Source organism: Tamandua tetradactyla, chromosome 4, assembly GCF_023851605.1.
Source record: "Tamandua tetradactyla isolate mTamTet1 chromosome 4, mTamTet1.pri, whole genome shotgun sequence".
In the NCBI taxonomy this organism is placed as follows: Eukaryota; Metazoa; Chordata; class Mammalia; order Pilosa; family Myrmecophagidae; genus Tamandua; species Tamandua tetradactyla.
The window spans coordinates 113520990-113809347 of record NC_135330.1 but is presented as its reverse complement, the minus strand read 5'-3'; the positions used below and the strand labels follow the sequence as shown (position 1 = coordinate 113809347).

Genomic DNA, 288358 nt, shown 5'->3' with positions numbered 1-288358 from the left:
GAAAGAAAATGTCCCAGGAGAAGCCAGACAGACCTATAGGAGCTGAGAGAGCCATTTTGAAACTAGCCCAGGAGAGAAGGGCCAGCAGACAAAGCTATGTGCCTTCCCATGTGGCAGAAGGACCCCGGATGCAATCAGCCTTTCATGACTGAAGGCATCCTCTTGTTGATACCTTAATTTGGACATTTTCATGGCCTTAGAATTATCACTTGCAACTTAATAAATCCCCTTTGTAAAAGCCAATCCATCTCTGGTATATTGCATTCTGACAGCTTTAGCAAACCAAAGCAGTGGCTGTTATGCTTTCCTCGGTTCTACTTCTCCCATCGTTTCTGCTCCATGTTTTGAGGACACTGGCTGTCTTTGATCTTCTTTTCAGACTGGTTTACAGTGCTTAAATCCCTCAGGGTACTGTCTGCAAGGATTCTCAACAGCCCTTTCCAAAGGTGGGATTCAAAGCTTGGAAATCATTTAAGTGATTTCTCCCTTGTACTTACACACATGGGTGTTGAGGTGAGGATTAAGACTGATATAGATTTGCTACTTGAAATAGAGTACCCAAATGAGCACATGAAAAGATGCTCAACATCATATGTCATTCGGGAATTACAAGTTAAAACAACAATGAGATACCATCACATACTTATCAGAATGGCTAAAATCTGAAACACTGACTACATCAAATGCTGACAAGGATAAGGAGCAGCAAGTTTCATTCATTGCTGGTGGGAATGCAAAAGGGTACAGCCGCTTTGGAAGACAGCCTGGCAGTTTTATACAAAGTTAAACGCAAGCTAACCATATGTTCCCACAATCGTGGTCCTAGGTATTTACCCAAATGAGTTGAAAACTTACATTCAAACAAAAACTTGCACAGGGATGTTTACAGCAGTTTTATTCATAATTAACCTAAACTGGAAAAAACTAAGGGCATCTTCAATAGGTAAACGGATAAACAAACTGTGGTACATCCATAAAATGGAGCATTATTTAGGAAGAAAACGAAATGAGCTATCAAGTCATGAAAAGACACAGGAGAACCTTAAATATGTATCATTGCGTGAAAGAAGTCAGTTTGAAAATGCTACATGCTGATGCTTCCAACCCTATGACAGGCTGGAAAAGGCAAAACTGTAGAGATAGTAAAAAGCTGAGTGTTTGCTGGAGGCTTAGGGGGTTCAGGAGGAAGGATGAATAGTTGGAGAAGAGGGCATTTTTAGGGCAGTAAAATCATTCTGTATGAGACTGTCATGATTGATACGTGACATTTTGCTTTTCTCAAAACCCATAAACTATACAACACAAAGACTGAACAATGAAAACTATGGACTTCAGTAATAATTTATCAATTGATGTACATTGATGTTTATCAGTCATAACGAATGTATCACATTAATGCAAGATGTCAATATTAGGGGAAACCTTGTATGTACTGAGGTAGAGAGAGGGGTGTCCTAGTTTGCTAGCTGCCAGAATGCAACATACCAGAAACAGAATGGCTTTTAAAAAGGGGAATTTAATAAGTTGCTAGTTTACAGCTCTAAGGCCAAGAAAATGTCCCAATTAAAACAAGTCTATAGAAATGTCCAATCTAAGTCATCCAGGAAAAGAAGGTACATCAAGAAAGCCAATGAGTTCAGAGTTTCTCTCTCAAGTGGAAGGGTGAACACAGGGTTTCTCTTTCATCTGGAAGGGCATGTGGCAAACACGGCATCATCTGCTAGCTTCCTCTCATGAATTCCTGTTTCATGAAGCTCCCTGGAAGGCATTTTCCTTCTTCATCTCCAGAGGTCACTGGCTGGTGGACTCTGCTTCTTGTGGCTATGTTGTTCTGCTCTGCTCTCTCTGAATCTCTCAGTCTCCAAAATGTTTCCTCTTTTATAGGACTTCAGAAACTAATCAAGACTCACCCAAATGGTGGAAACGTGTCGTCACCTAATCCAGTTTAACAACCACTCTCGGCTACATCACATCTCCAGGGAGATGATATAATTACAGTTTCAAACATACAATGCTGAATAGGGATTAGAAGAAATGGCTGAATTTACAAAATGGGATTAGGATTAAAACATGGCTTTTCTAGGGTCCATACATCATTTCAAACCAGCACAAGGGAATATATGCAAGCTGTCTGTATTTTCTGCACAATATTTCTGTAAATCTGAAAGTGCTCTAAAAAAGAAAGTCTATTTCAGAAAAAAACAAACAGTAACAAAAATCAGAGTACTTAGAGCAAGCCTTCTGGTCTGCTTTCTTGGCTATTGGTGGTGACCTCTCCTTACCTCATTCAACTCTTGCCATTAGAAATCGGCCCTCCTAGCTTCTCCTGGCTTCTCCTCACTGTGTTGAGCCAACTTATTAAAGTCGTACAGCTGCCTTCCCGGGAAGAAGGCCAGAACTAATCATCTCACCAAATCTCTAGTAAGAGGTTAAATACAAATTTGAGGCATAATTGACACAAAAAGAAAGGGATTTTATGAACTCTAGGAAATGATGCATTTGCTTCCCAAATGCCTTCGTACTTGTGTGGTGTCTGAAGTTTACCTCTCTGCCCTTCCCCATCCCAGTGTGTCTAGCTCTGGGGCCACCTCTCAGAGTCCCCACCTGTGACAGGTTCAATTACATACCCCAGCGAAGACATATTCTTCATCGTTTTCCACATTCCTGTCAGTGAGAAACCAATTGTAAGTAGTATCTTTGACTATGTTAAGGTGAATGAGGGTATAGAGTAATGTGTGAATACGGTCTTTTAAAATCCTATTTAGCCATGGACCAAGTGGACAAGGCTGGGTCTTAATCCATATTAAGGGAAGCCTTAGAAAGAGAAGAAACCTAAAGCTGGCGTCAGAGAAGGCCACACAGAAAGAAGCCAGAATCAGCAGAACGTGGGAAAGGCAGACAAAAGGAGAGGACATCACCGTGTGATGGGAAGCTGAGATTCAACCCAGGAACCCCAAAGATTGCCAGCAGCCAGCATCAGAAAGCTATAGAATCCAAGAGAAAGTAAGCCTAGCTGATCTCTTGCTTTTGGAACTCTTCTAGCCTCAAAACCACGAGCCAATAAATTCTTGGTGTTTAAGCCAATCCATTGTGTGGTGTTGGTCACAGCAGCCTGATAAATTAACGCACCAGTTACCTCCCAACTTTAAATTCCTCTCGTCTCTGTAATGCAGAAGATTCGGTTCTGTCTCAGGGCCTGATCTCAAAATGCAAGCTCAGCAAAGCACTGAGCCCACCCTCCTTGGAGAGTTTCCCACCTGAGCATGCCCTGGTGATAATCATACCTCACCCTGAGCATCTCATCCACATGTTTCATTTAAACATTTCTAGTGCTTTCCTTGATAGGTCAAATAGGTTTTCTCCATCTCTTGATACATAACTTCTATTATCAGAGAGAAAAAAGGAAATTTTAGATAGCATGTGTGACAATGGAATGCATGCCCAGACAGAAATAAGTATTAAGACATGGCCTGACTGTTCATAGAATTGTATATTAGAATAATTCTTTAGAAATCCTTTATCTAGTATGCATAGTTGTTTAAATAGGCTTTCTCTTAGATCTGAATATTCCTCTACCCCATAGAAAAGTCTTTCAGAATTGTACATGTATATATACAGTGCTTTGTAACAGCAAAACACCAGAGACAGATTGTTCACCATTAAATAAGAAAATAGTTGAATACATGACAGTACATCCACACAAGGAGTACTGCTGTCATCACAAAGAATCCTTAGGTATGTAGATCATTAATTTTTTTGTATCAAACTTTTTTAAAAAATTAGAGAAGTTGTAGTTTGCAGAAAAATCAGGCAGAAAGTACAGAGATCCCATATACCCACACTCACACACACATTTTTCCCTATTACGAACACTGCAGTAGTGTGGTATCTTTGTCGCAATTGATACAACAATAATATTAAGGTATCCTATTAACTATAGCCTATAGCTCACATTAGGGTTCACTCTTTGTGTTGTACAGCTGTATGTTTGTTTGCTTTTCTCTTGGTAACTTATGATCAATGTAAATTTTAATTTGTAATGTAACAAATTAAATTAATTGTTAATTACATTCACAAAGTTGTGCCACCATCGCCATCATCCATGGCCCAAACTTTTCCGTAGCTCCAAATAGAAACTCTGTTACCAGTTGAGCATTAACTTCACTTTCCGCAGCCCCACCTTCCCCCTGGCAACCTGTATTCTAGTTTCTGACTTTATGAATTTACTAGATGTGTATACTCTTTTTTGTCCTTACTTTTTTACTCATCTGTCCATACCCTGGATAAAGGAGCATCAGCCACAAGGTTTTCACAACCCACAGTCACACTGTAAAAGCTATATAGTTATACAATCATCTTCGAAAGGCAAGGTTACTGGAATACAATTCAACAGTTTCAGTATTTCCTTCTAGCTATTCTAATACACTGAAAATTAAAAGGGGGTATCTATATAATGCATAAGAATAATTTCTCAACTCTATTTGAAATCTCTCAGTGACTGACACTATATTTTGTCTCATTTCTCTCTTCCCCCTTTTGGTCAAGAAGGCTTTCTCAATCCCATGGTGCCGGGTCCCAGCTCATCCTGGGGGTCATGTCCCATGTAGCAGGAAGGGCAGTGAGTTTACCTGCTGACTTGGCTTAGAGAGAGAGGCCACAGCTGAGCCAACAAAAGAGGTTCTCTGAAGGTGACAATTAGGCCTAATTTTAAGTAGGCTTAGTCTATCCTTTGCAGGAATAAGTTTCATAGGGCCAAGTCTTACGATTGAGGGCTCAGCCTATTAAATTGGTATGGTATCTTTGTTTGTTTGTTTTCTTGGTAACTTATGTTCAACGTAACAGTGCCTGCGAGAGTATCAGGAATTCCCCACGTGGGGAAGTTTAATATATCCTTCTTTCTCCCCAGTCCCTCCAGGGGGCTTTGCAAATACTTTTTTATTCTCTGTCCAAGTTGTTCTAGGGCATATCAGGGCATCACACTAACCTCTACAAACCAACATGCCCTCACTCCCTATTCAGGATTCCATGTAATAACTATATTTAAATAAAGTGACCCATACAAGTTAAATTAGACATTGTGCTGCCAAAAAAATGTAAATTTTGCACCAAATAAACATCTCTTCCTTTAGTCTCACACAGAAGTTGAAATTTTAAAGTATAGACCATATCATCTTTTACCCTGTGTTATGATTTACCTTAGTCCTATCCAGATCAGCTTCATTCTTATCTCTAATTGAAGTCTGATCACTTTTTCAACTTTTTAAAAGTTGCTGTATGGGATACCACTGACTTTCATAGCTTTAGAGCTCTAACTCTGAATCTCAGCTGTCATACGAATACCTCAAGTTCCAGGGAATGACCAGGATATACACAAATAGCTCAGCATCTCAGAATTTAGAAACAACACAACTCTGGAATAGATGTCACTACTGTAAGAGCTTACAATTTAGGAACCTTAACAATAGGTCCCAGCCTAATAACCTATGCTCTTTGATTTCAATTCTCAGAGTTTGTATATTATAGTTAGTCCATATGAATGAGGCATGATAATATTTGTCTTTTTGTTTCTGAGATTTCACTCCACATTCTATCCTCAGGTTTCATTCATGTAGTTGCATGCCTCGCAACTTCATTCCTTCTCACAGCCATAGATGTGTATATTCTGATCTGAAAAAAAAATGTTTATGACACACCGTTGAGTGTTTACTTATTCTTTTCCTGTGTCAGCGTTGTAAATTCGGTCACTCTACACTCAGATGTACAAATGGAATCTTATGAACTCCCACACTTGGGATAGCAAGGGAAAAAAATTTAGTCTGAAACCCAAATCTTCCCAATCCACTAATTTAAGTAGACTTTTTAGTTACTCTGTCTCTTCTCAGACCACTCAGGCAAATGCTCAGCCTTCATTTTCTCCAAGAGAAGATTTTGCTGGGGGGGGGGGGGGGGGGGGGGGAGGGACCAGGCCTCCTGCTGGTCCCTGCAGGGGCACTGACAAGGGTCTGCCAAGGTAAGATGTGTGTAGTCCTAATCCCTGAGCCTCCTGCTGCCATCAAACTCTGCCCTAGTTCCAGTCTATCTTCCATATTACAGCCACAGTGACCTGTTCCAAAATGCAAGTCTAATTACGTCTCTCTTTGAATAGGAAACCTTATACCTCCTTATTGCCCTTAGGAAAAGGATACAAACTTGAACATAATCTAGGTGGCCTTGCATGTGTCACCCTGAATTTTCTTTCCAGTCTCATCTTGTACCAGACACACCCTAGTGCAGCAGCCACAGGGATCTTCCTTCAGTTCCTTCAATATAAACAACATTGCACCTCCTCACCACCACCCAGCCTCCTTCTCTGTTAATTTCTAATATTTCTCTACATCCTTTTCTCATGGTCATCTTCCCTTGACATCCTTAATTCTCCCAATTACATCCACCTACACCTGCCCTTCAAAGGTCTCATGAAGTTGTAATTTGGTATTTATTTATGATATGTGTAATACCCAAAGCATAATTCATGTTTGATTAATATTTGTTTTCCCTTCTCTGTGATGGTTAGGTTCAGGTGTCGACTTGGCCAGGTGATAGTGCCCAGTTGCTTGGTCAAACTGTTGCTGGGAGGACTTTTCATGGACTTAAATCATCAGCGTGTAGATTGCATCTATGGCTGGTGACATCTACAGTCAGCTAAAGGGGGGTGTCTCCCACACTGAGAAACACTTAATCTTATCAGTTGAAGGCTTTAAAGGAGAAATCAAAAGAGACTCTCTCTCTCTCCTCCAGCCCCAGTCAGCCTCTCCTGAGGAATTCGTTGAAGACCTTCATTGGAATTGCTAGCTTGTGGCCTGCCCTACAGAATTTGGACTGTATATCTGCACAGTTATGTGAAACACTTCTATAAAATTTCATATTTACACATATCAGATATCTCCTGTTGGTCCTATTCCCTAGAGAACCCTGTCTACTACATTCTCCTTTCTGAATTATGGTTTAGTCCTGGAGACCTGGTTGCTATGCCCTGAGGGGAACCTCTTTTCCTGCCTGGTATTTACCATGGTAGGTTAATAGATTGAAATTTGAGTTTATAAAACAGTTTCAGAGTTTTGGCTAGAATGATTCAGTTCTCCAAGACCCAGTCCAGAAATTATCGTTAATTATGCCTCATTCGTAGGTTTATTAACACACTTACAACCAACAGTGATAAACAAAGGATTCCTTTCTCTGCACCCAGTGCATGTGAAATAGAAGATAATGAGGGCACAGAGCAGATCCAGAAGCAACTGTCCTCTCCTTTGGAGGTAATGGCCGTAAAGTTTTGCTGACATGTGCGAATGTTTATAACACATTGCCGAGTGCTTGTTCTCCTGTATCAGTACATTCACTTCCATGACACTCGGCACTCGGATCTGCAAAGAAAATGTTATTCCATTGCATTCTATTAACTTACCTGGTCTAATGAGCCCTCACCTACTCCCTTGTGACACAGAAAAGAACACACTGAAAGAACAAAACTGAAAAGTCAACCAAATGAAAAACATCTTCAGACTGCAGACTTTTCTTCCCTTGTGTGAGTAGAGACCTCATTATCTAATTCCTTGTGGCTTGAGGTTTTCCCTTATTTGCTCTAGCAGTAATTATTTAAGTCAAGTATTTGTATTTTAATATCGTAGATTTGATCAATGATAAGATGTTTCTCACAAACCCTGGGGATAGGCCCCTTCTCATTTGCATTGCAAAAGAGTTAAAACCAAAGCACGGCAGAATGCTGTGACTTGTCTAGAGCTGGGGTAAGGCGGTGGCTGCTGACCCAGCTGTTTAAACCAGGTCCCTGAAGTCCTATCTAGAGAGCCAGGTTTGAGACACCCCCACCCCCACCCCGCTCTTCCCCCAAATGTGTCCTAATCTACATTGGCGAAGGCTCTCATTGTTCACATAAAAATAATGTCTAACCCCTGGAAACCTCAGTCGAATATTTCTTCTTGACAGAATTGAAAATCCAGTCAGGGTTAAAAGATTGATAGGATTAATAGTTGCTTCCTTACTATGCCATTATTTTTAGTTATTCAACATCACAGAGTCTTCATAATGGCTAAGAGACAGGAAACACTTGCAACCGGTTACAGATGTGTGATTCTGGATTCAATCTGGGTTTGGACAACCCACTGTAAAGGAAATTTTTGGAAGGATTGAAGGGAAATTGAATGCAGGCTGTGTCTTAAATATTAAGAATTTTTATTAATTGTGAGGTGATACTGTTATGTCAATCATGTAGGAAAATGTTCTTGCTTTTTTGGGCAATGCATACGGAAATAAATTTTTTAAACACATTTTGAAGTTTCAAAAAGAAATATATCAAATTGTTAACAGTGATTTCTGGTGAAAGGGGTTAGGAGGAGGTAATTTTCACCTTCTACATTACACACTTCTCAATTGTCTAAGTTCTTGGCAACACACACACACTATCTGACAGAAAAGTATGCATGCATATTTAAAACCATGCCCTTGGGAGACGCCAGATAAATCCAAGTTGAAAGACATTCTACAAAATAACTGGATTGTACTCTTCAAAAATGTCAAGATCACGAAAGACAGACTGAGGAACTCTTTCAATTAAGGGAGACTAAATTGTCATGACAACAAATGTACTGTGAATTGCAACCTGGACTAGCAAAAAGTTTTGCTTTTTTCTGTTTTTTTTTTTTTGCTATAAAGGATATTAACAGAACAATTGGCAAAATATACAGTCTTTAGATGAGAGGATAGTAACTTATCATTGGTAATGCCCTGATTTTTGTCATTTTGCTGTAGTGTGTGTATATGTGTGTACGTATAGACAGAGAGAAAGAGGGAAGGAAGAAGAAAGCAGGGAGGGAGAAAAAATAAGCAAATGTGGTAAGATGTTAATAATTGGGGAATCTGAGTGAAGGGTTCACAAAAGTTCTTTGTACTATGCTTGCAACTTTTCTGTAATGAAAAGTTACCCCTCAAATCCCTTCTTTTTTGAAGAGACTGGAAAGTGACTTCCTCATCTGGGAAATGGAAATAATAATAGTACTTATCTCTTGGTCTTGTGATGGCTAAATTAGATGATGCTGATAAAGTACTTAGCATGTTATAAGACATAAATTGAATTGGTCAAGTCACAAATTGCTGAAAACAAAGTCTTAAATACAAAGGGATCTTCTGAGGTATAAACTTAAAATTCCAAACAACAAAATGCCTGCTTAATCCAAAGCATCTACCTTCGGGGCAAACAGAAACTGTAAGAATTCGAGAGTTTTGCCACGCAAAGGAGGATTCCAAGAGACGTTCTCTCATGCAACATGCAAGGGGTTTATTTACCACACATGTGTGGGGCTCACTGAACACACAGGAACAGAGAGCCCCGAGCCTGGGTTTGGGGAAGTTTTTAAGGGGTAGGAGGAGGGGGGTGAGGGTTGAGCATGGGTCACGAGTGCTGCTTCATGCAAGAAGCAGATAACAAACACTTTTGCAAGAAGCAGATAACAAACATTGTTGCAAGAAGCAGATAACTGCCCCTGGAAAGTTCCGGGTTGTTTTTCTTAGCCTGATGGGGCCCATAACTCTTTTCTTTACAATTCTTATCTCACACCAAATGCATAGCAGTGAATATAGAATGATACAAATGCTTTTCTGGATATTTCTATCATTCAGAAGCTAAAATATATGTAAATAGCTAAATTAAGCAGGAAAAATTAGCTACTGTTAAGCTTTATAAAATCCTTTTTTACATTCCCCACTCCTTTTTGTATATATCTCTAATCTTAGAGATTTTTTTGGGTTATTTAACACCGAGTACTGTTGTCTGATGAGCATTAATTTGACATTTCTAATCTGCCCCTGTAAAAACTGTATAATTTTATTTAGAATACATGGTCCTATAGTTATTATTAAAAGTAACACAATTAAAGGTCTAACGAGAGCAGATAATAGCATCGTCAACCAGGGGGATTTAGTAAACCAAGATTCAAACCATCCCTGTTGCGCCTCTCGTTCTTTTTGTCTTTCACGAAGGTGCTCTCTGAGTTTTGTCATGGACTCTTTAACAACACCAGAGTGATCCGCATAGAAACAGCACTGCTCTTTTAAAGCTGCGCATAGTCCCCCCTCTTTAAGGAAAAGTAAGTCAAGTCCCCGCCTATTCTGCAGAACTACTTCTGAAAGGGAGGTTAGAGAATTCTGAAGGGCTGAGACAGATCTTTCTATTTCTTTTAAGTCTTGATCTATCGCGGCCTGTAATTGACTGGTTTGTTGATTGCTATGTACAATGGCAGCAGTCCCTGTGCCTATACCGGCAGCGACAGTTACCCCCATAAGGACTGCTAGAGTTATTGAGATTGGTTCTCTTTTGTATCTGGTTTGGCTTAATAGTGTAGTTTCTAAGTCTGTCCCTGAATGATAGAGAATTCGGGGGTATATAGAAGCTAACACACAATAGTTGGCAGAGCTGTTAAAAACCTTTGTAGATACACAAGGGGTAAGTCCAGTGTCATATACCCACTTTAAGCCTGGGGGAGGTTGAAGGAATTTATCATAATTTTGGGTTTGATTAATGGTGGCACATAAGATTTTAACGTAGGGAGGAGGGTTACCTATACAAGTTCCTTGTCCCGTAACTTCAGACAAGGTGAGTTTATGGTCGCTGTCCCAGTCCCAAGACGTGCCAGAAGGGAGGATGGTATATGATTTGTTTATAGCTATTCCTTCATAATAGGGCGGCGAAGCCGACAGGAAGAGCCAGCATGACTGAGTGAGATTAGCTCTGGAGTGATGGAGGGCAGAAAAGGCTCCCAGAATTAGGTTGTATAATCGGTCACCAAGAGTTCCTGGATTGTGGAGGGTCGAAAGGGGTGGAGAAGTGGGAATTAGGGAACTAACGGGGTTACGGGGGGTATGGCTAGGCCTTTGTGAGGGCGTAGGTTTTGTATGAGGCCCCGGGTTTTTACAGTTAGAACAGGGTTGGGGCCTATCCTGATAGCTTTTTGGGGAATTTCTTCCTTTTTAATTAGTATTAGCCCCCCCTGTCTCGGCCAGTTTCGTATAATCTGGCTCCCCAGGTTTTTCCAGTTATCCAACTATCATCTGAGGGGTTAGTGAAATTAAGCCAAATTTTAGCACAAGGGTTTTGTGAGTAATTCGTTCTAGGCCTACCGCCGGTCTGGAGCACTCCGTGGTGGGCCCCGGGCCATCCATCAGACCCACAGCTTCCAGGATTAGAACAGGTTCTCTGGAATCCTATTTTGAGGAAGGGGTCGCCCGAGGTTGCCCATTTTGAAGCTAAAGTTTCACAGCCCCAGTAGGCACAATAATAATGTCCTGGGCTGTTACAATAACTTTTACCCGGATTGGATGCGGGACATAGGTAAATGGGGGTCAGGTCGCAACAGGGCTCGACCCCCAGAGCGGTAAGACTACAAGAGGCTACTAGAAAAGAAGGTTCCCCTGCTCCCTCCCAAGTTTCCATAGTTTTCCCATCTTCCCATCTGGTTATTGTCCATTTCCAAGGCTTATGCGGGTTGGAATTGGGTTCCCCTGGGGGTAGAAGGAGGAGTAGTAGCCTTATGAACCCGCAACTTGAGAGGATTGTCAGTCTTTTCCAGTTTCCATTGGGACTCAGAGGGCGAAGGCGCAGGTTTGAGGTGAGATGCATGGATCCAGGATGCGATGCCATCAACCTTGACTGCCGTGGGGGTGGTCAAGAGTACCTGATACGGTCCTTTCCAGCGAGGTTCAAGAGTCTGTACCTGGTGGCGGCGGACGTAGACGAAGTCTCCTACCTGATATTGATGCGGAGTTCTGTCGTCCCCTGGCTGGTAGGAGGTGGAGAGCTGTCGCCACAGGAACCGCTGGGCTTTTTCTAAGGCTCGCAGCCTGTCAAGCAAGGGGGTATGAAGGGAATTATTAACTTCTAGAATGGAGGACATGTCCTTGACTGGAGGTGGCGCTCCATACAAGATTTCATAAGGGGTTAGGTTACACATGAGAGCAGAGGGGGTATTCCTGGCCCCGAACAGGGCATAAGGCAGGAGCATGGTCCAATCTTTTAAGCCAGTCTCTATAGCTAATTTGGTTAGGGTCTCTTTAATTGTCCTGTTCATTCTTTCTACCTGTCCTGAACTTTGGGGTCTGTATGCGCAATGCAATTGCCAATTAATCCCCAATATCCTGGCCACACCCTGACTTACCTGGGCTACAAATGCGGGTCCGTTATCTGACCCTATTACCTTTGGTAGACCGAACTGGGGAAAAATTTTTTCCATAATCTTCTTGACTACGACCTGGGCCGTTTCTCTCTTAGTTGGGTAGGCTTCAACTCATCCTGAAAAGGTGTCTATAAAAACTAGTAAGTATTTAAGTCCATACTTTGCAGGTTTGATTTCAGTAAAGTCGACTTCCCAGAACTGCCCAGGTCAAGTTCCCCTTAGTCTTTTTCTATTAGGAGCTTTGGTGGGGTAGGCGTTTATAATTTGACACGCCTGATATTCTCTGGCTACGCGATCTGCCAGTTCTTTCGTTTTTTTTTTTGAGGCTGTCAGAGGGTACAATTTCCTCTGGTCTTGCAGGAGCTGCTGTAGTTTCCCTGTCCCCAGGTGAGTGAGCTGGTGGACCTACTGTATGTAAGCTAGGGCTTCCGACTCTCCTTGGGGTGTAACCTCAGATAGTGTCTCAGGGAGTTGCTGGTTTTCTTTGGTTATTAGGACCAAGTTTATAGGGTCCCTTAATGCTGCTGCTTTTGCTTTTTTATCTGCTCGCCTATTACCCATGGTTATTGGGTCCGAGCCTCTTTGGTGGCTAGCACAGTGGACAATGGCTAGTTCTTTGTTTCAGCCCTGGCGGCCATGTTGCATGTTTCCGGCATCGCTGAGGGTGGATTTGATACATGCTATTTTAATTGTCCCCAACATTTCCTCCCTTTGTTTTTTTAAAAGGATGGAGGAAGAATGCTGATCCAGCATTCTTTTGGCATTAACCTTTGCTGGGGGAAGTAGAGGCCTCATCCCCCAGGTTGTTTGTGGCTCTGTTTTTCTGGGGAGAGGAATTTTTGCAGAGCGAACCTCTATGCAAGATGAGGCATACTTCTCAAGGAGCTCGAAAATGGCCTTTAACTGTTTTGGCCCTCCTTTGCAGTGCTTTGCCTTGCACCCAGCGGTACCAATCATAGCATAAGCTAGAAGCATATTTTCGAGTTGTATGCTGCTCCCGTAGGAGGGGGGATTCTTACCCGAGAGGGTGGGTAGCAGTCAGATATTTTGGTTTCATACCTTGGTTAGCGAGATGAAGCCGGTGATAATGCACTTGAATGGGCCTGCTTAGGGCAGAATTAATTTGGTCCTTAATTAGCTTCTTTGACTAAATCTCGCAAGGCTAGGTCCTGCAACCTGTCTAAGCGCTGCAGCTTGCGTCTAATGTCTGGAGCTGATTGGCTGATAAAGGCCATGGCCACTGAGGCTCTTTGATCCTCTGATTGAGGGTCAAAGGGAGCACACCTACGGTATGCTTCCATTAGATTTTTTTTGTTTTTTTAAAAAGACTGAGGGTGATTCATCTGCTCCCTGAATAATTTCTTTTACCTTGGCCAAATTGGTGGGCCGGCGTGCGGCTGCTCGGAGACCCACTACTAGAGTCTGGCGATAGATGGACAGATGCTCCCTACCTTTAGAGGTATTCGGGTCCCAATTAGGGCGGCGCAGCGGAAACCGATCGTCGATGACATGCTGGAGTTGGGTGGGTCTCCCATCTTGTCCGGGAACTTGCTTCCTGGCTTCCAGGAGGATCCGATCTCACTCCTCCGTGGTGAAGAGAGTCCCCAGGAGTTGTTGACAATCATCCCAAGTGGGCTGGTGAGAGAACATAAGGGACTCCACCAATCCAGTCAGCCTAGTGGGAGCCTCGGAAAAAAGGAGGGTTATTATTTTTCCAGTTATATAAGTCAGAGGAGGAAAAGGGCCAGTATTGTAGAACGGGCATTTCTCCCCCGTGTCCATCATCCACTGGAGGCCCGTACAGTCTGAGGGGGAGAGTGACCACCACATCAGATGAGATTTGTGCTCGTCTGCTTCGTGTACTATGCGCCGGTTCTGGTTCATCTGGGATCGTCTGTTGGTGAATCTGCGGAGAGGGAATGGAAGAGGGTGGAGAGAGAGAGCTAGAGGAGGGAGAAGGTGAGCTAAGGGAAGGGGGGGGTCCTGTACCAGAGCTGAAGGGTAGGGAGGAGGGGAAGAAGGACCTGCATTGAAGAGGAGTAGATCTGATTGGGATTCCGGTAGGACTGCAGGAGGTAAGGAAGGATAGAGTTTTGGAGCTTGAGAAGGACCCGGCACCTTGATTGGGAGTACAGAGGGAGAGTCATGTTGACCAAGAGGAGTAAGAAACGGCTTTACCCATGGAGGTGGGTTTTCACACAGGTCCTGCCAAACCATGATGTAGGGCTGCTGGTCCGGGTGGTCATACGGGTCAGGGCGGAAGATGACTGACTTGATGGCCCGAATCAAGGGTAGATGAAAAGCTCCTTCCCGAGGCCATTCCACGTTAAAAGAGGGCCACTCGGCCGAGCAGAAGGTCTGCCATTTGCCTTTTTTACAATAAGAGATAGATTCTGACCTCTTTCCCTGACCTCATACCAGTGTCTTAAGGTCAGAGAAAGTGGAGTCAACATTCCCTGACCCATCTTTGGTAAAACAAAAACAATCCCTAACACACAAATACAGACAGACACACACAGAGCCGGCACACCACGTTTATACAGTTTCAGAGACACAGCTCAGACTGGCCTGATGACTGTGATCGAGTCTCCCCCCATCAGAAGGGAAACAGAATCAGAGTCGGCCCTGTAGGAAGCCTCCAGGCATCCCCGGAGGTCCCCCAATCCCGAGGCATCCCTCGGGAGAGTGACCTGCAACCCCTGGACATGTCTGCCGGTTGCAGTCGGGGAGTGCTCACGCGACTCTCCGACAGTCACTGCCAGTCTGACAGACTAAGCGATCGCACCTCAGACAAAAAGGCCTCACTTACCCCGAGAGAAAGAGCTGTTGGAGCCTCCCCTTACAAAGAGCCGATCTCGGTGGGACCTCCAAATGTAAGAATTCGAGAGTTTTGCCACTCAAAGGAGGACTCCAAGAGACGTTCTCTCATGCAGCATGCAAGGGGGTTATTTACCACACATGTGTGGGGCTCACTGAACACGCAGGAACAGAGAGCCCTGAGCCTGGGTTTGGGGAAGTTTTTAAGGGGTAGGAGGAGGGGGGTGAGGGTTGAGCATCGGTCACGAGTGCTGCTTCATGCAAGAAGCAGATAACAAACACTTTTGCAAGAAGCAGATAACAAGCATTGTTGCAAGAAGCAGATAACTGCCCCTGGGAAGTTCCGGGTTGTTTTTCTTAGCCTGATGGGGCCCATAACTCTTTTCTTTACAATTCTTATCTCACACCAAATGCATAGCAGTGAATATAGAATGATACAAATGCTTTTCTGGATATTTCTATCATTCAGAAGCTAAAATATATGTAAATAGCTAAATTAAGCAGGAAAAATTAGCTACTGTTAAGCTCTATAAAATCCCTTTTTACAAAACTACCCCCTTCTCCTAAAATGGAAAAACCAGTCACCTCAGTTCCTGCACAGACCTCTGAGAGATGTTTATTACTTTTTTAGATCAATCCTGTAACCTGTGGACTAAACTAAAATTTAACTAAAACCAACATATATTTAAAGTAGTAAGGAAAACAAGGAGAGGGGGGAAATCAGTGTTAATACATATAAACACACATACCAACAGGTACAGTTAACTGGTATACCTAGTGGCCTCGTGTTAAAATCAATACTTTTGGACTTCCGGAGAAGATGGCGGCTTAGTAAGACGCGCGGGTCTTAGTTCCTCCTCCAGAAAAGCAACTAAAGAAACAGAAACAATACGAAACAGCTCCCGGAGTCACGACAGAGACCAAAAAGACAGCGTACCCCATTCTGGAACGGCTGAACGGGTAGGGAGAATCCACTGCGGTGAGATACCCGAGGGGTGCACGTTTTCCCGGCTGGGGCAGCTGGCGACTGGGGTCCCCTCCACGCACGTGGCTCCCCGGTCTGACTGGGAACATTGGATAGCGGGGCCCTCCCATCACGCTTGGCGTCTCGGGCCAGCTGGGCAATTTGGACTGGCACTCCCCCAAGCTGCGGCCAGCGACCCCCGCCTCCACGCGCGGTTTCCCGGGCCGACTGCCCCGCAGACAAACGACCGCCACAAGCGCCACCTACTGGGCAGGAACAGAAAAACAGAGCCCAGAGATTCCACAGAAAAACCTTTCAACCAGCTGGGTCCCACACCCAGGGAGATCTGATCAAATGCCCAGACACCAGCAGAAAATAATGGATGACGCTCGGAAAATTGAAGATATGGCCCAATCAAAGGAACAAACCAATAGTTCAAATGAGATACAGGAGCTGAGACAACTAATGCTGAATATACGAACAGAAATGGAAAAACTCTTCAAAAACCAAATCAATAAATTGAGGGAGGACATGAAGAAGACATGGGCTGAACAAAAAGAAGAAATAGAAAATCTGAAAAAACAAATCACAGAACTTGTGGGAGTGAAGGACAAAGAAGAAAAAATGGAAAACACAGTGGATACCTACAATGGTAGATCTAAAGAGACAGAAGCTACAATTAGTGAACTGGAGGATGGAACAACTGAATTCCAAAAAGAAACAGAAACTATAGGGAAAAGAATGGAAAAACTTGAGCAGGGAATCAGGGAACTGAATGACAATATGAAGCACACAAATATACGTGTTGTGGGTGTCCCAGAAGGAGAAGAGAAGGGAAAAGGAGGAGAAAAACTAATGGAAGAAATTATCACTGAAAATTTCCCAACTCTTATGAAAGACCTAAATATACAGATCCAAGAAGTGCAGCACACCCCAAAGAGAATAGACCCAAATAGGCATTCTCCAAGACATTTACTAGTTAGAATGTCAGAGGTCAAAGAGAAAGAGAGGATCTTGAAAGCAGCAAGAGAAAAACAATCTGTCACATACAAGGGAAACCCAATAAGACTATGTGTAGATTTCTCAGCAGAAACCATGGAAGCTAGAAGACAGTGGGATGATATATTTAAATCACTAAAAGAGAAAAACTGCCAACCAAGACTCCTATATCCAGCAAAATTGTCCTTCAAAAATGAGGGAGAAATTAAAACATTTATAGACAAAAAGTCACTGAGAGAATTTGTGACCAAGAGACCAGCTCGGCAAGAAATACTAAAGGGAGCACTAGAGTCAGATACGAAAAGACAGAAGAGAGAGGTATGGAGTAAAGTGTAGAAAGAAGGAAAATCAGATATGATATATATAATACAAAAGCCAAAATGGTAGAGGAAAATATTATCCAAACAGTAATAACACTAAAAGTTAATGGACTGAATTTCCCAATCAAAAGACATAGAATGGCAGAATGGATTACGACCCAGCAATACCACTGCTAGGTATCTACTCAAAGGACTTAAGGGCAAAGACACAGATGGACATTTGCACACCAGGGTTTATAGCAGCATTATCTACAATTGCAAAGAGATGGAAACAGCCAAAATGTCCATCAACAGACGAGTGGCTAGACAAACTGTGGCGTATACCTACAATGGAATATTATGCAGCTTTAAGACAGACTAAACTTATGAAGCATGTAATAACATGGATGGACCTAGAGAACATTATGCTGAGTGAGTCTAGCCCAAAACTAAAGGACAAATACTGTATGGTCCCACTGATGTGAACCGACATTCGAGAATCAGCTTGGAATATATCATTGGTAACAGAGACCAGCAGGAGTTAGAAACAGGGTAAGATAATGGGTAATTGGAGCTGAAGGGATACAGACTGTGCAACAGGACTAGATACAAAAACTCAAAAATGGACAGCACAATAATACCTAAGTGTAATGTAACTATGTTGGAACACTGAATGAAGCTGCACCTGAAATATGGTTTTTTGTTTGTTTGTTTGTGTGTTTGCATCTTTTGTTTTTGTTTTTTTCTTTTTCCTTTTTATATATATATATTTTATTAGTATTATTATTTTAATTCTCTTCTCTATATTAACATTCTATATCTTTTTCTGCTGTTTTGCTAGTTCTTTTCCTAAATCGATGCAAATGTACTAAGAAATGATGATCATACATCTATGTGATGATACTAAGAATTACTGAGTGCATGTGTAGAATGGAATGATTTCTAAATGTTGTGTTAATTTCTTTTCATTTTTTTGGTTAATAAAAAAAATTAAAAAAAAATCAATACTTTTGCAAAGCCAAAAGCAAAAGCTAAATATTATCGTCATAGAATGAACTTCTGGGATGTAAGAATCCATCTGACATTTGATCATTTCTGTAATAAACTGTAATGTCATGTTAAAAGTTATCAGCATGCAAAACAAACCTTCTTAACATTATCAGCCCCTGATTGCATCTATGATTCCAAACTGTACACTGGTGATACTAAATTGTCACTTACTTTCAACTGAATTTGAAAAGGTAGCAAGACTTTTTTATTTTTTTTTTCTTTGCTAATAGGGTCTTTGGCTGATGGGGATGTTACCATGGCAGCATCAAGTATTCCTTCTTCTCTAATAGTAATTGACTAAAGGAAAGACTTGTTTGCAATTCCTGGTAGACCATGATAATGCAATTTCACTGAATTCAGTAATCCCACAAATTGAAGCTGTGTACACTGCTTGAAAATGCTTTCTGCCTACTTTAAGAAGCAGACAGAAGAGTGTATAGATGATATGGGATCCTCTAATATGTTAGTATGCACTTTCAGCTTCAGACAAGCACTTGGGAAATTTCATCCTTAAACCTTGAAAATAGAAATGTCTTGGTACACACGTGTCTTAGATACTTTGATTTTTGCTCACCACTTTCTTCTTGTCTTCATATTTTTTCCATTCTTTATGATTCCTGCTTCACTAATGATTGTCATGCTCTACGTGATTTGGGAGTTTTTATTGCCTGCAATGTGGGAGTTTTTGTTTGTACAGAAGGTAGGTGCTTTGGGTTAAGCAGGCATTCTGTTGTTTGGAAACGTTGAGATGGAAAAGTTGGCATTCTATTTTTAAAATTAAACTTCAGCCTCACAATATGTGAGAAATCTCTAACAGAACTTTTAAAAAATTAAAAGAAAGCCACAGCCTAAACTTAATTAAATGATGAAAATTATATAACTTCTTCAAGAGATATTTTTTGCCTGCCCTTATGATTTTAGCCCACGATAGAAAGGAAATATGATAAAAAAGGAGTAAAGACAGCAGAAAGAACACGATGAGACAGATATGGGAGAGGTAGATGGGCAGACATGATCCTAGTTTCCTTTTCCAATAGCAAACTAGGTTTTGGGAAATATGGAGGTGCTGACTTTGCACTTAAAAGTGAGGGCCTTCTTAAATTTTGATCCCTGAGTATGCTAGTTCGGAGGTGTTGTGTACCCCAGAAAAGCCATGCCCTTTAATCCTGATTTATTATTGTAGGGTGGAAACCCTTTTGATTAGATTATCTCCGATGACATGTGGTGTGCCCAGTTGTGGGTGTGGCCTTTTGATTAGATGGAGATGTGACTCCACCCATTCAAGGTGGGTTTTGATTAGTTTACTACAGTCCTTTAAAAGGGGAAACATTTTGGAGAGAGTTCAGAGCAGATGCAGACACTTTGGAGAAGAGCTGCTTCAGAGCTGACAGAGACACTGCTGTTTGAAGTTGCTTGGAGTGCCGACAGAGAGAGCAGATGCCTAGACACAGGCAGAGCCAAGCAGATGTCACCATGTGCCTTCACATGAGACGCTAAGCAAGCCAGAACCCAGAGTTGCATCCTGGAGGAGTGAAGGGAAGGCCCACAGATGATTAGAGAGGAAACCACTGGCATCAGAAGCTGGAAGCAATGGAACCTGCGGACCAGCAGATGCCAGCCACATGCCTTCTCAGCTGATAGAGGAGTTTTGGATGGCATCAGCCTTTCTTGAGTGATGGTATGCTCTTGTTAGGACCTTACTGTGGACATTTTCATGGCCTTAGAACTGTAAACTTGTAATTATTAAATCCCCTTTTTAAAAGCCGTTCCATTTCTGGTATATCGCATTCCAACAGCATTAGCAAACTAATACACTGGGCACCTTGTTTACCTCACCTTAGTTGGTGCTTCTGAGTTTCCATCAGTATCCATGGAGCAAGGACAGCAAGTTGTGGGGAAATGGCCTTCGAAGGGGCTTGTGAAGAACAGGCTAAGGTGACACTACAGCAGAGGCTGAGGGTGTATTACTGGGAAAGGGGGTAGAATAAAGGACATAGCAAGACCTGGGGATTTGCAGGGAGTGACACAAGACTCCTGAGAGCACTTTTTTCTCTTGGATTCTTCCCTCCAGCAGCACTCTATCGTCCTGCTTCAACATGGACTAGTCTCTCAAGCCACGTGCACTGTTGTCCTTGGGTGACCTTCAGCAAAATCTGCCCCAGATCGGGACCCGTTTCCTGATCTCCTACTTTCCTCGCATTGGTGTGTAACTAGAAAATGTTGGAAAACATCCACCAAAGCTTGTGAGAAAGGGTACATGAGAGGTTAAGCTTTGAGATCTTATATGGCTGAAATGTTATTTTATTACAGAAATTTAGGGATATTTCACTGGATATAGAGCTCTATGTTGATGGCTGTCATCCCCAAGAATGTTGAAGGTATTGCCATTTCTTTCTGCTTCCAGTCTGGTTTTTGAGAAGGCAGATGACATTTGTATTTCATATCCTTTATTTATGGTCTATTCTTCACATCCTGCCTGTCCCAAATCAAACACTGGTTCTTTGACAAGATCAATAACATTTATAAACCTCCATCCTGACTGATCAGGAAAAAAAAGAAGAGACACAAATACCAATATCAGGAATGAGAAGAGTTACCACCACAGAGCCTACTGACATTAAAAAGGCTGATAAGGGATACATAAACAACTTTATGCCAATAATTTGATTATTTAGATGAAATGGAAAAATTCCTAAAAGACACAAACTATCAAAACTCACCCAGAAGAAATGTCTAAACTGAATATAAATTTACCATTGTTTAAACCAACCCACTTCACAAATCTGCCTTAAGCAGCCTAGGAAAACTAAAACAGGTACCAAGTCAATTCGATGGGCAATGGATAATATTTTCAAAAAATGATGCTGGAACAATTGGATTGCCATATGAAAAAATGAAATTTAACCCATACCTAATACCATAAACAAAAATTATCTAGTGACTCTGGGTAGGCAAAGATTTCTTTAATAGAAGACAAAAGCAAGAATTATTTTTAAAAATAATAAATTGGACTTCATCAAAATTAAAGACTTTTGCTTTTCAGAAGGCATTGTTTAAGAAAGTGAAAAAGCAACCTACAGATTGGGAGAAAAGCTTTGCAAAAAAGCATATACCTGTCAAAGGCTCTGTTCCTAGAATATATTAAGAACTCTTAGAACTCAATAACACAAAACAAGCAACCCAATAAGCATTGGCAAACTATTTGTATAGATACTTTACAAAGAAAATATATGGATGGCAAACAAGTACATGAAAATAGGCTGAACATTCTGAGTAAAATGCAAACTAAAACCACAATGAAACACCACTACACATTCATGAGAATGGCTAAAAGTAAAAAGAGTGATCATACCAAGTGTTGGCAAGGATTTTGAGCAGTTGAAACCCTATATGATGCTGGTGGGAATATAAAATAGAATCACCTGCTTAGAAAACAATTCGGAAATGTCTTAAAAAGTTAAACAAAAACGTAGCATATAACTCAGCCATTCCAATCCGAGGTATTTATCTAAGAAAAATAAAAGCATATGTTCAGTGATGTCCATCAACATGGCAATATAAGACATCCCCTGAAAAGCCTCCCAGATTTTTAGCAAATAAAAGGACAAATCCCACTTGCTTAGAATGCTGGAGGATGGTAGAGATGGGAGAAGGACTCCACAAATGCTGAATCAAAGAGAAAGAAAAATATCAGGTAGGAAATTTCCATCCTGGATCCACTGGTCCATTCCCCTTTCCCTCCCTCTGTCCCATACAGCTTAGGACAGAGGCAGTGGCCCAGGTCCCTCCCACCTTGGACAGAGGCTATAGAGCCACTCAGCAGTGAGTTAGAACCCATGCATATTTAGGCACAGGGACCCAAGTGGCAGAGACCTAGGGAAGAACACAAACTGCTGAGGAATGGCCTCTGGTTTCCTCCTTGATAGGATATCCTGCCCTGGGAAGCCAGATAGGGCATGTCCAGAAAGATAGGTCACTCCATAAAAGTCCATTTTGCATTTTATCCAGCCAATAGACACCGGATTGAATGGGAGTACAACAGTTCTTGCTGTTCATATCATCTCCACTGACCCAGCAAAGGCATTTGATAATATTCAACATCCTTTCTTGATAAAAACATTTAGAAAAATGGAAATAGAAGGAAACTTCCTAAACATGATAAAGCATATATCTGAAAAAAAAAACAAAAAAAAATGAGCAAACATCATACAAAAGGCAAAAGACTAAAAGTTTTCCCTCTAAGATCTGGAACAAGACAAGAATGCCCACTGTCACCATTATTATTCAACATTGTACTGGAAAGTTATAGCCAGAGCTGTTTAACAAAAACAAAAACAGAAAAAAGAAAAATAAAAGAAATAAAAGGCACCCAAATTGGAAAAGAAGTAAAACTTTAATTATTTGCAGATAACATGATCCAATATATAGAAACTTCTGAAAAATCCACAGTAAAGCTACTAAAGTTATAAATGAACTCAGCAAAATGGCGGTATACAAGAGTAACACACAAAAATCAGTAGTTTCTATACACTAGTAATGAGCAATCTAAGAAGGAAATTATGAAAAAAAATTCCATTTATGATAGCAAGAAAAAGAATAAAATATCTAAGAATAAATTTAACTAAGGATGGAAATAACCTGTATATAGAAAACTACAAAACTTTGCTAAAAGAAATCAGAGACCTAAATGAATGTAAGGACACTCCATATTTATGAATTGAAAGACTAAATATCACTAAGAAGTCAGTTCTACCCACAGTGGTGTACAGATTCAATGCAATACCAATCAAAATTGTAAGAGCCTACTTTGCACAAATGAGGAAAACAATTATCAAATTTATTTGGAAGGGTAAGAGGCCCAAAATAGCCAAAAATATCTTGAAAAAGAAGAATAAAGTTGAAGGACTCACACTTCCTGACTTTAAAGCATATTACAAAGCTGCAGAGGTCAAAACAGCATGGTACTGGCATAAAGATCTATATAGTGATCAATGGAATTGAACTCAGAGTTCAAAAAGAGACTCTCACATATATGGCCATTTTTTTGGTAAATTTTCATTTTTTCAATTGATTTTTTAAAATATTTTATTGAGATATCTTCACACCCCATACAGTCCATCCAAAGTATTCAATCAATGGCTCATAATATCATTACATAGTTGATTTTTGACAAGACTGCCAAGTCCACTCAACTGAAACTAAGTAGTCTCTTCAATAAATGGTGCTGGGAGAACTGGATATACATATCCAAAAGAATGAAAGAGGACACCTATTTTACACCATATACAAAAATTAACACAAAATGGATCAAAGATCTAAACATAAGAGCCAGGACCATAAAATTCCTAGAAGATGATAGAGGGAAGAATCTTCAGAATCACATTGTAGGCAATAGTTTCTTAGACTTTACACCCAAAACACAAAAGAAAAAATATATATAAATAGAACCTCTTTGAAATTGAAAACTTTTGCACATCAAAGGACTTTGTCATGAAAGTGAAAAGACAACAATATCAATGGGAGAAAATATCTGGAAACCACATTTTCAATAAGAGTTTAATATCCAGAATGTAAAGAAATGCTACAACTCAATAACAAAAAGGCAATTTAATAATGGACAAAAGACTTGAATAGACATTTCTCCAAAGAGCATATACAAATGGCTAAAAAAGAACACATGAAGAGATGCTCAACATCACTAGCTATTAGGGAAATGCAAATTTAAACCGCAATAAGATATTAGTTCATATCCACTAGAATGGTTACTATTAAAAAAACAGAAAACTACAAGTGTTGGAGAAGATGTGGAGAAATAGGAACACTCATTCATTGGTGGAAATGTAAATAGCGTGGCCACTGTGGAAGACAGTTTGGTGATTCCTTAGGAAACTAAATATAGAATTACCATGTGACTGGGCAATTACACTACGAGGTATATATCCAGAGGAATTGAAAACAGGGACTCGAACAGATAATTACACACCTATGTTCACAGTGATATTATTAACAATTGCCAAAAGATGGAAACAACTCAAGTGTCTATCAACCAATGAATAGATAAACAAAATGTCATATATACCTACAATGGAATATTGTTGCAAAAAGGAATGCTATCCTAAATATGAGACAACAAGGATGAACCTTGAGGACATTATGCTGAGTGAAATAAGGCACGCAAAAAGAACAAATACTGTATGATTTCACTGATATGAACTAATTATAACAAGCAAATTAATAAAGTCAGAATCTAGAATATGAGTTATCAGGGGAGAGACTAAGAGTAGAAAATAGTAAGCTGATGTTCAATCTGTACAGTATTTCTATTTAGGTTAATTGTAAAAGTTTGGAAATGGATTGTTGTTGATGGTAGCACATTTTTGGGGTGTAATTAAGTGCTGAATTTTGTATATAAATGTGATCGAAGGGGGAAGTTTGGGGCATGTATGTTGTCAGAAGGAAAGTTAGAACATAAAATATGGGAGTGTATAACACAGTGAAACCTGTTATGGACAATGGACCAGGGTTAATAGTACGCGTTTAAGAGTGTTCTTTCATGAATTATAACAAATGTGCACCTAATGCAAGGTTTAATAATAGGGTGGTATAAGGGGGGAATATACTTAATGTATACTATGGACTATAGTTAACAGTAAAATTTTGAAATTCTTTCATCACTTGTAACAAAGGTACTTTTTCTCAACAATTAGAGGCTGTCATGGTTACGGACATGTGTCAACTTGGCCAAGTTGTGGTACCTGTTTATCTGATTGGGCAAGCGTTGGCCTGTCTGTTGCAATGAGGACATTTCATAGGATTAGGTCATGATCACGTCAGCTGCATCCACAGCTGATTCCATTTGTAATCAGCCAAAGGGGAGTGTCTTCTGCAATTAGTGATGCTAAATCTAATCATGGGAAGCCTTTTAAGGAGGACTCAGAGGAGACAGGTTCCATTCCTGCTTTGGCTGGTGAGCCTCTCCTGCGGAGTTCATCCAGGCCATCCATCAGAGTCGTCGGCTTCGCAGCCTGCCCTGTGGATTTTGGACTCTGCATTCCTGCGGTCACGTGAGACACTTTTATAAATTTTATATTTGCAAGTGTTTCCTGTTGATTAACTAATACAGAGGCTGTATGGGAATGCTGCATTTTTTATATGATTTTTCTGTAAACCTACAACTTCTCTAATAAAAAAATTGGTTAGAAAAAGCTCTAATTAAGAACCTGAAAAAAACTCTGTAGAGCAGATTTTCAGCAAAGAAAAAAATGCATGATATCCAAACCCATCAGAGAGTACTTGGTTACCATCCTGAATCAGCAAAGCAAACTTTCAATGAGCAACTATTATGTGCTAAACTCTGAACTAGAGGGTGGCAAAATAAAAGATGGTGTCTATTCATAAATGGAATCAGAAAGAAAGATAGATGTTAAAGATCAAGATGGTATAATCTAGGAGTGCCTAGAGTGTATAATAATAGTGAAATGTACAATGTACAAATTTTAAAAATGTTTTGGCATGAGGAAGAACAAAGGAATGTCATTATTGCAGAGTGCTGAAAATAGATGATAATTAATACTTTAAAATGTCACCTTATGTGTGAGACTAAAGCAAAAAATGTTTATTTGTTACAAAATTTAGATTTTGACTAGAGCATTTCCTAATATAGCTCATGTAGATAGTTTGATTGAATGTCATAAGAACTTGGAATCTCAGGTAGCACATGAGATTTTGTTGGTTTGTCCAGAGTGACCCCCCGATGAATCCCAGAATGATTTGATCAGTGACTGGAAAAGTATTTGCAAACCCCCTTCGGGAAGTGGTGAGAGTGGGGAGAAATTCAACTTCCCCAAGTTGAATTCTTGATATTCTCACAAGCAGTGTGGACAACCAAAGCTATAGGCTGAGCCCCCAGGCTTGGGGTTTGTTCACATGAAACTTAACCCCACAAAGGATAGGTCAAGTCTACTTAAAATTTAGGCCTAAGAGTCACCCCCAAGAGAGCCTCTTTTGTTGCTCAGATGTGACCTTTCTCTCCAGCCAATATGATGAGCAGTCTCACCACCCTCTTCCTCTCTGCGTGGGACATGACTCCCGGGGGTGTGGACCTTCCTGGCAACGTGGGACAAGAATCCTGGAATGAGCTGAGACTCAGCATCAAAGAACTGAGAAAAACCCTAGAATGAGCTGAGAATTAACATCAAGGGATTGAGAGAACCTTCTCGACCAAAAGGGGGAAGAGTAAAATGAGACAAAGTGTCAATGGCTGAGAGATTCCAAACAGAGTTGAGAGGTTATCCTGGAGGTTATTCTTACGCATTAAGTAGATATCACCTTGTTGTTTAAGATGTAGTGGAGAGGCTGGAGGGGATTGCCTGAAAATGTAGTGCTGTGTTCCAGTAGCCATGTTTCTTGATGATGATTGAACAATAATATAACTTTCACAATGAGACTCTGTGAATGTGAAAACCTTATGTCTGATGCTCCTTTTAGCTACTATATCAACAGAAGAGTAGAACATATGGAATAAAAATAAATAATAGGGGGAACAAATGTTAAAATAAATTCAGTTTGAAATAGTGGTAAATGAAAGCGAGGGGTAAGGGGTATGGTACATATAGTTTTTTTTCTCTATTATCATTTTATTTCTTTTTCTGTTGTCTTTTTATTTCTTTTTCTAAATCGATGCAAATGTACTAAGAAATGGTGAATATGCAACTATGTGATGATATTAAGAATTACTGATTGTATATGTAGAATGGAATGATATCTAAATGTTTTGTTTGTTAATTTTTTCCTGGGGAGGAATTTTTTTTTTAATATTTTTATTGACAAATCTTACACACATACAGTCCGTACATGATGTACAATCAATGGTTCACAATATAATCACATAGTTGTGTAAATTCATCAACATGATCATTTTTTAGAACATTTGCATCATTCCAGAAAAAGAAATAAAAACTCATACATCCCATACCCTTTATCCCTCCCTCTCATTTGACCACTGGTATTTCGTTCTACTCAATTTATTTTAACCTTTGTTCATCCTACTGTTTGTTTATCTTTTATCTGTATGTTTTACTCATCTGTCCATACCATAGATAAAAGGAGCATCATGCACAAGGTTTTCACAATCACACAGTCACATTGCAAAAGCTCTATCATTATACAATCATCTCCAAGAAACATGGCTACTGAACACAGCTCTGCAGTTTCAGGCATTTCCATCTAGCCACTACAATACACCATAAACTCAAAAGGAACAGCTATATAATGCATGAGAATAACCTCCAGGATAACCTCTCGACTCTGTTTGAAATCTCTCAGCCATTGAAACTTTATTGTGTTTCTTTTCTCTCCTTGGTCAAGGAGGCTTTCTCAATCCCATGCCAGGTTCTGTCCCTGGGAGTTATGTCCCATGTTGCCAGGGAGATTTACACCCTTATCCTGGGGAGCAATTCTTACTGCTACTTGTCCTTTGTCTAATGTTAAATTCATTAATAATTGAACAATTAACATTCCTTTAAATATTCAAAAACTACTAATACAACTAATAAATCAAAGCCATAATTTTCTAAATGTTTTCTCCCAATCATTTGAACATTGATTGCAAATTCAGTATATTAAATTCTGGGCAAATCCAATGCCACCGAGTCCTTTAAATGCAGTAACTACTTTCCAAACAAGTGAAACATTTATATAATATTTTAATAGCAGCAAAACTGATCGAAAACTCATATTAAACAGGATGAAAAGTGCTAAGACCATGAATTTAAACTTATATTTTTATTTTATCTATAGCTATTCACTTATGTTTATTTATCCTTCAACATACCCACAATCTACATCTTATTTTTATTTCTTCCTGGGGTATAGTTTTAATTATTTAACCCAGAGAGGCAGAGTGTGTTTTTAGACAGGCCAAGCTTGTGGATTCAGACTGATGATTGACATTTCAGGACTTGGGGACACAATTCCCTGGAGACCCTTTCCAGGGTGATTCCCATTGGGTCCACCACCCAACTGGTTAAATTCCTGCTCAGAGATACAGTGGGGGTTGAATCATATTCCCCACAAAAGACATATTCAAATATTTTTTATTGTTATTTTTGTTTTTTCTTTATTAGACAAGTGGGTTAATAGAACAATCATGCATAAAATACAAGATTCCCATGTACACCCTATTATTAAGACCTTACATTGGCATGGAACATGTTACAATTGATGAAATTTTTTTCATCATTTTAAAAATTAGTACATTTTTATAACTGTACTATTAACTAAAGTCCCTGGTTTAATTTAGGATTCACTGTTTGTATGATATAGTTCCACGGATTCTTTAAAAAATTTTTATTCTGTTACCATATATACAATCTAACATTTCCCCTTTTAATCACATTCAAACATGTATTTCAGTGCTGTTAATTGCATTTACAATGTTGTGTTACCATCACTACCATCCATTACCAAAACATTTCCATTCGTCCAAATGGGAACTCTGTACTTTTCAAGCCTTAACTTCCCATTCTATATCCCTATGCCATCTCCTCGTAGCCTATATTCTAGATTCATGAATCATGTTCTCCACACAAAAAAATGTTGAAATCTTAATCCACATTCCTGTGTGTGTGTGGGTGAACGAATTTGTAAATAGGGCCTTGGAAGATGTTATGATTAGTTAAGGTGTGCCAGATTAAATCTGGGCAAGTCTTAATCCATGTGACTGGAGACCTTATAAAGAGAGGAAATTTGGATGTAGCCAGAAGTCAGAAGAAGCCAAAGAGGAGTGAGAGAAGTGTCACCATGTAAGAGATGACTGCCAGTGCCAGATGCTACCATCTCTGAGAGAAAGCCATATTGCTTTTGGACTTCTATTCTTCAAAACTGTGAGATATTAAATGCTTATTGCTTAAGCCTACCCATTGTGTGGTATTTGTTATAGCAGTTCTGGTAAACTAAGACAACTCATTACATCTGTAATTTTACAATGATTAAGCCTGACCAAACAGAACAGGTTTGATTTTCTTTTCGCCCTTAGTCTTTTTTTCCCCCAAGTTCTTGTCTAAACATCTCTATAGAGAACAATCTAAATAGCCTATTTCACAATAGCTGGTTTTGAAGTGAGCTCTGGTTTTGTTTTGCTTAAATCTTAAGCCTTCAGTAGAGTTGTTTGATTTAAATTACAATCTTTCTTTTGTATTAACCCTTAAGACTTACAAAAGTGGCAGTAACAGGCAGTAAGTTTCAGAAGGTCTGTTCTCTAAGTCTTTTCACTTTTTTCAGGCAGGAACCTTCTGACTCCCTCCTGGGTGGATACACTAATGCTAGCATACATGGAATTGGGTGATTTCCTTGGAATTCCACTGTTCAGCATGCAAACTTTCCCCAAACACCCCTCCTTTTAGTCTGGATTTTCACCCCATCCCCTGCAAAGCCTGGTGTCCCCTGATCCAGAACTTCCCCCCTTTCAGTTTCTCCAAAGAATAGTCCCTGTCTTTTTAAAGCGTTTGGAGAGAGGGGAGATTGAGTGCTAGCAGAATGGGTGTGGGAGACAATCTGCTCAGTACCTGATGCCTATAGTGCAAATCGACTCACTTTTGGGGGCATCCATGGCCAACGCTGTCAGACACCTACTAAATATCTAAAGTCCCTTTTCCTTGCTAACAGGGCATCTATTTTTTTTTAAGATGGCAAGGAGCTCAGCCTCAGGTGAGGTACAGGCTTACACAGACTTCTTCGGAGCCAGGACAGACTATTCATACCCACTTCTGTCTTCTGATACAGAAACAAAAGACTACTGGAGAGACTTTTGGAGAAGTGTTTGTTTGCCCATTCTTCCTTTAATGAAGACTTGATGTCTGGAGCTGTGGGGACCAACTTGTGACTACGAGGCAAAGAAAGTCAATAACCTAAGGGTTGCTCAATAGACAGGTAAAGCGTGGCTTAGGTGACTAGCTGAACCAATACCAGCAACCCCTTTCTTCTGGATCTCCTGAAATATAAGAAAACAAACCTCTATATATGTAAGCCTCAGTCATATATTCCATTCCTTGTGGCTGAACACATCCTTAATTGATACAGAAGTCTCTTTCCCCAGACATTTGGATTGTATTTTTGTTTACTTTGCTGAGTTGATTTCTAATTTCTAAAATGGTGCTGAACTCTTTCTTCTTTGGTTGTCTCTTTCATAGTTTGCTCTGCTCTTTTTTTTTTATACACGTGGCATCCCTTTAGTGGGAATTTGGGGGAACAGAAAATAAATATGCAATGAGAGATTGAATATACAAATGGACAATGACCAGGAAATTCTGACTCACTATCAGCAGTAATCAGATCAGAAAACTCTGGCTCACTACCTGTAGCAATACTTCAAACTGGCTACCATCTACAGAAACCAGTCCAGGAAGCCAAAGCAATACCCCTGTAATGGTCAGCCCAAAATATCCAGGACATGTCAATAACTGATATGGTGCCTGTATTTTTTGCCCATGCATCCAACTGAAGACAAATTGAAGAAAGACAAATATGCTCTCTTTAGCCATTCACATAGAATGCCCCCCTTCTAGTTAGCCCTGCCTCCCCAGGCCAACAGCCTCCAATCAGTGCATACCTGAACTCTTCCCTTTTTCCAATATAAAGCTTTCCCACTCTTCTGTCTACCTTTGAGTTGCTGCCAAATGCAAATAATGGTGGCTAACTTCCTTGCTATAGCAAGTTATGAATAAACAGCCTTTGTTTGTTCCCATTGGGGTGTTCTTCATTTATTTCCACAGCAGTTAATCTATAGCATTTAATAGAGAGTCCTTCAATAACCTCCCTGCTTCTAGCCTTTCCCATCTGGCCCACATTACTGTATGAGAGATCTTTCTAGAATGCATCTGCTTAAATCCATTTGTTTTTGCTATGGAAGGGTAACAGTGGCTTAGCCCCAACACTTGAATATAAGAGTTTAACTTCTGATGGAATGGATGTGATTAGCTATTTGTGCTGGTTTGAAAAAGGATATCTGTCCCCTAGAAAAGCTATGTTTTAATCTAAATCCCATTTCATAAAGGCAGAATAATCCCTATTCAATAGTGTATATTTGAAACTGTAATCAGATCATCTCCCTGGAGGCGTGATTAAATCAAGAGTGGTTGTTAAACTGGATTAGATGATAACACATCCCCACCCATTTGGGTGGGTCTTAATAAGTTTCTGGAGTCCTATAAAACAGGAAACATTTTGGAGAATGAAAGAGATTCAGAGAGAGCAGAGAACGCTGCAGCACCATGAAGCAGAGAGTCCGCTAGCCAGTGCTTTGGAGATGAAGAAGGAAAATGCCTCCCGGGAAGCTTCATGAAATAGGAAGCCAGGAGAAGAAGCTAGCAGATGATGCCTTGTCCGCCATGTATCCTTCCAAATGAGAGAAGAACTTCGACTGTGTTTGCCATATGCTCTTCCACTTGAGAGAGAAACCCTGAACTTCATTGGCCTTCTTGAACCAAGGTATCTTTCCCTGGATGCCTTAGATTGGACATTTCTATAGACTTACTTGAACTGGGACATTTTCTCAGCCTTAGAACTGTAAACTATTAAATTCCCCTATTTAAAAGCCATCCTGTTTCTGGTGTGTTGCATCCCGGCAGCTGGTAGGCTAGAACACCATTGTTTCTAGATTATAATACATTCCCTGAGAAGAAGAATCGGACCATGATCCCACCAATGCTCACCTGACGAAAAATCAAGCTGCAAAAAGCCACCAGTGGGCGGGCCGCGGTGGCTCAGCGGGCAAAGTGCTTGCCTGCTATGCCGGAGGACCTCGGTTCGATTCCCGGCCCCAGCCCATGTAACAAAAACGGAGAAACAGAATACAATAAAAACAAGAAAATGTTTAAAAATGTTTCCCTTTCTTCCTTCCTTCCTTCCTTCTATCCTTCCTTCCTTCTCTCTGTCTTTCCTTAAAAAAAAAAAAAAAAAAAAGCCACCAGTGCTGATGGGTGTATGTTGTACCACTGCACGTCTTGCAGATAAAAAATCTACAGGGAGAAGAGAGAGACTGGAGATGGAGTTCAACCACGTGGCCAATGAATTCATCATGCCCACAAGATGAAGCCCCAATAAAAAAACCGTAGACACCTGATACTTGTGTGCACTTGCCTGGTTGGTAATACTCATTGAGTGTTGTCACTCTTTGCTGCTGCGAGAGTAATACATCTCTGAGGATGAAGAAAATGTCACTTTTGAAACACTCTCAGACTTCATACTATGGATGTATTCCCTTGACTGGTTTTAATTTGAATCCTTTTGATACATATGAGGATGGTTGCACTGTTGATAAGGATTTAGGCAAAAGGTTAAGGGAGTGGGGCCAAATAGTGATGAATAATGCAAGTAAAAGCATGAAGTTGGTGATTAGTATGTCATTTATTCTCACCATGAAATAGCTGGACAGATAGAGACTTCTAGTTAGGGGGAAGTGAGAAATAATAATAGTAACTGTAATGTTCTCTGTGGTGTGCTATCCACAGACTGTCTTCAGCTAAATGAGTCCCTTCAATAATCACCTGAGCTGTAGAAAGCTGCATCAGCAAAGCTCATGCCCCCTTCTGGACCAGCCCACATCCAATAACTGACTGACGGAAGGGTAAAAAGGCCTGACCACTGCAAAAAGTTTACCAATCTGCAAAGTTTGAGGGAACAGTCTCTACAAGACTGCCTTCACTTTAGACAGGCTCTGATGAAAAGTCTGGACAAACTCCACAGGAGAGGCTCATTGGCTGAAGAAGCAGTGAAAGAGTCTCTCTTCTCCCTTAAAAGCCTTCAACTGATTGAATTGTCTCATTGTGGGTGGCATGCCTTAGTTGATCACAGATGTAATTAGTCACAGATGCAATCAACTGATTGATGACTTAATCAACCAGCCACAAAGTATCCTTGCAGCATAATCACTTGAGAAAGTTGACACCAGAACTAACTATTACAGTCCACCCTTTGTCAACTTGGCAGCTATACACATCACCTTGAGACATGCTTAATTTCCAAATAGAACACAATAACAAACATATGTTTTACCTGACAATATACAACTGTACTGCATACGACTGGAAACACACTACAACTCTCCAGAACAGGGTGCAAGTCCTAGATAACATTCACTCTTTTTTTAGATTTTTTTTTTTTACATTTGAAGTAGTTTGTGCAAGCATTTATTTATATTTGTAATGTTAATCCATGAGATACATGACTTTAAACAGCCCTTTCAATCACGTTCATCTTCCATATAGCAGTATTATTTATAATCCCAATAATGAACTAACATTCCCTCTATCCATTCCCAAACATTAAGTTCAACCTCAATAACAATTCTGTACATACTAAATAACCACTATCTCTTCTCTAGTTTCTATCTCTACATCCCCTATATTCTAAGACTCTGAGTTTGCATTTTCTAGGTGGTTCATATTAGTGAAATTATACAATATTTATCTTTTTGTGTCTGGTTTATTTCATTCAGCATTATAGTCTCAAGATTCATTCATGTTGTCACATGCCTCAGGACCTCATTCCTTCTTATTGCTGCATAATATTCCATCATATGCATATGCCACATTTTGTTTATCCACTCATGTGTTGATGGACATATGGATTGTTTCTTCTTTTGGAAATTGTGAATAATGCTGCTGTGAACATCAGCATGCAAATGTCTGTTCATGTCACAGCTGTCAGCTCTTTTGGGTATATACTGAGTAGCAGAATTGCCTGGTTGTAGGGAAACTCAATATTTATTTTTATGAAGACTTGCCAAACTGTCTTCCACAGCAGCTGTACCATTTCACATTCCCACCAGCAGTAAATAAGTTCCAATTTCTCCAAATCCTCTTCAACGTTTGTAGTTTCCTGTTTATTTAATAGTGGCCATTCTTAGACATGTGAGATGATATCTCATTGAGGTGATATTTCATTGTGGTTTTGATTTGCATTTCCCTAGTAGCTAATGAAGATGAACTTTTCTTTTCATGTGCTTTTTAGCTATTTGTATTTCTTCTTTGGGATAATATCTATTTATTTATTTTGCCCATTTTATAATTGGGTTGTTTGTCTTTTGTCGTTGAGTTGTAGAATTTCTTTATGTATACTGAATATTAATCCCTTATAAGATATATGGTTTCCAAATATTATTTCCCATTGAGTTGGCTGCCTTGTCACCTTTTTGACAAAGTCCTTTGAAGCACAGACTGTCCAGCCTTGAGAAGTTCCCATTTATCTATTTTTCTGCTGTCGTTTATTGCTTGTGCTTTGGGTGTAACGGCTAAGAAGCTACCTCCTATCACTAGGTCTTGAAGATATTTCCGTATATTTTCTTCTAGGAGTTTTGTGGTACTGACTCTTCTGTTTAGGTCTTCAATCCACTTTGAGTTAATTTTTGTATAGGGTGTGAGGGAAGTGAGGTAGGGGTCCTATTTCATTGTTTTGGATATGAATATCCAGTTCTCTCCGCCTCATTTGTTGAAGAAACTATTCTGCCCCAGATCAGTGGATTTGGGCACCTTGTCAAAAATCAATTGGCCATACCTGCACTGCCACACATCACTGCACTGCTGTGCCCTGCCTCGTGCCCTGCATCCTTCTCCACATCCATCCTGCAAATACAAGGCTTTAGACTACTGAAGGAAACCAATTTCCAAAGTAAATCAATCAAGATATTTACATGCTGCAAAGAAAGAAGAAGATCACTAAACATATCACGATGCAGACAGATATAGCCCAGCCTAATGACCAAATTAAAACACCAAAGGAGACACAGACTCTGGAACAACTAATCAAAGATGTTCATATAACTCTACTAAATAAAATAAATGGGATGGCTAATGGCATAAAGGAGATCAAGAAGACAGTAGAAGAGCATAAAGAGGAATTTGAAAGAATAAATAGAAAAATAACAGATATCACATAGATTAAAGATGCTGTAAACCAAATAAAAAAACATACCTGAAGCAAACAACAGCCGATTTGAAGAGGCAGAAGAAAGAATAAGTGAACTAGAGCACAGGACAACTGATTTTGAGCACTCAAAACAGCAAATAGCAAAAAAGATGGAAAAATTAAAGTTGTATCTCAGGGAAATGGCAGACAAAACAAAGTGTACAATTACAAAAATCACTGGTGTCCCAGAAGGAGAAGAGGGGAGTAAAGGGCTAGGAAGAGTAGTTGAGGATAAAATGGGGGAAAACTTTGCAATCCTTATAAAGGATGAAAATATACAAGTCAAAGAAGCTCAACAAACTCCAAACAGAATAAATCCAAATAGTCCTTCCCCAAGGCACATACTAATCAGTCTGTCAAATGTTGAAGAGAAGCAGAAAATACTGGAAGCAGCAAGAGAAAAAATCTACTATATACAAGGGAAACCACATAAGACTGAGTTCAGACTACTCAACTGGCACCTTGGAGGTGAGTAGGCAGTGGTATGATATATTTAAGACTCTGAAAGAAAAACTTCCAGCCAAGAATTCTACACCCAGCCAAATTGTCCTTCGAAACTAAGAGAGAGATTAAAAATTTCACAAACAAATCCTGAAAGAATTTGTCAAGAAGAGACTGGCCCTACAAGAAATACCATAGGGAGTTTTGCCAGTTGAAAAAAAAAAGACAGGAGAGGGAGGTCTGGAGGAGGGCACAGACTTGAAGAGTACCAGTAAGGGTAACTTAAAGGATAAAAAGAGAACGAGGGAAAAGAATATATAGATCTGACAAATAAAATCCGAAAGATAAGATGATGGATTCAAAAAACGCCTTTTCAGAAATAACTTTGAATGTTAAAGGACTAAACTCACCAATTAAAAGATACAGATAGGCAGAATGGATTAAGAAATATAATCCAGTTATATGGTGCTTACAAGAGACTCATTTTAAGACACAAGGATACAAATAGATTGAAAGTGAAACCAAAAGAAAGCAGGAGTAGCTATACTAATATCGGACAAAATAGACTTTAAATGTAAAAACATCATAAGAGAAAAGAAGGACACTATATATTAATTAAAGGGACAATTCACCAAGAAGAAATAACAATCATAAATATTTATGCCCCCCAAACAGGGAGCTCCAAAGTACGTGAGACAGACATTGGCAAAACTGAAGGGAGCAATAGATACTTCAACAGTAATAGTAGGAGACTTCAATACACTACTCTCCTCTATAGATAGAACAACCAGACAGAAGATCAACAAGGAAATAGAGAAATTAAACAACTTGATGAATGAATTAGACCTAACAGACATATACAGGTCATAAAAAAAGATCAATTGACCATATATCTGAGGGTCTTTTTTGGAACTCTTCAATTCTATTCCATTAATCAATGTTCATCTTTGTGCCAATTCCATGCTGTTTTGACCACTGTGGCTTTATAACTATCTCAGGAATTATAAATTCTCCTATTTCATTCTTCTTTTTTAGGGTGCTTTTGGCTACTCAAAAGGGCTTGCATTTTTTTTTCTCTCTTTTAGTCAAGATTTATTTCAGTGTCTGGAAACATTCAGACTAATTTAAATGTTACTATTGTAATTTCTTAAAATATATAAATATAAACTTTTCATGAAAAAACTTTAGTTGACACTCAGATTTTCAAAAGCAATGGCTATTTAAAAAACACAAGGCAACAATAAAATATCAAAGAACTTTCATATACTTAAATGAGGACATAATTAGCAAACTAGTCAAACAAAGACAAATCTGTCTTTATACCAATTTGGATGCTTGTTTTACTCTGCTTCATAAAATAACTGAGGCATCTTTTGTTCAAGTATTTTATTTCTAACATTAAATTATGTTTTCCAGATATTTTTATAAAGAAATGAAAAAATGCCACACACTGCTGTTTGCCACAAAGTCATACACTATAAAGTACAACCAGCTGAATTTATCCATGTTTCCTGAGAATTCAATATGACTTTAGATGTTTTTCTATATACTTTATTCTAATTCATTATGCAGATTAGGGAAACTGATTTATAAGGAGTTTTCATCTTTAAAATGACCTTCTATGTACTACTCCTTCTTTCCAGCAAATAAAAGGGTTTGCATTTTTAACTACTATTTTTGGAGCATATTTTCACGAGAGATGTTATTTTTATGTATGTCTTAAAGGATTTGTTTTGCTCTATAATTCTGTGTGAGTAAACTTAAGTAATCATGTAATTCATTGCTCTTTAAACTTTTTAAAGGTAAGAAAAATCCTTATGGATTCCTAATGATTTAAATTGACTTTGTGTTGATTTTTTTTTGAACATTTACAAACAGAATCTCTGTACTTTTTTAGGCAATTATTAACAAAACTATAAAAACCATGAAATCATAATAACAATATCAATGCCTATGCTCTTTTGATAGATTTTATGGTAGTAGGTTTTAATAATAGAAAGATGTAATCTCAGGTTTAGATGTACGCTGATATTTTTGTATTCTGACTTCAATCATGATAATACAGAGGAATCCTGTTTATTTAAATATGTCATACCATTTGGAAATAATATATCGGATAAAGGTCTAGTATCCAGAATATATGAAGAGATTGTTCAACTCAAAACAAAAAGATGAACAATCCAATTACAAAATGGGTAAAAGACATGAGCAACACGTCACAGAAGAGGAAATACAAATGACCAAAAGGGACGTGAAAAGATGCTCAACTTCCCTGGCTGTTAGGGAACTGCAAATCAAAGCTACAATGAGACATCATCTCACACCCACCAGAATGGCCATTATTAATAAAACAGAAAACAACAAGTGCTGGAGAGGATGTGGAGAAAGAGACACACTTATCCACTGTTGGTGGGAATGTAAAATGGCACAACCGCCGTGGAAAGCTGTTTGACAATTCCTCAGGAAGCTAAGTGTAGAATTGCCATATGATTCGGCAATACCATTGCCATCAGAGGACATGAGGGAAAGGACACAAAAGGACATTTGCACACCAATTTTTATAGCAGCATTATTTACAATTGCCAAGAGATGGCAACAGCCCAAATGTCCATCAACAGATGAGCGGCTAAACAAGCTGTGGTATATACATACGATGGAATAATATGCAGCTATAAGACCGAATAAAATTATGAAGTATGTAACAACATGGATGGACCTTGAGGACATTATGCTGAGTGAGATCAGCCAGAAACAAAATAAGTCCTGGGATGAGCTGGGACTCAACATCAGGGATTGAGAAAACTTTCTTGACCAAAAGAGGGAAGAGAGAAATGAGACAAAATGAAGTGTCAGTGGCTAAGAGATTTCAAATAGAATTGAGAGGTTATCCTGGAGGTTATTCTTACCCATTATATAGATATCTCCTTTTTAGTTTATAATGTATTAGAGTGGCTAGGGGGAAGTACCTAAAATTGTAGAGCTGTGTTCCAGTAGCCATGTTTTTTGAAGATGATTGTATAATGATATAGCTTTTACAGTGAAACTGTGTGATTGTGAAACCTTGTGTCTGATGCTCCTTTTATCTATGGTATGGACAGATGAGTAAAACATAGGGATTAAAAATAAATAAATAATAGGGGGAACAAATGTTAAAATAAATAAAATAAATTTAGTAAATTGAAATGCTAGTGATGAATGAAAGGGAGTGATAAGGGGTATAGGAAAAAATAGGGGAAACTGAGGCTAAATATACAGTAAAAACACGGTCCAATAATAACCAGATTATACAACCAGTGATTGCAACCAATAATGCCATATATATTCTCTGCTTGTGAATTGTTACAAGTTAGCACTTGCAAAGATGGAATCTGTATAATACAATTGCTGGTGATATAACAAGGTTGTTTTTTTTTTTTTGCCTATGTTACTAGCTATTTTTAGTTTGGCCTACCTCTAGTAGTGGGTGCCTTGTAATGACTCAGTTTTCCCACTACTTTCTTAGTATACAGTTCTGCAAAACTCATTATTTGTGTTAGGTGCTTGGCATGAATACAGAATAAATACAGATATAAGTGGTCCCAAAACTGATTGGTAGCTGTCAGCTCTATAAAGGTCATCTAGATGATGCAGATGATAATCTTTAAAAAAAATTCACAGAGCTCTATGAATGTGTTCGAAGTTCCAAGTATGAGAAACACTGATGAGTCAATTCCTGCTCTTACAAAGGAGTAAACCAAAGCCAGAGATGCTGGTTTGTGTTTAAGATCACCTAGTAAATTAGAGCCAAAACTCACTCTAATACAAGGCCTTTTGACTTGTAGAGAACTTTCTGCTTTATCATGTTATCATACATTTGTGAAATACCTTTAGTTTACCATGTTAGTACATGTGATTCTTTACTTTCCAGCTAGACTTATGTGTGCATCCAGCAAACTGTTCTGGAGCTGGTTGACCAAGGTACCCCACTTCATCGAGAAGCATGATTGACAGGATATTTGCTCTTGAGGTAATTGTCAATTTGAGGCGGTGAAAATGTCCAAATCAAGGCATCACCAAGGTGGTGCTTTCTTTCTGACAATCAGCTGTCAGTGATCCATGGCTCCTCTGACACGTGGCAAGGCACGTGGAGGTATCTGCTGGCCTCTCTCTACCTTCGTTTCTGGGTTCTGTTGATTCCAGCTTCTGGCTTCTGTGGCTTTCTCTAGTAACATTCACTCTTAAGCTTCATAGCCTATGACTTAAATAAGATAACATGAACAATATAACATGTCATATGATAAGAGGAAAACAAGATATTTGCTTATGTGCAAATGTAAACATGCTCATAACAAAACAGGGAGGAAATATTCAGTCACAGTCCTTGTTTTCAGTAACTAATCACATGGTCATGTTTCATTTTTATCACTACCTTCTACTACCCATTCCATGTTCCCTTTACCCTCAGCAAGCACTTCAGCTGGCCGTGGTTCTTTGCAGGGTAGGGTGACCCAGACCTTCATTCTTGAAATTTCTGGGCCATTGGTAGTCCTGACTGGATTGGGTTGCTGCAGGTTTCCACTGACTTTAATCTCAGGGCATGATAGCACCAAGAGATGTCCCAAGTATCCCCTGTATTCCAGGAAAATTCTTCTCTACCTCCATTTTGTAGTTGCAGTCCTATTTCCCCTTGATAGTCAGGGCCAATTGCTCCAGACAGAACAGTAATCCCCTTCTGCGCCTGTTGATGCAGTGGTATGAGAAGCCCAAAGTGACCAGGTGGTAGTCTTAATTTCCAGTTCAATGGAATCACTGTTGTGTCTCCTGGGAGGAGCACTCCTCCTTTTGGAACTAAGACCTGTAGACCAGCAGAGCTTAAGGTTTCAGGGACAGGGAGCAAAAGTCTTCCTAGTGGATCACTAAGGGTGATAGTGAGTGGTACCACTCCTATTTCCGCCTCTTGATTCATGGACCCATGAATCCTGGCTATGGGAGAAGCAGCTCCATACAGTGGACGCTGATACAGAGCATATACGGCCTCCTGGAGAATATTTTACAAGGTATTGCCACATAGTTGGCACCATAATTGGGTCTTCAAAAGGCCATTCCACCATCTATCAACCCAGCTGCCTCTGGATGATCGGGAACAGGGTAAGACCAGAGAATTCCATGAGCATGGGCCCATTCCCACACTTAATTTGCTGTGAAATGGGTTCCTTAATCAGAAGTAATGCTGTGTGGAATACCATGATGATGGATAAGGCATTCTGTAAGTCCACATAATGGTAGTTTTTTTGTGTGCAGGGAATGCAAACCCATATCTGTAGTATGTGCCTATTCCAGTTAGAACAAATCACTGCCCCTTCCATGATGGAAGTTGTCCAGTGTAATCAACCTGCCACCAGGTAGCTGGCTAATCACCTCAGGGAATGTTGCCATATTGGGGACTGAGTGGGGGTCTCTGCTGCTGGCAAATTGGGCACTCCACAGTGAATGTAACCAGGTCGACCTTGGTGAGTGGAAGTCCATGTTGCTGAGCCCATGCATAACCTCCATCCCAACCAACAGGACCACTTTGTTCATAAGCCCTTTGGCCAATGGCAGCAGTGGTTGAGGAAGAGGATGACTTGTATCCACAGGCTGGGTCATTTTATCCACTTGATTATTAAAACCTTCCTCTGCTGAAGTCACCCTCTGGTGTACATTCACGTGGGACACAAATATCTTCAAGTTCTTTGCCCACTCAGAAAAGTCTATCCATTTAACTCTTCCCCAGAACTCTTTGTCACCAATTTTCCAATTATGCTCTTTCCAAGTCCCTGACCATCCTGCCAAATCACTAGCAAAAGGCCATGAGTCACCTTTTCTCTACCTTATCAACAAACAAGTAAAACATATGGAATAAAGATGAATAATAGGGGGAACAAATGTTAAAATTAGAGTGAAATGCTGGTGATCAGTGAGGGGGAAGGGGGTATGGTATGTATGAATTTTTTTTGTCTTCTTTTTATTTTTTTTCCTGAATAGATGCAAATATTCCAAGAAATGATCATGATGATGAATATGCAGCTATGTGATGATATTGTGAATTACTGATTATATATGTAGAATGTAATGATCTAAAATTACAGATGTTTGCATTTGTTTGGTGTTTTTTGGTATTTAAAAAGTAATTAAAAAAAAAAAAAGCCCATGAGTCAGATTACAAATGCACCTCTGGCCAGTTCTCCTTCCAAGCAAAATTAACAGCCAGATGCACTGCTCCAAGTTCTGCCCACTGGGAGGATTTCCCCTCACCGCTGTTTTTAAAGGACATCCCAGAATTGGGTTGTAGTGCTGCAGCTGCCCACTTCTGGATGGTCCCTGCATATCGTACAGAACCATCTGTAAACCAGGCCTAAGGTCTCTCTTCCTTGGTCAGTTGACTGTAAGGAACTCCCCAAGAGGCCATAGCTCTGGTGTGGGAAAGAGAAGGTAACGTGGCAGGAGTGGAGATCATGGGCATTTGGGCCACTTCTTCATATAACTTACTTATGCCTTCAAGACCTTCTTGAGCCCTATCTCTAATATACCATTTTCATTTTGTGATGGAGTGCTGGTGTGCATGCCTAACTTTATGGCTTGGTGGGTCAGACAACACCCAGCTCATGACAGGCAACTTAGGTCTTATGGTAACTTGGTGGCCCATGGTTAAGCATTCAGTCTCTACCAAGGCCCAGTTGCAGGCTAAAAGCGGTTTCTTAAAAGGAGTAGTTATCTGCAGTGGATGGTAAGGCTTTGCTCCAAAATCCTAAGGGTCTGCATTGTGATTCTCCTATAGGAGCCTACCAAAGGCTCCAGACAGCATCCCTATTTGCCACTGACACTTCCAGCACCAAGTGACAGAGCAGCTTGTATAGCAGCATGGACCTGTCACAGAGTTCCTCTTGTTTTGGTCCCCATTCAAAACTAACAGCTTTTCTGGTTACTCAGTAATTGGGCCAGAGCAGCACACCCAAATGAGGAATATATTGTCTCCAAAATCCAAATAGGTCAACTAGGCATTGTACCTCTTTTTTTGATTGTAGCAAGGGCCAGATGCAACAACTTATCCTTCACCTTAGAAGGGATATCTTGACATGTCCCACACCACTGGACACCTAGAAATTTTACTGAGGTGGAAGCCCCCTGTGTTTTTGTTGGATTTATCTTCCATTCCCTGACATGCAAGTGCCTTACCAATAAGTTGAGAGTAGTTGCTACTTCTTGCTCACTAGATCCAATTAGCATGATATAATGGACCAGTGAGATTGTCTTATGGGAGGGAGAAACTATCATGTCCCTACAGACAAGATTGTGACATAGGGCTGGAGAGTTTATTTATCTCTGAGGCAGGACCAATGAAGGTATACTACTGACCTTGTCAGCTGAATGCAAATTGTTTCTGGTGGTCCTTACCGACAGCTATTGAGAAAAAAATTTGCCAGATCAATAATGAATCCTGGTACCAGGCGATGCAATGCATTGATTTGCTCAAGCAATGATACCACATCTGGAACAGCAGCTGCAATTGGAGTCATCACCTGGTTAAGTTTATGATAATCCACTGTCCGTCCTCCAAGTCCCATTTCTTTTCTGCACAGGCCAAATAAGAGAGTTGAATGGGGATATGGTAGGAATCACTACCCCTGCATCCTTCAAGTCCTTAAGAGTGGCACTAAGCTCTGCAATTCCTCCAGGAATATGGTGTTGCTTATTATTTACTATTTTGCTAGGTAGGGGCAGTTCTAGTGGCTTCCACTGGACTTTTCCTACCATAACAGTCCTCACTCCACAAATCAGAGAAACGATGTGGTGATCTTCCAGTTGCTGAGTATTTCGATTCCAATTATGCATTCTGGAACTGGAGAAATGACCACAGAATAGGTCCGGCAACCCACTGGAGCCATGTTAAGTCGGACCCAAGCTAAAATTCCATCAGTCATCTGACCTCCATAAGCCCTTACTCTGACTGGTGGACCACAGTGACGTTTTGGGTCTCCTGGAATTAGTATCACTTCTGAGCCAGTGTCTAATAATCCCCTAAATATCTGATCATTTCCTTTTCCCCAGTCCACAGTCACCCTGGTAAAAAGCTGTAGGTCTCCTTGGGGAAGGCTGGGAGGAAGATTGATATATAAATTTTGGACAGTGTGAAAGGGTCCTTCCTCAAGGGTACCAGGCCCTCTCCTCATCTGAGGGGCTCTGGATCTGCAAACTGTGTTAAGTCTGGGTTTAAGGGGCTGTAAACTCTGTTTTTTATAACTCCGATGGGTCTTTCTAGATGCAGAGTTCACTGGAGGGTTGGCAGCATCTACCTCCTCCCTCTTCTCACTCCTACTTCTGGCTTCTTCCTCCCAAAAGTGTTGATTCCATCGGTTCCTTACTTTGGGACGTGATTCTGGCTAAATTCTCTAGGGTCTGTTCCTTCGGGGAACCTGACCTGAAACAGGAATTAACACCCACGCTACCATTTATAAGTAGCTTTTGACATGGTCTCCTTATCTCCTTCAATCTTCAGAGACACCAGTGTGGACTGTCACTATTTTTCTGCTTAAAGGATGGGGAACCACAGAAGAAATGGGGGATCAGAGAGGGCATTTGCCCAGAGTCATAGAGCTTGTTAGAAACAAGGCTGAGATTTGGTCTTGGTCTCTGGCCTCTGATCTTCACGGAGTGAGCAGTTCGGGAAAAACAGAAACAAAGAACAAATCAGGACTGTGCCTCATGCCAGGCCACGGGATCCCAAGAATTTAGTACCCAGAGGCTGACCACTTCAGGCTTCTATTTTCCATAATGAAGCTGCAGTCATTCTGCAAGTGAACTCATTTGGATGCCAACATGTCCACAAGTTATACTCCAAGGCCGGAGGCACTCAAAACATTAGAGATCAGTAGAATCTTAAAATGTTGAGTGCCTAATGAGTGTTCAGGTTTTCTCTCTGGGAAAATGATAGGAGAAGCTGTGGTAATTCTTTCCAAGCAATATGGCACGTAGGACACAGAGATACCAATAGTCTCCTTAGCAACCACAGAAAATCGAGTTGCTAAAAGATGAAATCCTAAGCTCTGTTCAAGCAACAGATCACGTGGGGTCAGGTACTGTTTATCTCTCTAGCAGAAACCACAAGTCACTGGGATTTTAATTGCATCCTTTCGATCAGTTAAAAGAAAAAAGCAAACAAGAGAAACAGTAGTTACTAATGAGCAAGCAGTGAACATACAACATTCAGCTAGCTTCTTTGAAGTATATACTTTTGGAAAGTGTGCTTTGTAAGCTGCTCCTTACACACATACACACACACAATCTTTTGGGCTTCAGATCCGTCTTCTCTTCATTATTATTCTAAGCTCACAAACCAAGATCATTATATGAATGCTTGGCTCCGGAAGATTTTCAGGAACATAGCCATTTGACCATTATATGCCTGTCTCATCCAGTATTGCTTTTAACAGTCCTTCCCCTGAGACACCATAACACTGAGCAATCCTGGAGTCAAACTGGAACTAAAGAATATAAATCAATGTTATTCCTTTTCATTAAAACACTCTTGCTAAGCTAGCAAGTGGTGACTGGTCCTACAACCAACTGCTGAGTCCTTGACAGATGGGGGTCTAAATTATATTTTATGTTGTATTTCCGAACTCTCTTTCATTTATTTATTCTGTGTTGCTGTGTTCTTGATCTGAATGCATGTCAGGCACCCATGAGACATAAAAATACTGATACACGGTGGTATAATTAGTTGAAAACCATCTACCCACTAAATTTTACCACCAATTCATCTGAACCGCATTGTTTACTCACATGTATGTAAATTTGCAGGATTAGAGATGCTACTGGCAGGATAACACCCCGTCTCCAGAAGAGTGGATTCTATATGCAAGGGCTAACAAACAGAGGTTTTATAAAATTGGCAAAATCCTGTGTCTTACAAATCAGCCTTTTCCTTTAAGGGTTCCAAAAAGAGTCGCTTTAGAAATCTAACCTCTGAGGAAAGGAAATGACATTTTAAAATAATAGCTTCAGTCTTTCCTTCATTGGTTGCTAAACGAAGGCGCTAGACCAAAGGCAGGGAGCCTGAGGTATCTGGGGCCCCTGAATAGGAAGGGATGAAACTGGCAGTATTTGACTTCCCCCTCTCTTCTTATTTGCTTTTCCTTCTTTCTTTCCTTTTATTCTCCTCCCCATTATCTTTTTTCCTGCCCAAAGTCCTATTAATAGAACTTAAAAGATGAAAAGGTTTCTAGCCCCATGGCTGGTGGTAAGTGTCAGCAAGTTTTGGCTTTACTGCTATGGATAAACCTCTGCTACTTTTTGTCAAATGCTCCATGGGTTATTGTTAGCAATATAAATTAGGAAGAGACGACAGTAGATGCTTGACGGGCTGTCAGAATCTCCCTGTTTCCAAAATACTGTGAAATTTCCCTGTGCTTTGTAGAGCAATTTTGAAAGCCAAATGGGAGAACCTCAGAATCCTTATGGAGGTGATTTGTAACAAGCTGTCATCAGTGGCAGTGGGTGTTTTAATGTATGTGCATGTACTCCTACATTCCAATTTCTGGTAAGCAGGTTTCTGATCTTGAGGGAATACTCTCTCCTACACCCCCACCCCCACCTCCACCCCCACTTTCTCTGGCACCTGTCTTCCTATCCAAAGTTGCAAAACACTGGAACTATGACCATGAGACAGTAGAAGAAAGTCTGAAAAAAAGTAATTCTACCTGCCAGATAATTAAAGAAATAAGAAACCTTAGAACTGAAAGAGGATTTAAAAGTTCTGATTTGCCTTGTTCACTACTCTTTCCCAGGTGCAATAAATATTCAATAAATATTTATTGAATGAAAGAATGTATGAATTAACCACCCTCTCGCAGCTCCCCCTCTCACCCCCTGCCATTTTACAAATGGGAAATCTGAAGTCAGGAGAATGAATGACTAATTACAAGCACACATCAAGTGAGAGGGGAGCTGGATTCTAAACCAGGAATGACCAGGGGATGATACTAAAATGCAGATTCTGCTTCAGCAATCCAGAAATTCTGCATTTCTAACAAGCTCTAAGGTGAGGCAATATGTTAGTCCAGGGACCACATTTGAATAGCCAACACTCTAAACCACACATTTCCAGCTCCCCATCAGTATTTCCACCTTAAAACATACACAACTGAATTTTCCTATAGTAGCAGTTACTATGCTTAATTATTAGAGATTTTAAAGCTAGATTATGTTACAACTGTCTCTCGTTGTGTTACAAATGAGTATTTGGGGGACTATGCTAAATGAATGGATTTATTTAGTTGCTAAGAGGCATCGTTATGAGTTTTTAATCTGCTTCCATTTATGGAATTGTCATTTTCAATACAGCACAAAACTTTGGCTGATTCAGATTTCTCAGGGAGAATGTTACTAGAAGCAGCACATTTATTTTACTAGATGCCAGATCATTTGCGTCTCAAATGCAAAGAGACTTTGAAGGAGCAGAGAGTGGGAGAGGTTTCTACCAATACCAGTACATTTACACATTGACAATGGGAGCCTGTAGCTAGGAAGTCACTGCTGCTTGCCTGCTCTATGATGACTGGGGCTGCAGCTAGAGAAATTCCAAGACTAGGAAGAAGAAGTGCTTCCACGGTGGCTCACTCAATGGCTCAAAGCTTGGTAGGTGGTACCCCTCCACATGGGCTTATTTTCCCCTGACCATCTTTATACAAGGACTTCTTATGGGGCTGTCTGAGTGTCAGTTGGTAGTTGGCTTCCCCTAAAATATGTGAGCTGATAAGGCCAGAGACTTTTGTCCTTTTGCCCGAACCTGCTGCTTACAAAGCAGATCCTTCCGTATTGACACTCCGACTTCCAGTTCTTTGTCTCATGGCTCATTAGCTAAGATTAGAATGCTGTTCCCCTGAAACTAGCTAACCATAGAGAAAGCATTTCTGATTCAGATACTGAGACTTTCCCTGCTTGCAAAACAATTTCAACTGTAAATCACTTCATTTGTGAAGCACCTGAAGACAGTGATCTTCGAATCTGCAATAGCTGAATAACATTATCTTCTTGTGAGAGAAAGAGAGGAGTAGGGGAGTGTGCCAGTTTGAAAGGATTATGTACCCTAGAAAAGCCACATTTTAATCCTGATCCATCTCGTGGAGGTAGTCATTTCTCTTCATCTTTATTCAGCACTATAGGTTGGAAACTTGATTAAATTATCTCCAGAGATGTGATGCGCCCAATTGTGGCTATTAACCTTTGATTAAAGGGAGATGTGACTCCACCCATTCCAGGTGGGTCTTGATCAGTTTACTGGAATCCTTTAAAAGGGGAAACATTTTGGAGAAAGCTTCAGAACAATAAGAGAGCCATGAGAACCATGAGAACCCATGCAGCCAGAGACCTTTGGAGATGAAGAAGGAAAATGCCCTAGGGGGAGCTTCTTGAAACAAAAAGCCTGGAGAGAAAGCTAGCAGATGTCACCATGTTTGTCAGGTGCCTTTCCAGTTGAAAGAGAAACCCTGAATATCATCGCCCCTTCTTGAGTGAAGGTGACTTCTTGTTGCTGCCTTAATTTGGAAATTTTTATAGCATTGCTTTAATTCAGACATTTCCACAGCTTAGAACTGTATACTTGAAACTTAATAAGTTCCCGTTTTTAAAAGCTCTTCCATTTCTGGTATATTACTTCCAGCAGCTTGCAAACTAGAACAGGATGCCATATCCTCGTTATAATCTAGCCTTGGAAATCATATAATATCATTTTCACTACATTCTATTCATCTGAAGCAACCCCTCAGGTCTGGTCCATACTCACGGGGAGGGAAATTAGGCTTCACATTTCAAAGAGTATTAAAGAATTTGGATATATTTTAGGCTCATCATTGAGCCAAAGGCAGCACCTGCCCAGAAAATTAAGCAGTTATTCATATCCAGCAGTAGTCTGTTCTGGAATTCTCTCAACATAAATTATTTTTTCTTGTTTTTCTTATTGGGTGGAACTTAAATAATACTTAGAGAGTTCATCTAAATTCAAAAAGCACTGTAAGTAAGTAGGTGCCACGTAGTTACTTGTGTCTGCCTCTTCACACAAGAGGGTATTAGTTAAACCTGTCCAAAAATGGAGAGGAAATTTTATCCTAGCATTTGACCCTCTGCCACATGCCAACTCCCCCACCACATCACCACAGCCAATACAGGAAATCAGGTGTGCTTTGGGAAATCATCAGTGACCCGTACTTTAGGCAGAACAATAAAAGAGACATGTTTTCATTGTGGAGGAAAGAGCTCTTTAGAAAGGAGCCTCATACAGTTAACCAGCATAATGAATAAGCTGCGTCTAAAGAGTCAGAGTAATTATTTCATTTAAAAAATGCTAGGAGAAAAGAAAGAAATCTATTGAAAACAAATTTGCATTAGAGTTAAACTAAAAATGCCAATTATAACTCTTGTTAAGACTAGTGGTCACTTCTTCATCTATCACCTTAGTGGCTACTGGATTTGTGATTTACAAAGATGCTTGACCCCAGAGAAAGCAATTAAAATCTTTTTTCACACAGAGAATTCAATGCTCAAAGTCTCTGAAGGCTGAAATGAACTGTAGAAAGAATCAATGTAATGCAATCAATTTTGAAATGTGATTTACATAATGCTCTTTGGATTCAGGAAATAGGCAAATTCTGACTATCTTATTAAGGAGAGGTACATAAGAACTGAAAAATACTAAATGATAACTAATTGCTAAGGGCTCTCTTTCCTGCCATAGCTGGGCCTGTGCCAGTCTGAGGAATAAATAGTAATGGAGCAGGAATATTCACTAGCTACTGTTTCTGCTTAGGAGTTATCTCACATTGATCATGCTATATCCTCCCAAGTATAAATTGAACTTACTGGTCCTGAGACATTGCAGATATGTGCTCACATGGGACAACTAGTTATAGGGCAAAAACTCATGCCCAGCCCAGTTTATTACCACATGGTGGTCACCCAGTGCGATACCAATAACCACAAAATAGGAGCAGTTGTCACCTGGCAGGTGATTCACCGAGTTCAGAAATCCCAGAAGAAAGATGGTAACTTTCTTTCAGAATGTTTGACAGACAAAAGCTGTGGCAATCCAGTGCATTCAGGAATAAAAACAATTAGCCATTAGGCAACTGCAGATTATTTAGACTCCAATTTTAATGAGACATGGAAGCTCTGCCTGATGGGCATTCAAAGGAGGGTGTGGCAAAAATAAAACAAAAAAGACAATGGTTTAGGGTTGAGAGATAAAGAGGTGGTGAACTCGGGGATTAGGAGAAGGAGAAACATTCTTGTAAGTGGATTGAGAATTGACTTCCCTGGAGGTGCTCTTCCAATGCTCAAGGTGCCTTTCTGAGTCCCCACAATCACCTACCGACTACCCAGCCTTCACAAGCATGAAAAGCTCAAGCTGCCTGCACTTAGGCCTGTGCCAGACTCAGGGTTTTTATCTTATATCTCATGAGGATGTAGATGGATGAGGAAATTTCTCCAAAGAAGGAAAGATAGAAATTGAATATAACAATTTTGCAGTCTCAAATGAATTACTGGATCTTGGCAATAATTGTGGATGGCTGCCAACATCACAGAAAGAAAGACAGCCAGATGTTATATATCTTGCCTGGGAGTGCCCAAGACCACAAAAGAAGTCTCCCCCTCCATCAAAATCAAGCTTGATTCTGATCATGCCTCAAGATCTAACTACCAATTTGCAAGAAATACAGGATAGAAGAAATATCGTATATGATCCTAGCTAGTGTGGATTGAATTGTGAACCCAACTGGAATAGGTTCTTGGTCCTGGTCAGTATTCTGGTGGGTGTGGCCTCATTGTAAATCAGATCCTTTCAAGATGTGACTTCAGCTAAGGTCTGGCCCCATTGAATCCGGCTGGGCTTGAATTCTGATTACTGGAGTCCTTTATATGCAGAGGGAAAGTCAGAAAGAGAGAAGCCACTGGGAGCTGGAAGTCAACCAAACCCAGAAGAGAAAGTGGAAGATGCCGCCATGTGCATTCTCACGTGACAGAAAAGCCAAGGACTCCCAAAAATTTTTGGTCAACCAAAAGATACCCACCCTGGGAGGAAGCAAGATTTCTAGCTTCTGAAACCATGAGTCAATAAATTCCTGTTATTAGGCCAACTAACTGTATAGTATTTGCCTTAGCAGCCAGAAAATGAAAACACCAGCAATCAACAAAATTCAGAATGGAGAAAATGGTATGGGACAGCTAATACAGTTTCTTCATCAACAAAAGACAAAGAATGAAAGAAAAGAGAGACAAAAAATGAAAGAAAACAGAAAAACCAAGACACATACAAACGAATCACAATGTATTTGGACTTAAGACTTTATTTGGATTCCAGTCCAAATAGACTAAAAAGTTTTTTTGTTCATTTGTTTGCTTTGGAAGAATAATCTTTATACACATTCTTTAGTAAAACAGACCAGAGAGAATAACAATAGCATGGAAAAGGGGTCACGCAAGCAGGAGGTGATGGAGGAGGTGACAGCCTCGGTGTAGAGCATAAGGTGCTGAGGTATGTAGGAGGACCCATGGAACATTCCAGGACTCTGGGGTTTTCAGAAATACCTTTCTGTTCTGACATTTTGCATCCTAATTTAAGAGCAGGCTTGGGCCAGAGCAGTTGTCTCCTGAGTAACTTCCATGAATAGGAGTCCGTTAAGGTCACTGGCTGTGTGATATGGTTTTGTCTAAAGCAAACAGACAGGCCATGCTGTTTAGACCTAGCTGGATCCAAATGCAGAGAAAAAAGTTTTTATTTTTGAGTTCTGGTGAAAGTGATGTGCAACCTCTTTCCCCTTTCTCTATCCCTGCTGGTTGGAAAATACAGATATTGTGGTTTGTTACTCAGACAACTACAGCACCCCAGAGCTGGTGAAATTATAAGACAGAAGGATCCTAGGACCCCAGTAATGTCATGGAGCAGAGCCACTGTATCAGCTCAGTTGTACGCAGGAGAGAAGTAAAAATCGTGTTGACAAAGCCCTGGCAAGAGCTCTGCTTGTAGAAAGGGGCCCTCGACTGTATTATCTCAACTATACTCAGGGATGGGAAATGGCATCTTCTTGCTCTACCTGATTTTGTTGCCTAACCGTGGATGCAAAAACTATTCTGCCACCATAATGTTTTTGTGTTTGGCTAGGAAGTAATCTAAAATGTAAGTCCCTAGCTTGTGCTTTTTGCTGGAATGTGGACATAATTCCTCATTGATATTCAGTGCACGTGGCTTCTCTGGCTTTGAAATCTGAATGCTAGTGAGGATCCATCTGCTTAATATGGTATTTTAGACCTTACTGTTATTTGTGATTTTTATCTGGGCACTTTGATCAAGTATTTTCAGTGTGATTTCCTAACTATAATTTTATTTAACATACAAAATATGACATAAATGTTTTGGTAAATTATATGGGAAAACAAATCGGATTTCATTATGGCAATGACAAGTTGTGTTTCTCATGCTTTATGTAACACTTTATTCCCACAGCAATCCCTAATGGGCAATTAAACTGGCTTCCCAAGAGTGACGGCTTCTTGTAGGCCACAGAAGCCATATGTTATATCAGACATACAGCACTTGACAGAAGCAATTTAACTGAATCACGTCTGCCATAAGTCCATGAGCAAATTACATGCAGACTCCTGGCCTGATCTCTCAGAGGGAGCAATCCTGTGTGTGTTTTGTTCTGTTTGCTTGTACTGAGTTATCACTTGGTAGATGGCCCTATTTTGCCACACAGCAAGGAACCACAGAGCCTCATCAGTTCTGCCCCCTATGTATTTCTAGGATACATTTCTAAATTCATCTGCTTCTCTTCACTTCCACAGCTACCTTCTCCCTCCGAGCCACTGCCCTTTTCCACCTGGATTAGAGCAATGGTGTCTGAACTGGCCCCACTCCACGTTATTTTTTCACAGCACATAGGGGGATCTTTTAAAAAATGTAAATCTGATTAGTTTATATGTAAGCTTAAAACCTTTCATCACCTTTATGTTTGCCCAACACAGGCTTCCAAGGCCTTGCCAGATCTGGCTTCTCACTCCCTCTCCATACCGGGGGCCTTCACTGTTTCTCCGTTCACTTTGCTGCCCAGTCCACTGGTGGTGGTCTCTCGGTTCCACAGACCCCAGCTCATAAAGTTCTTCTCAGCTCTGGGTTTGCAGATGCTACTCCTGTTTCCTAGAACACTTAATGATTAAATAAATTATATTAAAAGCAAAGTTAATAAATACTTAAATCTCATCACTTCCTAGTTTTTTCCCCTAGATTTTACTATTATCTATGCTCCTGAAGTTATTTACATCTACAGTAGAAAAACTATACAATGGTGTGCTGCGATGCATTTACCGTGTCCTGCTGAACCAGCAGCAGGGCTCACCCCAAAAGAAGAAATGGGCGAAGACCCAACCATGGCTGCCTCAAACCACCCCCAAAACAGGAGCTGTTGAGATTCCAAAGGAAGAGGCGCTGAACACCAACATGATCAGTCCTTAAGCCCTTAGAGCTCTGTATTGTGTATTGAGAGCTACCCTTATGTCTGTCCAACAGACAGTGAGACTGGCCAGAAGTTCACACAAGTAATCCACACCCCTGGCAACAATTCTTTAGGTTATATAGTGCTGGAGGACAAAGGAGGGTAAATGCTAGCAGCCTGCGTGCAAGGTTTGGGCAAATATCCTCAAATCAAGATGCAGGCAATGTTCAAGGTTACAGCAGCCAAAACTCAGAATGCTTCCACGAGTTACCAGGAGGGGTCTCTGAGGAGGGGGGTAGAGGCAAGGTCCATCTTGTACCAGGTAGGAGATGCTGTATGCATACACAGCATTATTCCAGTTCTGCATTTAGTGACAGTCATGTGGCTGGCTTGAAATTGTCTATGGTGGGAGTGCTAACAATACAGAAATTGGCAAATGCAATGAATTGGCTGTTTTTTTTTCAGTAGCCAGTTGATAAACATCTACCAGCACATCACTGCCTATAATAAATCTATTGTTCTTCTTTCAATGATCTGATCCCAATGTAATTACTGTAATTACTGGTTTTTACATCATGGTGTTAAATTCTTTTGATGTGGTTTCTCATTTAATCATGGGATTAATCAATGAGGTGGTGTTTTAGTTTCCTACATTGCTCAAAGCAAATACCATGAAATGGATCAGGTTAAACAATGGGAATTCATTCATTCATGGTTTTAAGGACTGGAAAATGCCCAACTTGAGGCATCATCAAGGTGACACTTTCTTCCTGCAGACAGGCTGCCAGCAATCTTTGCCTCCTTTGCCACATGGCCAGGCAACCTCTCACTTCTCTGGGTTTTGTTGATTTCAGCTTCTCGCTTCTGTGGCTTTCTCTCTCTCTCTGTCTGAATTTTATTCTTTTATAAGGCCTCCAGTAATAGGATTAAGACCCATCCTGATTAAGTTGGGCCACACTTTAACTGAAGTAGCCTCATCAAAAGGTCCTATTTGCAATGGGTTTATATCCACAGGAATGGATTAGATTTAAGGACATGTTTTTGTGGGGTACATAGAGCTTCAAACCACCACAGCTAGGTATGATAATCCCATTTTATAAGCAAGGAAACAGGCACAGAGAGGTTAAAATAATCAGGCTAGGATACAGCAGAGCTATGACTTGAAGTTGTATTAGATTCCAAAGCCCATGCTCTCTACACTAAACCATATGGAAAACACTTTAGGGAGTAGGGTATTTCTTTTTGTTTCTCTATGGCTGGGGAAACAAGGAATCTCCCAGGGAAGATGGGCATTCTGTGCAAAAGAGAACTGTAGAGTGAAGGAAAATACAGGGATAATTCAGAGATGGAGTTTTATAGTGTTATTGTGTATTGAAGCAAAATTATCTAGTTACACTATCCCTATCCCTAATTTGGTGGAAATGTAATTAATTACCACATTGCCACATTCATTTATAATTTTAGAATGAAAACCTTCATGTTAGTAACATCCAATGAATAATAAGCCTAGCTTATTAAGAAGGGCTTTGTGGTGGGGCCATTTGTTTAAGTGAACTTCTCTGGAGGAAATAGGTCTGTTTGCTAGAATATTCCTGAATGAGGAATCTCTTGCTTAAAGAGACATTAGGGCTGTTTTCTGTGTGCAGCAGCCAAGCGCAAAATCTGAAAGTGGGCTCAACTATCTGTTAAGTTTCTAATTCTTTTAACTCATTTTGTAACATCTCCTGGAATGGCTTTAGTTATGCTCTATTGATAGATTTTTTTGTGTTCTGAATTCATAAGGTATAGGGGACTTCTAGCTGTAAGGCAAATGACAAGGAGAAAAATCTTTGGCAAACTTTTTCTCAAGCTTCAGACATCAGAGTCTGGCCCAGTTCTAATAAATTCTGTCAATGTGGGATTAGAACAATGCTTGTAAGATTCTCTTGTGCCAAAGAAATACCCAAGGAGCTTGTTAGGATGTCAATTTACAGACCCACCTCCAGAAATTCTGATTTTGTTTGTCTGGATTGGGGGACAAATGTATTTTTAGCATACCCTACAAGAAAATTCTAACACAGGTTGTCAGAGTCTGGACACTGTAAAGACTGGTTTAGAATGAAGATCTAAGAGTTGTGCAGCAATGGAAACCACGAGATACCAGACCTATTTTGATTTTAATGACCCAATAAAATTCAACTGTTAATTTGAGACTTTTTAATTTTAGAAACACTCTGTGTTCTAAATAGGACTAATGAGATCTAATAGGGGAAATGGCTTGAACTCGTCGCTTGTGGAAGATATTTCAAACAAGGAATATTATAATAACAATGACAGGTGACACATGAGACTGTTTATTATTACATATGAACTTTGGGGAGATCCTAAAGATATCTGAATTTTGCTGAGCAATGATTTGTAATGCCTGAGTCACTTGTCTGTGTATCAGTAGCTTTTGTGGAGAAAAAAAAAGCCTAAGAAGTGTTAATGTACTGTTTTAGAGAGATTTAGAGATACAGTTAGTGTTCATACTGAACGAGATTACTGTTATGTAAGGTCATCTCAATAATATTTCTAAAAAGTGATAACCTTTCTATATTTTATTCAGTCCTACTTTACATACAATATGATGTTGTCCCACCTTGCTTAATTATTATCAAATTTCTACTTGCAGCTTAAGATACTTACTCTTGGGTCTGAAGTTTAGTGAACAATTTGTTGTCCAGCTGATATGAGATATCAGCTGCAGTTTGGTTAATACTGGTTTAAAAGACCAACTCAACAAGTCACCTTCACACTATTAGAAAGAAAGCCATACCTGAAAGAGAATGAACACTCACCTGATTGTGGAGAAGAAAAGAATTTATTCACATTCTTGCAAGAAAAATGTTGGCTGGCATGCCAAGCAATAGAATGCCACAGATTTTTTATATCCTAAGCCTAGTATGCAGACCCCTCCCCTGTTTCTCTGCTGACTGAATACTCCAGAGGTTACAACCTATCCAGGTAGTCTAACTAATTCAAATTTCCTGCCAAATGAGAAAGGGGGAAAACTCAACTTCCCAAAGTGGAGAATTCTTGATTTTCTCACAAGCAGTGGGGACAACCAAAGTAATAGGCAGAGCCCTCAATCTGGGGGTTTGTTCATATGAAACTTAACCCCACAAAGAATAGGCTAAGCCTACTTATAATTAGGTTCCCAGAGAACCTCTTTTGTTGCTCAGATGTGGCCTCTCTCTCTCAGCCAACATAACAAGAAAACTTACTGTCCTCCTCTTCTCTATGTGGGACGTGACTCCCAGGGGTGTAAACCTGCCTGGCAACATGGGACAGAAATCTTAGAATGAGTTGAAACTCAGCAGATTTCAAAGAAGAAAACCTTCTCGACCAAAAGGGAGAAGAGTGAAATGAGACAAAATAAAGTGTCAATGGCTGAGAGATTCCAAACAGAGTTGAGAGGTTATCCTGGAGGTTATTCTTATGCATTATATAGGTATCACCTTTTTAGTTAAGGTGTAATGGAGAGGCTGGAGGGAAGTGCCTGAAAATGTACAGCTGTGTTCCAGTAGCCATGTTTCTTGAGGATGATTGTATAATGATAAAGCTTTCACAATGTGACTGTGTGATTGTGAAAACCTTGTGTCTGATGCTCCTTTCATCTACTTTATCAACAGATGAGTAAACCATATGGATTAAAAATGAATAAATAATAGGGGGAACAAATGTTAAAATAAATTTAGTAGATTGAAATGCTAGTGACCAATGAAAGGGAGGGGTAAGCAGTATGGTATGTATGAATTTTTTTCTTTTTTCTTTTTATTTCTTTTTCTGAATTGATGCAAATGTTCTAAGAAATGATCATTATGATGAATAAACAACTATGTGATGATATTGTGAGTTATTGATTATATAACAAGAATGGAATGATCATATGGTAAAAAAGCATATATATATTTGAATATATACTTATATATATATGATGGATAGAAATGCAAGTGGTCAATGAGAGGGAGGGGTAACAGTTATGATTTTTCCTTTTTCTTTTTATTTCTTTTTCTGGAGGAATGCAAGTGTTCTAAGAAATGAGCATGATGATTGTTCCAGTTTGCTAGCTGCCAGAATGCAATATACCAGAAACAGAAAGGCTTTTAAAAAGAGAATTTAATAAGTTGCTAGTTTACAAAGTTCTAAGGCCAAGAAAATGTTCCAATTAGAACAAGTCGATAGAAATGTCCAATCAAAGGTATCCAGGGAAAGATACTTTGGTTCAAGAAGGCTGATGAAGTTCAAGGTCTCTCTCTCAAGTGAGAAAGCACATGGTGAACACAGTCACAGTTTCTCTCTCGGCTGGAAGGGTACATGGCAAGCACGGCGTCATCTACTAGCTTTCTCTCCTGGCTTCCTGTTTCATGAAGCTCCCTGGAAGGCGTTTTCCTTCTTCATCTCCAAAGGTCACTGGCTATGGACTGTCTGCTTTGTGGTGTGGCAACATTCTCTACTCTCTCCAAATCTCCTTCATTCTCCAAAATGTTACCTCTTTTATAGGACTCCAGAAATTTATCAAAATCCACCCAAATGGGTGGAGATAGGTTGTCACCTAATCCAGCTTAACAACCACTCTTGATTTAATCATATCTCCAGGGAGATGATCTGATTACAGTTTCAAACATACAGTATTGAATAGGGATTATTCTGCCTTTACAAAATGGGATTTAGATTAAAACATGGCTTTTCTAGGGGACATACATCCTTTCAAAAGAGCACAGGCATCCAGGGAAAGATACCATGGTTCAAGAAGACCAATGAAGTTCAGGTTTTCTCTCCCAAGTGAGAAGGCACACGGCGAACACAGTCAGAGTTTCTCTCTCATCTGAAATGGCACATGGTGAACACACATCATCTGCTAGCTTCTTCTCCTGGCTTCCTGTCTCATGAAGCTCCCCAGGAGGCATTTTCCTTCTTCATCTCCAAAAGTCAGTGGCTGGTGGATTCTGCTTCTCGTGGCTATGTCATTCTGCTCTGCTCTCTCTGAATCTCCCATTCTCCAAAATGTTTCCTCTTTTATAGGACTTCAGAAACTAATCAAGACCACCCACATGGGTGGAGACATGCCTCTACCTAATCCAGTTTAACAACCACTCTTGATTAAATCACATCTCCGGGGAGATGATCTAATTACAGTTTCAAACATACAATACTGAATAGGGATTAGAAGAAATGGCTGCCTTTACAAAATGGGATTAGGATTAAAACATGGCTTTTCTAGGGTATATACATCCTTTCAAACCAGCACAGTGATGAATATACAACTATGTGATGATATTAAATGATTCATTGATTATATGTGAAGAATGATTGTACATATGTTAAGAATGTTCATGTTTGTATGTTGTTATGTTTGTCAATAAAAAAATTTTTTTTTTTTTAATTTACCACTGAAGGTTCCCACTTTTGATTATGCTTTACATTTCAGTGAATCTGGTCATCACTTATTTAAACTCGTTTCTACCTATTTGGGCGCCAATTCTAGGCTTATATCTGAAATTCTCTCCTTCCTTGCCTGCAGGATTGGTTAGAGCTGTCCTGCAGCCGTTTCCTGCACTATCTTTTGTGAAAGCTAAACCTCATTTTATTCTTGCAACACCTCTTCTGGCCTTGCCCATCTCATTTGATGACAACTTCAACCTTCCAATTTCTCAGGAAAAATTTAGATCCAACTTTGAATTCTCTCTTACACATCCCATATCCAATCCACCAAGAAAGCCTGTGGGCTCTGCCTTTTAAAAAAAGGTATGTTCAAGGACTTTAACAAATATAAAGCAAGGAAAAATATAAGGGACCCATAATTTCAATAAAATGTTGAAGATAGCAACTGAGGCGGTTTAGACACACGAAAAACATCTTGCAGGCCTCTGAGGCAGGAGGAGGGCATCTTCCTAAAATCTGAGGAGGTTGAGCAAAAACAGGATACTTTGTTCAAGCACAGGGCATAGACCAATCACAATAACCCATTTACAATTTTTAACTTGAAAGTCTAGAAAGCTTATCACAATAGCCTATTTACAATCCTTAATTTAAATGTTTAGTAACCAATCACAATGTACCAATATCCCAAACCCCACCTCCCTCTGTTTAATCTGATAAACCCTTATGCCAAACAACTTGCCCAAGTTTCTCCCCTGAGCATGCATGTGTTCCATGCACCCATATGCTCTCCTTTCAAGTGTGTACTTTGTTTTTCTTCAATAAACTTTTCTCACTTGCTTATACCTGCATGTCTCATCCTTGAATTCCTCCTTGCGGCGAGACATCCAGCCTGGAACCAGGCTTGAATGACCTCTGACAACAGCAACCGGTTACAATAGATGGACCTTACTTAAATCTTCATTTAAGTCAGCCAACTGGATATTTCATTTTAGGAGTGATAGTATGGTTAGTCTTTTTTTGTTTGCTTTTGTTTTTTAAGAAATATGGATGAAATCTAGAATTTGCTTGAACATATTTGAGGTGGGCTTCGGATGGGGTTCTAAATTAAACAAAATTTCCCATGAGTTGATGTTCTAGTTAGCTAGCTGCTGGAATGCAGTATACCAGAAACAGAATGGCTTTTAAAAAGGGGGATTTAATAAATTGCTAGTTTACAGTTCTAAGGCCGAGAAAATGTCGCAATTACAACAAGTCCACAGAGATGTCCAATCAAAGGCATCCAGGGAAAGATACCTTGGTTGAACAATGCCGATAAAGTTCAGGGTTTCTCTCTCAAGTGAGAAGGCACATGGCAAACGCAGTCACAGTTTCTCTCTCATCTCAGAAAGGCACATGGTGAACACGGTGTCATCTGCTAGCTTTCTCTCCTGGCTTCCTATTTCATGAAGCTCCCCGGGAGGCATTTTCCTTCATCTCCAAAGGTCGTTGGCTTGTGGACTCTCTGCTTTGTGATGCTGCAGCATTCTCTGCTCTCTCTGAATCTCTTTCATTCTCTAAAATGTTTCCTCTTTCATAGAACTCCAGAAACTAATCAAGACCCACCCAAATGGGCAGAGACATGTCATCACCTAATCCATCTTAACAACCACTCTTGATTATATCACATCTCCAGGGAGATGATCTGATTACAGTTTCAAACATACAACGCTGAATAGGGAGTAGAAGAAATGGCTGCCTTTACAAAATGGGATTAGGATTAAAACATGGCTTTTCTAGGGTACGTACATCATTTCAAACCAGCACAGTTGATAATTACTGAAGTTGGATGATGGAGGTTATTGTTGTATTGCTACATTCATAAACTTTTGAAATTTTCCATAATGTAGAAAGTAAGAAAAGCTTGGGTAAAACACACACACATACACACACACAGAACAAACAAAACTTAAAGTAGTTTCTTTTATCTACTTGTCCTTTATATACTTTTAGACCCCTTCCCAAGCTGTGACACAAGAAAAGAACCTTTTTTTCTAACACACTGCTCCCATCTTTCCTATTAGTTTTCCCAGGTGACTTCAGAGACCTGATAGTCTTCCAGGCCCTGTGCAGAGAGACATGGAATTATTTTTGTGCATGACTCAATGCGTGGTTTAATACACTACTTGCCATTCTTACATCTTACTGTTTGTTTTTCTCCAGCAAATGTTCATTCAAGCAAAGGCTACTGAGATCTGACAATGTGTCAAACACTGTGCTAGACGTTATGAATATAAAAATGAATAAAATGCTATTTCTGTCTAGGAAGAGCTCATAGTCTAGAAAGCAAAGGCAGACATGTAAACGTATATTTCAGTGCAGTATGCTAATACCACACACTGTAATATGAAAAACGAACTTTCTCTGGGGGAGTTTGATAAAAGGTCTCATAGAAAGTGACACTTCCATCAGTCTTGAAAGATTAAGTAGGAGCTTGCCAAGCAGGGGACAGCAATGCGAGTGGGCGTGAGGGAAGAATAGGACATCAAATGGAAGGGAATTAGAGCCTCTGAAATGATTGCCGAAGATCCTGTCATATTCACAGAGGTCTGCTAGGTTCTGCGTGGTTGAATGTTTGGTGGAGAGGAGTGGCAGGAGGTGAGAAGGAATCAAATTGGGGAGGCCCATGCGGCAGAGAGGATGGAATTTTATTCTAGAGGCAAGAGAGACAGGAAACTGTTGAAGCTGGGAAATTAAAAAACTAGGCTTGTCTCTCACATGTCCACACTGTTTTTGACCTAATTATATATATGAGGTCCGGGTTTTGGAGCCTTCAAGGTGTGCCTTCACTGCTCAGTCAGAGGTTCCTAGAACAGCCTCTTAAGTTGAGACACTCTTCTTTTCAGGTTTAGAAACGGCACGTTTTCAGTATACCCAGGGTTAATCAGTCCCATCTCAGGGCTCACGTGTGCTAATTCGCGTCCCAGAAACTTTGAACACCAGTGCAAATTTACTATTATGCGCACCCTGCCCAGCAATTTTCTGACTCTCTCTCCTTAACCAGGGTTGGACATAAACTGGCAGCTTTTGTCTCGCTGAACTCCATTTTTCTGCTTTGACATAGTCTTTGAAGGTTTGCTAGCGTTTTGGCCCGACCCACTTCTTTAAACCGCTCAAGACACCACCAGCTCCACGACCATTCACCGGCCACGCTCATCCAAGAGGCCCGCCCATCTGACGCGGATTTTTGCCTGCAGCAGCACGCCGTACTGACGTCAGCAGTGCGCAGGCGCAGTTCTGGTCACCAGAGGCGTGTTTCTCTTTCCTCGGGTTCCCTGCTTCCTGGCTGGTGGGCGATCCCGGCATTTCGCACTCTCACTCCCTCCGCGGCTCGACCTTTGCTCCGGCGCACGCCTCCATCGGTGACCGAGCCATGGCGGAGCGCGGCGAACTCGACCTGACCGGCGCCAAACAGAATACGGGAGTGTGGCTGGTCAAGGTACTGTTCGCTTGGCTCCCGCCTGCGTTTCTTCTAGTAGAAATTGTTTAAGTCACTTGAGACAGTCCCACTCCGTGCAGCCTTTAAAGTCCTTTTATGACCATCTTATTAGAATTTCGCATACCTGAAGAGGCAGGAGTTAAGACGTTCGTTTGTAGACGGAGGTGCTCAGAGAGACATAGTGTCGTTTCAGTCAGTTAGGAGTTGGCTCCTGCCTGGAATGCGTCTCCCTTCCCCACGAACTGGCTTGCCCTGGGACCTGTCTTGGTGTCCACGACTTCAGCTTTCTCTCTTAGTGAAACCAGTGTTAGTCTAGAGTCAGCATACTGAATTTAAGAAACTGCTTTCTTAATCTTCTGTACGGTCTTCTTAGCTAGAAAGAAAACTGGTCCCTGCATACCCTTGAAAGTGTTCTTTTTAGTCGGCGGCGTCTTGATGGAGAGCACCGAACACATGGGAGAAGAGGCTATCGATGGCTGGAGTTTCTTTTTTTTAATTAGAGAATTTTGGGTTTACAGAAAAATCGTGCATAAAATGCAGGATTCTTATATACACCCCACCACCACCACCCGTACTTTGCATTAAGAGTTTTATCGTCAAGTCCATGGTTTAATTTAGTATTCTGTTTCTGTAAGCAGTTCCATGGATTAAAAAAAAAGTTTTATTGTTACGTTATATACAATCTCACATTCCCCTTTGAATCATATTCAGCCATACATTTCAGTGCTGTTAATTGATTTAACAGTGGTGTTGTATCATCACTACCATCCATTATCAAAACATTTCCATCATTCCGAATAGGAACCCTGGGCATTTTAAGCCTTAACTTCCTGCCCACCCAGTCCCTTGGTAACCTATGTTCTAGATTCTGACTCTGTGTGTTTGCTTATTCTAATTGTTTCAAAACGGTGAGATCATACACTATTTGTCCTTTTGTGTCTGGCTTATTTCATTCAGCCTGTTGTCTTCAGGGTTTGTCCATGTTGTCATATGTATCAGGGCTTCATTCCTTTCTACGGCTGAATAATATTCCATGTTTGTATATACCACATTTTGTTTATCTGTTCATTGGTGGATGGACTCTTGAGTTGCTGCCATCTTTTGGCAATTATGAATAATGCTGCTATGAACAAGAGTGCAAATGTCTGTTCCTGTCCCCGCTTTCAGTTCTTTTGGTATATACCTAGTAATGGGATTCTGGAGTAGTATGATAGTTCTGTACTTAGCTTTCTGAGAAACTGCCAAACTGTCTTCCTCAGTGGCTGCACCATTTTACATCGCCACCAGCAATAAATGAACGTTCCTAGGACTGGTTGCTTCTTTTAGGGCACTTAACGGGTGTGGTGAAATTGACAGTAAGTGTTTTTTTTAACGACTGTTTCATGTTTGGGCTACATCATTTGCAGTCAGTAGCCCTTAGAAAGCACAGTATTTGTGTTTGACTTGTTTTTATTGGGGAGTGTTGTCTCTTGGAGTTTCAGAAGACATAGGCATGTTCAAAATATGAACATGACATTCTTTGAGCCTTACATAAAATGTAGGGATGTTTGGTTTGTTAATACGTGAGGGACTTGTCACATGGATGAGTCCTCATCAATTAAGTTTCAGAGAGCTCCTTCCTGTCCACTCCTTTAAGCCCTTTTATGGTCATTTGTGAGCATGTCAAACCTGTATTATAGTCATCAAAGCACTGGGCATGGTCTAAAATTATCCCCCTCCCCCAACACACAATCACATTCTGTGAAAAGCATCCTTACCTATTCTGGGTATCCTTGCATGTTACCCAGAATAGTGTTTGGCACATGTAATCACTTAAAAAATATTTGGTGAGTGAATGAATGAATGCATGATCTCTCTTTCCTTGCCCTAGTCTGTGGCACTCTTTTGACTTATTTCCCGGCCACATCAGTATGACTTAAAAGGCTAGAGTAAACAGCCATTTGTCATTCAAACTGCATGCTAAACGGAGGAGATTCTTTAAGGAGAAGCTCTCTCTTGTTGGATGAAGAAGAGAACTTGAAAAAGTTGTGGATCTTGATGTGTCTGTGCTTGGAGCACACTAAATGTTTTGTGTTACAGAATTTAGATTGGTGAACAGAGATAGGACATAGTATACCCTGAAGATCAGAGCAGAAACGTGAAGCTGAAAATGCATTTTAATGTGATATGTTTTGGAAAACGAAGAGGAGATCATTATGCCTAGAGCAGAGAGTGTCCATGAAAAAAAAGTTGGGAGGTTGGAACCATGTATCTAGATTGTCATATCATGAAATGGGGTTGTTTTGGTCTATATGAAGTGATGGATCTTTGGAGAGTTTTGAGTAAGTTAGGAATGCAAAGCATTCTTTTAGGAAAAGGTAAGCTTAACAGTGTCCAGTAGGAATTAGAGGGGGAAGGTGACCAGAGTGAAAATTGGAAAGTTTTTGCAGTAAAATAGGTATGAGATGATGAGATCTGATGAGTAAGGGAAACTTTCAGTAAAAGTTGTTGGGATTTGATGACTGACAAAATGAATGTGAAAGAATGTAATGAGTATAAAATTGAAGAACTAAAAATATTTTTGGTGTTTTCCCATCTAAGCCCATTTGAATACACTTTATCTTTTAAAACGAACTCAAGCCAATGATTTATTCTTATTTTATAGATAGTTGTAATGTTTTGATTATTTTTTTATTTGCCGAATCATTAATCTCTTGTATCAACTTGGCATGCGTTTTTTTCGTTTTTCTAATTTTATGGATGAAGAAAGTGAATGGACTTGCAAATATATCTTTCAGGGGTGTGAAAGGTATATGTAGTATCTTTCCTTTCTTGCTATTTATAATCCTCTGACAATCTTATCTCAGAATAAGAAGAGAATTGCTAGCGAGTACTTTCTGTTATAAAACCCATCTATGTTCCCCCTTTATTAGACAGTTTTAATTTCAGCTCTGGTTTAAAAAGAACCATTAGGTGATAGTGTTTGATTTGCACATTTGTCTGGTAGTTTGAACTTGTTTCATTTGCTATGGGTTAGCATACAGTGTGATTTTCATGCTCATATTGACATCATACTTGGATTTTCATCTCTGCAATATGAGAATAAATTTTGAGGTAGTGTATCAAGTTATAATGGTCTGTTTTGTTTTCACCTTTCTTTGTGTGATATTAAAAGATAACATGGGTAGATTGGAATGATTTCTAATTGTTTTGTTAATTCTTTTTCTAATTAATAATAAAAAAAAAACCAAAAAAAAAAAAAAAAAGATAACATGGGGTAGTGCAAGGGTAGTTCAGTGGTGGAATTCTTGCCTGCCATGCGGGAGACCTGGGTTCAGTTCCTGGCCCGTACACTTCCTAAAAACAAAACAAACAAGCGAAAAAACAAAGCAAACAAAAAATTCAAAAAGTGGTGCTGCCATAATGGGATACTCACATGGAAAAAGAATGAAATGTGACCCCACCACACAGCGTACAAAAAAAAAAGATAACATGCTGCTTAGAAAGTGTGTCTTCATTCTTTCTCATCAATCAGAATTTATGAATGGAACTAGATACTGATTTCAAGTCTGTACTCTTTACATTAATATTTTTTCTTATAAATAATGCCTTGAGTGCTGATCTTTAAAGATCACTTGTTGAAAATATTTAAAATTTCTTCCTAAAGTTTGTGGGTTGTCCCTCATTTATTATCCATCTTGTACATATTTTATTAATTCAATCACTAGGCAGCTAGCTATAGTACGGGATAAATACAGTAAGACTTGTACATATAAGATATCTGGGAGTTTTGAAGAGGGAAAAATTGTTTGTTGGGCTAGAACAAGAAAGGCTTCGTGGAGAAGGGGACATTTAAGAAGAGCCCAGGGATGGGAGGAATATCTTTTCTACATGTTCCTTTTCTATTCAGGAAAAGGTGAATGGATTGTTTACTAGAATATCCAAGACTGTGTACTGCCTAATGAAGTTGTTATCTCTGGAGTTTTAAATCTACAAGAGAATGACCATCCAGAAAGTTTTAATAGTTGATGGAAATGATTGGATTTAACATACACAGTAACTGTCATCTGCTAAAACATATAACGGCCTAGAAATGCCACAATTTTTGCCTTCTCAGGGTGATAGTCCCTTGTGGCCTGTACTACTTTGTTTGTATCACATAGTCTTGTTTGACTGTTAAGTTGCCAGCTGGTCCCACTACTACCACACATTATCTATACCAAACCATGATTTTAAAATTGGATGATGTTTAAAATATTCTAGCATGGTTCTCTTGTTTGGTTACTGATACTCAGACTTCTGGAAAAAATAAATTTCTTTTAGTTATGGTTGACTGGAGAGTAAGATACATGATGAGAAAGAGGAGATAAAACTGGTGAGGTTATTGAGTGTGGGATTTTCAAAGTCATGAATACCATAGTAGGTCCTGAATTATAAGAAACACTGTTTCTTTGGGTGATGGAAAGGATATTGGCAAGAGCTGCACTAGATCTAATCAGAAGCCTTCTACCTGCAGAAAGATATGTTTGTAGCCCAATCAAACATCCTCATCTAAACATTTTGCCTAATGTTTGTTGGAGGAGAGGATCTGCAGGAGAAATGGACATCACCCCCTGTAAATGCTGTGTGTCCTCCATTCATCAGCTCATGTGTCACCAAGTTCAGCTTTGTTTTCTTCACAGACTGGCAAGTAGTTGGATAATCATGAACAAAGAGAAAGCCAGATACCAGGAAGAGGTGAGAATGAAATGGGTGATGCTCCAAAGCCTGCAGTGTATACAGATACTAGGGGATAAATGAGCTTTGATTTTGTATGTACCAAGTATTTTACAAAGCAAACCTATGAAATAGGTATTTCTATTTTTTGAATGAGGGAGGTTAATTATCTTGCCCAAGCCTGAACAGTGATTCAGTTTGAGGTCTGTTTGTCTGTTAAGCTTGTGCTAGGATAACAAGTCCTCTTGGATCTCTTTCTTTGTCTTATTTTATTTATTTATTTATTTTTATTCAACATAACAACATACAAACATTCTTACCATATGATCATTCCATTCTTGTTATATAATCAGTAACTCACAATATCATTACATAGTTGTATATTCATCATAAAGATAATTTCTTAGCACATTTGCATCAATTCAGAAAAGAAATAAAAAGAAAACAAAAAATTCATAATACTATACCCCTTACCCCTCCCTTTCATTGATCACTAGCATTTCAATCTACTAAATTTATTTTAACCTTTGTTCCCCTATTATTTATTCATTTTTAATCCATATGTTTTGCTCATTTGTCGATAAGTTAGATGAAAGGAGCATCAGACACGAGGTTTTCACAATCACACAGTCACATTGCGAAAGATATATCATTATACAATCATTCTTAAGAAACACAGCTCTACATTTCAGGCACTTCCCTCTAGCCCCTCCATTATACCTTAACTAAAAAGGTAATATCTATATAATGTGTAAGAATAACTTCTAGGATAACCTCTGGACTCTGGAACCTCTCAGCCATTGACACTTTATATTGACTCATTTTGCTCTTCCCCCTTTTGATTGAGAAGGTTTTCTCAATCCCTTGATGCTGAGGTTCAGCTCATTCTAGGATTTCTGTCCCACATTACCAGGAAGGTCCACACCCCTGGAGTCATGTCCCATGTAGAGAGGGGGAGGGCAGTGAGTTTGCTTGTCGTGTTGGCTGAGAGAGAGAGGTCACATCTGAGCAACAAAAGAGGTTCTCTGGGGGTGACTCTTAGGCCTAATTTTAATTTGACTAATTAATTAATTTAATTAGACTCTTAGCTCTTGGCTCTCTTTCATGGATCATCTCCTTTGAGATTTAGGAGGTGAAATGGGGACTTCTATGTTCCTTGGGTCTTGTCCCCTCCATATCTTGAACTTTAAGGAAACATGGGAGCAAATACTGGCTGTCACAGGTTGGGTTCCCTGGGAAGCTGTTTCTGAGATGGAGATTAGCATGTAGGAATTTATTAGGAAGTGCTCTTAGGATCACTACCTTGGAAGAGGAAGGATGTGAGCAGGATTGGGCAGAGGATGTGATTGGGCAGTCTTAATGAAAGCTGAGGTTGATTCCATAGTAAGCCTTCCAGAGCTAGCCTGAGTTTGTGTCTTCCAAATATTGAGTGTGTTTTGCCTAAGGAAGAGGATGTGACCTTGGATGTGGGATCTCTCTTCAATGAAGGCAAAGGGAAAAAAGCGAATAGCAGAGGGCTTTCTCCTGGCCACACCCCCAGCAGCTGGGGGAATAAGGCTTTAGTCCTTAGGGGGAAATATGAATGTTACATCACAGCATTTACTACAATGCCCTTAGTTTGTACTCAGGAAGAAACAGGGCTTTGAAGACTAGTTGTTGGGATAGCAGGTATTTGGTGAAGCAGAGTTGACAAGGAAACTTTTGGGAATAATGTCCATGCAGATTACCTTAGTGCCTTGGCTTGAAAGGCAAGGTTGACCTTATTACTTCCCCTCATTTGTGTGATTGGGGGGGGTAGGGTGGGGTGGATTGATTCATTCAACTGACTAGCCTTAAGTGATTGCCAGTCACTGTGTTAGGTATGAGTATCTAACGTATCTAACACTGAGTATGTTATGATGAGCTAAAACAGATATGGACCATGCACTTAGGGAGTTTATAGTATAGGGCCAGAAACAGTTGTCTACCAAATAGTAGTCCTAATGAAAATATAATTACAAAGAGTAAAGGGCACTGAAGCAAGAAATATTCTTCTGTGTGAGTGTGAATAACAAAGGCACTTGATCTGATCTAGGGGGTCAGGAAGTTTCCCTGAGGAAATTATGCTTTACTTATTTTCTGACCATTTCTCTTTTCTTGAGCGATCTGAGAAAACATTCCTTTGGTACATATTACTTTGTTTCCACCAATGAATCTAAGGACAGTGGAAACAGCTCAAAGACCTCACAAATGGCATATTGGCAGGAATGTTTTAGAGCCTTGCATTTGACAAAAATCCAGCACCCCTTCTAGATAGAAGCACTCAGCAAAGTAGAAATAGTTGGAAACTTCCTCAATATGAGAAAAGGCATATATGAAAAAAAAATCTGGCAGTCATATTGAATGGTGAAAGACTGAACGGTGAAAGACTGAACACTTTACACATAAGCTCAGGAATACCCATTTTGATCCTTGCTGTTCAACATTGTACTGGAAGTTCTACCCAGAGCAGTTAGTTAGAAAAGAAAAAGAAACTAAAGAAATCCAATTGGAAAGGAAGAAGTAAAATTTTCCCTATTTGCGGATGACATGATCCTATATATAGAAAATCCTCAATATATAACTTTCCTATATATAGAAAAGCTACTAAAGGTGATAAATTCAGCAAAGTGGAGGGATACAAGAGCAACACACAAAATCAGCAGAATTTCTTTATCCTAGTAATAATCTGAAAAGGAAATCAAGAAAAAAATTCCATTTATGATAGCAAAAAAAGGTATCATATATCTTAGAATTAGTTTAACCGAGGAGGTAAAGGTCTTAAGCACAGAAAACTGCAAAATGTTGCTGAAAGATGTTAAAGAAGACCTAAATAAATGGAAGGATAATCCATATTAAAAGATTAGAAGACTTAATATTATTAAGCTGTCAAATTCTACCCGAAGTGATTTACAGATTTAACACAATCCCAATCAAAATTCTAACAGCCTTCTTTGCAAAAATGGAAAACCCTTTCATCAAATTAATATAGAGGGTAAGGGACCCTGAATAGCCAAAACCATCTTGAAAAAGAACAAAATTGGAGGATTCCCACTTCCCAATTTCAAAATTTGTTGCAAAACCACAATAATCTGAACATCATGGAACTGGGATGAGGCTAGACATATAAAGCAATGAAATACAATTGAGAGTTCAGAAATAAACCCTAACATTTTATGGCCAGTTGATTTTTTTTTTTTTTTTTTTTTTACATGGGCAGGCACCGGGAAGCGAACCCAGGTCTCTGCCCTGACAGGTGAGAACTCTGTCTGCTAAGACGCTGTGCCCCCCACCCCTGTTGATTTTTGACAAGGATGCCAAGTCCATTCAATGAGGAAAGAATAGTCTCTCCAACAAATGATGCTGTGAAAACTGGATATCCAAAAGCGAAAGTGAAAGTGGAAATTGGACCCCTACCTCACATCATGTATAAAATTGGCCCAAAATGGATAAAGAGTCTAAATAAGAGTTTCAATTCTGGAATAGCTGTGACTGCTGTAAGAGCTTACAATCTAGGAACCTTTACAGTAGGCCCCAACCTGATAGCCTATGCTCTTGACTTCAGTTCTCCGAGTTTATATGCTATAGTTAGTCCATATGAGTGAGGCATAATAATATTTGTCTTTTTGTTTCTGACATTTCATTCAGCATGCTGTCCTCAAGATTCATTAACCTAGTTGTATGCCTCACAACTTCATTCCTTCTTGCAGCCGCTCAGTAGTCCATTGTATGTATACACCACAGGTCCCCTTTCCTTTCCTCAATGGATGTACCCTTAGGCCACCTCCATCTGTTGATAATTGAGAACAGTGCTGCCATATATACCAGTGTGCAAATGTCCATTTGTGACCCCACTCTCAGTTCCTCCAAGTATACACCTAGCAACAGGGTTGCAGGATCATATGGCTGCACCACCCCTAGCCTCCTGTGGAATTACCACACTGCCCTCTAGAGGGGCTGCACCACTCTGCTTCCCTACCAACAGTGAAAAAGTGCATCTCGCCACATTTTCTCCAGCACTTGTTATTTGTCTTTTCGTCCAAATCACTCGTCTTCCTTTTTATCTTAATAACATTTAAGAGACTCTGAAGTGATGGGAGAGTAGCAGGTTGGAGAATGCCCCACTTCACTGTTGGCATTTTCCCCTTCTTCCTACTTATTTTGAGTTAGATCTCTGAAATAAGGTTTCCCTCCAAGAATGAAATTAGACATATTGACATTAGCATTAAAATCTCTTTTCTAGGTATACCCCAGTATTACCACCTGTAGTGGTTTGGGCTGTGTACTCCAGAAAAAACATGTTCTTCAACGTAATCTATTCCTGTAGGTGTGAACTCTAGTAAATAGGACTTTTTAATGAGGTTACTTCAGTTAAGGTATGGCCCAGCTGAATCAATATGAGTCTTAGTTGTGTTACTGAAGACATTATAGGGAATGTCACAAAGAGAAAAAAAGCCAGACGGAGCAGCCAGAAGCTGAACATCAAAGGAACCCAAAGAGAAAGGAGAAGCTAGGAGAGGCCACCATATGCATTGCCATGTGACAGAAAAACCAAGAACCAGTAATCACTGGCAGCCAGCCACAGATTGCCACTGTATTTTGGGGAGAAAGCATCACTTTGATGATGTCCTGGTTTTGGATTTCTTGCCTCAAAACTGTGAGCCAATAAAAATTGTTTAAGCTGACCAATTGTATAGTATTTGCTTTAGCAATGAGGAAACTAAAATACCACCAGTACCATTACATTAATAGTAGTTAACATTTCTTCAACAATATCCAGTCATTGTAATAATAACCTTGATCCTATTATGTGCCAGGCTATTCAGGATGCTGGGGGTGGGGCAATAAACAAAAACATACTCTGTAGAGCCATCATGCAGAGTACATTCTAATGGGCAGGGGAATAGTCAGTAACAAATATAGAGTTCTATAAGAGTTCTAATGTGGAGATTTTAAGTTGAATACTCAGGTAGAGACTTTCCAGAATAGGCAACTAGATACATAAGTTGGGAGTTTAGGGGAGAGACTGGACTTGAGCTTTAAATTTGAGAGTTGGATGAAATTACATAAGATCGTATAGCTAGAGAAGAGGAGAGGACTGAGGCTGAACCTGGGCCCTATGGAATTAAGAGGACAGGAAGATAAGAATCTAGATGTGGAGACCAAAAATGGAGGGTCCAGAGAAGTAGAAGGAAAAAAGGATGCAGTTATTCAGAAGCCAAGTGAAGAAAGTGTTTGGAAGAGGAAGAAACAGTTGGTTCTCAAATACTGTTGATAGGTTGAGTAAGAAGAGGACTGAACATTGGCTTGACAGTATGGAGATCTTTGGTAATCATGGTGATCTGTTTCATTGGAATAGTAGAGAGAAGAACCTGTCTAGAGTGTGTTCAAAACAAAATGGCGGAGGAGGAAGTGTAGACAGCTAGCACAGATAACTTTCAAGTTTTTCTATAATGAGAGGCAGAGAAATGGGGCAGTAGGTGAAGGGATTGTAGAGTGTGCCCTTGCTATATATGTCATCTTGAGTGAATTAACCTCTGTGCTTCAGTTTCCTCACTTGCAAAGTGGGGGAAAGTAATAGGATTGTGTGAGGATTAACTGGGCTAATGTATTTAAAGCATTTAGAAGAGTGCTTGGCATTTAGTGTATTAGTTAACTATTGCTACATAATCTATGTACTGCAGATTTAGGAAAAACAACACGCACTTATTATTTTACAGTTTCTGTGGGTCAAGAGTCCCAATGTGGTTTAGTTGGGTTCTCTGCTTCAAAGTTCTCACAGGGCTGCACTCAGGGTGTCAGCAAGGGCTGGGGTTTCATCTTAATTCTCAGCTTGGGAAGGATTATTCTCTAGCTCATGTCGTTGTCAGCAGGATTCAGTTCCTCCAGGATTTTTGGACTAGAGCCTAAGTTCCCAGCTGACTGTTGGCTTTAGCTTACCCTATAGTTTTTAACTACATGGACCTCTCCAATACAGCAAGCTGAGAAAGCAATGAGAGAATCTGCTAGTAAGCAAGAAGCCATAATCTCATGTAAGCTCACTGTGAAATGACATCCTGTCATCTTTGCCATATTGTATTGGTTGGAAGCAAGTCTCAGTTCCCACTCACACTCACAGGGAGAGAATTACACTTAGGGTATAAATGCCATGAGGTAGGGATCCTTGGGGCCCATTTTGAAGTATTGATGCCACACTTAGTAAGCACTCCATGAACCTTAACTGTTTTATGATAATGATTATGCTTATTATTGATGGGAATAATCAAGTACAGAGGGGGTGAAGGGAAGAACGGTTAGAATTGAAGGGAAAATTATCTTGATCCAAAAGGGAAAGAAATACAGCGCACAAGTGCAGGAATTGGTCACAGTTCAGTTCTTATTTTAAGAGGGAAAAGTAGAGTATAAGGACTCAACTGTAGTTAAGTGGTAGAGTTAGAGCTTCTTTTTTGATTGTCTTCAGTGGAAGGGCAGTCAAGTCATCAGCACGGAGAGAGACAGAGATGTTAAAGTTTTAAGAATTGAAGAGAACATGCAAATCATCTGAAGTGAGAGAGTGAATTGAGTAGGGACGTGCTTAAATTGCCAGATGTTACTCATCTCTCTCTATATCTATCTCTGACAGCACTACTCTCTTAGTTAACCTACCTCTATTGTAAGTCTTAAATTTGGGTAGAGTGCAGTACTGGTGGTCAGTAAGGGAGGGTGCAGGTAAGGGTTATAATATGCTTGGGGTTTTCATCTTTGTATTTCTTTTTCTGGAGTAATGCAAATGTTCTAAAAATGATCCGGGTGAGGAATTCACAGCTATGTGGTGACACTTTGAACCATTGGTTGTATATTTTGGATAGATTGTATGGTGTGTGAATATATCTTAATAAAATTACATTAAAAAAAAAAAACGAGTTTCATCTGTTAAAAAAATTTTTGCCAGGTATCTTTAAGGGCTTACTTGACAATGTTTGTCGTGTATTTAAAGTGAAACCAGTTAGTATCATTATGAGTTTTTCTTCAGCTGCTCAGGTCTAAGTGTGGAGGAGGAGAAGGAATAACACAAAAACTTAATAAAGTAATATATTATAATAGGAAGTGGAGATTGGCTTTAATTAGGATTAAGATTCTGCCAGGCCAGGATGATTGTGGGACATAGGGGTGAAGGGATGATTATAATGATGGTCCATGAAATCTAAGTACAATAAGGGCGTGAGCAGATGAGGGACAGTGAAGAGGTGTGAAATAGGATCAGTGAAGGGCTGGAAGAATGGTTGGAGTCAAAGTACTAAGGAGAGAACTGGGAAGATAGAAGACAATGATCAGAATGGCTGCTTGAAATACAGATTGTGAAAAATGTCTGAGTTTAACAAATACCACAGACTGGTTGGTTAAGCAGTAAGAATTTCTTGTCTCACAGTTTTGGAGGCTGTAAGTCTAAAGTCATGGTGTTGGCAGGGAAATGCTTTCTCTGAAGTCTGTAGTGTTCTGGTGGTGGCTTTCCATCAGTGCATGACTCAATCTCAGTTTCTTTTACATAGCTGTCTTCTTTTCCTTCCTCCTACTTGTCCAGATTTTCTCTGTGTAAAGACTCCCATCATGTTGAATTTAGGTCCACCCTGATTCATCTTGGCTTCATTTGAACTAATAGTATCTTTTAAGATCCCATTTACTAATGATTTCACATCTACAGGACCAGGATTTAGGGCCTTGAACTTTGGAGACATGAGTTATTCCATAACAGAAGGGATTCTGTTATCCGTTATGAGAAGGCCTTAGGACATCTTAAAATAGGGCTCAGAAGAACCCCAAGAACTTACAGTAAAATGAATAAAAGACAGCATCGTTCCTCTAAGGACTTTATTAGGAAATTTAGCTTGCTGTTTATTGATAGGCTGATTAACTGTAGAAGACATTTTTTTCCTTTGCATTAGAGTAATTGGTATAAAGGTTCCCTGGGGTTAAAAATCAGAAAGGCTGACTTACTTGGCAGGGTTTGAAGATTGAGGCCATAAGGTAATAACTTACATAGTTCCCAGGATTTAAAGATTTATTTGATGTTATGACAGTATGTGATCAGGTCAATTTTAAATCCTATATTTAGCCCTAACATATAATGTTGTGGACATTTGTTTTTTTGACTAACCAGTACTGTTCAGTCTGAAACTGTCATAGTACTGATTTTACTTTGTTGCAACTGTTACTTCCCCTTTTCAGTCTGTGATTTTAATGGTGTTGAATACCATCCCAGCAGCCCATCTCCCCCACCTCCAACTTGTCATTGACTCAGACTGGCCAGTATCTCATCTCTGTGGATACAGTTATAGAGCCTAGGAAGGGCATGTGACCTGGTCATCACCGGCAGAAACAGTAACATTTTTGCTGGGGACTTTTGGAAGAGAGAGCGTTGCTCAGGAGGTGTTTCACCCATCTTGCCACATAAGGGGGGAGGCCTGTCAAAGAATTGTGCCACATAGGGAAGCAGAGATAAGAGATAGTGAAGGAGTCTTGATGACCTCTTTGAGCTCTTAAACTGCCTTAAAGCTACTTTTTTGTTACTTGGGCCAGTGAATTCTCTATGTTTAAGTGGATTTAGATTGGATTTTCTGTCACCCATAATCAAAAGAAACCTAGTGAATAGATATAGTTAGCATAAAGTAGGCTTGTTCGAATGAGTAGAGTGCAGTGTACTTGAAATTTTATGATCTGGAATCTTCAAATCCTTTTTTCCGTTTGGCATACTCTCTTGAGCATGTGTGCTCTCATGAGAGGCAGTATGGAGTAGGGAAGAAAACCACCAATCTGAAGTCAAATCTTGGCTCTGTTACCAACTAGTTGTTTTATTTCAACTCTCTGATCCTCAGTTTTCTGCTGTAGAATAATGAGAATGATACTGATTTTTCAGGGTGTTGGAAGGAGTAAATGGGACAATGGATGTGAAATTTAACTAGCATGGTACCTGAGACCGTTAGTCTTCTCTCCCCTTCCTTTTTTTCAACCTCTAGTGTATTGTCTGGTTCATAGAAATTGTTCAGTGACTTATTATTTTAAGAATGCACATGTATACATTATTTAGGAGTTGTAACTGATATACCTAAATTCTGAGATATTGAGCTATTTGTATATAACCTGGTTGTTCTCTGAAACTTTGGGTATTTATGTGACACCTAAGATGCAGAGTTAGAGCTCTGAAGCTATGAAAGTCAGTGTTACCCCGTTCAGCAGCTGTTTAAAAGGCTGTAAAAGTAATCAGGCTTCATCTAGACATGTGAATGAAGTTGATCTGGATAGGATTAAGGTAAATCTGAATACTGGGTAAAGTACTCAGAATAAAGTAAAGGATGATATGGCCCATATTTTCAAACTTCAGCCTCTGTGTGAGACCAGGGATTGATATTTGATGCAAAATTTATATTTTCAGTAGCATGTTATTTAATTTAATTTGTATGGTTGGTTTACTTGAACACTGTAATTACATGGAATCTTGAATAGAGCTTGAGATCTTGTTAGTTTGTACAGGGTAGTGTGATGCCCCAATATATCCCAGAGTAAGTTAGACAAAGAATAAAAAAGTTTGCAAAGTCCCCTTGGGGGATTGGGGAGAAAGGAGAAAATACTAAACTTTCCCATCTGGGGAATTCCTGATATTCTTACAAGCAGTGGGGACAACCAAATCAATAGGCTGAGCCCTCAATCTTTTTTTTTTTTTTTTTTTTTTTTTTAACATAGGCAGGCACCGGGGAAACGAACCCGGGTCCTCTGGCCTGGAAGGCAAATATTCTTGCCTGCTGAGCCACCGTGGCCTGCCCATGAGCCCTCAATCTTGGGGCTCGCCCCTATGAATCTTATTCCCTTCAGAGGAAAAGCTAAGCCTACTTATAATTATGCTTAAGAGTCACCCTAGAGCATCTCTTATGTTGCTTAGGTGTGGCCTCTCTGTAAGCCAGCTTGGTAGGTGAACTCAGTGCCCTGCTCCCTGCGTGGGATGTGACTCCCAGGTGTGTAAATCTCGCTGGCAACATGGGACCTGATACCTGGGGGCAGGACCCAGCGTCATGGAAATGAGAAAAACTTCTTGACCAAAAGGGGAAAGAGAAATGAGACAAAGTCTCAGTGGCTGAGAGATTTCAGACAGAATCGAGAGGTTATTCTGGAGGTTATTCTTATGAATTATATGGATATCCTTTTTGTAGTTTATGGCATATTAGAGTGGCTAAAGGGAAGTACCTAAAACTGTTGAACTGGGTTCCAGTAGCCTTGATTCTTGAAGAGGACTGTATGACTAGCGTTTTCAGTATGGCTGTGTGATTCTGAAAACTTGTGTCTGTTGTTCCTTTTTTTTTAGTCATATAAAGCTGTGCATTTATCAACACAATTGACTTTTCTTTTTTGTAAAAAAATAACATATATACAAAAAAACCAATAAATTTCAAAGCACATTGCAACAATAAGTTGTAGAACAGATTTCACAGTTTGGTATGGGTTACATTTCTGCAATTTTAGGTTTTTACTTCTTAGCTGCTCTAAGATACTGGAGATTAAAAGAAATATCAGTATTCAGTAACTATACTCATTTGTTAGCCCCTACCTTCTTTGTATAACTCCACTATTGCCTTTGATCTTTCTCCCACTTTTTAGGGGTATTTGGGCTATGCCCATTCTAACTTGTTCATGTTGGAAGGGGCTGTTGATAATATTAGGATAGGGGGATGGACAAATTGATGTTCTGGAGAGGCTAACCTCTCTGCATTTCAGGAGTTTTCTGGTCCAGGGACCCATTTGGAGGTTATAGGTTCCTGGAAAGTTACCCTAGTGCATGGAACCTTTGTAGAATCTTATATAATGCCCTAGGTATTCTTTAGGATTGGCAAGAATGTTTTTTATTGTAGTTTGGCAAGTTATTATAGGTAGCCATGTCTAACTGAGGCTTGCATAAGAGTGACCTCTTCTCAACTCTATATGAGCTCTCTGAGCACCTCATTTGTTATACTTCTTTTCCCCTTTTTTCTCAAGATGACATTGTTGGTTCCATGGAGTGTATTAGGGCCAGCCTTATCCCTGGGAGTTATTTCCCACACTACCAGGGAGGCTTTCACCCCCGGATGTCATGTCCCACTTAGTGGGAAGGGCAGTGGTTTCACTTGCAGAGTTGGGCTTAGAGAGACTGAGGCTACATCTGAGCAACAAAAGAGGTCCTCCAGACGTGACTCTTAGGCATACCTATAGGTAGACTAAGATTCTCCACTACATACATAAGCTTCACAAGAACAAGCCTGAAGATCAAGAACTTGGCCTATTGATTTGGGTATCCCTAATGTTCGGCACAGTATCCAGGGCTTCCCCAGTGGTAAAGTTTAATAGTTCCGTAATTTTTTTCTTGCTCTTAAAGGACTTTGCCAGTACTTTTGATTATCTGCTTATAGTAGTATACTCTGGGATGTATCCAGGCAATTATGCTAAACTATATAGGATTATAGGCCCTCATTCTTATTCTGGGCTCCCTGTGTTTGGATTGTTTTGAATGATCTATTCAGACAGATTGAGTTAGAGTATGTGTTAGAGAAAATTTAGGTTCTGGAGAAAATAGATCTTCCTTCCTTTGGTCTCAAAGAGTAAATGAGGTTCTTAAATACAGACAATGTCTTCCTTTTTCTGAATTACTGTAATCCCAACCTGATCCGCTTCATTCTTATCTCTAAATACCAGGTTATACAGCCTCTCAAAATCCAGAAATAATAATTACTAATGTTCCTTTTTTCTAGTGTATGGACAGCAGGGTAAAATAATAAATAATAGGTGGAGATAAAGGATAAAAATTGGTAGATTGAAATGCTGTTGGTAAATGAGAGGGTAAGGGGTATGGGATGTATGAGTTCTTTTTTTCTTTTCATTTCTTTTTCTGGAGTGATGCAAATGTTTTAAAAATGATCATGGTAAAGAATGCACAACTATGATGATATTGTGAGTCATTATATAACATGGTTGGACTGTATATGTGTGGAGATTTCTCAATAAAAATATTTTATAAAAAGAAAAAAAGAAATGTTGGAAGGAAGTATATGAAACTTTTGAACTATAATCCAGTAGACTTGATTTTGAAGATTTTTTCTAACCATATAGCTTTTATGGTGTGGCCATGTGAGAACCTTGGTGCTGATTCTCCCTTTATCCAGTGTATGGGCAGATGAGTAAGAAAATAAATACAGAATAAATGAGCTAGACTTAACAGACATTTATAGAAAATAAATACAGAAAGAGTAAATAAATAATGGTGGGGGTAGGGGTGTGCTAGTTTGAACAGATTTATGTACTCTAGAAAAGCCATTTTTTTATCCTTATCAGTCTTGTGGGAGCAATGGTTTCTTCTAATCTCTATTCGGTACTATAGGTTGGAGACTTGATTAGATTATCTCCACAGAGATGTGGCTCAATCAGTTGTGTGTATTAAGCTTGATGGGTTGGAGATGGGTCTCCACCCATTCTACGTGGGTCTTAATTAGTCTGCTGGGATCCTATACAAGAGGAGACATTTTTGGAGAGAATGCCCTTTTGGGAATGACAAGAAAGCCATAGCAGAGCCGAGCAGAGCCACAAGGCCAAGAGAACCACCAAGTCTACCAAAAGCGACCTTTGGAGATTCTAAGAGAACAGAGAAGTGTGACAGCACACTGCAAAACCACAAAGCAGAGTCCACCAGCCAGTGACTTTTGGAGATGAAGAATGCTTTCTGAAGATCTTCATGGAGCAAGAGGCCTGCAGAGGAAGCCAGCAGATGTCACTAGGTTCACTGCGTGCCTTTCCATTTGAGAGAGAAAGCCTGAACTTCCTCAGCCTTCTGGAACCAAGGTATCCTTCCTTGGATGTCTTAGATCGGACATTTCTGTAGACTTGCTAAATTGGAGCATTTCCATGGACCAAATTTATAAACACTTGGAACTTATTAAATTGCCCTTTTTAAAAAGCTGTTCCATTTCGGGTATATTGCATTCCAGCATCTAGCAAACTAGAACAAGGGGGGGGCGTATTTTTTATTTTTTATTTTTTTTATTTTTGGAGTGCTGAAAATGTTCTGAAATTGGTTGCTGTGCAGCTATATGATGATACTGATATTGTCAACCACAGATTTTATATTTTGAATGGTCATATGATATGTGAATATATCTCAGTAAAATTGCATGAAAAATAAAAAAAATGAAAGTAAAAATAAAAATTCCGTTCTATACCCCTCAAAAAAAAAAAAAGGGATGCACACATAATTGAACAAATAGCATTAGGGTTTTCTTTTGATCCTTTTAGTTCTGAATTTTTTATCCAAAGCACTGCCATTTGTTTCACTAATAGTAATCAAATGATCCTTTTTGCCAATGATGTTTTGCTAGATAGAACTATTTTTTTCCTTCCCAGGTTTGGCAGCACTGACTCAGTTACACATTCATGTTACCATTTTAGGGTGACTTTGGGAAATTATAATGAAACGTTATGCTCATTGAGCATCCTTTGTGTGAGGCATTATGTTGCACACTTTATATGTATTATCTCATTTACTCCTCACAGTAGGGTAAGCTTACATATAAATATACTGATTCCAGAGCTCAACTACTTGGAATAAATAAGGCAAGTCAAGTGGTGAGGATTCCCTTTTTGAGCATTAAAATCCTTCAAATGACAAGTATCCAGTTATAGTATGTTGGAGCCAGACTGTCTGGATTCAGATCCTAACTCCATCATTTACCAACCATGTTACCTTGGGTAAATTATATAATCTTTGAGTACCTCACCTTTATCATCTTTAAAATGGTATAATTAACAGTACTTCCCTCATAGAGATGTGAGTATTAAATGCATGACCCTGTAATGTGCTTATAGCAGTACTGGCAAAGCAGTAAGTATTATGTAATGTTAGCTTTTACATTTAATAAATGCTTTTATTTCAGAGATCATTATATTGGTCAAAGTTACAGTCTTATACATAGAAAAGCTTATCTTCTGAAATCATCTTAAACTCAGTATTGTCTCTAAATCATATCATACTAGTTGTAATGTCATCTTTTCTGAAAAGCCTTTTCTGGTAGTCCTCCTCTAACCTGAACTTTTACTGAATTTATTTGGGAACATAAGTTAGCACTTTATTACTGTTAAGTTATTTGACCTGTATTAATTTTGCATTATCAACTAGGTTGACTTTAAGCTCTTCGAGAGCTAAAATCATTTCTTATGTGACTTATTATCTTTTAAAGTATGGCATATATAGCGAGGTTGATACTTACTGATTACTTACAAGAGACCGGAAAGAAAATAAAGGCAGTAAAATAATTTTGTGTTTCAAAAGATCTCTTAGCATTAAAAACATAGCCTTATTGGTATTTTACCTTGTTTTAGGTTCCTAAATACTTGTCACAGCAATGGGCTAAAGCCCCTGGAAGAGGGGAAGTTGGGAAACTGCGGATTGCCAAGTAAGTTTTTTACCTATCATTGACATTTGCAAAAAAATTGTTTTTGAAAATTTTTACAAGTGTATTTAAATGTATTTGTTGTTCTTGTTCAGATGGAGAATTACTTGAGTTTTGTAATAATTATTGAATACTTGGAAAATGAGATAGAATGAGCATGCCAAGGCTTGTCAAGTGATGGTTAGGTGCCCTGTAAGAAGACAGATGTACACCCTTAGTGTCAGGTGGTGTAAGTTTAAAGCCAGTTTTACTGGTAAAACTTACTGGCAATGAAACCACCCCTTCATCTTCTTGACATCCTGTGAGGAGGTATGCTTGTGTGGACATGACTGGATGCTCCAAGAAAAGTGCTCAGATAGAAAAACCTGGCTTTGATACCACTGTATCTGTAGAGGTTCTGGAAGAGAGTAAGGACTATCTAGTGAACAGGTTAACAGTGTAATTTCTTGGATGTGGAAATGGCCTTGTTAGAAACTGGAGCCTCCATAGTTCAGGTTTTGGTATCAGCCAGATGCCTGTACTCCATTCCTCCCATCTTCTTAATTCCACTCCAGTCATATTACTCCATGGAAGTACCTCTTTTCTGTGACCAGTATCCTCTACTTTTTCACTTTGGCTGACTAACAAACAATGTGAAAAGCAAGTGGGTTTTTTTGTTATTGTTGTTGTTGCTTTCCCTGATAATTCTCTAGGTCCTCTGGATAGTTATTGGCTGGGCCTGGGTCATCTAGGATGGCCTCATTTGTGTGTCTGGTGGTTGGTTGGATATCAGTTGGGGCATCAGCCATGTGTGTTTCATTCCAGTATGCTCATTCACATGATTTCCAGTAGCAAAAGAGAGGGCAAGCCCCAGTGAATGAGTGCTTTTCCAGCCTGTTTTGCAGGTTTGCTCGTGTCCTTTTGGTGAGAGTATCTCCGTGACCAAGTCCAAATTCAAGGATGGGCCAGTAGACTCCACCTCTTGAATTTCTGGTAATTTTTTCAGTGATCCACCCCATCCACATTCTTAGATCTTAAGAGTCAAATAGAAGCCCACTTTTATTTGACCTTCCACAGAATCTAACCTATCATGCCTTTCCTGAACTACTTTTTAAAATTTGTCTTAGAGAATACCACTCTCTTGCTTCTCTTACTTCTCTTCACTCCTCATTGGCTGCTCCTTCTCAGTCTGTGTTGCTTGTGCCTTCTCATCTTCTCAGGCTCTAAAGTTACATGCCCCCGGGGCTCAGGGTTGTCTTCTATTTTCACTTTCTTCCTAGGTAGCCGCATTTGGTCTCATGACTTCAAATGCCATATATATGCTGACATTCTTAAATATATATTGCAACCTGGGCCTCTTCCATGAACTCGAGACTCATTTATTGGCTTCTTCCTTGATGTTTACACTTGAATGTCTCAGAAGCATCTCAAACTTAATACTTAATTGCTATTCCTCTGTTCCTTCTCCCTATAACACTTTTTCTCTAGATATCCCTATAGCTTACTGTGTTCAAATGTCAAACCCGTGAGCCCTTTTCTGACCATGATATATAAGATAGCACCCTGTACTCTCTCTGCCTCCCTGACCAAACTCTTTTTCCTCTTTGTAGTACTTATCAGCATGCCTTCATGTATTTGTTAAATGTTTATTCAGCTCTGGCTGTGTCCATCTGATACACTGTATATTTATTTGTTTGTGTATTGTCCATCTCATCTTTGACAATATATGATCCACAAGGTCAGGATTTTTGTCTTGTTGACTGCTATATCCCCAGTGCCTAGAATATAGTACCTGACATAATAGAAGCTCAACAAATTTTTCTTGAATGAGTAAATGAAAACTGCTGTGAAAAATTTCACAACCATGACTATTTTATTCATTTATTTCCTTGGGGTATAGTTCCAAAAGTGAGATCAAGTGACAGTGTGGGAACATTTTTTTTTTAACTTTTTTATTGTATAGTATAACATATATACAAAGCAAAGAAATAAAAAATGAATAATTTTCAAAGCACTCTTCAATAAAAAGTTACAGGGCAGATCCCAGGGTTTATCGTGGGCTACCATACCATCCTCTCAGATTTTTCCTTCTAGCTGCTCCAGAATATAGGAGGCTAGAGGGCGTAAGTATTTTTTTATCATCGCAATCGACTTGTTTTCCTTCTTTTTTGTGAAAAATAACACATATACAAAAAAGTAATATATTTCAAAGCACAGGACCACAGTTAGTTGTAGAAGATATTCAGGCTTTGACATGGGTTACAATTCCACAATTTTAGGTTTTTACTTCTAGCTACTTTTAAGATACTGGAAACTAAAAGAAATATCAGTTTAATGATTCAGCATTCATATTTGTTTGTTAAATCCTGTCTTCACTCTGTAACTCCACCATCACCTTTGATCTTTCCATCCCTCTCTTTAGGGATATTTGAGCTATGTCTAACTTTTTCATGTTGTAAGGGTCTTTCACTAATATGGAGTAGGAAGATGAAACTATCTGATGTTCTGAAGAGGCTGGGCCCTCTAAGTTTCAGGGCTTATCTGGGCCAGGCACCCATCTGGATGTTGTATGTTTCTGGCAAGTTACTCTAGTGCCTGGAACCCTTGTGGAATTTTGCCCTAGGTGTTCTTTAGGATTGGCTGGAGTGGTCCTCGTTGGGGTTTGGCAAGTTATGATAGGTTTCAAGATGTAACTGAAAGCTTGCATAAGAACAACCTCCAGAGTAAGCTCTCGACTCTATTTGAACTCTCTCTGCCACTGATACTTTATTAGTTACACTTTTATCCCCCTCTTGATCTGGGTGGAATTGTTGATCCCACAGTGCCAGGGCCAACTCATCCTTGGGAGTCATCTCAGTGTGGGAACATTTTTAAGGCTTAATTTTTCCCTGCTTCCTTTCCCAAGGCATAGAGGGTAGGCTTCTTTTTGCCAAAAATACCCCCTGTCTTTAGGCAAAGTTTATTCTTTTGGGGGATCATTTTCAAGTTTCCTCATTAAAGTCAATCAGTTCTGCAATTTGAATTTGCTGAACATACTCTGCGTTTTGGTCTTTGGAGGAGTGATGCTATCTTATTGGATGGTATCATGTCTTCAAAGTAAGAAACTTGGATAGCTTCTTGTGTTTATGCCCTGTTTTAATGTTTGTCTTACTTTCCTTTATTCTACATATACCTTTTAATTCCTCTTTTTGTTTTTTTTTGCATGGGCAGGCATTGGGAATCAAACCTGGGTCTCCGGCCCTCCTCATTTTGTTTTAACAAAATATTGATTAGAGACAGGCATGCTTTTATTTCCAAAGCTCTTTTTAAAGTTAGGTAGGGACACATATTATCTCTTTTCCTTGAGGAATAAGACTACACATCTTATGGTGAATTTAGGCTTGAATTGAAGCCTCTTAGGGGTTAGAAAACTCCAGCAGGTTTTGATTCTAGCTCTGTTACTTATTAGCAGTCCGTCTTTGGAAAGGTTAATCTGAGTTTAGTTTTCTTACTATTTTTTTTTTAATTTTTACTGAGAAATCTTCATACATACAGTCGGTACATGGTATACAATCAATGACTCTCAGTATCATAACATAGTTGTATATTCATCACAATGATTATTTTTAAACCATTTGCATCACTCCAGAAAAGGAAATGAAAAGAACAAAGAAAAAACTCATACATTCTACAAGGTATGGTAGAGGCAGTCCCTTACCTCTGCCTCTCATTGACCGCTAGTATTTCAGTCTACCCAATTGTTTTTACTCCTTATCCCCCCTATTATTTATTTATTTATTATCTGTATTTTCTTACTCATCTCTCCATACCCTGGATAAAAGGAGCATCAAACACAGGGTTTTCACAATCACACAGTCACATTATAAAAGCTGTGTTGTTAAACAGTCATCTTCCAGAATCAAGGCTACTGGAACACAACTCAACAGTTTCAGATACTTCCCTCCAGCCACTCCAATACAACATAAACTAAAAAGGAATATCTATATAATACATAAGAATAATCTTCAGGACTCATTTCCGGGTCAAGATGGCGGCTTAACAACGTGTGCGTTTTAGTTTGTCCTCCAGAACAACTGCTAAATAACCAGAAACAGTACAGAACAGCTCCTGGGGCCACGTCAGTGACCAGACACACAGCGTACCCCAGTCTGGACCAGCTGGACCGGCTGCAAGCACCCCCCAAAACCGTGAGTTCCCAAAGCTACGGTGGCCAGTGCCCCTCCCCCACAAGCCGCTTCCCAGAGGGGAAAGGAAAGGACTTTACCAGCAGCAGTGACTGGGCACAATCAAATGCCAATTGTGGAACTAATTAACAAATTCTGACTACTAAAAATAGGCCCCCAGCTTAGGTGAACCCGATCAAAGCGGAGATTGTTCATTTTTGCCCCGGCACCAAGGGGGCAGAACTGACAGAAAAAGGGGGAAAAAAAAAAGAAGGAAACAGGTTTTTGTGGCTGTGTATCTACAAAGGCTTGACTGCCTCTGGATACAGCGGCAGGACTTTTCAGGCTGCAACTGCCCCAGGCATAGGCAGAAGTGAGCTCTTTTGGGGGATTATCTGGAGCCTGTGCCTTCCCCAGGGGAGGGGTGAAGGCCCACCCAGGTGGAATCCCTCTATCAAGGAATTCAGACACCAGGGCTTGGTAATTTGAAGCCATTAAAACCAGCCTACAACCTCTCCTCTGTCTCCAACAAACCCCCAGCCAAAGTTAAAGGTACCGCATCATCTTATGCTGGTGGGACCTGCAGTCAGACAAGTGCCACATACTGGGCAGGATAAGAAAAACAGAGTCCAGCGACTTCACAGGAAAGTCTTTCAACCTGCTGGGTCTCATGCTCAGGGAAAACCGACGCAGGTGACTCTTTCCTCCTGATAGGAGGCCAGTTTGGTCTGGGAAAATCTGGCTGGGGTCTATAATATCTAAGCAGACCCTCCTAAGTGTGTGTGGGGGGGAAGGTACCACACAAGCAGGGCAAGAAACAAGAAAACAAGAACTGAAAATTTCTCCTCTGTTAAACAAAACTTAAGCTAAAGGTTCAGATAAAGCTGAACAGAATGTCAAAGAACAGATAGACAACAAATTCATCTAGCAAGAAAACCCTAGATAAAAGAAGTGAAAGCAATCTCCAGAATAAACTAATTAAGGTAATTAAATGCCTAGCCGCCAGCAAAAAATAACAAATCACACTAAGGAAATTGAAGATATGGCCCAGTCAAAGGAACAAACCAACAATTCAAATGACATACAGGAGCTGAAACAACTAATTCAGAATATACGAACAGACATGGAAAACCTCATCAAAAACCAAATCAATGAATTGAGGGAGGATATAAAAAAGGCAAGGAAGGAACAAAAAGAAGAAACTGAAAGTCTGAAAAAACAAATCACAGAACTTATGGGAATGAAAGACACAGTAGAAGAGATGAAAAAAACAATGGAAACCTACAATGGTAGATTTCGAGAGGCAGAACATAGGATTAATGAACCGGAGGACAGAACATCTGAAATCCAACAAGAAACAGAAACTATAGGAAAAAAAATGGAAAAATATGAGCAGGGACTCCGGGAATTGAAAGACAATATGAAGGGCATGAATATACGTGTTGTGGGTGTCCCAGAAGGAGAAGAGAATGGAAAAGGAGGAGAAAAACTAATGGAGGAAATTATCACTGAAAATTTCCCAACTCTTATGAAAGACTTAAAATTACAGATCCAAGAAGTGCAGCGTACCCCAAAGAGAACAGATCCAAATAGACATACTCCAAGACATTTAATAATCAGAATGTCCAAGGTCAAAGAGAAAGAGAGGATCTTGAAAGCAGCAAGAGAAAAGCAATCCATCACATACAAGGGAAGCCCAGTAAGACTATGCGCAGATCTCTCAGCAAAAACCATGGAGGCGAGAAGACAGTGGGATAATATATTTAAATTATTAAAAGAGAAAAACTGCCAACCAAGAATTCCATATCCATCAAAATTGTCCTTCAAAAATGAGGGAGAAATGAAAACATTTTCAGACAAAAAATCACTGAGAGAATTTGTGACCAAGAGACCAGCTCTGCAAGAAATACTAAAGGGAACACTAGAGACAGATACGAAGACAGAAGAGAGAGGTGTGGAAAAGAGTGTAGAAAGGAAGACTATGAGTAAAGGTAAAAGGAAGAAAAATTAGATATGACATATAAAATCCAGAAGGCAAAATAGTAGAAGAAAGTACTACCCATACAGTAATAACACTGAATGTTAATGGATTAAACTCTCCAATCAAAAGACATAGTCTGGCAGAATGGTTTAAAAAACAGGACCCATGTATATGCTATCTCTACTCAAAGGTCACGAGGCCAAGGACACAAATGGACATTTACATGTTTATAGCAGCATTATTAACAATTACCAAGTGATGGAAACAGCCAAAATGTCCATCAACAGACAGTTGACTAAATAAACTGTGACATTTACATAAGGTGGAATATTATGCAGCTATAAGACAGAATAAAGTTATGAAGTATGTAACAACATAAATGGACCTTAAGGACATTATGCTGAGTGTGATTAGCCAGAAACAAAAGGACAAATACTGTATGGTCTCACTGACATGAACTGACGTTAGTGAACAAACTTAGAATATTTCCTTGGTAACAGAGACCATCAGGAGATAGAAATAGGGTAAGATATTGGGTGATTGGAGCTGAAGGGATACAGATTGTGCAACAGGACTGAATATAAAATCTCAGATATGGACAGCACAGACTACCTAACAGTAATGTAATTATGTTAAAACACTGAATGAACCTGCATGTGAGAATGATAGAGGGAGGAGGACTGGGGACATAAATGAAATCAGAAAGAAAGGTAGATGGTAAAGATCGAGATGGTATAATCTAGGAATGCCTAGAGTGTATAATAATAGTGAAATGTACAATGTACAAATTTAAGAAATGTTTTTGCCTGAGGAAGAACAAAGGAATGTCATTATTGCAGGGTGTTGAAAATAGATGATAATTAATACTTTAAAATGTCACCTTATGTGTGAGACTAAAGCAAAAAATGTTTATTTGTTACAAAATTTATATTTTGACTAGAGCATTTCCTAATATAACTCATGTAGATAGTTTGATTGAATGTCATAAGTACTTGGAATCTCAGGTAGCACATGAGATTTTGTTGGTTTGTCCAGAGTGATGCCCCGATGAATCCCAGAGTGATTTGATCAGTGACTGAAAAAGTATTTGCAAGCCCCCTTTAGGGAATGGTGAGAGTGGGGAGAAATTCAACTTCCCCAAGTTGAATTCTTGATATTCTCACAAGCAGTGTGGACAACCAAAGCTATAGGCTGAGCCCCCAGGCTTGGGGTTTGTTCACATGAAACTTAACCCCACAAAGGATAGGTCAAGTCTACTTAAAATTTAGGCCTAAGAGTCACCCCTAGGAGAGCCTCTTTTGTTGCTCAAGATGTGGCCTCTCTCTCCAGCCAACACAACGAGCAGTCTCACCACCCTCTCCCTCTCTGCGTGGGACATGACTCCCAGGGGTGTGGACCTTCCTGGCAACGTGGGACGGGGATCCTGGAATGAGCTGAGGCTCGGCGTCAAGGGACTGAGAAAAACCCTAGAATGAGCTGAGAATTAACATCAGGGGATTGAGAGAACCTTCTTGACCAAAGGGGGAAGAGTGAAATGAGACAAAGTGTCAATGGCTGAGAGATTCCAAACAGAGTTGAGAGGTTATCCTGGAGGTTATTCTTATGCATTAAGTAGATATCACCTTGTTGTTCAAGATGTAGTGGAGAGGCTGGAGGGAACTGCCTGAAAATGTAGAGCTGTGTTCCAGTAGCCATGTTTCTTGATGATGATTGAACAATGATATAGCTTTCACAGTGAGACTCTGCGAATGTGAAAACCTTGTGTCTGATGCTCCTTTTAGCTACTATTATCAGCAGAAGAGTAGAACATATGGAATAAAAATAAATAATAGGGGGAACAAATGTTAAAATAAATTTAGTTTGAAATGCTAGTGGTAAATGAAAGTGAGGGGTAAGGGGTATGGTATGTATAATCTTTTTTTTCTCTGTTATCGTTTTATTTCTTTTTCTGTTGTCTTTTTATTTCTTTTTCTAAATTGATGCAAATGTTCTGAGAAATGATGACTATGCAACTATGTGATGATATTAAGAATTACCGATTGTATATGTAGAATGGAATGCTCTCTTAATGTTTTGTTTGTTAATTTTTTTAATTAATAAAAAAAGTTAAAAAAAAAAAAGAATAATCTTCAGGATTACCTCTCAATTCTGTTTGAAATCTCTCAGCCACTGAAACTTTATTTTGTCTCATTTCTGTCTTCTCCCTTTTGGTCAAGAAGCCTTTTTCATTCCCACGATGCCAGGTCCTGGCTCATCCAGGGATATCTGCCCCACGTTGCAGGGGAGATTTGCACCCTTGGGAGTCATGTCCCACATAGTTGGGAGGGCAGTGAGTTTACCTGATGAGTAGGCTTAGAGAGAGAGGCCATTTCTGAGCAACAAAAGAGGTTCTCTGGGGTGACTTTTAGGTATAGTTATTAGTAGACCTACCCTGTCCTTTGCAGGAATAAGTTTCATAGGGGCAAACCCTAAGATTGAGGGCTCAGCCTGTTGATTTGATTGTCCCACTGCTTGCGAGAATATCACGAATTCTCCAAATGGATTTTTGAATTTCTCCAAATGAATTTTTTTTGCCTTTTTCAATATAATTTTTTATTAGAGAAGTTGTAGGTTTACAGAACAATCGTACATGGAATAGAAGGTTCCTATATGCCACCCTATTAGTAACAGCTTGCATTAGTGTGCTCCATTTGTTACACTTGATGAAAGAACATGTTTATAATTGTACTATTAACTCTAGTCTATAATCTATAATTTACATCAGGGTATATTTTTCCCCATATACCACGCTATTGTGAACACCTTGCATTAGTGTGGTACATTTATTATATTTTATGAAAGAACATTTTTATAATTGTGATATTAACTATAGCCTAGCATTTATACTACAGTTCAGTATGTTCTACAGTCCTATATTTTATCCTTTAATTTTTATTTTAGTAACATATGTACAACCTAAAATTCACCCCTTTTTAAAAAATGTTTTTATTGAGAAATATCCATACACGTAGAGTCTAACCATATTATGCAATCAATAGCTCACAATATCATTATATAGTTGTATATTCTTTACCATGATCATTTTTACAACATGGCATCCAGAAAAAGGGATAAAAAGAGAAAAAAACCTCATACATCCCATACTCCTCACCCCTCCCTCTCATTGACCCACAATATTTTTTAAAAGTATTTTAATTGAGAAATTTTCACACAGATACATTCCATACATGGTGTACAATCAGTAACTCACAATGTCATCACATGGTTATGTGTATTGATCACCATGATAATTTTTTAGAATATTTGCATCATTCCAGAAAAAGAAATAAAAAGGAAAAAGAAAAACTCATATATACCATACCCCTTTAACCCCCCCCGCTTTTTGACCACTAGTATTTCCATCTACTCAATGATCATTAATTTTTTTCCCATCTACTTAATTTATTTTGCCCTTTGACCCCCATTATATACTTACTTATTTTTAGCCATAGTTTTTCCTCATCTGTCCATACCCTGGATAAAAAGAGTTTCAGACACAAGGCTCCCAACAATCATAAAGTCACTTACAAATGCTGTATCTTTATATAATCATCTTCAAGTATCAAGGCTACTGGCACATAGCTCAACAGTTTCAGATACTTCCCTCCAGCCAATCCAATATACCATTAACTAAAAAAGGGTTATCTGTATAATGCATAAGAATAACCTCCAGGAGAACCTCTCAATTGTTTGAAATCTCTCAGCCACTGAAGCTTTATTTTGTCTAATTTCTCTCTTTTCCCGTTTAGTCAAGAAAGCTTTCTCAATCCCTTGATACTGGGTCTCAGTTTATACTGGGATTTCTGTCTCATGTTGCCAGGGAGATTTACACTTCTGGGAGTCATGTCCCATGTAGGAGGGAAGACAGTGAGTTCATCTGCCGAGTTGGTTTAGAGAAAGAGACCACATATGAGCAACAAAAGAGGTTCTCTGGGGGTGACTCTTAGGCCTAATTTAAGTAGGCTTAGCCTAGCCTTGTTTGCGGGAATAAGTTTCACAGGTGCAAACCCCAAGATCAAGGGCTCGGCTTCTTGATTTGGCTGTCCCCCCTGCTTGTGAGAATATCAGAAATTCTCCAAATGGGGAAATTGAACATTTCCTTCTTTCTCCCCAGTTCCCCAAATACGTCTTTATTGCAAATACGTTTTTATTCACTGCCCAGATTACTCTGGGATATATTGGGGCATCACATTACCCTGGACAAACCAGCAAGATCTTAACTCTGTAGTCAAGATTCTCTGTACTTATGTTGTTCAGCTAAACTGACCATTCAAGTGAAATTGTGATGCACTACCCAAAATATAAATTTTGCACCAAATAAACATTTCTCACTTTGGTTTCACACAGAAGTTGAAGTTTTAAAATGTTTTAAAATGTGGATAACATCATTCTTTACCCTGTATTCTGATCCACTTTTGTTCTATCCAAATCAGCTTCCTTCATATCTCTAGTTGAAGTCTGATCCCTTTTTCAACTCTTTAAATTGTTCCTGTATGGGGTAGTGCTGGCTTTCATATCTTCAAAGCTCTAACTCTTGAGTCTCAGGTGTCATATAAAACCTGAGGTTTCTGGAAACGATCAGATTATATACAAACAGCTCACTATCTCAGAATTTATAAATAACAGTTACAAGTCCGGAATTGATGTGACTATTGTAAGACCTTACAATCTAAGGCCCTTTGCAGTAGGCTCCTACCTGATAACCCAAGCTTTCGACTTCAGTTCGCTGAGTTTTTATGTTAAAGTTAGCCCATGTGAGTGAGGCATGATAATATTTGTCTTTTTGTTTTTGACATTTCATTCAATATACAGTCCTTAAGGTTCATTCACCTAGTGGCATGCCTGACTACTTTATTCCTTCTTGCAGCCGCTCAGTAGTCCTTTGTATGTATACCCCACAGTTTTCCCTTGCTTCCCTCAGACTTTGTATGTTTAGGCCACCTCCATCCATTGTGAATTGGCATAAACACCAGTGTGCATATGTCTATTCATGTCCCCACACTCACTTCCTCCAGGTATATGCTGAGCAGTGGGATTGCAGGATCATATGGCAACCCCACCTCTAGCCTCCTGTGGAACTAACACACTGTCCTCCAAGGGGCTACATCTCTGTTTCCCTACTGACAGTGAATTGGTATATCTGTTTCTCTACATTTTGTCTAGCACTTGTTTCTCTCCATCCATTTTAAACAATTTTATTAGCACATCATGCAATCCAACTTAGGTAAATAGATGTACATTTATCACCATAATCTATATGAAGACATTTCCTTTTCTTCAACAAAGAATCCATACCTCTCCCCCCTTACCCCTTGCCAGTTGGCATTTAGTTTTGGCATAATGCCTTCATTCATTGGAAACATATTACAGTGTTACTGTGGACTATGTACCTTAGCTTGCACTGATTGTACTTTTTCCTGTATACTATCCATTTTCAACACCTTGTAATGTTGACAGAATGTATACTTTTTATTCTAAATCTATGGCAATTTTTTTCAATGTTAAATCCTTTGTCATGCAGATGATTACCTACTTTTTCTTTTATGGAATGCCAAATTTTTTATATAAGATTTTTATTGGAAATGGGAGCCACCATGTAGATCAGATCTTACAAATTTAATGTCACTTGAGAAAGCCAGGTCGTAGGAAAAGGTATGTAAACAACGAACCACGTGACTTTGTGGAATGACTACACTAGGGCTTAAGACACATGTTCTACTCCTGGCTGGCTGTTGATGGTGCTTTGACCTTGAGCCTCACCTTTCTAAACCTTGGCTTTCTCATTGATACAATGCAGGTAAATAATGCCTTTTATCCATAGGGTGTCTGTAAGACAGAGAAAGTAGCGTGAGGTTTGTTAACATGCATTGTAATCTCAGATGTCCCTCAGCATTCCTTTCCCAAACATTATACTCATGTAAATTATACTCACTTTACTGAAAACCTCTTTAGAGAGAAAATTCCTGTTGAGGAACATAAATACTTTCTTTTGGTTTGGAGGAAGGAGGGAACATTATGGGGATTAGAGTGAAATAAAGTGGGGTTAAGAAAACCTATGCATGCCCTAAGTACTATTTTGGCCGCTAAAATAAAATATTAAAGATAGCATGCTAAATAACCAATCATAAGTATGCTGCATTATTTCTTTATCATCCCTTGCTTGGTAGAAAAATTTTGTGCTCTTTTTCTCTCCTAGTTTTAAGCAGATGGTTTACATAGTTGCATCTAAAATATACAGGGTGCCCAGACCTCTGGATTTGCCTAAACAGTCCCAGTTTATGCCTCTTTTCCCTGTGTTATTTTTAATAATGCCCCCTTTCACCCTCCAGAATGTCCTGGTTTTGACAGTAAACTATGTGGTTGCCCTAAATATTAATGGGCATATGTGTGTATTTGTGGATTCTTCCATTCATTTGCTCACTTTCAATCTGATTTTTTTATGAGCTGGCCTTATTCACTCTTCCAGAGGCCTAACTATAACCTCAAAGAAGCAATGCCTTATTGTGTAGTTTAATACCTGCTTTAAAAAAAAAAACTTTATATAAAATAAAAAGAAAGAGCCATCTGTTTTCCCCACTTGTACTCCTTAGAGGTTGCCATGGATAACAGCTTGGTATGTAACCTTCTAGATCACTTCTACATACAGATTATTTTGGATACTTGATACAGACAAAGTTTTGAAACATCTTTATTCTACTGGCCATAGCTTAGTACGTATTTCTCAAACCTCGTCAGTTCAGCTTTTGTAGCTTCAGAACATAGCGCAGCACTCGATTTTGTTCTCTTTGTTGTGCACTAATGATAAAAACAAGTTTATAGCAATTAGTGTCCTAAGATAGCTATGGAAAAATGCTTGACAAAAGCCTGTTTCCTTGTAGATGAAATATTGCTGTCCTTGCTATTTTGTTTACATTACTAATTTACTTAACTTCAATTTACGTTGCTCTTACTGAATTATTCCATTCACCATTAAACAAGTACAGGGTGGAGGAGGAATGGCTTAGCAGTGCATGTGACTATGTTATCAGAATTTTAGTCAATTTCACACTTAATGAGTCATCAGGGTTATATAGTTATAAAAACAAAGCTGTGTTAATGGATGCTTATTGTTTAGAATGAAATGGGGATGATAATCCCATTCTTTTTTGCCAGTTAGTTTACTCCATTGATGGTACTGCACTTAATGAGTGATACAGACAAATAAATTCATTCAGCCAGAGTGAGATTAGGATAATGAGAAAACGAAAAAAAACCCCAACACATTGTTTTATGGAAAGATTTGAAGATACTAAGGCTGTTTAATCTCAGCAGAGAAGATTTAGGGCAGACCAAGTGAACTGTCTTCAAATATTTTTAAGTCTGGAAGATGTGTAATCTATTATTGTTTCTTGGAGGCAGATTAACAACCTGTGGTTAATAAAAAAGTATATTTGGGTAAAAAATGAAAATTTCTAAGGTTTTAGGTAGGTAGAGTGGGATAATTATTGTGTGTATAGACTTTGGAGTCAAGCAGGCTTGGGCTTTAGTCCTGGCCTTGCCACTTACTGGTTGAATGACTTTGGATAAGTTGCTTATACCCTCTCTGTTTCCTCATCTGTTAAAAGGAGAGTATTATTACTTCATAGGATCTATGCATGTAAATTACTTAGTTCGGTATGCATGCACCTACACATACCACACAGGCCAGAAGTAGATACTGCAGTATGCCTAATGTGGTATGGGCACAGACTCAACCCCCCAGTCCCATCACGTCTCCCAAAGCTAGGTGATGGCTTGTTGTGTGGCATCAGCCAGAAGCAAGGAAAATTTGCACTATGTGCTTGTTCACTCTAACTCACCAGAGACAGGGCTGTGGGGGGAAGGGTTAGGAGAGAGAGACAGGGAGAAAAATAATACTGGGAATGTATTACTTCTCAAAGTTGTCCCTGTTTCAATACCTGAAGAAAGGAGAGTCCAGTTATGAATAAGATGAGAGAAAACGAATGTGTTAACAGTTGGTAACATTTGGGCCATTTTTGTCAAGCAGTTTGTACAATGTTCCCAGACAATTTTACTTGGTTTCTTTTTATACTTTTGAATGTCTGATGTGTACCACATTTGGATTAGTTTATAATGTTGCTTGAACTTGTTTAATTTTTTGTTCTATTCTTAAACTTTTTATTGTTAAATAATTGGAAACTTACATTACAGTTGCAAAAGTAATACAAAATCCATACAGTGAGCTCCATCATGCCAGCTCATCCAGATACCCAGATCCACCAATTTTTAACATTTTTCCACATTTGCTCTGTCATTCTATTTATCTGTTTATCTATCTATCATCCATCATCCATCTCTCTATTTATCTATGTCTGTCTAATTCTGTCTTTCTGTCTACCTACCTTCCTACATATCTGTCTGTTTTCTAAGCATTTGAGAGTAGGTTGTACACATCATGTTCTCTGAGCACTAAAGACTTCCATGTTCATTTCCTAAGAACAAGGATATTCACTTAAGTAATTACCTTAAGTACAGTTATCAAGTTTAAGAAATTTAACATTGATATAAAGTTTACAGTTTATTCTAAGTTTTTCATATGTCCTATAATATGCTTTTGGGCATTTGTTCTTCCATTATTACATCCAGTACAGGATCACTTATTACATTTAATTGTCATTGTCTCTTTAGTTATTCTTGTTTTTTTCCTGTTGTGGAAACATATATACAACATGAACTTTCCCATCTCAGCCACTCCCAGGCATACCATTTGGTGGTATTACTCCCATCCACAGTGTTGCACTAGCCTCACCACCATCCATTACCAGAATTTTCTGTCATCCCAACAGAAATCCCATACCCATTATGTATTAACGTCCCACTCCCCTTCCTCATAACTTCTAATCTACTTTGTCTCTATGATTTTACATAACCTAATTTTTTTCATATCAGTGGAATAATGTGATATCCTCCCTTTCTGTCTAATTCATTTCACTTAACAGTATATCTTCAAGGTTCATCCATGTGGTAGCATGTATCAGAATTTTGTTCCTTTTTAAGGCTGAGTGATACTCCATTGTATGCATACATCATATTCTGTTTAGATGTTCATTTGCTGATGGACAGTTGGGTTGCTTCAATCTTTTGTCTTTTGATGCATTTTGCTGTTAGAAACATTGGTGTGCAAATATCCATTTAAGTTTCTGCTTTCAATTCATTTGAGTATATGTCTAGAAGTTTAATTACAGGTCATATAGTAATGCTATGTTTAACTTTTTGATGAATCACTGAATTTTTTCCTCAACAGCTATGCCATTTTACATTCCCACCAGCAATGTATTAAGGTTCCTGTTGCTCTCCATCCTTGCCAGCTGTTGTGATTTACCATAATTAAAAAAATAGCAGCCATACTAGTGGATGTGAAATGGTATTTCATTATGGTTTTGATTTTCATTTCCCTAATGGCTAACCATATGGACCTTCTTTTCATGTGCTTATTGCCCATTTGTATGTCTTCTTTGGAGAAACATCTGTTCAAGTTGTTTGCCCATTTTTAAATTCTATTGTTTTCTTTTTGTTGTTGAATTGTAGGAGTTCTTTATATATTCAGTATATTAAAACCTTGTCAGATGTATGACTTCTATATATTTTTCACCCATTTTTTTATTGCTTTTTCCCTTTATGATAATGTCCTTAGATGCACATAAGATCTTAATTTTGACAAAATTCAGTTTATTTGTTTTTTTGTTTTGTTGCTTGTGCCTTTGATGTAAAGCCCAAGAATACATTACCTAATATATGATCCTGAAGATATTTCCTTGTGTTTTCTTCTAAGAGTTTTAGTTCTTATATTTAGGTCTTTGATCCATTTTGAGTTGTTTTATATATGGTGTAAGGCAGAGACCTCCACTTTTGTTCTTTTGCATATGGATATCTAGTTTCCCCAGCACCTTTTGTTGAAGGGACTGTTCTTTCCCTCATTGAGTGGACCTGGTACCCTAGCTAAAAATCAGCTGACCATTGATGTGTAGATAATTTGTTTTAATTTTAAAGTCACCTTTCTTTCTACATCATCATCTTGCCTCAGAATACTTTAGTTTTCAAAATGTTTGATACTTATTTTATTAAATGTGACCATCATGTACAGCTTATACTAAATGTGGGTTCTCTCAAAGACTTTTAATTCCTAGTTTTATTCTAAACCTATCTAACATTCAAGGTCATGTGGGGAATCACTAATATTTAAAAGTATGCAAATGAAAAATCAGTGAGATAAAATTTTCTTTTATAGAATTAACCAAGTTTAGATGGTGTTATACTACTCATAGAAGTTTAAATTGTTACAGACTTTCTGAAGGGCAGCCTGGCAACATATATATATATGTATATATTCACAAACACACATACACATACATATACGTATACAACACATGCACATTGCTGCTCAGAACAAAGTATAATTAATCCCATAATCCAAAAAATAATACCACTCTTTTCTCTGCTATTTAGTTCACAGTTCAAGCCTTGTGTTTTAGTTTGTAAGCAGCTGGAATGCAATATACCAGATTTGGATTGGCTTTTTAAAAAGAATTGAATAAGTTATAGCTTTCCAGTTCTAAGCCTATAAAAATGTCCAAACAAAGGCATCTAGGGAAAAATACCTTAATTCAAGGAAGGTTTATGGGTCAAGAACACCTCTGTCTGGGTAGTCATGTGACTTGGCATCTGCTGGTCCTTTGCTCCTGGGCTCTTTGCTTTTAGCCTCTGTTCCTGGGGGCTTCCTCACATTGCTTCTCCAGGGCTGGCTTTCATCTCTTGGCTTTCCTTGGCTCTCTCCAGGTTCTGGCTTGCATAACATCTCATGGCAACATCTGCTGGGCTCCAAGCATCTCCCAACATCCATGTTTCTGTTCTCCAAGTGTCAGCATCTGTGTCAGCTCTGCTCTGAAGTTTCCATTGGCTCTATCGTTTCTAAGGTTTCTGTCATTTCTGGCTCTCTCTCTAAAATGTTTCCTTTTTTAAAGGAATCCAGTAAACTCATAAGATCCATCTGGAATGGGTGGAGTCACATCTCCATCTAATCAAAGGTCACACCCACAATTGGGCGCATCACATTTCTTTGGAGATAATCTAATCAAAACTTTCCAATCTGCAGTACTGAATTAGGATTAAAATGAATTGATTCAGGATACAAAATTGATTCAGGATTAAAACATAGTTTTCTGGGGTACATCATACTTTCAAACCGGCACACCTTGTGTTCATTTCTTGGTGCTGCCCTTTTAGAGCAAGACAGAAAAATAAGTTTATCTACTGGCATGGGACTGAGGTAATGAGAAGGAAAAAAAATGTAAAATATTCATGTCTTTGATCTATCACTTCTGTCGATACCTAGGAATTTATCTTGTGGAAATAACAGATTAGTGGTACAAAGATTAATGTACAAGGATATTCATTTCAGTGTTATTTGTTATAGAGAAAAATTGGTATCATTCTCAAAATTCCTTAGTGTAGGGGATTAGTTAAATAAATGGACACATTTTTAAATTCTTTAATAATGTATTTTGAAATAATCTCAAACTGCAGAAAAGTTTGAAGAATAGGTATAAAGAATTTTCCCCTGTACCATTTGAGAGTCGGTTACTGTCTTCATGCCTTGACATCACCAAATATATAATTTCTATTTCCTACTAACAAAGATGTTCTCCTACATAATCACAATACAGCCCTCCAGATCTGTAAATTAATACTGTGCAGTACTATTGCCTACTCTTCAGACCTCATTCAAGGTTTCCCAGTTGTCTGAATCAAAGAATTCAATCTAGGATCTCATATTGCATTTTGTTGTCATGTCTCTGTAGTCTCCCTCAATATGGAATGTTTCACAGTCTTTACTTTTAGAACCTTGACATTCTCGAAGGTTGCAAGGCAGTTATTCTATAAAATTTGGACTTGTCTAGTGTTTCTTCATTATTAAGTTGTGCATCTTTGGCGGGAATATCACAAAGGCGAAGCTAGGTTCTTTTTTTTTTTTTTTTTTTTTAAAGGAAAGACAGAGAGAAGGAAGGAAGGATAGAAGGAAGGAAGGAAGGAAGAAAGGGAAACATCTTTAAACATTTTCTTGTTTTTATTGTATTCTGTTTCTCCGTTTTTGTTACATGGGCTGGGGCCGGGAATCGAACCGAGGTCCTCCGGCATAGCAGGCAAGCACTTTGCCCGCTGAGCCACCGCGGCCCGCCCGCTAGGTTCTTCTCATTGTATTATTGAAAGAGTTGCATGGTCTCAGTTTGTCCCATAACTAGTGATGCTAACTTGATCACGTGATTAAAGGGGTGAATTCCAAGCTTCTTCACTATAAATGTACTCTTTCTTCTTTATGCGTAGGTATTTTGTGGGTGGCACTTTGAGACTTTGTCAATACTGTATTCCTGGACAGTTTTTTAATTTGTTTGTCTATATCATGGATTCCAGTTTTGTTTAATGGCTCAATCTGGTATCATCATCATTTATGCTGGTACTCAAATTGTCCCAGATTTAACCCTGTGAAAGCCCTTTCAAGCTGGCTGCCCTATCCTTTTTTTAAATATTTTTATTGACAACTCTTCACATGCATAGTCTGTTCCAGTTTGAATATATTATCTACCCCAGAAAAGCCATGTTTCAATCCTGATTCAATCTTATGGGGGCAGCCAATTCTTTTAATCCTGATTCAATATTGCAGGCGGAAATTTTTTATTAGATTATCTCCATGAATATCTGGTGCCCAGTTGTGGCAGTGGAGTATTGAGAAATCAGAAACTACATGAGGAATCAGTGAAAGGATGAGCCAGAAATTTCTTTCATTCATTTCTGAAGATATTGCTGGGTTACACAAAGTTGGTGTTTATAATTTTGACCGCAGGTCATCTTGGAAAAGTAGTTGCATTGTAAAACAGCCTAAGGTCATATATACTTGATATATTCACATACCAGAACAAAAATATTCAAAACTTTAAAATGAAGTTTTATAAATAATAAAAAAAACAAAAATAAAATGAAGTTTTATATTTCAAGGACTAATTTTCTCTTTTTGTAGGAAACTGACACATTCAGATCTCATCTGTTTTTTGTTGTTGTTGTTGTTTTTATCATCATCCCAGCTAAGAGGTCCTTATAGCTCTCTATATGAAAATAAAGTTGCCTTCCCCTCCTGTGTTTCCTGATTTCATCTGAGTAAGTTTCTGGTCACCTAGAATGCATATGTCAGCATGATCTTTAATTCATCCTTTTTTCCTTTGCTGCCCACTTCCAGTCAGTTCTTATCTCTCAATTCTCACGGGTTGATAACCCTTCCATATATCTCCTCATGGCAACCTATCACTTCCTCATTTAAGCCTTCTTTACTTTATGTGGATTTTACATTGGCCTGAATTCAGTTTGGAACACACTGTGTGTGTGTGCCTTTTGTGTCTAGTTTGAGATTTTTGCCTTGCCTGCAGCACTTCTGCTATAAATTAGCAAATTTTATGCCTCTAGTAGCCAAGTTCAGTTGTGATAGGTAAGGGATTGTGGTGAGTTCAGTGTCTGCTGTATCTTTGTATGTCCAGGTGATCCTTCTTGCCATGCTGAAATGTGGGCCTGTTGTCAGATTTTCCACTCTTGTAAGAGAAGCTGGAGATTCATATTTTGTGTAAAGTCTTAAAAGTTTCATCTTTGTTCCAGTTATTTCTCCAACAAAGAGCGATTCTCAGTGCATTTTAATATATTAAGCTCTGAGAAGTTCTGCAGTAAACAAATCTGGACTCATTAGTCTGGCCTAAGAAGCTCTTTATCATTTGACTCCAGCCTACTATTCACTGGTGTCAGAAAGAATGTTGGATACTTTATCCCTCCTTGTGTTTACTTGGGTTTTTCTTTTAGTTTAGAATGTCCTCATCCCTCATCAATTAATCTTTTCCCTGGTTTTCTAGTCTACATTTCCTTGATAATATGTTGTACCTCTGTTATATAGTAATGATCTTGATTATAGTTGTTCATGAATTGAATCTGGAATTTTCATTAAACTGGAACCTTTTTTAGGGCAGGACCTATGCTCGCTCTATACCATACCCTCAGCACAGTGTCTGGTGGATATATAGTAAATGCCAAACGAATGATTAACTGTGCAGCTAAATGAAGACAGGTAGGAACTGGATATCATGGAGATACAGGAGTTCTCTAACTGGTCTTTGAATCTCTAGTCACCTTTAAGCTTTCCGGACTGTATCATTGTTCTTGTTTTTCTTTTGTTCAGACTATACTCTGGATTTCCACTGCATATAAAATAAACTTTATACTCTATACTGTGATATTCCGCGCCATCCGTGGTTAAGCCTCAGTTCTCCTTTATAGTTCATCTCCCACTATTCCTTATTTTGTACTCTCCCTTCCAGCCAAATCTTATCACTGTTATGATCAGACCCTTCAGTGACTTTGAGCAGCTATTCTTTATTCCTTTATTGAAATCCTCGTACCCTTCATGGCTCAGCTCAGAGCTGCCTCCATTTGGTCCATTTCTGAACCCTTAAAATGGAAGGAATAGTGTCCTCTTTATCAGATCTTGGCATGTTGTGGCTCCGTTATTGAACATTAAAATTTATCTTGTTTTATAGTAATGAATGTACTTTTTGTCTTCTCACTGTGTCAGGAACCTTACACTCAGTGATTTGCATATAATAGGTATTTAGTAATTATTTTTTAAATTAGGCTATTATAGGCTATCCATTGATTCCATATTTGTAAGAAAAAATAAATTTAAAAACCATGCATAGTATAGAACATATAAAACATAGTATGGAAGGATATTTACTCTGCCAAGATATTAATGGGAATTATAGCTATTTTAAAACATCTGGGCTTGTCTATTTAAAATGTTCATGTAATGAGTGTATATTATTTTTATAATAGAGAAAAAATTGTAATTTTTAAAAGGTTGTTAAATATGGTAATTTTTGAGCCTTAAGATTTTAAGTGAATAAAACATTACTTTGTTAAAACAAATGGTAAAATTTTCTGAAGTCACTATATGTTTGGTTTTAAATATGGAATTCATGTGTTGTTGTATTAGAAATAAAGAATTTTAATAAGATTATTATTTGGGTAAAATAAAAATTAAGACAGGTTGTAATGGTATTACAACTTAAAATGTAAAACTTTACAGAACTTAAAAAATATTTAATATACTCAGGTGGGATTAATGTCACTTGGTTTTTCCAATGGAATTGCAAGAAATGGCAAGGGTTAGTGGTGATAGAATAGTTGGGGGAAACCAAGGGTAAATAGTTGTTCATTTCTATAAATGTAATTATGTAAATATGAGGTTGTGTTGTTTCTTTTATCTTACATTTGGAAGAAAAACTCTAAATACTTAAAAAAATGTTTCCTTTCCTTTCCTTTAGGAACCAAGGAAGGACTGAGGTAAGATTATTTATATGAAAATTTTATTTAACACATGAGATGATTTTATTGTGTATTAGTAATAGAAAAGAAAGGGTGCTGTGTGCATCCTGAAAAACTCTCCATCAAAGAAGTGCTGATGATGAGGAGCACATAAAGACATGACCACCCTTTTGTAAATGGACTACTTCCTAATTGTTCATTCTCAATAGCCCCTTTCTGGGAACTATGAAAATTAGTATCACTTCAGTAATACCCTAGTTGTTATTATTTCAGTTTGACAGATTTGAATTTTTGAGGCCTTTAGATTTTGACCCATTAAGTCTAGGGCATAATTTGCATTACCTAGCTCATAGGGGATAAATATTTAACAAGTATTTCATTATCCTCCTAGGTGGTTAGGAAATCAGTAATCTTATGTGTATGTCTCTTTTTTTACATGGTGGGTAGGCACCGGAAATTGAACCCATGTCTCTGGCATTGCAGGTGAGAACTCTGCCACTATGCCACTGTGCCACTGCGCGAGAACTCTGCCTGCTGAGCCACCATGGCCTGCCCTATAAGTCATTTTTAATGTAAAATTCACTGTTCTTTGGGGGACCTCTTGTATACAGTAAAAATTATTTTAAACCTTGATATTTAATTATTATAAATATTTAATTGTATTCATTAAAATATTCAGAAATAAAACATCGCCATGTACTCAAACATTAGTCATTAAAACCTAAAGAAGAAATATGTTCTCTGTTAATGGAGGCATTTAAGCCTTTCACAGTAAATAGTGCACTCCCCTGCCCCCAACTATAATAGTTTCTTAATATTCTTAAATTTTTCATCATTCAGCAAATACTCTTTTTCTACTGCATGCCACTTTGCTAGATTTAAAAGTTATAAAATGCCATAAGACATGATTCCTTGACCTGAAAGACCTTAGGAAAATTTTTTTCTTGTTCTGGAAATAGTTTCTTTAGCCACAGACCAGAGAAAACATTTGAAAGCCATCTATCTTTATAATGGTATGTTAGCCCCATTAGCTTGACAGCTGAGAATAGGTTCCCTTTTTATAACAAAGTATTGAGGACTTTTTGATAGTTTTTAAAAAAATGTTTAATAAGATGCCAAAAACTTAGGTTTTAAAAAGTGTTTGATTTATAAAAAAGAAACAAACAAACGAAAAGTATTTGATTTATAACCAAAATTTCTATAGATACCTTGAAAACAAAAGTCTATTGAAATAAGCTCTGGTTAATGTGTCTGTTAGGTGTCATTTACTTTGAATGAAGATCTCGCAAATATTCATGATATCGGAGGAAAACCAGCTTCAGTCAGTGCTCCTAGAGAACATCCATTTGTCTTGCAAAGTGTTGGAGGACAGACATTAACAGTATTTACTGAGAGCTCAGCAGGTAATTGGGAATGGAATAATTTAATGTTACTTCTGTACATGTTGTATAGGTTTCCTGTTTCGACACACACGCACACACACACACACGTTTGTTTTTAAAATTACCAACGCTGGTCCACTTAATGTTGTCTATCTCTTTTACTCATACTGTGCTTCTGTGCTCTATATACTTGCTTGTAATCAATGAAAATTTAGCCTTTACTTGTTAAGGCCTGAATTTCCATTTTGGGTATTAAAGAAATAGAGCAGATGGAAAAGTGCAGTGCATCAAGCTGCCTTCTAAGATGTTGAAGAAACAGTGTTCTGAGCATTGCCAAGATAAGGTCATCCTTGACTGTTTGGTAAATTGTTATTCAGCAAATATAAGTGGTGTTTAGAAAAATACTGTGTAGTAATATTAGGGAATATTGTAGTCTGAATTTTTTGCTATTGTATGCTTTCTATACCAAGAGGGTCTTTTTATTTCTATACCAAGAGGGCTTTTAATTGATATTAACTTCTAGTAAACTTGGTGTAACATATAGTTTTAAAATTGTATGTGTTTGCTATAAGATAGTGTAACACTTAAATAAATAGGACAGGTAATACAGCTTGTGAGTTAAGTACATTCATCATGACTTTATGCTTATTTTTCTTGTTTGTTGTTTTTTTTTTTTTATCTTTTATGAATTTAGAGCATACTGTTGTAGCATCAGGCCAGTTCAGTTTAACAAAGCTAATTTTCTCAAAACTAATTGGTTTTGCGAAAAAATAAAAGCTGAAATTTTGTAGCTCATCAAAGATTTTAAAAAAAGGTATGAGAAATTATAGTATGCTAAGAGCATCATTGTTCAAAACAAAAGGGATTTCCTCAGATAAATTTATTTATTTGTGTATTTAACTTTTCTTTATTGTATGGTATAACATATATACAAAGCAGAGAAACAAGCAATAGTTCTCAAAGCACTCTTCAACAAATAGTTACAGGACAGACCCAGAGTTTGTCATGGGCTACTATATGATCCTTATATTTTTCCTTCTTACTGCTCCAGAATATAGGCAACTAGAAGGCTTACATATTTTTTTTATCATCACAATCAACTTTTGTCCTTTTTTTGTGTGAAAAATAACATATATACAAAAAAGCTTTGCATTTCAAAGCACAGCACCACAATTAGTTGTAGAACAGATTTCAGAGTCTGAACCTCATGTCAATGGGTTACAATTCCCAATTTATGTTTTTACTTCTGGCTGCTCTAAAATACTGGAGACTAAAAGAGATATTAATTTAATGATTCAGTATTCATAGTCATTTGTTAAATCCTGTCTTCTCTGAATAACTCCACCATCACCTTTGATCTTTTGATCCCTCTCTTTAGGGATGTTTGGGCTATGGCAATTTTCAGTTTCTCAATTGGAAGGGTCTGTCGTTAATATGGGGTAGGGAGATGGAACTCTCTGCTGTTCTGGAGAGGCTGGACTAGGTTTCAGAACTTATCTGGACCAGGGACCCATCTGGAGGTTTAGGTTTCTGGAAAGTTACTCCAGTGCATGGAACCCGTGTGGATTCTTATATATTGCCTTAAGTGTTCTTTAGAGTTGGCTGGAATCTTGGTTGGAAGTTGACAGGTTGTAATAGGTAGCAAGGTCTAACTGAAGCTTGCGTAAGAGCAACCCACAGAGTAGCCTTTTGACCCTGTTTGAACTCTCTCTGCCATTGAAACTTTATTAATTACATTTCTTTTCCCCCTTTTAGTCAAAATGAAATTGTTGATCCCACAGTGCCAGGTCTGCATTCATCCCCCATGTCACCAGGGAGACTTTCACCCCTGGATCTCATGTCCCACATAGTGGGGAGGGCAATGATTTCACTTGCAGAATTGGGCTTAGAGAGACTGAGGCCACATCTGAGCAACAAAAGAGGTCTTCCAGAAGTAACTCTTAGGCATACCTATACTCAGATAAATTTTGTTTGGCATTGTGGATTACCAATTGCTACATTAACTGGTATAAAGCATTAGCACTTTTTCTTTTTCTTAGATGTATAATCTAACAAAATGGTAAATTATAAGTTTTCTGTCATGTAGTTTAGGATAAAAGATTTGTTTTATTGCATTATTTTAATGCTATAATTATTTTAGTGTATTATGGGTGGTAGAAAACATTAACTTATTAATTACGTTAACATACGCATTTTATGTGGGAGTGTATTCATTCATTCAACAAATATTAATTATATGTTACATTGTACAGAGTATAGTGTGGGTACATCCAAGGAATCTGAAATTTGTTTTGCAATTGATGGAATTTAATAAGATATATTAAACCAGTAAGATTTGTTTCTATTCTTATGGTTGTCCCTAGAGTAAAAAAAAGCTTGACACCAAAACAGTAAAAAAAGAAAAAAAGGAGGCAGACTCTCTCAGCTAACACAAGCAAACTCACTGCCCTTCCCCCCTCTACATGGGACATGACTCCCAGGGGTGTGGGCCTTCCTGGCACTGTGGAACAGAAATCCTAGAATGATAAGAGATTGAGAAAACCTTCTCGACCAAAAGGGGGGAGAGAGAAATGAGACAAAGTGTCAATGGATGAGAGATTCCAAATAGAGTTGAGAGGTTATCCTGGAGGTTATTCTTATGCATTAAATAGATATCACCGTTTTAGTTAAGGTGTAACAGAGAGGCTGGAGGGAATTGCCTGAAAATGTAGAGCTGTGTTCCAGTAGCCATGTTTCTTGAAGATGATTGTATAATGATATAGCTTTCTCAGTGTGACTGTGTGATTGTGAAAACCTGTGTCTGATGCTCCTTTTATCTACCTTATCGAAGACGAGTAAAACATATGGATTAAAAATAAATAAATAATAGGGGAACAAATGTTAAAGTTAATTTAGTAGATTGAAATGCTAGTGATCAATCAAGAAAGGCAGAGGTAAGGAGCATGATATGTATGAATTTTTTTCTGTTTACTTTTTATTTCTGTTTCTGAATTGATGCACATGTTCTAAGACATGATCATGATGATGAATATACAACTATGTGATGATATTGTGAGTTACTGATTATATATCAAGAATGGAATGATCGTATGGTAAGAATGTGTTTGTATGTTGGTTTGTTTAACAAATAAAATAAAAAAAATAGAGAGGGAGGAGTTATGGCAGAGAGGATGGGATTTAGCAAATAAGTATGACTGTTGAATCATTATATTATTTCTTTTAGTTTTCGGTGTTTTAGAGCAGCTAGAAGGAAAGGCCTGAAATTGTGGAACTGTTACCCATACCAGACTTTGAAATCTGTTCTATAATTACTTGTTACAATGTACTTTAAAATTTTTTGCTTTTTTCTATACTGTTATATTTCACAATAAAAAATGTTTAAAGAGAAAAAAGGAGGGAGAGCTTTTTTTTTATTTTTTTTTTTATTTTTTATTTTTTATTTTTTATTTATTTTTTATTTTTATTAATTAAAAAAAGAATTAACAAAACAATTAGAAATCATTCCAATCTACATGTACAATCAGTAATTCTTAATAACATCACATAGTTGCATATTCATCATTTCTTAGTACATTTGCATCAATTTAGAAAAAGAAATAAAAAGACAACAGAATAAGAATTAAAACAATAATAGAAAGAAAAAAAAACAAAAAAAACAAAAACAAAAAACCTATACCTCACATGCAGCTTCATTCAGTGTTTTAACATAATTGCATTACAATTGGGTAGTATTGTGCTGTCCATTTCTGAGTTTTTATATCCAGTCTCGTTGTACAGTCTGTATCCCTTCATCTCCAATTATCCCTTCTCTCTTTTTTTTTTTTAATTAACGGAAAAAAAGAAATTAACCCAACATTTAGAGATCATACCATTCTACACATGCAATCATTAATTCTTAACATCATCACATAGATGCATGATCATCATTTCTTAGTACATTTGCATTGGTTTAGAAGAACTAGCAACATAACCGAAAAAGATATAGAATGTTAATATAGAGAAAAAAATAAAAGTAATAATAGTAAAATCAAAACAAAACAAAACAAAACAAAACAAAAACCTATAGCTCAGATGCAGCTTCATTCAGTGTTTTAACATGATTACTTTACAATTAGGTATTATTGTGCTGTCCATTTTTGAGTTTTTGTATCTAGTCCTGTTGCACAGTCTGTATCCCTTCAGCTTCAATTACCCATTGTCTTACCCTGTTTCTAACTCCTGCTGAACTCTGTTACCAATGACATATTTCAAGTTTATTCTCGAATGTCCGTTCACATCAGTGGGACCATACAGTATTTGTCCTTTAGTTTTTGGCTGGATTCACTCAGCATAATATTCTCTAGGTCCATCCATGTTATTACATGGTTCATAAGTTTATCTTGTCTTAAAGCTGCATAATATTCCATCGTATGTATATACCACAGTTTGTTTAGCCACTCTTCTGTTGATGGAGATTTTGGCTGTTTCCATCTCTTTGCAATTGTAAATAACGCTGCTATAAACATTGGTGTGCAAATGTTCGTTTGTGTCTTTGCCCTTAAGTCCTTTGAGTAGATACCTAGCAATGGTATTGCTGGGTCGTATGGCAATTCTATATTCAGCTTTTTGAGGAACCACCAAACTGCCTTCCACAGTGGTTGCACCCTTTGACATTCCCACCAACAGTGGATAAGCGTGCCTCTTTCTCCACATCCTCTCCAGCACTTGTCATTTTCTGTTTTGTTGATAATGGCCATTCTGGTGGGTGTGAGATGATATCTCATTGTGGTTTTGATTTGCATTTCTCTAATGGCCAGGGACATTGAGCATCTCTTCATGTGCCTCTTGGCCATCCGTATTTCCTCTTCTGAGAGGTGTCTGTTCAAGTCTTTTTCCCATTTTGTAATTGGGTTGGCTGTCTTTTTGTTGTTGAGATGAACAATCTCTTTATAAATTCTGGATACTAGACCTTTATCTGATATATCATTTCCAAATATTGTCTCCCATTGTGAAGGCTGTCTTTCTACTTTCTTGATGAAGTTCTTTGATGCACAAAAGTGTTTAATTTTGAGGAGTTCCCATTTATTTATTTCCTTCTTCAGTGCTCTTGCTTTAGGTTTAAGGTCCATAAAACCGCCTCCAGTTGTAAGATCCATAAGATATCTCCCCACATTTTCCTCTAACTGTTTTATGGTCTTAGACCTAATGTTTAGATCTTTGATCCATTTTGAGTTAACTTTTGTATAGGGTGTGAGAGATGGGTCTTCTTTCATTCTTTTGCATATGGATATCCAGTTCTCTAGGCACCATTTATTGAAGAGACTGCTCTGTCCCAGGTGAGTTGGCTTGACTGCCTTATCAAAGATCAAATGTCCATAGATGAGAGGGTCTATATCTGAGCACTCTATTCGATTCCATTGGTCGATATATCTATCTTTATGCCAATACCATGCTGTTTTGACCACTGTGGCTTCATAATATGCCTTAAAGTCAGGCAGCGCGAGACCTCCAGCTTCGTTTTTTTTCCTCAAGATGTTTTTAGCAATTCGGGGCACCCTGCCCTTCCAGATAAATTTGCTTATTGGTTTTTCTATTTCTGAAAAATAAGTTGTTGGGATTTTGATTGGTATTGCATTGAATCTTTAAATCAATTTAGGTAGGATTGACATCTTAACTATATTTAGTCTTCCAATCCATGAACACGGTATGCCCTTCCATCTATTTAGGTCTTCTGTGATTTCTTTTAGCAGTTTTTTGTAGTTTTCTTTATATAGGTTTTTTGTCTCTTTAGTTAAATTTATTCCTAGGTATTTTATTCTTTTAGTTGCAATTGTAAATGGGATTCGTTTCTTGATTTCCCCCTCAGCTTGTTCATTACTAGTGTATAGAAATGCTACAGATTTTTGAATGTTGATCTTGTAACCTGCTACTTTGCTGTACTCATTTATTAGCTCTAGTAGTTTTGTTGTGGATTTTTCCGGGTTTTCGACGTATAGTATCATATCGTCTGCAAACAGTGATAGTTTTACTTCTTCCTTTCCAATTTTTTTTTTTTTTTTTTTTTTTAAAGGAAAGACAGAGAGAAGGAAGGAAGGATAGAAGGAAGGAAGGAAGGAAGAAAGGGAAACATTTCCAAACATTTTCTTGCTTTATTGTATTTTGTTTTTCCGTTTTTGTTACATGGGCTGGGGCCGGGAATCGAACCGAGGTCCTCCGGCATAGCAGGCAAGCACTTTGCCTGCTGAGCCACCGCGGCCCACCCTTCCTTTCCAATTTTGATGCCTTGTATTTCTTTTTCTTGTCTAATTGCTCTGGCTAGAACCTCCAACACAATGTTGAATAATAGTGGTGATAGTGGACATCCTTGTCTTGTTCCTGATCTTAGGGGGAAAGTTTTCAATTTTTCCCCATTGAGGATGATATTAGCTGTGGGTTTTTCATATATTCCCTCTATCATTTTCAGGAAGTTCCCTTGTATTCCTATCTTTTGAAGTGTTTTCAACAGGAAAGGATGTTGAATCTTGTCGAATGCCTTCTCTGCATCAATTGAGATGATCATGTGATTTTTCTGCTTTGATTTGTTGATATGGTGTATTACATTAATTGATTTTCTTATGTTGAACCATCCTTGCATACCTGGGATGAATCCTACTTGGTCATGATGTATAATTCTTTTAATGTGTTGTTGGATACGATTTGCTAGAATTTTATTGAGGATTTTTGCATCTGTATTTATTAGAGAGATTGGTCTGTAGTTTTCTTTTTTTGTAATATCTTTGCCTGGTTTTGGTATGAGGGTGATGTTGACTTCATAGAATGAATTAGGTAGTTTTCCCTCCACTTCGATTTTTTTGAAGAGTTTGAAGAGAATTGGTACTAATTCTTTCTGGAACGTTTGGTAGAATTCACATGTGAAGCCATCTGGTCCTGGACTTTTCTTTTTAGGAAGCTTTTGAATGACTAATTCAATTTCTTTACTTGTGATTGGTTTGTTGAGGTCATCTATGTCTTCTTGAGTCAAAGTTGGTTGTTCATGTCTTTCCAGGAACCCGTCCATTTCCTCTAAATTGTTGTATTTATTAGCGTAAAGTTGTTCATAGTATCCTGTTATTATCTCCTTTATTTCTGTGAGGTCAGTAGTTATGTCTCCTCTTCCATTTCTGATCTTATTTATTTGCATCCTCTCTCTTCTTCTTTTTGTCAGTCTTGCTAAGGGCCCATCAATCTTATTGATTTTCTCATAGAACCAACTTCTGGCCTTATTGATTTTCTCTATTGTTTTCATGTTTTCAATTTCATTTATTTGTGCTGTAATCTTTGTTATTTCTTTCCTTTTGCTTGCTTTGGGGTTAGCTTGCTGTTCTTTCTCCAGTTCTTCCAAATGGATAGTTAATTCCTGAATTTTTGCCTTTTCTTCTTTTCTGATATAGGCATTTAGAGCAATAAATTTCCCTCTTAGCACTGCCTTTGCTGCGTCCCATAAGTTTTGATATGTTGTGTTTTCATTTTCATTCGCCTCGAGGTATTTGCTAATTTCTCTTGCAATTTCTTCTTTGACCCAGTCGTTGTTTAGGAGTGTGTTGTTGAGCCTCCACGTATTTGTGAATTTTCTGGCACTCTGCCTATTATTGATTTCCAACATCATTCCTTTATGGTCCGAGAAATTGTTGTGTAAGATTTCAATCTTTTTAAATTTGTTAAGACTTGCTTTGTGACCCAGCATATGGTCTATCTTTGAGAATGATCCATGAGCACTTGAGAAAAAGGTGTATCCTGCTGTTGTGGGATGTAATGTCCTATAAATGTCTATTAAGTCTAGTTCATTTATAGTAATATTCAGATTCTCTATTTCTTTGTTGATCCTCTGTCTAGATGTTCTGTCCCTTGATGAGAGTGGTGAGTTGAAGTCTCCAACTATTATGGTATATGAGTCTATTTCCCTTTTCAGTGTTTGCAGTATATTCCTCACGTATTTTGGGGCATTCTGATTTGGTGCGTAAATATTTATGATTGTTATGTCTTCTTGTTTAATTGTTCCTTTTATTAGTATATAGTGTCCTTCTTTGTCTCTTTTAACTGTTTTACATTTGAAGTCTAATTTGTTGGATATTAGTATAGCCACTCCTGCTCTTTTCTGGTTGTTATTTGCATGAAATATCTTTTCCCAACCTTTGACTTTCAACCTATGTTTATCTTTGGGTCTAAGATGTGTTTCCTGTAGACAGCATATAGAAGGATCCTGTTTTTTAATCCATTCTGCCAATCTATGTCTTTTGATTGGGGAATTCAGTCCATTGACATTCAGTGTTATTACTGTTTGGATAATATTTTCCTCTAACATTTTGCCTTTTGTATTATATATATCATATCTGATTTTTCTTCTTTCTACACTCTTTTCCATATCTCTCTCTTCTGTCTTTTTGTATCTGACTCTAGTGCTCCCTTTAGTATTTCTTGCAGAGCTGGTCTCTTGGTCACAAATTCTCTCAGTGACTTTTTGTCTGAGAATGTTTTAATTTCTCCCTCATTTTTGAAGGATAATTTTGCTGGATATAGGAGTCTTGGTTGGCAGTTTTTCTCTTTTAGTATTTTAAATATATCATCCCACTGTCTTCTAGCTTCCATGGTTTCTGCTGAGAAATCTACACAAAGTCTTCTTGGGTTTCCCTTGTATGTAATGGATTGTTTTTCTCTTGCTGCTTTCAAGATCTTCTCTTTCTCTTTGACCTCTGACATTCTAACTAGTAAGTGTCTTGGAGAACGCCTATTTGGGTCTAATCTCTTTGGGGTGCGCTGCACTTCTTGGATCTGTAATTTTAGGTCTTTCATAAGAGTTGGGAAATTTTCAGTGATAATTTCTTCCATTAGTTTTTCTCCTCCTTTTCCCTTCTCTTCTCCTTCTGGGACACCCACAACACGTATATTTGTGCGGTTCATATTGTCCTTGAGTTCCCTGATACCCTGTTCAAATTTCTCCATTCTTTTCCCTATAGTTTCTGTTTCTTTTTGGAATTCAGATGTTCCATCCTCCAAATCACTAATTCTATCTTCTGTCTCTTTAAATCTATCATTGTAGCTATCCATTATTTTTTCTATGTTTGCTACTTTATCCTTCACTTCCATAAGTTCTGCGATTTGTTTTTTCAGTTTTTCTATTTCTTCTTTATGTTCAGCCCATGTCCTCTTCATGTCCTCCCTCAATTTATTGATTTCATTTTTGAAGAGGTTTTCCATTTCTGTTCGTATATTCAGCATTAGTTGTCTCAGCTCTTGTGTCTCATTTGAGCTATTGGTTTGTTCCTTTGACTGAGCCATATTCTCAATCTTTTGAGCGTGGACAGTTATCTTCTGCTGCTGGCGTCTGGGCATTTATTCAGATTTCTCTTGGTGTTGGACCCAGCAAGGTTGTAATATTTTTCTGTGAAATCTCTGGGTTCTGTTTTTCTTATCCTGCCCAGTAGGTGGCGCTCGTGGCACACGTTTGTCTGCGGGTCCCACCAGTAAAAGGTGCTGTGGGACCTTAAACTTTGGAAAACTCTCGCCGTCCTGGGGGTTCGCTAGCCGAAGCGGCTTGAGCCGGCCTGGGGTCCGAATGCAGGGAGGGTTGCTGGTCGCCGCAGCCAGGGAAAGAGCCCGTCCGAATTTCCTAGTCGGCCCTGGGCAACAAGCGTGGCGGGAGGGCGCCAGCGGCAGCGGCCCGCCCGAGAGAGTGCACGTTCCCCGGGAGTCACGGGTTTGGAAGGGGCCTCCCCCACCCGTCACCGTTCTCCGCGGCCTGGGGGTTTCCGATCCAATTCTCTCAGTTGGTCCGGGGGCTGCGTGTGGTGTGGGCGCCAGCCGTCTTTGTTTCAGGGGATCGCCTCTCCAATTCTCCCAGCCGGCCCGGGAAGGGGGAAGGGAGTAACTCCGGCCGCTTGCCACCCCGCCCGGTAAGGCCCGCGCGCCTCGGCGATCTCACCCGAGCTGCTTCTCTCAGCCAGCCAGCCATTCCAGGATGGGGTACGCTGTCTTTTTTATCTCTGTTGTGGCTTTGGGCGCTTTCTGTATCGTTTCTACTCCCCTAGTAGGTGTCCTGGAGAAGAAACTAAGATCCGCGCGTCTTACTAAGCCGCCATCTTCCAGCTCTCTATCCACTTTTATTGGGAACCTTGCTCATGATTATGTCCACCTTCCCTGGAGTGTTTTCAGCTCTATTGCGGAGCCGTAGTGTCCCCCAGAAAGAGAATTCACTTTGAATACAATCTTTCTTCCCTGCTATTAATTAGCAGTACTTAAGAAATTAATTCATAACCTGAGGGTGGCGCTCTCCCCTTGCCAGACCGTCACGTTGTCCAAAGCTTTGGGGAAGGTGGCATCTCCGCTGCAGACGGGCACTCTGTAATTCCTTGGCTGGGTGGCACAAAGCCGAGCAGGAGGGTCGAGGGGCCTGACCGGGAGAGTTGCGATCCTAGAGCCCGCTTCCCAAGCCCCCGCACGCCCAGCAGATCCGTGACGACTCACAGGAGGGAGAGCTTTGATAAACGTTTTAGGTAGGGAAACTTGAACTTCCTTTGTAGAAAAAGGTACTCTATTTTAGTTTTTTCTTTCTTATTAATTATTAAGTTGCTGATTTTTCCAAGGCATGATTTATTGCTGGCACTTACACACAAGACAGTAATTTAGAAAGCAAAGAGATTTGTTAGCCTCAGAGTTAATCTTCCATTTTTAATCTTTTGAAACCTTTAGTTATTGTATTCATTTTGAACATTTTGTGTTGAACATTTTCTAATTTAACTGTACCCCAAACTGCGTATGATATTATGAGTATTAACTTGGCAGGCATATGGAAGAGGATCAAGATTTTCACTTTTGTTCTGGAGTTTGGACAATATGTTCTTGCTTGGAGATCTGGGATAATACAAAGGCAGGTCTAAGTAGCTATTAGATAGCATACACCATAACAGAGTTTTTTGCTTCTTAATTCCTTTTATCATTTCTATTTCATATCATTGTTCTCTGCCTCTTTGTACTTTTCTGTGCTTTAATTTCCTCATTTGTAAAATGAGGATAATAAATATTTACATTCATCTATGAATATGAAGAAATTTAAAACACTTAGAACAATGCTTGGTACATAATAAATGCTCAATAAATATTAGCTGTTATTACTATTATTGATATTAGATCTTATTTTTAAACTCTTTAGGTATCAAGTTCCTTTTAAGGCAAATGCTGCATGCATTTTAGCTAAATTGAGGTATCACTTAATAAAATTCAACTCTTAGGGTTTTTTATGTTCAGTTTCTTGATTGCCTAGATACCAAGAGAAGGTTAGTAATAGTTTATTTCCTTTTCTGAGGAACCTTATGGCATTTACTGTTTTTAATTTTTAGTCATTAAAGCAGTAGTTCTACAACAGGGTTCTTTGGATTAATAGGAAGTCACAAGTAGATAAGCAAGAGGTCTCATACTGCCATTCCATATTTGAAATGCTAGATATATGTGTATATGTATGTTTTCTACAGGATGTTACCATAGCTTTCATTGGAGGGTTCTGTGTCCCAAAGAGCCACTATGCTAGTGTTACCTTGCTTGCTGTGAACTTGGCAAAGTATAAGGGTCTAAGCCACTTTACAGTGACTAAGCAGTTTATCTTACGTTGAAATATACATAAGACAGGCATAATTTTGAATATTTTTCTGTTTATCCTCAAGCATAGAACTGAACTTGCTTATTATTAAAAAAACTGCTTTTGTAGATTCTTCGCTTCTCATTAATAGTACACAGGTGTATAAAATGTAGATTTAAAAGAAAAATTCAAATCTGATTTGCATTCAATGTGTTAACAATTTTGATTTTAATAACTTTGTTCTTTCTGTAACATACTCTTCCTGTTTTTTGAGACATCCCTTTCTGAGCCAGTTTTTCTAATTACTGAATTCTGTATATTTGGATATCTTTGGGGGGATGGTATTGGAGAGGGAGATTAGTGATAGGTATGTCTTATAGTGTCTTAATTTTCTAGGCAGCTATGACAAATATAAAAAATGGGTTGGCTAAAATAACACGCATTTATTGTCTCATGGTTTTGGAGGCTGGGAGGCTTTCTCCCTGTAAGATTGGTAGTGTTTTGGCTGACTGGCAGTCTTTGGTTTCCTGGGCTTTCCTGTTTTCATAATGATGTCCTCTTATCCTTCTCTCTATGGAAATGAGTCATGTAGTTTACCTTTATTTACGCACACACCCCTTTGTATCTTCTGTTTAGTAGTTTTATGTAGTATTTCACCATAACTATATATAACTACATAGATAACTTATCATTTATCTCTGGTACCTCTACCTTTGTTCAAACTAAGGTTTTCTTCTTTGTAACTCCCAATCCTGGACTAAAAGTTGTTGTTCATTCATCTATTCAACAAATATTTTTGGTATTAGACCTTGTACCAGAATAAGACTAGACTCCTGTTCATTGGGGCAACTGATACGTAAAGAAATAATTGCTGCAGTAAATGCTCTAATAAAGTTATGTACAAAGAGGATACAAGGATATGCACTTTGTCTGAAAGAAGTGGAAAAGTTTTTAAAAGTGGAGATAGTATTTGGGCTGGACCTTGAAGTATATGAAAAAGTGTGCCTGAATAAGAGGGAAGAAGGTGACGCCTGTAGGTGTCCCACTTGTTGTTTTGCTTTCTCCTACCTGTTATACTCTCATATCTATCTAAAATCCTTTGAGTAGTCATGGCTAGATCAAAGCAAAAAATCTTAGTTGCAAACTGTGTAATTTATTTTAGAGATGAAAAATGTTTGAACTGGAACAATAAGAGTTGAAAAGAGGGATCATGTTCTTAAGGTATTGGAGGTAATCTTGACAGCTTTCGGTGATTAATTGGCAGTAGAGGAGTTGGACATTAATGAGAGGTCTAGAATGGTTTCTCAGTCTTTTCTGGCTTGGGCACCTCAGTGGATGATGAGATCATTGCCGAGTTAGGAAATATTGGAAGAAATGTTCAGGGCTAGAAGTGATAAAAATGCTGTGGCCCTTTTGCTTTAGTTTTCAGTTCTTTAATTCAGCAGATTGATTCTACAGGCTCTCTTTTAGGTTGGGATACTACATGAGCAAAGTCTTTCCCTTCATGGTGTTTATATTGCAGTGAGAAGAGACAAGAACAAACAAACAAATGTAATAAGTCAATTATATTGCAAGTTAGAAGATGATAAGTTTTCTAGGAGAAAAGCAGAGCCAGAAAAGTGGGACGAGGAGAACTAGGCTGAGGTAGGGCTTGCAATTTTAAATAGTGTGGTCAGCATGGTGGGATCTGAACAAGTGCTTCAAGAGGTGTGAGAGTTAGCCAGTGTGGAGTTACTTAGCCATCTTGAAGTTTTCAAGGCAGAGGGCACAGTAAGGACAAATGCCTAAGGTGGTAACAAGCCTGAAATGTTTAACGAGTTGCAAGGAAGTCAGTTATGGGTGATGTATATTTTTTAAATCCAAAGGAGTAGTTTGAAAACTATGTATCATCATCTCCACCCTCTTCCAGCATAATCTGTTGATTAATCAACTTGCAAGATCCCTTATTTCTATAGTAGCTTCCTGGCACAGCTGCTTCTGCTTTTCCCTGTGTTTTCCCTCTACTATTCCTTTCCGTTCTGTGTGTTTGCCCCTTACAATCGTCCTCATCCTACCCTTTTCTGCTTCAGTCTATGTTGATTTTTCCTTCATCTCAATCCCTGTGGCAGTCAAGTCTGCGTTGCTCCTTTTGTCCCTTAATTAAACCTTGTTGGGGAGACTGCATCTCATGCTTATCACCACTGTGCCTGGTATAGGATTTAGCACATATCGGATGTGCTTGTGAAAGCAAACGTGTTGAAATAATTTATTTTCTCCTTAGAATATTAATGCTCTAAAAATGTCACTCTGTTGACTGGACAGAATTTCTTAGGGCTGTTCAAAGCAAAAGAGCTTATTAGTGACTTGGATGGCTGGTTTTCTCCCTTCAAACCTAATGGTGGTTTCCTCAAGATACTTGATGTTCAAAATTGAATCTTAAGTTCCTTTGTTTCTACTTTACTTCTTGCTTATTATATTTTTATTTTGGCACTGGTGATTCTTTTACTTTTGCTTTGCTAATCAGATTAGTTCAGCAAGTGTTCTGTGATACTTGGTTAACTACTGCATACGTTATAAGAAGACATTTTCCCCAGATAACAGCAGTGGAGATAATTGGAAGTATGTGAGAATTTCTTTGCTAGTGGCTTGCCTTACTTACTTTCAAGCTTGAATTTGGCAACATATATCAACACACATATGTCTTAGAATGTAGCAGTTTATGTTTGAAGAAAACCTGTCACTATAGAAATACTCTTTGAAGATGCTGAATTACCAGTCATTTTGAAAACTGAGCTGATATAGATGTTATAAATCTGCTTTACATAGTACTATCCTGCAAATGTAGTGAGTGAAGCATAAGCATAAGTAGCGTTTTCATTTTTTGAAATTTTTAGTCCTATAGGAAACTTTCACTTAATGTGTTTCCCCCATTTGTTGAGAATGTCATATCAGGTATATAATTTGAATTAAGCTTTACTTATATGTCTGTGTGCTTTGTTAGCATTCAGAGTACAGCTGTTTTCTTTGCTGAAAATTTTCTTATCATTGCTTTTAAACATGAATTGCATGCTATTTCCTAAATTATCACTACATGAGTATTACTAGTTACCATGTAACCGGTCTAGTTGAGATTTTATTTAGCTTTATCTATCTTAATTGCAATTATTTTCTATCATTTTAATGCAATGATTCTCAAACTATTTGGTCTCAGGGTCTTTTTACACAATACATTTTAAAATAATAATATCTTTATGGAGAGAAAACTTTTCCAAACAAATTAGTGAGAAGAGTGAGATTTTACATAATCTCACTAATGTCTGGCTTTATAACAGACAAATTGGACTTGCATGTCTACTTCTGCGTTCAGTCTATAGCAATATGTTGTTTGATTGAAGTATATAAAGAAAATCTGACCTCTTACAACTATGTAATTGGAAAAGTGAGTACTTAATAGCCTTTTCAGATAATTGTGGATATTCTTCTTTTGATTGTACACCAAAACTCCACAAGTGGTAGTTTCTTAAAGTTTAATTGCACAAAGATTCTGAAACCTTATCAGTGAAGTATTCATATGTAATTACATTGAAATCTAATATCTATCTTGTGGGTAAAAAAAGTATTTTACCCATACTTAATTTCACAGCATCATATACCTGTCGTTTGGAAAATATTGGTTCACTGAGTTATGCAGATCTTCCAAATGTTGGCACATTTCATTATACAATATCAAAAATTTGCATTCGTTAATATCACCACTGATTTCATCAGAAAAGTCTTTACGTATTTGGGAGCTGTCAGGTGTTTCAAACTTCTTGGTTTAACTTGAAAGATTGGCAAATGTTGTAGGTTGTTTTCTTTGAAAGGATGTTTATTTCTTTCATTTTGAGAAATATCTGTCAAATTCCTGAGGCTCTTAAACCATGGTTTGTCTGTAAGTCGTTCTTTCAAGCAAAAATAGTCTTCCCTGAAAAAAGTGCCTAGTTCAGCTTGCAACTCAAATAGTCACAGATGTTTTTCTTGGAGACAATCATCCTACGTTGGTACCCAGCAGACTTACTGGATCTTTATGCATACTTCCCATTTGGTGCCACGGAATATTAAGAAGACGTGTACTTAAGGGTTGGAATTTAATAAAATGTAAATTTTACTGTTTTAATCAAGGACATTAAGTGAAACTGGCTTTTTTTTTTTTTTTACTGTGCTTGGTGATGTGGTTTGGTGTTCACACTCCCTCAATTTGTGGTAATGCACAAGCAGTCTTACCCACCATTGCTTTTCCATCATTAGTGCAAATAACAGAATGAAAAAAGGCAAAATTAAATGATTTTATGGAGAATAGTTTTGACCTTGTGGACATCCACTTAAACTTGGAGACCCCCAGAAGCCACACAGACCATGCTCTGGACTGTTGATTTAGTGTGTGTTGTAATGAGAAAAGATTGCAAGTTTCAGTTTGGCATACTTTATGATGTATTGAACCCTTTTATTGGCTGTGGTTTGATAAAAGCATCACCCCCCCGTACTTTTTATAGCAATGATTGAATGTTTTTTATTTTTTTTGATTCATGGTCTGGGAATCAAACCGGGTCTCCCACATGGAAGGCGAGCATGCTACCACTGAACCACCCATGCACCCTGAATGTCTGTGGTTGGTATTAAGAGTACAATACTACATACATAGAGTACGTATATATATAAACTGCATTTGATCCACTGCTAAATAATTTCCTAAAAGTTATTTATTACATTTTGTATGTTGAATAACCTGCCTTTCCACATCTTATTTAATTCTCCCCACAACCCCATGAAGGAGGGCTTTTTAAAGTCCCCATTATGCTGATGAGAGAACAGAAGCTGAAAGAAATTATGTGACTCTACCCTCTCTATTTTCTTATATTTAGAAATAAAACCTATCTCTTTCTTAAATAAGTAACAAATGCCACGTGTCTACCAGGGTAATTGCCCACTTATTGAGCTCTTATTCATTCTTTGGCAAGTCCTGGTTGCCTTTTGCTCACTAGACTCCACATGCTGCCATCTCTGAATCCCACTCATCTTAGTGACCACGTCAGCATTACTAATTCTCCCAGTGGAGTACAGCAAAGGGCCCCACGGAAGGAGTGAGATTTTTGCTTAATCCTTTGAGTGACAGCCATGCCACAGAACATGTTGAGTCATGCCAGTTTCTGACAGTCTTATACTCATGAGGAAGAACAAACCGAAACAAAGTATATGAATTTATTGTTTTGAATATTTCCTGAACTGCTACCAAGGTTCGTGACTGACTGCAGAAGTTCAGCTTTGAATTTTACTCCCAGCTGCCTGAGCCATGTCTTCTCTCTGAAAAATGAAACCTAATAGAAAGTTTTCCTTTATTCATGGCTGGAAAGAGAGAAAAAGGGATGTTTATGCTCTTTTTCTCGTATTGTTCAAGCATACATGCATAAATACACAGTTGGTTTATACTTAGCTTTAATACAAAGCCTATACTTGAATTATATTCTTAATTACATTGACAAGATACAAAGTGCTGTGTACTGTTTTATAGTCTCATAACTGGTTTGGAAGAATTGAGGGAATTTTTCTTTAAGGCATATAAATATAAAATACTTGTATGTTTCTTTAATTAATAAGCAGTGTTAACTAACAGAAATAGAAAACTTACTGAGTATTTATTTTATGCACTATAGCACTTTAGCTGAATTATTTATTTATTTGTCACAAGAAGCTAGCTGCTACCCACCCATAGTCCCTCAGTCATTGCCATTTCTGGGCACATTGGCCAGCTTCTAAATCTCAGTATCTCTGTCTTTTTGTCTGTTTTCCCTGCTACCAGCTCTTCTGCCTGGCTAGAAATGTCAGGGTATTAATACTCACCCTGGGAGCAGCCCTCAGCCAATAGCTTGATAGGAGCTGGTGATAATTCCCAGGTCCTTTAAATCTCAGGTGGGAAAACTCCGAGGCACATGTTCTTTGCTGTCTTCCCCCGTTCCCCAGCTTTCCACAGTGGTCCCTGGCTGCACAACACGCTCTTTGTTGGCTCCTTTCCTCTTCCTGCCCCACTTCCCCAGTCCTCTGCCAGTGTTTCCTTGGACCACATCACAAATAAACTACATGAACTTAAAACCTGGCTTAAGGTTTGCTTCTGGAGAAGTCAAAACAAGGTATGTTAGCTTAAAATTTTTCTCCTTTACTCAGAAAAGCAAAAAAGATGTCTTTATGCAAATAACCTTGACCTCCTTTCTACCTTTATAAAAAAATCATGTATCAAATTTGGTATTGTAATCCTTAATAAATTACTTAATACCACACTTGACACCTGAGCATACATGCTTATACTTACTTGTATTTTTTCAGGAGCACACATGTTCCTTGATCCTCAGTCTTCTCCCTTTGGTGTCTGTGCGTCCAAATGATTTAAATCTCTTGTGATTTCTCGGGATGCTGCACATGAAGCATATTTCAGTAGACCCAGATACCAAATTAATGAGTAACTCGGACTTAAATTTATTTTGAACCGAGTGAGATCTAGTTGGTGGATTTTCAGAAAAATGTGTTTTTCTCCCTGTACATTACTTTTTAAAAAAAAATAAAATTTTTGTTTTTTGGAAAAGTGCACAAATTAAAAGGTTATATAACTTTGATGCATTTTTGCCAAGTGAACACATCCATGTTACTTCCACCAAGATGAAAAAGTAGAACGTCAGCTGTGCTTTGATTTTGAATCCATGGATTCTAATAGTGAATTTTCTTGAGCATCTTACATATTCTCAGTAACTTTGTTTCCTTCATAATACAGATTATTTCTTTGTTTTTTTAGCTTTCAAGTGTAAATCTTACATGGGCACAGCCAGTATTGTTTAGAAGTGTTACAGTATCAGAAACATTAAGTTTCTAAAGGACTAATCAAGAGTTAAGGTTCCACAAATGTTAAAATAAATTTAGTTTGAAATGCTAGTGATAAATGAAAGTGAGGGGTAAGGGGTATGGTATGTATAATCTTTTTTTTTTTCTGTTACCGTTTTATTTCTTTTTCTGTTGTCTTTTTATTTCTTTTTCGAAATCGATGCAAATGTTCTAAGAAATGATGACCATGCAACTATGTGATGATATTGAGAATTGCTGATTGTATATGTAGAATGGAATATGTTATTATTTTTGCTTGTTGTTAATTTTTTTAATTAATAAAAAAAAAGTTAAGGTTCCAGCATTAAAAATTAATTTTTACTTTATTTCCTTTTTCTCCCTGCCCCTATTCCTTCCCCCCTCTCCTTTTTTTTAAAATAGGAAGAAACAGTGGTTATGTTTTGGAGGCACATAGTCTGGTATACTTACCAGTACATAAGCTCAGTTAATTTTCTTTCTCCCTCTTAACATCTTTTAATGTTTTTTTATGACAAGACTTAGAAGTAAGTTAAGTCTTTTGTGGAAAGTGAGTGTCAGTTGAATCAGTGATGCAGTTAATGTAGTAAAATTACTTTTCATGAACTGTATGCAGAATATTTTTCCCTTGCACTTTCCTCGCGAGTGAATTATATTCTAAATGGAAAAGTCCTATCTATAGCGTTGAAGTAGTTGTTTTAGAAAACTGGAAAATATTGAGAATCTGCATACATGAAAGGCTAGAGGCTGAAGTCAGATAAAGGGCTGGAGGTGGTAGCTGAAAGAACCATCTTGAAATCAGAAAACAGTTCACAGAGGAATTGGAAAAGTCAAAATGTGGGATAGGGATGAAAAGGGCACGTTGAGCCTGGTGGATCTGAGGGGCGATTACCCTGAAAGTCCAGTGGGGGCTATGACAGTGGGGGCAGCAGAGAAGGTTGAGAAAGATTACAGTGTTCAGCCGGATTGGTAACAGCAACAGAAATAGGCAGCAGTCAGAGGAGAGAAAAAGTGGGGATTTTGCAGTGACATAAGCGATGCTCTAAAACTGCATCTTGGCTTCCTATTTAAAGTCCCTCTGAACCTCACTTTTAATACTTGCTGGGATCTAAGGAATATAATTTTTTAAAATGTATTCAGGTATCTTTATTTTGCTTCATTTCTTAATTTAGTTATTTAGCTTCATGGTTTGTGGAGCTCGAGGTGCCAGTGGCTTTGCCTCTGTTCTTTGTAGTTCATCCTGTTTGTTTCTAGCAGACCAAGACACGCAGTTCTGGTCAGGGCTCTTCTGATTAAGAGCATCAGAAATCACTCAAGATGGCACAAGAAAAGGAGGGCTTATTGTCAAGATAGTGATGTCTCACAAGATTTCAAGGAGAGTAACAGAAATATAGCTTGGCCTCATAAAAGTTAAGACTAGAAAGCCTTTCAGAATCCAGACTATTCTCACACAATAGCCCTGAGCATTTGTCTCTGCTTTTTCTATCTGCATCCTCCCAGACTAGAGTTCCATTCATACATATGCTTTCTTTGAAGCTCATCTTGAGAATACACACATCATTTCACAAAAGAAGAAATGTAAAAGGCCATTGGATGAATGAAGGAATATTCAGACTTGCCAGTAATGAAGGGAAGGAAATAAAAATAAAAAAAAAATACTTTGATATATCAAATCGGCAAAGATTTTTACGAATTATAATGTTTAGTATTATAAAGAATGTGGCAAAATACAAGCGCTCACGTGGTGATGGTCGTAGCTTTTATCAGTTTACTCTTTCTGCAAGGCAGTTTGGAGCTGTGATTTATAATTGCCTTAAAATGTGCAGAACTTTTGATCCCACAGTTCCACTGTTAATATTTATTTTAAAAAGGTGTCCATGAATGTTTATAAAGATTTATCCACAAAGTGGGTCCTTGAAGATTTATCCTCAAAGTGAATCCTTGAAGCTTGAGTTGCAGTTGTAAAAAATTGGAAATAACTGGGTGGGCCACGGCGGCTCAGCAGGTAAGAATGCTTGCCTGCCATGCCCAAGGACCTGGGTTCGATTCCCGGTGCCTGCCCATGTAAAAAAAAAAAAAATTGGAAATAACTTAAATGTCCATCAATAGAAGTTGATTAAATGAATTATGGCACTTTTGCATGAAGGTATGCTATTCTCTTAAAAATGAGAAATAAGCCAATTTTAATACAGTATCATCCTTAGTTTGTTGTATATATTTTATATATTATTTATGTGCTATACTTATGTATACATAAAGGGTGTAATAGGGAATACTGTTCTAGTTTGCTAGCTGCTGAAATGCAATATACCAGAAATGGAATGGCTTTTAAAAGGGAGAATTTAATGAGTTGCAAGTTTACAGATCTAAGGCCGAGAAAATGTCCCAATTAAAACAAGTCTATAGAAATGTCCAATCAAAGGCATTCAGGGAAAGATACCTTGGTTCAAGAAGACCGATGAAGGTTAGGGTCTCTCTCTCAAGGGAGACAGCACATGGTGAACACAGTCAGGGCTTCTCTCTCGGCTGGAAGGGCACATGGCGAATACGGCGTCATCTGCTAGCTTTGTCTCCTGGCTTCCTGTTTCATGAAGCTCCCCGGGAGGCGTTTTCCTTCTTCATCTCCAAAGGTCGCTGGCTAGTGGACTCTCTGTTTTGTGGTGCTGCAGCATTCTCTGCTCTCTCTGAATCTCTCTCTCCAAAATGTTTCCTCTTTTATTGGACTTCAGAAACTAATCAAGACCCACTCAAATGGGTGGAGACATATCATCCCCTAATCCAGTTTAACAACCATTTTTGACTAAATCACATCAACCAGGGAGATGATCTCATTACAGTTTCAAACATACAGTATTAAATAGAGATTATTCTACCTTTATGAAATGGGATTTATATTAAACCATGGCTTTTCTTAGGGGGCATGCTTCCTTTCAAACCAGCACAAATACCAAAATGTTGGTAGTTATCTCATAAGTTCCTAGAGGATAAGGACTCTGGCTTTTATCTATTTCTGCAACTCAAGGTACTTGGCTTTTTGTAAATGTTCACTATATAACGAATTGATCAGAACACTTTTTTTTTCAGCATCAGTGTTTACTGAACACTATGCAAGGCTTTTCACGTACCTCTTTAGTAGAGGTGCTTATACATGCACACATTATCATCCTAATTAATTGTTTATCTGTTACTGCCTTTCCCTTTTCAAAAATGAAAATTATCAAGAGCAAAGAGAAAGATGGAATATAGGAGAAATTTGATAGGCATTGTTTTTTTTTCCAGAAGCGGTAATAAGGTATGTTTTCTGACCACATATTTTGTTCCTTCTTCCTGCCAGACAGTGGTGATCATTTGAGATTGGATTGTGACAGTATGTCTCCAGACGGAATCCATATATGTATTCTCTGGGTCTGAAAAGTTTCAGAGAAATTTTAAATGTTGTATTTTCATTTTAATGATAAGCTTAACAGTAAATGTTGCATATTCTGGATCATCCTGATTTCACTACATACATTTATACAATGGTCATGTTATTGCTGAGTAATATTACTATAATTCCTTGAGTCAATGAAGAAATAACAGAGGCAAACTTAGTATACAAATGGCACATCATCCCAAGTGATGACCTGATAATGTCACTGTGAGTTAAAGAAAGGTGTTGATTTTGCTGTAGTTCAAATGAAAAAGAGTGGTGAGAAGATAACACTTCTCATGCAGTGTAGGTGTATTGGCTGAAATTCAAAAGAATGTGTACTGTTAATAATAGTAGCATGTTGGATGTAATTATTGATTAATTTTAAATTTTATTGGTTTTCTAGTTTTATTTGTAAACTTAATTTTAAATCTTACTGGTTTTCTGGTTTTATTTGTAGATGTGTTAGGTTTCATAGTTGTATGAGCCCTTTTCATTCTTGTAGCAGATCATTATTATGACTGTCTGCCAGGGACTGTTCTGGGAGGTTGGACTATAACAGTGAACAAAACACAGTCTCTCTCCTCATGAAGGTCACATTCTGGTAGAGGAAGATGGGCATTAAAGGAATAAATTATGTAAATAAATGAATATCAGGCACTTGTAAGGGTTACAGTGGTAAATATGGCATAATAAAGGAGATAGAGAATGATGAGCTGCTGCTATAAAGGCCAATTAGAAGAGGCCTTTCTACGAAGGTAGTGGTTGAGCACAAACCTGGAAATAGAGAGCAAGCCATGCACAGCCATTGGGGAAGAGTGTTCTGTGCACATGGAACAGAAGTGTAAGGCTCTGAGGTATAGGTAGGGCTTCCCTAATCAGTTCCAGAGTTAATAAAGGAGCCAGAATGGCTGCAGTGGAGTGAGCAAGGGGGGAAGTGGGAAAGGGTGAGGTCCTAGAGAGGTGGGTAGAGTCGTAGGGAACGGCAAGGACTTTGGGTGCTACGCTCACTGAGGAAGCAGGACATTTGGCAGGTTTTGAGCTGAGGAGTGACTTGGTTGGACTTCAGAGGCCCATTCTGGCTATATTGGAGAGCAGACCAGTGGGGCAAAGGTGGAAGCAGGGACATCAGGAGACTAGAGTCGTGGTCTAGGGAGAGATGGCAGATGTAAAGAATATTTACCTTTATTTATGTTTATACGCATGTAAGATCCATTATAGTAAAAGTAATGTGAATGCTGGGGGTCAGTGAGAATGTTTTCTTTTAAAAGGATTCCCTATATTATTATTATTAAAATGAGTTATGATATTATGATGTTTGGGAACCGGAGAATGACTCTGTAGAACAAAATTATGACTGTCCTGTAGTTTATGCATCATTGGAGAGTAAATGGGTACTTCAACCAATAGGATCTTATTGGCTACATTTGTAGAATTAGGAGGATGTTGTGTAAATAGTAATTTTCTCCCATTATTAGCAGAGGAGGAAACTTGCCTTTTGAACCCGACCATTTCTGAATAGGAGTTTGGAGTATATGAGTATGTTTGTGTGTGTGTGCGCATGATGGTTGTGGAATATTGGTTAAAAGAAAATTCATTTTACTAATAAATCTGTTTTGAGTTTAAAGAGAATGGCTTTGTTGCACAGATAAAAGTAGGGTATGCTGGGAGAATAAAAATGGTAGATTAAAAGTGGAGTTTGATATACTGGACCAAAGATGTACTAGAACAAGACATTCAAAGATTTTGATAACTTTTAGCGTAAAATGAAGGCCAGCAATCTGGCCCATGGGTTCACTGGCTGATTTTGTAAATAGTTCTTTGGGACACAACCAAGTCCTGTTGTCTGTGACTACTTTTACACTAGGGTGGAGTTGAGAAGTTCCTGTAGCGACTGTTTGGCTGGCAAAGCCAAAAAACTTACTACTGGACCCTTTAAGAAAAAGCTTGCCAACCCTGAGTACAAGATACCTGGTCACATTTCCTAAACTGGTGTTCCTGAGATTCCTTGATATGGTGAAATCCTTTAAAGAGAGCCCCAGATTCAAGTGAGTGTGGGGAATGTTACGTTAAAATTTAAATAAACTTTTTTTTAAAAAATTGCAGGACTTTGTCAACCTTTAATATGCTGATACCTAATATGAATGTCAAAAAGGGAGGCTGTAGAATATGGCAGTTTCCAGATGTAATTGGTCATGTAAAATTTGGGGGCTAGTGGACCCACTGAAATTGATGTCTCCTGGATACAGTATTCTGTACTTCGGAAAACAAGGCTGTTTTGGCCTTTTTCTTTGAATTAAATTTTAAAGGTGGAAGAGGAAGTGCTTAGAGATTGTTGGGTGAAAAACTGAACCCAAGCCTGCAAACATGTTTTATTTGGCCTACATTTTGTTTTGTTTTTAATGACTATTGATGCTTGTTTTTAATGACTATTGGTGCTTTTAGGACAGGCATTTTTTTTGTCCAGATGGCCAGAGTACTAACCATTATTCCTTATTTTATAACTCATTTGCTTCACAGTTATTTCACCTGCCTCATCCCTGAAAATATTTGAATTTGAGACCCCTAATTTTAGTCCACTATCCTTTTTGAGGAAGCAGAATTATTTTGAGAAATGGAACTAGAGATTGCTTTCCCAACTCCATACCATCGAAAGAAACAGGAAGGAGGTAAAGAGATGAGTAAAAAGCAGTTATACGTCTTTGGACACAAGGCGGCATGATAATGTGCTTTATAGTTGCTTTGGGAATCAAGATAAAGCTTTAAAATAAATAGGTAGGGAGAAGAGAAGACACATTTGAGGCCTGGGGTTTGTCATACGCAGTTATTTAATTAAAGAGATACTCATCTCCCCCCGCCCCCCAGCCTGCCACATTCTTAGAGTAAACAAGCATCATTTTGTAGTTAATGTCACACAGCTATAACTATTTTATATACATATCTAATTCGGCTTTTCATTGGTCATACTGAAGAAAGAAAAAGGTTTCTAATCATATTGGAGTATAGTATTGTTAAAAAAATAACTGTTAGCTGTTTTCACTCTAGCAGGCAAGTGTCATATTCATGAATATTGACGTTTCCCCATTATTATCTTCCATCACCTTTATTCATATAAAAGTACTCTGGTACCTTAGTATTTGATTATTTGTCACTCTATAATTTAATTTACTTTCAATACTTTTATGATGATTTCATATTTTATAATCATTGTTCCCTGCAGTACTCTTGAATGAAAAGAATTAGCTTTAGTAGTGTTTATAATTCTGTGTAAGGTCCTTTCAATTGTGTTGATTATTAGTCCTTGTTTTATAGCTAGTTTTAAGTTGATTTGGTTGGTATAATGGCTAGTTAACTATGTAGAGTGTTACTAGGTGTAGTGATGTTTTATAAAAAATTAAGAAACCTATTTCATCTGCTTTCTCACTGATTGACCAGACATAGTTAAGTTAACAAATACTTTGTAAGGTACTCTGCCTTCTCTTCTGGGTTCTGTTGCTCTTCATCTTCTGTCTTCTCCCTCTATGGCTTTTTTCTCTTAGCTGGCTGAATTTCATTCTGCTTATGAAAGACTCCAGTAATAGGATTAAGATACATCTTGATTGAGTTGGGCCACACCTAATCGGAAGCAACTTTATCAGTAGGTCCTACTTAGAATGGTTTCATGCCTACAGGAATGGATTACATTTAAAACATGTTTTTCTGGGGTACATAGCTCCACGTCACCACCGTATGTAATAATCCTTTATAAATATATATATATATAAAAAACAGCTTTATCAAGGTATAATTTATATACCATATAATTTACACATTTGAAGTATACAAATCAATGTTTTTTGGTATATTCACAGAGTTTTGCAAGCAGGACCACAATTAATTTTAGACCATTTTCATTACCCCAAAAAGAAGCCCTGTATCCATTAGCTGTCACTTCTCATTCCTACTCCAAACACCCAACTCCCACCCCACATAGATATCTTCAGCCCTGGACAACCATTAATCTACTTTCTGCCTCTGTGAATTTATCTGTTCTGGACATTTCATTTAATGGACATTTTGAACTTTTGTGACTGGCTTTTTTCATTTAGTAGCATAATATTCTAAGATTTATCTATGATATAGCATGTATCAGTACTTGATACCCTTTTATAGGTGAATAATATTTCATTATATGAATATACCTTGTTTTATTTATCCATTCATCTGTTATTGGGCATTTAGATGGTATCCACTTTTTGTCTGTAATGAATAATGCTGCAGTGAACATTTGTGTACAGATTTTTGGTTTGGTTTTCACTTCTCTTGGATATATTCATAGGAGTAGAATTACTGATAATATAGTAACTCTTAAGTTTAAGCTTTTGAGAAACTTCTAGATTGTTTTCCAAAGTGGCTGCAACCTTGTACAATCCCACCAGGAGTGTTAATGAGAGTTCTCATTTCACCACATTCTTGTCAGCACTTTCTATTGTCTTTTTTTTTAATTGTAGCCATCTGAGTGGGTGTGATGTATTATCTCATTGTGGTTCTGATTTGCATTTTCCTGAAGGTTAATGGCGTTGACCATGTTTTTATGTGCCTCTTGGCCATTTGTATACCTTCTTTGGAGAAATATCATTCAGAACCGTTGACAATTTTTAAATTGGGTTGTCTTTTTATTATGGACTTGAAATAATTCTTTATGTACCTAAATATACAACCCTTATCAGAAATGTAATTATCAAATATTTTCTCCCATTCTGCGGGTTGTCTTTTCATTTTCTTGGTATTCTTTGAAGCACAAAAGTTTTAATTTTGTTGAAGTCCAGTTTATCTATTTTTTATTTTATTGTTTGTACTTTTGGTGTTATGTCTAAGAAGGCTTTGTGTAACCCAAAGGTATGAGATTTACTCCTGTATTTTCTTCCAGGAATTTTATAGCTTTAGCTCTTACATTTAGTTCTACTACCCATTTTGAGTTGATTTTTGTGTATGGTGTAAGGGAGGAATCCACCTTCATTCTTTAACATGTGGATATCCAATTGTTGCAGCACCATTTGTTGAAAAGACTATTGTTTTTCCATTGAATTGTCATTTCACCCATGTCAGAAATTAGTTGACCACATCTCCCCCTATCAGTAAGGCAGAGTGAAAAGCTTCAGGGCACTTCTCCCAGACAGAAGCTTTGAACCCTCAGCAAAAACTGGTGCAAACCTTTTTCTCAGAGCTCCCCCAGAAAACAAAGGACTGCAGTAACAGGATGAGTGCTGAAAAAAGATTTTTGATAGTATAGGGCACACAGTTGGTCTTTCTGTATGGTGTGAAATTTTTTCCCTTTATGGACAAACATAATGTAGTTTCTAAAAAGAATCTTTTTCTTGCTGCTCTGCAGTGCCATCTTTGTCATAAATCAAGTATTTATTGAAGCATAGTCTGTTTTTAGACACTCTCTGTACCATTGGTCGATTCATCCATCCTTGTGCAACATGACACTGTCTTATTCTAGCTTTATATTAAGTCTTGGGATCCAGGAGAGCAAGCCCTCCCTCTCTCCTTCTACAGGAATGTCTTGGTTATTTTGGGCCACTTTGCACATCTTTGTAAATTTTAGAATCGGCTTGAAACTTCTGCAAAATACTTGATTGGATCTTTAATTGGAATTGCATTGAATCTTAATAGCACCTTGGGGAAAGTCATGTCTTTTGTTGAATCTTCCAATCTATGAATATTTATTTCTAGATATATGATATTTTTGACACTACTGTATATATAAGTTATCTCTTAAAACTTTTGTCATATTTGTTGCTGGTATATAGAAATAACATTGAATTTTTTTTTACTTTTTTTTAATTGAGATAAAATTGACGTAACACAGAATTAACCATTTTAAAGTGAACAATTTGGTGGCCTTTAGTAAATTTACATTGTGCAATCACCATATCTATCTAGTTGCAAAACAATTCCTCAACCCAAAAGGAAACTGCATATCCATTAAGCAGTTGTTCCCTATTCTCTCCTCCCCTCCACTGGCAACCACCAAAATCAGTTTTCTGTCTCTGGATATTTACCTGTTCTGGCTGTTTCATATAAATGGATAAATGGAATCATATAACGTATGACCTTTTGGGTTTGGTTTCTTTCACTTAACATTATATTTTTGAAGTTCATCCATAATGTGGCATGCTCAGTTTGAAATTGAATTTTTATATTGACCTTACATCCAGGAGACCTGCTAAATATGCATATCTAGTATGTACGTTATTCATTTCTAATAATTTATCTATAGATTTTTTTAGATTTTCTACCTATATAATATTATCTATGACTATAACCACAGTTTTGTCTTTCCTTCCACATTTTATACCATTCTTGCCTTATGGTACTGCCTGATGTGTTAATGTCCTTTTAACATTTTGTTATTAACTATGTTTGCTGTAGGTGTTTGTTTTTGATAGGTAGCCCTCATCAGATTAGGAAGATCTCCATCTCTTCCTAGTTTGCTAAGTGTGTTCATGAATGAATGCTGAGCTTTATCAAATGCATATCTGCATCTGTTGAGATGATTATAAAATCTGTATTGTTGATGTGGAAAATTATGTGGACTTTCTGTTGCAAATCAGATTTCCATTCCTGACACAGCCCCAACTTGACTTTGATTTCTGATACTTTTAAATAATGCTAGATTCCATTTGCTGATCTTTCACTTAGGATTTTTACATCTGTATTCATGTGTAAAATTGTCCCATAATTTTCTTTTCTCCTAATATTTTTGTCAGGCTTTGGTATTGGATGGCCTTGTAAAATGAATTGGTGTCCCACTTTTTCTATCATCCAGAAAAATTTTTGTAAGACTGGCTTTGTTTCTTCCTTAAATATTTAGCAAAATTCTGACTGGGTGTAGAATTTTCTTTGTGGGAAAATTTTTATTTATGGTGTACTGGGGACCAGTTCTGCATGGCATTTCCTCATATCCTATGCAGCTTTGCTACCAGACTATCTTTTCAAGAATGGTTGTGTAGTAAATAGTCTTCGAAGATAGAGGTCGGGTCTTTGTTCTACAAAGCAGATGTTGAGCAAGTTTGCTAGTAGACTGGGGATTTCCTGTGCTTGACATCCATCTGGGCCACTCTGCTTCCCTCTGGGGGCTGAGAGGAACCTACGCAGACAAAGTTCATGCTACCTACTTTGCTATGAAAAATAAATCCTTTTTCTCTGAACCAAGAGTCTCGTGTCTTCTGCCAGTATGTATGAAAGAAGGTGAGGTTAACTTGTTAACTTTTGAGTAATAAATCCCAGACCTTTTATAGTTCCTGGTATTGAATCAGTTTCTTTAATTATTATGGAATTATTTGGGTTTAATGTCAGTATTGATTTTCAGAAATTTCTTCATTTCATCTAAGTTGTTGAATTTATTGGCATATTTTTCTTATTCATTTCTTTTGAGATATCATAGGATCTCTGATGTTTTCGTTTTTATTCCCAGAATTGGTAATTTGTATTTTCTCTGTGTACAGAATTCTAGGTTGGGGGAAATTTTCATTGAAGAGAGTCCATAGTCTTTTTTTGTTTTTGTCTCGGAAAATTCTGCTTTTAGCTTTACTGGTGCTTCTTGAAGGTAGTCTTATAGTTTCCTCTGACTTCTAAAATCTTTTTTCTTTACTTTGATTTTCTTCAGTTTTAAGTGTGTTTCCATTTATTTAAGCTGTCTGGGGATTCGTTGAACTTCTTGTATCTGTGGATCATTGTGTTTTTTCAGTGGTAGAAAATTTCAGCTATCTTCATTTTAAATATTGCCTCTGCTACGTTTATTTTCTCCCCTCCTGAGATTCTGATTAAACAGATGTTTTAAACATATGTTAAAGCTTTTCACTGTATCTTTGGAATCTCTTATTCTCTTCTGATTTTTCTACCTTTTTACTTTTCATGCTCCAGTCTGGAAAATTTATTTTTCCTATGTTCCAGTTTACTAGTGGTTTCTTCACTTGTGTCTGCCCTGCTATTAAATCCATCCAGTAAGGTTTAAATTTCACTTATTATGTTTTTAACTTATTAACATAGTCCATTTGTTTTGTAGCCTGTATCTGAAGTCCTTCAGAGTTTCTTTTTATTATTGATACTGGGACTTGGTCAAGGAATCTAATTTCTTGGCTGTGTGTTGGATGTTGTATTTGTAAAATCATTTGTAGAAATGACTTGTGGTTTCCAATGAAAGTTCTTTCTTCTAGAGTGGATTTGCATTTGCTTCTGCCAGACTTTTGGGATTACTACCAGTCCTGGAACCATTATTTGAGTAATTTATTTCTGTGTTACAAACTACCCCAAAACTTGTGGGCTTAAAACAACAATAATATATTATTTCCCCAATTCTGTGGGATGACTGATCTAAGATGGGGCTTCTTCCTGCTCCACCTGCTGTCAGATGGAGTTACTCGTGTGTCTGCACTCACCTGGGAGCTGGCTGGGCATGCAGCGCTCAAGGCTGTGTCCATCATTGTCTGAGCTTGTGCTGCTGTGTTGGCTAGAGCATGTTGGTTCTCCTCTTGGTGGCCTCTCCAGTGTGCTCTCAGCCTTCATTAGTCTAGCCCATGCTCTTTACATAGTAGCTGATGTCCAAGAAAGCAAAATTTCAAGGTGTCAGATCACTTAGGAGCTGGGTCTGGAACTAGCACAACATAGCTTCATCTGCAGTCAGTTGGTCAAAGCAAGTCACAGGGCCAACTCGGATTCATGGGGAGGGAAATAGACTCCACCTCTTGATGGGAGTAGTGGTGCACAAGTGCTGGAATGGGTGGAATTTTGGACAGTTATCTTTGGAGAAAATGTACCACAGCCGCATTAAACCATGTTCAAGGCTTGACCTTTTTTTGGTAAGATAGCCCAGAAGATTGAAATTAGGTGATCCTTAGGATGGTCGTGTAATTTATCATTCAAGCTGGAACATTTCTGAGAGTAAAGTAGGGTACTGTTGTTAACTATGTCAAGACTCTCAAGTATAAACCAGACCATCTCATGCAAACTAAGGGCCCTTGGTTACCCTGCCTGCAATTCATCAGGAGCTTCCACTTGCTATTTTCTCTCACCTTGAGGATCTCATCCTTTGGGATTTTAATTTTTTGTGGTAAGGAATTCCTTCTAGACTTGTGCTCAGGGCTTTTGATTTCTGTCCTCTTTGCCTCCTGAGGCTCTCTCAACAAAGGGTCTTACTTTCCCTGTATTGCTGCGTGACTTCAGGGATACATATTTTCCCTGTTTTGGATCTGGTAATTCCTTATCATTTTGTGGTTTTTGCAAAACTTTGGAGATTTTATTCAGTTTTTATGGTTGTTTTCAGTGGGAAATTTGATCCAAATAATTAAACCTAGCCTAGCATTATAGAAAACAGAAACAAGGATAGTTAACTTACTTGAAGTAACAGATGAAAGAGAAACTGAAAGAATTGCTGAATGTCAAAAAAATGCTTCTTTTCCACAAGAAATATTAAGTCCCCAAATGTTTCCTCTAGAATTGGGGAGAGAAAAAAAAAATTAGGGGATTAGAGTTTTTATGTTTTCTTTCTTTTTTTTTTAAACTCTGTGTTTCACTTTTTGACAATCCATTGATTCTCTGTTAAGAAAAATTAGGAAATTTTTTTTCAAACAATTTCTCATTTTTATTGGTTAAATTTTTACTTTGTTAAGGCTTTAAGGACTAACATTCTTTTCTGCAACCAATTCCCTTGCCATTTAACCTTAATATTGATTGTAAATAGATTTGTACTTTTTTTCAATCTTTAAGTCATGCCATCTTATTCCTCAAGTATTTATTTTCATTCATCTCTTCATAGTGTAGATTTTAATATCAGATCCTTAAAAGAAGGGCTCATAGGTGATTTTCACAAAATGTACATAGCTTCTTTTCAGCTCCATTGTAGAGTTTTAGTCTACACTTTGACTCTGATATTTCAGTACATATGTATATCTTCATTTTATTCCTCAAAGCAGAGTTCTAGGTAAATTAATGTTTTTTTTTTTTTTTGCTGTACACTCTAAATGCACTTATTAAAGAATTGATTTGCTTATTGAACTATACTCTCCTTTCCTTTTGTCTCTTCCCCCATATTTCCTATCTTCATTTCCTTTCATGTTGTAATTAATTTTTATTAAGTATACTTTTTTGTCTTAATTATAAGCTCTGATTTAATTTGTTCAATGTCATGTAAAATTTTATTTTCCTTTAGCTTTGTTTTTGTACCAAAATGGTTTCTACTGTTATTTCTATGGGTTTGTTTTACTGAGGTATGTCATCAGTCAAGTTGCTATGATTTGTTGCTTTGGCAGATTAGATTTGTTCAATTAATTATTCCATGTGTGCCTTCATGTTTTCTTCAGATGGGTGTAACAAAAGTGATATTCAGATACCTTGATATCAGCTCTCTCATACGTCTCTCTCCCTTCTCACTGACTGCCTCAAAAAGGAAGGGTTCACACATTTCAACTAACAGTAGCTTGAAATTGATTACTGTTTTTATTTGCAGAAGTTTTAAGAAACAGCATTGCTATTATTTTAATATAATAAATTAGGATAAAGAAGCTTAGGCAAGAGAAGTCCTTTGAGAAATCCTTGAATAAATAGCTGAGATTTTAAACATGTCAGTTTATATTAACCTTCCTAGTATTCTTAAAAACAGTTTTCAGTTGAGCTAAGCACCTTACCTCTGAATCACATTTACATAATAAAGTTGTTTGAAGAACATTATTTTTCATAGGTGAAGAAAAGCCAGTTTTCTACTTTTTAAAAGTAGAGACCAAATTTAGGTTGACAGACTGCATGTTGTTATAACTGAGAGTGGGCTCTGGAACCTGACTTGCTGAATTAAAATCCACCTTACCTATATGATCCTGAGAACTTTGAGCCATGCCTTTACTAATCCTCAGTTTTCCCATCCGTATATTGGACACAGCAATAACAAAAGTACTTAAGAAAGTTCTTGGCATGAGTGAGTGCTTAGTAAACATCAGTGACCCTTTAACCTTCTGCATTTATAGAGGTAGTGTCAAGAGGCTAAAGGGTCTTAGACCACAAAGACAATTTAGGTAACTGCCCAAAGTCAACCTATTTTTAAAATATGGAAATTAGAAAATTAATTGCTTTGGCCTATATTCTTTATGATACAATTTCAAAGAAATCTAGCATTAATGTGAAGCCAACTGGGTGACAGTGAGCAACTTTTGTTAAATGTCCGTTCAGTCAGTAAGATTGATTGAACACTGGCATTGGTCCTGTAATTCTCTGATTTGATTTAATAAAATATTGGTAGGAATTAAGTTATCCATTATCTTCCTTCAGTGCTTCAGAATAAGAACTCTTTTCTATCAGTCCTCATTCTGTTTTGGTTATAGGTAATGAGAGGCTAAAAGATGCCTGATTTCCAAGGCAACACATGGGACTATTTAGCCATAGTGGTCTTAGCTGACATCTTTCATTTATTAGTTTGCCAGTTTCTAAAATACTTTTTTGTTTCCAGGGGACTCTTTTACATGTATATTCTCTTGTGCTCAAGTCTTCTAATGATTTATAGATAATTTGCCTGCCAGTAGGTGTCTAAAATAAGGTTTTAAGCAACAATAACTTTATGTTTTTTCATATAAAGTTGTGTAGTACAAAAGCAATTAGTATTTAGAAGTAAAGGTATAATAAATCTGTTAACCTGTGGATGTTGCCTCTAAGAGAGCATCAGATTAGCTTATATAACTAGAAAAATTCACCAAGCATTGTCTTTCAGGCCAGTTTTTCTGTTTAAGAGAATAATAATAAATATGTATATATGAACTTTAGCACCAGTACCCTAGTATTTTAGCTTATGTGTGAAAATCTAGATGTTGCTTCTTCAGATGCTTCTGTTGATTTGTTATTGGGCAAAATGTTTAATTGTTTGAATAGTTTCCTGCATGCTTATAAATTTGGAAAATTGGAGCTATAAATTAGCTACTTAGGGAACAATTGCTGCCCTTCTGGTTCAAGCTTCAGGCCCCTCTCCGTCTGAACTAGCTCCTTATGTAATCATTTCTTCATCATACTTAACTGTTTCTAAGATATTAGCCAGGTTTTTCTTCTTTTAGCTTCTACCAATTTTCAGAATAGATTTCTCTTTCCCAGATTTCTTATTTCAATCCCTCCCAAATGCCTTTTAACCAGTCTACAAAATGCTTTTCGATCGTTTTTTTTTTTTCCTTTGTTTTAATTGCTCAATGCTGTAGGAAGACAGAGGAAGATTTAGGCTTCTCCGTCACACTCTTCCTATAACCATGCCAAAGGGGAGCGTCTGTACAAAAGCTTACTGTATCTCAGCAATCTGTTAAATTGTTCCTTCAATTAATTAATATATAACTACCCACCTCCATTTGCTTAGAGATATTCTACTTTTTCTTTGATATTTCCATGAGAGAATTTTTTGTTGTTTTTCAGAAATCAATTTGGTGATTAGTTCTAGTTGGTCACTCTTCTGGATTTAATGTGATGCTCAATCCGGTAATGATTCTATAGCTGAATGAGGAAAATCCCCCTGGTTTATGGAGGTTCCTTTCCTGGTTAGACTTGTTATTCCTTGACCTGTCTGTCACTCCTTTTCACTTCTGTGTTGTGGCTCCACATGTCTCAGAAATGGAATTTCTGCCCTTTCTTTTTTTTTTTTTCCTTGAAGGATACCCCCGTGGCAGTCTGGATTATCTTTTGGTTAATTTGGACTTTTGTTATTTTAAGCTACAGCCTTGACCTAGACTGTTGAATGGAGGTACCAATCTTCCTTCAACAATGTCTACCCCATTTTCAAGGTTTATGCCCTCTGTCAAGTCTCCCACTGAATTCCCTATGTCTAGTATGAAGTATCACAGAGTGTCAAAAGATGGGGCCTTTGGAGGTTGCTAACTAGCCGTGTGACTAGGGACAAGTTCCTTAACTTCTCTGGGTCTCTCTTTCCTCATCTGTAAAATAAAGTTTCTAATAGTACCCGCCTCTATCAGTTAGGAGTAACTGCATATAACAGATATCCCAAAATATCCTTCATAAAGGAGATCCCAAGATAAGAAGTTTTGTTTGGTTATGTTGGTTCCGTTGTCAACAGGCAACCCTCAGCTCTTATTAGCTTGGGGCTTCCATCCTCAAGGTAGTCAGTTATAACCATTACATCTGTGTCCTGGGCAAAAAAATCGAGACAGGATGGGTGGGATAAGTGCTCACCCAGCTTTGTACCTTTTCAGTGGAGCTTATCCAAAAATAACACTGAAGTTTCTACTTATTTTCCAGTGGTCAGAACTTGATAACTTGATCATACTTAGAAGCCCTCAAACCTAGGAAATACAGGTTTTTAGCTGGGTACATTTGCCTTCCTTTTGAGTCAGGGTTTGGTTACTAACAGAGAAATGGAGAGTGGGTAATTGAGAGATACTTACTAGTCTCTGACCTCCCTGTCACCTCATGAGTTCTGTTAGCTTTAGAGGAGGGTAATGCATGAGAAGTAATCATCTAGTGTGTGGTATGTAGTAGCACCTCAGACAGTGCCAGGCATATTTATTATCTCCTCCAAAAAGGGGGCAGAGTACAGCCCTTCCTACTTTCTCTTGCTCATTTTGATTCATTCACATACTTTCCCAGGGAAGTGATCTTTCATAATATCGTGATACGTGAAACTTACAGAAACAGCCATAGATGATTTATTTGAAGGTAGGTGACTGTTGTTCCCTTCTTGGAAAACCATTTGTTTCCGCAGTAGAGCTTTCAGCTTTTTTACTTCATTAGTAATTCTCAGCACTGGTAGAATTGATAGTCTATTTTTACTTTGGTTTTTAAATCTTCAACTGCTTTTCTTTTCCACTGCCTTTGAACCAAAAAACCTACTGTTTGCCTCCTGTTCGTTTTTGAAAGATAAAGTGAAGGGTGGGCCATGGTGGCTCAGCAGCAGAGTTCTCATCTGCCATGCCAGAGACCCGAGTTCAATTCCCGATACCTGCCCATGCAAAAAAAAAAAAAGATAGAGTGAAGTAAAATTAATTCTACTTTAATAAGGTCTTTGTTACACCCTTTAGTTAAATGGAAAGTCTTAGGGTGATAAAGAATGAAGATTGGGAATGATTTTATTTAACACATAGCATTTTGCTTCACTACACACCTCAGTGTTTATTCCAGATTTGTATATATTTTATATAAGCATAAGCACGACTTTGTTGTTTTTCTGTATACTTGTCATCTAGTGAATTTTACAGTTTACATTATAATGCATTGTTCTATGATAGCAAGAGATATAGTTAGACCCTTCTTTCTTGTTCCGTCTTAAGTGCAGACTGTTTGATCTCCTGATAATCCAAATTTTGCTCAAGTTGCAAAGAGGGGGGAAAGAATATATAATTTGAAACAAAATGGCTTTTTAATATAGCCTACTGTCTAGTTTTCAAGGTAGCTGAATATTTATATATTGAATCATAAGGGTTATTTGTTTACAGTGAGGTAACAGTTAGAAATATATATATATTGTAAATTCCTGTGGTTGTAATTTTGGTTTTGTTGGTTTTTAAAAATCAGTGACCTGTGACTTTTAGTTATTTTGTTTGGTATTTCTCTCCAGTAACCATCAAACCTTTTCCTTTAAAAAATATCTGCACAATGGGTAGGGTCCAAGAAGTTACACTAATATCAAAATAGTTTTATTAGGATAATAGGGTCATTAGTGTTTGCATTTATATTTATTTTTAATGTTTTAAAAACATATAATTAAAAATTAAGCAAATGGTATACTTTAAAAACATAAAGATGTAATGGAGAGGCTGGAGGGAATTCCAGTAGCCGTGTTTCTTGGTGATTGATTGTATGATGATATAGCTTTCACAATGTGACTGTGTGATTGTGAAAACCTTGTGTCTGATGCTCCTTTTATCTACCTTGTCAACAGATGAGTAGAACATACGGAATAAAAATAAATAATAGGGGAAACAAATGTTAAAATAAATTTAGTTTGATATGCTAGTGATCAATGAAAGGGAGGGGTAAAGGGTATGGTATGTATAATTTTTTTTTCCTGTTTTCGTTTTATTTTTCTGTTGTCTTTTTATTTCTTTTTCTGAATTGATGCAAATGTTCTAAGAAATGATCATGATATGCAACTATGTGATGATATTGTGAATTGCTGATTATATATGTAGAATGGAATGAGCATATGTTAAGAATGTTTGTTTTTTTCTTGTAATTTTTTAAATTTAAAAATTAATGAAAATAAAATAAAATAAAAATATCATTTAAAAGCAAAAAAGAAGAACTAAAGCACTTTAAGTACTAAAATGTTAGAAGGTTTAGCTTTTGTAAAACCGTATTAAGCTATATAAGGTAATAAAAGTCAACTTGCCATATAGAATAAAGTTAGTATCATTCAACATTTCTTAAAAGTAAACAGTCTATTAAAAATCAGTTAATAAACATCTCTTTCAATGAGGTTAAAATTAATGTGGTGTAATTAAGAACTAATAAGTAGATGCTTGATTTTACATTTTAATAATATAGGAAAATGTATGCTAGCTATCCTAGAGGACAGTAATCAAACTTTATTTTTGAAAAGTCAAACTTGTCTTTGTCTTTTTATCCTCTTCCTCTTCTTTACCTCCCTCACCACTGATTCAAAAGTGAATTTTCAAAAATTAACCAGATGTTTTTTTAAAAAATTACTATTAAAATTAGCTTTTAAATGTAACAGGATACCTTGGAATCCTGAGCTTGGAAAAACCTGTCAGGCTGTTAGGTCAACTGTTATATTTTATGCTAGGAAACAGGTTTTTAAGACATGTAATAAGGATGCATAGTATATATTATATAATTATCTTACACTTAATGTTCACTTCAGCATTTTCTAAGGTAACCTGTGATTGAAATTAAAATTAGAGTTTCAGTATTTATATACAAAATGTTTATTTTAGCATTATATATTTTTTATATTGTTGAAAATTTTAATTAACTATAGGTCATTTATAACAGCTTGTAAGATTTGTACCGGTGATTTTTGTTTCATAAGAACCATTGTGTATTTTTGTCAAGAGGAGGAGTAGGAATGCAGTCACTTCTTTATAAATTATTTTAGGCAAATCTGAAATTTCATCTCAGATATTTTGCCCTGCTCAATGCGCTTTACTTTATCACCACTCCCTTCATGCTTTTTTCATGGAAGCAAATTAATTTTTAATATTACCTTAAGTAAATAGGATTAGGAAAGAGAAGTCAGCTATAAAAGAAGCGATTCTATATTTCAAAGCTAAATACAAATAATTTCTAAGATGCATGCTTTATTAGCAAAGATAATTATGATTCAGATACTATAATTTCAACCTTGACTGACATTATTACAGTTTAAGGCATTTGGTCATATTAGATTCGGGTATCTTTATGATTACATTATCAGGTGTGTTACTCCTGAATGATTTTAACTGGCCGATAAAACAGCTGCAATGGTTATTTTGATTTATAGATTTTGTGCATGAAGCTAGAAGATGAAAGTGCCAAGAAACCCATCATATGCATTTTTTTTTAGCTAATACAGATGAAAACTGCCCATAGCAATTTAAAGTATATTTTTGCACCTTATAGTAGTTCATCAAGGTATTAAATGTGTGTTTATAAGAAATTCTCACATCTAAGTAAAAAGTACACAGCCTTAATTAATGTGAATGTGCATTTCTGTGCCTGTTATTCCATGGTTATATGGTGAAGACACCCTTACACTAGAAAGATGGTGGGTTAATAGGAACCGGTACTTATTAAAAGTGTATGATGGGGTTGGGTCATGGTGGCTCAGTGGCAGAGTTCTCACCTGCCATGCCCGAGACCTAGGTTCGATTCCCAGTGCCTGCCCATGCAAAAAAAAGAGGCTATGATGGGCTGAAAAGCAATGCAAGATTATACTTTGCACCTGGATACTTATTTCAAAGGAAATACATCCTTGTAATCACCACCTGGTTAAAAAATCAGAACCCTAGCAGCACAGTAGAAACAACTTCTTGGCTGTTGTCAGTTACCCCACTCCACCCCACAGAGTACCACTGTCCTGACTTGTCATCCCTGTGATTATTTTTATCTGTTTTTGCACTTCATTCAATACAGTGTACATTAAGGTTCTGTCTCATTTAGCTCAGTGCTGTGTGTATGAAATTCATCCTTAATTTTGTATTTAGAAGTTTATTTTTGTTACTGAATGGCATCCCATTGTTTGACTATACTACTGTTTATTAAGCCGTTCTGTTCTAGGTGGCTGTTTGTGTTGTCTCCAAGTTTGATTATTAGGAATAATTCTGCTACAGTCAATTTATACAACTGTTTTGGTGCTCATTTTTTTTAAAGCAGTAATTTGTTTATTTTTGCATGGGCAGTCACCAGGAATCAAACCTGGGTCTCTGGCATGGCAGGCAGGAACTCTGTCACTGAACCACCGTTGCACCGCCCTTTTGGTGCACATTTGTACACATTTTTGTTGGGTAAATAGCTAGGAGCATAATGGCTTAGTGGTAGGATATGCTTATATTCAACTTCATTAGGTATTGCCAATTTCTGTTTCCCTCTGTAGGAGAAAACTGTTTTTGATAAAGCTCCTAGAATATTATTTTCCGTACATCCATTTGTGAATAATGTGATTGTCAGCCATGTCTACATGACCAATACTCAATAAAATCTCAGGACACCAGAAAATAAAAGATAAAAAAAGTCCATGATGAGTAAGGCACTTTACATGCAGTTCACAATTTAAGGATCTTGCTTAATTATAAGGTCATGTAACAGTAAGTGGAAGTTAATGGAATCGGAAGCCAGGTCTAACTAGCACTGTGCATTTTTCACTGTGCCATAGTTTTTCTCATAATATGTCAGTTCCTTGAATTCTATGAGTCATAAAAAGTTAACCTCCTTTTCAGCAAACATGATACATGAAAATCTAGATTTACTAGTAGGCAAAATTGGGATGCTCTTTACTTTTGTGAGATGATTCACCTCATATTCTTTAAATGCCATTTAAATGTTACTTTCTTCTTTAAAACTCAGTTTTCACTCAACATTTAGAAATACCTGCACTATGAGATTATCAAGCAAGGCAAACCTATATTTTGGTATTCTGTATTCAGCACCAACTTTGTGAATACCTATTTTATGCCAGGTTCTTAGTGATCTTAGTAGAGATTTAATGGCCTCTGCTGGTTCTGAAACTAGCATACCTGGCTTTCAAATCTTGATCCCACCTCTCACTAGCTATATTATCTTGGGCAGGTTATTAGCCCTCTAAGTCTCTGTTTCTTCGTCTGTAAAAAAGAAAGAATAATAGTCCCTCTCTTAGGGTTGTTGTGAGGAGTAATTGAGATAATGCATGTTTGCAGCACAGTATCTGACACATAGTAAAACTTAATAAAGGTTACTTTTTGTTATCAGCACTTTAAAAATAGCATTTGAAATCTGCGTAATTTTCTTCAAAAAAAAAAAGTTGAAAAAGTTTATTCAGTCTCATCGTCTTCTGCCTGGTATGGTACTCATCTTCCTTATAATATTTGAAAAGTCTCTAAAGGGTTACTTTGTATGTTGTTCTGCCTGCTGCCATATAAATTTTAAAAATGTATTGAAACCATGAGCCATGTTCTTTTTTTTGATTTTTCATATTTTAAAGACATTGCTAGAACATTGTGTAGGATAATCCAACTTCATGAGTGTGTATGTTTAGCTCATGGAAACTATAGTAACCTGTTTTTTATTACCTTTCTTCTGAACAATGATGACTAATTTTATTTGGTGATTTGTTCTTTGAAGTAATATTTATTTATTAGGAAAAGATTTGAGGAAGAAATTCTGTACAGACAAATTATATTGCAACTACTTTACTCTGATTTCTAATTGGCATTTTATATGGTTTCTTGAATGGAAGGTATATGTTTAGAAAATAGTAAAATTAAAAATTAGATATCTTCTCTCGACTTAGAACCAACTGTTGAAGTGTTGAATATGTAAATCCAAGTGCAAGTAATTTTTGATTTACAAAACGTATATTTATAAAAAGTTATACAACAATAACCAATCTAGTCAAATTTCCTTCTAGATTATAAAGTCATTTTGGGATATTGTGATTTATCAAAAACACAAGGAGAATTAATGTGTCAAGATAAGATTTTTAAGAAAGGTATATAAAAATGACCCACATATTTCTTTAAAAAGTGGTTTCCATCTTGTTATAGCAGTTAATTTCTCTTTTCATAAATTGATGCAAAAACCTCATTTGTAGTAGTCCTGAGGAGATTTGTTCTGCTGTATCTCCTGCAAAAAGATATGTCAGGGCTGTTTTTATTATCTGGAATGAAATTTTATTAGAGAAATCTTTGACATTAAATCACTACCAGTTTTCGTTACCAAAGTCCAAATGTCAAGGAAAAGGCAACTTATATATTGGAGAGGTTTATAAAGAGTTCAGTTACAGTGACTGCTAAAATAAATTTTACTTTTTTATTTTGTTTTGTTTTTGTAATTCCTTTAAAATCCTGATTAAGCCATTTTAAAGTGCATGACAGGTATTTTGATGTTTTAGGGGAAACTTTTTTTTTTTCTTGGTATGCACAGATTATGTAGTTGGAGTAGAGGTTGTTTTTTTAAATGTGGACTTTAATGTGGAAGAATTTTTTTGGTGCAAGTAGATTTTAAATAGTTAATTTTAGTATGTACAGTCTCCAAGATGTTATAACTGGAAGTCAGTTAGTTATAGTTCTGGGAATGTATATATTCTAAGTTTTTAGGTATAATCAAACTTGGCATATATTCTCATTTAGCTATATAATCTTAGTAAAGATTTTCAGAGTTCTTTTGTAGACAATTATTAACAGTAAGATTTAGTTATCCGTTGTAATGGTTTAAATTTAATGAAGCCAATTTAAAATATACATTTGTTCATGGAAGCCAAAGAAAGTAATTGGCGTAGAAATGAGTTAGCTGTTCTTTGAGAAGGAAAAAAGTGCACTCACAATTAAAGCTAAGTTTCTGGATTATTTCTTGAGACAGCAATCTCTAAAACCGAGTCTTTTAAAATCACTTCTTGTTTAGCAAGAATTAAATAAATTAATAAAATTCAGTGAGGCTGAGATTTGGTAACTGAATAGATATTGACTCAATCAATAAGGCTCTTTATAAGAATAATGTTTAGAGGTATTCATTTAATATTTTTGAGCTTGAAAAATGAATAGATATTAAATGTGATTCTAAAACTGAAGTTCTTTATTCTAACACCACATACTCTATTGAGACTGAGTTATACATGCTCTGTTGGAGCTCAGCCTGCTAAGAAATGAATTTGCTGATTTTGTCACTTGCCACACCAGCCAGGGTTGCTATAAACTGCCACTTAACCACATCAGTGCATACAGTAGTGTTTGGAATCATCAAGTGGTACTATTTCCTTTTAAAGTGACAGATTTGACTTTTTATTCTATTTATTAATACAGGCAAAGAAGCTTGCAGTGCTTTTATTATTATTATTTTTTATTGTCATCAAACAGCTTTCTGGGAATTTTCAGCAAATAGCAATTCAGCGATAATTGTAGTATGAAATACAGGAACTATAAATAAGCTTTTGGTGCCTTCCCATTAAAATTAAATCAGTAGTTTTAATTCCTTCTTACAGTCTCGTTTTGTTTCCCCGTCATTCTGTGTTAGTAGGTCTATACATCAGTTTTGCTCTCTGTGACTAATTTTACCAGTTCAATTTCTTTGTAAATTTTTGCCATGAGTTGAAAGAATTTTAAATCTTTAAATAACCCCTTAAAATATTTTATTACCACTTACTTAGAGGATGATAGATAATGTACATGCTGGTTCATTGTGTTAGTGCCCAAGCCATTCTGATCGAAAGACAGGCTTTAAGGAAAAACAAACAAAATAGCAAAAGCATTCAGTCTTTATTTATAGTATGTAGAAGATCACTGTTTTCATTTTAGGTATAAGAGTCTGTTCAGGGGAACACCCCAGAGAAGGACACATTAATGATAGGATTTACATACCGTTAGCTCACAATAATTGATTAGCAGCAGATCTCTGTAGTACAGAGTGAGCTGGGCACGTTATGGGGATGCCTTTATGCTGTGGTTTTCCGAAGCTTGCTGGCTGCATGCTTGTTGCCTTTGTGCAGACACAGGTGATTACTTGATAAAATGAAGTGCATCGCTGTGAACAATTGACCCTTTGGAACAATCCAGGCTGGTCAGCAGTCTAAACCCACACTTCAAAGCCATCATGATAGCCTCAAACTTAAGAGTCTCCAAGGTGCAGACAAAGGTGTTGTCTTCTTTTAGCACAAGTCGAGTGCCATTTTCAGACTTTATGAAGTATTTAAATTGGATGATATTTGAAGATATTGAAAACTCCTCCGGAAATCCATCCAGCCTGCTTTTAGACACCAGAACAATGCGAGATTTTATTTTTGATATGAAATCAGGAGCATTACAGAAGATTCGCAGTCCTTGTGAACGATCATGGTTATCTGTTATTTCCAAGAAAGTAGTCTCTCTGGGTGTCAGCTGTTCTTTTTCCCACCTGGATTTCACTTCCTCCACCAGTCCCTTGAGCTGAAAGAATTCTGCTTCTTGTGCAAGAAGTTGATTTTCTCGAAACCCTTCCGGCAGGAGAAGTTCTCCATTTCGTAGGAAGTTTAGGACATGCCTGAAGAGGAGTCCATCCCTGTCTATGAAGTAATGACCATCGGCATCAAACGGGCAGAGGATCTTTCCATTTGCTATACCTTCAAGGAAAGTATCTGGGTACTTGGTCAGTGTTTGTTTTTGAGTAATGTATAAATATCCACCAACGTTGAGGGTCATCAGTGTAGATTTGCAGTTCTTCCCTTGGTCAGTATCTTCCTGGCTGTTGTGTTTCCCTTCATACTCCTTTTCTTTTTCTCTTCTGTTTATTTTACGCTCCATTTTTGCAGATGCTATTGCAGCTCGTTCTTGGCTTTGAGATTTTTTTAAAAAGAAATGCTAACACACAAACACGCCTTTATTCAGCCCCAGCCTGGCGATGGAATGGAAATGCTGGCAGCATCGCCTGTGCTGTCTGCTCGGTTTTGCAGTAGGTGGCGCATCAACTATGTATGCCCGGGCTTTCTGGAGTAAGACTGAAAAAAAATGATTTGCATTTAACTGTATCAGGGAAGGGATTGCTGTGAAAGGATTTTTCATGGACAGACTTAGAGATAATAAAAGTTATTCAGAATAAATTGAATTTCCTCTTAGCAGTTAAGCAGTTACAAATGTTTAATTCTCTAGCTAAATGTGAATTTTACTCCATTTCTAAATGCTTCATAAGTTATTACTTAATCAGGCAACCTGAATATGGAATAATTCTGTAAGCTTTTGGAAAATAATGTGTATTGAGTTTGTATCATTAGAAAACCTAAGGAGAAAAAAACTAGATGTATAGAATTTTCTCTTCTATAAAAAGTGCTGCATTTCACAGTGGTTTAGTCATATTTGAGACCCAAATAAGAATATTTAAACCTATTATCTGTGGCATCGCATTCAAATTTAATTGGATTTACCTGACATTCTGATTTGGGGATCTTTAGCAAGTTAGAAAAAAAAATGTCTTAATGTCTTTAACAAAAGGTTCTTTTATTTATTTATTTTTTACCCCTGAAGATTTAAAAAAAAAAAAAAAGGTTGGAAAGGATTTGCAGTAATCATTTATATTTTTGTTAAAATTTCCTATGCAAAATTCATAAGCTTGAGCATTCTGTTTCATCCTAAACCTACTTCAGGGCTAAACAAAAGACTTGAGCTGCAATAGAAAATACAGTAACTATGTGTGCATGAGTGTTGGCAAGACAGGAGGGACATAGAGATTCAACATACGTATAGAATACCGTTGTGGGCAAGTTATGGGTTAGTTTGCTTTATTTTTAATGTTCACAAGTGGGGAGAGAAAGGACCAAAGTGTTCCCCTCCTCCTTTTTTTTTTTTTTTAAACCTGGCAGCTGGAACAATGTGAGTGTGATGCTTCTCCCCTTTCTTTTTTTTCTCCTTTCCTTATAACTTGCTTTCGAAAGCATTTTGGGGATCTCAGCTTTCACTTCTGAAATTTAAAGACCAAGTGGTAAAAAATGTGAATGTTGTACCCATTACACAATTATTTGATTGGTCAGTCTGCTGGATTATTTTGAGAAACTGTATCATTCTTAGAATTTAGATTTTATATTAAATTAACTGCATGTTGATAGAGATATTGGAGCAGATTCTTTTGAGAAGGCTTTCCTTTTCATTTCTCTAAGCAGATTTTTTTCAAATATGAAAATCATATCTGCAATTAGAGCAGAGCTTGAATTTAACATTTACGTATCATTGGGATTACCTGAAATAAGGCATACAATTTTTAGAGCTGTTTTTTCGCTTAGAGACCGAGGAATTCAACTTCCCCATTTTACCAAAGATAAAATTACAGTCCAGAGGAATTTTAGTGTTTGTCTAAGACTTTACAGTTTGTTAATGGCAAAGCCAATGCTTGGACTAAAGCTTCCTCTCAGTCATGCATCATTCTTATATTGTAACAGCCCCACTTATTTTACATTTCTAGAATAAAGTCTTTTCTATCGATATGCTTTTTTTTTTTTTAAGTCAAAAAGGTTTTTTGGTTGTTGTTAGAACTTTGGAAATGTATTCTTGAAATTCATATTATCACTGCAGATAGCCATTGCATATGAATATTATCACATAATACCAAATTGAACTAAGGGATAACAATTTCATTTGTAAGTAGAGTCCTCTTTTAACGAATTTTATAAAATATTTGAATAGATACAACATAACTAGTATGTAGCAACTATAGTGGTTTGGAGCTGTGCAGCACAGAAAAATACATTCTTAAACTGGATCCATTCCTGTGGGAGTAAGTTCTTGGAAATAGGACCTTTTGATGAGGTTACTTCAGTTAAGGTATGGCCCCAGATGAATCAGGATGGTCTTAGTCCTATTACTGAAGGCCTTTGAAACAGAGAAAGCCAGAGGAAGTAATCAAAAGTGAAATATCAGCAGAACCCAGAAGAGAAGGGAGAAACCAGAAGCCAGGAGACATTGAGGTTTTGTGCATTGCCATGTGACAGAGAAGCCCAAGACGAAGAATCGCTGGCAGCCAGCCCCAGAACGCCTCAGTCTTCTGGGAGAAAACATTACCACGCTTACTTTCTGGGAGAGAGCATCGTCTTGTTGATGCCTTGATTTTGGTCTTCTCCTAAATCTGTAAGTCAATAAATTCCTGTGGTTTAAGCCAACCCATTACATGATATTTGCTTCAGCATCTGGGAAACGAAAATAATGAGGGAGACTGCTATAATTTTCTTTGTATGTTTTAATAAAATGATGTAGTTGAATCCTGTGCAACACTGGATCTGCTCCTTTCACTCAGTTTTGCCTGTTGATGCCTTCATCACGTGGAAGCCTTGAAGCTAGTGCTGCTGGAGGATGGGCTTCCACAGGGTGGGGGTTGGGGCAGCACAACTATAAATGGGACAGCAGATCTCTTCAGCTGTCACTCCTGTGGCCCCTTATACTTACTAACTTGCTTACTTCTGGTTTCTGTGCCTACTTTTTAAAACTACTGATGTGGTCTTTATTTCTGCTGCTTCACCTTGACAGACTTTGAACCACCCTATCGTGTGCTCTAACCCTTGACAGCGTTTTCTCACTGTAGACTTCATTTTGGTGTTTCTGGATTCTGCAGACCTCACATGTATGATTTGTTTGCTGCCGATGGCCTGGCCACAATAGTGTAGCCAAAACCTCGTCTTAGTGCGTGACCAGAAGCTGACGTGAATCCATAGGACTTTTGTGTGTCCTGTTGCCCCAACCTGCAGTTGTAAAGAGAAATATGGGTCCCAGTAGGCCCCATCTTATCCACATTAATCAGCCTTACCCCCATTAAGGCAACATGATTGCAATTCGTGGAAATTTCCGGGGTCATTGATCATTACTTGCCTGTTATGGTACACATGCCTGTCAGGAGGAAGCCAGGTCATGGTCTTTTTAGTCTGTTCTTAGTTTATATTTACCTGTTAAAGGATGGGGATCTTGTCCTAGGAAGTTTCAATTAGATCAACACACCCCTAAATCTATAAAAATGCTTCAATACCTGTTACTGGTTTGAAGCTCTCATGTACCCCAGTAAAGGATATGTTCTTTTAATCCATTCCTGTGGGTACAGACCTATGTGGATGGAACCTCTGATTAGGTTATTTCAATTGGATGTTACCCACCCAGTGCAAGGTGGTCTTGACCCTTTGTAGTCCTTTATGGGGGTAAAAGAAAAAAAGCTGAGAGAGCTTGGAGAGAAACACCCAGAGAGCTTGGAAAGAAAGACCCGAAGGTGCTAAGAAAGGACTCACAGAAGCTCGGAGAGGAGGCCACTGGAATGAGAAGCTGAAAGCAACAAGACCTGGGAATGAAGGAAGGCCCAGCAGACACTGACCATGTGCTTTGCCATCTGACAGAGGAACCCTGGATGCCTGCAGCCTGTCTTTAGAGTAAAGGTATCATCCTGTTGATGCCTTAATTGGAATATTTTCCTGGCCTTAGAACTATAAATTTGCAAGTTAATAAATCCCCATTGTAAAAGCCAATCCATTTCTGGTATGTTCTATTCTGGCAGCTTTAGCAAACCTAAACAGTCCCTATACCACAGTAAACATCCATGGTTTATGTGGCTGTATTTCTGTCCCTCGCTGCAGATAAAAACTGGAAGTTCAGTGGTTTTAGCTGAAGAACTTAACCCATATGCCACTGATAAGCTCATCTAAATCTATTTGATCACTAGATTGAAGGATTTTGTCTATCTTTTTAAGCAGAAAGGTTAAGATTTCAAAAGGAAGAGGCCTTATTTTCTACCTGGTACTTTAGCTTATTATTGGAGTTGGATCTCCTCTATGAGATATTGGTAATTACACTTATAAAAGAACTCTCTAGCCACCTTTGAGAATGTAAATAATGCCATTGTTAAGTCCTTGGCTTGAGTATATCTTATAGGTAAGATTTGCTTAGGCATTTGCCAATGGCATTTGCCAATGCCCAAGCAAATCTGGGCCAAACCTTCCATATGAGGTAATGCTGATCTCCCACCATCTGCATTAGGCAGAACTTATTGCAGGCTAATGGGAAGAATTTCCATCCTGTCTACCAACTCCTGGTGGGAAGTGAGGTCATTGTTATCACCAGGATTGACACAGCACATCATCATAATGTGTGCTTGCCCATTGTTGCCAGAGATATTCCCATGCCATGGAAACAGGTGAAACCTTACTAGGAAGGTACCTTTCCTGCTTGGGAGACATGAGATTTGCTAATCCCCCTAGACTCAACAGATGACCTCTTTATAAAATTTAAACTCTCCTTTTCATGTTGGGGTTGGCCTTCTTTAATAAGAACACTGTGCTTCTGTCTCCACATTCTTTATCTCTATGAAATCTTTTTAGATGTGTTCATCTATATGTTTCTCTGCTGGTGTTTTAAAAACGCTGGTTCCACTACCTTTGAAGGAAAATAAAAGCAACTGCTGCAAGAACAGCATCTGTCACTTTTTGCTCAGACCTGTTATTGTGTCTCTGCACTGGGCTTCCACATTTTCTCAGTTTTCTTACTGTGTTTCTTTCTTCCTCACTTGGATTTGGTGCCCATCTCCTAGACTTCATGGTATCTTTACCTGTTTCTTTTCTGAAGTGTGACTCACCTTGGCCTTCTGACTTACACTATTCTGATTTCTTTTCCTTCACCTTTTACAAGTTGAGGAGTTTTCTTCTTCTTTTTTTTTTAATGTGTGGATTGCGTCTTCTTCCAAATGCTAATGGCTCTGAATGTGAGAAACATTCATTTTGATGTTCAACTGTGAATAGCCTCTTTTTGCCTGTTACAAATAGATTACACAGTGTAGGATGTTGACATATTTTAAGAGTCACGGATTTTTCCATGTTAATCTAATTTTATTTGAATGTCAAAACTTTAGCTTTCTTTTGGAATATAAAAATTGTCTATATTACATGTTGTCTGTGTACTGGTCTGACGTAACTGATTTACCATGGCATCCCACAGCTATATAGAGTGCTTGACTCTTCCTAGAATTTGCTGGACGTAATTTCTAGCAGAAGGTCATGTGAATGTGTAATTCCAGTCAGATACTTGTAAACACATTGCATTGAATCTTCAAATAAACCCAGGAAATTTTGCCACATTGGCAAATTGTTTAGCCTTATTTTGAGAAGGTAGAAGAAATGTGTCAAAAGGAGCACAAATAAAAATGAGATGTTCAGATAAAATTCCATTCTACATGTTCTTTGTTTTTTTGCTGCAGGGGTAATCTTGAAAACAATTTGTAGATTGTATTCATATTTTAATTGTGGGAAATGAGTGTTTCAGGGAAACCTATGTCTTACTATTTTGTCAGTAGAAATCATGCCTTCAGTTTTTTTTTAAATGAATTTTGTCGAAGCATGGCCTAATTATTACTCACTGGAAAAATTTTTTTTTTTTTTAAACAATTTTATTTTTTTAATTTTTTACATGGGCAGGCACCGGGAATCGAACCCGGGTCCTCTGGCATGGCAAGCGAGCATTCTTGCCCACTGAGCCACCGTGGCCTGCCCGGAAAATTTTTTTATAATCAGATGAGCAAAACATTTCTTTGGGCCATCAAATTATTGAAATGATATTGTACAGAATTCATGTTTATAGTGCTCTTTGGCAAAAATGGAATTTTAACTTCTTTTTGGAAAGAAGATATTTTAAATTAAAAGCCATTATCTACAATCTTAAAGTGAGACATGACTTTGGAAACTCTTGTAAAGGTAATATCATTATGAATACTAATAACCAAACAGGGGCTCTGCTCCCAAATGCTGTTTCCTGCCACTGTTCTTTCTGTTAGCCTCCTCTCCTTGGATCCTTGTATGCCTTTAGTGATGAGTTGGGGTGGGGAAGGGAGAGGGAACAACTAATGCAGGGTTGTTTATAATGCTTCATAGGAGCAAACGTAGGAGCTTTCTTACAGAAAGGAGAGTGAGTGCAAATTAGGATTGGAGAGAACTCTTACCGAATTGTACATTTTTTCGCATTTAACATTTCTGAAATCAGAGTGTGTCTTAAAATTATTGGCTTATTATATAGTTGAATGGCAGTATTTTGTCTTCCTTAGTGATGCATAAAATATTGATGAATATCAAAATTAATGTCGTATGATTTGATGAAATATTTGAGCAGCTCTGTGAGCTATTCCCCCCACACCACCAAAAACTAGAATTAAGAGAGAAATTGATTTATTGATTGATTGGCTGACTGATTTAGAGCAATGAGTCTCAACCCTGGGTGGATATTAGAATTATTTAGTGTGGTTTTAAAAATACAAAACTGTCCTCCCCACACAGCCCAGTTAAAGCAGAATCTCGGTTTGTGGACTCATGTGGGCTCATGGCATTAACATTATTTAAAAAGCTCCCCCACCCCCAGCTGATTCTTAGAATCAACCAGAGTTGAAGAGGCACCACATTAAGAAAATTAATGGATTCAGAAAGGGGACTTAACCTCAAAGGAGTTCGTAATGGTGGAAACATAATCTCTATCCTGTAATTTTGAGGATCACTTTTTTTTTTTGCCTATTTTTTTTTATTAATTAAAGAAAAAAAATTAACACAACATTTAGAAATCATTCCATTCTACATATGCAATCAGTAATTCTTAACATCATCACATAGATGCATGATCATCGTTTCTTAGTACATTTGCATCTATTTAGGAAAAGAACTAGCAAAACAACAGAAAAAGATATAGAATGTTAATATAGAGAAAAAAATAAAAATAATAATAATAGTAAAAAAAAAAAGTAAAGAAAAGGAAAAAGAAAAAAAAGACAAACAAATAAATAGACAGACAAAAAAAACCCTATAGGTCAGATGCAGCTTCATTCAGTGTTTTAACATGATTACTTTACAATTAGGTATTATTGTGCTGCCCATTTTTGAGTTTTTGTATCTAGTCCTGTTGCACAGTCTGTATCCCTTCAGCTCCAATTACCCATTATCTTACCCTGTTTCTAACTCCTGCTGGACTCTGTTACCAATGATATATTCCAAGTTTATTCTCGAATGTCGGTTCACATCAGTGGAACCATACTTGAGGATCACTTATTATCAAAATAGATCATAAATTATAAAGAACTAAATTAATATATCGTATTACTATTGCTGACAAAAACATGGTAAAGAGAACAAGAGTTTTTGAGAATGACATTGATAAAAACTTGAATCATATTCAATTGTTTGGAAAATATGTGCCATCAGATTGTCTATAGTATTTCACCAGTATATCTCCCTCATCTATATTGCATAGTTCCTAAGAGCAGGGGTCTGTATTTCTCTTCCTTTATACATCCCATCACATCTAGCATAGTATTTGGCCCTAATTGACTTTAGTATAAGTTTGTTCTCCAGTATACTTTATCCTTCCTGGAAGGATTTGTCTTCTCTCCATTTCATCACTTTTGTTACTGCTTTTGAATGTTTTCCATTTCCAAGTGCAGTAGCTAAAACTAGAGCACACCCTTTAATGAACAAAAAGAACTACTACAGTATGTAATTATTTTATTACTACAACACAGCATCATTTCATGTTTTTAATAAAGCTATATTTCTGGGTTTTATTCATTCTCTTATATTTGAAAGCAACTTTCAGAGTAGAGATTATGTCTGTTTAGACAATATCATGTCCGTATCTGTATTTCTTGAAGTTTTGTATTGATTGATTAAGTATTGATTGTTATAAGCAGAAAGGAGGCTATTATTTGAAGTATAGGTAGAACCATAACTTATGAAATTGTTTTGTACACATTAAAACATTCTGCAAGGGTTTGTTTTTAAAATACTTATTCATTTGATATTTCTTTGATCAAAAGTTTTTTATGGCCTTTGTAGACAGTGGAACCATCCAAACACATTTAAAGCCTCCATTTCTAGATTTTTCTACTTCAGCTAACCACTTTCTTTCCTATCCCCAATACAGGCTTTCTACCTGTAGCCATCCAGTCTTGTCACTCACAGATAATCTTTGGTTGGCCTTATAATCATTCCTTGTACAGGAATGTACAACCCCTCTTTCTCCCAGTCCATATCCTATATTTTCTTTAAGCCCTCCTTAAGTCATCTCCTTTCTGGTGCACTCATATTAATCACATCATGTAGTGATTTCTCTATGCAATTGAATTTCCTCCGTTCTTGCCTGTGTGGTCTGAACAGTACTGGACTGAGCCTCTAGACTTTTGAAGCTACCTCCTGACTCTTACTTATGTCACACCTGTGCCATCCTCCCTGGAGTTAAGTTCTTCCTCTAGTTAGTTCATTCATGTGTATATCTCCTGAGCAAAACTGAAGGCTTCAGCCTTTGGCTCTGGCTTCCTCCTTATCTTCCTACACTCGAACCTGTGTTCACTTTTCCTATTGCCTAAAAGACATCAGTTGCCAAAATGGAACCCTCTTAATCAAAACCAAAATATATTTCAGTATTTTCACTACCTTAGAAAAAATTAATCCATAAAAATAACAGAAAGGTATTCTTGTTTAAGTAGAGAACCGTGGTTAGCTATGGTTTTCTATTTAAGTGTGAAGAGCAGTACCATGGGTGGGAAAGCTGAGACTATTTCTATAGCTTCAGTCAAGTCTTTGGATTGCAGTTTCAGTGCTTAATTTAAAATTGGGAATTCATAGTGCATTAGCTATACACGTAATTTGAGTACTATCATAAGAAAATATATTACTTAAGCAGATATAACTTATTTATGAATATTTGTGAAATCACTTGTTTATTGCCCTGAGGTAAATAATCAAATGCCGACTCTAATTAGTTTACTGAAATCTTAGCTTGCTCATTTATTCCTAAAATTCCTGAAGAGTAAATAGTGACCGGAACGTCAGTTCACAAATTTGAGTAGAATCAGGATGACCTTCTTAAAAATATAGGGAGACCAAGTTTGCCTAACTGGTTGGTTTAGAGGCCACGTGGCTTGTATTAGAAGGCTTCACCCTTGAAACCACAGTAAAAAAAAATGCTAAGAAAATATTTTAGATGAGAAGGAAGGTGACTATTAAGAATATTAAAGATGACTTACCTTTTTGATGTACCTACTCTGGGGAAATACTATTCTTTCAGTCCTTTTCCAGAGAATATGGGTGCAGGTATGATGTTAGAGGATCAGTCTAGACTCCTGATTATTAGTCGGGCCACCGTCCTGTGTTTTAACTTGAGTTGAAGGGTTCTTAAAGGCCTCCGCATTCAACAGCGTGATCTTGTGGCAATGAATGCCCATCACTTCCTGATACCTGATGGCTTCCTAACATGCTTGATCTCATTACTTACATGCCAATGCTATAAATAAGCACACTTCCTGCCTACTTACTACATTAACTTGTTTAAACTGGGTATGTCCTGAAGTTTTGAAAAGTGCCAGTGAGTCATTTCTCTTAACTTCTTCAGCACAGGGTGTATCTCAAGTTGACATATAGTAGGAAGGCCCCGGTTAAAGATGTTGATATGTTTTTAAGTCATGGGCAGCTTCTAAACATTTTGTTATTGTTGTCTCAAGAGATAGTTTCTCTTTAATTTTTACTCAAAATTTAACTATATCTAAGTTTTTCAGAAAGTATGAGAACAAACAATATGAACTCTAATGAAATAGTAAAGCAGAGGGGAAGGCAGCTGGGTTTTTAAGTGGAAAGTCTGAACTTTAAAACTAGAATCATGGAACATGAAAACTGGAGGAAATCTTAAAAGATTCCAGTTGCTTTATTACACACATCTGAAGTCCAGAGATGTGGAGTAACTTCCCCAAAGTAGCACTGCCGTTTAGTGACAGAATCAAAGTTAGAACACTTCTCTTCTTTCTGTTGCTGTGCTTTGTGAACTTGACCTTTCAAATTCCTCTCATTTTTTCTGGAACTAGATAGTAGCATATGGATAAATAAAATTCACCATGAAGGTGTGTGTTCATGCTCATTAAGATTCTTTTGGTTTCAAGTAACAGAAACCAATTAGCAAACCAATCTAGAAAAAAATATATATATAAGATTGGAATTTAGGAAGGATACTGGAATATTTCTCAGAATACAAAGAGTTGACCAAACGACCAAGCCTTGAGAAAGATAGGAATCAGACCATTGTAAGGCCGTCTGCAGTATGCGCTTACATGCCTTCTTTCAGAGTGCTGCCTTGCATATGTCCTTCTGGTGATTTCTGGTGTGCGTCCCTTAGGTGAAAATGACAAGTTCCAGAGAGAGAAAAAAAAGAACAAAGCCACTGCTCAGACTGTCCCATCACCTTCAGTGCCGTTCTTCCTCATCTGCCAGTCTGAATCCTACTCATTTTTCAAGGGCCAGCACAAATGTTACAGAGCTTTTCTTGGTCCCCAGCTAGGCGCGATCTCTTCTTCTTGATTCTGATATGCTGTGTATCTGTCTTATAACCCTTAACATATCCCACTCTGTACAATAGAATCCTGTGTGGGCCACGTGGATGGACCAGTGGTTTTTCAGTTACATTAAAATGTGGGGAATCAAAAAAATGTTATCAGTGTGCATTCCTGCATACCTTAAATATTTTATCTTAAAACTTAGAAATATACATATAGTTCACCAATGCACATGTAGAACAAGGCCTTTTCTTTGAGTATAAGGTGGTGATAGTGTATTTACTTTCTCTTTCTTAAAAAAAATTGAACTCATAATTTAGTTTAGATTTTTAATTTTGGTGTTTTAAAGAAAGAGCAAAAACTTAGATTCTGTAAAGCCAATTGAATGTAGAATCCTAGATTGTTTTATTTCTCCCCCAGTCTGTTACAGCTATCTCAGACATACCTAATTTGACAGTGTTTTTTTAGCAGCTTACCTTTATATCAAGTCTTAGCAAAACATTCAATATAGTTTCATAGAAATATCTCCCCCCATACTCATAATGTAATGGACTTATATAGTATATAATAAAATTGTGTAATTGTTGTAATTACTAACAAAGAGTAAAACTTCATAAAGGTGAGCAGACATGTACAGGAGTACTAGAGATCAGCTTTGTTATTTGCTAGTTATTATTTAGCAAACTGCGGGCATCTGTCAGTATATTTTATGGAAGGGAATGGAGAGCTTTGGTTAATTTGGAAGTGGGTTAGGTGGAGATCTATGAAAAGTGCTTCTGTTGTATTAGGATAACTTATATACGTGTGTTATCATCCTTCTAGACCAGCAGCGCTCAAGATATCATCTGGGGATCCATCAGTATTGCGGTCCCTGAGATTCTTTCAAAGGTCCTGTGAGATATAATAGCAAAACTATTTCCATAAAACTATTAAGGCTCCTTTTGCCTTTTTTCACTCTCATTCTCTAAATTTTTTTCCAAATAGTTACAATATGGTAACTATTGATAGATAAAACCTATGTAAGTGAAAGTTCTTTGGGTTCCTCTGTACTTTTGAAGACTGTGTGCCGCAGAATATTTGAAAGTGCTGTGTAGGCTCTGTACTCCTTGAAGGAGCCATATCTCATTTATCATTGTTATTCCTGGTGTAGTTTTGCATTATCTGTTACATAAATAGGCACTTAGTAAATATTTGATAAATATATGAGCAAAAAATGTATTATTTTTCAAGTATTTATGGTCTTTCAAACTGGGCCAACAGAGCAGTTCTAAATAGGGGTCCTATGTTAATGAATAAAATCTATAATTAATAGATTATAGATCCTGTTCAAACAGATTATAGATTGTATTCATAGTACTTTCTAACACTTGAAAAATAAATTTTAATATTTAATGCTTTTCCCTTGAAATCAAATAGTGTTTTGAAGAATAAAAGACAAATGGTTTAGTAGAAAGACTATGAAAATGTGTTCATGTGAGAATAGAGTATGAAGACTTTATAAAAAGAGTAGACAAATCACATTTAGCTGGCTATATCATAAGGAGGTTTTTGTTTTTTAATTTAACTGACTGAAGAAATTTTCTAGGTGGACCTTTTGGCTTCAGTATAGGCAAACTTGAATATAAAATCTGTTTTTACTTTTAAAAGTTCAAATTTTAATCTTATTAAATTCATAAAGAAGAGAAAATTCTTTCTTGTTTTCTAAACTTAAATTTAATATAAAATTATTATGGCCCTCTTATCATTTCCTTCCTGGCATATTTTGGTATAAGGTAGTCACTGCGTTTTCCTGCTATCTAATAGCCTGTACTTGTTATATGTGTTGTGACACTTGTTATGTGTGTTAGTTCCTAGAAATATTGAATATACATAGTGTTTGTAATTTGTACTTTAGGGACTACAGTAAAGATCCCTGGATTTTGGAGACAAAATCTGGGATGATTTCCTAGTGTAAATTACGCCAGCATGGTTTTGTGTGCACTCTACCTTTGGGTCATTTTACCCGTCTCCCAAGGGAATTGTATGCTTCTTGAGGGCAGCATAGTCCCCTAATCATCTTTGATTGTACATTGCCTAGATGTGCATTTAGTTAATGTCACTGGAATGAATGAAGTAATTCACCCTGAAGAGATGATTATAAATTCATTGCTGATGAGCCAAGGGATTTTCTGCATCTCTTCTCAAAACCCAGGTGAATTCTCACAGAAATATGACTAAATCCTCACTACTCCTAGTCATAGGCCTGTATTTAGGCTGTAGGAAGCCTGGTGCCATTGTGGGACCTTCATGTATGTATTATCAGTAAGCCAAAGGACGTCCACTGACTCCACAATGATCCTAGGTGCCTAGGAGATGTGCAATAAATGCTCGCTTTTGCTTCCCTTTTCCATTTTTTAGAAGTTTTATGTCAGGGCCTGTTTTAGTCAGGGTTCTCCAGAGAAATAGAACTGATAGGATATGTATGTAAATATCATAGATTTATTATATGACTTGGCTGGCATGAGTGTTGGAATTGGCATATTTGAATTCTGTAGGGCAGGCTGCACATTGGGAAATCCAATAAAAGTTTTCATACATTCCCCAGAAGACGCTGGCTGGCTGAAGTAAAGATAGAAATTCTTCTTTCTGACTACTAAAGTCATCATTTCTCCCTTTAAGTCTTCACCTGAGTGAATGAAACTAATCTCATTGCTGAAGGCCATCTGTTTTGTTGAAGGTGTAATCAGCCATAGATGCGATCAGTTGACTAATAATTTAATCCCTGAAATACTGCCACAGCAGCAGACAGTGCTTGCTTGACCAAAGAACTGAAAACGAAAACCTACCCAAGTTGACACGTGAACTTAAGCATCACAGTGCCCTTTCAAGAATTTTTGCTAGTCATCAGAAAAAAATGGTTTGCTATTTGGACAGATATTCAGCATAAAGTTCAGGTTTGACACACCCAAATTTATAATTCTGTTGGAAAACAGAAAAGAGCAACTGGCAGACTGAACTTAGTATACAGTAAAAACCTAGGTAATAACAAGCCTACTTTCACAGTATATCCTGGGCTGGCTATCCTAGCCATAGTGTTTACTGGAACTTTATAAGGTTCCAGTAAATTATAATGAAACTCACATGATTGTCACCTGAATCATCCTGCCTCTTTCCCAAGTCACTCAGGTGAAAACAAAATCATATAACATCTGGTCTCTTAGTGCACTCAAAAAGCCAAACAGTTTTAATTTCTTTTTAGGTAAGAAAGAAACAGTTATTTCATAAATATAGTAGGCGACTTGTCTGATCTCATCATCAGAAATCTTTAGATAACCTTTAAAGAAAATCAAGACCACAAAAAAAAAAAAAGATCTTGGCAAGCAGCTCAGTAACCAGACTTTGCATTTTTCAACTTCAGTAGTTATTAATTAAACTACTGTTTAATTAATAAACAGAAATTAAAACTGTTTGGCTTTTTGAGTGCACTAAGAGACCAGATGTTATATGATTTTGTTTTCACCTGAGTGACTTGGGAAAGAGGCAGGATGATCGCATCTATGGCTGATATAACTTTATAAATGTACACACACATATACAACCTTAGTAATCCCATCTTTGCTTTAGACTGACTGTGTTTTTAGAAGTCACTGCTCTCCCAAAGATAACAGCCTCCATATCCTTCAAAAAATTGTTTTATGGGTGGGCCACGGTGGTTCAGCAGGTAAGAGTGCTTGCCTGCCATGCCCAAGGACCCGGGTTCGATTCCCGGTGCCTGCCCATGCTAAAAAAAAAAAAAATTGTTTTATTAGGTTTTATGCCCCTTCACGTGACCTTATTTAGAAAGAACTAAGTGTTTAAAAGTTATTATTGACAAGAAGCTATGAACAAACATGACAGCAGCCCAGTTTGTTACTAACCAAGAATAAGGTTTCTCACTAGTCTAACCAGTGATACTATTATAAAGTTAATACTATTCTATTTGTTCCTTGATTTTTATTGTTAATTATATTTTATTGTTGAGTGGTTAGTGTGTCAGAAGGCAGTCTTGGAAAGGATAAATGTTGTTTCTGAATGCATTTTGTTCATTTTTTCTTTCCATTCAAGATAAGCTTTCATTGGAAGGAATAGTGGTACAAAGAGCTGAATGCCGACCTGCTGCCAGTGAAAACTACATGAGATTAAAGAGGTTGGTGTTTTTCAAACTTTAAAATTATACATAATATTACCTTTCTGGGATAGTGATACATATTTTAGGTTGCCTGTCGATTGCATGAAAACTGTGGTTATTGTTTGAAGATATTTGCTTCAGCAGTATTTTTTTAAAGACTGTTTTTAGAACTAAGTAAAAGTTTCTTTGACTCTAGAAACTTTCAGAGAATGGGCTGTTTATTGGAGGTATTTTGAGCACTGTATTAGTATGTCCTGGAATCCAAACTTTATACCTTCTTTTTCTAGTTAGACTTAAAAATCTTGCTTCTTTAAAGACGTATAAGACCTTCATACTATTTTATTTCTCAAAGGTTGTAACTTTTTATAAAATGTAAAGCAATTGGAGCTGCTAATAATATCCTTTTCTCTTCATCTACAGGGAACTTTTTATAATCTTCTATACTTTATTAAGAATTTTTCCTTCAGGGTTTTCACTCCATCTACTTTTGTATGTGGTTAATTGACATTTTGTAATTAACTGTTAAAGATGGTGATTGCAAATTCTTCACACCCCAAATCTTATGACTTTGAAAGAGACAGCAAATGTATAAACACTGAAGAAATGTTTTATACCTGATTCATAGTTTATCTGTGATATATTTCAGGCCCATAGGGTTTAGATTTATAAATTAATTCATTCAGCGCTTACTGTGTGTCAGGTGTTTTTTAGGAGCTAGAGAACAGAAGTGAACAAATAACAAAATCTCCTCACAGAGCTTACGATTAGTATCTGATAGGCTCCACAGAACTGGTAGTTAAGAACACACTGTTCAAGTGGTAGCAGCAGCCTTTCTGGAGATCAGCATTGTCATCTATAAAAGAAGCTGGTTGAGCTGGATCATCTCCAAATTTCATATCATCTTTTTAATTTCCCCCCTTTTCTCAATTAGATTAGACTCTGTCTCACGGGAATGAAATGATGAGACTGATTTTCTTGTTCAATAATTCCTCTAATTTAAATGCTCCTCTAGGGCAAGTAGAAGGATGACAATCAAAATAAAAAAATTTTAAAGAAGAAAAAAGCTTTGGATCACAGGCAGAAAATGTTTCTTTTCCTTAGTCTATAAAGTTTATTATATAACAAGTCTTTCTGAAGCTTTATCTTCTTCAAATAACTACTGAAGTTGAAAAATGCAAAGTCTGGTTACTGAGCTGCTTGCCAAGATCTTTTTTTTTTTTTGTGGTCTTGATTTTCTTTAAAGGTTATCTAAAGATTTCTGATGATGAGATCAGACAAGTCGCCTACTATATTTATGAAATAACTGTTTCTTTCTTACCTAAAAAGAAATTAAACCTGTTTGGCTTTTTGAGTGCACTAAGAGACCAGATGTTATATGATTTTGTTTTCACCTGAGTGACTTGGGAAAGAGGCAGGATGATTCAGGTGACAATCATGTGAGTTTCATAAAGTAGATGATATATGACATAAATCTTAAAGGATGTAGGCACAAAGGCCAGGGGAGACTTCAGGGACCCCCATGTAGTTCCACAGGCTTCAAAGGCAAGATTTGTGTGAAGATATGGTCAAACTTCCAGCCCAGGCCATTTTCCTGAACTCCAGACTCTTCTCTATTCTGCTTGGATGTCCAATAGACATTTCAGATATGTCAAAAACTGAACTCGTAATGTTTTCCTCAAAACCAGCAATCTTTCTCGTCTCAGTTCATGCCAACTCCATCTTCCCATTTTTTCCATCCCAAACCCTTGGCTGCATCCTTGACTCTTCTCACACACTCCACACCCAGTGTATCAGAAAATCTTGTTGACTGCACCTTCAAAGTATTACACATCCAGTGTCTATTTCCCACCAGTTGCATGAATTACTATAACTGATCTCTCACCTGGATTGCTGCAGGGACTTCTCAACCAGAATTCCTAGTTCCATCCCTGCTCCACAATAGTCTGTTCTCAATATAGCAGCCAGAACAGTTCTTTTATAATCTAAGTCAGATCTTGCCATTTCTTGGCTCAAGTGTCATTTATTATGTTTCTATATTGCACAGAATAAAATCCAAGTCCTTTTAAAGGTCTGCAAGGACCTCCATGATCACCACTCTTGCATACCTCTTCTCTCTGTCCTTACCTCTTTTGTGGTCCCTTCTCACTCCCCATTCTCCAACTACCCTGGTATTCTAACAATCTATGAGCATTCTAGGCACACTTCCACATTTGGACCTTTGTACTGGCTGTTCTCTTGCTACTTGGAACACACTCCAGAGAACAGCAAGCCTCACCTCCCTAACTTTTTCAAGTCTCTTCTCAAATACCACCTTTTCAAGAAGACCTGCCCTGACCACCCTCTCTCCTTCTGTACTTGTATTTTCTTCATAGTACATATCACCTGCCAATTTACTATATAATTTATTTATATTTATTACCAACTTCTCTCTACTATAGCTTTAAGCTCCCATGAGGGCAGAATTTGTTTTTGTTTGTTTGTTTTGTTTTTAATTTTTTAATTTTTCTTTTAAACATAGTAACATATAAACACAAACATTCTTACCATATGATCATTCCATTCTTGGTATATAATCAGCAACTCACAGTATCATCACATAGTTCTATATGCATCACCACGATCATTCCTTAGAACATTTGCATCAATTCAGAAAAAGAAATGAAAAGAAAAAAGAAAAAAACTCATACATACCATACCCCTTACCCCTCCCTCTCATTGACTGCTGCTAGTATTTCCATCTACCCAATATATTTTAGCCTTTGCTTCCTCTATTTTTTTCTATACTCCTTACCATTCCCTTTCATTGATCGCTAGCATGTCAATCTACTAAATTTAAAATTTTTTTGTTTTGTTTTTTTGTGTGTCTTTTTTTTGTTCACTGATACATGTACACATGTACCTACAATACTGCGTGACATGTAGTAGGTCATCAGTAAATAATTTGTTTGAATAAGTGACAGGAGATAAGATTTGAAATGTAAACTGCTGTTATAATTGCTAAAGAGTCTATGATAAAAAATTTGGACTTTGAGTGCTGCAGCTATTTAGAAAGGCACTGAAGAATTTCACATTGGATGGGGATGGAATATGAAAGGGTTGTAGAAAGAACACCATAGTGTGAAGCCTGGAGGCAGGGAGATAAGCTAGAGGTCAATATAATAATCCAGGTTTAAAATGTCTTCACGACTAAACCAAGGTGGTTTAAGTTAAAAGGAGGAAAAGAGATAGGTTTTCAGGATATTTGAAGGTAGTGTCAGTAGGACTTGATGAACTCACCTTACTTAAACTTCTGCAGTCCTGGAATAGGGGATTTCTCTAGGTCCAAAGAAACCTAGAATTGGCAATGGCTTTTGTGGCCGGTGTCCTCCTTCTGGGAACCCCAAGATTGGCACCATAGCAATCCCGTAGTTCACTGCAAAGTTTACTTGGATGAGGGGAGGGATGGGAACATGTTTGTAATTCCCATGTCTGTTTTAATTTAAATCCTGGTTGGCAATTTATATGAAAGGTTTAATTAAAGAAGCAGAAAGTACTTAAAATAGGAAGAGCAGTACCAGTGGCAGTGGTTAAATTATCATAATAGGAAAGTAATCCAAGTTGCTCTCATGTATTTTATTTATAACTATGAACATTTTCTGAGTATCTACTGTGAACACTACTGTAAAGCTTAATTAAATGAAAAAAGAAAGTCACAAGATACTGTAGGACTCCTGCTCCAGAGAGTTTACAATCTTTGACCTGAAGAAACACACACACACACACACACATACACAGAGGATTATCTGAAGAATCTATTTACTGACAATACAGTGGGAGAAGGAATAGAAATGTGGTGGTGTGATTGAATGTAAAGTGGAAAAGCAGATTTCTAGATGTAGGTGACTTTAAAGTAGAAGTCTTCAGGAAAAGAATTGCCAGTTCAGTACTTGAGATACCTTATACCTAAATATGCCTCACATATATTTGGAATTTTTCAGGGGTTCCTTCTGACTGTCTACTCCTTAATAATGTTCAAGTTTTTTATAATTTGTCTCTTGCTTCACTTCCCAGCTTGCATTTTCAGCTGTTCTACTTTATATAGACATCATGTAGAATAGCACTGCACATTATTATCCAGATATGCAATGCACTTTCCCATCTTTTATGCCTCTGTTGTGTGTTTTTTCCTCTACCTAGACTGCCTTATCTACCTTCTGCCAAAATCCTGAGCCTTTGAAACCAATTCAGATGTTATTTCTTCAGCGAAGCCTTCTCATAACTTTTGTTTCCCACCCAGTTAGGATCCATCATTTCCAGATTCTACATTCCTATGTACTTATTTATTCTTCTTTAATGGTATATATAAATGTCATTTTTCTGTTGTTTGGGGTGTGCAGAATTGTTTCTTCTATAAAATTATGAGCTTCTTGACAACAGGGATCATGAGTTTTCTTTTTCTTCCTTTCTTTTCCATCTCCCTCCTTTCCTTTTTTTCTTTTCTGTATAATCAGTACTTAGCATAATGTATTACATGCAATAAATGTCCAAAAGTATTTCTTCATTTGAAATGGTAAGCAGTGGAAAATTTAGATGCAGAAAATGGTCATTGTATTGGTTTGCTAAAGCTGCTAGAATGCAATATCCAAGAAATGGAATGGCTTTCAAAAGGGGGATTTATCAGATTGCAAGTTTGCAGTTCTAAGGACATTTACAGCTCTAAATGTCCAAATTAAGGCACTAACAAGAGCTTACCTTCACTCAAGAAAAATGGTAACAGCCATCTGGAACACCTCATCAGCTGGGAAGGCACCTGGCTGGTATCTGCTGGTCCCTTGCTCCTGGGCACCATTGCTTTCAGCCTCTGTTTCTTGTGGGGGTTCCTCACTAGGCTTCTCCCTTGTTGGGTTTCTTCTCTTGGCTTCCCTTGACTCTCTCCAGTTCTGGCTTGTTTAGCGTCTCATTGGAAGACACATCTCAATGTCTGCTGGTCTCTGCATTTCCAAACGTTTAGGTCTGTTGTTGGCTCTATCTCTTCTCCAAATGTTTCCTCTTTTAAAGGATACCAGTAAACCAATCAGGATCCATCTTGAATAGGTAGAGTCATATCTCCATCTTATCAGAAGGTCACATCCACAATTGTGTGTGTCACATCTCCATGGAGATAATCTAATCAGAAGGTTTTCCTGCAATGTTGAATGAGAAAAAAATATATTGAATGAGGATTAAAGAGCATGACTTTTCTGGGGTGCACAGATTTCAAACCAGCATAGTATCATCTGCTTTAATTATTTTACTCAGAACTAGACTTGATTTTCATTTCATACACGTGTTATGTGCACACATCCTGCTTGGAGAATGGGAAGAGAGTACAAAACACATAAAGAAACATTCCATCAATAATATAAAATAATCTTCAAAATGTATGTGATAAGTAGTCTTTGATTCACAGAGTACTAGAAAAGAAAGGCTTTCTGTCTGCAAAGACTTTCCTTCCTTAAGTTATTGACCTCTGTTTTCTTAGTCAATTGGTTTTTACTGTATTATGTTAGCAAATAGCAGATAAGCTATATACTAAAATGGCTGTATCACAGAGTGTATTTAATATTTATAAATAATACTCAAAGAATGATCAGTCTTACTTTCTTGGGAATTTAGTTTTAGTAAAAAATTCTTTATACATCTCTGATTAAATTTTAGCTGATAAATTAGCCAAAAATTTTGGCAATTATAACTTCCATGTGAATCAAATGTAAGTTAGTGAAAAAAATAATAAGTTAGCAAAAGTCTGTTTTTCATTTAGGTAAAGGTAGAAATTAAATACATATTATTGTATGTTCTAGTTTGCTAGCTGCCGGAATACAATATTCCGTAAATGGAATGGCTTTTAAAAGGGGAATTTAATGTGTTGCTAGTTTTCAGTTCTAAGGCCGAGAAAATGTCCCAATTAAAACAAAGCTATAGAAATGCCCAATCTGATATAGAAATGCCCAATCTGAGTTCTCCAAGAAAAGACACCTTGGTTCAAGTGGGCCGATGAAGTTCAGGGTTTCTCTCTCAAGTGAAAGGGCACATGGTGAACACGGTCAGGGTTCCTCTCTCATCTGGAAAGGCACATGGTGAATACAGTCAGGGTTCCTCTCTCATTTGGAAGGGCACATAGCAAACCTGGTGTCATCTGCTGGCTTCTTCTCCTAGCTTCCTGTCTCATGAAGCTCCCCGTTTCATGAAGCTCCCCGGGAGGCGTTCTTCATCTTCAGAGGTCACTCTGGCTGGTGGGCTCCACTTCTCGTGGCTGTGTCATTCTGCTCTCTCCAAATCTCTTTCATTCTCCAAAATGTTTCCTCTTTTATAGGACTTCAGAAACTAATCAAGACCCACCCAAATGGGTGGAGACACAACTCCCCTAATCCAGTTTAACAGCCACTCTTGATTGGGTTACATCTCCAGGAAGATGATCTAATTGCAGATTCAGACATACAGTATTAAATAGAGATTATTCTGCCTTTACAAAATGGGATTTTGATTAAAACATGGTCTTTCTAGGGTCCATACATCCTTTCAAACCAGCACACTATAACAGTAAACCCAAAAACTGTGTAAGCATTTAAGTCAATGACATTCAGGCTGAGAAAGAAATGAATCCCTCACTATAATTTTATTTTATCAGATCCCATCACATCATGTACAGTCCTGTAGGAATCCAGTTAGCCACCAAGAAAACCTAACAAAAAGAAGGGGATGGGGAATAACCCAAAAACTTTGGCAAACTTCAAATTCTAGCAACCTAATTTTCATATGGAGAAGAAAAGTTTCACTGCTTCTATTATTTTCTCTTTATTTGACATTAATTTGGATTTATCAGAATGATTTGTCATTAGAAGGAAATTTATTTTGAATTGGTAAATGTAAATATATTTAATATATTTAATATAATAAATTTTATTATCACCCTATTTGTAATTGTCATTACACTTCTTTTGTAGATATGAAAGAACTTAATATAAGACAGTCTTCCTGATTTATAAGTTTTCTTGGTGGAAAGTTGTAGTAGTAGGAAAATATATGACTTTTTAAATTTTGCAAGCTAATGTCACCAACTTATCTAAAAATACTTGCCTTAAAAGTTTTATTTTTAATTCTTTCAATGTTTGTGTGCTTTCTTTGAAAATATAAGGAAAGCCTTTTCTTATGAAAACAGAGCATTCACTATAGAGGGGTGTAGGAGAGAGAAAAAAGAGCAACTTTTCAATGTTAAGACACATTCATTCCTGGCAGAGATGACCTTTCTGTACTTGCCTAAATTGCTGCTGTCTCCTGTTAAAAGAAAAGATGTCTTGGAATATCTTGCACTAAGGGAAGAGGAAAAAGGATTCCTTCATTCAGTGTGTCCTGAAGTAATCTGTGGGTAATCTGGCAACCAGATTCATGCTGAAAGAAATTTCTACAAATATAATTTTTGCTTAAGAAAATATCAGCACCATTAAAGCATTTTCTTCTGACTACATTTAAATAGTATTTGCATATTTTTAGTAGTTGTAATTTTTTTACTTTTATTCATATAAATTTCATGAAGAATAATTATGTTTAGGTGATTTTTCTTATATATTAGGATGACTGTCTTATATTTGTGTCCCTTTCTATTTAAAAAAGAAGTGCAAGGTAAATTATAAAATAGGGTGACATAATAATTCATCATTCAGAACAGAATACTTCTGGGAATGAAGCAGGCATTAACCAGAGAGGACTTCCACTGAGTCCATTAACTGTGACTGTCTCAGATAAACTGGGATATGAGGTCCCCCTTATTCTAAGTAGCTGTGATACACTAAAACGCTAACCTTTAAAACAAGAGCTAAAAGTTAAAGCCTAGTAATGAAAGGGCTGGCTGTTAGAAAATTTATACTAGAAATTCTAGAGTAGAGTGGACTATTAGAAGTTAACATGTTCTGTGCTTTCCAGTAGCCATACAATGTTGGAATTAGACTAGTACGTGCCGAGTTAAATTTTTCATATGAATTTTTATATAAAGTTTATTAAATAGCAAAATAAATAATAAACTAAAAATAGTTTGGTAGAAAAACATTTTTCTATTAATGAAAGTTGAAGTGGTAACAGTAACAGAGAACTCTGTTAATATAATTTTACAACCAGCGGCATGTAGTATAGAAGTGTAGCTTTCTGGTGTTCTTTGAAACAGAGCTCAACTTGGCACATATTGAGAATAATCATTAATATGCTGGAATCAGTTAGAATGCTTTTTTTGTCTGCAAGTATCAGAAAGCCCAGTGCAGACTGGCTTAAAAGTAAAAGAAAGACATTGACTCACAAAATGAAACCCGGTGGTATTGTGGGCTTTAGCCATAGTTTTATCCAGAAGTTCACAGTGCCATTGGTGTACCGATTAGAGCTCTGTTTTCTCTAATTTCCTTGAATCTGTCTTTCTCCAGTTTGACTGTCCTCAGGCTGGCTTTTCTCCGGGTGGTAAGTTGACTGCCTGTGGTTCTCAGAATTATCTCCCTCTTTATTCATATGAGGGCCAGGGAGTTAAATGACCTTCTCTTCACCATCTATTAAACAGAACCCTTTCTTTCCTTTGTGGCCCAACAGAGGCTCTGAGTCTGTCCCTGATCCAATAAATGTTGCCAGTGAAGATGGGATGTTATGGAGTGGTCAGAGCCCACCTGTAGAAATATATAGGAGATAGAGTCAGGCCCATCCAGAACTGCTGCTCAGTAGGGAGGGATAAAGTAGATGCTAGGGAAGCAGTCATAAGATGAAGGGATAGGAAACACTCTTAATAGGGGCAGTAGCACCCTTGATTACTTCCTTTGAGGAAAGACCATTTTATCTCTTTCTGAAAGAACGAGACTTTTATTAGAAAGCAATTCTGGACTTTGCAAATAGAGTGAGGTCATTAAGAGCTTAAGCTCTGGAGTTAGACTGTGTGTGGTTTTGAATCTGTTATGTATTATGTATTCCCCCAAGAGTCTGTTAGACTTTTTATAAGAAACCACTAGTCACAGTTTGCTTTTTATTTTACTTTTATGTTGTTTATGTCTCCTAAATGGTGAACCCCTTGACGTCAGGGCTTTTACCTCATTCATCTTTGTTCCTCCAGTGGCTCTACATGTTCAGTAAACATTAGTAAAACAACTTTTTTTTTTTTTTACATGAGCAGGTTCTGGGAAATGAACCCAGGTCTCTGGCGTGGCAGGTGAGACCTCTGCCACTGGGCCACCATTGCCCACCCAAAGATCAGTATTTTTAAGTTAAGGAATTACTGATTCACCTTGATTAATGAATCTCTCCAGAATTAATACTCTTTAAAAAATAAATTTATCTGTACTTAGAATTCAAATTATAAGTCCAGAGAAGAAGTAATAGATGTAGTAGTGTTTCTACAAAGCTTCACAGCTTTGCAGGGCAAAAATATCTCAGTACAGAATTTCTCTTTGTTCACTCACAGTTGGTTCACTCACAGTTGAAAATCAACAGGGCTAACCTTAGGCAAAACTGTGAAGTCTGGAAAGTTTATCTTCATTATCCAGATGTCTCCTTTTTTTTTTTTTTCACTTTTTCCTCCTTAGCAATGCCTATCTTTAGGCATCTACTTTTTTATCCCATTCTGGTTCTTTCTGTTCTCACAAATTTGAATATGTTTTAAGAATGAATGGGCTTAAGTCAAACTGGGCATTTGATTTTAAACCTTCCAATACTAAATGTGAAATAAAAGCTATTCAGTTGCCTGTTCAAGGTATTTGGGATAGGCAGATTTTTTTCATGGGAGGAGGAAGAAAAGTCCTTGGAATTATACCATTTAAAGGTTGGACCCATACAGAAAACGTATTAGTCCTTTACTTTGCTGGGGGGAAGAGGGTGGATGTTAACCAGGATAGCCATCTCTCCTGGGCCAAATGGGCAGATCCTGGCCTCACTGCTTCGCTGGTTGTCTGTTCAGCTGTTCTGAAATTGGCTGCTGACTGTGACACAGAGGTGACCACATTCTCTTAGGCAGGACCAGAACCGTCATTAGTCCATGTAATGCCTTTGTGTAAATTAGGAAAAGGTGCCCCTTCCTCAAGTATTTTTATCTGTCAGAAAATTGCAATTTACAGATTTTGACATCAATGCCATTTCCCAGAAAAGTATTGTCATAATTCTACTAATCTGAGATGTAGGCCCTGTGGCATACTACAGACCAAGCAGGCTTGGGTCAGAGCTGCACTCATCAGCTTGCTGCAACCCTACATGTCCTAGTTTCTCACCAGCTTTCTTAAATTATTAAAAGTTATTTGCAAGTATCGAAGCTTTCAACCCTTCATTTATGATTTCTGAAATACTTGAGGGCTAACAAAAGATATCATGTCTTCCTTTATTAGAGAACAAATATCCACAGAGTATATTGAATCAGTAGCTTCTGAGTGATCTGAATTTGTTAAATGCTTTAATCAAAGGTTTAATTTACCACAAGGTAGTAGCCTTTGGGGTGATCGGCTTTAAATATTACCCTCTTAACTACTTTTAGTAGTTTGTCAAAGTAGAGTGGTACATCTGACACTCAGACATCTTACATACTGTCCCTCTTGCTTGGGACTACTGCAGTTGCTATGAGATGTGTTTTTAAGCAATCCTTTATAAGTAGAGGGAAAAAATACGTTTTTTAAGAAAAGACTGGCCAGGGAAACTGATTTTCAGGCAGGACAGGTCGGCCTACCTGGGCCCCGACTCTTGAATGGCTTCACAGTATATAAACTAAATCTTCATTTTAGTTGCTAACTTTTAGAAGAAAAATCTCATTTTCTTTTCACAAATAAGAAAATTTACTTTTAGAGAAGTGATTTGCCCAAACTCAGTGTTTGTAAGTAGCATAGCTGGAATTTTAACCCAAATCTGATAGATTCCAGAGGCATCAGACGACAAAGCTATCGCTTACCATCTTAACAATTTCAAAAAGTTACCTAACTTATCAGCACAAAAGGGAAACGGAGCTTGTTCTGTTTCTCTCTTATATTAGATGAATACTTTCCTTAATGCCCCACATCGTAAACTAGTATTGTAAATGGCATGAATCTGTTACTTTACGAAATACATATGGCCCCATTTATAAGATTTATATAACTATATAACTGTTTCTTTGTTTCATTTTGAAATATTTATGAATAGTATAACTTAATTGAATTTCAAAGCCACATATATCTGCAAGAGAGAAAGTAGAATGTTAAATGATTTTATATACCTATGAAGCTTATTATTTTACTTTTGTGAAGTTTATGTGAGCTCTGTAATGCTTTGTTTGGGTAGTTTAGTGAACTAGTTGTATCATTTTGGCAATCCACTTCTCTTTAATGTACCCCAGATATCACAGTTGTTCAATACTGTGTACTGATGTTTGTTAATGGCTTTGAAGGCATCGAAATGCCTAAAACCCTTTTCTCATAAGGTGTTAGGTATTGGAGGAAAACCTAAAGGGAGGAATTGATTATGTTCAGGCAGAAACTTTTCAAACTGAAAAATAGTAAACGTGAGAAAATGTAAAATGGTGATGTGGGCTTAGTAAGTTCCCACCAGATTGCAGCTCAATTAGCACAAGACTTTTTGTCTGCTTTATTCACTGTAGCATCGCTAGTGCTAGTAGAGTGCCAAAGCATGAGACTTTTTGCTTTACAGGCCACTAGGTACTTTGTTTCACAAGTCATTCCTTTTTTTTTTTTGTATGCTGTATAGCAGGGGTAACATTTCATTCTTTTTCCATGTGAATATTCCGTTATTGCAGCACCATTTGTTTGTTTTGGAAAGTGCACAGACCGGGAATTGAACCCTGGTCTCCCACATGGCAGGTGAGAATTCTGCCACTCAACTACCCTTGCACCCAAGTCATTCCTTTTTAAACTATCGTATGCCAAGTTCATTTATCAGTTTCTGCTACTCCCCCATATTTCATAGTTTCAAAGTATTATTTATTGCTCATTTATTCAACAGATATTTATTGAGCATCTAATGTTTCCTAAGTATAGCAACCAGAGCTTATCTTTTTTTTGAAAATGGATCATACATGGGTGTCTCAGTTTCCTAGCAGCTGAAACAAATACCATACAATCTGTGCTTTACAATGGGAATTTATTGGCTCACAGTTTCAGAATCTAGGAGTCTTTTTATCTCCTGGGTCAGTATCTTTTGGCTGACAGCAGTCTTTGGAGATTCTTAGCTTTTCCATCACATGGCAGTGCAGATGGCGGCATCTTCCCCTTTCCCTTCCAGGTTCCACTGACTGACAGCTACTGTCTTCTCCCCCTGGCTGCTCTCTGTGGTCTTCTCTATAAGGCCTCCAATAATGAATCTATCCTGATTCATTTGGCCAGACCTTAAATGAAATGACCTCATCAAAAGGTCTCATTTGCAATGACTTCACACTCACAGGAGTGGATTAAGATTAAGACCATGTTTTTCTGGAGTGCATAACTCCAAACCACCATACCTTGGTATTAAATACTAATTTACCATACTATATTTTTATATGGTATATGAGAGGTTGTGCAGCAGTAAATACCAAATTTCAGAAGACGCTGACTTGGTAAAGCCAGAGCAAGGAGTGGTCAAATTTGAGTAGATAAAGAGGGGGAGAGAGAGATTGCATGTAAGAGAGACACAGCATCATCAGGGGCAAAGCAGTAGAAATGTTTAAGGAAAGTTGGTGGTAGATCAGGCTGATAGAGCAGAGACGTAGATATAAAGGAGTACATAAATTACCTCGTAGGTAAGGGCTGATCATAGGATATTTCAATGCCAGGCTAAACAGGCTAGACGTGACTGATTGAGCATATTTCACTCTGAGCGAGGTTCCTAGGCCTCAGTTACTGCGATCCTTACCCTCTTTAATGCTCCTCTTACCTTAAGTCTTTGTAGGCTCCTGCTTATATCCTGAACTCTTTAATACCCATACTCTTTTCCCTCTTTATTGTCTTGCTAAGTGATCCCATCCACTTTAAAATTATATACATGGCAACTCCAGAATTTTTATCTCCAATCCAGACTTCTCTCCTGAACTTTATATTCCTGTATACAACCACTTGACAGTACCACTTGGATTTCTCCCAAGTGTCTTAACTTTTCAGACCAAAAATTGAGTTCTTGATTGCTCCTCACCCTCCCACTCCTGATGCAGTCCTTTTCCAGTCTTCCCTGTTTCTGTAAACAGTACCACCCTCCACTCTTACCCAGGTCATCCATGATTCCTCTCTCACCGACAACACACATTCAGTCCATCTTCAGTGCAACACAAGCTGAATCCTACTAATCACAACACCAGCCTAAGCTACCATCTTCACTCATCTGTATTCAAGGCCAACTACATAATTTGTAGGGTCTAGTGCAAAATGAAAGTACAGGCACTTTGTTCATACATTTTTAAGAATTTCCAGATGGTGATGACAGAACATTCAAAGCACAGGGCCTCTGTGACCACACAGTCCAGATCCATGAAGTGGGCCTGCCTCCATTGCTACAGAGGTCTCATTCTTCCCCCATTCTTCACAGAGCAGATGGAGCTGTTGGTGTTGATCAAATCATAGCTGCTATTGCATTTAGAATAAAATTCACAAGATCCTGCACGATCTGGTCTTTGGAACTCTGTGTGATCTGCTTCTGAAGTTTCTTTACCCTCTTGTTCCACCTCTCTCCTTTCTCATTTACTAGACAGCAGCCAAAGAGGCTTCTTCTTTGTCCATCAAATGGGACAAAAACAGTCCCATCTCAGACCTCTCCTGCCTGAGCATAAATCTTTTACCACGTCTTAAAGAAGCATCCTCCTCTTCGTTATGCGGTTCTCAGTTCATATGTCACCGCTTCAGATAAGCCTTTCCTGATTGCTCCTAGATAGAATGGTAGAGCTTCTCCCTACCACCAACTTCTGATACCCAGTTTTGTTTATTAGCATTTTTCACTATGTGAGACTACCTTAATCAACTAATTATTAATTGTGGATTTTTTACTGTATCCCCATCACCTAGCAATAATGCCTGGCACATAATAGTATTCAATAAATATTTGTTGGATCAGTGGGTGAATGCTTTTCATAATCTTCTTAGCCTTTTCTGATTTGGAGGCCATTTATTGGAAGGTAGCAGATTTTTTTGTTAAATTCTAACAGATTTTATTTTTTGAATTCTCATAAAGTTGAATTAAATTTTATTTAATTTATAAATATCCCATAGTTAATTTTAAAATCTCAAAGAAATCCTTTCCCCTTCAAGGTAGTATGTGTTTGGCATGATACACACTACATGTTATGTAGCTTGGACAACAAATTAAAGATGCAATTACCTGTTGAAATTAAGGTTAATACTATAGGGTGAACAGAGCCCCCTCCCCCACAAATCAATATTTTATACCGCAGTACTGAAGGTGTCACAACTAGAGCTTCACAAATTTATATGAACCCATTCATTCAGTAAACATTGAGCACCTATTATGTACTGGACACTCAAGAACAAAAAGATGAAAAGACACTCTTCCTGACCTTGAGTTATTCACTAGAAAATTTGTCCTTTCATATATGGTGTGATGGTTAGATTCTGGTGTTAACTTGGCCAGGTGATGGTGCTCAGTTGTCTGGCCTAACCATATTGCAAGGATATTTCGTAAGTGGTTGATAAAACAGAAGGCTGGTTTATTAAATCAGCAGTCAGTTGATTGCAACTGTGGTGATTACATCTACAATCAACTAAGGGCGTGTCTCCGCAAATGAGATAATCCAATCAATTGAATTTGGTCTAGTCGGTTGAAGACATAAAGGAGAAGAGAGACTTCACTGTTTCTTCAGTCAGAGAGCCTCTTCTTTGAAGTTCATCTAGACTCTCATCAGAGTCGCCAGCCTCACATTTGGGATTGGAACTCTTCCATTTCCACGGTTGCATGAGACACTTTTATAATTCTTATATTTACAGATATCATCTGTTGGTTCTGTTTCTCTAGAAAACCCTAATACATGTGAATTCTGGATAATTTTTAAAAGAAAAATAATAAATCTGCTTCATGAACTACCACTAGACCCCTACCTTTTAAAACTTTATCTCATGGTCGAGAACAGTTCAGTTCTTTTAGAGATAGGTGCACACGTCTATACACAAACACTTTCCTTATGAGGATAACATGAATGTTGAATATTTAAAATTAATTAAAAAAACTGTTGTTTACCAGTGCTATCTGGTACACACACACTCTAGTTTTCGAGGGGGTGGGTGTGGTGCTGCCCAGATGCTCTTGTTCCCAGAATTTCCAGCACTACTTTTATCATTACATTGACTGCCATGTGGTGTTCTTTGGTAGCTCATAAATCACTAGCAGTTTGTGCTTCTGTTTGTGTTATCTTCAGGGCCTTTCAGTAATGTTGTTTTGTTTTGTTTTTGTTTTTGCTGTTGTTCTTTATTTAATCAAGGTGACATAAAAGTTTGAAAATAAATAGATAAATATGATTTTAAAAAGACTTTTTTTTTAAGTGGGGAGGCATTGCTAAAACAGTAAGGAAGTACATGGTCAACATATGTATCATATACTGGTCTAATAAAACAGAATTTTTGTCATCTAGGCAGATTACTTAGATGGTTAAAAACCTCTTATAGCTTCTCACTAAGAGAAAAATTAATCCAGGAAGACGTTGTCATTTTAACAGAATGAAAACCAAGCTCTTGTTTTGCATGGAAATATACCTAATAAGAAAATTATTAAAAAACTATAAAATCTTAAGTCAACCTAACCACAACCAATAAAATTCACTTCCAACTAGACTTCTACAGCTTTCTATACCTACCCATTTTGTCCTACACATATCTGTTTCTCATTCGGCAACAATCAGTTGCTTTACTTTAGGAGAAAAAGTATTCACGTTTTCCTTAACAAAAACATTTCGTGCATACTTTACATATTTAAATTGCCAAAAAGATCTTGAAATCGACCTTCAAGCCAATAGCCTACAAAACACAGTTCTTTTTTGTTTTGTTTTTCTTTCTTTTGTGTGTGAAAAAAAAACCAATAAATTTCAAAATTCATCACAATTAGTTGGAGAAAAGGTTTCAGAGGTTGGTATGAGTTACAGTTCCACAATTTTAGGTTTTTACTTCTATCTGCTCTAAGATACTGGAGACTAAAACACATTATCAGTATAATGATTCAGCAATCATATGCATTTGTTAAACCCTACCTTTTCAGTATAACTCCACCATCACCTTTGATCTTTTCCCACTCTTCAGGGGTATTTGGGTTAAGCCCATTCTAACTTTATCATGTTGGAAGGGGCTGTCAATAATATGGGATAGGGGGATGGAACTAGTTGATGTTCTGAAGAGGCTAGCCTTCTGCATTTCAGATCTTTAATCTGGCCCAAGGACCCATCTGGAGGTTGTCGGTGTCTGGAAAGTTACCTGGTGTATGCAACCTTTGTAGTATCTTATATAACACCGTAGGTGTTCTTTAGGATTAGCAGAAATGGTTTTGATTGGTGTTTGCAAGTTATGGTAGGTAGCAATGTCTAACTGAAGCTTGTATAAGAGTGACCTCCAGAGTAGCCTCTTGACTCTAGTTGAGCTCTCTCAGCCACTGATACCTTATTTGTTACACTTCTTTTCCCCCTTGTAGCATTTTTTGTAATACAAACTTTAGTTATTCCTGTATCATTAAAAATATATATCCTTCAAGATGAAAATTGAAAGAATAAAGCATGACTTCTCCAGAAATAATCTCATGAAGTTTCTATATGATGAATAAATGACAAGTGTACATGCTGTACGGCATCTGATTAACAGAGAGACCACTGAAATAATTTCTTTCACCAATTAACAAAGAAGCCATTGAAATTATTTCTTTCAAAGACGCTTTGTTCTGAAAATCATCTCTGTTGTTTAGTACAGGAGTATCTTTTTTTCTTCCTGTAAACCTACAAGAATTAGTTGTTTCTAATAGTTGAGTTTTCCAGATAGCTGGTTTTATATTCCTTTTAAAAGTTTGAAACTTAAAAAAATTCTCAATTAGCTTTAATGAATGAAAATTTCTTATAAATTATACATAGATCCATACCTCATACATGAAGTATATTGAGAACATAATTTAGCCTTCTTTTTAACTTAATTTCTATTGTGAATGCCTGTTTTTGAACTGTGTGCTTGCTCAACAAATGCCTTTTGGTACTTTCAAGAAAAATAGGATTATTTGCCTCTTCACAAAATGACCTCAGATGATTATGCTTTGAGAATTCTTTTGCTTGCTTTATATAGTTCTTTGCTCTCTTCTTATCAGCCATCATTTTTGTCATGTTGATTTTGTTACGTCTGTTGCGGCCCCTCTCTTCTTTCTGATATAGTGTTTTAATTTCCTGTAAGCTAGAAAACCAGTTTTAAAATGCCATTAGAATGAATGGTGTGTGTAAAAGAAGACAGTAGACTCTCAGTGAAGGTCTGATGGGCTCACCTATGAGTCAAGTGCCCAGAGCTGTCATGCTTAGCCTTGAAACATCTCTGTTTTGGTTGCTAAGATGCCCTTGTTTTGCTTCTGCCCTGGTTTTGGTTAGGGCAAGTGTCATTGTATTTAGAAAATCACAAAGTAAAAAATATGTAGAATATCTCATTTTAGCATCCTTCCTTTGGGTCACTTGTTCTCTCTGTTATTAACATGATTACACTTGTAGCATCTCTCTGAAACTGGGATATGTAATTCCAAATACTTAGCTGTGAAACCGAATCATGCCAATAAATGAACTCTTTTGAACTGTTGATTGTGAAATATGTTATTCAAATTTCTATCATGGATGAAGCATGTAGTCTCAAAAGCATTTGAATGTTGTCAGGGTATCAAGATGTTCTGTTCTGTAGTCAACCCCAACATATTCATGAAACCTTCAGCATATATCACAGGGCACCTCCTTGGTTCCAGGCCCAGTGCTAGGTCCTGTGCCGTGACAAATAAGACAGGCCAGGGCTGTGTCCACAGGGCTTATGTAGTACCCAGTGGTCACCAACCTTTTATGTGTGTGTGCAGGTTATCTAGGAACTTTCATTTAAAATGTAGCTTCCAGGGCCCTCCCCACAGAGTGATTCACCCAGTAGGTCTAAGTTGGCACTAGGAATGTACACCGTGAACACACAGCCTGATGATTCTGATGCAGAGCACACTTGGAGAAATACTAATCTGGCATCTATAGATGTAGTATGCTGACAAGAACAATATTAATGCTCTATTTAACTCAGTTGCTAGTTCATTTGTAATCTAAACTGTCTCAGAAGCCAATTTTTAAAATCACTGTCTTGTTTTTACTTACTACCTTTATATTGAGATAAAATGACTGAAGACTTTAGTTAAATCTGAGTATGATAATTTCTCATTTCTTAAACACCCCACCAACAATTAAACTTTTCCTTCAGAATAGCATTGGCCTATGACAAGCTGCCTCCCAAAGACAGCACTGATTAGAAAGCTAGAGTAAAGACAAAACATTTCCAAACAACAGCTTCTTTAAAAATGAAGCATCACAGAATGTATCTTGAAGTATGCAGGAGACATTATACAGTGGTTGCCTCTAGGGAGAGGATATACATGGCTGGGGAATATGGTGTTGAGGAGACTTATTTTTAATCATGTATCCTTTTCTGCCTTATTAATTGTACACCATAAGTCTGTATTACTGAATCAGAAATAAATTTGAGGATATGTGTCATGTTCTAACCATAACTCTAAAATCATACTATTACTATTATTTCACAGTATCTCTCTCTTAAACCTTTTCTTTTTGATGTCTTTCCTATCCGCATATCCTGGGGGGTGGTGTTTTTACCCTGGTAGTCACTTCATCTGAATAACCGTTTCCTTCTTCATAGGTTTATAATAACATTTTCTCCTAAATTTACGTCTCATACGTCATAGGGTCTGTTTCTAGGCTGACTCTTCTACTCCATCATTCAAGTTTTGTATCAGACACATACTATTTTACTTATTGTGGACTTACATGTTAATGCCTAGAATATTATGTTCCCCATTATTATTATTATTCGTAATTCTTTTCTCAGTTCTTCTTACCTGTTTGGTCTTCCATATAAATTTTCAAACAATTTTTCTTTTCCCCAAGCTCAAAAATATCCAGTAAAGTTTTTTTTTTATATTTGGGAAGAATCAGTCTTCCCACCCAGAAAAAGCTATAAGCCTTCTATATCTTTCAGTAATAATGTACAGTTTTTTTCGTATGAAGTTAACATTTTTAGTATGGTTAGGAGTATGTATTTTATGGTTTTGTTGCTATTGTAAATGCTTTTCCTTTAAAAAATATTATATAGCTAGAATGTCGGAGAGGTATATTTGTATATTTATGCTATTTCTAGTCTATCATTTTCCAGTTTTTCTATTTTTTAAAGTATATATTTATTTTGCCTGCAAATGAATACTGGCATTGAAAAAGTATTTTCATCTGTGTATGAAATTTTGTAGAGCATATAGTCCAGTTTTATGTAAATATATACTTTCAGAGTTACCTTTAAATTAAAATCTAAAATAAAATATGTTCCTAAATTTATGAAATTGTTGATCAGAGATAGTAATTTTTTAAAAAATAAACTTTTATTTTGATGTATTGACTCCACTACAGGGAAAACAAAATTCAGGACTGAGGAACTTAGACTGTAAGGCTGAACAATTTTCCAAAACAATATCACACAATTTCACAGGTATATACACATATCAGAACTTTTCAATTTGTACACTTTTAAATATGTTTAGTTTATTGTATGCCATATTCCTCCAGGAGGCTTTTTTTTAAAAAAAAAAAAACTTTTTCCTTGACTTAGGTTTCCTCTCTGATAGTCTTGCTTTTATTTGCTTCTTCACAGGTTCAATAAACTCCTTTTGTTTGAGTACCAGTCTGTTTCTCCCACTTCTCCAATAGGTTATAGTGTATTCATATTGGTTTCTTCCACAGTACTTAACACAAGACCTGACTAATATTAGGATTCAAGAGATTCAAGAAATCTCTTGAATTCCATGTCATATGTACACCTAGAGCACTCATAGGCTGTCCTTCCCTTCAGCATGCTAGTACGCTGTAGCTTCTTATCATCTCTTGTTTATTTTTCTCCCTGACACCAGTCTCTCCTTACCCTGCTTCATGTTTCATATTGCTGCCAGAATTCATTTTAAAATGAATGCTTTCCGGTAGCTCTCCCATTTTAATGATTGACTGCTAATACCTTAATTTGGCATAAAAGGTTTTTCAGCCTGACTTTGCAACCTTATTTCTGCATATACTTCCTGTCTTCTCCTCTCCTTCTTTCCCTTTCTCCCTCTTCTTGAACTCCTAAGAATTCTTCGCCATTCGTGGTATTTACCACCTCCTTTTCTGCCCACATCACCCATTTCTTTGCCTTTTGCATGGCAAACGTTTAGTGGGGCCATCATCCCCCAGAAGAACCTTCCCTTACTCCTCCAGGCAGTTGCCCCATTTTCCTTATTTGCTTTACTCCTCTCTCACTGCAGTTCTTATTACATAGTATTATTGGTCTCTTTGTACGTTTGTTTTCCCCGTAATTTGTCAGGTCCAGCATTTGTGGAATACAAAGTGAATTGCCTCTGACAATTTGTTGAGAGATGGTAGAGATGTAAAATCAGTTTCACATTAGAGGCTTTTGTTGGGGATGGAAAGTGGCTGGTAAAATGGCAGTAATTTGAAAAAGATAGGGTCTAGAAGGCGCCCATGGGGGTGGTGTAAGTTATCAATAGTCGGGTCTCAGAGCCAGCAGGACCGAAAAGAACTGATTTCTTTGGGTCAAGAACAGAGTGAATCTAGTAAGTCTTAGAGAATGAATATATACACACATACACACACATAATACATATATATACATAATATAATGCATATTAATAGAAATTGGAGGGATATGTAGTTGGTTGCAAAGAACAAAAAAGGTAGTTTAAGAAAGATATTCCAATGGCACTGGAATGGTGAAGGTGAAGAGATGATTAAAGAGAGAAAGCTGTTGATGAGAAGGAAACCTGGTCAGAAAGGGCAAGTAAAATGATATGTGGAGATTTTTTTTTTGTCATCTCTTTATGAGTAGAAATACTCCTGAGTAGAAATACTCAGGAACACCAAGGTAAGCACCGTTCTAAGCTCTACAAAGGAGGGCAGACATATAAGACATATATAAGGTACAGCCTTTTCCCACTCCACTCCTCTAAAAAACAACTTCCAATTTAGTGAGAAATATAAATTAGGTACATTAAAAAAGAGTAATACATCTAATGATGGCAACCTATGTGTAGTAGGCTGCTCCAGTATAGTAGGAGGGAGGTGATTCCAACACTAACTGATGTGTCTTTAGAGTAAAATGATAAGAAAGCCATTCAAAAAGCAAGTAGGGGAGAAGCCAAGAGAATAGGTGATTGGGAAGGAATTTTTTTTTTTTATTAATTAAAAAAAAATTAACACAACATTTAGAAATCATTCCATTCTACATATGCAATCAGTAATTCTTAATATCATCACATAGATGTATGATCATCATTTCTTAGTACATTTGCATCGATTTAGAAAAAGAAATAGCAAGACAACAAAAAGAAATAAAATGATAATAGAGAGAAAAAATAAAAATAGAAAACACAAAAAATATATATAAAAAAACAAAACAAACAAACAAACAAAAACTATAGCTCAGATGCAGCTTCATTCAGTGTTTTAACATAATTACATTACAATTAGGTAGTATTGTGCTGTCCATTTTTGAGTTTTTGTATCTAGTCCTGTTGCACAGTCTGTATCCCTTCAGTTTCAATTACCCATTATCTTACCCTGTTTCTAACTCCTGATGGTCTCTGTTACCAATGACATATTCCAAGTTTATTCTCTAATGTCGGTTCACATCAGTGGGACCATACAGTATTTGTCCTTTAGTTTTTGGCTAATCTCACTCAGCATAATGTTCTCTAGGTCCATCCATGTTATTACATGCTTCATAAGTTTATTCTGTCTTAAAGCTGCATAATATTCCATCGTATGTATATACCACAGTTTGTTTAGCCACTCGTCTGTTGATGGACATTTTGGCTGTTTCCATCTCTTTGCAATCGTAACTAATGCTGCTATAAACATTGGTGTGCAAATGTCCGTTTGTGTCTTTGCCCTTAAGTCCTTTGAGTAGATACCTAGCAATGGTATTGCTGGGTCGTATGGCAATTCTATATTCAGCTTTTTGAGGAACCGCCAAACTGCCTTCCACAGTGGTTGCACCCTTTGACATTCCCACCAACAGTGGATAAGTGTGCCTCTTTCTCCGCATCCTCTCCAGCACTTGTCATTTTCTGTTTTGTTGATAATGGCCATTCTGGTGGGTGTGAGATGATATCTCATTGTGGTTTTGATTTGCATTTCTCTAATGGCCAGGGACATTGAGCATCTCTTCATGTGCCTTTTGGCCATTTGTATTTCCTCTTCTGAGAGGTGTCTGTTCAAATCTTTTTCCCATTTTGTAATTGGGTTGGCTGTCTTTTTGTTGTTGAGTTGAACAGTCTCTTTACAAATTCTGGATACTAGACCTTTATCTGATATGTCATTTCCAAATATTGTCTCCCATTGTGTAGGCTGTCTTTCTACTTTCTTGATGAAGTTCTTTGATGCACAAAAGTGTTTAATTTTGAGGAGCTCCCATTTATTTATTTATTTCTTCAGTGCTCTTGCTTTAGGTTTAAGGTCCATAAAACCGCCTTTGGGAAGGAATTTTGTGGTGTATTGTGGATAAGTCACCAGGGTAAATAAATGGGGCAGGGTTAGAGGAATAGAGGAGAATAGAGATGCTCAAAATACGTGACTTTACACTCTAATGTTTACATTTATAAAAGCAAGGAACAAAAATGAGTGTAACATTGACTGGTATTTACTAGAAGTCAGAAAGTTTTGTGTATTATTGTTCTTTTTTAATAGTAATAGTAGCTTTGTAAAAAAAAAATCTAACCTGAACTTGTACTGCTGATGAACTTGTGTGTCTCAAGATGCTATAAGTCTTCATAATCATCTGTTCTACATAACTAGCTGCATGACAGGTAATTTTAACAGCACTTTATTTTGATGTAGTATTTTATTTTTGTGGCATTATGAAGGTCATAATATAACTAAAATGTACTAAAGTATAAGCATATTTTTTGTCAGCCCTATATGGTGTCAAATAAAAGGTCTTACTAGGTTTCAGGTTTTTTTTTTTTAATTGAAGTAATGCATAATTACGAGGAAAACCAAAAAATTTGGGTTTGGGATTTTTAGTTTGCAACTTTCATTTTTATGAGATTGGAGTAAGAGTACATAGAATGCTAAATAATTTAAGTTCTTCGAAATGTCTAATTCTATAATTAACCTTTTGTCACCGTATCACAGAATTTCATATCCAGTGTTTATTTTCATTCTTGAATTTCACCTTTAAATCCTCAAAGTTGAGACGTGCAGAAATCCTCTTTCTCGCCCCTCTCTTCTTCTTTTTGATGGAAAGAGGTAGACCATATGGTCTGAAACCCCTTCTAGGTAAGAAAGTCTGAAGCAAGTTGTCAGTAGGGAGCCCTTCTTTCTCTCTCTGTTTGCTGTCGAAAGTGACAGCCTAAATGGCTCTCGTTTTTGATAGTCAAAATCAGTACCACAGCAGCTGGTCTTAAGCAGAGTCTACTCCCTTGAGCCTAACCACTCCTTCCCTGATTTTTTGATTTGATTCTATTTAGGACCAGAATCCCCCGTCTTAATTTTGTGAAAAGTGCTAAAACAGAGTATTAAAACTTATCTTCTCTTTTAAGAAATCTTCTTTGAATCCCAACCCTCATTGGTAGCCACATGCTGCCAGATATTTCCCACCTATTATTCCAGCATTTGTAGTTTCATGGAGTCACTAATGAAGTAGCCATTGGCTATATTTGCTTAGTCACCATAACAACAGTGTCTTGGTTAGTGTACGCCTGGGTAGCTTCCCACAGTTTGACATGATATGCAGCTAATCATTCTGATTTGTACCCAGAGGCAGCCAGGATTTTTCATAATGATTTTAAAATTTGCTGAATAGAAGTTGTTTTATCCCACTGTTGTATTCTCTTGGCACCCATCACACAGTCATAGGACCACAGAAGTTTTAATTTGGAAAAATGATTCATACTCGTGGTATAGATCATAGGAACTGGCTAAAAAAAACATTGCTTCTGTCACCATAAAGCAACTTATTTCACCCTTAACCTAAACATTTTTGAGAAAAGAAATTGATCAGAGGGTTAGCAGTTAAAGCTGATAAATAATCTTGGGTGCTTAGCTTTAAACAGTTTCCAATAATTATGGTTATAAGCCTTCAGTTTATAATTTAATAGATGTGAAAATTGGAAAGTCCTACTCATCACAGAAAATTTTCCAGTATTGTCTAGTTTCTGTCTGGTCAGCTACCTTGAACTACATTACCTCATTTCTTCTCCTCCCACACACCTGCTTTACGTTCCTTTCGTCACTGCTTGAACTAACCATTACGTAAGTTGTTTTTTACTTTTTAAATGTTTCAATCAGATAACATGTAGTGTGTACATATAGTTCACAGAAAATACACGTTCTTGTATAGGCACATTATTTAGAGAAAATGATGTAGCCCATGCATGTGGTAGAGTTCATGATTTCAAGAATCTGAATTAATCTTAAATGATGTGAAAATGATTGCTGTACTCTCTGTTATAAAATGTGTTAAGGTTCATGTTAAACTATCAAATTCATTTCATACCTAAATCATTTTAACACTTTAAAGTCCATACTTTAACACTTACTTTGTGTATGAATCAAACCCACAGAAGCCTGCTTGCCTTTAGTCATCCCTATTTTCTCATTTTGTTTTGTATAAAAATGCAGTGAGTCATTAAAGTGATTATTTTGCATATAAGAAAATCTCTAAAGAGCTTATTTCTTGGTAATCATAAAAGTGCAAATCTTTATTAATTTTTCCTTGGCTCAAAGTATTAAGCCAATAATGGAGATGTTTTAGACTATGTTCAGTAAATATATATGTATATGTGCAAATATGCATACATAGTTTTTCATTTGTTCTTGCCTCAGCTGTTGAGTGGATTATGCTAAGAGGCGAAGATTGTAGGTTCAGTTGCCATTTGAGTTTGTCACCTTGGACTGTTCCACGAACAGACTTTTCCCTTGTCTTCAGCCACCAGCACTGTGAATAAATGTTAGTCAGTCATAGGGGAAATTTGGGAAAAGAACTTGATGTAGAGCTGTTACCACAGCTGGAACACAAATAACTGAGGAGTTTGTGCTTTCCTTCTGGGGAATCAGTTTCACCAGCTTCAAATGTAAAGATCAGCCAAAGCAGTAGTACAAAAGTGTACATAAGCATATAAGCAACATAAGTGACTAAAACATGAAGCTGCTTGTAAGTAGAGCTAGAAATTCAAATAAAATAACACAAAGCCTAATCCCTAAAATATCAAGATTGTGGGTGAGCCACGGTGGCTCAGCAGGTAAGAATGCTTGCCTGACATGCCAGAGGACCCAGGTTCGATTCCTGGTTGCCTGCCCATGTAAAAAAAAAAAAAAAGAAAAATCAAGACTGTTTTCTCCAACATCTTGTTTAGAAACCTTTTTCTTATATGTTAATTGCCTTTGTACTAAGGCTAGCAATTAAAAAACAAACAAAAAACCTTGCTTTGAATTGAACCTGATTATTTTATATATATTAGAAATGTTAAGTTTAAACATTTTCTTATAATACCTTCTCTCTACTTTAAGCAAAAGAAATTCTATTAAATTCATAAAAATAATATATTCCAGTCTTAATAAATAAATTTGAAGACTCTGAAAAGAAAACTTTGCATGTTGGCCAAATAAGTTAATGTCAGTTTTTTGATAATTCCCCAACAAATAATTCCAAACCAGAAGCCTATATCAGTAGGTGGATAAATAGATTTAGGGAGTGTTCTAGTTTGCTAGCTGCCAGAATGCAATAGGCCAGAAATGGAATGGCTTTTAAAAGGGGGAATTTAATAAGTTGCTAGTTTACAGTTCTAAAGCTGTAGATATGTCCAAATTAAAGCAAATCTATAAAAATGTCCCAATTAAGGAACCAACAAGAGGTTACCTTTACTCAAGAAAGCCAATGAAGTTCAGGGTTTCTCTCTCAACCAGAAAGGCACATGGTGAACATGGAGATGTCTGCTAGCTTTCTCTCCAGGTTACTTGTTTCATGAAGCTCCCTTAGGGGCAGGCTCCTTTTTCATCTCCAAAGATTTCTGGCAGCTTTTGCTGTCTGCCTCGTGGCTCTCTGAAGACTCTGTTCCTCTGTCAAAAATGCTTCCTCTTTTTAGGATTCCAGTAAATTAATCAAGACCCACCTGGAATGGGTGGAGTCACATTTCTATTTAATCAAAAAGTTAATACCCACAGTTGGATGTGTCACATCTCCGTGGAGATAATGTCATCAAAGGATCCCAACTTACTTTGCTGAATAGGGGTTAGAAGAGATGGTTGCTCCAACAAGATTGGATCAGGATTAAAACATGGCTTTTCTAGGGTACATTATCCTTTCAAACCAGCACAGGAAGCTCGTGACAAAAGGCAGTCGTAGTTGAATGGCCACTGAGAGGACTGGCAAAATGAACATACAAAATATGAAAAAGAAAATAGTAGTGTAATAATTTTCTCACTTTATCGGTATGGTGAATATATAAGCATTAATGTTCCTGTTATGAAATGGAATTAATCTTATTATATTATTGGTAATTTCCAGCAATTCTCTTACTTTTTTAAGAATTTTTTTCAATAAAGACAGAACCTGTGTGAGATTTTAAACTATCAAGATTAAATTCCAGTGTTAAATTACTGAATATATTTCATTCCTTCATGAAAAGAAAAGCATTTGCATTCTGTTTTTCTTACAAGTAACACATTAAAGTTCATTATTTGGTATACTAAGAGGCCTAACTTAAGTTTTCTTCTTGATTTCTTAGGACAAATTTTAAAATAAAGCTAATTGCCTGTCTTTATTTTTATTTCTACTGGTTCATTAGCAGCTTCAACAAAAGTCAAATTAAATAGGAATTTTATGAAGTAAATATTAGCTTCATAGCCTTTGCTGTTTTTCTAATATATGATATGATTTGAGAATGTTCAAGGACTTGACAACCCAAAATGCATCAGTCTCAACTGCCACAGTGTCTGCTTGGCCTGAAATTCTCTCATACTAGTCATTCCTCTGAGTCAGGCATAGCTTCATGGGATTAGGTGGACTATTTTGTTATAGATGAGAATCAGTAAGAAAGTAAAAAGTGGGAGTGAATTTCTTATCTAGGTGAAAGAGTTTAAGCAGTAGGCGTTCCTAGGGTTGGTACTTAGACACAGTAAGGTCCTCTAGTGTTTATGAAAATCATCTGAGAGAAGAAATGGATGATGAAATTGCCTGAGTTGCAAGTAGTGAAATGATGGTATCAAAAAGATCTCTAAATGCTGTCTAAATTGTCTCCTCCTTACTCCCACAGTAAAGTTCATGTGCTTCAGTATAGATAAGTGTTGGGGGAAGTATTTAAGGGGTATAAAAATCTAAACTAATCTTTTGAGATTATGGGAGGAAAGGCACCTAGGTGTTATTGTTTAATGATCCCTGAAGGTATTAACCTGTTTGACTGTTGAGGTGAAATAATACATTCAAAATAATCCAAAACTATGTAGAAAATCTAGAGTAACTAAAGAGGTGAATTTATTAGGGACACTAGCCAAAATAAAATAGGTATCCATGATGAAGGAGACGAATGAAAACAATTACTTCATTCATTTGCACCCACTCTGGAGTTTGTCGGAAAGCAACTTTGTATGCTGGTCTGAAAGGATTATGTAAACTTGATTAGACTATCTCCACGAAGATATGGGTATTGACGTTTGATTAGAGGGAGATGTGACTCCACCCATTCCAGGTGGGTCTTGATTAGTTTACTGGAACTAATCAAATGTTTCTTAAAAGAGGAAACATTTTGGAGGAGCAATGAGAATCCATGCAACTTTAAACTTGCAACTTAAATAAATTCCCCCCTTTAAAAGTCATTCTGTTTCTTTTATATCACATTCCAGCAGCTAGCAAACTAGAACACCCTGTCTCCTGGGGAGTAAATTATATAGCCTCCTTGTGTCATATATTTTTTTCAGTCTGCTCAATTTATTTTCAACTTTGTTCCCCCTATTATTTGTTTATTTATTATCCATGTTTTTTACTCATCTGTCCATAGCATAGACAAAAGGAGCATCAAACACAAGGTTTTCACAATCACACAGTCACATTGCAAAAGGTATATCATTATACAATCATCTTCAAGAAACATGGCTACTGAAACACAGCTCTGCAGTTTCAGGTACTTCACTCTAACCACTTTAATACACCACAAATCTGTGGATATCTATATAATGCATAAGAATAACCTCCAGGGTACTCTGTCAACTCTGTTTGGAATCTCTCAGCCACTGACACTTTATTTTTGTCTCATTTTTCCCTTCCCCCTTTTGGTTGAGAAGGTTTTCTCAATTTCTTGATACCAAGTCCCAGATCATCCCAGGATTTCTATCCCATGGTGCCGGGGAGGTTTATACCCCTGGGAGTCATGTCCCACGTAGAGGGGGTAAGGCAGTAAGTTTGCTTGCTGTGTCAGCTTAGAGAGAGAGGCCCTATCTGAGCAACAAAAGAGGTTATCTGGAGATGACTTTTAGGCCTAATTTTAAGTAGGCTTAACCTACCCTTTGCAGGGATAAGGCCTACTGATTTTGTTGTCCCCACTGCTTGCGAGAATATCAGGAGTTCTCCAAATGGGGAAGTTGAATTTTTCCCCCTTTTTCCCCATTCCCCCAAGGGGACTTTGCAAATACATCACACTAACCTGGATAAACCTACAAAATCTCATGCCCTATTCAAGGTTCCATGTACTTATGGTGTTCAGTTAAACTGACCATTCAGGTTAAATTAGGTAATGCTCTAGTCAAAATATGAATTTTACACCAAATAAACATTTCTCTCATTAGTCTCAACCAGAAGTTGAAAGTTTTAAAATATGAATGACCATCTCTTTTCAACACCCTGCGATACTGACATTCCTTTGTTCTTCCTCATGCAAAACATTTTTTAATTTGTACATTTAGTCACTATCATTGTACACTCCAGGCAGTACTAAATTATACCATCTGAGTCTTTATCATCTGTCTTTCCTTTTGGTTTCATTCGTCCTCCCAGCCTTTCTCCCTCTGTCATTCTCACATTCAACTTCATTCAGTGTATTTACATTATTGTGCTACAGTCAGGTAGTATTGTGCTATTCATTTCTGAATTTTTATGATCAATCTTGTTGTACAGTCTTTATCCCTTCAGCACCAATTACCCAATCTCTACCCTGTTTCTGTCTCCTGATAACTTGTTCTTTACTGAAATTCTCCAGGTTCACTCATTAATGTTAGTTTATATCAGTGAGACCATCCTGTATTTGTCCTCTTATTTCTGGCTAATTTCATTCTGCATAATGTCTTCAAGATCCATCCATGTTGTTACATACTTCATGACTTTATTCTGCTTACAGCTGCATAATAGTCCATGGTGTGTATATACCACAGCTTGCTTAGCCACTCATCTGTTGATGGACACTTTGGCTGTTTCCATCTCTTGGCAACTATAAATAATGCTGCTATAAACATAGGTTTTCAGATGTCCATTTGTGTTCTTGCCCTCATGTCTTCTGAATAGATACCTAGCAGTGGGATTGCTGGATCATATGGCAGTTCTGTTCTTAGCTTCCTGAGGAACCACCAAACTCCTTTCCACAGTAGTTGTACCATTTGACATTCCCACCGAGAGTGGATAAGTGTCCCTCTTTCTCCACATCCTCTCCAGCACTTATTATCATTTTCTAGTTTTTTTGATACTGGCCATTCTGGTGGGTGTGAGATGATAATCTCATTTTGGTTTTGATTTGCATTTCCCTCATAGTCATATTTTAAAATGATGAGGTTGAGGGAGTAAGATGATTTTTGAGACTAGTAATTTAAAAAATGATTCTGTTAGTTTTCTGTATAATTTAAGGAGTTGTTTTACTTGGATGCATTTGTCTGCCTTTAACTAGACATATTCTAGTCACTGCTAGTTGAAAGTTATATATGAGGGATTGATTTGAGTACCCTAAAAGATTAAATCCAAAAATATTTTGCCTGCATCTAAAATTCAGTCAATTACTTGAATCAGATGTATGAATATCCATTCAAAACTATAAGCTATCATATTTTATGTCTTTTGGTGCTGTGGTTAGATTATAATCAGCTCTAATTAGCACTTCTGTGAGCTGTTACAATTTTTACCTGCAGCTGAATGGCATTTAGAAAGAAATTTAATTATCCTTGAAAAGTCAGAGGAGATGAAAGAAAGTGCATTTGATCTGATGTAGCCAACTATATTCCATCAGAATAAATAAAGGATGAACAGAGACTCCATAAATTTTGGCTGTAAAATACGTTCTGTGAACCAAATAATTATTAAAAGTTGCACTTGTTTGAATACTTCTTGTATGTTTCTGTTTCAAATGTGGGTTCTTCAGTCATAACAGTAACTACACTAATAGATAAAATATTGAATACATACTGTGGGGTAGGCCATTCACTCAGTGTTTTATAAAAATTACCTCACTCCTATTACTGTTTCCCACATTTTTCCTGGTGAGGGCACCAAGGCATTAGAGAGATTGAGTAACTTGTCCAAGGTCACATCTGTCACACCTGGTCAGTGGAACTAGGATTCAAAAGCAGAGAGTCTGGCTGTAAAGGGTTTCTTCCATCACAGACTCTTCCTTCTTTCTAACCCCTCCCTCTCTGCCTGTCCTTCTTCCACTTTTCCATCATGCACATACTTATGTTGGAATGCAAAGTCTCCAAAGTGAAAAGCAATTTGCTTTCATGAGATTAGGTGAGAAATTGTGCCTGACTTGAACTAAGAAAAGCAAATATTGTAATGTATAAATTACAAGTCACTGAAGTTTATAGTTTATAAGTTTGTACTGCCTGAACAGAAACTTCAGGCAGTACAAACCTTAGATGTCCTGTTGCTCCCTCAACCTCATAAGAACCAGTTGTTGGGTTAGATTGTGCCACCTCCTGCCTTCCCCACCTCCCACCAACAACAACTTGGGCATCTGTTGTATTTGCATGCACCAGAGTGCTGGGTGACTCAGAAGTAACAATACTGCTCAGGTTAAAGGTATCCACTGAACATCTTTTCAAGTTTCAGATAAGAAGTAGATTACGAGAGGAAAGGAAACTAAGTAAGATTATAGAAATGTGTGGCCACAAGGTGTAAGATGTTCATATTTTGGACTGATTAGTGGAGACTTTGTATACCTGACAGAAGTATATATACTCTTTAATACATGGGTGTTTTATTGCTAATCCCTCATCAAATTTCATACGTGAAGATTTGATAAGGGATTGACAGTCTAATATTGTTTCAATGAAAAACAGAAGATAGACTAATTAAAATTTTAAAAAAAGACACAAAAGTCTCCATTATTCTACCTTACTCAACACATACCAAAAGTCTGGGATCAATCATCATCCCCTCACTAGGTATAGGCTCCTTCTGAACATCTTGCTAGCTGATGTAATGAACATACTGTAGACAAAATAAATTTTAAGTTGAGGCTGCTTATCTTTACCAGACTATCAAAAGGCACCTGAATTCCTTCATTATATTTAAGATACAGTATGATATGAGGGTAGAGCACTGGTCAAGAAATCGGGAAACTCGGATTACCCACCCCACACTGTCTCTAACAAGCTGCGTGGTCATGAGCAAGTCATGATTATGCTGAGATTGAATCATTATTTGAATTATATTATTCTCATATAGAAGAATTCAATTCAGTATTCCGTAAAGAGGAAGTTGATAGGTTGATCTGTATGAAATTGTGGATCTTATAAGTAAAAATGGTCAAATTTTTATATTATATAGGAGGTATTTTTTTATTCTTTGACTGACCACCAAGTGAGGTGTATTCCCACAAGACCCATCTAGGAGAATTCATCAGCAAACTCATGGATTCTGCTCAGGATGAGCCAACTCATGAATTTTCCTCAGGATGGGAACATGGGAATGGAGGTGGAGGGAATTGCTAGTCATTCAATTAAACCATAGTCTTGATGCCAGTGGTTATTACCCACTTGTGTCGTTACTTTGCTACTTCTAGTAGTAATTATTATTTGCTGCTGCTTTCTTTAAAAATAAACCAGCCTGGTCAAGAAAATATTTCCATTTGCAATAGCAACAAAATATCTAGCAATAAATTTAATCAAGAATGGATCCTCAACTTTATCCTCATTCTTTTGCGCTGGTGGTTCAATGGCTATGAGGCTGCTGTGATCACTGCCGCTCACGGTTCTGGCAGAGCAGCTGCTGCACGATGAGGAGGGCATCCTGGGCATGTGGTGGCTGTCATGGGCGGGCCACAGGCCACTGGAGCTGGCAGCCGTGTGGATGTAGGGCATGGTGGTAGCAGCGGCTGGCAGTGAAGCGAGGCTGAGGGACTCAAGCAGGCACATCTTGGTGTGTGGCCTGGAGCGGTTGCTGCGTGGGCAGCCCAGCCTCAAACCATGAAAATATGTGATGGTATGGGTGTGATTTAGGTGTGCCACCTGGAGCTGTGTCTTCAGGCTGTGAAGACAGGCCTTTCTGATAATCCCATCCATGAATGCATGTGAGAACTGGAAGTGGAAGAATTATACAGGAATATTCCTTAGATGGTATTGTAACTGTGACAGCTGAAATTCTGAAGCTGTTGAGGTTCTTATGTCATGTGGATTTCATGGACATCATTCTATATATATATATTTTTTAAATGCAATTTTATTAAAATATATCATTGTATATTTTGTAGAAGTTCATTGTAGAGCTTTGGTTGACCAAAGCAGCTGGATGTAAGAATTTTTAAACGCTAGAATACTTCAGTTAACTTATCCTCTGCTGCCACCCCTAGCTTTGAATGTGTTTGCTGATGAAAAGCAGATGTTTTATTTTTTTCTTTTGAGTTTGTGTGTACTAATATTTTTTCTCTCTTTCACTTTTCTCTCGTTGCATTTTCCAAATTTTACAAGTGGTGATATTTTTTCTATTAATGCTTTTTACATTTTGCAATGCAAAATTTAAATCTTGATCATTGCCCAGAGTAATTAAAGTGTGATTATAGGCAGGAAAACAGACATCATAAAAAAGGAATGTCATCATGCCATTTCTTCTCCATCTATGACTTCCATATCCAGTTTGCAAGTCAAACTGCAGGTGTCTCAAAGATACAGCTCTCTTCTTCTTCAGACACTATTTAGCCATTTAAGGTCAATTATACCATGTGGATTTCATGGACATCATGATATGGAAGATGATATCTGCCATGCTTCCTTCCCATAGGGATGTTGAAATCTGTTCAGAATTTCCTCGATGAAAGGTGCCATAGAGTGGTATTAAGATCAAGGGTGGGAATGACAGATTTGTCATTGATTGGCAGTTTTCTATGCATGAATCCTTCACATCCTTTATATGGAAGATATCACGAAGACATGGAAGATGATACCTGCCATGTTTCCTTTACTTAGAAATGGAAGGTGATACCTGCCATATTTCTGTCACTTAGGGACGTTGAAATCTGTTTAGAATTTCCTTGATGAAAAATGCCATAAAATGGCATTAAAATCAAGATTAGGAATGACTTTCAGGCTTCAACTAAACTTCTGCCTCATAGTTTTTGTGAGACACTGCAAGGGAGCAACCTCCTAGTTTAGAACTCATATCTTTTTGCATGGAGTGATTTTTGTGTTGTCATTGTACCAAATGTTAGTCAGTTCTCTACTTATTACCCAGGCGTTTTTCTTTAGCTTGTGAACATCATGGGAGTTTGATTATGTTCAAATAATGCTGTAGAGTAGTCTGGATTATTGATGTTCTACCACTAATAAATTTGTTTTGATGTACTTGAAAAAAATATTTAATCAAGGATGTAAAGGATTTGTGCATGGAAAACTGTCAGTCGTTGCTGAAAGAAATTGAAGGAGACTGAAATAAATGGAAAGATATCCTATGTTCATGAATTGGAAGACTCAGTATCATTAAGATATCACTACTGGAATGGCCTTGGAAGGGAAGAACAAATGAAAGGAAAAGTAAAATGCCGAGTCCAGGAGAGAATCCAGATGACAGTTTTCACCGTTATGAAACGGTGGACTATCTGGTTGATCAAGTTGCCGGTAGCTTATTCCACAGCAAGCACCCTTCCAGAAGCAGTACAGATTGGCCCTCTTTACCTGTTTCAAGCCCCAAGTTCAGCCCATGTACGTGCCTGTGCCTAAAGTAAGTTACTGGGTTCTGTTAGGAATGGCCCATTAGAACATAATTTAAAACAAGTAAGGTCATATCCGGCAACTTACCACCCAGGGCATGATTTCTAAAGTGCAGTTGGAATGCTGCAGCAGATATGATTATTTTTAAGTATTTTTTGCTACTAGCTATGTCAATGGGACAAAAAGATGCAAATTTAGAAAAACAGCTAAATAATCTGTTAGGGTCAGAATTTCTAAATAATGAGATCTTAAACACAACTTCAAACTTTTAAAAGGAAACTGGATGAAAAGAAAGTACCTCCCAAATTCAAAGACCACTTTTGCACAAACCTGCAAAAAAAATGAAAGTGGAGAATAAAGTTTCTGACACCGACAAAAAGTTGGCAAACAGGGAAAGTGCTCTAGCATGTGCTGATTTAGAAAAAGAAATTCACCAGAAACAAGGGCAAAAAGTTCTCAATCTGGTTATGGTATTAAAATAGCAGATAGAAAAGTACTTGTTGTAGATTACACAATTGTAAATCAAAGAAAGAAAACTAAAATCAACCAAGAGGAAGAAAGGTTAAAAGAGTGAGAGAACTCTATTTCTTGGGAATTTGCCCATCACATGTAATAAGAAGCAGAAGTCATCTTTTAAAGAGTATAGACAAATAGAATCTGTATGATTTCGTTCTCTGATTCCAGCATGAGACTTTATCCAAAGATTAGTAGCAATAAAATGTAAAACTCATCTTGATCAGAAAACTTACGTTGTATTTAAGGATGAGAATGCTGCTATAAAAGCACTGAAAAGCAGTGGAGCCCAAATTGCAGATGGATTTCATGTTAGAGTTGATCTCACATCTGAGACCTTATCAAGGGACAAGAGATCAGTATTTGTGGGGAATCTCCCTTACATATCTGCTATTGCACAACATTTTCTGGTCTGTGAGACTGTTGTAGAGGTGAGGGTCATGAGAGACCCAGTTACTGGAGTTGACAAAGATTTTGGCTATGTACTATTTGAGAATACAGATGCTGTTCATCTTTCTCTGAAATTAGAAATTTCTGAACTAATGGAAAGGAAACTCAGTGTCATGTGTTCAGTAAATAAAGAAAAATCAAAATAATAAGACTCAAATCCTGGTTTGAAGAATGTCAGTAAACCTAAGCAGGGACTTAAAAATTTGCTTCAAAAAGTGTAGAACATTCTGAAAGTTTGTTTATTAGAGAAAAAGCAATTCCCACTAAAAAAAAAAGAGAAATGACAAAGACAAGTGGATGAAGTCAGAAAGCAAAGAGACAGAAATAATATGAAACTTTTTCTTTTCCTTTTAAAAAAAAACCACCGAATGAATACTCGTATTAAAAGTGTGATGACCTGAAGAAAAAAAAGTTGTCATTACTACCCAAAGCAATTTACACATTTGATACAATCCAGATCAAAATTCCAGCAGTCCTCTGTGCAGAAATGGGAAAACCAGTTAAGTTGGTGTGGAATGAGGGTCGCAAATAGCTAAGACCATCTTGACAAAGAACAAAGTTGGAAGACTCACACTTCCCAATTTCAGAACTTATTGCAAAGCTATAGTAATCAAAACAGTGCATTACTGGCACAGGCACAGACATATACACCAGTGTAATCAAATTGAGAATTCAGAAATAAACCCACATATCTGTAACCAGTTGAGTTTTGTCATGGGATGCCAAGTTCACTCAATGGGGAAAGAATAGTGTCTTCAACAAATGGTGATGGGAAAACTGGATATTGACATGGCAAAAGAATAAAAGTGGACACCCACCTCACACCATATACAAAAACTAATTCAAGGGTGGTGCAGTGGTGTCTCAGTGGCAGAATTCTCGCCTGCCGTGCCAGAGACCCGGTTTCGGTTCCCAGTGCCTGCCCATGTAATAATATATATATATATATATATATATATATATATATATATATATATATATTTCTTAAAAAAAACAAAAAACAAAAACTAATTCAAGCCATGAGGGAGACCCAGGTTCGATTCCTAGCCCATGCACATCCCAAAACAAAAGAACAAACAAACAAACAGAAATTCAATAAATGGTGCTGGGATAACAGGATATTTACATGGAAAAAGAATGAAATGTGACTCCCGCCATACATCATACAGAAAAAATTAATTCAAAGTGTATCAAAGACCTAAATATAAGAATTAAAACTAGGGTGGGCCACAGTGGCTCAGCAGGCAAGAATGCTTGCCTGCCATGCCAGAGGACCCGGGTTCGATTCCCGGTGCCTGCCCATGTTAAAAAAAAAAAAAGAATTAAAACTGTAATATTTTATAGTATCTTTAGGACCTTGTATTAGAAAATAGATTCTTAGACTTTTCCTCCAAAGCACAAGCAGCAAAAGTAAAATTGAACTTCACCAAAATTAAAATATTTTGTGTATCAAAGGCTGTTATCAAGAAAGTGAAAAGAAAACCTACAGAATAGGAGAAACTATTTGGAAAGAATACTTGTGATAAGGGTTTAATATCTAGAATATATGGAGACCTGCTTCTACAACTCAACAACAAAAAGGCAAGCAACTCATTTTAAAAATGGGAAAAGGACTTGAATACACATTTCTTCAAAGAACACATACAGATGGCCAATAAGCGCGTGAAAAAATGCCCACATCATTAGCTATTAGAGAAACCACAGTGTTCTAGTTTGCTAGCTGCCGGAATGCAATATACCAGAAACAGAATGGCTTTTAAAAAGAGGAATTTAGTAAGTTGCTAGTTTATAGTTCTAAGGCTGAGAAAATGTCCCAATTAAAACAAGTATATAGAAATGTCCAATCTAAGGCATCCAAGGAAAGATACCTTGGTTCAAGAAGGCTGATGAAGTTCAGAGTTTCTCTCTTAAGTGGAAGGGCACATGGTGAGCACAGTCAGAGTTTCTCTGTCATCTGGAAAGGCACATGGTGAACACGGTCAGGATTCCTCTCTCATCTGGAAGGACACATGGCGAGCACAGTGTCATCTGCTAGCTTCTTCTCTCCTGCCTTTCGGTTTCATGAAGTTCCCCGGGAGGCATTTTCCTTCTTCATCTTCAAAAGTCGCTGGCTCGTGGACTCTCTGCTTCGTGGTGCTGCAACATTCTCTGCTCTCTCCAAATCTCTTATTCTCCAAAATGTTTCCTCTTTTGTAGGATTCCAGAAACTAATCAAGACCCATCCAAATGAGTGGAGACATGTCTTCACCTAATCCAGCTTAACAACCACTCTTGATTAAATCACATCTCCAGGGAGATGATCTGATTACAGTTTCAAACATACAGTATTGAATAGGGATTATTCTGCCTTTATGAAATGGGATTTTGATTAAAACATGGCTTTTCTAGGGTCCATACATCCTTTCAAACCAGCACACACAGTGTAGTACCACTTCGCATCCACTAGAATGACTTTTTTTTTTTTTTTTTTTTTTTTTTTTTTTTAAGGAAAGACAGAGAGAAGGAAGGAAGGATAGAAGGAAGGAAGGAAGGAAGAAAGGGAAACATCTTTAAACATTTTCTTGTTTTATTGTATTCTGTTTCTCCGTTTTTTTGTTACATGGGCTGGGGCCGGGAATCGAACCGAGGTCCTCCGGCATAGCAGGCAAGCACTTTGCCCGCTGAGCCACCGCGGCCCGCCCAAGAATGACTTTTTTTTTAATGGAAAGAACAAATGTTGGCAGAGATGTAGAGAGTGGAAACCCTCGTACATTGTTGGTGGGTATGTGAAATGTGTAGCCACTGTGGCAAATAGTTTGGCAGTTCCTTGAAAATTAAGTACAGAACTACCATATGACCCAGAAATCCCACTTCTAGGTATATATCCAAAATAATAGAAAGCAGGAACTCGAACAGGTTTTTGTACACCAGTGTTAGTATTATTATTCACATTTGGCAAAGAGTGGAAGCAACCGAAGTGTCCATCAGCTGATGAATGGATTAAAGACAAGGTGGTATATACATACAATGGAATATTATTCAGGCGCAAAAAAGAATGAAGTTCTGATTCGTCCTACTTACTACGTGAATAAATAAACCTTGAAGACATCATGTTGAGTGAAATAAGCCAGATGGCAAAGGACAAGTATAACATTTTTTCACTTGTATCAAATAGCTACAAAATGCAAATTAATAGAGACAGAAAGTAGATTAGAGATTACCAGATGTGTATGTATGTGTGGGGGGTGAGTGGGAAGTTAATGCTTTTAAAAGCTCAAGAGTTTTTTTAATGGATGGTGGTAATAGTAGCACATGAGATTAATGGCGCTGAAGTTTAAGCTTAAAAAATGGTTAGAATGGGAAATTTTATGTTGTATTTATGTTGCCACAATAATTTTTTTAAAAAGCAAACCCCAGGATATACATATATAGATTATCAGGCTGCTAACTAGTCGCCTCATACAGCTAGTATTATGTTTTTAGTTTTTTAAGGGGGTGTTTTTTAACTGAAATAGTTGACAAGGTTTAATAAGCAAGTGATGTTACATAAAAATCTGGCCCCTCTGCCTTTTCTTTAATAATTGAGGAGCTGGTAACAATGGGCCTACATTCTTCCTTCAGAATAATAATCAGAAGGAGCTGAGGCCTTGTTGCCTTGTGCTTTACTTGACAGCCCCCTATAAACATTTGCCTCTGTGGTCCTCCCATGCTCTCCTGTAGGGTTTCTCCAGTGAAAGAGGGAGTTCTGTCTCTTCTTTGTCCAGTGTGGTATCTACAGCTACATGTGACTGCTGGGCACTTGAAATGTGGCTGCCGTGTCTAAAGAACTGATTTTTGTAATTTTACTTTATTTTAAATAATTTAAATAGCCATATTTGGCTAGTATCTACCATATTGGACAGTGCATGCAGGTAGATGATGCTTGTATTTTTCTTTATTCAGTATCTCCTACAGAGTGAAAATCTAAACCTTAGCGGATTTTACAGCCTCCTCTCTTAAATGCCAAAGCTAAATGTACATGTGACATGACAACCAGATTACCATCACTGATGAAAGGCAGCTTAAACCTTTTCTTCTCTTCTTTGTCTTTCTCTTTTATTTATTCATATTCCATACCTGTTCAAGGCCCTAGGAATATAAAAAGGTTCTTGCTGTCATGAAGTTTACAAATTAATAAATTTTTGTACAAAACACTTTTCTAAGTAATCTAATATTTACCATCTGTAATCTTTCTAATAACTCTGCCACAAAAAAACTTGATTACTTGACAATTACTTATTGTAATTCAGATCCACATACTAATAGATTAGCATGTACTTACTATTACATTCCCCTGAGAGGCTTTTTTTGTCCTAGTCCCCAAATATTGATACTTTCTTTCTTTTTTCTTCTTTCAAAAGCTCTTCATTTCCTAAATGCAGGGTCTTAAAGTTAGGCTTTATCCGAACCCTTTGTATTAGTAAGTCACCTGCTGGTTACCCTTGTTATTAACTCCTCTTTCCTTTCTCCCAGCCTTGCTGACCACCAACTCCCAAGGCTGGGTCCTTGGCAGCTTCCCCTTTTGCTAACCGACTTAGGTCAAACGGATGTGCTCTCACTCATAGATGGACCCAGTGCTGCATGGCTGTTCCACCTCTCCCTGCCACGGGACTTTACTGCTTCTCTCACCCTACAAATGGCAGTCTCCTCCCCCTTGGGAGATACTGTATACCTCTCTCACTGCTTTATTCTCTCCTTTTTAAAAATAAAATCAGAATCTTAAGAAAATACACATTCTTTTCTAAAAATGGTCATTTCTAAGAATAGCGTAAATGGCAATCAGGTATAACTGTAGCACAAAGGATAAGTGAATGCTAATATCATATTTACATTATGGAATGAGTCTATATTGGCAGGTGCTGGTGGAAACACTTGTTGTTCAATGCTTTTTGAAATTGTTTAATTCTGTTGTTGATAACCAGACTAGCAAGGCAGCATTATTTGGTCTGCATATATAAAATCAAGCATTATTGTGGTATTTTTAAAGATTGAATTCTGCCTTTGCCTTTATGATCTTTTGTCCCAAAAAGGTATCATTCACTCTTTTTCTCAGCAAATATTTATTGAGAAACACTATACTTACTTGTAAGATAAATGGAGAATTTATTAACTAAATTTCTCAACTTCTCTTCCCAGATCGTCCAACAACTTAGAGCATTAGGATTTAGCTTTTTTCCCATTTTGTCGAGTCTTACAATGTTCATCTTTTAAAGTACGGGAGGCAGGATGGTGCGTTAGTGGCTCAGTGGCAGAATTCTTGCCTGCCATGCCGGAGACCCAGGTTTAATTCCTGGTGCCTGCCCTTGAAAATAAATGAATAAATAAAATATGAGCGGGGGTGGGAGTGGTATATGGTATTTTTTTTTAGCATGAAGTTTATATTTCCAAAATACTAAGTAATTTGGAAAATTAAATTCCTAATATGGAACATAATTTCTAATGAGTTTTAGTAATAACAAAGGATCTTTAAATCATTTTCAAAAGGATAGTTATGGCCCGTGGTTACAGCCTAATGACGTGGACTTTGTAGGGATCTCTTCCCCTGCTTTTCACTGCTGTTAAGAGCACTGGGCCCTTCTTTGTGCATGTGTGAGTGTATGTGTGTATGGATTTGGATTAGTTATAGGCAAGTTGGTAAATGTCAGAGAGAAATTACTTATTTTGAAATAAATTCAATGGGATTTTGAGCCTTTTCTCCTCCATTTTTAGAGGCCATCCAGTATCATGTATAGCAGTTAATTGTCATTATCTCTTTAGTTTCTCTCTTTCTTCTTTTAGTTGTGGAAACCTGTATGCAAAATAAATCTTGCCATTTCGTTCCCTTACAAGCATACCATTCAATGGGACTAATCACAGTCATAATGTTGCCGTGCCCTCACCACCATATCCTGCTAGAACTTTCCCTCCACAAGAAGCAGAAACTCTACACTGATTTAATAATCTTGTTCGCTTTGATATCAATTTAACAACTTCAATAGCGTACATGAACTATATTCCTGTATCCCCTCATCTCCCCACATTTAAATCCAAAACCGTTGATTTATCTTTACATTTTATGTATTTGTATTTTAGATCCTGTAGGAAGTAAAAAGTGGGTTTACAAATCAAAAATATAATAGTACTAGTACTTATGTTTACCTATTTCATTATCTTTGCTGACAAAGATATTTATTTTTTCATGTGTCTTTAGTCAGTTGCCTAGCGTCATTTCCTTTCGACCTGCAGAACTCCCTTTAGAATTTCTCATGGGGCTGGTGTAGGGGTGATGAAGTTCCTCGGGTTTTATTTATCTGGGAATATCTTAATTCCTCCCTCATTTTTGAAAGACACTATTGCCAGATAGAGAATTCTTGGTTGGCAGGGTTTTTTGATTCAGCACTTTAAATATGTCTTCCCAATACCTTCTAGCACCCTATGGTTTAAAGTAAGAAATCAACACTTAATATTATTGAGGCTTCCTTGTATGTGACATGTTGCCTCTTTCTTCCACCTTTCAAAATTCCCTATCTTTGGCATTCAATAGTGTGATTATAACATGGTGCAGTGTAGGTCTATTTGGGTTTAGCCTGTTTGGAGTTTGTTGAGGATCTTGGATGTATATATTCATGTCTTTCATTACATTTGGGAATTTGTCAGCCTTTATTCATTTGAATATTCTCTTTGACCCTTTTCCTCTTTCTTTTCCCTCTGGGACACTCACAATGTATATATTGGTATGCTTGATATGTCCCACCCATTCCTCAGGCGCTGTTCACTTTTCTTTATCATTCTTCCTTTTGCTCCTCAGACTGAATGATTTCACTTGTCTTCTCTTCAAGTTCACTGATGCTTTCTTCTGCTAGCTCCAATCTGCTACTGAACCCTGGGGAAATTTTATTTCTGTTACTGTGGTCTTCAGCTCTGTTTGGTTCCTTTTCATAATTTCTATCTCTCCAGTGATATTCTCTTTATGTTCATCTACCGTTTTCCTAATTTCCTGTAGTTCTTTGTCCATGTTTTCCTTTAGCTCTATCAGCATATTTAGGGCAATTTTTAAAGTCTTTGTCTAGAATGTTCCAGGTTTGATTCTCCTCGGTGATGGTTTCTAAAGCTTTAATCTTCTCCTTTGTCTAGGCAATCCTTCTTGTTTCCCTTTATGTTTTTTAAACTTATGTGGAAACCTGGACATTTTGATATTTTAGAGTGTTATCACTGGAATTTAGACTCTGAGAGGTCTATCCCTTAAGCTTGTTTCTAGCTAGCGTTATGACAGAGCTCTCCTTGACTACCAGGAGCTAACTACAAAAAAAAAAAGAGAGACAAAAAATAAAACACCTTTCCCAATCTTTGCAGATTGACCTGTGTGAGTGCTCTCCTTCAGGGTTTATCTATACATTGACTTGGGGGGGAGTGGAGGGGCATGGTCTGGAAATCGAACCCAGGTCTCCCACATGTAAAGCAAGCATTCTACCACTGAACCACCCATGCACCCTTAACATTGTCTTTTGAAAATAGCTCCAGACCAAACGGTAGGGACCTCCCTGGTCCTTTCTGTGCATGTATCTTGTCTTGGGCAAACACATTTGGCCTGAAGAATTACCCTATTCATGCGAATAGGAATATGCTCTCTTTCTAAGGAAGCAGTTTGCTTAAATACCAGGGCACTGCACTGTATGTTCTACTGCCAGCAGTCCTTTGTACCAGACAACCACGATTAGAAGGCTCTCTCACAGCATTCTGTAGAACTTAGTGAGTTGCCTTCTACACAGGGCAAGTTCTGGGACAGTGAGTCTCTCAGGCCAACACCAGGCAGATTGGGCCAGACAGGAAAGCTCCCAGTATGTGCATGAGGGTTACTCTCCTCACTCTAAAACCAAGGCCAGAGGTCTGCAATGGGTGTACAGGCCAGCTCCACGCAGTGTAGGGAGGGGCCAACCAGGGTCCATGAGATCCTTCAGCTTTTAAATGGCCTTTTCCTTGATTCATCACTTGCCCTGTTATTGCAGTCCTTTAACTGTCTTCTAGAATTTTTAGAAAGTTTCCGTGGAGGGATGGAGCCCTGAAGCATCTATCTCACTGCCATCTTAAAAGCAAGTCCTCAATTCAATGGGATACCTCTCTCTCTCTCTCTCTCTCTCTCTCTCTCTCTATATATATATATATATATATATATATATATATATATATACTCTCTCTCTCTCTCTCTCTCTATATATATATATATATATATATATATTTTATTATTAAAATATCTTCGCACACATAGTCCATCCAAAGTACACAATCAGAGGCTCACGATATCATCACATAATTGTGTATTCATCACCATGAACATTTTTAAAACATTTACAACACTCCAAAAAAAGAAAAAAAGAACTCATACATTCCATACCCCATACCCCTCCTTCTCTTTGACCACTAATATTTCAATCTACCTAATTTTTTAAACACTTTTTTAAATTGTGAAATATATATACAAAAAAAAGCTAATAAATTTCCAAGTACATTTTAACAGGTAGTTATAGGACAGATTTTAAACTTTGGTATAGGTTACAGTTTCACAATTTTTTGTATTTTCTTCTAGCTATTCCAAGACACTGGAGACCAACAGAAATATAATCATTCAGCAGTCATGCTCATTTGTTAAATCCTATCTTCTCTTTTATACTCCTCCATCTCTTTAAATAACATATATACAGAAAAGCAATATATTTCAGAGTACATCGCAACCATTAATTGGAGAACAGATTTCAGAGTTTGGAATGGGTTACAATTCCACAATTGTAGGTTTTTATTTCTAGCTGCTTTAAGGTACTGGAGACTAAAGAAATATCATTATAATGATTCAGCTGTCATACTCATTTGTTAAACCTGACCTTCTCTGTATAACTCCACCATCACCTTTGATTTTTCTCCCTTACTTTAGGGGTATTTGGGCTATGCCTCTTCTAACTGTTTCATGTTGGAAGAGGCTGTTGATAATATGGGATAGGGGGATGGAGCTAGTTGATGTTCTGGAAAGGCTGGCCCCTCTACATTTCAGGACTTATCTGGTCCAGGGACCCATCTGGAAGTTGTAGGTTTCTGGAAATTACCCTAGTGCATGGGACCTTTGTAGGACCTTGTATGGTACCCTAGATATTCTTTAGGATTGGCAGGAATGGTTTTGGTTGAGGTTTGGCCAATTATGATAGGTAGCAGTGTCTAACTGAAGCATGCGTAAAAGTGACCTCCGGTGTAGCCTCTCAACTCTATTTGAACTCTCTCAGCCGCTGACGCCTTATTTGTTACACTTCTTTTCCCTCTTTTTATCAGAATGGTATTGTTGATCCTGCAGTGCCAGGGTCAGGCTTATACTGGGAATCATCTCCCATGCCAACAGGGAGACTTTCACCCCTGGGTATCATATCCCACGTAGGGGAAAGGGCAATGATTTCACTTGCAGAGATGAGCTGAGAAAGAGAGAGAGAGAAGCCACATCTGAGCAACAAAAGAGTCCTCTGGAGGAGACTCTTAGGCATACCTATATGTAGGCTAAGCTTCTCTGCTACATACATAAGTTTCACAAGAGCAAGCCTCAAGATCAAGAGCTTAACCTATTGATTTGGGTGTCCTTGATGTTTGGCACAGTACTTAGGGTTTCCCCAATGGTAAAGTTTAATAGTTCCATAATTTTTCTCCCTTCCCTCAAGGGACTTTGCCAATACTTTTTTATTTTCTGCTTAATATACCCTGGTACAATGTATCCAGGTATTACATTAAACTGTACAGAATCAAAGGCCCTCATTCTTATCTGGGCTCCCTGTGTTTGGATTGTTTAAATGATCTATCCAGACAGGTTGAGTTAGATTATGTGCTACAGAAAAATTTAGATTTTGGACATAATAAAACTTTCTTTTCTTGGTCTCAAAGAATAAGTGAAGTTCTAAAATATAGGCAATGTCTTCCTTACCCCCGTATTCTGAATTACTTTCATCCCAATCCAATTGGCTTCATTCTTATCTTTAAATACCAGGTTATACATATATAAAATCTAAATCTGAAAGTAACAGTTACCATTCTGGACTAAATATGACTGCTGTAAGAGCCCACAATCTAGGCCCCAGTTTTCTTATAAATATTTTCTGAGTGGAATCATACAACACTTGCTCCTCTGTCTCTGGCCCATTTTGCCTCACCAAATGTCCCATAGGCTCATTCACATCATTGTATGCCTCACAACTTCATTCCTTTTTGTAGCAGCACCATGTTCGATCATATGTTTACACCGTTGTTTGCCCATCTACTTCTCAGTCAGTGCATCTTTCAGCCACCTTCATCTACTGGGTCTCATGTATAATGTCCAAAGTCAACAGTCCAGCAACACTCTCAATTTTAGCTAATTTCATTGCTCCCAAGGGAATAAACATACTCTCACCGAATAGGAAATCCAAGCCTTCCCCTAACTCTTGTCCCTCCCCCCATTTTGCACCCCCGGTATTGCTGAGGTACTGTTGATGTTTCCCTGTTAAACGTAGCCCATAGCATGCAATAACATTTTTCTCTCTCTCCCCTAAATTTCACACTCTTTGTACAAGATTTCTACCTTTGCAGTTGTTCATGTAAGAACTTACTTATATTTGTAGTGTTAATTCGTGTGTCTATACAACCCCTTTCAATCATATTCACATTACTTATAGACCCACTAGTGAACCACTTTCACTTCTGTCTATTCCCTTACAATTAAGTCCAACCTCATTAGCAAACTGTTCACCCATCTCAAGCTTCTGGGTATCTCTCTAGGTCCCCTATATTCTGTATTATAAGCTTCTGATTTTACCTTTACCATGGTCATAAAAGTGGAATCATACAGTGACCATCCTTTTGTATCTGACTTATTTACTTACCCAATTTTTTTTTTACCCTTTATTCCCACCCCACCGCCATTATTTATTTACTTTTTGTTCTTATGTTTTTGTTTGTTTGTTTGTTTTTTACTCTTCTGTCCATACCCTGGATAAAGGATACAATAGCCACAAGATTTTCGCAATCACATAGTCACATTGTGAAAGTTATATAGTTACACAATTGTCTTCAATAATCAAGGCTACTGGAATACAGTTCAGCAGTTTCAGGTACTGCTAGCCCTCCAATACACCATAACTAAAAAGGGATATGTTTATAATGCATAAGAATAACCTCCAGGATAACCTCTCAACTCCATTTGAAATCTTTCAGTCACTGACACTTTATTTTGCCTCATTTTTCTCTTCCCACTTTTGGTCAAGAAGGCTTTCTCAATCCCATGAAGCAAGGTCTCATCTCATCCCTGGGAGTCAGGTCCCATGTAGTGGGGAGGACAGTAACTTCACCTGCCGAATTGACTTAGAGAGAGAGGCCATATCTGAGCAAGAAAAGAGATTCTCTAGGAGTGACTCTTAGGCATAATTATAAGTAGGCTTAGTTTCTCCTTTGTAGAAATAAGTTTCATAGGGGTAAACCCCAAGATCAAGGGCTCAGCCTATTGAATTGATTGTCCCCACTGCTTGCAAGAATATCAGGAATTCCCCAAATGGGAAAGTTTCGTATTTCCTCCTTTCAGTGGGATCTTAAAGTGAAGATTTTATTTTGTTATGTGCCTTTTATAAGACTATATAAAGTACTGAGTAACTGGTTAAACCCATGGAGTAAAAGAGAAGTGAATTCCAGTTCTGGCTTTGCTTAACTATGAAGAAAAAGGGAAATAGGGATGATGTCGGTAAAGGAAGTTCTTAACGTGGTCTCCAGCAAATAGTAAGTGCTCTGTAAGTGTTTGTTATTATTACTTTTAGAGTTATAATCATTTCATTAGTGTGTGGATTCCAAGGTCATGTATCCCTGGGCATTTTCCTTGATGGGAAGAAATGTGAGATACACCTAATTCTTAAATAATTACCCTTGAAAAACTAATTCTGTAAGTTGATTCTGTTTCCTTGTAATAGTAACAGATAAATAAAGTAATTTTATGCACATGATAATTTTTTATCTTTATGCCTTGTCTAGAGAAATGAGGTGCTCTTGAAGCTGTTCTACATTGGATATTTGTATCTTTTTTAATCTAAGTGGGGTGAAAAGAAAAGTTCTTATTTTTATGTAACACATTAAGAATTTAAAATACAGGGTGTTAATTTTTAAGTTCTTATTATTTTCAACTAGAGTAGTTTTTCTAGGTCTTAAAATGAAGTATCTCTTTACAAATATTCTAGTAAATTGTGGTGAATCCTGTAAGAAACAGTTTTGTAGTGAGAAGAGGCTGTCCACCTTAGTAGGTTATAGTTGCTTAAGCCAGAAACCTGCTCTACGTTGTTCTAATGCGTTTCCCTCTCTTTTAGCCCCCAATTCAGTTAGACACCAATATTTGTTGAATATACCTTCAAAATATTTCTCGAATTTGTCTGCCTTTCTCTAATTCATTACCCTCATCCTATTCTAAGTAAGTATTTTCTTTTCTATTAGCGTGATCACTTTCCCAGCCGTTCAGCTCCCTTCTTGTCCCATTCCAATCTGTTCTGGTCTGCTAGCTGCCGGAATGCAATATACCAGAAATGGAATGGTTTTTTAAAAGGGAAATTTAGTAAGTTGCTAGTTTACAGTTCTAAGGCCGAGAAATGCCCCAATTACAAGTTTGTAGAAATGTCCAATCAAAGGCATCCAGGAAAAGATACCTTGGTTCAAGAAGGCCAATGAAGTTCAGGGTTTCTCAAGTGGAAGGGCACATGGTTAACATGGTCAGGGTTCCTCTCTCATCTGGAAAGGGACGGGTGAGCATGTTCAGGGTTCCTTTCTTATCTGGAAGGGCACATGGCAAACATGGAGACATCTGCCAGCTTCTTTTCCAGGCTTCCTGTTTTATGAAGCTCCCTGGGAGACATTTTCCTTCTTCATCTCCAAAGGTTGCTGGCTGGTGGACTCTGCTTCTCGTGGCTATGTCGTTCTGCTCTGCTCTCTCTGAATCTCTCTCTCCAAAATGTTTCCTCTTTTATAGGACTTCAGAAACTAATCAAGAGCCACCAAATGGGTGGAGACATGTCATCACCTAATCCAGTTTAACAACCACTCTCGATTATATCACATCTCCAGGGAGATGATGTAATTATAGTTTCAAATATACAATGCTGAATAGGGATTAGATAGGCTGCCATTACAAAATGGGATTAGGATTAAAACATGGCTTTTCTAGGGTCTGTCTATACATCATTTCAAACCAGCACACAATCCATTCTGCATGTATTGGCCAGAACAGTATTTTAAAAACTCAAATTTGATTACTTCCCTGCTTCAGTATATTCTGATTTTCCGTTAACCTTCTAAGATTAGAAGAAAATCCTTAAAACAACCTACAGTATCCTACATTCTTTATTTCCTGCTTACCTCTCTAGATTTCAATTTACATAAATTCACTTTAAAATGAATCTTCTTGAATCTAAGCTACTCCATAAGACAGATGTCTATGTTTTATTTTATTTTTCTCAATTATATATGCTATTTTAGCATTTTTGGCAGTATAACTCAGGAACTACTTTCATCTTCACCAAGTTGAATTTCCAAGAGGAATCCAACTCTGTGTTACCTAAACTTGAAAATTATGGATTTTATAATGGAGTTTTATTTCATTAGAATGCAAGCTTGACTAAATGTGTTACTCAGTAACTTTGACAAATGGGTAAGTGTGATATATTAATACCTCCTCTATGCCTGTGGCAGATACAAAAAGATATGGTCAGTAATAGCCTTCTAAGAATATGTAAGTATATTCTGAATTTTCCTGAATTGCATCAAGTATTTTTTTTTAATGGTTTATCAAACTAAGGTTAAACAAAGCCTGGCTGCTTCTAAGACTATTGTCTTTCTGTTACTCTTTCTTGAAAATATCAAAGTATTTTTAAATTTTCTGAAAAAAAAGTCTTGTTTTTTAAATTGGTCAGGACAGTGACACTTTCAGCTTGCCCCCAGTCCAGCCTATGACCTCCGTAGTTTGCTCTTCTGCTTTACAAACCAAATATTTGCCAAATTATTTTGAACAAACCCCGATAAACCTTTTTTTTTTTACTTTGAAGGCATGTCAAGGTCAATAAGTTTAATTTAGTGCATTCTTCAGTGCTGAAATGGAGTTGCAAATTGTTCTGACACTTCATGAGATAATGTTAAATGAATTATTTAGTGTTAAGTAAAGAACCCTGCTAAATTATTTTAAACTGTTCGTGGTTAATTAAAATAAAGTATTTGAAGATTTGGTTCTTAAAAAAATAAGTTATCTTTCAGTCCATAAATTAACCTTTTGTGTTTTGAATCATAAAATTTCCACTTTTTATTAAAACAGAAACCATGGAATTGACTTTTTAAATGTATAATAGGAAAGTTAAATTTTTATATGAGCTCTTTATTTAAAAAAAAGATTTAATTCAGTGCTTTCCTTTATGTACTTAAAAGATAAAAGACTTTGAAGTTATAAATGGCATCGTGGTCTGAATGATGGAATTGGCTTTTAGCACTGTGGTATTAGAATTGAAAGGAAAGTATGCTACATTAACCTGAATCAAGATGCCATAGCTACAAATAAATTCACGTATAAGCGTATACAAGAATAAGCTACCGTTTATAAAGATTAATACTTATCTAAACAAACTGCAACCCTGAGGAACTTTCTAATTATGATGTAATAGGAACAATCATTCAATTTGGAAGAAAGCTAGTATGACTTCCCTCTTTGAATATTTCATAAGATCAAATTGTGGAGTGAGATTATTGAAACAAAGAAGATAATTTAATGACAGCATAATAGGTGGATTACCATTTAGAGAGATCAAACCTCTGAGAAATGATTGCATTAGTGGATAGGGCAGGGGCTAGAACACAAAGAAATGTTTTCAGAAACAGGCTGTCAGTTAGTTATATATTTTTTTCTCAAGATGTCGCACATTCTTAGTCCTCCTCCGACACTTAACAAGCAGTCCTCTATCTACTTTCAATCACTTTATTCTCTTAAAAGGTTTATCTCAATAGCATTGAGACATCTCAACTTGGAGGAGTTATTTCTGTGTAATCTTTTTTGCCTAACCTCTCATCAGCCTGAGCAATCACACTTCAGCTCTTACCTTTTACACACCTTGGGGCACGCTTTAGTTCATATCAGCATTCATTCAGTTGTTGTAAATTCCAACCCCAGTCCCTCTTCAGTACTGCATTTAATTAGTTATAAATATTTGTTTGTCTTCCACTCTAGACCATACACTCCACTAGAGCAAGTCTTTTCTTTATTGCTGCATCTGTAGCCTCTTAGCATAGTGCCTGGCAGAGATAAGCATCCAATAAATTCTTGCTGAATGATTGCCAGCAAGAGGGTCATTCTAAAATATGACATGGCACAGCTGCAACCTAAGGCAGTTGTTGGGAAATCATGGATAAGTTTGTGAAGATAAGTAGGGACAGACCCAAAGGACTTAGTCATATATGAAGGAGCTTATACTTCATCTCAAGAAGAGTAAAAGGCATTTGAAGGATAAGTCCAGGTCCATCTTTAGGTAGACATCCCTATATCACTCTCTAGTTAGTCCTTTCATGATCTTAAAAACATGTTAATATAATCCATGTTCATAGTAAGTATGTCTGGCACATGTAAAGCAAACTAATATTGTGCATATTATCTATGGTTGGATAAACATTAAGTTTCTAAAGATATGTTCAGAATGCTTTTCTTACACTTTGTAAAATAGTTGAAAATTGAAATCTTTATATTTTGTAGAGAAATGACTTGGGAACACGGTAAAAACAAAACATTATTTTAGAGTTCACATTTAAAAATGCAATTGTAGAGATCTTACAGAAAGAAAAGGATTGTAAGAGAATATAGTTAACTATTGTATGCTGACAAATTAGATAACCTAAATGAAATGGACAGATTCCTAAAAACACAAGCTACCCAAACTGACTCAAGAAGAAATAGAAAAGATTGAATCAGTAATCAAAAAACTACTAATAAAAAAATAAATAAACAGGACCAGACACTACACTTGTGAATTCTCATAAATATTTAGACAAGAATTGACACCTATCCTTGTCAAACTCTTCCAAAAAATAGAGAGGGAAGGAGCATTTTATATCTAATTCTGAGACCTGTATTACCCTATTACCAAAGTCAGACAAAGATATAAGAAAAGAAAATTACAGAATCATATGTTATGAATATAGATGCAAAAATCCTCAATAAAATACTAGCAAATCCAGCATATATTAAAAATTATATACCATGACCAAGTAGGATTTATCCCAGGAATATAATACAAGGAATTCACAATGTGAAAATTAGTCAATCTAATATAACACATCAACAGAATGAAGGGGGGACAAACATATGACCATCTCATTTGATATAGAAAAGACAGTTGACAGAATATAATACCCTTTCATGATTTGAAATTTTAAAACCACTCAATAAGCTAGAAATAAAACAGAACTTCCTCAACTTGATAAAGGGCATCTATGAAAAAATCCACAGGTAATATCATACTTATTGATTAAAGGCTGAAAGCTTCACCCCTAAAATCAGGATGAAGGCAAGGATGTCTGCTCTTTCCATTTCAGCACTGTACTAGAAATTCTAGCCAGAATGATTCGGCAAGGAAAAGAAACAAAAGGCATCCAGATTGGAAGGGAAGCAGTAAAACTCTCTCTGTATGTAGATCACATTATCTTATCAACCCAAAACCCTAGAAAAGCAAATAAACAAATTCAGTAAAGTTTCAGGATACAAGATCAACATACAGAAATTTTGCGGGAGACCCAGGCTTGATTCCTGGACTATGCACCCCCCCACCAAAAAAAAAAAAAATTAGTTGTGTCTCTATATACTAGAAATGAACAATTTTTATATGAAATTAAGAAAATTCCATTTACGATGGTAACTAAAAACATAAAATAGATATCTAAGAATAAATTTAACCGTGGATATATAAGACTTGTACATTGAAAACTATAAAACATTGCTGAAAGAAACCAACAAAGACCTAAATAAATAGAAAGGCACTCTATGTTCATGGACTGGAAAACTTAGTATTGTTAACATGGCATTACTCCCTGTGCCATTTTGTAACTGTTATGTACCCCAGTAAAGTCATGTTCTTTAATCCTGATTCAGTATTCCTTGTTTGGGCTCTTTTTGGAAGATTAAGTTGTTTCCATGGAGATAAAACCCACCCAATTGTGGGTGGGACCTTTTGATTAGGAGGTTTCCATGGAGATGTGTTTCCACCATTCAAGGTGGGATTGCTTACTAGAGTCCTTTAAGAGGGAACCATTTTGGAAAAACTTCAGAAGCAACAGAGCCATCAGAGCCAGCATGAGACCCATATGTTTGGAAATGCAGAAAGAAAATGTCCCTGGGGAAGCTGTTTGAAACCGGAAACCAAAGACTCTGGCAGACGCCAACCATATGCCTTCCCAGTTGACCAGTGTTCTGGACCCATTGGTCTTTCTTGAGTCAGGGCATCTTTCCCTAGATGCCTTAGTTTGGACATTTTTATAGGCTTGGAACTGTAAACTTGCAACTTAGTAAATTCCCTTTTTAAAAGCCCTTCCATTTCTGGTATATTGCATTCCAGCAGCATAAGCAAATCAAAACACTGCCCAAATTGATTTACAGGTTCAGTGTAATCCCTATCAAAATTCCTACTGCCTTTTTTGCAGAAATGGACATCCTAATCCTAAAATTCATATGTAATCAGAAGGTTACCCTGAATAGCCAATTTTTTCTTTCTTAAAAAGGAAGAATAAAGTTGTAAGACTCACATTTCCCAATTGCAAAACTTACTGCAATGCTACTATAGTCAAAACAGTGTGGTATTGGCATAAAGATATACATACAGATCACTGGAATTGAATTGAGAATCTACAAATGAATCCATGTATGTATTGCCAGTTGATTTTGTTTTTTTGCATGGCCAGGCACTGGGAATCGAACCCAGGTCTCTGGCTTGGCACATGAGAATTCTGTCTGCTGAGCCACTGTGGCCTGCCCCTAATTGATTTTTAATAAGGGTGCCAAGTGGTGCTGGAAATTGGGTGTCCTCATACGAAAGAATGAAAATGGACCCCTGCCTTACACCATGTACAAAAGTAAGCTCAGAATGAATCAACAACCTAAATATGAGAGCTAATACCAGAAACTCTTAGAAGAAAACATAGGTATAATGTCGTCAGGACCCTTGTATTAAGTAGGCAGTGGATTCTTAGACTTGACACCAAAAGCATGAGCAACAAAAGAAAAAGCGGGTATCTCATCAAAATTTAAACTATTGTATACCAAAGGGCACTATGAAGAAAATAGAAAGCAACCAGTGAAATGGGAGAAGATATTTGCAAATTATATATCTGATAAGGGTTAAATATCTAGACTATATAAAGAGTTCTTAATAACAAAAAGTGAACTCAATTTAAAATGGGTCAAAGGACATATAGACATTTCTTCAAGTATATAAAAGACCAATAAGCACATGAAAAGATGTTTAACATTATTAATCATTAGGGAAATACAGAGCAAAAGTACTTCATACCCACTAGGATCACTATAATAAGAAAAATTCTATTAAAAAAAAAAAGGAAGAAAAGAACAAGTATTACCATGAATGTGAAGAAATTGGACCCCTGCATGTTGGTAGAAATATACAATGGTGCAGCCACTGTGGAAAAGAGTTTGGTGGTTCCTCAAAAAGCTAAACATAGAGAGAGGAGGGGCCAAGATGGCGGCTTAGCAATGTGCACATTTTAGTTCGTCCTCCAGAACAACTACTAAATAACCAGAAACAGTACAGAACAGCTCCCGGAGCCACGTCAGTAACTGGACACACAGCGTACCCCAGTCTGGACCAGCTGGACTGGCTGCAATCCTCCCCAAAACCATGAGTTCCCCAAGCTGCGGTGGCTGGCGCCCGGTGCCTGGCCCCCACAGTTGGCTTCCCAGAGGGAGAGGAAAGAGACTCTAAACCTGATCAAGGCGGAGTTCGCTCATTGGGCTCATGGAAAAAGAGGAAAGGGGAGGAAACAGAGGTTTTAGTGGCTGTGTTTCTGCGGAGACTTGGCAGCCTATGGATTCAGCGGTGGGACTTCTCGGGCTGCAACTGCCCCAGGCATAGGCAGAAACGGCTGCTTTCAGGGCTGTCTCCCACCTGTGCCTTCCCCAGGGGAGGGGTGAAGCCCAGCTCAGGTGGAATCCTTCTCTCAAGGAATTCAGACCCCAGGGCCTGGCAATTTGAAGCCATTAAAACCAGCCTACAACCTCTCCTCCATCTCTACCATGCCCCCAGCAGGGAGAGTCTTCCAAAGTTAAAAGTGCCACAACATCTTTTGCTGGTGCAACCCACAGGCAGGCGCGCCACCTACTGGGCAGGATAAGAAAAACAGAACCCAGAGACTTCACAGGAAAGTCTTTTAACCTGCTGGGTCTCACCCTCAGGGAAAACTGACGCAGGTGACTCCTTCCCCCTGATAGGAGGCCAGTTCAGTCCAGGAAAACCCGGCTGGAGTCTATAATACCTACATAGACCCTCCTAAGGGTGGGGAGGGAAAAGGCACCGAACAAGCAGGGCAAGAAACAAGAAAACAAGAACTGAAAAATTATCCTCTCTTAAACAAAACGTAAGCTAGAGGTCTGGAAAAAGCTGAACTGAAGGTCAAAGAACAGATAGACAACAAATTCATCTAGCAAGAAAACCTTAGGTAAGAGAAGTGAAAGCAATCTCCAGAATAAACTAATTAAGGTAATTAAATGTCTAGACGCCAGCAAAAAATAACAAATCACACCAGAAAAATTGAAGAAATGGCCCAGTCAAAGGAACAAACCAATAGTTCAAATGAGATACAAGAGCTGAAACAACTAATTCAGAATGTATGAACAGACATGGAAAACCTCATCAAAAACCAAATCAATGAATTGAGGGAAAATATGAAGAAGGCAAGGAATGAACAAAAAGAAGAAATGGAAAGTCTGAAAAAACAAATCACGGAACTTATGGGGATGAAAGGTACACTAGAAGAGATGAAAAAAACAAGGTAAACCTACAATGGTAGATTTCAAGAGACAGAGGTTAGGATTAGTGAACTGGAGGATGGAACCTCTGAAATCTGACAAGATATAGAAACTATAGGGAAAAAATGGAAGAATATGAGCAGGGACTCAGGGAATTGAATGATAATATGAAGCACACAAATATACCTATTGTGGGTGTCCCGGAAGGAGAAGAGAAGGGAAAAGGAGGAGAAAAACTAATGGAAGAAATTATCACTGAAAATTTCCCAACTCTTATGAAAGACCTAAAATTACAGATCCAAAAAGTGCAGTGTACCCCAAAGAGAATAGATCCAAACAGACGTTCTCCAAGACACTTACTAGTCAGAATGTCAGAGGTCAAAGAGAAAGAGAGGATCTTGAAAGCAGCAAGAGAAAAGCAATCCATCACATACAAGGGAAACCCAATAAGACTATGTGTAGATTTCTCAGCAGAAACCATGGAGGCGAGAAGACAGTGGGATGATATATTTAAATTACTAAAAGAGAAAAACTGCCAACCAAGAATTCTATACCCAGCAAAATCGTCCTTCAAAAATGAGGGAGAAATGAAAACATTTTCAGACAAAAAATCACTGAGAGAATTTGTGACCAAGAGACCAGCTCTGCAAGAAATACTAAAGGGAGCACTAGAGACAGATACGAAAAGACAGAAGAGAGAGGTGTGGAGAAGAGTGTAGAAAGAAGGAAAATTAGATATGACATATAAAATACAAAAGGCAAAATGGTAGAGGAAAGTACTCCCCAAACGGTAATAACACTAAATGTTAATGGACCGAATTCCCCAATCAAAAGACATAGACTGGCAGAATGGATTAAAAAACAGGATCCTTCTATATGCTGTCTACAGGAAACACATCTTAGACCCAAAGATAAACATAGGTTGAAAGTGAAAGGCTAGGAAAAGATATTTCATGCAAATAACAACCAGAAAAGAGCAGGAGTAGCTATACTAATATCCAACAAATTAGACTTCAAATGTAAAACAGTTAAAAGAGACAAAGAAGGATACTATCTATTAATAAAAGGGACAATTAAACAAGAAGACAAAACAGTCATAAATATTTATGCACCGAATCAGAATGCCCCAAAATACATGAGGAATACACTGCAATCACTGAAAAGGGAAATAGACACACCAACCATAATAGTTGGAGACTTCAATTCCCCACTCTCATCAATGGACAGAACATCTAGACAGAGGATCAATAAAGAAACAGAGAATTTGAATATTACAATAAATGAGCTGGACTTAACAGACATTTATAGGACATTACATCCCACAACAGCAGGATACACCTTTTTCTCAAGTGCTCATGGATCATTCTCAAAGATAAACCATATGCTGGGTCACAAAGCAAGTCTCAACAAATTTAAAAAGATTGAAATCATACACAACACTTTCTCAGATCATAAAGGAATGAAGTTGGAAATTGATAATAGGCAGAGTGCCAGAAAATCCACAAATACGTGGAGGCTCAACAACACACTCTTAAACAACCAGTGGGTCAAGGAAGAAATTACAACAGAAATTAGTAAATATCTCAAGGCGAATGAAAATGAAAACACAACATATCAAAACCTATGGGACGCAGCAAAGGCAGTGCTAAGAGGGAAATTTATTGCCCTAAATGCCTATATCGGAAAAGAAGAAAAGGCAAAAATTCAGAAATTAACTGTCCACTTGAAAGAACTGGAGAAAGAACAGCAAACCCCAAAGCAAGCAAAAGGAAAGAAATAACAAAGATTAGAGCAGAAATAAATGAAATTGAGAACATGACAACAATAGAGAAAATCAATAAAACCAGAGGTTGGTTCTATGAGAAAATCAATAAGATTGATGGGCCCTTAGCAAGATAGACAAAAAGAAGAAGCAAGAGGATGCAAATAAATAAGATCAGAAATGGAAGAGGAGACATAACCCCTGACCCCACAGAAATAAAGGAGGTAATAACAGGATACTATGAACAACTTTATGCCAATAAATACAACAATGTAGATGAAATGGACAACTTCCCAGAAAGGCATGAACAGCCAACTCTGACTCAAGATGAAATAGATGACCTCAACAAAGCAATCACAAGTAAAGAAATTGAATCAGTCATTAAGAAGCTTCACAAAAAGAAAAGTCCAGGACCAGACAGCTTCACATGTGAATTCTACCAAACATTCCAGAAAGAATTAGTACCCATCCTGCTCAAACTCTTCAAAAAAATTGAAGTGGAGGGAAAGCTACCTAATTCATTCTATGAAGCCAACATCACCCTCATACCAAAACCAGGCAAAGATATTACAAAAAAAAGAAAACTACAGATCAATCTCTCTAATGAATATAGATGCAAAAATCCTCAACAAAATTCTAGCAAATCGAATCCAGCAACACATTAAAAGAATTATACATCATGACCAAGTAGGATTCATCCCAGGTATGCAAGGATGGTTCAACATAAGAAAATCAATTAATGTAATACACCATATCAACAAATCAAAGTAGAAAAATCACATGATCATCTCAATTGATGCAGAGAAGGCATTTGACAAAATTCAACATACTTTCCTGTTGAAAACACTTCAAAAGATAGGAATACAAGGGAATTTCCTTAAAATGATAAAAGGAATATATGAAAAACTCACAGCTAATATCGTCCTCAATGGGGAAAAACTGAAAACTTTCCCCCTAAGATCAGGAACAAGACAAGGAATGTCCACTATCGCCACTGTTATTCAACATTGTGTTGGAAGTTCTAGCCAGAGCAATTAGAGAAGAAAAAGAAATACAAGGCATCAAAATTGGAAAGGAAGAAGGAAAACTATCACTGTTTGCAGATGATATGATACTATATGTCGAAAACCCTGAAAAATCCACAGCAAAACTACTAGAGCTAATAAGCGAGTACAGCAAAGAGGCAGGTTACTAGATCAACATTCAAAAATCTGTAGTGTTTCTATACACTAGCATTGAACAATCTGAGGGGGAAATCAAGAAATGAATTCCATTTACAATTGCAACTAAAAGAATAAAATGTTTAGAAATAAATTTAACTAAAGAGACAAAAGACCTATACTAAGAAAACTACAAAAAACTGTTAAAAGAAATCACAGAAGACCTAAATAGATGGAAGGGCATACCGTGTTCATGGATTGGAAGACTAAATATAGTTAAGATGTCAACTCTACCCAAATTGATATACAGATTCAACGCAATACCAATCAAAATCCCAACAACTTACTTTTCAGAAATAGAAAACCCAATAAGCAAATTTATCTGGAAGGGCAGGGTGCCCCGAATTGCTAAAAGTATCTTGAGGGAAAAAAAACGAAGCTGGAGGTCTCACGCTGCCTGACTTTAAGGCATATTATGAAGCCACAGTGGTCAAAACAGTATGGTACTGGCAGAAAGATAGATACATTGACCAATGGAATCGAATAGAGTGTTCAGACATAGACCCTCTCATCTATGGACATTTGATCTTTGATAAGGCAGTCAAGCCAACTCACCTGGGACAGAACAGTCTCTTCAATAATGGTGCCTAGAGAACTGGATATCCATATGCAAAAGAATGAAAGAGGACCCGTGTCTCACACCCTATACAAAAGTTAACTCAAAATGTATCAAAGATCTAAACATCAGGTCTAAGACCATAAAACAGTTACAGGAAAATGTAGGGAACTATCTTATAAATCTTATAATTGGAGGCGGTTTTATAGACCTTACACCTAAAGCAAGAGCGCTGAAGAAAGAAGGAAAAAAATGGGAACTCCTCAAAATTAAACACTTTTGTGCATCAAAGAACGTCATCAAAAAAGTAAAAAGACAGCCTACACAATGGGAGACAATATTTGGAAATGACATATCAGATAAAGGTCTAGTATCCAGAATTTATAAAGAGATTGTTTAACTCAACAACAAAAAGACAGCCAATCCAATTATAAAATGGGAAAAAGACTTGAACAGACAACTCTCAGAAGAGGAACTACACATGGCCAAAAGGCACATGAAGAGATGTTCGACGTCCCTGGCCATTAGAGAAATGCAAATCAAAACCACAATGAGATATCATCTCACACCCACCAGAATGGCCATTATCAACAAAACAGAAAATGACAAGTGCTGGAGAGGAATAGGAGAAAGAGGCACACTTATTCACTGTTGGTGAGAATGTCAAATGGTGCAACCACTGTGGAAGGCAGTTTGGCGGTTCCTCAAAAAGCTAAATATAGAATTGCCATACGACCCAGCAATACCATTGCTAGGTATCTACTCAGAGGACTTAAGGGCAAAGACACAAACGGACATTTGAACACCAATGTTTATAGCAGCATTATTTACAATTGCAAAGAGATGGAAACAGCCAAAATGTCCATCAACAGACGAGTGGCTAAACAAACTGTGGTATATACATACGATGCAGCTTTAAGACAGAATAAACTTATGAAGCATGTAATAACATGGCTGGACCTAGAGAACATTATGCTGGGTGAGTCTAGCCAAAAACTAAAGGACAAATACTGTATGGTCCCACTGATGTGAACCGACATTAGAGAATAAACTTGGAATATGTCATTGGTAACAGAGACCATCAGGAGATAGAAATAGGGTAAGATATTAGGTAATTGGAGCTGAAGGGATAATGATTGTGCAGCAGGACTGGATACAAAAACTCAGAAATGAACTGCACAGTACTACCTAACTGTAATATAATTATGTTAAAACACTGAATGAAGCTGCATGGGAGAATCATAGAGGAAGGAGGGCTGGGGACATAAATGAAATCAGAAAGAAAGATAGATGTTAAAGATTGAGATGGTATAATCTAGGAATCCTAGAGTGTATAATAATAGTGAAATGTACAAGGTACAATTTTAAAAATGTTTTTGCATGAGGAAGAACAAAAGAATGCCATTATTTCAGGGTACTGAAAATAGATTATAATTAATATTTTAAAATGTCACCTTCTGTGTGAGACTAAAGCAAAAAATGTTTATTAGTTACAAAATTTGTATTTCGACTAGTGCATTTCCTAATATAACTTATGTAGATAGCTTGATTGAACGCCATAAGTACTTGGAATCTCAGGTAAGACATGAGATTTTGTTGGTTTGTCCAGAGAGATGCCCCGATGAATCCCAGAGTGATTCAATCAGTGAGTGGAAGAGTATCTGCAAAGCCCCCTTCGAGAAGTAGTGAGAACAGGGAGAAATTCAACTTCCCCAAGTTGAATTCTTGATATTCTCACAAGCAGAGTGGACAACCAAAGCTATAGGCAGAGCCCCCAGTGTTGGGATTTGTTCATATGAAACTTAACCCCACAAAGGATAGGTCAAGTCTACTTAAAATTTAGGCCTAAGAGTCACCCCCAAGAGAGCCTCTTTTGTTGCTCAGATGTGGCCCCTCTCTCCAGCCAACACAGCGAGCCGTCTCAGCACCCTACCCCTGTCTACGTGGGACATGACTCCCAGGGGTGTGGACCTTCCTGGTAACGTGGGACAGAGATCTTGGAATGAACGGAGACTCAGCATCAAGGGATTGAGAAAAACCCTAGAATGAGCTGAGACTTAGCATCAAGGGATTGAGAAAACCTTCTCTACCAAAAGGGGAAAGAGGGAAATGAGACAAAGTGTCAATGGCTGAGAGATTCCAAACAGTGTGGAGAGGTTATCCTGGAGGTTATTCTTATGCATCAAGTAGATATCATCTTGTTATTCAAGATGTAATGGAGAGGCTGGAGGAAACTGCCTGAAAATGTAGAGCTGTGTTCCGTTAGCCATGTTTCTTGAGGATGATTGAATAATGATACAGCTTTCACAATGTGACCGTGTGATTGTGAAAACCTTGTGTCCGATGCTCCTTTTATCTACCTTGTCAACAGATGAGAGGAACATATGGAATAAAAATAAATAATAGGGGGAACAAATGCTAAAATAAATTTAGTTTAAATGCTAGTAATCAATGAAAGCAAGGGGTAAGGGGTATGGTAGGTATAATCTTTTTTTTTTGTTCTTTCCTGTGTTTTCTTTTTCTATTGTCTTTTTATTTCTTTTTCTGAATTAATGCAAATGTTCTAAGAAATGATGAATATGCAACTAAGTGATGATATTGTGAATTACTAATTATGGTTTTTTTATTTTGTTTCTTTGTTTTTTTAATAAATAAATAAATAAAAAGTTAAACATAGAATTACCAAGTCACCCAGCAGTTCCACTCAAGAGAGTTGAAAATAGGTATTCAAACAAAAACTTGTATACAAATGTCCCTAGCAGCATTATTTAATGTAACCTAACCATGAAAGCAATCTTATGTCCATCAGCTGGTAAAGGGACAAATAAAATGCAGTATATCCATAGAATGGGATGTAATTCAGCCATAAAGAAAAATGAAAGACTGATACATGCTACAAAATGGATGAACCTTAAAAACATCATGCTAAGTGAAAGAAACCAGATAAAAAAAGCTTCAGATTTTATGATTCCATTTATATGAAATGTCCAGAAAAGGGAAATCCATAGATATAGAATGTAAATTAATGGTTGCCAGGATTTGGGGTAAGAAGAGAATGGGGGTGACTGCCTAATGGATTTGGGGTTTCCTTTGAGGGCAGTGAAAATGTTCTGGAATGAAATAGTGAGTAATGGTTGCACAACATTATGAATGTACTAGCAGCCGCTAAACTGTATATTTAAAATGGTGAATTTTACGTGAATTTTCCACAACAAAAAAAGTCATTGATAGATAGCTGATATTTTCTGAATAATTTGGTGTTATATACCTAAAAATAAGCAGAAGTGAATGTAGAATTAACTTCATCTGAGAAATTAGTTTGTTAAAGAGTTGTGCTTTTAAAGGAATTTTAAATGGAAATTATTTTTAGTTCCTTTTCTATTGAATCAAAGAAATTTCAAGTCCCATTCAAATGAAACAACGTATTGTTGAACATGTATTATTTTTAAATGACCAACATTTTTTTTTTTTATTAATTAAAAAAAGAATTAACAAAACAATTAGAAATCATTCCAATCTACATGTACAATCAGTAATTCTTAATAACATCACATAGTTGCATATTCATCATTTCTTAGTACATTTGCATCGATTTAGAAAAAGAAATAAAAAGACAACAGAATAAGAATTAAAACGATAATAGAAAGAAAAAAAAACAAAAAAAACAAAAACAAAAAACCTATACCTCACATGCAGCTTCATTCAGTGTTTTAACATAATTGCATTACAATTGGGTAGTATTGTGCTGTCCATTTCTGAGTTTTTATATCCAGTCCCGTTGTACAGTCTGTATCCCTTCATCTCCAATTATCCCTTCTCTTTTTTTTTTTTTTTTTTAATTAACGGAAAAAAAGAAATTAACCCAACATTTAGAGATCATACCATTCTACACATGCAATCATTAATTCTTAACATCATCACATAGATGCATGATCATCATTTCTTAGTACATTTGCATTGGTTTAGAAGAACTAGCAACATAACCGAAAAAGATATAGAATGTTAATATAGAGAAAAAAATAAAAGTAATAATAGTAAAATCAAAACAAAACAAAACAAAACAAAACAAAAACCTATAGCTCAGATGCAGCTTCATTCAGTGTTTTAACATGATTACTTTACAATTAGGTATTATTGTGCTGTCCATTTTTGAGTTTTTGTATCTAGTCCTGTTGCACAGTCTGTATCCCTTCAGCTTCAATTACCCATTGTCTTATCCTGTTTCTAACTCCTGCTGAACTCTGTTACCAATGACATATTTCAAGTTTATTCTCGAATGTCCGTTCACATCAGTGGGACCATACAGTATTTGTCCTTTAGTTTTTGGCTGGATTCACTCAGCATAATATTCTCTAGGTCCATCCATGTTATTACATGGTTCATAAGTTTATCTTGTCTTAAAGCTGCATAATATTCCATCGTATGTATATACCACAGTTTGTTTAGCCACTCTTCTGTTGATGGAGATTTTGGCTGTTTCCATCTCTTTGCAATTGTAAATAACGCTGCTATAAACATTGGTGTGCAAATGTCCGTTTGTGTCTTTGCCCTTAAGTCCTTTGAGTAGATACCTAGCAATGGTATTGCTGGGTCGTATGGCAATTCTATATTCAGCTTTTTGAGGAACCGCCAAACTGCCTTCCACAATGGTTGCACCCTTTGACATTCCCACCAACAGTGGATAAGTGTGCCTCTTTCTCCGCATCCTCTCCAGCACTTGTCATTTTCTGTTTTGTTGATAATGGCCATTCTGGTGGGTGTGAGATGATATCTCATTGTGGTTTTGATTTGCATTTCTCTAATGGCCAGGGACATTGAGCATCTCTTCATGTGCCTCTTGGCCATCCGTATTTCCTCTTCTGAGAGGTGTCTGTTCAAGTCTTTTTCCCATTTTGTAATTGGGTTGGCTGTCTTTTTGTTGTTGAGATGAACAATCTCTTTATAAATTCTGGATACTAGACCTTTATCTGATATATCATTTCCAAATATTGTCTCCCATTGTGAAGGCTGTCTTTCTACTTTCTTGATGAAGTTCTTTGATGCACAAAAGTGTTTAATTTTGAGGAGTTCCCATTTATTTATTTCCTTCTTCAGTGCTCTTGCTTTAGGTTTAAGGTCCATAAAACCGCCTCCAGTTGTAAGATCCATAAGATATCTCCCAACATTTTCCTCTAACTGTTTTATGGTCTTAGGCCTAATGTTTAGATCTTTGATCCATTTTGAGTTAACTTTTGTATAGGGTGTGAGAGATGGGTCTTCTTTCATTCTTTTGCATATGGATATCCAGTTCTCTAGGCACCATTTATTGAAGAGACTGCTCTGTCCCAGGTGAGTTGGCTTGACTGCCTTATCAAAGATCAAATGTCCATAGATGAGAGGGTCTATATCTGAGCACTCTATTCGATTCCATTGGTCGATATATCTATCTTTATGCCAATACCATGCTGTTTTGACCACTGTGGCTTCATAATATGCCTTAAAGTCAGGCAGCGCGAGACCTCCAGCTTCGTTTTTTTTCCTCAAGATGTTTTTAGCAATTCGGGGCACCCTGCCCTTCCAGATAAATTTGCTTATTGGTTTTTCTATTTCTGAAAAATAAGTTGTTGGGATTTTGATTGGTATTGCATTGAATCTGTAAATCAATTTAGGTAGGATTGACATCTTAACTATATTTAGTCTTCCAATCCATGAACACGGTATGCCCTTCCATCTATTTAGGTCTTCTGTGATTTCTTTTAGCAGTTTTTTGTAGTTTTCTTTATATAGGTTTTTTGTCTCTTTAGTTAAATTTATTCCTAGGTATTTTATTCTTTTAGTTGCAATTGTAAATGGGATTCGTTTCTTGATTTCCCCCTCAGCTTGTTCATTACTAGTGTATAGAAATGCTACAGATTTTTGAATGTTGATCTTGTAACCTGCTACTTTGCTGTACTCATTTATTAGCTCTAGTAGTTTTGTTGTGGATTTTGCCGGGTTTTCGACGTATAGTATCATATCGTCTGCAAACAGTGATAGTTTTACTTCTTCCTTTCCAATTTTGATGCCTTGTATTTCTTTTTCTTGTCTAATTGCTCTGGCTAGAACCTCCAACACAATGTTGAATAATAGTGGTGATAGTGGACATCCTTGTCTTGTTCCTGATCTTAGGGGGAAAGTTTTCAATTTTTCCCCATTGAGGATGATATTAGCTGTGGGTTTTTCATATATTCCCTCTATCATTTTAAGGAAGTTCCCTTGTATTCCTATCTTTTGAAGTGTTTTCAACAGGAAAGGATGTTGAATCTTGTCGAATGCCTTCTCTGCATCAATTGAGATGATCATGTGATTTTTCTGCTTTGATTTGTTGATATGGTGTATTACATTAATTGATTTTCTTATGTTGAACCATCCTTGCATACCTGGGATGAATCCTACTTGGTCATGATGTATAATTCTTTTAATGTGTTGTTGGATACGATTTGCTAGAATTTTATTGAGGATTTTTGCATCTGTATTCATTAGAGAGATTGGTCTGTAGTTTTCTTTTTTTGTAATATCTTTGCCTGGTTTTGGTATGAGGGTGATGTTGGCTTCATAGAATGAATTAGGTAGTTTTCCCTCCACTTCGATTTTTTTGAAGAGTTTGAAGAGAATTGGTACTAATTCTTTCTGGAACGTTTGGTAGAATTCACATGTGAAGCCATCTGGTCCTGGACTTTTCTTTTTAGGAAGCTTTTGAATGACTAATTCAATTTCTTTACTTGTGATTGGTTTGTTGAGGTCATCTATGTCTTCTTGAGTCAAAGTTGGTTGTTCATGTCTTTCCAGGAACCCATCCATTTCCTCTAAATTGTTGTATTTATTAGCGTAAAGTTGTTCATAGTATCCTGTTATTACCTCCTTTATTTCTGTGAGGTCAGTAGTTATGTCTCCTCTTCCATTTCTGATCTTATTTATTTGCATCCTCTCTCTTCTTCTTTTTGTCAATCTTGCTAAGGGCCCATCAATCTTATTGATTTTCTCATAGAACCAACTTCTGGCCTTATTGATTTTCTCTATTGTTTTCATGTTTTCAATTTCATTTATTTGTGCTCTAATCTTTGTTATTTCTTTCCTTTTGCTTGCTTTAAATGACCAACATTTTTATGGCTTTCAAACTAACTGTCAAAGAAAGTGATGTTTTTCTTCTTTAAAAGGCATATTTCCTTTTCTGGTTATAAAAATAATAGACGCTTATTCCAAAAAAAATGTAGAGAACACACAGGAATCTTGCAGTGTTTTAATTGGTATCTTCCTAACCTCTTTCATGTTGGTTCCATATTCTTTTTAAACAGCCACCCTTGAAATTAGTCTTTTGTTTTTGTTAAATAGATTATTTTCTAACATAGTCGCAGCTTCTTTGCTGAGATTGTCGTTACCCACTAGGTGCACTAGCCTATTGTGTACCACACGTTCCTTCTGAATTCCTTCTCCTTCTCACTGAAATATGGCCTTGGATGTAGTTCTCTCAGTGAGGAACTATGAATGGTATACTTGTCCAAAAAAAAGAAAAATTCTTTTATTTCACTCTTACCCTTTAATTATAATTTAGATATGGCAATTTTTTTCCTATAACTAAGTATGTTATATTCTTTTATTTTGGTATTTTGCTAATGAGAAGTCTAAAGTTACAGTGATACTGCTTATCTCTTTAAAATTTTTCACCTTGGAAAACTGTACCTTTTTCCCCTTAAAACAATTGTAGGTTTACTGTACTGATATACCAAATGAGTTAATCTGATAGTTTTATAAAAAGTAGATGATCGAGTGTGAATCATGTCATATTTAGTCAAAGACAAAACCTCCCATGAATATATCTGTGCTAGTCAAATATTACTTTTAATCTACTGTATATGGTGGTGTGTATTTACTTTGACTCCTTTTATAGAAGAGCTATTTTGAGTTATATTTTAATGTAGGTAGAGTCCTTTGATGCTTCTAGACCAGCATTGTGCATTAGGACTTTTGTTATATGGCAGTGTTCTTTATGGGCACTGGCCAGTCAGGGAGCCACTGACCATCATGTGGACACCAAGTGCCTATCTGTTCTCTTTCTGTTTATCTTTTAACCGAAGGGTACAAATTTTGAATAATAACTCAGTTAGTTTTAGACCAAGTCATTTAAGATAATGTTTTCAAATTGGGTAGGTTGAAATACTGTGGGTAAATGAGAGGGAGGGGTAAGGGACATGGAATGTATGAGTTTGGGAGGAGTTTTTTTCTTTGATTGTCCCCATTGCTTGTGAGAATATCAAGATTTCTCCACTTGGGGAAGTTGAATTTTTCCCCTTTCTCACCATTCCCCCAAGGGGACTCTGCAAATACCTTTTATTCACTGTTCAAATCACTCTGGGATTTATCAGGGCATCACTCTGGACACTCTTTATTTCTTTTTTCTGGAGTGATGCAAATGCACTAAAAGTGATCATGGTGATGAATATACAACTATGTGATGATATTGTGAGCCATTGATTGTATAATATGGTTGAACTGCACATGTGTGGATATTTCTCAATAAAAATATTTTTTTAAAAAGATAATGTTTTTGGGTGATGCAATGGTGGCTCAGTGGCAGAATTCTCACCTGCTATGCTAGAGACCCAGGTTCAATTCCTGGAGCCTGTCCATGCCAAAAAAAAATAATGTTTTCATATGCAAAATTTTTTCCAGAATTTTAAATCTGATTAGCTTCTTGGTTTTAGAGTTAAGGTTTGAGTATAAAGTAAGTTGTAGAATTATAAAAAGATAGATTTGTATGTGTAGCTTATGTTACTGGTCTCTGTATTATATAGTCATATCTATTCATAGTGGTTTTGAAACATTATATTAAGTCTATTTTATTTTCTGAGGTTACTTTTGTATGTATTAAGTGTTACTTATTGAATAAGAAGAATTATAGGAATAAACTCTTCAGATTTAACTGTACTAAACAAGTACGTTCATTAATTATACCCTCTCTTATTTCAGATTGCAGATAGAAGAATCTTCCAAGCCTGTAAGACTGTCACGACAGCTGGACAAAGTTGTAACGACCAATTACAAACCTGTTGCTAATCATCAGTACAATGTAAGTCTTCTGCATGTTTTTCTTCATTCTGTCAGATCTTTATTATTTTCTGTATCATAGATTGTAGATTTTGAAAGGTCTTCAGCGGTCAAGTTATCAGGGGCCTCTGTCATAGTGCCTTGACCACCTGCAATACAGAGGGACACACAACTTTCCAAGCCACTTTTTTTTTACTTTATTTTTTTTTAAAGGCAGGAATATAATGTTAACACTAACTGAAAACTACCCGAGGGCATTTCTACAGTTGAATGGATAAATACATTATGCTATAGGTACTTAGTGAGGTAGCATACAACGAGAGGGTGAATTTCACAAACTTAGCACTGGATAAAAGAGACCAGGCACAAAAAAAGTTCATGCTATGTAAACATGCTTTTTACTTCAAGAACAAAACAGGCAAAATGAATTTTTGCTCTCAGCATTCAGGATTATGCTGGGAGTTGGAGAAGCAGAATAGTTGTAGTAGAAGGAAATATGAAGGGTTCTAAGGTGCTGCTGATGTTGTGTCTTGATCTGGGAGCCTTAACACAGATGTGCCCCATGTTTACTGTGACAGTTCCCTGAGCTGTATATTTAAGATAAATGTTCTTTTTTCTCTATGCCTGGTATGTATAGGCAGTCCCCTCTTTGCACAGTTGTAATAGGTACGAATTTCAGTCACTGTGTTTTAGTGAAATAATAACAGTTCCCCAATAACACAGTTCAAATTCCAGTTACCAGGTTATATTATCTGTGAGTTGCTGCATAAATTACAAACTTCATTGCTGGCTCTACAGCCCAGAAATCACTATGTAATTGACAGATAAGCGTCATGATCAGCAACCAGTCTCATTACTTCCTTCAGTCTCTTGGTCAGTCGTCACTGCCCATCTCGTATTGAATCCATACACAGACAGCAAAGGGTTGAGTTGTGTTGTCTCCTTATCTCCTGGTGATAAACCCATGTGACTTTTTACAAAAATGTTTAAACTGATTGTTATTTGCCTGAAGGAGATGTTGGCTTTTTAAAGTTTGAGGAACATCACATAAACCATTCTATAAAAAATTATGTGCTCATTATCATGCGGAAATGTTTGCAAAGTTTTAACAGATGGAGCTATAGAAATATGAAATCCCCATTTCATCTTAACAGTTGAGGTTCTTTCAATGTACAAAAAAAGGAGGGGGAGATATGTGTATGTCAAACTGTATCTCTACAAATGGTCAGAAGGTAACCACCTTTCATTTTTCCCAGGAAATTTTTACCCACCTATCTCACACACACACACACACATACACACACACGTATGTATATATTGTATATATTATATATGTGCAATCATTTCCAAATATCTGAGCTCTTACTTTGTTCCTGGAGCTAATCTAAGCATTGATTTCATGTGCCTTTTTAGTTCACAAACTGCCTTGGATATAGACCCTATTATGCTTACCATACAGAAAGTAGTTTTATGTAAAAAAGATTCATATGATTAGCATTATCTCTTAGACTACCCCTTCCCTAAAAGCTCAGTCCTGAAAATCCTCCCCTCACTAAGATCTGATCTGCCAGATTTCATTCTAAGTGCTCTTTCCTCTGCCTTGGATCTTCTGAAACTTGAACCAGTTCATATAGGTCAACGTTGTCCAAAGTCCAAAGTGATTTTATTTACGCATTAATTTTATGAAAGTGTCTGTGAAAAAAAAAATTGCAACAAAAGGATTATGTGGCAATATAATGTAGATTCTGCTCTTCAAAATTAGCTGTACATTTTAATATATTAAATATTGGAAATCTTGAGAACTTATTCATTCCTGCATTTTGTAAGCATGATCACCAAATCCTTCTTTCTCCATCCTTTGAACTAGTGAAAACAAAATTTGGGAAATAATAACCCTCATCAGAGTAGGGTTTGACAAGAGGACCTATTGGGGCAAGGGGAAATTTTCTGGAACTTGCATTTATCTAATTTGTCACCTAATAAAGAAAAGAAAGTAACTTTCAGGAATATTTAATATGTGGATTGACACCAACACCCTTGCACTATGCTGATCAGTAGTTTCTCAGCAGGAGAGTTGAAATTGCAGCATGGAGAGATATGTGTGCCCTCACTGTTGTATGTACTTTCAACTGTTTACATTTGGTGCTTGGTTCAGGGATTTACAGATTATAGTATCTGTTTTTAACAAAACTTATCTCAAAGAAGGAACACATGGCTTAAATAGATTTGTGTAGGGAAACTTGTAGATTAAGTATGATACTAATAAAGCAAACATGAACAAAAAAGTGGAAAAACCGACTCTTCTGCTTCTAAAGTGATCTCTTTGTCAATGATCTTTCTGTCATACTCTTTGAAGTAGAAAGAATAACAATCAGGGCTGACAAGAACTTGACCACTGTAAAATGAAATGATCAATATCATTTTAAATATGGCTCATCATCCCATCTTTAATGATGATCCAGTTAGTGTCAGAGAAACAGATACAACTCTAGCTATTTCAAGCAGAAAGAGATTTTACCTAGAGAATGAAAGGACTATAGTTGCAAAAAGTAGTAGGGGGTTACCCAGATATCGGGAAACTGCTGCCACCAAAGTTACTCCTGAAGTGGTAAAAAAAGAAGGAAAACTCTCCCACTTCATTCTCCTGAGGCACACCCCCACTGGAAACCAGCTGTCAAGGGAGTCTTGGAAATGTAGCCTGTAGGCACGTAGGGCCCACAGCCTATTGCAAGTAACTGGCACAGTAACTCTCAACTTTGTACCTTGAGTTCCATGAGCTGTTGCTAATATGAAGCTATTGCAAATTATGTTTGAAAATTCAGCATCCAAAACATGAAGCGAGATCACTAAACTTTGGTCACAAAACAAAAAAGGGTTTTGTAATTTTCACAAATTAAGTTGAAACTTACTCTGAAACTAATGTATTTTATTTCATCCCTGTAAAAGTTTTGTCTTTTGTGTATGCTTTATATCAGTATATATTAGCACAGTCATAAATTTTTGCAATTTATGAATAGACACATAGTTCATGCTTTAAATTTATTGCTGGTAGAGTTGTTTAGAGTCAACTGGTAGGGACTAGTCTCAGACTGCAAGAAAGGGTGCTTCTGTCTGTTTGTCCTGGTTGAGTTTTGTGTCCATCATCATCTAGCTTGTGTAAATTTCATAGTTATTTCATGTAATCCGTAGTCTCTTGTGACCATTCTCCTAATGAAACCTTTTCTGATAAGGAATCGTGTCCTCTGTTGTCTGTTCTCAGCCCTGGCTGTGCACTAGAATCACCTGGGGAGCTTTTAAAATAGAAAAATACCTCCAGAGATAAAATTTAATTGATCCAATATAGAGGAGGCCAGTTTTTTTTTAATTTTTTAAGCTCTCTTGATAATTCTAGCATGAAGCCATTGATCCAAAGAAACAGGAGTATTTTAGTTCTCTCTACCTTCTCCTGTTACAGGAGAAAAGTGGTACCTGTTATGAGACTGGGAAGTCTTTTTCTGCCAAACCTAGGGGTTTTAAGCAAAATTATCTTCTTGTCTTTATCATTTCCCCTCAGAGCTTGAAAAAAAATAGATTTCCCTCCTTCCCCCCTTCTTCTCTTCCTTTTTTCCCTTTTCCCTTCCCTGCCCTTCCCCTTCCCCTTTCCCCTTTTCCTTCCCCCCTCCTTCCCCTTTCCGTTCCCCTTCCCCTTTTGCCTTTTCCTTCCCCCTTCCTTCCCCTTTCCCTTCCCCTTCTCTTTTCCCTTCCTTTCCCCCTTCCCTTTCTCATTCCCCCTTCCCCTTTCCCCCTTCGCCTTTTCCCTTTTCTCCTTCCCTTCCCCCTTCCTCCTTCCCTACCCTGCCCTTCCCCTTTCTCTTCCCACTCCTTCCCTTCCCTCGAGAGCGCTTCTTAGAAGACCGTAATGAACTAGAAAAGCTTTACTAGAAAATTGGTTATTAGAGAGGGAAAAAATGATTATATTAAATCTTGAGGGACACCTCCAGGAACTAAAAAGAAATTAATGTTTATGAATACTATATTTTCTTCAATGTGACAGTCAATTATGATAGTTTTAAGAATTAAGGTTTTCTTTAAACTATATATATTAATTTTGAATTTTGCTGGTAAAAATAGGTGCCTATGGAACTATGTTATATAGGCTTTTCAGCAATATTTGCTCACAGTAGTTTACATTATAAACATACTCATGCTTGGTCCATTTGGCTTTGCACACCAATTACTGACCAACTCTAAATTTAGAGTTCATTTTTTCTTCCAAGAGGTAATGACACACAAGGCAGAAATAGAGTAGAGGGGAGATACTTGGGTAAGGTTTTAAATTCAAAACCATGATATTCAAAACGTAATATTCATGCTTACTTTAAAGGTAAAAGCCTTCACAAAGACTGGCTTGACAAAGCATTCAAACTATTTTGCAAACAACAGTCTAGAAATTTACAGACATCTGTATTATAACATTTTAATCAGCAGTGGGTGGCATTTATCATTTTCGTTAGTGATTAAGGTTTTAGTAATGATGGTTGAACATTTCTATATGTCACATCCACAGTGGGTTTTCAACATTTGGCTGTATTTCAGTCTTGAATAATTTGTTTTCTATTGTGAAAGTAAAATTAATTGAGTATGATGGCTCTTTTGAATTATGAAAATTTGAGACTGGAGATTAAAGTGCTTCCTGAGGTGACATTTATTCCTACTCAGTTACAGGATGAGATGGGTAATTAAAATTCACATACTCTACAAGCTATTTCTAATCCAATACCCATCCTCCCTAATATTTCATAGTAACTGCTAACAAGTTAGATGTCTGACTTCCGTAGTACCTGTATAACAGTGCCCATGCACCAGGGGGAAACAAAATGCCCAAAGGCAAAGAAATAAAATTATCTCCAAACTGCAGTCTTCTCCTAAATAGCTTAGTTCCTGTCATTTGTAGTATATTTATTTTTAAACTTTTTTTATTGTATAATATAACATATATACAAGGCAAAGAAATAAAAAAGCAATAGTTTTCAAAGCACTCTTCAAAAAGTGGTTACAGGATAGATCCCAGGGTTTGTCATGGGCTCCCATACCATCCTCTCTTATTTTTTCTTCTAGCTGCTCTGAAATATAGGAGGCTAGTGGGCTTAAATATTTTTTTATTATCACAATCGACTTTTTTTTCCTTTTTTTTTTTTTTTGTGACCAATAACTATACACAAAGCTGTAAATTTCCAAGCACAGCACCACAATTAGTTGTAGAACATATTTCAGAGTTTGACATGGGTTACAATCTCACAATGTTAGGTTTTTTCTTCTAGCTGCTCTAAAATCCTGGAAACTAAAAGATATATCAATTTAATAATTCAACATTCATATTCATTTGTTAAGTCCTATCTTCTATGCATAATTCCACCATCACCTTTAATCTTTCCGTCCTTCTCTTTAGGGCTGTTTGGGCTATGGCAGTTCTAAATTTTTGATATGGGAAGGGCTTGTCACTAATCTGGAGTAGGGAGATGGAACTATCTGATGTTCTGGAAAGGCTGGACTAGGTTTTGGGACTGATCTGAACCAGGGACCCATCTGGAGATTGTAGGTCTCTGGAAAGTTACTCTAATGCCTGGAACCCTTGTGGAATCTTATATATTGCCCTAGGTGTTCTTTAGGATTGGCTGAAATGGTCCTGGTTGGGGGGTTGGCAGGTTATGATAGGTAGCAAGGTCTACCTGAAGCTTGCACAAGAGCAACTAGCCTCTTGATTCTATTTGAACTATCTCTGCCCCTGATTCTTTATTAATTACACTTCTTTTTCCCCATTTGGCCAGGATGGAATTGTTGATCCCACAGTGCCAGGTCTGGATTCATCCCTGGGAGTCCTTTCTCATGTCACCAGGGAGACTTTCACCCTTGGATATCATATCCATTTCATTTGCAGAGTTGGGCTTAGAGAGACTGAGGCCACATCTGAGCAACAACAGAGGTCCTCCAGAAGTAACTCTGAGGCATGCTTGTAGGTAGTCTGAGCTTCTGTGCTACCTGTGTAAGTTTCACAAGAGTAAGCCTCATGATCGAGGGCATAGCCTGTTGATTTGGGTGTCCCTAAAGTTTGACACAGTATTGGGGATTCCCTGATGGTAAGGTTTAATAGTTCCATAGTCTTTCTCCCCTCCCTCAAGGGACTTTGCCACTACGTTTTGATTATCTGGTTAATATACTCTAGGATGTTTCCAGGCATTACAATAATCTATACAGGATTAAAGGACCTCTTTCTCATTCTGTACTCTCTGTGTTTCAGTTGTTCAGATGAGCTATAGATAGGTTGAATTAGATTATGCACTACAGAAAATTTCATATCAAATAAATCTTTCTTCCATTGGTCTCAAAGAGTACACATGGTTCTAAAATATAGACACTGTCTTCCTTACCCCTATGTTCTGAATTACTTTAAACCCAACTGTTTGGCTTTGTTCTTATCTCTAAATATCCGGTTATATATATAAAACAGCCTCTCACAATCCAGAAATTATAATCACCACTCTAGACTTAATGTGTCTGCTCTAAAAGCTTACAATCTAGGCCCCTGTTTTTTTATAAGCATTTTCTAACTGTGACCATACCATTGTTGTTTTTTTGTTTCTGGCTTATTTTGTCTCACCAAATATCCCACATGTTCATGCACATCATTGCATACCTCACAACAATGTTCCTTTCTGTAGCAGCAGAACCTTCATTCATAAGTATAAACCATCGTTCGCCAATCTGCTTCTCTGTCAGTTCACCCTTCAGCCACCTACATTCATCAGGCATCATGTAGAGGGCCCAAAGTCCACAGTCCATCAACATTCTCAATTTTACATAATTTCATTGTTCCCAAGAGACAGAAAACCAATAAACACACCCTCACCAAATAGGAGATCCAAACCTCCTCTTAACTCTTGTCCCTCACCCCATTATTTACCTGTGCTGTTGCTGTGGTAGTGCTGATGGTTTCTTTTGAACATAGCTCTTAGCATGCAATTGCAGTTTTCCCCCTGTACCCTGGACTTAAACACTCTTTATACAAGAATCATATTTTCGAAGTAATTCTTATAAGAATTCATTCATATTTCTAGAGTAAGTCAGTGGGACACGTCAGTCTATAACCCCCTTTCAATTTGTTCACCTTCGATATGGTAATATTACTTCTGGACCCACTAGAGAATCACCTTCGCTCCTATCTATTCCCTAACATTGGAGTTCAACCTCATTAGCTAACGGTTCACCCATCTATACGCTTTTATATCTCTCTCAGTCCCCTGAATTCTGTAAGTCTCTGATTTTACCTTTATGCTGGTCATAAATGTGGAATCATACAGTATCTGACCTTTTGTGTCTGGCTAATTTCACTCAGCATTATGACCTCAAGGCTCATCCATCTTGTCATGTGCTTCAGGACGTCTTTTTGTCTTACTGCTGCATAATATTCTATCGTATGTATATACCACATTTTGTTGATCCACTTGTCTGTTGATGGGCATTTGGTTTGTTTCCATCTTTTGGCGACCGTGAATAATGTAGTTTATTTTTAAATTTATTTTGTTTGTAGTACAGAGTTGTGAGTATAATGTTAAAGATTTCCATTTCTATACCATTTAGTTTAAAAAAGAAAATTTACCTCAAAGACTTTAGTTTTGCCCTAAGTATGAGATTAGGCGCTAATAATTGAATGACTGTGGAATTCACTTGAATTCCTTTTTATAATTCCACATACACTGGAATGACCCTGATATCTCAGAGCAGAATTTGTTTTATAAGCCGGTCTTGAACATTACCAAAAAAGATTTAATTAATACTACAAAATAAAATTTTTGTTTTGGTACAGGTTTTTCTATGAATTTTCCCATAGGATAGACCTATTTTACTTTTTCTTCTTAAATAAATATAGGGTTAAATTCCTACTACTTAAATTTCTCTGATGAGGAATAGTATTTCTATTTTTGACATTGTTGCTGTTAATTTCTATGCTGAGTTTTCAGGTTATATGTTTAAGAGTTTCTATTAACTAATCAAAAGTAGAGTTAAGCTGCTCTGCCCTGGGAATTGAGCCATTGGTAAACATGGTGAACATAGAAAGATGCACATATCTTTTATAGTCTTTTTTTTCCCCTCTAATTTAAGGTAGGCAGGCACCAGTTTTAAATGTAATGTAGTATACGCACAATACAAACACTTGGAGATTGAAGGATTTACAGCCAGATTGTTAAAAACCAAGGTAGAACTTCATAACTATCTTACTTCTCATTAGCACTGTTCACAACCTGACCCTTAATCCTACCCAGTACTGACTTTAAAGTCCCTTTCTTATTTATTCTGAAGCCTCACTGTGACTCAGGCCCTCTTGTATCTAACGTTTACCTCTGGGATTGCGACGACTTGATAACAACCAGTAAGGAGTTTTCCTTTCTACTGCTTATTGAGTATGTGACCTCTCAGAAATGGGCCATGTTGCTTTACCAGCAGATGTCTTTGTAACTTTTTCAAGTTACTTTTTCCTACTAATATTTCTACTTCTCCAGTCATTTTACACACGGAAAATCCTGCTAAGGGTAGGGGCTAGAGATGCCATCATATTTCCTCTTTCCAGGACTTAAAAGGATAAACATCTTTTTATAGAGTGAATTAAAGTAGTTAGGAACTGAGGGAGGCAGACAGAAGATCCTGGCAGCTTTGGTTCCCTACAGAAAGTACAAAAGCCTGGGGCTGAGCTTTTGCTAGCCCAGAAGGTACCCACTTTCTTTGTGTTGTCTTTTTTGAAGACCAGTGGCTTTTAGCTAAATGAAGTCCCAGATCTTCCTCAAGCCTGTGGGAAGGGTAGGCTTCCCCACCCCTCCTTAGATCTTTCATGATCTATTTGTAGATATCAGTTATTTCTCTTATCCCCTACCTTACAAGAGTAAAGAGATCTCAATTTCTCCATTCTCTGGGTCCAGGCTCTTTCTTTTTTCACCAGGCCTCCCTACTAGATTGTCCACTGCAGTCCAAAACATAAACCAGTTCAAATGCTGTACCAACTTAAGAAGAGTGGAAACACGATAGATCTTATTCATTGGTAGTGTTAAACTCAAAGCAACCAAAGACTTAGGAACTGAAGTTCCAACTTCCCGAAAGGAAAAACGCTAGAGGAGTTTGCTGCTAACATAATAATATAGGTTTTATTGAGCAAGAGCAAACATGCATGTGGAGCAGAGCTATGAATCAGAACCTGCTCGGTGGTTGGGCTTTAGGGAGCAGCTTGTATGGGTTACCTGGGACTTGAACAGCTTATTTGAGTTATCTGGGAGGGGTGGGGCATTGTTAAGGCAGTGTCCTTGGGCATAGCTAGCCAGCTCAATTACTACAGAGTCAGGGTGTTCATCAATGGCAGTATATTTGGAGATGGCTAGCCAGTTCAGATTCCACAGAAGCAGGATGTTTGCCAACAGATTTTTCTGTAATTAGCTTAAACTGGTTCTTTCTGGGAGACTTGTGGTTGCTGTATCTGGAGAAATGTCCTGGGCACTCAGGAGATCATGAGTATGTGAAGCTGGAGCTGCTTCAGATTCCCAATTGACTCTGTCCTCCCCTGGATAATGTGGGAGCTCAAGCAAATCAAGATGGTTAATGTAGTCATTAACCATTCCGTTTCAAGTGGGCAAAACAAGGCTTAGAATATTGATTATTCCCTTAAGGCATTCCACTATATCATTCCACTTTTTAATCCAAAGACCCTGATGCTTTGACTTTTGGGGGTTTTCCTTCTCATCTGTCAGGTTTTCTTTATCTACACCAAAGCCATCCTCTTAGTTCTATTCTTCTTTTGACCCTAAAGAAAGAAAATTCTTTCTTGAATGGACCTCAAGTTCACCCCGTTTGATCTTAGCTATCTCCGCAAGCCTTCTTCCGCCCTCAGTTGGAGCAGTCTCCACACTTCTGCCTTTTAACTTAAATGCATTTTTCATCTGCTTTTCTCTCCTCTCCTCATTGGGCAGACTTGGATTTCCACCTTAGTCATAGGTTTGTCTGCCCTCTCCTCTCTGGGCTTCCTTTTAGCTCGTGGTTACTCTGCTCTTCTCAGTCTTTTGTAGCTCCCCATCATGTGCTTTTTCATGCCCCTCCCACCTAGGAAATCCCAAGACTGGCTGGATTTCATTCCTCCTAAACTGTAGCATTCTGTCAAACAGCATTTTTTTCAGAATCTTAATCTTATCCTGGGTAGTTCTGGGTCTGCTATTACTACATGCAAAATGCTTAAGGCTCTCTCTGTTCATTTTAATATATAAGCTCTAAGGAGGGTATACCTTATTTACCCCCATATCTTAGTACAGTGCCCAGCTTATAGTCCATGCTTAATCTGCTGAAAAGATGAAGGAATTTTGAGTTTTACTCCCAAGGTGCACTTATCAAAAAAATTTTAAATGATTGTTAGTCCTTTCACCTTGTCTAGCTCCTCATTTTATTTCATTGAAAGACGGATACTCAAGGTTGTCAGTTACCTTTTACCATTCATTTGAAATTCCCTGATTATGTATGATATATATTTTTAATTTTAACATCAGCGGAAACTAAATCTTATCTTTTTTATAACAAATCTGTATTTAAAAAAAATTTTTTTTAAAGAGTAAGCCTAACTACATGAAGCTGGAATTTTTGCAGTGAGTTAGTTGTAAGTTTTCAATTATACTTTATTATTTTTGAAGCTAGTCCCCAGGCTATAGTTACTCTGGTTGATGCAGAGGAGATTATTGTCTGGTACCTTCTGCTATACCTGCTTCATTGCCCAGGTTGGCTGCTACTATTTATATATTTTTCTCTAACAAATTCTTAATGCTTTATGAAAATTAGGTGTTTCTAAAGCAATTAAAAACTTAACTGAAATGAATGAAAGTTGCATGTTTTCAGTAAAAAGGTAATTTCTTTTTACAAATGAATAGTCTCAGGATGAGAGAGAACTTACACATTCTCTTAGCACCACTGTCTCCCAAACTGGCACACTTGGAGGTGTGCAGAAATACTGGATAAGCATAACATGTCTTCCTACAGTGTCATTTTTATTTGGCAGAGAGGCATTTTATTTTTGTTAAAAATAAAGATGAATTTAAGTTCACATGGATTTTTTTTTTTTAACATGGGCAGGCACTGGGAATTGAACCCGGGTCCTCTGGCATGGCAGGCAAGACTTCTTGCCTGCTGAGCCACCGTGGCCCACCCTCACATGAATTTTTAAGATAAAATGGGGATGTCAGAAAAATGGTTAGCTTATATCTGATTGCTCGAGTATATGTTTTCTCTTCTCCGTTAGTAAGCTTACTTCACCTTACAGGCAAAGAAACCTGGTCCAAGAGACCACACAAAGTCAAGATGAGAACTACTGCCTCAGCTCTTTCCTTTCTACTCACGCTTCCCAAACTTTTCACTCCCCAAAGAGTCCTTTCTGTGATCTACCTGATATTAGATCCCCCCCAATCTATTAGATGAACTGTTTTACTGTGTTTCAATTAATCAAAGACAAAGGAATGGCAAATTAGTGTCTTCTGATCAACAAGCAAACCAGTAGCCACACTGAATTGATACAGTTTTGGCACAGAAAACCTTTGGGGGAGGGCAGGGAACACATTACATAATACTTTGGGAAATAATGACAGTGGCTTACAGATAGCATTACCACCTCGAGGCCTAGAGGCCTGAGGAGACTGGCTGCACAGAGAACCCCCAGGTTCCAAACCATGCAGCTTGGAAACTTAAAACCTGATATTTCCTCACTGGATCACTAAAAGGAGAATGCTTGGGTTTCAGAGCAAGCATGTTAAGTTGATGCCTTTATTTGTTTTGCTTTTTGCATATAGATTGAATATGAAAGGAAAAAGAAAGAAGATGGAAAGCGAGCTCGAGCTGATAAACAATATGTTTTAGATATGCTTTTTTCGGCTTTTGAGAAACATCAGTATTACAATCTTAAGGACCTGGTGGACATCACAAAACAACCTGTGGTATGTATATGTTCGTGTGATCCTTTAAATATATCTTCCTTTCATTAATATGTCTGTTCTCTGAAGATCTTCTTATGATTGGGTATGAAAGAAAGTTTATATATTCACAGCACCTGAGAGACAGTTGCAACACGCCTCACAGGTCAACAGGTTAAACATTTCAGGAGCCATAGAAGAGCCTGTGGACCCAGAAACTGTGTCTTATATAGATTAGAGGGGAGAAGTTTTAGCAGTTCGTCAGTCAGGGATAAAACTAGGAAGTGTTTGTTTGAATTTGGTGCTCCCACAAAACTGGGTGAAGCTCCAGGTCTGTTCCAGAGAAAAGTGTTGGGATGTGTGACCTGAGAGGGATAGCTTAGGGATTCACTGTTGGAAAAGGACATTAGCCCATGGATATATGCGAAACAGACCCAAGATGGATGAGGCATCATTGGCCAAGCTTGGGGCTCTTGGTTTTATTTCTTTTATTACAGTGTCATTACTGAAGAGAAATGTACCATATATAAATAAGTTAGCATTCACCTGTGCTAATCGATTTTATTCCGATTCTCAGAAAAGTTGTCTTAACATAGCTCTTATTTTTAGAGCATCAACTTCATTTTTTAGATTTCACATGCATTTAATATCAGCAATTCCATATGAGGAAACACGGAATTGTGGAATTATCCACAATTATTAAAAGATTGAATTATCCTCCTTTTGATTTATCCTTGACATTAAGTCTGAAGTGTTTTAACTGTTGGTATCATTTCTAGTTGTTCTTTTGTTCTCCTGTCTCCTTCGAAAAAAGCTCAACTCCTTCCCTTATTTTGAAAAACATACCTGAGAAGAATTGCATTTTTTTAAGAGTTCCTACTGGTCTGTGAGGGTAAGGGAGTTTATCCCTGTCTTGTGGGCTATTCTGTGGCATTTTGTTTGAAGCAGAATCTACCTAGCATCAACAGTAGGCCATTATAAACTTGAATGTACTGCCCTTTCAGTTTATGCTTGAGTTTCTGGCTAAGTTGGCCTAGTCTCTATTTCTTAATGTAAAATTTGCCAAGTTTTTTTTAGAAAATTTATCTTTGTATATCTGTTTGTTATTTTTGTGTTTTTTGTTTGTTTTTTATCTCTTCTCCAAACCTCTGTTCCTATTTGCTAATTTGTGTTTCTAATCCATTTAAAAAGTTGGTGACAGGGAACCCAAATCCTTTCTTCAGCTTTTGAGTCATAATTCTTTCCATTTAATTTTCTTGCATCTAATGTTATTAAAATATCATATTTAATTATAACAACTTTACTTATAGGCTAAAAGAAATTAAATGGAAGCTCTCTTATTTTCTGTCCCTTTCCAGTTTCTTTTATCTTTTCCCCCCACTTTGTCAATATACTTAAGAACATGTAAATTTTAGCTGCACTGTTTGATTTAGAGCATATACGACAAGATAACCAATTTTGCAAAACATTTAATATAACCAAGTCACTTATTCATGTTTTTTCTCATTTATATAAAGCTTTGGGAAATGATCTGTGAAATTTCATTGTCGACTGTACAGTTGCCTATTTCCACAGAGATTTCTTTTAACTGTTATACTTCACTTCTTCATTAATAAATTAATTTAAATTCCAAAAGATCTAAATGCCTTTTCTTTTTTTTGCTAGAGAAGAGGAAAGTGTTCATGCTGCAGTATCATCAGCTCATCTTAATGACTTCAGTCCGTTTACCATCAAAGCCTTAAAAACAACATTCCAAGCTAGATTTAAAATTTGAAATAGAATAATTCATTAGCTAAGCTGTGCTGCTTCTGGTTTAATGAAGAAACTCTGAAAGCAGACAAGATATTCTCCAATATCTTGTAAACACACAAAAATTAGATATGAGGAAAAAAAGCACTTATAGAGGGACATTCACATGATACCAGGGAAAACATTTTCTTTGCCTTTAACATGGGATGGCATGTTGTTTTTAAAGTTTATACATTTGCATCAAAGAAAAAGGACTAATAGTATTTCTTCCAATTTTTATGTGGTGATAACTCAGTGAATCTCTCTTAATAGAGTCCCTTAATTCGTGATCAGTAGGTGGGCTGTAGGAGATCCATTCATGTCCTGCATATATGCACAAATACATGAATTTGTCTGAGGAGCAGATCCATAGCATTCATCAGATTCTCACAGAAGGCCTGGGACCTTAAAGAGCTGAAGAACCACTGACCTAAAAACTAAGTTGTTTTATAATAGGCTAGCTTATTATTTTAGTTTTATTTCTAGAGACTTCCTTGCTTCAACAAGCATAAGATTCTTGGAGGGTTGTATGTTATTCTAATTCCTAAAAGTACATGCACTCCATAGCACAAACATAGTAGAAACTCAGTAAATATTTGCTGAATTGATGTGAGAAAAGGGAAACGGTTGCATCTTCAGTATCCAAGGACTGCCATGTTTTCGTCAGATGAATTTTGACCATCACCTAGAGGAGAGCATAGCAGATGTTCAGCATGGACTCCAGTCCACTTGTTTACCTCCATCTTCTCTCTGGGCATCTGTTCCTAGAATTAAGGGAGATCGTGATCCCTTCCACCTCTAAATCTGTGATTCTCTCCTTCTCCTATTTCATCTCTTTCACTCCATCTCGTTCGAACTGAGTTGGCAAAGCCCGTTAACCTAAAAAGAAAATGGCCAAAGTCCAGCTCTCCTCTATATAGATAACTCTTCACTTTAAAACATTCACAGGACATAAAGGGGTCTGTACCTTTGACCAACAATACACCTTTAGTAATTTCATTTTAGTCTCAGCAGTACTAAAATTGAAGGAATCCAGTAAAGCCTAAACATTTGTGATCCAAAAAAGGGGGCTCCCTGGCATAATGGAAAGAACACTTGATTTGGAATTATGGGACCTCAGTTCAAGTCCCACTTGGCCTAGTACAGAATACTAAATAAAATTGTGGCTAATGTTTAATATTAATTTATAATATTCTAATATTAATATTTGTTTAGTTAATGTTTAACATCTTAACATGGCTTATTTACTATAAAAATTACCGATATGTTCAAACTATAATATACTATGTGTATATATTTAAAATAATACCTATGTTTGCAGGATCCTTATGATAATTAAACAGAATAATATTTGTAAAAATCTTTTGTTAGCTACAAACTATTTTACTAATATTTATTATTATCATCATTATTAATTGAATTATTGAACCCTATGTAAGAGGGAGGAAAACAGATCTTATATCAATCAATTGTATAATAAATGCATTTAATGACATTCTTATATGGTAGCCTTTCATCTTCTGATGCCTCCTAGTGCTGCTTTGATAACAAATTTCTAAGCATGGAGCCTATCACTTTTTTTTTATTTTTAATGATAAAATCAAACAACATACAAACACAAACATTCTTAACATATGAACATTCCATTCTTGGTGTGCAATCAGTGGCTCAAAATATCATCACATAGTTGTATATTTATCACCGTGATCATTTCTTAGAACATTTGCATCACTCCAGAAAAAGTAATAAAAAGAAAAAAGAGAAAACTCATACATACCGTACCCCTTACCCCTCCCTCTCATTGACCACTAGTATTTCCCTCTACCCAATTTGCTTTAACATTTATTCTCCCTATTATTTATTTATTTTTAATCGATATTTTTTACTCATCTGTCCATCCCATAGATAAAAGGAGCATCAAAGCAAGGTTTTCACAATCACACAGTCACTTTGCAAAAGCTTTATCATTATACAGTCATCTTCAAGAAACATGGCTACTGGAACACAGCTCCAGTTTCAGGCACTTCCCTCTAGCCTCTCTAATACGCCTTAAACTAAAAAGGGGTTAGCTATATAATATGTAAAAATAACTTCCAAGATAACCTCTTGACTCTGTTTGAAATCTCTCAGTCACTGACACTTTATTTTGTCTCATTTCACTCTTTCCCTTTTTAGTCGAGAAGGTTTTCTCAGTTCCTTGATGCTGAGTCCCAGCTCGTTCTAGAATTTTTCTCCCACATTGCCTGCGAGTCATGTCCCATGTAGATAGGGGGAGGACAATGAGTTTGCTTGCCGTGTTGGCTGAGAGGTAGAGCCTATCACTTTTAATACATCCTCTTTGCTGTTAGCATTACTACATCCTTAAGTTACCATCTGCTTTCTGACACTGAGAATGTCATTTTTGACATATGCTAAGTGAATCTGAAGTATTTTCTTGTTATTGTTGCTTTTGAAGGTTTTTCCTTACTATATTAATTCTTCTCTAAAAACCTTCACTTCTACAGGCAAAATCATTGATTAGAGAAAGTGACCCTTAGGGCCAGTCACTTTCATTCACCACTATGTGACATACAAAAGTAGTGAGAAAGAGTTGAAATTACTCATCAAAGGCAACACCACTTTGAAAAGGCCAAGCTCTGGTAATAACGGATATAAAATCAGGAACACGGCATCCATTTAAAGAGGTGTTTTTATATGGTTTAATTTGGGGCTTTTTTTTTCTTCCCTTTAAAATTAAATATCAGAGGAAGCCTCTTATTTCTCCCTTGGCACTCTTTGATCTTTAACCTAGAATGTGTTATGTCTAGTCCTTCTTCATATTTTGTTATCTGTAAATAGAAGCATATAAAGCATTTGTGTAGAAAATATAAACCATTAGAAACTTCTAGGGCTAATTGCTCCCTTTGAAACACCAAGCTGCCAAGACCACTTTGAGCCCTACTCTCTGTAACACTATTTTCTTTCACAGCATTCATTTACTTGTGTTCCTTCAACCATACATTTCATTAAGAGTCTTTGAAGATCACCTTTGATTATAACTGAGTCCCTTAATTTTCTCTGTCTATCTATCCAATTTCAGATCAGGATCAGAAAAATTAATGTGTTGACTTTAATTGTTGATGATCCTTCTAAGTCAGTGGGCCCTGATTATGTCACTCCAGTAGGCCAGTTTTTAATTCACTGTCATTGAAAAACTTCTATATTTTTATTAAATTAAGTTCAAGTCAACAATAGGAACTGGGCACAGATTTACATGGCTTTAATTTTGAAGCAGCTTGGTGCCCATACTTCAAGTTCCCCAACTCCAGCGAGCAGTTGCTAATTTGCACAAAGCAGGCTTTCCATAAACAAAACTGACCCATCGTTGTATCAGTAATAAGGTGATGTTAACCCAAACCCTCAGCATTTGTTTCCAAACAGAACTAAGTGCTGTAATAAAAGTAATTTAAACACAATTTGGAACCACTAAGATACAAGATAGTTTCTTTTAAAAGGATAAAATGACTAGAGAACTTAAGAAACTGAGCATTTACAGGTATATGCTAAGATAGGTATGTGAATTGGTTGGCACTCTCAACTGAAAGGAACAGAAACTCAAACTAGCTTGAACAAAATATATAACTTATTGGTTCTTCATGTACCTGAGAAATCGAGAATGCATATAGTTTTATGTGCTGCTGGATTCAACTACTGAAATTATTTCATCAGAACTACCCCTCCTCATCTCTACGCATTTCTCCTCATCTTTCTTTTCATCTTTCTTGTGTGTTTTCTTTATTCTTCAGGAATTTCTTGCCATCTGGAAGCCAAAATAGCTCCTGAAGCACCTCACAGCTGACACCTCCCAAGAAAAAAAGATAGTGTCTGTCCTGATCATTCCAAAAAATGCCCAAGGAAGGTCTTACTTCCAAGGGGAAGAGGTACTCTAGTCAAGAGGGCCCTTTGCCTCTGCCACTGTGGTGGGGGCATGGCAGGTCCATAGCAGTAAGGGGTAGTTCCTGAAAGAAATAAATGCAAACCATGCTGTGCACAGAGCATCACGTGTCTCCAACAGTCTGCTTCTACAGGGCCCTCTGTTACTTGCTCCCTTGGCACGCTGATGGCCCCTTTGTGACGCTCAACACACTTCACTTACACTGGGTGTTTGTTTCATATCTGAACTTGTAACTAGAACTACACTGTCCACTATGATAACATATGGCTGATTGAAATTAAAGTGCTAAAAGTAAATAAAATTAAAAAGTCAGTTCCTCAGATGTACTAGCCACATTCAAGTCCAATAGCCATATGTGGCTAGTGTCAGTTGTATTAGAGCAGATATAAAATATAAAATATGTATGGCACTGAAAGTCCTAGATTGGAGAATCACTATGACAACAGACACTACATTTTGTTCGTTACTACTTCTAACCCTTAGCTAACACCTGGAGCATAAAAAGCACTCAAATATGTATTGAATGAATAAGTGGTGAGACAGAGCTAGTTCTGGGTTTGAAATGGCTTTTTTTGTTTCCATCTAGCACAAAAATTGGAACTTCTTTTGTGTGTTCAGAAAAGTGCTATTTTGGGTACTATTTAAGATAGTAAGGAAATGTAGAAATTAAAGTAACCCCAAATGAATCCTCTCTTTCATATCATTCTTTTCATTGTACCAACATGCCTTAATATTTTCCATCTTTAAAAAAAAGTTCTTTTTCCTACATCTCTCCCCATTCTTTTGCTCCTCTTCCTAGAGTTATATGATTGCTTCTATGTGATTCATCTGATTTCTTCCATGTATTGCATTTCTGGTTAAGTAAGGCTTTCTCCTCCATCACTCCACTGAATGCTCTTGTCAAGATTATTTGAACATATTTAATCATTCTTTTCTCTTTGAAATACTGTACTCATTTGGCATAAATAAAGATACTACTTCCGTGGCTTTCTCTTCCCTCACTGACATTTTCTCCTCTACCTGGCTCCTGAATGTTAGCGTGCCCAAGGATTCTGTCCTGAGACCCCCTTCTCTGTCAACCAGCTCCCTGGCCTTAAATATAAACTCTGTGCTAGTGCCCAAATTGATGGCTCTAGCACTGTCCTCTCCCATGACCCCAGACTCATGCATCCAAAAGCCTTATCTTCTCCACTTTGAAGCCTAATTGAAAGGTACCTGACCAATCCCGTAAGTTCATTGCTAGGGTTAAGTGAGACAATGAATGTAAAGCAGTTCATACATTGCCTGGCACAGTCTTAGCAAAGAAGGGAGTTGGCTGGCAGATTGAACGTAGTTCTTCTTCTTTCTTGGGAATATCTTGTATCCCATTGCCTACTCTATATTCCAACGTGAATAAATCTGTAGACAAGCAAGGGAAATACTTTCCAGACAATAGGAACCCCCATTTTTTAATTGCATTTTTTTCTTATTGTAAAATATAACATATATACAAAAAAGCAATAACTTTCCAAATACATTTTAACAAGTAGTTATAGAATAGATTTTAAAGATTGGTATGGGTTACAGTTCCACCATTTTTCATTTTTTCTCCCAGCTGCTCCAAGATACTGAACCAAAAGAAATATCAATATAATGATTTGGCAGTCATACTCATTTGTTAAATCCTGTCTTCTCTATTATACTCCTCCTTCTCTTTAAATATCTATCTATATCTATATATATATCTATCTATATCTATATCTATATCTATCTATCTATCTATCTATCTATATATAAAAGCAATAAATTTCAAAGCACATAGCAACAGTCAGTTGTAGAACAGACCCCAGAACTAGTATGGGTTACAGTTCCAAAATTTTGCACCTTTATTCATAGCTGCTCCAAGATACTGGAGACCAGCAGAAATATCAGTACAATGATTCCGCACTCACACTCACTTGTCACACCTGCACAACTCCACCATCACCTCTGATCTCCCTCCTACTCCTGAGGGTGTCTGGGCCATGCCCACTCCAAGTTTTTCATGTTGGAAGGGGCTGTCGACAATGTGGGATGGGGGGGGTGGAACCAGTTGATGAGGAACCCCCCCTTTTTTAAAACTTTTTTATTGTATAGTATAACATATATACAAAGCAAAGAAATAAAAAGCAATAGTTTTCAAAGCACTCTTCAACAGGACAGATCCTGGAGTTGGTCATAGGCTACCATAACATCGTCTCAGATTTTTCCTTCTAGCTGCTCCAGAATATTGGAGGCTAGAAGAAATATATATATTTTTTATCATCACAATTGACTTTCTTTCCTTCTCTTTTTGTGAAAAGTAACATATATACAAAAAAAAGCTATAAATTCCCAAGCACAGCACCACAATTAGTTATAGAACATATTTCAGAGTTTGGTATGGGTTACAGTTCTACAATTTTAGGTTTTTACTTCTAGCTGCTCTAAAATACTGGAGACTAAAAGAGATATCAATTTAATGATTCAGCATTCATATTCATTTATTAAATCCTATCTTCTCTCTATAACTCCACTGTCACCTTTGATCTTTCCATCCCTCTCTCTAGGGGTGTTTGGGTTATGGCCATTCTAAGTTTTTGATAATGGAAGGGTCTGTCACTAATTTGAGGTAGGGAGAGGGAACTATCTGGTATTCTGGAACGACTGGGCCCTTTAGGTTTCAGGACTTATCTGGACCAGGGACCCATCTGAAGGTTGTAAGTTTCTGGAAAGTTACTCTTGTTCCTGGAACCCTTGTGGAATCTTATATATTGCCCTAGATGTTCTTTAGGATTGGCTGGAATGGTCCTGGTTGGGGGTTGGCAGGTTATGATAGGTAGCAAGGTCTACCTGAATTCTGTGTAAGAGCAACCTCCAGAGTAGCCTCACAACTTGATTTGAACTCTTTCTGCTGATGATACTTTATTAGTTACACTTCTTTTCCTCCTTTTGGTCAAGATGGAATTGTTGATTCCATGGTGCCAGGGCTGAATTCATCCCTGGGAGTCATCTCCCACGTCACCAGGGAGACTTTCACCCCTGGATGTCATGTCCCACGTAGCGGGGAGGGCAGTAATTTCACTTGCAGAGTTGGGCTTAGACGGACTGAGGCCACATCTGAGCAACATCAGAGGTCCTCCAGAAGTAACTCTTAGGCATGCCTATAGGTAGTCTAAGCTTCTCTGTTACCTAGATAAGCTTCACAAGAGTAAGTCTCAGTATCGAGGGCATGGCCTGTTAATTTGGGTGTCCCTAAAGTTTGAGACAGTATCAGGGGATTCCCTGATAGTAAGGTTTAATAGTTCCATATTCTTTCTCCCATCCCTCAGGGAACTTTGTCAATACTTTTTGCTTATCTGCTTAGTATACTCTAGGATGTATCCAGGCATTACAATATTCTATACAGGATTAAAGGACCTCTTTCTTATTCTGGGCTCCCTGTGTTTCAGTTGTTCAAATGAGCTATACAAATAGATTGAGTTAGGTTATGCCTACAGAAAATTTCAGCTCCAGACCAAATAAACCTTTCTCCCATTGATCTCAAAGAGTATGTGTGCTTCTAAAATACAGACACTGTCTTCCTTACCCCAATGTTCTGAATTACTTTAGCCCTATCCTGTTCAGATTCGTTCTTATCTCTAAATATCTGTTCTTATCTCTAAATATCAGTGAGGAACCCCTTTTTAATGAAAAATTTTTAAAATATTAGTTAATTTCTCTCTCAGACTGATTTCTAATTTCTATATTATTAATAGCCATCATCATGAATGTAAGCCACGTATGTGGAGAATGGGATTTACCTTTATCTTAGCTCATTCAGTTCCTAATCCAAAAGTAAAAGTAGATATTTTTAATATCTGTAGTTTACTCCCAAATTTGTATCTTATTAAGTGTTGTTTTTGTAATGACAGTTTTCATTTGATTCCTTTTCTCATCTTTTTTAAAAAGCTGTATCACTTTCTTTCCGTTCACATATTCCTTTTTAGTTCTGTCTTCACTTTCTTTCGTAAGTGGAAATTTTCTCTTTTTTTTGCATGGCAATCCAAATTTATTGAATGCTAAGTTATACAAAATTGCACCACTTTAATTAAAGCTTTTAGTTTACATTTGGCCACCTCAAAGTAATTGTAACATAAGGTTGGTCAATTTAAATATCGTGGCTCCCTGTTGGATAGGGATCTTTAGACCCAAACATTAATGAATACAAAGCAACAAGGCATTGTTGAATTAAACAGCAATAGTTACTGCAAAATAGGCCTTGTGAGCAATTACACATGATTAAAATTACTTCCCACATCCTCAGTCCTCTTCCAGCATTTAACATCTCAACTAAAATGTTACACATGTGAAACAGTCACTAACAGGCGAAAATACTAAACCTGTATATTTGGTATTGCAGATACACTTATGCATGAACAAGCAAAGGATTCACAGTGAGAATCTATAGCTGCACAAGCCTGAAAATGATTTACAAAAATTGTTAACTCATTAAAAAATTGTATGAAAATATATACTTCTTGTTGTAGACCCCCCCCCCACTGTACACACAACTATAAACACTGTTCCCTATATAAACAAAAAAAGGAAACATATAATAAGAGATTTGAAAAGTCTGGACATTTTCTTCCCAACAGATATTAAAGGCAGTGTCTTTAAGACATTTACTGAAAGGACTGTCATATTTTAAAGGCAAGATCACTGTCTCCACAGGTTTTTCAAAATTTTTAAAAACTATGTGGCTGTATTAATCAAAAGTGCTTATTTGTGTACAGTACAATGATAATCTTGAATTTCTTAAAAAATTACCATAAGCTACAAGTATCAAAGAAGCGAAGTTATATCTGTAGTCTATATAGGAGCTCTTTGGACTTTCTTTTATTAAGCTAGAATAGTGGTGCTTTTAGGATTTACGTTACTGTACTCTCCCATACAAAGTTTATGGGGTGTGTTAAAATGCACCCATTTTCATACATGTACAAGATAAGTGGATGAAGACTGTCTCTTAAGCAGTAATACTGGATGTCACCTCTGGTTTTACCAGTTGCATACTTTAGGACTGTTATGTAAGTAAAAATCTCTCTTGTGATACTGGAAAGTGATTAAAATGTGGAAACTGATGTAGTAACTTTCATTCGCCTCTTTTTAAAGGGTACCACCGCAGAAAAAGTCCATTTAAGATATTGGTAGGTTTAACAAAGTTGGAATGTTGGTACTGTTGAATTGGGCAAAGATTCTTCAGACCTGGCTCAGAACTCTAACGCATTTAGTATTAAAGCAGCTGACATGATGTTTTTTTGCAGACCTTCCCAAGCACTGGAGTTTTTCCTGTTCATTTGCTATACTAGATCATAAAAGATCTCATTAACACTTATTTTTTATTTTGCAGAAGATTCTAAGAATGCACAGTTGTTCCATTGTCTTACTAGATTTTGACCTTACTCCTTTCCTACAATTCTTTCATCCTCCAAGTCATATTTATTACCAACCAGAAACACTGGAACATCAACAGTATCTTTTATTCAAAGAATCTGTTTTCTCAGATCTCGTAAATCATTAAATGTGGACTGAGCTGTGGTGGAATAAACTAATGCCAGGCCTTGTGCATTTTTCATGTACAAATCCCTCGTTGCTATAAATTGTTCCGTTCCTGCAGTATCCAAGATTTTGAGCATACATTATTGTGTATCTTCTTCAATTTGCTTTCTATAAGAATCTTCTATTGAGAAGTACTGATTATATAGAGAGAGCGGAATGATATGTTAATGTTTTTGTTTGTTCTTAATTTTTTTAATTAATAAATAAATTTTTAAAAAAGAATCTTCTCTTGTACAATCATATTTTTCAACAAAAATTCCTTGCACAAACTGCACAATCAGTGCAGACTTGCAACCCCCAAGCCAAGAACGACAAGTTTATACTCACGCATGGTGCAAAGTTGTCAAATCTAGTACCCTTGTCTTATAGAATTTCATTTTCTTTTGTATTTTTATTAGTGAGACATTTTTTCATATTTGGGGAGCATACATAGATGTTTTTTCCTTTGATGGTTCTCTTGTTTGTGGCTTTTGCATCTTTGCAGAGGTCTCAAACTAGTGTAAAAAATCCCTGTCATGCTGCCACCTGGTCCGCACAGCCAGCCTCTCCCTGCACCTTGCGCTCCCTTCAGGTCATCATTATTGGTATGATGACACCACAGCTGTCCTGCCATTCTGGCTGGCTCAGAAATTTTCATTTTTGAATGATTTTACTAACAGTAAAAAGAATCTACTAATACTAAAAAGCTTCTCAATAAAGTATATTAATTGACGACAGCCTTCTGGGGCTTTCTGTTTTAAAAAATAATTATTTGCTAACTTATGAAGTATAGCCTAAATTAAAAGTCTTAAAATATGGACTCTTATGCTCAAATCCATTTTATTAACTATTTTGGATATAAGGGGGCAAAATTTTAAACACATTTTTGATATTTTAATACGTTCTTGATTGATCTGTGACCATGCTTAAAGGACTATAACTTTTTCTTCAGTGAGGTAAAATTTAGGATGAACTTAGTAATAATTTAATTAGTTGAATCGAGGTTTTACATAAGAAACCATATAGGTAAGAGCTATATCAGAGTCAGGAACCCAGTAAAAAAAATAATAAACATTTATTTGTCTATTTTTACAGAATTTTTATAAAATTTGCAGAGTTTTCAAGTAAGCAGTAGGCTACAAAATTTATTTAATCTGAAAAATAGCATTACCAATAAAATCTCCTTCCCTGTCCTTCCATTCCCATTTGAATTTAAAGGAATGTAAAGTTTTTAAATTTATTGCCTCCTCCTAATTTCTTCTGTTTGCCCCTGAACAAGCTAGAAGGGCTTTTTAAGGTTTGTCATCCCAATGGAAATCATCTCAAAAAGGAAATAATTTTCTTTGCACTGGTCTCTGCATTTGAACACACGTTACTCTCTCTTGAGTAAGTGTTCAGGGCCTCCCTTCTTTCTGTCTCAGAGGGTGAATTAAGATAATAGAGGCAGAGAACCCTGTAGTGCCAACATGAGCCTTCTCCAGTTCTGTATTGCAACATGATAGCACTGTTCCTTCTTTCTGTCCCAAGACAGATACTTTAATTCCATCCTATTTTCCAGTACATATGGATTAGTACAGAGCCAGCCACTGTTTTTTGGAAGTTACTTTACCCGTGATAATTTGCTAATAAAATTTTTTTTAATTAATTTGTTGTAATGACCTTCAGAGGTATTATTTGACTGAAAGATAAAGACAATTTGATTTGGTTTGGTGTTCAATTTTAAAAATTTTCAGTACATGGTATACTTTAAGTGTAAAGATCAACTAGATTTTAGTATATTCACAGAGTTTTGCAGACATAACCACAATCAATTTTAATTATTAGGACATTTCACCATCCCAAAAAGAAAACCTGTACCCATTAGCAGTCACTCTCCATTTCCTCTCCCCTCCCATCCTGTACTCCCCACCCTAAGTAACTACTGATCTATTCTCTGTCTCTATAGATTTGCCTAAGCTGCATACTTCATAGAAAGGAAATCATATAATAAGTAGTCTCTTGTATCTGGCTTCTTTCACTTAAGCATAATGTTTTCAAGGTAGCAGAGCAGGTGTTGGTACTTTGTACAGTTTTTTATTGCCGCTTATACTGTATGGAGATACCATATTTTATTTATGTCTTCATCAGATGACATCTGAGTTGTCTCCATGGGGGCTATTAATAAAGTTGCTGTGAACATTCATATACAAGCTTTTATGCGAACATATTTTCATTTACTTGGAAGTAGAATTGCTGGGTCATTTTGAGTAGCTCCAAGACTATCAGCAATTCTTTTTGAAGCCTTAGACACCAAAAACTTTTATCTGCTATCATCCTATAATAAATTTACCCTCTTTCCATATATTTTAAGGGTGAATACTGCATCTTCATTGGGAATGCTAGCTAATTTACTGAAAATTCTCTGTTGGTAAAATATACCATCCATTTAATTTCCAGTAGTATCTTCAAGCAAACTAATAATAGCTGTACCAATTGACATTTATTTTTTCTACACTATAATTTTGTCAACTATAGCTTTTATAAAACTATACCTTAGACCAAATATACTAATACATAGTTGCCATGGTTCTGAATGCAGAAATTCATATTGTAAATTGGAAAAGGAATCTTACTATTTTCATCTTTTTTAAATTTTGGGTGTCATTGCTTGCATTTTCCTAGTTAACAGTTTCAAAATTAACTGTATTTTTTAAGTGAGAAATGATTATATCTCATCCTAGTAATACCTTGCAGTATCCCAAAATTGTTATGTTCAATATACAAATAAATTAGTAATTTAAAAAGCTTGTCTTTAAAAATGGCTTAAATTGTGTGTTTGGCCCAAAGGAAGTAAACCTTGTTTTTCTGAAAAATTTAAACACGTAAGGCATTTGCTGGACAGATGAGGTATTATTAAAATGAGATAATTTACCAGTACATACATATTAATGAAATAATTAATATGTGCTTTTTCAGAATTTAGATCAAATAATAGGGGATGTGGGTAGGGTTTGTGCCTTGACTATTTCATTGCCCATTTGTCTGCTTCTTGGAGTTTTACAAAGAGAAGTCTACAGCCATTGGGACCCAGAGACAAAAACAGGCCAGGGGCCAGTGGGAAAGAGGCAGTGAGACCAAAAGAAGGAAAGAGAAGAGAAATGGTCCATATTCCAGGGAACTGCCCAGCATCGCCTGCCCTCTCTTGTTCACAGTTTTCTCCATCTAAAGGAATGGAGACATCTGTTGCCTTTGTTCACAGCTTATGCCTAATGTGTCATTTATTTTTTAAAGAAAGTATTTTGTCTCGGGTCTGCTAACATCATCAGTAAGTCCTCTGTTGTACTGGTCATCCTTAAAGACGTCACAGTTAGCCACACAAAAATCATTTAAAGATGAAGTGATACTTGAAAATTATCAGAGTCTATGTTGTTCTTGCTTTTGGATCACTTCTATAAAAAGCGTATAGCGCATTTCCCCTTGGCAGCTGCATTTGTCGGTGCCATCTTTGGTATAGATTTGCAAATGCATATTCATTCTAACCTTTTGGGGAAAATCCTTTGAGTAGAAACCTAATAGGATCCTTATATTAGTTTACCTAAAGAATCTATACTTGGTGTTCACTTCTCTATCAAGGTATGTTGTTTAGGTCAATTTCTGGGAATTTAGCTGTAGTTGACTCATTATGTATGTAATGCTTGTCATCAGAGTGCCTAGATGCTTTGCAAACAAGTTCTCCATTTGGTTGGCAGAGAAGTAGAGAAAAAGATGATGATGAGAAATGGCAGGGGGCGGAAGGAGAGAAAGAAGGAGAAAAATGACTAAAATAGTAGGCTCTTATGCTTTGTGATTCTACATAGGTTTATCTTAGTTCTGGGGGAAAATTAGAAGTTGAGAGGTGGATTTCTGGCTTTTGGCCACCATAATTGTATCTTATCTCACAAATGCAAACTGCATCCTAATCATCTGACCTATTTGGTCAAGTATATGCTTTGCCTTTTCTTTCCAAGGAAGCTATGATATTGTATCCCTTTTTTCTCCACAGTCTGGCTTGCTGTAAATACTCTCCCACACATCCCTTTGATGAATTGCTGGACCTGAGCCAGTTTATTATTTCAGATCTTGTGCTGCAGTACTGCACATAGTCTGTAATGAGAAATCTCCTCAATCCTATGTGACAGAAAGGTTGTCTCTACTCAGTTCTAGAATGCTTGGTTTAAAATACAAGTGATTAGGCAAAAACTTAAATTGAAAGGTCAATCAATGTAGATTCAGTGAAAGGAGAAATAATTTCTCTTATTGTCAGCACAATTAGTGTTCAATTCAGATTATCAAATATACATCCCATGAACTCTGTGAGAAGACTGACTTTAGTCTTTTTACCCACTCTGCCTGGCAAGTCGTACAGTAAATGTCTCAGTAAATGAATAAATACAAAATGAAAAATGAGATTGCCAATTAATCTTCAATCCTGTTACATTAAAAATCTCCCCTTCAACTGGCTTTGTCTCCAACAATATTTTAGCAGTTTAAAGCAGATTTTAGTAGTAAGTATTCAAATTCAAGTAGTATAATTTAGTGTAAAATTTTATTTCTCTAACTGGGTCATTGCCCTGTCTAGTTAACCAGAGCCTGAGTCCAAAAATGGAAAAGAACTGGAGTTTAGCATAGTTTATTCCTGTAGACCTTGTAACTGATCTACTCTCAGCCCTTTACCTTGCCCCAGCCCTCCCTTCATCCCCTCCCTGAGTCCTCTTACTCCCTTGTCTGCTCTTACTTCAGGAAAAGTGTACTGAGACCCTGTGATTTGCAAAGCAGTGCTGTAAAAACTCTGGGATTACAGAGGTGAATAAGATATCTGACTCTAGTTTAGGGACACGTGACTTAATGGGAGAGAGAGACTTGTAAATAAAGGATTATAATACAATATAATAAGGACTATCCTTGATATCTCTACATGTGAAATGTAAATCTAAGGGGTGGGTCTGTTAGGAAAAGTTTCTCCAAGTAACTGACATTTGAGCCTAGTCTTAAAGGGTAAGGAATTCAGACTAGAGGGGAGGGAATAAGCATTGCAGGGAAGGGGAACAACACTTGGAAAAAAAACTAGAGAAGCAAGTAGATACAGAAAGAGCAAGTATGTGGAAGAGGCACTATCAAAAAGTGTCCAAAATGAAAGGCCAGACCTCAATGAATGCCTAGGAAGGAGTTTGGAATTTGATGCAGCGGTCAGAGAGGAAGTCGTTGAAAAATTTTAAGCGGAAGATTTATCTCTGCTTAAAGATATATCTCACCGGCTCTTCCTGTTCTCTCTGGGAGGTGGGGTAGGGGTGGTGCAGTTCTGACCTTGTTTTTCCCTGTTGCTACTACTGCCTTTTCTGCTAATGCTTGTGCATCTGCTCTCTTGCCAACCTAATTCATTTAGTTAGAATAAAGTGGTCTCCAGTAGCTCTTAGAAACATCATAGAAATCCCGGAGGTTTGTCTCTCCCCACCAAAAAAAAAAAAAATTCTGTTATGGTGGCTAGTCACTGTGACCCTATTCCCATTTTTATCTCACATATTGAGAGACTGAATATCTTATTCCATTCTTACTTTGCAAGAGGGGAAAAGGGGATATTTTCATATATTAAAAAATATATACTTTATTATATAAGTTTGCCAAAATGAGGGTGGAATAAACATGGAAGCAACTAAATTTGTGCACTTAAGACTTTCTTAATATTTTTGTTAGGTTTTTCTTTTTCGGTACCTAGATTATAAATGGGCGTGCAGCCCTTGAAGTCAAGTGAGCTTCTGTAGGTGACCAGAATGCTCATGGGGATTGCTCTTTGCATGTCTCACTCACTGAAATCCTTCCACAGGTCTTTGGTTGTTTGTACACAGGGTTTTAACAAACACACAATAAACTATTCTTTGGGATTTTAGGTCCTTGGCACTTAAACTGAAAATATTTTGTGCCCAGCTCATCTTTTTCCTTCTATGAATCCCATTCAATTAGAAAGTAGTTCCTGGGTAGTGTCCCATTTTTTCGATGTGATTTGAAGAAGCAGATGGCAGACATGCCTGTTACCTGGGTGTCTCAAGCCCTTATGCTTACTCATTCACTGGCTCCCTCGGAACCCAGGGCTCATGTAGACCGTTGCTGCCACCTGCTGGGGCTTGTCTGCTGGAGTGGGAGGCTGCTCACCGGAGCGCGGAGCCACTCAGAGCCTTACAGTGAAGCAGTGTGTAATGCCTGTGCTAGTCAGCTCTTGTTTCCAGGAGACAGCCTCCCAGCCTGTGAAAGGACTTGACAGACTAGCAAGCATTGCTCCAGGCAGTCTAAGGTGGGTTAGATTGTGTTGATAATACATCCTCTCCAGCTATAGTGAGGCTCAGAGAAGTAAACAAAACACCCAGGACTCAGAGACCCTGAAATGTAAGAGCTGGAAGAGTTTTTAAGCAGATGTATAGAGAACCACTGATGCCATCCGGCCCCCTCATTCTGTAGACAGAAAAGCTGAGGGTCAGGTAAAGTGTTACCTGCTTGTAGTCATACTGCTGTCAGTGTGCAGAACTAGAATTTGAACCCATATTTCCATACTAGCTTTTCCGCTAGTTCTGTTTAGACTGCATTATGTGACTCAGGTCTAATCATTTATTCTTTCTATATAATTTTTTCCGTATCAGAATTAAAACACCTTTTAATGGATAACAAAAATTCTAATTAAAAAATATGCTGGAAATATTTGGCGATACATGCACCACAAACTGAAATACATCAGTTGCTAATTTTGACTAGCACAAAACTTATATGACTTCATTGTTTAAAAATTTTCTTATTCTTTAAACCAGGATCTTAAGGATTGGGGCACATTTTAGATAAATTTCATTAAGAAATATTTTCAATGGAATGAGTCTTTCTGATACTGTAATTGATACTTTCAGTTGAGGCATACACAAAAATTATGGTTAGATTGGTTTGTTCTGCAACAAGAAAATAAGTTTTCTCCTCCAGGAAGGAAGTATTATAATTTAAATTAGTCTGCCTATAAAGGAATGCCTTTTGGCCTTCACATTGGCAAACAGAAATGGGGTTTTATATTATACTAATTGTAGCCAACAATTTCCATGAATATAGTAATCATTTGGTATATGTCCTTTGAATTTTCAGGGAGCTAAAATAACATGATACAAAGTTCTGTCCTGCATAATTACTCACATCTTTCCTTTGGCCCTCACACACACATCACACATCAGTCCTACACCTACCAAGATGAGTAGCTAATTAGCTGGTCAACTATATTTTACTAATGGGTGAAAATTAACCTCAGTTACTCCTTTTACTCCTAGGTAACATTTTTTTAATTTTTTAACATGGTAACTTATGTACAACACAGAATTTTCCAGTATAATCACTTTTAAGAACATAATTCAAAATGTTACACTCAAAATAGTGTGCTGCCATCAACACCATCCATTACCAAAACTTCTGCACCACCCCAAACAGAACTCTGTACCCATTAAGCTTAACTCCCCATTCCCCACCCCAGTTCACTCCCTATCCACCCCTGGTGACCAGCAACCTACTTTCAGTCTCTCTGAATTTGCATATTTAGTTATTTTATAAGTGAAATCATACAGTTGTTCCTTTGTATTCGGCTTATTTCACTCAATATGCTGTCTTCATAGTTTACCTATGTTGTAACATGTTTTAGAACTTCACTCCTTTTAAGGCTGTATATGCCACATTTTGTTTATACATTTCTCTGTTGGCAGATGATTGGGTTGTTTCCACCTATTGGTTGATGTGAATAATGATGCTCTGAACATTGGTGTAAAATTTCTATTCAAATCCCTACTTTCAGTTTTTTTGGGCATGTCTGTATAAGTGGGATTGCCTGGTCATATGGCAGTTCTATACTGAATTTTCTGAAGAACTGTCAAATACTTTTCCCCAGCAGCTGTATCATTGTATATTCCCAACAGTGTATGAGAGGTCCTATTTTTCTGCATCCATATCAACACTTATTATTTTCTATTTTTTTAAATAACAGCCATCCTACTGAGAATGAAGTGGTTTGTCATTGTGGTTTTGATTTGCATTTCCTTTTTGGCTCACTTGCCATTTGTATATCTTCTTTGGGAAATGTGCTCACTTTTTAATTGGGTTGTCTTTTTGTTATTGATTTGTAGGAGTTCTTTATACATTCTGGATATTAAACTCTTAACAGATATATGGTTTCAAAATATTTTCTCCCATTCTGTAGATTCTCTCTTCACTATCTTGGTAATGTCCTTTGATGTACAAAAATTTTTAGTTTATTGAAGTCCAGTTTATCTTTTTTTTTATTTTGTTGCTAATGAATCTATTGCCTAATACAGGGGTTCTGATGAGCTTCTCTTATGTTTTCTTCTAGGAGTTTTATAGCTTTAGTTCTTATATTTATGTCACTGATCTCTTTTGAGTTAACTTGTACATTGTGTAAGGTAGAAGTCTAGTTTTATTCTTGTATATGTGGATATCCTATTTTCCCAGTACCATTTTTCTAAAAGACCATTCTTTCTCCATTGAGTGAAATTAGCACCCTTATCAAAAAATTGGTTGACCACAGGTATGAAGGTTTATTGTTGAACTCTCAGTTCTATTCCATTGGTCTATATTTCTGTCCTGGTGTCAGTACCACACTGCTTTTTATTACTATAGCTTTATAATTAATTGGGAGGTGTGAGTCCTCCATCTTCGTTTTTTTCCAAAGATGTGTTGCCTGTTTGGGCAGAGCCTTTTGCCCTTCCATATGAATGTGATGATTGGCTTTCCCATTTTTACAAAGACAGCTGTTGGAATTTGATTGGGATTGTGTTGAATCTATAAATCGCTTTGGGTAGTATTGACATCTTAACAGTTTTGTCTTCAAATCCATGAACACAATATCTTTCCATTTATTTAGGTTTTCTTTTATCAATTTTGTAGTTTTCCATGTACAAATCCTTTTACGTCTTAGTTAAATTTATTTCTAGTTATTTTATCTTTTAGATGCTATTGTAAATGGAACTGTTTTATTTCCTTTTCATATTGTTCCCTGCTGGTATATAGAAACACCACTGATTTTTCATGTAATGATTTTGCATCCTGCCACTTTGCTGGATTTGTTTATTATTAGATCTATAAATTATTTGGGATTTTCTATATATATAGGATCAGGTCATCTGTTAATAGGAAAAGTTTTATTTCTTTTCATTTGAATGCCTTTTTTTTTTTTTCCTTTTCTTGCCTGATTGCACTTCCAAGACAAGGTTGAATAGCAGTGGTGAAAGGAGGCATCCTTGTATTGTTCCTGATCTTAAAGGGGAAACTTCCCAGCTTCCGCCATTGAGTGTGATGTTAGCTGAGGGTTGTTTATATATGCCCTTTATCATGTTGAGGAAGTTCCTTTGTATTTCTAGTTTTTATCAAGAAAGGGTACAGATTTTTTCAGATGCCTTTTCTGTATCAATTCCAATTATCGTGGTCTTTTCTCTCTCATTCTGTTAATGAGGTGTATTACATTAATTGACTTTCTGATGTTGAACCACTCTTCCATTCCTGGGATAAATCCCACATGAACATGGTGTATACTTCTTTAAATGTGCTTTTCGACTCGATTTCCTATTTTTTTTTTTTTGAGGATTTTTGCTTATTGATTTTGATTTTCTTGTGATATCTTTATATGGCTTTGGTGGTAGGGTAATGCTGGCCTCATAGAATCACCAAATGAGTTAGGAAGTATTCCCTCCACTTCATTTTTTTGGAAGAATCTGTTAACTGTTTGTGCATATTTGGCGAGATTTACAATGAAGCCATCTGGTCTTAGACTTGGAGGGTTTTTTATTACTGATTCAGTCTCTTCACTTGTTATTTGTCTGTTAAGGTCTTCTATTTCTTCTTGGATCAGAATAGGTAATTTGTGTGTTCCAATAATTTGTCTGTTTCATCTAGGTTTTATACTTTGTTGGCATTCAGTTGTTTACAGTATCCTTATATAATCCTTTTATTTCTGTGAGGTCAGTATTACTGCCCCCACCCCACCATTTCTGATTTTACTTATTTGCATCCTCTTTTTTTCTTTGCCATCCTGAGGATTTGTCAGTTTTATTGGTCTTTTCTAAGAGCCTATCTTTGATTGCATTGTTTCTATTCTTTATTTTCCATTATGTTTTTCATTATCTTTTCTCTAATCTTTGTTATTTCCTTCCTTCTGCTTGCTTTGTGTTTAATTTGCCCTTGTTTATCTAGTTCCTCCAGTTTTGATGTTGGGTCTCTGATTTGAGATCTTCTTTCTCTTTTTTTTTTTCCGCATGGGCAGGCACTGGGAATCGAACCTGAGTCTCCAGCGTAGCAGGCAAGAACTCTGCCTGCTGAGCCTCTGTGGCCCGCCCGAGATCATCTCTTTTTTAATGCCAGCATTTACAGCTATAGATTTCCCTCAGAGCACTGCCCTTGCTGCGTCCCATAGTTTTGGTATATTGTGTTTTTGTTTTCATTTCTCTCAAGGCATTTCCTAATTTCCCTTGTGATTTCTTTTTTGACCCATTGGTTGTTAAGACATTGTTTTAATGTCCTTTTTTTGGTGAATTTCCATTTCCCTCTCTGTTACTGAATTTTGGCGTCATTCCATTGTGGCTGGAGAAGATACATTGTGTGATTTCAGTATCTTTTAGTTTAGTGAGACTTGTTTTGTGACCTAACATAGGTCTGTCCTGAGGAATGACCCATGTGCACTAGAGAAAAATGTGTATTTTACTGCTGTAGGGTAAAGTGTTCTGTATATATATCTGTTAGATCTAGTTGGTTTTTTAGGCTCTGTTTACTTTTCTTCATTCTTTTTTCTTTCTGTTCCTCAACCTGAATAATTTCAGTTGTCTTATCTTCAAGTTCACTGACTCTTTCTTCTGCCAGCTCCAAACTGCTATTGGAACCCTCTAGGGATTCTTTTTTTTTAATTTCAGTTTTTTAAATTTTGAATATTTCAGTCTTCAGCTAAGTATTTCTTTTTGGTTCTTTTTTATGATTTCTGTCTCTTTATTGCAATCTCATTCTGTTCATAGATCTTTTTCCTGATGTCCTTTTTAGTTTTTTTGTCTGTATTTTCCTTTAGTGCTCTGAGCATATTTAAGACCTTTTTGTTTGTTAAGTCTTTTTCTGGTATATTCAAAGTCTTGTAGTCTCTGTTGATAGTTTCTAATGTATTATCTTGTGCCTTTGGGTGGGCTCTGTTTTGTGTTTCTTTATATGCCTCATAATAATTTGTAACACACTGGATATTTGGATATCTTAATGGGTTAATTCTGGAATTTAATCTCTTAGGGTGGCTGTTTCTTAAGTTGAATTCAGCTAATTTTATGACAGAGATTCCCTTGAATGCTAGGAGCTACCAAAAATTAAAAAAAAAAAAAAAAGATTTCTACAGTCTTTGCAGATTGGCTCTGTGCTGGCTGGTGCTCTCCTTCAGAGCAAAGCCACCATAACGGTGAAGCTAAGGAACAAAAGCATGCAGTCCTCTTCGGTCTTCTCTGAGTATGTCTTGTCCTGGACATGCACTTGTGGCCTTAGATATGTCCCTATTTATGCAATTCCAAGTGTGTTGTCTTCCGATAGGAAACTGTCTTTCCTCTCAGTCCTGTCTGCTCTATTTTTTGTCTTAAAGTCAGTAAGCCTTTGCAACAGGACACTGATATTTCATTGTTTCTTACACTGACTTAACTGCCCACAAGCCACTTCTACATCCAGAGCAATTTCTGGGATGGTAAGACAAAGACAAGTGTCTGGTTCAGTATTTGAGGCTGCCACCAAACTGGCCCAAACATACATGCACCCCAGTTTGCACATAGAGTTACCCTGCTCCCTTTGGAACCAGAACCAGGGAACTGCACAGAGAGCACAGGCTGGCTCCACAGTGAGGCAGGAAGAAAGAGCACCAAGAGGTTTTCCTGTCATTTTTAAATTGCTTTTTTCTTTGTTCAGCTCTCACCCAGTTACTGTAACCCTTTACCCATTTTCCCCCGAGCCCTAAGGAAGATGGTTCTGCCAGTATTTGCTTATTATTGAAAAATTCTTTAGGGGGATAGAACCCTGGAGCATTTCACTGTGCCATCTTGTTGGCATCATTCCTCAGGATCATAATTTTTATTATTTATGAAGGTGCCTTGGTATATCATTTTATTTTAAATTGAATTTCCTGCCTTCATAATCTAATCTGTTGGAATTTTTTGGTTTTGGTTTTTCAGGGGTACCTGAAGGACATCTTAAAAGAAATTGGTATTCAGAATGTAAAAGGGACCCACAAAAACACATGGGAACTGAAGCCAGAGTACAGACACTATCAAGGAGAAGAGAAGAGTGATTAAGAAGACTCTGCCAGCACACTAATGAAACAACTAAAGGGGATGTGCTAATGTACTAACTAATAGGCAAACAGCAATTGATGCTTGAATACTTGAACACCATCTGTTAATAGAGGAAAAAAATAATTGGTACTTTAATTTCTCTTACTAAATTTTTTAAACTGATAGTTCTTAAAAAGTTTCTTACGTGTTTTTCAAGGAGAAAGAACAAATTTATTTATAGAGTTATCTTGTATTCAACCAGATTATTCATGAAGATCATAGGGATGAGGGGTTAAAGTGACTTTTTCTTTTTAAGTATTAACTTTTAAAATGTAAAATAAGGAAATAGTTTCTCGATGAGGACGTTCCATCCTTGCTGTATTTCTGAGGAGCCTGAGCTGAGGTAAGATAGATCCAAAACGAAAAATATAGCAAGAAAGAGGAATAAAAAGCCAAAGTTCCTCATTCTGAATTATCAAAGAATGTTTGTCTCTCTTTTTTTTAAACAGGTGATCATATTTCAGGCTCAAATATATATTATTAGTACATTAGTAGAAGAAGAGCATTTAAAATTTGTGCTAAGATTACAGTTGTCATTAGTTTGTTTTACCCTTGTGATGTTGATATGAGGAATATAAAAAATTATGGTCATTTGGTGGGGTTATTTTACTTGCTTTTCAAATTATTAAAAATTAAATACCTCTCCTGAATTTCAAGATATATCTCCCCCAACAGATTATAAACTTCAAAGACTAACTTTGCACCCAGAATTTTATTACATGCTCAGCAAGCATGTATTGACCATCATTTGGCAAATTAAAGCTCAGTTGTATACTTCAGGAGAAAGTGGATGTGAGGCTAGTGTGTTGATACAGAAATGGTTCGTCTCTTATGTCATTCCTCTGGGGTTAAAATGTTTCATTTATCCTTTTAATTAATTTTAAAATAAAATAAATACTTATACATAGTTGTCCTAGTTTATTGGCTTCCAGAATACAGCATACCAGAAATGGAATGGCTTTTTAAAAGGGGAATTTAGTAAGTTGCTAGTTTACAGTTCTAAGGCTGTGAAATTGTCCAAATTAAAGAAATGTCCAATCCAAGGCAGCCAGGGAGATACCTTGGTTCAAGAAGGCCAATGAAGTTCAGGGTTTTTCTCTCACCTGCAACGGCACATGGTGAACATGGTGGCATCTTCTGGCTTTCTCTCCAGGCCTCTTGCTTCATGAAGCTCCCCGGGAGGCGTTTCTTCAGCTCCAAAGGTTGCTGGCTGTTTTCCACAGCACCTGTACCATTTTCCAGTCCTATCAACAATGTATGAGGATTCCAGTTTCTTCACATTCTCTCCAATACTTATTTTCCATTTTTGTTGGTGTTTTTAAATTAAAGCCATCCAAGGGAATATGAAGTGGTATCAGATTGTGGTTTTGATTTGTATTTCCCTAATGGCTAATGATGTTGAGCATCTCTTTACATACGTATTGGCCTTTTGTATATCTTCTCTGGAGAAAAGGCTATTTGATTCTTTTGCCCATTTTTTAATGGGTTGTCTCTCTTTTTTTTCATGGGCAGGCACCAGGAATCGAACCCAGGTCTCTGGCATCTCAGGCAAGCATTCCTGCCTGCTGAGCCACCGTGGCCCCAAATGTTGTATTTTAAACAGTTCAAAATCATACCAAAAAACAAGACCACCCAAAAAAAGCAGCTTTCACAAACTAAGCATAGTGAAACATTTTTTTGCTTGTTCATCTTATCAGCTGCTTCTAAAGGCCAATGATTTAAGAAAATGCTATGTAATCAAAACAAAGCAAGAATATAACTTTACGTTAAGATAAGCATTATTATTTCATTTTAGCAACAGGGCACCAGAATTCTGAAGTTGAGTACCACTGCACTAAGAAAATGTATATCCTTGCATTTCTATGTAAAATAAAATTCTGACTAAAGAGGGTGGTTCCATTCCGCAGTCCACTTCCAATTATGTAATTATGCCTTGTTTGGGTGCAGGAACCAAACATATCCCCATTGCTTTCCAACTCTCGCTTGCTGGAACAAATGGATAATGTATGATGAAGAAATCTGTATAGGGATAATAATTCTGGGTACCTGTCATGTGTTTGGTCCATAGCAAATGTTTTCCCCCCAAAGTTCTCCTTTTTGAATGTGCTACCACCCTGAAACAGGCCTGTGTCTCCTCTACCCAGGTGTTTTATTTTTGTGGTGACAATGTCTGCCAGATTGAATTCAGTGACTACTTCCAAAGCTTCCAATGCGAAGCTATGTCTCATTTGAAATTGTGTTTTGGTATTTTTATAAATCTTTCTTCAGCTATTTTAGTTACCTTTTACCTCATCACCCTGATTCTGTCTGCTAGAATCTCTGTAAGCACGTGTAGTCTCATCAGTAGAGTAGTTAAACTAAGTGGTAGACGAGTGTCATTCCTTAGTAGTTTTTCGGAATGGCCTTAAATATGGTGGTTGGTCATGGAGGAAACTCTGTTTTGGTTTTCTCAGCTTCTCAAGCAAATACCATGTAGTGGGCTGACTTAAACAGTGATGAAGCATCAAGGGGATGCCAAAGATTGGCATTTTGGGTCTGGCTGCTGGTCCTTACCTTTTCATGTTGCAAGGTATATAGCTGTGACTCCTGGTCTCTTCACTTCTCTTCTGGATTCCATTGATATTCAGCTTCTGGCTGCTCTGTCACTGCTTTCTCTCTGTGTCTAAATTTCATTCCACTTATAAAGAACTCCAGTGATAGAATTAAGACCCACCCTGACTGAGACAGGACATGCCTTATCTGAAATAACCTCATCAAAAGGTCCAGCTCACAACAGGTTCACACCCACAGGAGCAGATTAACTTTAACAACATGTTCTTCTGGGTATGTACCGCTCCAAACTACCACATCCCCCTTGTACCCAGTTCACTTATGCTTTTGGTTCAGGACTCTCTCGCTTTTGATGGCCAGAGAACAGAAGTAAGTCTCCTAATCCCTTTTAATCACTGTGCAGCTGAGAGAGGAATGCTGATAGGGAAAACATACATCTCTAATAAGTTTTCACATCATCAGAGGACAGGAGATCCATATTTAACAGATGAAATGTTTAAATTCAACTAGTATATATACTTAAGGGATATTTTAATTGACAAAATATAAAATTATGTTTCTTGGGCATTGGAAAGATTTGAAATTACATGTTGCCGCAGTAACTTCTAAAGTGATACATCTTTTAAAAAGAAAAATTGTGCTCTATTGTGTCATGAGCAGTCTTACGGATTTCATCAGAGTGTTGCACTTGTTCCTGATGATCTGTGAACAGATTTCCTTTGACACTATTTTTATTGTTGTAGGTTCATATCAGTAAAATAATAGTAAACACTTACCAAGTCCTTATGTGCCTAGGATTAAATGCAGTAAAATATTATCTCATTTTGATCTTAGAAACAATGCTGAGAGTCAAGTAATATCCATTTTATAGGACCATTTTCTGCCCAACATAGCATCAAGAGTTCTTGTCTCCCTTTGGGAGAATTCTACACATGGGGCAGAGGGACTACCACAGTGGGTTTTCCCAGAGTTCTCTTTCCCCCACCCCCTGAATCCCAACTCCACACCAGGAAAATGGAGTTGACCCCAAAGTCATGAGGAAGAGGGAGCTTATCATTGGTATCCCTACTTGAACCGAGACACCCAAACCTCCCCACCCACAGGATGAAGACAAAACTTCCACTTCTCAAGTCAAGATTCTTTTGCTAAAGGTTTATCCCTGTCACCCTTCAGATACTAAAGGGGTTGTATCTTTAGAGTGGGGTCTATTATTTAGACCTACATAGGAGTTGAGGGTTCTGGTGGAATGTGGTGGAGTGGCGTACTGAGGTAAAAGGAAGGGCTTCCTTGAGCTCAGACTTCACATGCATTATGGCTTTACCGCCACACACCCACCTTTTTCTCAGTATTGACCATTTCCCCTAGCATTTGTGTAAGAGTCTAGTAGATAGTAAGCTGGTTCTCTTTTTGAATCAGTTTTTCTTTCTGAAGTGAGTCCACCTTACTTTTTTAACATGCTCCCATCTGTTTTTTTTTTTTCCCTACCTCATTTCCTTTGGGCAAGTATCACCTGCTGTAACTCAACATGAAATTTCAGGCAAATAGACTAGTCTTGAATAGTTTGCTGTAAGAAATTCAGCGACTTAGCACCTTCTCAGTTAAAAAAGAACTTTTTCAGAAGCTTCAGCTTCCAGTTTAAACTGCATTCTGCTGAGTCATTTAGTCTTAGATTTTAGGTCTTTAAGGAATAACTTTCTATATTAAAAGATGTTGAGATTTGGGCGGGCCACGGTGGCTCAGCAGGTAAGAGTGCTTGCCGGCCATGCCTGAGGACCCGGGTTCGATTCCCGGTGCCTGCCCATGTTAAAAAAAAAAAAAAAAAAGTTGAGATTTATATTCAAAGGATCTTAAGATAACCTGAGGTTTTGTTTTGTGGAAGTGTAAGAACACCAAAAGAATATATTACTGAGCTAAAACCTTTATCTGTGCTTTAATAGGTATGGTCATAGAATGCGGTATCTATTTTCTTGACAAGTAAATAAATACAAGTATTATAATGAATACACCCCAAGCACTGGGTACATAAAAGTGCTAAGGAAAAGAGGCAGTCGCAGTCGACTAAGAAATCGCAATCGGAATATTCCAGGTAATTCAATGTTATCATTTATGCTCTATGTGGATATCCAGTGTTTAAAGCATCTGAATGCAGTAATATATCCTTAATTTTAAAACTTCCTTGAATATAACTTAGCCAATGATGAGTCCTAAGACAAAAGATTTTACACAACACCTCATAGTCATTTTATGAACACATGCAGGGATGTCTGTAACTATCTCCTTAATAGAAGTCTGAATTAAAGACTTTATTGATCTCGGCTTGCGCATTTGGGCCTTACTTCCAATATCCATTCCAGTGTCTTTCTTTGAACAAAATCTCCTCAATCACTTTGCCATTCATTCATTCCATGAAAAGCTATTGATGCCTACACTGTTAGACACCAGAGGTGAAGGTAATGACTGTACATGATAATGTTCCTCTCATATCAGCATTTTTCTCTGCTCATGTTACTAAATAAGTGAGAAGAATAATAGCTCAGGTTTATTAGATCCTTACTCTGTACCTGGCACTGTGTCAGCATTTGACTCCTGTTGACTTATTTGATCCTCAACCACCTTAATAAGGTATTATCCTTGTTTTATAGATGTGGAGCTCAAGGCACTGAGAGGGTAAAGAGCCTATCCAGGGTTTCACAGAAGTTCGAGGCAGAGGCAGGATTCAAGCCCAAGGACAGCACTCTGGAATGCAGGCTTTTAGTCCCTGTTAGGTGTTAGGGAAGGGGTGCTACATCGCTGGTCATCCACAGCTGTAATCCACCCACCGAGGCTCTCTTGTGTTTTTCTCCTCGGTAACTAATGGGTGGCAAAGTCTCAAGACCTATCTTTCCCAAACCAAAAAGAATTGCTTCTTAATTCTGCTTGAGTTGTTTCACCTTTAGCGATTGGTTTCCAGCTCTTGTTCAGGTTGTGGAGCTTCTCATTTGTGGACTGATGATGTCCCTATTAGCTCTGGGTTCAGATGAGGTGATCGTCATTTCCCAGGAATGACTGCCAATGACTGGTGGACTTGATTTTCTTGCATCCTAGTCCTATACTCATGAGGAAGTCGCTGGCTTGGCCAGTCACAGTTGGGGGTCCCTGCAGTGGCCCAGTGAACACAAAGGAAATACATCATCTTGGTACAGCCAAATACTAGGGATACTGAGATGAGCAAGTAAGACCTTGCTGTCAAGAACTTACAGTATTCATTACTCATGAGGGAAATGCAAATCCAGATCATGAGATATGACACCCACTAGGATGGTTATACTTAAAAAGACAGATAATAGTGTTCTGGTAAGAGTTTGGAGAAATCTGAATGCTCATACCCTGCTGATGCGAATGTAATATGGTGCAACTGTTTTGGGAAACTGTCTGGCAGTTCCTCAAAGAGTTAAACATAGAGTAATCATATGATCTGGCTATTCCACTCCTAGCTACATACCTAAGAGCAGCAAAAGCATATGTCCAAATGTTCATAGCGGCATTATTAATCATAATTAAAAGTTGGGGGAAAAATGGATAAACAAAACATATTTTTTGGCCATGAAAAGAAGCCCTAATACATGCTTCAACATGAATGAAATTTAAACATGCTAAGTAAAAGAAGCCAGTCTCAAAGGACCACATATTGTATGAATTTATTTATATGGCATGCCCAAATGGGCAAATCTATAGATAAGCAATCTAGATTGGTAGTTGCTTAGGCTGAGAATATGGGAAAATGAGGAGTGAGTGATAATGGGCGTGGGGTTTCTTTTTGGGGTGATGAAATGTTCTAGAGTTGACTGTGGTAATGGTGTCACAGGTCTGAAAATAAAATACATTGAATTGTACACTTTAAAAAAAAAGAACTTAGAGTATTGAAGACTTGGAAACAAATAGATGGCAATGTAGTATATTAACTACAGCAGTAGAAACACATTGCAGAATGTTTTAAGAGCTACCTGATTCAAAGCCGTGACCTAGGACAAGTTGCTTACCTTCTGTACCTTAGTTTCCTCATATGCAAAATAGGAATATTAGCGTATCTGCCTCATAAAATTGTGATGAAACGAGCCCATATGTGTAAAAATACTGTCACTATTAGCAATTAGCATATGTAAAACACATCAAATATGGAGGTACTGCAGAAAATTAAATAATTCCATCCTTGGGAAATCGGGGAAAGGCTTCTTTGAGGAGTTGGTAGCTGAACTGAGTTTTGAAGAGGTTTAAGAGTTCACCTAGAGTCAGGGCAGGAAAGCATAAAGAGAACAGACGCAAGGGCATTGAGGAGTGGTCTGGCTTCCCAAGGAAGTTGGAGGGAGAATCTGCACAGCCTTCAGTGCACTTACAGACACACCAGGGCACTACAGGGCTGGTTAGACGGAGTCGAGTCCAGCCAATGTGATGAAAGTACTTGGGGATCAGGTTTTCAGCCCCTGGGCCCAGGCCAAATGAATTAAAGGCTGGGCAAGCCTAACGTCCTTCAGCTATACCCACAGGTTCAAACGGAGGCAAGGCAAACAATGCCGTTGCTTATTTGTAGCAGGCTTTATAGACTTTTTCAATCAGAATCATCCCTGAACACATTTCTTTAATACAGTCCCATTAGAGTAACAGTCAAAACCAACCACATGGCAAATGAGTGTTAGAGATTTGAGGTCCCAATTGACCCCTCCATCTCAGCAGGTCTAATCAATAGTGATAAATATGGAGCAGGAGCTAAATGAGGCCAACTGATTATTTGTGTGCTATAGGCCTAGTGATTCTCAGTTAGACAGGAGAAACTAGCCAAGGCTAAGACCTGAGGCAGAAGTCGGGGAGTTCTTTATCCTTTTCCTCAATTAGAGATGACTGGCCACCAGTACTTACTACTTGCAAGTGAAAAATCTGGAATGCTGGGCTTTCCAAAGGCAGGCCCAGCATAGTCTGCTCACCCCGTGAGGAGTGAACGTATGCATACATAAACATGTATCAGAGGACTGAAGAAGGTAAAAAGAAAACCTACAAAGTGAGAGGAAATATTTAGAAACCATATCTGATAAGGGTTTAATATAACAAGTATATATATAAAGAACTATAACTCAACAGCAAAAGACAACCCAATTTTTAAAATGGGCAAAGGACTTAGATGTTTCTGCAAAGAAGATATGCAAATGACCAGTGAGTACCTGAATAGTACTCAACATTGTTAGTCACCACGGAAATGTAAATGAAAACCATAAAGAGATACCACTTCATACCCACTAGGACAGCTATTAAAAAAAAAAAAAGTGGAGCACAATAAGCGTTGTTGACGATGGTGGGGAGAAATCGCCCTTGCACATTGTTGGTGGAAATGTAAAGTAGTGCAGACGCTATGGAAACAATTTGGCAGTTCCTCAATCAGTTAAACATAGAATTACTATATCCAGAAATCACACTTTTAGGTATATAGCCAAAAACATTGAAAGCAGGGACTCAAATAGATCTCTTTGCACACCAGAATTCATAGCAGCATGATTCACAACAGTCAAAAGGTGGAAGCAACCCAACAGATGAATGAATAAACAAATGTGGCATACACATAACATGAAATATATGGCCATAAAAAAGAATGAGGTTCTGACACCTGCTACACATGGATTAACTTTAAAGACATCATGACACAAAAGGACAAATATTGTATGATTTCACTCATGAAATAACTAGAATAAGCTAATTCATAGACACAGAAAGATTACAGGGTATCGGGCAGGGCAAGTGGGAGGGAATGGGAAGTTAATGCTTAATTGGTGCAGTCTTTGGTAATGGTAATCATTACCATTACCAGATTATGGTAATGGATGGTGGTGATGTTAGCACAATATTCTGAATGTAATTAACACCATTGAATTGTATAATGGGAAATGGTTAAAATGAGAATTTTTATGTTGTATAAATGTTACCACATTTTTTTTTTAAATGCACACAAATAGGGATAGTAAAGGGATGGATAGAGCAGTGTTTAAACTCTTTGATACTCTGGTAGGAAAAGTGGATTGAGAAAAGGCATGAGTGACTGAGAAGCAGCAGGCTTCCCGCTGAGTCCCTTCCTTAAGCCACCTACTGCCCAGACTCCCCTCCCAACCACCCACTATTTGTCAAGTGTGGGCCTCTGAAGAAACACCACTACAGCATGAAACTACTGAGAGCAATTTCAGAGATAAGAAGCGATGATCTCATCAACACTGCTGAAAAGGAAACTTTAAAATGCAGTACAGGACATATGTCCAGACTAGAAAGAGCTCTTAAAATTCAATGTCAATAAACAACTCAATTTAGAAATCAACAGAAAATGCAAACACACTTCACCAAGAAAATATGTGGATGGTTAAATAAGTACATGAAGTTCAACTACTAAACATCATTGGTCATTAAGGAAATGTAAATCAAAACCACAACAAAATGACACTCCACACCTGCTAGAATAGCTAAAGCGTCTAAAACCTGCAGTGCCAAGTGCTGAGAAGCATGTAGAGCAAGCAGTGTTCTAAACTCTGGACATGGGAATGCAAAATGGTCTGGTGCATTGGAAAAACAGTTGGGCAGTTCCTTATAAAGTTAAACACCACCGTACAGCCCAGCAACCCCAGTCCTAGGTATGCCCAAGAGAAGTGAAAATATTTGGTCATATAAAAAAAACTTTACAGAAATGTTTATAGCCATTTTAATCATAATCACCAAAAACTGGAAACCACCCAAATGTCCATCAACTGGTGATAAACTGTGGTATAGTCATTCAATGGAGTACTACTCAGTGACGGAAAGGAAGAAATTACTGATACAACATGGACAAATTTCCAGTACACTGTACCAGGTGGAAGAAGCCAGACTTGGGCTACATGCTGTGGGATTTCTCCCCTGGGGAGGGGATTAGAACAAGGGACAAAGCAAGGTGGGGGCGGAGGGACATCTTTATGTATATATTTGTACAATAAAAATATATTCATGGTTTGGGTAATTAAAAATTTTATATGTACATTTGAATATCAAACCAAAAAGAAGAGCTTGCCTTTTATGAAGTAACCTAACTTTAGGCCACTCCAGAAAGTACATAATGCCCCATTTCTACCCCTCTGGGCTTTAGGATTAGAAAATACCTGAAGTCCTGCCATCCAGGAAGAACCTTTTCCTTAAGGACTCAATGTGGGAGTAAAGGATAGATGACAGTTCATCAGACAAATTCTAGAATTTCCCACTGCTGCATTTGAATCATCACCTCGGTGCCTGGTGGGAAAACCAGGGGATACAGGTAAGACTCATGCCTTCAGTCTCACAGCTGAGGAGTCTTCAGGTGGCTCCTGCCTGGGGAAAGGAAGGGAGAGGAGAGAGCCTGGGACTGTCTGCAATATCGGAGGCCTGCTCTTTTGCATTGACAAACTCTCCTAGGGTTAACAGATAAATTCCATCTCACAACTGAAAGAAAGCGCCTGGATTTATAGTGATGAGACCCTTGAATTAAGTCCCTTGAGAGAAGATCCACAAAAAGCCAACAATGCAGTGAGTCATTTGTACACCCACAGTGCATTGGGGAAATGAGTGTCACTTAGGAAGGAGAAATCTGCCACTACTTTGATGATTTGCTAAAAGTCTGCAAGAGTAATTTTGAATAATTATTTCCCACTGTAGTCTGGGGAGATAAGTGATAAGATGTTTTTGCAACAGAGAAACCCAAGATAAATTCCTGACCATGTCACGGTGGAACTCTGAAGAAGCTAAGATTGAAACTCAAGTCACCATGATCTGAATGAAGCTTTTGCCAAAGTTGCTAGCCCCACAACATCCCTTTCCTCGTTTCTCACACCTTGGTATGGGAAGCCTGATCCCTAGGAAGCTCTAGGGCTGCTTGGAGCCAGGATCTGAGATGGGGACATGTCATGTGCCCCTGGGCCAGCCCCCACCTCTCACCACAGTGGGCTCAAGCGGATGGACCTCAGGTGTTTTCCTGTTCTCTTGCAACTTTTGGAAGTAGTGAATCCTTATCACTCACCAAACTTTATATCCTCTTAGAAAATGAAATTCTTAAGCACCTCCAACAAGCACTGGCAAGTGAAATCTTGAGAGCATCAGCCAATCAGCTTGGGAGAGCACATTCTGTTACCCACCTACCAAAGGTTCACCTCAAGCCCCCCAAACCCTGGGTGCAAACTGGGATTGAAAAGCAAACACCTCTGCGTCTTTTCTCAAGTTGCATTTACCAGTACTGTTGCAAACAGGTATCAGAGAAAAACGCGGGTATTTTAAACAATAGTTAAAAGAAAAAAAAAAAGCTTTTCGGTTTGGCCCTATTGGTTGATTTCCTCATGAACAACAACAAAAAAGAGATTAAGGCTAGGCCCACGCTAGACAGGAACAAGAAAAAAAGCAGTGGTTACAACTGGAGTTCCCACATCCCCCAGCGTCTCTAATTCTTATTTTTGCCAGGTGTCCCACCAGAGGCAGTTGCAATCCCCAGTGATCTGGGATGGAGAAACTTGTCTGATGATCCAGGGGATGTAGTTGGAGAGACACTGGTAAGCAGAAATGGGTGTCTCCAGTGCATGGGTTTCGGCAGAAAAGTTCTCTAAGGCCCCTTCTGGTTTTAGGAATCTGTGGTTCTAAATTGTGGAGCTGACGGGGCTGGCCTGACTTGCCCATCTGAAGACTGGCAAGGGGGGTGCTTTATTTTCACACAGTGGCTCTGCACACAGCAGAGGCTCTGCCGCTGGGGCACACACGCTGGATTTTACACACTGGCCTCCCTCCCACCGTGCACAGGCTGACAGGCTCTAGACAAGCTCCTGTGCTCTGGGAGTGCGTCCAGAGCCCGGTAGCTTTGAAAAAGGCTCAAGGCTCAGGGCCCAGGAGCGCTGTGGGCCCACCTACTTCCACCCATTTTCTTGTTCGCACTCCAAAATGCATCTCTCTATCACCCAGTCCTTACCAGGCTACGTCCTACTCAAGGCTCCTTTCAGTTTTAAGAAACAGAAATCTATTCCACACGGCTCAAGGGCAGGAAGCACCTCCCTCTGGCAGGGCCCACTTAGTCTCTCCTGCTGGCCTCTCCCTGTATCTGCTCCATCCTGCTCCGCGCAGACTGGCTTCCACTGGCCCCCACTTCAGCGTGAATGTGCTTTGTCTCACGACCGACGGTGCCAGCTGGGGCCTTAATGCATCCTGACTCCACCATTTTCTGTTCTGTAAGATTCTGTGCCTAGGTCTGGTGGGTTTCACTAGCCAGGAGGTGAAAGAGCACGGGGGAAAATATTCACCAACAAATTTCAAGATAATATTCGAAGTGATGAGAAAAGACCCTTCCAGTTCTAAAATTCCTATGATTCCTAGCAAAGATAAAAGAACAGAGTATCAACCTGTAGAAGAGAGTGATGTGTTAATATACAGATTCACCTGTCAAAGGACTTCTCTATTGAACGCGTAGTAAGAGGAATGAAGCTAGATTGCAGTGAGAGTAGCAGTAATCCAAAAAGCTACACCTTCCCTATTAGCAACAATTAAGACTATTTGATCCCCAGTATTGACAGGTTGGGGGTGACACTTGTGCTCACGTATTGCTAGTGTGCCCCGATGAAGCACTTTGGGCATTTCAGGCAACCTAACAGCTATTACATTACTTTAATTTTTCCTAAAATAACCTTTGAGGAGCCGCCCAGACGGCGCTGTAACCCCATTCTACAGAGACAGAAACAAAGGCACGGGAAGGTAACGGGTCGTTCCCACCGCCTATTAAAGGCAGAGCTGGGATCCGTGAGCCCCCACTCCCAGCGCCAAGCCCTCTCCTCTAGCCCCGTGAGTCTCACAGTCACAAAGGTGGACATGTGGGTTAAAATGTCCTTGAGAGCAACTGAAACCTTCCTTGGGGCAGGGTCCCCAGCCAATACTTTTATAAGGCTCCATGCCTATTTCTGACCATCAGCCAGATCTGAATATAATTGCAGCCGTCAAATATCTTCAAGCAGAAAGCTATACACAGGGCTGTTTTATTGCTGTCGTTTCCTGTCCCTTGACAACTGATAGGAAGGTTCTGGCTGGGGGGGGGGGGGAGGTGGGGGACAGCAGGGCTGCCCTGAAAATGCACAGCAGCATCCCATGTGTTCCATGTCACGTCCCACACTCTGCCTGGGGAACCTCGGAGTGAGATGCACACCTACAGCACGAACATGGACTGTCAGGAACCCTTCTTGCTCTCATCTGAAAACAAAGATAATACTTTCTATTTCCGTTGGTGCCTGGAAGGGTTAAATGAGAAGAGTGGCTTAGTTCAGTGCCTGCAACATAGGATATGTCCAGTCAATGTTTATTCTTGGATCCATTTTCAGAGTTACTGTCAACAAATCATAAAGTTAACCTGTACTTCACAGGAAATGGCCAAGAATCGTTAAAGGAAATGAAAAGCTGAAGACCTAAGAAATCCAATATTGGGTAATGACAATTGTCTTCATCAACAGACCAAAGAGTAGATCCAGTTTGGGGTGAAACTGAGGAAAATACTGAATGGCCCCCAAGCCCTTACTATGGATTTTGTACTCCTGGGAGCTCAGGGGCCCCTGCTTTCCTCTAGCCTCCCCCCCCCAACCCAGGGCCACTTGAGGGGATACGCCACCTCCTGGCTGGCACTTATCTTGATTAGGTCTAGGCTGGTTTGAAAGGATGTATGGACCCTAGAAAAGCCATGTTTTAATCAAAATCCCATTTTGCAAAGGCAGAATAATCCCTATTCAATACTGTATGTTTGAAACTGTAATCAAATCATCTCCCTGGAGATGTGATTTAATCAAGAGTCGTTGTTAAGCTAGATTAGGTGATGACATGTCTCCACCCATGTGGGTGGGTCTTGATAAGTTTCTGGAGTCCTATAAAACAGGAAACATTTTGGAGAATGAAGGAGATTCGGAGAGAGCAAAGAATGCTGCAGCACCACAGAGCAGAGAGTGCATGAGCCAGCAACCTTTGGAGATGAAGAAAGAAAATGCCTCCTGGGGAGCTTCATGAAACCAGAAGCCAGGAGAAAAAGCTAGCAGATGACACCAGGCTCACCATGTGCCCTTCCAGCTGAGAGAAGCCCTGACTGTGTTTGTCATGTGCCTTCTCACTTGAGAGAGAAACCTTGAACTTCATCGGCCTTCTTGAACCAAGGTATCTTTCCCTGGATGCCTTAGATTGGACATTTCTATAGACTTGCTTTAACTGGGACATTTTCTCGGCCTTAGAACTGCAAACTGGCAACTTATTAAATTCCCCTTTTTAAAAGCCATTCCATTTCTGGTATATTGCATGCCGGCAGGTAGCAAACTAGAACAAGGTCCTTCTTTGGGATGAACGTCCCAAAACGAGAAGAACAAAGAGAAGTTGCCCGAGTGTGCATGGACTTACCTTCAAACCCCCAATCCAGTCAGTGGGGATTGTAAGTCCCTCGTTCCTTCTCTATGTCTGCGCCAGTCTCCTTGCTCTTCGGTCTGACTTCCACATCCGAGCGGGGAATGAGAGGGAGGAAACACTTCTTCCCATGGCCACGCCTTAGAAGGCAGTCACCTCTAGTCACGCCCTTAGGTCCTACAAGCTTTGGGGTACAGGGGGATGAAAAGTGTAAGGGTCCCTGGGGCTCAGAGTTCTCCTGACTGGTTTTGTACCTTACTTAACATTTAGTGCACAAGCAGAGGTAGACACCTCTGAACTGGTGAGACCTTCAGCTCTTTGGATAACAGAGAGTTGGAGCACAGTTTTATTTTGGTGCAATAGATGATTTCTCATACCTTAAACCAGCTGGGTGAAAAAACCCACTCCAGACTTTTCTCTCTCCCTCTCTCTCTTTAATGATGAATAAATCTTGTTTTGAAAACCACTATTTGCTGCTTTCCATCCTCAGCCGAAATGAGTCTGAAAACAACTCTGTTATTTATCAGACTGGAGCCCACACCTACACAGGATCTACTTTGGGTCCGGGAGAGGGTGTTTAATGCCACCGCTCGTGAAGACTGCCTTGTCAAATTCATTTAAATTGGATTGAACAGCAATTCTAGCACGTGGGCTGACAACACCCTGGCTGGCCTGAAGCTCGGGGGGGTTGAGAAATAATTGTAAGGTTGGTAGCAAGCCACGGGTCGGCCGGGGGGCGTCCTTGCTGAGCATCTTTTTCAGGGATCTGACCAAGGAAATGTAGAAGCCGTATCAAGTCAGCACTGCGGGAACTTCGTCTGGTTTTCCTGGCACCTGCACTGCCCCCTCACTTGGCTGAGGAGAGACTTGATAATGGATGAGAAACAGCTCTGTCCTCTGGAGGAGGGAAGGAAGGAGAGATGTAGTGGGCTGAGAAGTTAGTGATTACATAAGCTTTTGACTACTTGTGGAAAGTGAAGTCTGAGGTCTCACAAAATGGCTATTTGGTTCAGGCCCCCCTTGTCCAGAGTTTGAAAGAAATTAGAAGGACCTAAAGAAATCCCGCTTGAAGAAATGTGCAATTGCATGATTACTGTAAACATAGGTCCTGATCACCCACTTCAGTTTATCATTTATAAAAAACGTGAACCCACCCCTATTCTCTGAAAAGAGTTGCGATGGCTTAAAATAAAATGTCGGGTGAAGGGAGAGGATAGTAGAAATAGCTTATGCTGGTGCAGAAACACCTGACTCATATTTCAGTTGTTTGGGGAGAGCCTCTATCTCTCTGTTTTAGTTTCTTTTTCCTTCTTTCCAAAATGACTACTTTATAGTATTTTGCAAAGACAAAATAGAACTTTATAAGCTGTAAAGCAATATACACGTCTGAGTTATCATGTTAGTGTAAACTCAGTTGTGAGTGACAGAAACTCAAAGAATGTATTGTGTCACGTAACTGAGAAGTTTGGGATTGAGTTTCAATCACAGCTAAGCCCAAGCTCTCAGTCTCATGAGGACTTCTCTCCGTTCTCTCTGCTCTGCGTGCCCATGAGTTAGCTTCATTCTCACGCAGCATCTCCCGGAAAGGCGGTGGCAAGGCGGGGCCTCCAGCAGTGCAAGACACACAGTCCATGGGTTTGCACATCCAGCTAACAGAGCACACACCCTTCCCCATCTCCTCAGCGCCTGGTAGAAACTCCCAGGCCCAAACTGGATCTCATGCCTGCCCCTGGACTGCGTGCTGGGGGATCACTGGCCTACCCCTGGAGCCCATGGGTGTGGTAAAGCCGCCCAACCATGGGGACTGAGGAGGGGCAGTTTCCAGGGAGAAGTGTGACCAGAAAGTGGAACAGAAGCCAGGCAAGCAAAACCCACAGAGGCCGGATATCATCCTGTTGTGAGCAAGACATTCTAGTAATAAGTAAGACATCAAACAGTCAAAAAGAAAAATGATGTAAACAGAGAAAGACATCACCTGCTGTTTAAATTTTGCCTTTAAAAGTAGAACATTGAAAATAAAATGCGATATAAATATGCAGTGGAATATTACTCGGGCCTAGAAAGGAATGAAGTTCTGATACCTGCTACAACCTGGGGTGACCCTTGAGGACATCATGTTGAGTGAAATAAGCCAGACACAAAAGGACAAATACTGTATGATCGCACTGATATGAAATACCTGGAATATGCAAATTTATAGAGACAGAGAGTAGATTAGCGGTGGCCAGGGGCGGTGGCCAGGAGTGGAGGAAGCAATAGGAAACTACTGCTTAATGAGCCCAGAGTTTGTCTTTGGGATGATGAGCACGTTGCAGTAATGGATTGTGGTGGTGGTAACACAATACTGGGAATGTAATTTCACTGAATTTCACGTATGAATGTGGTTAAAATGGGAAATTTTATGTTACATCTATGTTACCACCCGCAAAAACCTTGTAAAAGACGGAACCCTGAATGGTGTGGACGCTGATTTCTACTGTGAACCTAAACCCACATATGCAGGAAAACAAGCCCCGGCGGGAACACAGGGAAAACCAAGTGGCTAAGGTGCTGGGGGTAGGAGGTGAACGAGTAAATGTCCGTTCAGTTGTTCTCAAATACGGGCTTCCTCCTTGCTTTCAGCATGCTCTCCTCTTCCCTGGCAGCAGCTCTGCTAGCAAGCAAGCGCTCTAGGGAGGGAGCTCGTCACAGTTCTTGCAGATATTTTGAAATTTCTTTCTTTAGGAAACTGCGCTAGAGTAACAGGTTAAAGGGAGGTGTGAAAACGATGAAGCAGTGGCGCTGCTAAAATTCCTAGACCCTTGGGAGGAATTTGTGTGATTGGAACAGCTCTTGAAGCTCAGCCTGCCTGGCGGAGCCTGTGAGGAGGGGTAGACGGGGAAGGGAGCAGAGATGGGGGTGGGGGTGGGGGGTGCCAGTTTGGCAGGAAACAAATGGCATCAGGTATCTGGATTGTCGTGAATGAGGAGGCTACTCAGTGATACGGGAGGCCGGACCCTGGAAATGAAGTGGGAACATTTCCTGACACCCCCTTCTGAAATGGCCCCCTCGGACTCCTTCCCTGCTTCCATGCCAACATGCAAAAGCTCTGCGGGGGGGGGGGGGGCAGTGCGAGGGTCGTTCAGTGGTAGAATTCTAGCCTGCCACACAGGAGACCCGGGTTCGATTCCCAGTCCATGCACATCCCCAAAATCAAACCAGCAAAACAAACAAAATTTCAACAAATGGTGCTGCAATAACGAATACTCACATGGAAAAAGAATGAAATGTGACCCCACCATACGGGATTAAAAAAAAAAAAAAAGCTCTTCCCAGGAGCGAGCGAGTGGCACCCTCGGACCCGGCTCCATCCCAGAGCTACGTCATTTGGGGGGTCTGAAAGGGGAAGAGCAAACCCTTTTTCTCCTTAACTCAGCCTGAGGAACTGGGGCCTGCCGTGTTCCCTGGGTGAGGGCAAACTGAGAGACAGGCTGGTTCAAATTTAAAACTCCAGCACAGTCCTTCTCCTCTTGTGTGCAGCAGCTATTCCAGAAGGTTAGCTCTTGCCCCTGCTGAAGAAACCTGGAGCCCTCTGCTGGAGAGCCGAGCCCTGTCCAGCTGCCTGATTGTCAGTCCCCGGGCCTGGGGGCCCCGCTGGGCAGAGGGGAGCAGCGGCTGGCCGGACCCCACATCAGGCAGGGCTCAGGACCCAGACGGAAACGCCTTCCTCTCCCCCCTCTGCTGCAACTCTGGGCCCCGGGTCTCCGTCAAGCCCCTGGGAGCTTCTTCCTTCAGTGTCTCTCCCCAGCTTCTCCTTTTCTGGTCCTGCTCCTGGTCTGCTGTCCCCTGCCCCCCCCCAGCCCTCCCTATCCCACAGATGCCCCTGTCCTCCTCTCCTGCCCCAGCATCAGGTTAGTGGTGTCTGTTCTCAGCCTCGTGGAGGAACTTCCCAGCCAAGACCACCCCCTACCGAGACCGAAATGGATTCCCCACTCCCACCAATCATGAATGCATGAGTGCATGCCCATTGCCTAATCTATAGAGACCCAAAGTCAATTCGTTGTTGTCTGGGGTTGGGAGCAGAGGTAGGTGGGGGTAAAGGGAGGTGATAGCTGAAGGATACAGGGTTTCTGTTTGGGGTGATGCAAATATTCTAAAATCAACTGTGAGTGATGATGGTTGTATTTCTCTGTGAATATACTAAAAGCCATGGAACTATACGGCATGTGTGGTATGTGAATGACATCTCAGAGCTGTGAAAAAAGAAAAAAAGGCATGCCCATTGGGGAAAATTGGAAAAGGATTAAAAAAAAGCACAAAACAGTAAGAAGGCAGAGAAAAGATCATACATGGGATAAAGAACGAGTAAAGTCTTTCCACAGGGGTTACCCTTTGGTCTCTGAGTTCAGTTCTGGGCTCTGCTTCTCACTATGGCTGTGTGACCTGAGGCCAGTTACCTACCATCTCTGAGCCTGAGGTTCCTGTCTGTGTAATTGCGATGTCTGCATCTATCTTGTAGTAGCATCGAGGATAAAATGAGGTGATATTTGTTGCACAATATGACTGGACAAATGGTAAGCTTTGACATTTACTAGGCAGTCACTACGAGTAGATACTCAGTGCAGGGTGGGTGTTACTGCTGTATTATCCACCACGTTCCCTGCTCCCACCAGAAACATCTCTTCGAGCTGGGGGCCCCAGTAGTCAAAGGGGCCAGCTGGCCCCCCGTGCCATGTAGACGCGTGTAGCCTGAGCTGAGGGCTCCGGTAAAGATGCTGCTTTTTTGTTTGAACACGTTCTGAGTGAAAGATGGACAAAGAGATTGGGCCTGGCAACGCCGGTGGCTTCCCTAACCCTCCCACTTCCCTGCCAGACCCTTCATCAGTTTCTTTCCCCTTCACCCAGCAGCCCTCCCTGGCCTTTTAAACTTGCCCAATCTCTGCTCTCACTGCCTTCTTCACTTCCCGAGAGAAGGTGATGACAAGGCAAGAGGTCAGAAAGAGAACTAGGGCACAACCTCATCCGTTTTGTTGCATTTGACGATCCACTGTTTAAAATTATCATTATAAAAGTGCTTTTTTGTTTTTTGGGTTTTTATTTTTTATTTTTTGCATGGGCAGGCAGTGGGAATTGAGCCCGGGTTTCCCGCATGGCAGGCGAGAACTCTGCCTGCTGAGCCACCGTGGCCCCCAAAACAGTGCTTTTTGCAGTGTGTATGTATGCATATATATTTAACACAAATAGGCTCATCATCCATTTGCTGTTCTGCAAGTTGTCTTTTTCTTACTTAATATTTGATGCACATCTTTCTGTATCAATCCGCATAGCTCAGCCTCGTTATTTTTTACCGCTGCATAGGATTTATGTTGTGGAGCTACCATCATTTATTTAAATGTTCCCCTAAGAGCTGACACTTGGAGTGTGCCAGGCTTGGGTTTTGCTCTGTTCTGCTTTGCTTTATAAACGACATCGCACTCAGCATCCTCGTGCAGAGAGATCTGTACTGTGTGAACATCGCTCACTTAGAAGGTCCCGTCATTGAGGAGGGGAGCAGCTTCTCGATCATAGCCCTGCATGTCCTCACCTGACAGCCCTTCTGTTCCTAGCTCTCAGGAGCTATAGTGCAGACAGTTTGCAAATCTGCTGTGAAAACGTGCGAGGTTCCAGGTTTCTAGAAATGCACTAGAAATATAAAAAAAAAATACCCGTGTAAGTGAACTTACTCTCCCTTCAAAGAGATTGATACTGAATGGGTTTATTTCTACCTATTTAAGATCACGTTTTCATAGTTTTCTAAACTTTTCATTTTGAAATACTGTCAGACTTACAGGAGAATTACAAAAATAATTCAAACCCCACACAGCGAACTCTAATCAGCCCCTGTCCCCCAAATAGCCAGATCCACCAATTTTAACGTTCTGCGGAATTTGTCATATTATGTTACCTAGGCATCATTGTATCAACCGTCTATCTATCCATCCATCTGTATGTCTGTCTGTCTGTCTAAATATGAACCCATTTTTTGGACACACAGTAGGTTGTATGGGAGAGCAGAGGAGGGGAGGGGAGGGGAGGGGAGGGGAGGGCAGGGCAGGGCAGGGCAAGAGAGGAAGAAAGAAACAGCAAATGTGGCAAACGTTAAATTGGTGGATCTGGATATCTTGGTCAGGGGTATGTTGGCATTCTGTCTATGAGTTTTGCATTAGTTTTGGAACTATCCTGTAAGTTGGAAATTATTTCAAAATTTAAAAGTTAAGAATGAAGGTTTATTTTTTTTAGCTAAGCACATAAGACTCCGGGAGTTAGGACTGCATTTCTCAGCCTCACTAGCCACTACACGTGGCCATGTGACTAAGAACTGCCGAAAGGGAAATAAGTGGCAGCGCCCCTGCAGAGACCTCTGTCTTCATCCCTTCCTCCACCCAGGAATACCTATAGGCCGCCTTGGGGAGTGGAGGGGATGCACAGGACTGGGACCTGGCAGGAGTCGGGCATCTGGGCACCACAGAGCAGAACCTCCCTATCTGCTGGTTTGGCCCACAGAGCTCCTGACTTTTACCTGAGGGACAAGCAAAGGGCTGCCACAGGTAGCACGTGAAATGTCGGTTCTCTCTTGCGGCTTTCAGAACTCTCTTTTTATCTACGGCATTTGACAGTTTGGCTACAACACATTGTGATGTTGATCTCTTTGGGTTCATCCTGTTTGGAGTTTGTTGAGCATCTTGGATGCATACATTCAAGTCTTTCATTAAATTTGGGAAGTTGTCAGTCATCGTTTCTTTGCATATTCTCTCTGATCCTCTCTCTCTTCTCCCTCTGGGACTCTCACAAGGCACAGACTGACACACTTGATGGTGTCACACAAGTCCCTCAGGCTCTGTTCACTTTCGTTCATTCATTCTTCCTTCTGCTCCTCAGACTGGATGGTTCTAATCGTCATATTTCAAGTTCACTGATTCTTTCTTCTGCCGACTCCATCCTACTGTTAAACTCCTTTAGGGAATTTTTGGTTTCTGTTCAATGGGTTATTTTGTTCCCGTACATAATTTCCATCACTCTATCGATACTCTCTTGTGTTCATCTATCATCATCCTGATTTTCTTTAGCTCTTTGTCTGTGTTTTCCTTTAGCTCTTTGAGCATATTTAGGACCATTTTTTAAAAGCCTTTGGTATATCTTAGGCCTGGACCTCCTCATTGTTGGTTTCTGATACTTTAATATTCTCCTTTACCTGGGTATTGCTTCCCATTTCTTTGTATGTTTTGTAATCTTTTGTTGAAACCTGGACATTTTGATTTTTTTTTTCTGTGTGCTGTATGGCAGGATCACATTTCTTTATTTTTCCATGTGAGTATCCCATTATTGCAGCACCATTTGTTGAATTTTGTTGTTGTTGTTTGCTTGTTGGGTTTTCATTCATTTGTTTGTTTTGGGAAGTGCATGAGCCAGGAATCGAACCCAGGTCTCCCACATGGCAGAGAATTCTACCACTGAACTACCCTTGCACCCCCTACATTTTGATATTTTAATGTGTCATTGTTGAAATTTAGACTCTGAGGCACGTATTCCTTAAGGTTGCATTGAGCTAGTATTATGATAGAGTTTTCCTTGAATGCAAGGACTTAGTAAAAAGGAAGGAAAAAATCCACCTTTCCTAGACTTTGCTGACTGACCTTTGTGAGTGCTCTCTTTTAGGGTTTACTTATACGAGGAGTTTAAAGAATAGCAACAAGCCATGGCATAGGGGCCCCCCTGATCCTCTCTGCACTTGTGACTTGTCTTAAAGTTGTGCCTGTAGCCTTGGGAATCCCCCTGTTTACATGGATACAAACATCCCCTCTTCACTAGGAAACAGTTTCCTCAGGGTCCCAGATGCCGTAGTGTATATCCTACAGCCAGCAATCCCTTGCCCCAGGCAGTCACTGGACTTCTCTCCCACAGTGCTGTAGGAGAGTTCAGAGAGCTGCCTTCTACACAGCCCACCGCCAGGCCACCACCAGAGGGACTGGGCCAGACATGCATGCTCTCCGTATGTGCACGAGGGTTACTCTGTTCCCTCCAGAACTGGGACCAGAGGCCGAAACTGGGCGTGTGGGTGAACCGCAGGGGGTGGGGGAGGGGCCGGCCAGGGTACCACAAGATTCTACCACTTTTAAGTAGCCTTT

The 288358-nt window shown here is 37.8% G+C and overlaps 2 protein-coding genes and 2 pseudogenes across 4 annotated transcripts; 2 read left to right on the top strand and 2 right to left on the bottom strand.

The window, feature by feature from the left end:
* Positions 1 to 61912: 61912 nt before the first annotated feature.
* On the top strand, positions 61913 to 266374 carry GTF2F2 (general transcription factor IIF subunit 2). Of its 3 annotated transcripts, none has more exons than XM_077158285.1 (8): positions 61913 to 62135; positions 102841 to 102859; positions 103289 to 103324; positions 104100 to 104244; positions 162591 to 162672; positions 230530 to 230629; positions 242451 to 242594; positions 266091 to 266374. In XM_077158285.1, exons 3-8 carry the CDS (start codon positions 103307 to 103309, stop codon positions 266208 to 266210), a joined length of 609 nt encoding a protein of 202 aa, XP_077014400.1. In that variant the 5' UTR covers positions 61913 to 62135; positions 102841 to 102859; positions 103289 to 103306; the 3' UTR covers positions 266211 to 266374. The 3 variants fall into 3 exon arrangements, with proteins under 3 accessions (XP_077014400.1, XP_077014401.1, XP_077014399.1); XM_077158286.1 differs by lacking the exon at positions 103289 to 103324 and adding an exon at positions 81216 to 81289; XM_077158284.1 differs by lacking the exons at positions 61913 to 62135; positions 102841 to 102859; positions 103289 to 103324; positions 104100 to 104244 and adding exons at positions 76586 to 79682; positions 81216 to 81289.
* Positions 146981 to 157386, bottom strand: KCTD4 (potassium channel tetramerization domain containing 4). Its single transcript, XM_077158283.1, has 2 exons — positions 157212 to 157386; positions 146981 to 148197 (listed from the first exon to the last, which is right to left on the bottom strand). The coding sequence occupies exon 2, from the start codon at positions 148001 to 148003 to the stop codon at positions 147224 to 147226; it is 780 nt and encodes a 259-aa protein (XP_077014398.1). The 5' UTR covers positions 148004 to 148197; positions 157212 to 157386; the 3' UTR covers positions 146981 to 147223.
* On the top strand, positions 196837 to 198886 carry LOC143679490 (RNA-binding protein 34 pseudogene; annotated as a pseudogene).
* On the bottom strand, positions 253562 to 254218 carry LOC143679289 (ras-related protein Rap-1b-like; annotated as a pseudogene).
* Positions 266375 to 288358: the final 21984 nt, after the last annotated feature.

Coding starts and splice junctions, on each gene's coding strand:
- KCTD4 (XM_077158283.1), bottom strand. CDS start 148,003: ATGGAGCGTAAAATAAACAGAAGAGAAAAAGAAAAGGAGTATGAAGGG.
- GTF2F2 (XM_077158286.1), top strand. CDS start 62,070: ATGGCGGAGCGCGGCGAACTCGACCTGACCGGCGCCAAACAGAATACG. Junction 62,136..81,215: donor CGGGAGTGTGGCTGGTCAAG/GTACTGTTCGCT, acceptor ACCTTGTTTTAG/GTTCCTAAATACTTGTCACA. Junction 230,630..242,450: donor TTGCTAATCATCAGTACAAT/GTAAGTCTTCTG, acceptor TTTTGCATATAG/ATTGAATATGAAAGGAAAAA.